This window comes from Jaculus jaculus, chromosome 10, assembly GCF_020740685.1.
Source record: "Jaculus jaculus isolate mJacJac1 chromosome 10, mJacJac1.mat.Y.cur, whole genome shotgun sequence".
NCBI lineage: Eukaryota > Metazoa > Chordata > Mammalia > Rodentia > Dipodidae > Jaculus > Jaculus jaculus.
In genome coordinates this window covers 113,078,926-113,365,040 of record NC_059111.1, presented here as the reverse complement: position 1 = coordinate 113,365,040, position 286,115 = coordinate 113,078,926, and the positions used below count along the sequence as shown (strand labels likewise).

The 286,115-nt window shown below is 48.7% G+C and overlaps 3 protein-coding genes and 1 pseudogene across 7 annotated transcripts; 2 read left to right on the top strand and 2 right to left on the bottom strand.

Moving 5' to 3' along the window:
- The first annotated feature begins 33,048 nt into the window (after window positions 1-33,048).
- On the top strand, window positions 33,049-39,093 carry En2 (engrailed homeobox 2). The gene is made up of 2 exons (XM_004669559.2): window positions 33,049-34,006; window positions 37,010-39,093. Exons 1-2 carry the CDS (start codon window positions 33,358-33,360, stop codon window positions 37,324-37,326), a joined length of 966 nt encoding a protein of 321 aa, XP_004669616.2. The 5' UTR covers window positions 33,049-33,357; the 3' UTR covers window positions 37,327-39,093.
- Window positions 39,094-79,120: 40,027 nt separating this feature from the next.
- Cnpy1 (canopy FGF signaling regulator 1) lies at window positions 79,121-180,198 on the bottom strand. 3 transcript variants are annotated; one of them, XM_045160097.1, is made up of 6 exons: window positions 180,122-180,198; window positions 149,419-149,601; window positions 119,777-119,889; window positions 85,288-85,491; window positions 83,551-83,647; window positions 79,121-79,695 (listed from the first exon to the last, which is right to left on the bottom strand). In XM_045160097.1, exons 2-6 carry the CDS (start codon window positions 149,582-149,584, stop codon window positions 79,652-79,654), a joined length of 624 nt encoding a protein of 207 aa, XP_045016032.1. In that variant the 5' UTR covers window positions 149,585-149,601; window positions 180,122-180,198; the 3' UTR covers window positions 79,121-79,651. The 3 variants fall into 3 exon arrangements, with proteins under 3 accessions (XP_045016032.1, XP_045016033.1, XP_045016034.1); XM_045160098.1 differs by lacking the exons at window positions 119,777-119,889; window positions 149,419-149,601; window positions 180,122-180,198 and adding an exon at window positions 86,865-86,973; XM_045160099.1 differs by lacking the exons at window positions 119,777-119,889; window positions 149,419-149,601; window positions 180,122-180,198 and adding an exon at window positions 86,037-86,111.
- A 566-nt stretch (window positions 180,199-180,764) lies between these two features.
- Window positions 180,765-282,551, top strand: Rbm33 (RNA binding motif protein 33). 3 transcript variants are annotated; one of them, XM_045160117.1, is made up of 18 exons: window positions 180,765-180,840; window positions 192,028-192,106; window positions 204,805-204,853; window positions 208,766-208,842; window positions 211,948-212,260; window positions 218,295-218,466; window positions 225,655-225,863; window positions 228,401-228,683; window positions 231,679-231,737; window positions 251,978-252,110; window positions 252,456-252,799; window positions 253,846-254,184; window positions 256,867-257,154; window positions 261,361-262,005; window positions 273,756-273,962; window positions 275,846-276,034; window positions 279,652-279,740; window positions 280,080-282,551. In XM_045160117.1, the coding sequence occupies exons 1-18, from the start codon at window positions 180,798-180,800 to the stop codon at window positions 280,126-280,128; spliced, it is 3,567 nt and encodes a 1,188-aa protein (XP_045016052.1). In that variant the 5' UTR covers window positions 180,765-180,797; the 3' UTR covers window positions 280,129-282,551. The 3 variants fall into 3 exon arrangements, with proteins under 3 accessions (XP_045016052.1, XP_045016051.1, XP_045016053.1); XM_045160116.1 differs by having other exon boundaries at window positions 273,753-273,962; XM_045160118.1 differs by lacking the exon at window positions 273,756-273,962.
- Window positions 244,560-245,918, bottom strand: LOC105944841 (annotated as a pseudogene).
- Window positions 282,552-286,115: the final 3,564 nt, after the last annotated feature.

The following is a 286,115-nucleotide window of genomic DNA, read 5'->3' as shown; positions in this document are numbered from 1 at the left end:
TGGGCAGAAATCATAAACCACCACCAGATCTAGTTGAAATGACAGGTATTCATGTCTGTAGAGAATCCCTAGCTGTAAGATGGCAAAAAAAAAAAAAAAAACAGTGGCACAATGTATCCTTAGGCTGTGATGGTAACATTGTTTGATCTCATTTAGCAAACATCTATAGCTTTTCTATGTGCTTGCCACTCTGATGAGAGATTCACTAATGTTAAAACCACCAGCAAGAGGGCTGGAGAGATGGCTTAGCAGTTAAGCGCTTGCCTGTGAAGCCTAAGGACGCTGGTTCAAGGCTTGATTCCCCAGGACCCACATTAGCCAGGTGCACAAGGGGGCACACGCATCTGGAGTTCGTTTGCAGTGGCTAGAGGCCCTGGAGCACCCATTCTCTCTCTCTCTCTCTCTCTGTCTGTCTGTCACTCTCAAATAAATAAATAAAAATAAAACATTTTTTTTAAAAAACACCAGCAAGAAAGGTGGGGGGAGGGTCAATCAAAATTCAAGATATTCTGAATAAGACATATGAAAATCTACTTTCTTGAATAATGGTACATCCAGAAGCCATAATTGTTACTAGAAAAATTTCAGTACCAGGGATGGGATGGATACCTCCCAATGAGTTGTTGGCTAGGAAGGTCCCTATTGCCTCCAAAACATTACAGGCTATTGCCAAGGCCCTTGGTTTCCTGTGAGAAAGAGATGGCAAGACCCTATTGCTGAAGACTTCACATGCCTGAGCGGCAAAGTCACTGAGAAATCAAGCTGGTGCTGAGCAGAAAACCTTCTCCTTGTAGCCTAATCAACTGAAAGCTGGAAAAAGCTGCACTGTATGCAGTCTTATGGGAGACAGAAGTCATCAGTGTGAAAATAGTGGGCCCTGGAGGCCTCAACTTTGGCCAGACAGGCCAAATGACTGAAGGAGCACAATAGTGATATGTCTGCTCTGGGGAAAACCAAGTGCTCTCTAACTGGACTGATGGCCCACTCTATAGGTGGTACTGAAGACCTAATCAAAAGCCTGTGGCAGAGGAGGTCGTGAGCCTTAGGGGTATAAAGCCTGCTCTTGTCTGGATAAATGCATACATTACTCTCACCAAATTTCCCTGAAATCCCTACACTTAATGTTTATACTCATATATTAATGCTACTCTCACTTCTGGTTAGAGAAGCTTCTCTTTTCAGATGGCAATGACCACTGGGATGACCCAAAAGGCAACACAGTGCTGAGAAGATGTGACAGAGGAATGTCCAGCACTGAAATATCTCTATCACACCCTCCAAGGCTCAGGGTCCATTGTGGCAGAGGTGGCGGAAAGAATGTAAAAGCCAAAGGAAGGGTACCAAGAGGATGCCACAGGGGCCACTGTGAGAGAGGGAAGGTTGCCAGTCACAGTGAGCTGTGTGCCCACCTGCTCTCTGTCAGAGAGGACCCTGCCTGGGCTTCCCTGGTGAGAGCTGGCCTCGGTGATGCTGTCATTGTTGGGGTGGATCTATTACCAGTGGTCTTGTCTAAAGCGGTGGCTTCCCGGCTCTTGGAGACTTATTTAAAGAATTGAAAAAGTACACACAGTTAGCAAAGCAGAAAGCTCAGGTAGGCATGTGTCTCGGCACACATGGAAAGGTCAGAGGACAGCCTCTACCTTATCTGAGGCAGGGTGTCTTTGTTGCTCACCCCTGCCTCTTCCAGGCTGGCTGCCCTATGGGCTTGGGTGCAGTCTCCTGTCACTGCCTCCCATCTCACCAAGGAGCACTGGGGTTGGAGATGGAAGTGACTGTGAATAGTTTTTTGTTTTTTTTTAATTGTTCTGTTTTGTTTTGTTTTTCGAGGAAGGGTTGCACTCTAGTCCAGGCTGACCTGAAATTCACTCTGTAGTCTCAGGGTGGCCTTGAACTCATGGCGATCCTCCTACCTCTGCCTCCCAAGTGCTGGGATTAAAGGCGTGCACCACCACGCCTGGCCCCCAATTTTTTTTATTTTAATTATTTAATTATTGACAGAGAGAAAGAAGGAGAGAGAACAGGTGCACCCAGGGCCTCTAGCCACTGCAAACGAACTCCAGATACATGCACCACCTTGTGCATCTGGCTAATGTGGGTCCTGGGGAATCAAACCTGGGTCCTTTGGCTTTACAGGCAAATGCCTTAAATGCTAAGCCATCCCTCCAGCCCGACTGTGAACAGTTTTTATGTGGCCTTGTGGTTTGCTGTAAAATGTCCCCCCCCCCCCATAGGCTCATGCTTTTGAACACTTGATCTCCAGCTGGTGGCACTATTTGAGAAGTCTGTACAATCTCCAGGGGGTGGAGTCTTGCTGGAGGCCATGGTTCACTGGGGTGCGCACCACTTGCTGATCACTGTCTGCTTCCTGCCTGACAGTGTGGACAACTCTGCTCTTGCTCCTGCTGTGGAGCTTTTCTGGCCAGGATGTTGGCCCTGAAATTGCAAGGCAAAATCCAATCCTTTCCTTCCCTGAGATGCTTTTGTCGAAAGTCACTGGTACATGTGAGTTTTGGGGATCTGAACTCCATCCCCAGCCCAAGAGGGTTTGTTGAAAGCAGTGGTACAGTCTACACTACAGAGGAGTGCCAGTGACTTCTCAGGGGTTCCTTCTGAGGGGCCAGCAGGAACAGGAGTTGGTTACTAGGGAGGGGTACAGGTGATCTTTCTGATTTGCTTGACAGTCTTGGGGTACACGAGCCTCCGTTCACTGAGATGTCCTTTCTCAGGATGCATCTGGTCTTAATTATAAGCATGCCCCGTCGTGCATAAGCATGGGATCATAAATGAGAATTCCCTAAGAGTTTAACTTCAGGACATGGTTTCCCTTACTTTGCATGACCCTAAAATCAGATCAGGCTGGAATGGGCCTGCCTGTAGTTCCCTGATGTGTCTGAGTGGAAAGTAATTACAAATGGGGGCTTGCTGGGAAGTTGCCAGAGCCGAGTTGGCACTGCATTATTTTGATGCTTGTAGACTCTTAGGGTGCTGAGCTATCCCTGCAAAATGCCCACCTGCCTCAGTTCTAACATGGCTGGAGGATCTAATTAGACCTTCCATGGCCAATGTGTAAGGGCCTGAGGAGAAGGGCAGTGGTGGTGGACACGTGGCTGGAGGATCTACTTAGACCTTCCATGGCCAATGTGTAAGGGCCTGAGGAGAAGGGCAGTGGTGGTGGACACGTGGCTGGAGGATCTACTTAGACCTTCCATGGCCAATGTGTAAGGGCCTGAGGAGAAGGGCAGTGGTGGTGGGCTGTCTGGGCAGTTGCGGGTCTCTGATGCAAAAGTGCAGCTGCAGCCATGCCTGCATCTGGTTAGTCCCAGTGGCACTGCCAGGAGCTTTGAGGGAAGGTGGGGTGCGAGGTTGGTCAAGGTCAGTGGGGTGGAAAGGGTCACTTGTACTCCCCATCTCTTCTCTCTGGACTCCATTTCTGTCAGTACCACTCCACCTTCTCTGGGAACCAATAGTTCTTAGTAGCTCAGTGTGGGGGCTTCGGTCTGGCATCACTTCTTGGGATGAACGGGAAACTCACTCAAAGGCATCTGGCCTCTTTTCACCAAGTGAAATGCTGTCCTGGCTGGCAAGAGGTGCATGCATGCTGTGGTGGCCTTGATGGGCTGGGCTGTTCCTCACCAGCCTTGTCTCAGGACTGCAGAGCCCCTCTCGATGTGCCCACAGGCTGGGTGATCTGCCCACCAGACCACCTCTGACTGTGTGCTCGGCACCCACCAGGTATAGCAGCTGAACAGGAAATCAGAGTGAATTCTATGTGCATTTGGATCTCCATCACGGAAAAGACTTAGACCTGTGTAAGTGCTTATGAGAGTGTTCATGGGAGCATGTGAATGTGCAAGACCTTGCACATGTCCGAGGTTGTGTAAGCCATCCTGTGTGCACATGTGAGAGTGTGATGTGTGTGTGAGGGTGTGTGAACATACACCCCCGTCTTGTGTGATGTGTGCAAGGGGTGTGTCTTGGGAACAGCCTTCCCTGGAGGATTTCTGTCTCCCATCAAATCCCGTAAGCCAGATGCTCTCAAGAGCTGCTCTTTGGGCAGCTGGGTTTGGAGCCCAGACACTTCTCTTGGCCCTGGAGACTTGCTCTGCGCCACTGACCATAGGCCCCAAATCTCTCTGAAGGCAGGACTGTGAGGCAATGAGTGGACTCATTTGCATAGGCCTGGCCTCTCTCAGGTACCCTCACCCCTCCTCCACTCTGCTGGGAGGGGGCCCCAGTCTGCCTTGTCTGCTCCACAAGTGCCCTGGCGGGACAAGAGGTCTACTCTCCAACTTCCTCCCCTGGCCTGTGGGACTCCAACTGCCTCCAGCAAAGTCAGGGTCTGACCTGCCCCCACGGTCAGCGGAGGGTGGGCCCACCAGAGGAGCTCTGGGCTGGATGTGCCTGTAGCCACAAAGCAGAGGCCCTCCCTTCCTGCCACCTGTCTCACCAGGCCAGTGAGGTACCAGTGCCAGCTTGCACAGGAAATTGCTCAGATAACATCTCTCTTTGAATCTTGCCTGGAACCATGGCTGGAGAGACTGAAGGACGCTGCACCTGCGTCTGCCCGTCTGTGCGGGAGGCCCATAGGGATACAGTATGCTGCCTTAGTTAGGGGAGGTTGAACTCTGGGCCTGATCGGCCTCTCCTTGTAATGGCATCTTCGTGTGACCAGCACTGCCCACCAGAGAAGGCTCCGAGGAAGAGTGAGGGCTGTGCATTAGTTCCCAGTGGCTACTGAGCTGCTGTCCTGAGTTGCCACAACACAGATGTGTCTCTGACAGGTGGGCGTCAAGATGCCGCGGGGCTGCGGTCCCTGGAGGCTCCTGGGAGGATCCGTTTCTGCCATTTCATGTTTCTGAGATGTCCACCCGCTCCGTTTCTGAGACGTCCACCCGCTCTGTTTCTGAGATGTCCACCCACTCCGTTGCTGAGATGTCCACCCGCTCCGTTGCTGAGACGTCCACCCGCTCCGTTTCTGAGACGTCCACCCGCTCCGTTTCTGAGATGTCCACCCGCTCCGTTTCTGAGACGTCCACCCGCTCCATTTCTGAGACGTCCACCCGCTCCATTTCTGAGATGTCCACCCGCTCCGTTGCTGAGATGTCCACCCGCTTTGCCCGTGACTCCTCCCTTCATCGTACCGAGACCCAGCCGGGCTGCATCGCTCTGACCATGACTGGGAAGGGCGCCCTGCTGATTGCGTCTGCTGTCGTTTGGATCTAAAGGGTCCCAAAGGCCCGTGTGTTAACAGCCCTGATCCAGTGAGGCACTGTTGGGAATTGATGGGGTCTTTAAGAAGTGGGGTCTAGGAGGAAGTCTCCACTCTCTTCCAGCCCCTTTCCCATCTGTCTCCTCTCTGCCTTCTTCCATGGAACAACGTGGGGCCAACACACACTTGTTTGATGCTATAGGAAGACCCCTGGTGGCCTCTGGTCATCAGGGCAGACCACTGGACAGAATGTGGACCCAGCCCCTTACTTCTCTCTCACACGTCGACTGTCCACTCACCGTGCACCACAGAGCGCCACCTCCCCACGGCCGGAGCAGTCAGCCACGGGCCAGCCAAGCGGGTCGGAAGCCGCGAGACAGTCAAGACGAATCCTTCCTCTTGACAAGCTGATCCCAGGCATTTTGTGGCTGGGATGGAAAACTTGGCCAGCGTGGGTCTCCCGACGTATCCACAAGTCCCTCCGTCACAAGAAGCAATATGTCCAAAGACTCTGAGCGTGAGGGGGACATCTCTGGGCTCTTGTTCTGCTGGTCCTGCCAAGGGTGACCTACAGTCTCTCAGAGCCTCAGTTTCCTTACCTGTGAAGAGGGCAAGAACAGGCTGGTGGGTATTAAATGACAATGTGAAGGCTGGGCGCCCTGGAGTGGCAGGCTTCAGCTCAGAACCTGGCCAGAAGCGGGGCAGGCCCAAGTCCTGAGTCTGATTCTGCCACCGCCATGTGTCCGGGCTCTGTTAAGCTGTCCATCGAGGGGCTGGTAATTTTTCTTCCTGTCCATGTCACATGCCACATGGGAAGGCCTACAGTGAGCTCTGAGAAGCTGCATGTGCAAGGCCAATGGCCTGGGGGAGAGTCCTTTCCAGAACTCAGCGGAGCGTTAGAGCCTCCCTCAGACAGACTCTCCTTGGATACTTGGGATGGTCTGACCTTATCACATGATCCGTGGGGAGACCAAGGCATGCTGGGGTGGAGTGCATACCTCAGCTCATCCAGCTGAGAGTGGGAAAGCCAGGTCTGCGTGTGTCAAACTGTCCTTGTTTAACTGCCACATGCAGCCTCCTGGCTTCAGACAGATGCCACTCCTCCACTGGCAGGGGCCTCAAAGAGTGACCTGTCTGCCGTTCAGGAAGCTCTGTGAGGGCCTGAGAGCCGGCAGCTTACACACCATCCCTTCCCCACAGAACCTCAGCACAGGAGACAGACCTAGTGCGGAAGGGAATGATTCCAGAATCCTGGGAGGGAAGGAAGGTCAGTGGGGACACACCCTGGCAGTGAGGGTCACTCTGCCACCTGTTGGGAGTGTGGGAAAGCCCTCCGAAGAAAGGTCCCAGGGGAGGGGCATTTGATTAAGTCTTCAAGTGGTTTCCATCTAAGAAGGTAAGAAAGGAATGGGGGCAAGGCTAAGGCCAAAGGTCCAGGGTCTCTAAAGCCTTGGATATGCATATCAGCTGCCCAGGTATGAGGCAGGTGGGAAATCCGTGGCTTGTCAACCTCCAGGGAGTGGGTCCTATTCTCAGACACAGGAAGTCTCTGAGGGTGTGTGCAGGAGCATTGCTTGACTCATCCCAACTTAGAAAGTGTCACTGGCAGTGGGGTGAAGGGGACTCCAGAGGGGCTGGGCTATGGGCTCCACCAGTGCTGAAAGCTGAAGCTACAGCAGTCAGTGTGGACAGGTCACCAGGTGGGAAACACTGTCCACATCCTCAGAGGAGGGGAGGCAAGGAGATGGCTGTCAATAGGTCTCCTTAACACTGCAGCAGAGTTCAAGGAACCCTAAGGTGGCAGGAGCCAAAGCTTCACCTCTGTGGCTCAGGGTTCCCATCCACCAATTCAGCCACGTGTCCTCGTCCACCTGACCACCGGCTTTCCTATCTGCTTGTACTTAGCTGGGAATATGGGAAGTGCAAGCGTGAGGGTCAGGAAGACGAGGTCTTCCTTAGCTACATAGGGAGTTCAAGGCCAGCCCAGACTGCACAAGACCCTGTCTCAGAAATCAAAACAGCCACGAGTGGCAGCGCACACCTTAATCCCAGCACTCGGGAGGCAGAGGTAGGAGGATCACTGTGAGTTCGAGGCCAGCCTGGAGCTACTGCAGAGTGAGTTCAGGTCAGCCTGGGCTAAAGTGAGACCCTACCTTGAAAAACAAAAATCAAAACTAACATTATACATATTCATATACATATATGTATACATACAAACACATACAGAACAGACTCCATAGCATTCCCCACCCCGTGTACATCCATATGCGTTTCTGATGTATGGGACACGTGTGGGATGCGGGTGGTGCTGGGGACGGAACCCAGACTTTTGCACACAACTACTGGGGCTTCACCCCCAGCCCAGATCAACCTGCCGCCGCCCGTGAACTCTCCCTCCACACTCATAGCTGTGATGTCAGTTGGTGTGTCCCTCACACTTATGACAAAAAGGGAAGTCTTCTTTGACCTGGGTTTCCTCTTCTTAGGAATGACCTGGCACACCCTTCCATGGTTTTTGTTTGCTTGCTTTCCTGCATTGGTCCCTGGTCTTTGTAGATGAAGGGCAGTTCAAATGTCCACATCATGCCTCGGAGAGCCCTCGTCCTCTGTGCTCTCTGCTGCAAGACATCCAGCCTTCTCCAGGAACATATGTGGGGCTCAGGATAGGGTACACTTGCTCTTGGCAGGCCCCTGGTGGCCAAAAGACAGGTTCTCAGTACCAGCAGCTCATGCCACTCTTTAAAGGATTATTTCTTTAAGTCAGGGAAGTCTTTCTGATGCTTAGGGAAGAAGCGAGGAGCAGCCTTCATGCCTCTCTTTCTCTGCTCCCACGTGCCCCGGGAGCCTCCATAGCTCTTGGAGGAGTCTCCTGTCTCTTCTCTGAACTCCCATGCCCACCCTTCTCTGAAGCACTGCCTTCTACTTCCTGCAAGGCCCGGCCTCGGGACACCCCACCACCCCACTGCCGTTCTCTGCCTAGCTTGGTCCTGTCCTGTGCACTGCTCTTCATTGAACTCGTTCCTGGAGAGACGCCGGCAAGTGCTTGCTCCCCCCATGCAAAGCCCCCACGACAGACCGAAGGAAGATTCCACCACTGGTCACCCTCACAAACCAACGAGCTTCCTGGGCTTGGGGGAGGAGTTATTGACGAGGCGTGGAGACCCCAAAGCAGCCGGAGCATTGCCCACAGCCGGGACAGTGGCGTCCCTGAAGCTGCTCTGACGGAGCTTCCCATCGTGGTCGTCCATCCTCTGTGCGCTCCACCTCCGCCTGAGACTGAGAGCCCTCTGTACCACTGCATACAGGGGTGCCTGAGACCTGAGGTGAGAGCTAATGACCCCGTATTCCTCATATGGCAGACTGGCGGTGACGGGCCCAAGCGCAAGAGTCTCTCTAGAGGAGTCACAGTGGTTCCTAATAAAGATGGAAACAGCTGTTTTCCTCAGAGGACCACTACACACAGTGTCCCCCTTTTCTCGGGCTTACCAGGCCCAAGGCTGCCTCTTCTCTAGGGCCTGGTGGAGTCCTCTCCTTCAGCATGGCCACAGATGCTGAAGGACAGTCTGGCTTGCAGGCTTTGATCGGGAAGCCTCTCTGGGAAGGGCTATAAGCAGCTGGGGACCAGGGAGAAGCCAGGGGATGCAGCCCGAGCCAGCCTCCCTGCCCTGTGCGGAGTCCTGGGCTGGAGGGCTGGCAGTAGTCCCATGGGGTACAGCTGCTCACTCACTGCCATGACTCCTTGGGTCAGGGGTGGGGGCTGCCTGCAGTGGGCACATCCTGAGGGTGCTCAGTTGCAAGTGTGTGTCCACCACCTTCCAAGCTGTCTGTCCACTGCTCTCCAAGCTGCTGGACCACTGGCCCTTCCCCTAGGGGGTCTGGCTCGAGCCTCACCTCCTGGTGTCCTGTGCTTTGGGAGAGCTCCGTGGACCAGTGTGTCGTCCCGGCCTCACAGTGGACAGCACAGGGCAGCTCCACCCTTCCTGCCATCAGCATCATGTGGCTCATTCCCAGTACTTCTTTCTTCCCTCATCCCTTCCACAGGTCTCCCAAGCAACGAGTCTGTCTGGGGCTGCCTTGTTCCCCTTGACCTCAGGCTCTGCACAAAACCGCCTGGAGCCCCTCAGCTCTCCTCAACAGTGCTGGCATGAGCCTTGTATTGCATCCCCCACCCATACAGCCCTAGGAGGCAGGGACCAAGCTCCTAGTCCTCCAATGGGCTTAAAGAAGGCCTTGACGTTGGTGTAACTCCCGGCTACACTTACAGCTTACTACTAATGCCTGAGGCCTTGCTCTTCCAGCTACAGTGTGGAGCTCTGTACCCAGAAGGCTGTGCTCCTCGTCCGTGAGGTCACCATGCCCCTGTTTCACAGCTGGCTGGGGAAGAATGTGAGGGGTCCTCTTCCAGGCCTTGTAGAATGTGGGGGGCCTCTCCAGGCCTTGGAACTAACTGACTCCAGGCTCCCTCACCAGCATCCACGGGCTGCTGCAGGGCTCAGCAGGTGGAGCTCAACCTTGGGCAGGGCTCCTGCCCACTGGATATGAAATCCACCTTCCAATGGTGCCAGCAAGCCCGTCCCCGTCATGATGGAAGGCTGGACCAGGGCAGAAGGACACCAATTCCCATACAGACATGCAGAGCTGTGCCTCCTGATCCCATTAGCATGCATCAGATCTGCATGACAGGGTCTTCCTCTACTGTGACAGTCCAAACACATGCACACAGGCATGAACACATGCATGTAAACACATGCAGGAACACACATGTGTAAATACAGGTACCCTTGCACACACACATTTATACATGCATATGTGCATTGCATGCATACATGTACTCATGCGCATATGCACACAATCCTCACACAACCAAGACACACATGTTCATGTACATGCATGGATGAACACGTGTGTGAGAGCAAGCTATGCTGCTATGCAGTGCGTGTACATCATGTGCACACATGCACACACACAAACCTACATGCCCCAAGCACATGCACACACGTGTACACACACCCTGCATGCATGTGTGTGCACACATGCATGCACTTATACTCAACCCCCAAATGCTCTGAGTTGTGAAGCAGCCGAGCAACAAATGCAAACGCAGTCACCATGAGCAGCGCCGCCAAGACGGGGCTCCTGAGCCAGGGTCGGGGCTGAATGCCACGGGGCCTTAGTGGGTCTCTAGAACTCAGCAAACCAGACAGGGAATATTTGTTAAAGAATTTTATTGAATTTTTTTTTAAATCTACCCTTTTCTGTAAGGCCTCCAGTTTAATAACTATCCAGGGCTTACCCTCAAATTCACTGCGGCTCACCACTAAGGACTTTATGACAGATTTGCCACTCATCTGAGAAGTGGCCTGAATCCCAGTTGTTAGAACTGATAGATTTATCAAAGCTCCTGTTGGCTCTGAGGGGGAGAGGAGCGTTGAGGAGCCAGGAGAGGAGATGAGGAGAGGTGTGGGAGAATTAGTCCAGCAGGCAGCTGCCTGCAGGAAAAAGCACCAAGACAAGGGTTTAGAAATAAATCCCGAGGACGGCCGGCACCTCTAGTTACCAAGCACACTTCTCTGCTTACTGAAGCAGCCCCCCACGGGCCTCAGCAGGGGTCGAGCCAGCTGGGCTCCAGGTTTCTAAGACAGTGGGTGCGGACCTGCTTCCACCCGCAGCCTCCTCAAGGTCAGGGTGAGCAGCAAGGTCACCTCCTCTGCTCACTGCCCTGACGCCCCCATTCCAAGCCCCAAATCACCCAAGCCCCATAGCCTGGCTTTACGACACGTGTCTGGGCTGAGGAGCCACCTCTTCCTGGTCCTCTGCATGCGGTAGCGGCCTTGGCCACAAGGCTGCCCCCCCGCACCTTGGTCCCTGCCTGCTGCCCCAATCCTCTTGCCAGTGGTATCTTCTGACTGGTAGCTAGTTTTCCCAAGGGTCTTGTGGTGGTTAGTTTTATGCACAAACACGCCTGGGCCACAGGCTTCCCAGCAAGCTGGCTCATCACTACTGCGCACAAGGCAGTTCCCAGGAGATTGCGTTGAACCAGTGAAGGGAGTGAAGACAGGCTTCGGCAATGGAGCGGGCTTAGGCCCGTCCTCTGAGGAGCACACCCGGCCATGAAACTGCAGCAAGAGAATTCCTCCCTGTTGGACTGCTGTAGCCAGAGTCCTGATCCTGGCCTGCCTCAGCCTTCCTGTTCCCGCAGTCCTGCTCAAGCTGGGTTCTGAGGGCTGACTTACACGAGGGGTGTGCCAAGGCAGTTCGTACCACCCACTGCTCTGAGAACCCCCTCACAGTGCCCGGGCCCCTGGTGGCACCCTGCCTAGCCACAGTGTTAGGGGTGCAAACCAGAGTCCAGAGCTGGGGCCACAGCTGAGATATCCAGGTTTTTGTGTCCTGGGGCAAAGAACTGCACCAGGGACATGTGGTTAGTGACAGCTAGCGACAGTTTGTGAGGAAAGACAAAGGCACTCTGGAGAATGGGAGCGGGCTAGTGGCTGGGAAGAGACAGACACTGAAAATCACTTTGCCATCTGAGTCCTGACCCTTTGTATGTCGTTTATATAGCACCTGCCTTCTTTCTGCATTGTATATCATGAGCTTTTCTGGCATGTTCTATGGTTACATGTAGCCCAGGCGAGGAAGGCTTTCTCCTCACCAGTCCTCTGCCAAGTGGCTTTCCTTCATATGTTAATCTTGGTGCCTCTGTCTCCAATCCCCTACACTTCTCCCATGTCGGGACCTCAAGGGAAGCAGGAGGTTCCTGCATCATATGAGTGTATGTTCAGTTGTCCTTCTAAAATGCCCAGTGTTGGAGGAAACCTTGTAACACTGCATGTGCATGCGCGTGCACGCGTGTGCACGTGCGCACACACACATGCACACGCGGCCCACGGCACTCTTTCCCCTTGGCACTGACATTCTAAAACATAGTCTGGGTTAAATGCAGCTGGGGTTCCTGCTGGGAGAAGGAAGACAGCAAGAGAGAAGAGCAAGGAAACCTGTTATCTGGGATTCTCTTCCCAGTGAAGGCAGCTATGGGGAGGGAATTCAACAAAGAGGCCAGAGCCCATCTGCAGGACTTCTCCAAGCCTTTTCTGTGCTGGGGTGTGAAAGCACACAGGGAGAAGACTGGAAGACCTCTGCTCCTGTGGGCATACTCCACATTCCTGGGCTCATTGGCCACGTCTTGTGCCATAGGGCAGTCACTGAGCTTGGTTTGAATTCCACCCCACAGACACAGTTTGGCTGTGGATGTTTCCTGACAGGACGGCCTCTGATCTACAACCTCCCACCAGCATGCACACTGGACACTCCAAAATTGAGGTGTCAAACAGGGCTCCCGGGAGTATCCATCATGACCGGGAACACCATCAGGTGGAAAGGCACGAAGGCAGAATGGTGTCACCCCCACCTCCATGAGCCCTGTAGAGCATCCGGCCCAGCTGGCCAGCAGTATGCTGTCTCTCCACCCCGGGACACTGCTAAACTGTCCCCAGATGCTTCCCAAACAGTGCTTGCTGCAGGCCCTCCTCCACAGCCCCGTTCTCGTGTCCCTGCAGAAGCGCGCGGCATGAGCAGTCCACTGAGTGTCTTTAGAAGCGCAGCGGGATGGGGGCTCTGCCACCCTGGCCATACTTCCCTGCATAGGAGGAGGTCCACCTAGGTGCAGATTGGCGCTCAGCCCCACCCGGCTGCCTAGGAGCTAAGCACCTCGGCACTGCATGCTTCGTTAAGCTTTCGTTTACCTCTTCCTGAGTGTGTGTGTGTGTTTGTGGTGCGGGGTGGGGGGAGATGCACGTGTACGTATGTGTGCAGATACGTGTGGGCACATACGTGTGTGCAGGTGCGCCTGGGTGCGTGTACATACGGAGGCCAGGGGTTGGCACTGGGTGTCTTTCTCAATCACTTTCCACATATTTATTGAGGTAGGGTGGTCTCGCCTGAACCCAGTCCTTGCTAATACAGCCAGCCTAGGTAGCCAGCTTGCTCTGGGGATTGACCGTTTCCTCTTCCCAAGCACTAGGATCACAGGCAGGTGGCCAATCCCATCCAGAATTTTATCTGAACTCAGTGCAGCAAGCACTTTACTTACAAACAGATAGGGGTTCTCAGGGAGCCCAGAGCCCACTGATTCAGCTAGACTTCCAAGACAGAATGTCACGGGGGTCTCCCTGGCTCTGCTCCCCAGTACTGGGATTATGGGCACACATCACCACATCCTGCTTCTACCTGGGGGCTGGGGATTTGAACAGGTCCTTATGCTTGAGTGACAGTCATTTTACCCACCACTGAGCTGTCTACCCAGCCCCTGCTTCACCACTCTAAGCCTCAGGTTTTTTTTTAATTAATTATTTATTTATTTATTTGAGAGTGACAGACACAGAGAGAAAGACAGATAGAGGGAGAGAGAGAGAATGGGCGCGCCAGGGCTTCCAGCCTCTGAAAACGAACTCCAGATGCGTGCGCCCCCTTGTGCATCTGGCTAACGTGGGACCTGGGGAACCGAGCCTCGAGCCGGGGTCCTTAGGCTTCACAGGCAAGCGCGTAACCGCTAAGCCATCTCTCCAGCCCTAAGCCTCAGTTTTTGCACCTGCAGAATGAGCTAGCAAATTCTGGGATGCATAACAAGAGCAAGTGACCCATGCAGGAAGTGCCCCAGGAGACTGGTCAGGACAGGAGGTGGGGTTTGTAGAAGGACCATGGACTTCTGAGGCAAGCCATGCACAGGGCCATGCTCAGGAGAGCAGAGCAGATGGACACACAGCCTGTACCTGCCCTGTCCTGCGGATCAAGGACCCCACCAAGGAGCAGAACCAAGGACATAGGTAGGTGTCCCCAGCCTCTCCTGCCTCCATGTCTGCTGGCAAGCAGCTCCAGTACATGTGCAGAGGTCTCCAAAGAGCTGCCCCAGGCCCTGGTTCTATAGAGGAAAGAGCACCCAAGGGATGAACCTAAGAAACAGGGGGCTGGTGGAGTAGGCAGTGTGGCCATCATCCACCACCCCACAGGACTGCATACCCACTACACGATCATGCTGGTGGTCAAGGATGTTGCAGCTGGCCAAACTGCTAGAGGGACACCACTTTTCCTTCCTTCTGGAACACCCTATCCCTCCTGGTCTGGCTTCACCAAATTAATGAATTGGGCTTGGGGAGTCATGGACTTGCCAACCTGCAAAACCTACTTTGATCCCTCTAGCAGTTTGGCCAGTTGCTTTATTTTTTTGCGGGGGAGGGGTCCTGAGGTAGGGTCTCACACTAGCTCAGGCTGACCTGGAATTCACTATGTAGTCTCAGGATGGCCTCAAAGTCATGGTGATCCTCATACCTCTGCCTCCCAAGTGCTGGGATTAAAGGTGTGTGCCACCATGCCCAGCTTCTTTTTAAGAGAGAGACACAAAGAGAGAGAGAATTGGCATGCCAGGGCCTCAGCCACTACAATTGAACTCCAGATGTTTGCACCACCTACTGGACATGTGCAACCTTGAGCTTGCCTCACCTTTGTGTATTTGGTTTACATGGGATCTGGATCAAACATGGGTCCCTAGGCTTTGCAGGCAAGCGTCTCAACTTCTAAGCCACCTCTGCAGCCCTGATCAGCTGCTTTCTGCTTGCACATTTATCAATGATGGATGCTTCTGATGGTAATGTGGAAACTGTCAATGAGACCCTCAGCTGGGTTTGGGCCATGGATTCTAGGAGCTACAGATCAAGTGCTGCCCCAAGTGGGGCTGAGGCACAGGTCAGGATGGTCACAACCCTCTCCTGAGCCCCACTCTGAATCTCTAAAGGACCTCGTCACCCTTTGGCTTGGCTTCAGTCCAACCAAGGATAGGCCAGCCACCAGTGAACTCCACTAGAGAAGACTGAAAGTGACTCAATGTCAGATCCAGGGCCAGAACACCTGTCCATATAGCAAAAGCCCAGGACATAGGTCTGGACTCCTGGGTACTGTCCCAGCATGGCCACATAGGCCTAGGATCATATTGTGAAAAATGAGAGTAAGGACAAGGGAGACAGAAATACAGTAGGGGTAATGTTATAGCTTATCCAACTAGAATTAGCAGGACACCTCTGTCTTGTGACTTTTCCTGAGGAGACATAAAGAAATGTGTATTCACTCCAGATAGTGAAGGCATGCATCAACCAAAGACAGGGTTCCATTCAAGTCCAGCTTGCTGAGCCAGTAAGTTTATTAAGCTTATTTGCAGGAGCACGCGTGACTCAGAGACAACGGCACATCTGAGAGACTCCTCGTCAGCTGTTCCACCAAGACCTGCCATCTCTACCAATGGCTGACCTTGGATATAGCACCTGAGATCTCAGGAAGCGGAAGTAAGCCTTCTGGCTTTCGTGACACTCCTCCTGAACCCAAAAGAGCATGAAGGTAGGGCGTGATCACTATCTTGAGAGGGTGATCACAGCTACTCTGCTTCCACATGGTGATGGTCATGATCTCCCAAGAGGCAACAGCCACACCACAGCTCCTCGCTGCTCTCTTGTGATGTCATATCCATCATATCTTCCCTGCTTCCCAATATCCTTGCACTCTGTGTTTGAGCATTCAACACAGAGTGAAAGGAACCAACACAGATTTACTAAGAATCACACAAGAAGTATGTTTAAAATGTGACCACCAAGCTTGGCCGGGAAAGTCTGCTTTGACATCTTTAAGCTGGGGCCAGGGTTCCAGGTGGTGGGCATGTAGTGAGCTCTGGAGGCATGGAGCCCTTTGGTTGGTGTGGTGGTTTGATTCAGGTGTCCCCCATAAATTTAGGTGTTCTGAATGTTAGGTTCCCAGCTGATGGAGATTTAGGAATTCACACCTCTTGGAGGCAGTGCGTTGTTGGGGGAAGGCTTATGGGTATTATAGCCAGTGTCCCCTTGCCAGTGTTTGGTACACTCTCCTGTTGCTATTGTCCACTTATGTTGGCCAGGAGGTGATGTCCATGCCATCGTTTTCCCCTGCAATTGTGGAGCTTCCCCTTGAGTCTGTAAGCCAAAATAACCCTTTTTGCTCACAAGCTGCTCTTGGTCAGTGATTTCTGCCAGCAATGAGAATCTGACTGCAACAGTAATATTGGTGCCAGGAGTGGGGTTGTTGCTAAACAAGTGACTGTGTGGCTTTTGCCTTTTGGAGCTGATTTTCAAGATAACTGTGGAAGGATGTAAATCCTTGGCCTAAGAGACACCTTGCAGTGCTGTAAGTACAGCTTGATGGACTATTATGGTGAGAGTTGAAAGAACTGAATGCAGTAATAACTACAGATTGTGAGGTTTGTCTTATGAGGGTGAGAGCGAGCTTTGCCTGGACTGGATTAGAAACAGTTTATGTGAGAGACTTGCTGTTATGCCTGTGTCCTGAGAATTTGTGCAGGTTTGCTTTGTGTATCAATGGACTGCTGTGAGCAGAGGGATATGGCACAGAAAGAAATCTGTAGATCAAAACTGTGGCCTGTTCAGCTGCAATTGTATGAGAGATTATGGCCATTGAGATTGGGCCAGCTGACTTGCAATGGGACAAAGAAAAGAATGTAGATGCTTTTGAAGGGGCCTGAATGCTCAAGGAGTGTCCTATACTTCAAAGTCTGCTTTATTTCCCCCTGGATTAAAAAAAAAAGTTGGCACTCCACCTGCTTTTATGGAGTGTAAGAAATACAGGAAAGAGAGGGTCATTGAATTTGCAACATGGTCTTGTGTTTTGGAAACGGCCATTAGCAGTGTGAAGCAGGTTTGCTGGATGCCGGTATTGACACCCAATGAAACTGTGAGGATGGATTGTGGGTTGCATTGACCCAGGGGAGATGCTGGGATCATGAGATGGCTGCTAAGAAAAACTTCTGGCCTCAGATGAAGTCTTCCAGGACTGTGAGTAGCTTGGCTGGAGGGATGGAACTGGAATGTCAGACACATTGCTGGTTAGAATCACACAACTTGAAGACTTGTCACTGGCTAGAGTTGTTGGTGCTACAGAGTTTGATGTTTGCCCTGGTCATTTTACATCTTGTATTGGTTGAAGATTTCTTTGTGATGTCCAATGCCATCTTTTGCCATGTGAGTGTTTATTTTGTGCCATTATGGGCTTTGGGGAGATTTTTTTTTTTTTTTTTGTATTATGGCTCAGTTAAAAGACCTTGGACTATGGAATGATTGAACATAATTAAGATTGATAAAAACTATGGAGACTTTTAAAGATGGACTGAATATGTTGCATTTTACATCATGGATGGTTATCAGTTTATGGGGCCAGGGGCAGAATGTGGTAGTTTGCTTCAGGGGTCCCCCCATAAACTTAGCTGTTCTGAATGCTTGGTTCCCAGCTGATGGAGATTTGGGAATTCACACCTCTTGGACGCAGTGTATTTTGGGGGACAGGCTTATGGGTATTATAGCTAGTTTGCCCTTGCCAGTAATTGGCACACTCTCCTGTTGCTATTATCCATCTTACGTTGACCAGGGTGTGATGTCCATCCTCTGCTCATGCCATAGTTTTCCCCTGCCATTATGGAGCTTCCCCTTGAGTCTATAAGTCAAAATAAACCATTTTTCCCCACAAGCTGCTCTTGGTTGGGTGATTTTTGCCAGCAATGTGAACCTGACTGTGACATTTGGGGAAGAGCACCATGCTTGTCTGTAGTGTCTGACTTCGCAGTGTGAACAACCGTCCTCATCTGTCTGTGCATAGTGTGAACAACAGTCCTTACCCGTCTGACTGTGCACTCACAGCTCTCTTGCTTCTGACCACTCATCACTTCTAGCCACCACCTAGCCTAGAGCCACAACTCACAGATTCCTTAAGATGGTGAGAATTCCAGGATCTGTCCACTCTTCTCATTGCGTATTTATGATGCTAACTACGGCCATATCATACCACACCAGTAGGTACCTCTGTGCCCCCAAAAGAAAATTAATTAAGTTTAAGGCTTCAGGTTACATAAAGCAAATTGGGTCTCAGCTTCATCATTTTAAGTCTCTAAACCTTGACAACCAAGTTTACTTAGGATGTGGCATCTTGTAGTAAAATAGCATATACTTTAAAGGAGGGAAACCAGGTGGATATAGAGATTACAAGAACCAGTTCAACTTTAGAACTAGGTCAAAAGTAAGGCTTTACCCCCATGCATAAGAGAGCACCATGCCACTGAATTATTCATGTTCCTATGAGCCCCACTGTTTTAAACGAGATGACTGAACATTGGCTTGGAAGGTCATTACACCCAGGAAAAAATGCAAATAGGTTTTCCCTCTTTTAATTGTCACAGCCTGAGAATTACCCCCACGTGAAAATGAAATGGAAGCAGGTTCCATCCCTGGCGGGGAGATCAGACTCCCCTACTGACTGCTCCTCTCCACCGTAGATGGGAGTGCGCTCCCGTGGGCGCCGGCGTCTCCATAGAGACCCCCGCCTGATGGGTGAGAACGCGAATGGAAGTACTATTTAAAGCATGTTGTAATAAGTGAATCATAAGAAATCTGCTTCTCAAAGAGGGTGGAATGGGGGCAAAGCTCAATTAGCCTAGAAAATGTGCCCTCAGTCTGACCACTGAGCACGGGAATTCTGGTGGGATCACCGCTGGAGCCTCACCGCAGCTCTGCGGACTGGAAGCCCGGGAGGGGCTGGGACTCGCCCTCGGCTGCCAGCTACTTAATGTCAGAGTGGGTGCTAGACGCCCTTCTGGTCCAGCTGGTCCTCTTCTCTCTGCACCTCTGGTCCCCAAGGAAGCTCAGGTTTGGAGGTTGGCATGGCAAATGCCTTCCAGCTACAGGCAGGCAGTGGGGAGAACAGCCCTCCTGCCAGGCTCCACCCTGCAGGCAGAGACTCTCCCAAAAGGAGTCACAGGCTCACTCCTCTGACAGCAGGAGCAAAGAGTGTCTTGTGCCCTGAGCTGGCCAGACAGCAACTCCTGTGGCCATCCCAAGCCGTGGGTTCCCTTCCTCCAGCTGCTGTCACAACACCTGGCTGTAATAGCCAGGAAGACACATATCCACATGCCAGTGCACAGCCACCATGGGCAAAGCCAAGAAGCTCTTCCTCTGCTGGCACTCATGGTCAAGCCAGCAGAGAAACAGGCGCACGGATGCCTGGGGTTCAGGAAGGTGCCCAACTCCCTAGCTCTGACTTTACTAGCCACGGTTCATTGTGTCCAAGAACAGTGATTGCCATATCTTAGAGTGCACAGAGATTAGCCCAGGGGCTTGTTAAGAATGCAGACTTCTGGGGCTGGAGAGGCAGCTCAGCAGTTAAGGTGCTTACTTGCAAAACCTAACAACCCAGGTTTGATTCCCCAGTATCCACATAAAGCCAGATGCACGAAGTGGAGAATGAATCTGGAGTTGATTTGCAGTGGCTAGAAGCCCTGACACTCCCATTCATTCTCTCTTTCTCCCCTTGCAAATAAATAAATAAAATATTTTAAAAGAAATGCCTATTCCTGAGTGCACAGAGGTTCAGGGGTGCATCTGAAAGACCAATGCCTGGCTTTGGAAACAACCCCACACCTGAGTCCTGCTGTCAGTGTGACCTCTCAGCTCAGGCTCATATGAGGCTTCAGCACATAGCGTGAAGACTGCTCAGAACATCCCTCTGCTCCCTGTGCACCTGCTATGTAGACAGATAATGGCCTCCAATGGCATTGTCCACACCCTACTCCTCTGAACCTGTGACTGTCACCTTATATGTAAACAGAGGGGCATTTGCTAGTGGGACTAAAAGGGGAAGGTTCCCTTGTGCCTTCTACTGACTGAAGACCTGCAGGTCTTGAGGTGTACTGACCCAGGAGCAGGATCTGAGGTGGACTGCACTGGCCAGAGGTCAGTGGGCAGACAGGGTCTGAAGTTCACAAGACAGAAGGGCAGGGCTGGTACAGGGGAGGAACCAACAGAACCTGGTGTTCACTGAGCACCTATCATGAGCATGCTAACCGCTTCATGTGCTTTACCTAAGATGTTCACACTTACCTACAGATAGTCACTCCTGACATGTCCCTTTTCAGGAAGAAACAGAGGCAGGGAGGACTTGGAACACTTGTCCCCACAGTAGACATCAATGACCCCAAAGACCTGCCTCTCCACCTGTTTCCTCTCCTGTCTCCTCACCTGTTTCCCCTCATATGGGAATATACTTTTTTTACTTTATTTTATTTATTTATGAGAAGGCAGGGAGAGAGAGAGAGAAATGGACATGCCAGGGCCTCTAGCCACTGCAAAGGAACTCCAAACACATGCACCACCTTATGCATCTGACTTACGAGGGTGCTGGGTAATCAAATCTGGGTCCTTAGGCTTTGCAGGCAAGTGTCTTAAATGCTAAGCCATCTCTCCAGCCCAGGGAATCTACTTTTTAAAGGAACATCCATTATCCACACTGATTGAACTAATTTATATTAATTACTAGTTTAAAAGCTGTAACCTCAGTCCTGTGGAGAGCGAAGACTGGGGAATCACTGGGTCTTGCAAATAGCAAGGTCAGAATCAGTAAGAGACTTGCAAGAAAATACTGGTGGGTGAGTGATGAAGGGGGCTGTCCAAAGTTCTGCTATGGCCACGCAGGAAAGCATATAAGGCACATACAGGTACATACATCACACATGCCACATGCATATAGCACACCATACATACAATGCACGTGCAAAACAAATAAGAGTTAGGCTAGGAAACTTGCCGGGTGGCTCTGGGACAGTGCTTCTCTCTAGAACCATGAGCTTGGGAATCCTCCTCCTCTGCATCCTCCCCTCTCAGGTAGCACAACATTCCAAGTCCCAGTGTGGGTGTGGCTGGGGCAAGGGAGGCTGTGTGCAGGCACATGGTCTGCCCAGGAGATAGGATGCATCGGGCTTTGACTCAAGCCCCCACTGAAGGAGAAGTGATGAAGAGATCAGAGCCAGATTGAGTGCCTGGACCGTCCTGTGAACACAGGTTGTTCCAAGATCTCAGGCCCGAGTTCTGACCTCCACACAGGCTCCTGCTTAGATCTGATCTGGGTAGCACGTGGCACACCTCTGCTCGCTTGGCCAGAACATGAAATCCCATTATTTGCTCTTCTCTGAATTCTATCATCTCCTTCTCCAACTGAACTCTCTTGCCATCCCACAGCAATGCTGGCCCCATCCCAGGGCCTGCTCAGCCTTCTACCAGACGGTGATGCCCCTTCCACTTCCCCCCCAAAACTGGACCACTGCAGGACCATACTAAGTGCCAGATTGGCTGGAACCTGAAGGGCAGTGGCTTTGGCTCTGCCTCTCACTTGACAGGGACTGGTTGAAAATGCAGATGAGAATAGGAGAGAAAACGATGGGCATCCCACCTCGTCCTCCTCCACCCAGAAACTTCCTCTTCCCACTCTGTCTCATCCAAAGCTGGGAGTCATGCCACATCACATAATGCCAGATACACAAAGTGGCACATGTGTCTGGAGTGTGTTTGTAGCAGCAACAGACTCTGGTGTGCCAGTACACACACACACAATTCTCTCACACACAAAAGAAAGATATAAAATTTTAAAAACCTGAAAAAATGTAGAGTTTTTTCTAAGATCAGTGGGAATATTTCACACACTGATGATGTGTTACAGTTTAGTGAGACCTGTCCACAGCTGTAAGAACTGCGTATCTTGGAGAGCCAGCATTTGCCAGGTGACATTACCAAAAGAGCTTTTCAAAATGCGAGAGAAGGTAGTGGACCTTAATGCAACAGGGCATGCCATGTCCAGTGATGTGGGTTCAAGTCCTACACCATAACTAACCTCTGAGAACTACCACTTGCTTGGCCTGGTGGTACAAACCTGTCATTCCAGCTACCCAAGAGGCTGAGGAAAAGGATGGCAAGTTCAAGGACATACTGGGCTGTGGAGTGAGTTCAAGGCTAGCCTGGACAACTTAGTGGGACCCTGTCTTAAAATAAACAGTAACAAAGGCTGAGAATGTAGTTCATTGGTACAGCACTTGCTTGGCATATGTGTGAGGCCCTGGGTTCAATCCCTAGCACAACTAAAAAACAATTAAAATTGACTGAAGTTTGGTGTGATACGTAAGGCTACCAACAAGTATCTGACAAGCCAGTGGCATGTGCCTCCCTTGAGAACTACGTATCTACCAGAATCTGGGTCATAATCCCATACTTCACCAAAACAATGGATTTCACGAGTAGAAATGAGAATCTAGACATCTTCTATTCAAGCAGACAATGAAGAAGTGTGCAAAATTAAGCCAGGAGTGGTGGCACATGTCTTTAATCCCAGAACTCAGGAAGCAGAGGTAGGAGAATGGCTGCAAGTTTGAGGCCAGCCTGGAGTGAGTTCCAGATCAAACCTCAAAAAAAAAAAGTATGAGAAAATATGAGACACCACTTTTCACTCCTAGAGCTAATTTTTTTATTGTTTTAGGGAATATAATAATTGTTCATTAAAATATGTTAACTAAAAGGGAGGTATGTTTATCTCATTTTAAATCAGTGAATTAGCCAATTATTGAAATTAACTGATAATTAAAACATTTTCATTTCAATTTCTAAACACAATAAACACCAGTAGTCAGATCACAAACAAAGTAAAGGTTTTGAAGTTTGAGTCCTCAAACTTTTTTTGGAGTATGTGTGTGGTGTTGAGTGCATGTTTGCACACATCCCTTGCACACAGATGCAAAGGCCAGAGGAGGACTTTGGGTCTCCTCTGTCATTCTTCTGCCTTAGTTTCCTGAGACAGTCACAGGACCTGCATCTCCCCAGTTCTGGGTCAGCCTAGCTGAGCAGGGAGCTCCCGCGATGCTCCTGGTTCGGCTCCTATTCCTGCAGTCGCTGGGGTCACAGGCACGCATGGCCATGCTTGACTGTTTGTGTGAGTGCTAGAGATCACACTCAGGTTCATGGTTGTGCACGATGCCGTGTCTCCCCAGCTCCCTTGCATAGCTTTTACGAATGTGAAGCAGTCCCGAAACCAAAATGTTTGGAGGTGCTGGCTTGGTGCCTCTGCAGGCCAGCCAGCCCTTCCTTCATAACTGTGGTATCCCTTGAGGACTTGGCTCCCCTCCTCACATTTACCTTGAAGGAATGGGTCTGACTAAAGGCCTGGCAAAGTGCTATGACTTCCAGTAGGCAAGTGTATGGGTAGCATGGTCTCTCTGGGCAGGTCTGTGTCCAAAGATCTAGAGAGAATTTCTAGGGCAACCGGAAGAGCTTGGAGTGAAGTACCCCTTTCTCTCTCTCTCTGAGAGGACAGCGAAGCTCAGGACTGGCACAGACAGGGGCGCTGGGCTTGCTGGGGGAGACGGAAATAGAGGACCAAAGTAAGAAGGTGTGCGTAGTTCCTGTGTGCAGGGAGATCCCGGGTCCGGCCACAAATCCAACCTAGGACACCGACGGGCTTACTACTCCTCAGAACATGCTGTGTCGTGTGGAAGAGGCAGCTGTAGGGGACACTGGTGAGGTGGGGAACCTGTTGACAGGCTGCTGCAGACCTCAGGTGTGAGGAGCAAGGCTTGGGTGATGGTGGACCATCAGCCGCTTGGATATATGTTGTCAGTGGAATCAGCACGCTTCAGTCTGGGCAGGGGAGAATGGGACTAGCCTCAAGATCTGCTTTGTCTGGGAAATTTCAGGTGCTCACTAGACCTTCCGGGGGTGTGGCTGTGTCATTCAGGTGTCCCCCATAAACGCAGGTGTTCTGAATGCTAGGTTCTCAGCTGATGGAGATTTGGGAATTAAGGCCTCCAGGAGGCAGTGTACTGTTGGGGGCGGGTTATGGGTGTTATAGCCAGAGTCCCCGTGCCAGAGTTTGGCACACTCTCCTGTTGCTATGGTCCACCCTTTCTTGATACCATCGTTTTCCCCTGCCATCGTGGAGCTTCCCCTCGTGTCTGTAAGCCAAAATAAATCTTTATTTTCCCCACAAGCTGCTCTTGGTTGGATGATTTCTGCCAGCAATGCGAACCTGACCGCAACAAGGGGTGACATCTCACTGCAAAACTGGGACCACCGCACTCTGGCGGTTCCAGGCCCCTTTCCCTGTGAGGGAAAGCTTAGAGGAAGGCGTGGGGATGGTTAATTTTCATCTGCCCCTTGGCTGCCACATCTGAGCGGCCCTGGGGCCGCGGAGCGAGTACAGATAGCCGATCCCTCTGACAGAATTTATTGCGGAGAATGTGGGGAGAATTCCGGGTACCTGGGCCCAGCAAGGCAGGAAGCTACAGCAACCCTTCCCCTGCCCCCCTCCCTTGTCCACTTGGCCCCTCCTAGGTCCCTCATCCACATCCCCTGATCTGCTCCCCCTCCCACGTTGGGATGTTGATCTTCTAGATTTTACCTCTGTGTCTTCATCGGTTGGCAAGCTTTCCCGGATGTGTTCGGACCCCTCGTTAGAGTGATTTCCCGCCCCGGGCCACTGAGGATGTGAGGGGTCACTGAGCCATAATCCTTCGTAACCTCTGACCTCTCCCTCCTCCCAGAGGCGCCCCCTCCTCTCCCTTCTCCCCAGGTTCTCCAGAAAAGGCACACAAAAATTTAAAACTTAAGTGTGAGCATGCTAGGAGGCAGGCATTACCAAAGGGTGTGAGATTCTGAGATGCCAACGAGACCTACGTAGCAGGGGGGAGAGAGGCCGCGCAAACTCCAGCGGGTCGATACATAGGATCGATTCCTCTCTGAAGAGCCGCCGGGGCTTCGGCGGAGAGCGAGGTGGGAAGGCCCGGCTGCACCCGCCGAGGCACACGTGGGTGTCCGCTCCTCCCTCCCCTCCCCCCGCCTGCAAACATCAGGGAGGCAGTCAAAGAAGTTAATTTTAAAAGGTTGGAGTTATAGGTGGGGGGGGGCGACTTTGAAAGACGGCTATTTAGGAAAGCCTGCCCAGCTGTCCCCCGGGGAGGGAGGCGGGAGAGGCCCGCGTCGGGAAGTAAACGGATTAGGGCTCCGGCTGTGGGCATCTCCCGGGTCGCCGGGAGACGTCAAGGACGGGCGCGGGCAGGGCGCAGGGACCATGGGTCCCGGGCACCTGGGATCGAAGCGCCTTCGGGCTTTTCCGGTGGGTGGGGGGGTGGAGGAAGTGCGATGGCAAACCGTGCCACCCGGGAGAGCCCACCCTTCCCCCGAGCCCCCGACGGCGAGCTTTGAAGTCGCTGCCCTTGCTCGGGCCCCCTCCGCCGTCCCGCCCCGCGCCGCGCCGCGCCGCGCAGCCCGCGGGGTCCGCGCCGCGCCCCCGGCCCTGTCGCTCACGGGTCATCGCGGCCGCTCATTGGACCGCGTCGGTGGGGCGATCGCCGCCTCTGATCTGCGAGCTGCGAAGCTCCATTCACAAATCCACGCCCCGCGCCCTCGCCCAGGGCCCGCGCGGCTGCGCGCTCGGGCAGGAGAGCTGGAGGAGAGTCGCCTGGGAGAAAAAAGTTTACGAGCCAACCAGCTGCGTAGTCCTGGGTTCTGACCCGGAGGCCCTCGCGACGGAACCCAGACCCTCCGGGCCAGGAGCCCCTCCTCCCTAGAAGACGGGGGGTTCCCGGCCAGGGCTTCCCCACCGTCCTGCTGCCAGCCCGAGGACGCCAGTGTAGACGCCCCCTCCTTACTTCTGGCACGCTGCAAGGCAGCCGGAATTATCTCTACAATTACCGCGGGAGGGGGAGGGGGAACCCCGTTAGCTCAGACAGGTGTTGGACCGAGAGGAGGACTTGGGTTTGGTTTTTTCCCAGCCCTTGGACTAAGCCTGCTGCGGAGTGGTGGGAGGGGGGTGTTCTCCAGGGCGTCCGGCACTAAGATCCCCAAGAAGGATCCCTTCAGCCAACCCCAGGCAGCAGCGAGGGGGCGCGCCCGAGTTTGGAGAGGGAAAGACTGGATAATTCCTGGAGACTGGGCCATACCCAAGTGAGCAAAGCCTCGCACCCCGACCCACCCCGCACACCGCGAGCCACCGCAGCAGCACGCAACCAGGCCCCCGCTGAGCGTGCGCCCTCTGCCCGCAGCGCTGGCACCGGGCGAAACCCAGCAGGCCGCCGCGGGGTCTGCGCCTCCGACGTGGAGACCACAGCCTGGGCGGTCCAGCCCCGCTCGGGGCCAAGAAGCCGCGGGCTCCGCCGCGCGCCCGAGGTCGTTCCTGCGCTGCGGAGATCACGCAGCCGCTCCTCCCTCGCTCGGCGGAGCCCGCGGGACCGCAGTGGGTGCTAGGGGTGTACCCCACCCGAGACCCCTGGGATGCCCCTCCTCCACCCTCCATCCCTTCTGAAGGCTGCAACTGCGCGGCTTCCCCGAGAGGGAGCTCTCCTTCGCGCACACCAGCACCATGGCCTCCTGCCTTGCCCCCCCCACCTCCACAACCGAAAGGAGATTGTCGCGGGAACAGAAGGGTTTCAAGCCTGTCTTGGACCCTGGCCGACCGTCGCCCCTGTGGGAAATTTACCCAGGAAATGTTTTGACTTCTGACTGCAATGCCCGCAATGAGGTACCCAACTCTCAACCCAGAGAGACTCCATCCCCTCTGCTCCAGGATCAACTAGTATTTCCAACGGAGACGGAAGCCCTAGGTGTCTCCCTCCCTGCGCGCGCTGATTTCAGGAACCGGCCCAGGTACTTGGCCAGGGAACCCTGCCCGGTCCCTTGATCCAGGCCAGAGGCGGCCAGAGGAGCCTTTCTCCCCTAGGCCCGCCTCCCAACATCTGTACGCAGAGGTTACGCTGCGTCCTGGCTGTGAGGACTGACAGCTGAAGGCGGACAGTTAATTAGACAGCTCGCATTTTTCCATTCTGTTACATGAGGAGGTGTAAATCCCGAGGAATGTGAGGGTTCGTGGGAAATCCTGTGCATATCGCATTTCTTTCTTGCTTTCCTCACAGAGGCCGTCGTGTCTTAGGGGATCACCAACCCTGTCCCCCAACACAAACCACAACACGAGGGGCGGTCAGAGAGCGCTGGCACCTTCTCTAGAGGACAGGCCTGGAGGGGAACAGAGCATCACAACGGGGGCCTTGAGGTTTAGAATATTCTTTTGCTGGGCAAACCTGTCCCTGTGGAGCCAGGAGTGCTGGGACGGTAGGAGAAGGAAACACCGGCTTGCCAAGAGGCACAAAGGGACTTCCTATTTCTGAGGGCAGTGAAACAGAAGAGACATCTGTCCAGGGTAGTTTGGTCCTTGCTACACAGCGATGGGTCTGCTGTCAGAGCCTGTCCTAGGGAGCTTGCAAAAGGTCTCCGCTCTTCACCCACATTCCCTTCAGTAGCTCGCATAGGAAGTACTTGGGTGCACAGGTCACCACACACACGGTCCATCTAAGGACATATACAGGTCAGTGAAAGAGAAACTAAAGAACTTAGAGAAATTAGTAAGTATAATCAAGTGCAGAAACTCTGAATTTAAAGCACAATTTAGCCACCCCACATATAAAACTGTATCTTTTTGATAAAGGAAAAACAAATAAATTCTATTATTTTAAATTTACAATCCTACCTCCCCCAACTTAATCAAATCTCTCCACAAATGTCCCAAGGCAAGCACCACTGGGGTGAGGATATCGTGTGAGTGTCGTCGTCTTCCAATGACCCTCTCCTGGAAGACGAGCACTAAATACTGCAGGTGACGCAGCTGGACCAAACCAAATGGTTTTCATTAAGCCTGGACTTGCCTGAAGTACTGAGTCTAGTCACTCACGTCGTATTTCCAAAATACAGAAAGCCAGCATGTGTGGGTTTCCACGACTCTTGCCTCTCTGTAACACCTGTAGGGACAGGAATTGAGAGAGAGAGACCTCGGTTCTGTGGCTTCCTCTTGAGCCTCTCACCTCCTTTCCAAGGGTCACAGGGAGGTGCATACACACGGAATCCCTCATCTGCCGGATAGAGAAGCTAGGGAGAAGTGCTCACGTTTTTTCCACTGCCCACTACCTCTTTAGGTCTTTCCCTTCCAGATTTACTGTGCTTAGTGAGCTGGGCCCTGGGGGCCACCCTTCCAACCTCTTGCCAACTAAGTTCAAGGATACAACTCTAGGTTTGGAGTACGCCACTTTCTTCTGGTGGCTGCAGTGGCGGGGCAGGGGCCACTTTCCTTAGAGGTAGGGGTTCCTAAAACCTCAAGTGACCCAACCGCCTTTACTCTCCTACAGGGAAAAGTGGGGAAAATCCAACTCAAGCCCACTGAGCCCACCAGGGTGTCAAGTGAAGACTGCCCAGCAGGGCAGGGGAGGATGTACCCTGCTGTGGGTTCACCAGGATCTTGCAGGAGACTCCAGGTCACAAGGAGTGCTGGCCTCCACCCTCTGCAGCCTGGAAATTTGGGCTAAGGAAAGGCCAACCCAGGCTTTCCCAGGCCCAGCAGCACTGGGGCTATAGCCCTGTGGCCTGACCTCACCCCTCCCACCTTGACTTCCAGGGTTTCTAGGCCTAAGGATGGGGCAGCCTGGAGCAGCCCTGCAGTGGCCTGAACCCACACCCACCCACAGACCTGGCTCCAGCAGAGCCCCACAGCGCCCCGGTTGATGGCTGAGAGAGAGTGAGGGCGTGTGCCCTCAGTCCCTTTTCTGGCCGGCCATAGCTGAGATTAACTCCTTCCTTCTTGGGGTTATTTGGACCCCAGCCCAAGTAGGCTCACGGTCTGCAAGCCTGTCGTGCCCCGCTGGCAGGTATGCACAGACACAAGGCAGCTCCGGCCCACCTACTCCCCCCACCCCACATCCCTTCATTTTGGCCTTTGTCATCAGGCTGGCTGAGCAGGGCGGGAAGAGCGGCTGTCCCCAGAGCTAGAGGTGGTCTCCAGCTTGGCCCTAAAGATCCAGTGGCAGACAGGACCCAATATGCAGGGTGAGGCTCAGCCCGGCCTGGTGTGACTGCCCTGGTCCAGATATCGCTCTGCAAAGCAGCTGGCATTGGTGCCCAGTGAGGGATGAAGACCTGCTCTCTTTACTTTCGTTATTTCCCAATGTCCTCACCTAGAGAAGCGAGGGGACTGGAGGGACGGTGGAAGAACCCAGAACACCATCCTTCTTATCATGGAGAAACAAAAGCAAAACCCAGGAGGCTGGCTGGGCACCCTGGCACCCAGCATCTGTAAAACAGCAGCGGCCACTGAACCACGCGGGGCTTTCATTTGCAAGACTGGCCTCAGAGTTACTGTGTGTGTGTGTGTGTGTGTGTGTGTGTGTGTGTGTGTGTGTGCTTGCTGTCCGCTTTGTACCCTGTGAGGCCCCTTTGTGCAGCCAGCTTCAGAAATTCGGAGAGGAGTTCTGTGCAAACGGGTGCTTTTGCAGGCTCCTTCCTAGTCCCCAGAGCAAACAGAAGGGAAACGGGGTTCCAAGGTCGGAGCCAAGAGAAACGATGGGGCAGAGACAGATGACCGACCACTGCCTGTTAGTCTGGAGGAGCACCGGGACAGCGGCCAAAGGGACACCGAAAGGCGAGGAGAGTGGCCAGTTAGGCGCAGGGCCCGGGCAGAGCTGTAGGGCAGAGCTGTAGCAGTGGCTGGCACGCTCTGCTCTCGCTGCTCAGACGAGTGGAGCAGACTTGGAATGCCTTCTTGTCCTAACCCCCAGGAAACACCAGCACCCCTACCCCGGGGTGGAGCTACGCACCTGGCTGGGCCTCCAGCTTCCATTAGAAGCTTCCTGAAACAGCTGGCGGTTTGTGACAGGAGGGGCTCCCTCAGTCTATGGATCCCGGCGCTTTCTGTAACTTTACCCCAGCCACACCGTCCTTTGGGTGATGCCCTCTCTCAAGGGTCACTCCTTCCGAGGTTGTTTTCATTTTAGGGTGGTCTTGGGTGGCCCTGTGGCCACCTCTAACAATGAGAGGTTCTTTTCTGTTTCCTTTCTCCCCACTGCCCCCTACCTTCAGCCCCGCCCTTCCCTGGATCAAGGAGGAACTCACCCCCTTTGGCCGGGCAGGGGGATTTGCCCCTCGAGACCCTGGCTGCTGCAGCATCGGCCTGCCCAGAGACTACCTGCTTTTGCATTTGAGTCTGAGACAGGGGAAAAATAAGTGGAAGTCTAGCATATTGGGCCTATCCAGTGCCAGGACAGTCAGGGGCAAAGGGTCCCAACAAATTCAGTAATTCATCAAGGAGGACCTACTTGGCTTTCATGGAACAGGAGGAGAAAATGAAGTTGGGATGCCTGTTCAGAACTCGTCCACTTCCAGCTTCAGGAGGCCAGGAGAGACCAGGCTGCCAAGGTTAGAGTTCTCCAAACCCTCAGCACATGTAGCTCAATGGAGGTTTCCATGCCCACTGACTTACCCTATTTCAGAGACAGGTGGACTGTGAGGTCTCCTTCCTTCCTTCCTCTTTTTAATCCTCCTTCCTCCTCCTCCTTCTTTTCTGATTTTTTTAAAAAATATTTTTATTTTTATTTATTCGAGAGAGAGAAAGAGAGACAGAATGGTTGCACTAGGGCCATCAAGCTGCTGCAGATGAACTCTAGATGCTTGCACCTTGTGCGTCTGGCTTATATGGGTCCTGGGGATTCGAACCTGGGTCCTTTGGCTTTGCGGGCAAATGCCTTAACTGCTAAGCCATCTCTCCAGCCCTTCTTCTTTTTGAGTATTTGGGAGGACCCCCAACAGGCATGTGCCTAGTCACAAACTGGTGAGGGGCAGGGAAGCTGGAATCCCTCACAGGTGTGGAGCAGTTTGTCTGCCTTGTGTGAGACGTACATTGACGTACTCTCTGTGGCCCCAGCGCCTACCACAGCCACATCACCTTGAGTTGGTTGGGGCCTCAACCTAGAGCCCTCCATGGTTTACTTTTACGTTGAGAATCATTGCTCCTGGCTCCATTTCTGCCAGGACTGAAATCTGCCAGGTGAACACAGCCTGTGGATGCCCAGTGAGGACAATGCTGGGCAGGCGTGGGCGTGAGGAGCTCGCTGCCAAGGCAGGCCAGGCTGGGAAGCAACTTGTCAGCCTCAAAATAGCTGCCAGGAGGCTGGTGGGCCAGACCCTGGCCTTCGTCAGGGCCTGGTGGCTCCTTGCTGGTACCACCTGGAGCTCAGGTGCACTAAGCCACCTAGCAGGGCACTCAACAACAGTGGGGCCTGCCACATCCAGCAAGGGGAGAATCATTCCTTCCTCTCTCTCTCTCTCTCTCTCTCTCTCTCTCTCTGCTCCGCTCCCTAGGCAAAGCTGTCCCTCAGCCGGGAATTGTGTCATATGTCAGCACCCTTGTCCCTTCAGAATTCCCCTTTCGCTGCTTCCGAAAGTTTGCAAATTTCCATAAAACTCATTTTAAGTAATGAACGAACCAGCCTGAGGTGACAAGGGCTTTGGAAACAGGGAGGAGAGCAAACAGGAAGGCGCCCAAGGGAGGAGGAAGAAAAAAATAGAGAAGGGACTACTGAAGTTTACAGGGGAATAAAGAAATGGGAAACAGAGACTCCCCCCCCCCCACGCCGCCTCGGAATTCCTATTCTCCTTCCAAGTTATCCCCGTTTTCCTGAGAAATTAGCTGAAATCATTTTAGGACGAAGAAAATAAGAGCTGGATGGGGTTCATAGCTCAGGGACAGGAGTGTGTGAGGCGGGGGAGCTCTCACGACAGGACCAGAATTAGGTGTCCCCACAGCCCTCCAGAGGGTTTTGAAGGTGTGGCCAGCCCTGCACCGCTTTCCCCAGCCGTTGGTTTGTTGTAACCTCCACCTCCTTCAATTCTCCTTGTACGATCACGCCCCAAATTGTATTCCCCCGCAGACCCGGGCGCACTTGCAGGTGTCGGCGGTGGGGTGCGACCGCGCGCGCGCCTCCCCGCACACGCGCCCGCGCGCACCTCGGGGCGGGCGTCCGCGGGAGGCGCGGTCTGCGTTTACGGGGTGCTGCCGGGCGACCCAAGTCCAACGTAAGTGACAGCTTTCCTCTCCGCCGGCAAGGAGAGCGGACCACAAACCTTCCCTTTGTATCTCCGCAGCTCACTTAATATTATTTATGCACTTGTGCAAGGAATTGTGGGAATTTCTCCCCACGGTAAACAATATGGACCTGTTAAAAAATAGCCACCTTCCCGAGCGTTGCGCACAGCAGGTGACCCGCGGGACCGTCGCGGGGCTCCTCGGATTCCTGAACCCGCAGCAGGGACCGGAGAGCGCGAACGAGCGCCCGCGCCCCCGCGCACGGAGGGCCGGGTCGTGGATGCAGCCGTGCACCCGCACTCCCGCGCCGCGGCCCGGAACGCGGCCGCTTTAAGGGGGGGAGGGGACGCGGCGGCGGGGGAGGGGCGGCGGGCGGCTCCTGTCACCGAGCTGCCGCCGGCGCGTCACGTGCGCGCTCGGCGCGGCGGCCATTGGCCCGAGGCACGTGTCCAGGAGACCGGCCCGCGACGTCACTCGAGGGGGCTCTGTTAAAAATAAGAACAAAAATCCAGAGTGAAAGTGTCTCACGTTGAGCCAAGTGGCCTGGAAATTTCCCGAGCCCGCGCGGAGGCCGGGGCGGCGAGGCGCGCGGACCAGGAAGGAAGGAAGGGAGGAAGGAAGGAGGGCAGGAGGGAGGGCGCGCGGCGGGGAGGGAGGGAGCGCGGAGGCCCTGCCCGGCCCGGCCCGCGCCTCCCGCCCCTCACCCATGCGGCTCGGGCCGCCGAGCTCGGCGGGGCTCAGCGGGGGCTCCCCGGCCCGCAGCGGGGCGGCGGCCTGCCCGAGGGGGCTCCGGGGCCGACGGAGCGCAGCGCGGGCCCGCGGGCCTTCATGCGCCTGCGGGCGGCGGCGGGCGCGCTGAGCGCTCGCGCCCCGGAGCCTCGAGGGCCGGTCGGGACGCGCGAGAGGGCTCGGCGGAGCGCGGGGAGCTCGCTGCCTGCATGAGCGCAGCGCCAGCCGCGGGCGGCCGAGGCGGCGGCGGCGCCGGAGCCCGAGCCGGAGGCTGCACGACCCCGGGAGGAGAGCGCAGCCCCGGAGGCGCCCCAGATCCCCGCCGGACCTCTGCGACGGTCTAGAGCCGGGTGCGCCGCCAAGACGAGGACCGGCCTCTTTTGAATCTCGCGGCGTTCTGATCGGCCGGGAGACTAGTGATTTTTGCTTTTTTCCCTCCTAACCCAATTCGTGGATTGGAACGTGGCTCCGTTCCGAGCGCGCAGGACGACTTTGCAGGACTTCAGCCCTGGCCGCCGCGCGCGCCCTCGGAACATTCGGCCGGGTGGGGGCGCGGGGGTCCCCGGGTGCGCCTCCGAAGGCGGATTTGGAGGGGGGATCCCGGAGAGGCGACTTGGGATTTGCTGTGAAGCATGGAGGAGAATGACTCCAAGCCCAGCGACGGGGCAGCGGCAGCAGCGGAGGCGCAGCGGCAGCCGGAATCCAGCCCGGGCGGCGGGAGCAGCCCGGGCGACTCGGACACGGGCCGCCGGCGGGCTCTGATGCTGCCCGCGGTCCTGCAGGCGCCAGGCAACCACCAGCACCCTCACCGCATCACCAACTTCTTCATCGACAACATCCTGCGGCCCGAGTTCGGCCGCCGGAAGGACTCGGGGACGTGCTGCGCTGGCGCGGGTGGAGGCAGAGGCGGCGAAGGCGGCGCGAGCGGTGCGGAGCGAGCCGGCGGAGTCGAGCAGCTCCTGGGCTCGGGCGCCAGAGAGTCCCGGCAGAATCCGCCGTGCGCGCCCGGCGCGGGAGGATCGCTGCCCGCCGCAGGCGGCGAGTCCCCGGGCGACGGAGAAGGCGGCTCCAAGACGCTCTCGCTGCACGGCGGTGCTAAGAAAGGCGGCGACCCGGGGGTCCCCCTGGATGGGGCGCTCAAGGCCCGCGGCTTGGGCGCTGGGGACCTGTCTGTGAGCTCGGACTCGGACAGCTCACAGGCCAGCGCCACCCTGGGAGCGCAGCCCATGCTCTGGCCGGCTTGGGTCTACTGCACGCGCTACTCGGACCGGCCTTCTTCAGGTGAGCTGATGGAACCGGGAGTCCGCTTTAGGGCAGGTCCGCGGGGCTGGGAACTGCCCTCGCCAGGGAACCTACGTGAAGGAAAACCGTCACCTCTCCCGGTCCTTACAGCTCTCACCCACAGGGACGCCGTTTCCGGACACTGGCCTGAGCAGTGCCCAGGCAGTCCGGGGCGGGATTGCATCAAGGGGCGCGCACTCCTGTTGGACAGCAGCAAAGCAAGGGTCCCTGTCCCTCTTTATGTCTCCCTTCCTTTCCCATTCTGGGGCATCTCGCTGCCCCTAGAGCCCTCCTGATTGGAATCTACTTGGTGAGATCAGGGGTGGTTGGAAGGGCCCTTGCTCAACCCTCACCCCAACTTTCAAAGTCCAGAGGCAGGCTGTCTCCGCCGCCCCCGGCCCAGACTCCCCCGCCCGACCTGGTTAGTTCGTGTAGTGGGGAAGCTGGCCGCTCCTTTCTCCACTCCTGGGTGCAGGCTGACCGCGGGGGGAGGAGGAGAAAGACGACAGGGATGGCATGAGAACAGCGGCACCCTGCTCCTTTGTCACTTTATTTGGTCAACCATGTTGGAGGAAGGAGTTCAGCACCTCCCGCTCGGAGAAAGCCCACAGCTAGCCCAGCTCAGGCCGCCGCCGGTGATAGGACCTGCCAGGGCTTTCTGAGTCTGTGTCGGGAGGAGGAGGCAGCTTCCAAGCGGAGCGTTAGAGGTTCTGAGCATTTTTTTTTATTATTGATTTGTGATTTTAAAACGCGGGAGAAACCATCAGCTGCATTGGATGCGGGTTTGTAGTTGGGCAGCGCCATTAGAAGTGGGCTTCACTTGTCCCCGCGCTGGTGAGGCCCTCCTCACCCCTAACCTTCACGCTGTTTTACGGGGGGTCTTTTACCCGGATCATTACAAGACTCAGTCACCCCTCCACTGTCTTCCTGTAGCAACGAGTATGTTGCTAATGAAATCAAATTTTTCCAGCTAGACCTGAAATTTGCTCCATTGTTCTCGCCTCCCTCCTTTGTTAATATTTAATTAACATACAGGCTCACAAAGCCAGCCGGCCGGGAGCCTGGACCGGCTTTGTGCGGCGGCTGCGCGCGAGCCCGGCCGCGCGTCGGGCTTGGCGGCCCGCGGACCCTGCAGCGTGGCCCGCCTGGCCGGCCTTCCCGGGCTTAGGAAAACTTCTCCCTGTAAATAACACTTCTTGACTGAGCTTTTCGGAAAGAAGGGGTGGGGAGAGGATTCGTACCAAGGCTTGGTTCTATCCCCGAAACTCTTACACGCTTGCCTTTTGAAAGAGAATTCACAGAAAGGGGAACTTAAGAATGTTTTTTCGAGGAGAAATTTTCCTTTCCCCGAAATAGTGTCTTTTGAGGTTGGTCTGTGTAGGCTAGAACAGAGGCCCCAAAAAGCGGAGTTTGGGGGGACAGCGTGAGCTTTTCTGGGAAGGCAGCGGAGCCGGAGACCCGGTTCGGGGAGCGGGAGTCCGGGTCAGGTCCGGCAGCGCGGGGCCCCTCTCCTGCGGGCTCGGCCCGGTCTCCGGCGCCTCGGAACCCCCGTTCTCTCGGCGACAGCCAGGCACAGCCCGCGCCCTTCGCCCTCCGTTTGGACGGGCAGAGGTGATTGTGTGTGGTGGGGTGCGCATGGCCCGTGGGTGTGACTGTGGGGGCGTGTGGTGCAACTAAAAGATGGGGATGCAGTCCTTGGCGCCCCCTCTTGTGCCCATAGACCCTTTCTGGGTTTGCCTCCTGGTGGAGGCATCAGCTCTGCACACCGACCCTGGGACTCTTAAGAGCTGCAGGCTTGTAGCTAGGCAAGACGGCGAAACCCTATCAGCCCCAGCCGAGCTGCCTATAGCTAGGCCGTCTCCCTCACCCCCATCCCATTTCCTTCTGCCTCGGAGGAGGATGGGGCGGGGGGTGGGGGAGACTGGCCCTCTGTAGTCTTTCCGCTTCTAGCGGAAGGAGCCTTGGTCGAGCGGTGGCCTGGTGCCTCCAGAGACAATCCGTGGGCCTCATGTATATACCCAAAGGGAAAGGTCACCACTTTCCATCAGTGGCTCTGCAGGCCTTTCCTGCAACCTGTGAACCTCCAGACACCCAGAGCCACCCCTGTTGCAGGGCCTTCCCTCCGCACTCTCTGCCCCTTCTGCTGGATGGCCAGGTCCTGGGACCTCAAAGCCGCCCTTGCTGCAAGTGGCCGCCACTCCACGGGGAGAAGGGAGGAGGGCGAGAGTGGAGCCCCTCCTCCAGGGGAAGTTGTTGGCATGGTTATGTGCTGTACCTGCTCAAGGTCAGCCGGGCAGCCGCTTCCGGCGAGTTGGCATCAGGCTTGGGGGAGGGGTGATGAGCAGGACAGGCCTCCGTGGTCCCTACCTCTCAGGCACTCTCCTCCGCGGAGGGACTGGGGAGATTTAGCGAAGGAGTTCAATGAAAGATGCAGTGTTCCCTCACTCCCTTCCGGGAAACAATGAACTTGAGCTCACCCTGCCCTTGGCGGGAGTTAGGAGGGGACCAGCCACCTCTGTTCCAGCTCGGCAGGCCTTGGTGCCCTTGGTGGGAGTATGGGGCTGGGCTAGCTTTGCTCCAGGCTCTGGGACTACCCAGCCCCCTTCCCTGCTGTTACTCCCTCTCCTTTCCCCCAGTGCCTTCCAGACCCGTTACTCCAGGACAAAGCCTCAGAAAGGGGAAGGGGGAAATTAAGCAAGCAAAATCCAGAAGACCAGCCCAGAAAGTTTTGGCTTGGGCTTTTCTTCGTGCACTTTACTTTCATGTAGATTCCCTGGTTTGTGTTGCGCCCTTCTGCTAAACCTGCCTGTCCACTTCATTTCCACCCGGCATCCACACTTCCCAACACACTGCTGGTCAGTGGGCGCATGCCCAGTCCTAAGTCCAGCCCATCGCCCCTCCCGGTCAGTCTCGTGTGGCCTTGGGCCAGTCATTTCCCCCCCACCCCTTTGCAGGGAGGCAGAGCTCAGACTCCACTAACCTCTGTCCCCCGCACCCACTCAGGTCCCAGGTCTCGCAAACCAAAGAAGAAGAACGCCAACAAGGAGGACAAGCGGCCGCGCACGGCCTTCACTGCGGAGCAGCTGCAGCGGCTCAAGGCCGAGTTCCAGACCAACAGGTACCTGACGGAGCAGCGGCGCCAGAGCCTGGCCCAGGAGCTCAGCCTCAACGAGTCGCAGATCAAGATCTGGTTTCAGAACAAGCGTGCCAAGATCAAGAAGGCCACGGGCAACAAGAACAGCCTGGCCGTGCACCTGATGGCGCAGGGCCTCTACAACCACTCCACCGCCGCCAAGGAGGGCAAGTCGGACAGCGAGTAGGGCGGGCGGGCCGCGGGCCGCGCCACACAATGCAATAATTTACAACCGCGAATCAAGGGCCAGTGTATAAAGATTATACCAGCATTATTAGTGAAAAATATCGTGTATTAGCTATGGTTCTGCAATATTCTATGTATATATAATTTACAGGTGGTGTAAATCCAAAATATCTGAGTATAAACTATTTTTTTTGAGTTTTTTTGTGTTTAAGAGGTTATGCTAATTTTATGTTTTTCTTTTTTCTTTTTCTTTTTGCAAAGGGGGCTGCTTAGGGTTTCATCTTTTTTAAATCTCCTAAGCTCCATTATGGGACATCGGACACTTTTTTTTTTTTACTATTATTTCAAAAGAAAAAAATTTAAACAACTTGCTGAAGTCCAAAGATTTTTATTGCTGCATTCCACACGACTGTGAACCTAACAGATAAATAGCTCCTGTTTGGTCTATGAGTTCTGCCGTTCGTTTGTGTTGGCTTGCTGATCACAGGGGAGGCCCCTAACCTGGAACCCCGAGTCTGGCAGGGAGCTCTAGGCTCTGGGGACTGCCTGGAGCCCGAAGGGATCCTGCTGGGGAGAGAGAATTTGCAGGGTCTTCGGGCTGAGGCCTGGGGATGGCTCCCCGAAGCGGACCCTCCCCTCCGGATCCTTCGCCCCTGCCGTGTCTCCCTTCCGAGGCCTGCCCTCCAGCTACCCTGTCTGCGTCTGCGTCTCTGTCCTAGGCCCGCCTTGGCCCGGCGGCCCGCTGCCAGCGCCAACTCTACCCGGTCATGGGCACCGCGGGCGGCGCTAGGGGTCTGGGGTGAGGGCCTGGGTGTGTGGCCCGAAGCCCCCCGCACTGGGGCGACCCCTCCTTCGGTGTCAGCCCCTATCCAGAAACCCTCCAAGGTTGGCGCCAATGAGCAAGCAGAGCGAGTTGGCAAAACCTTCCTTTCCTTTTTCTTCCCCACCCCCCTTTTTTCTTTTTCTTTTTCCTTTTTTTTCTTTTTGAGTGGTCGTTTTGCTACAGAGGAGTTCTTCCAAGACAACTCCACGTGTGTGTACATATTCGTGTATGCATGTGCACGCATATCCAGGCCTGTGTGAGGCCACAGTTCTGGAATCTGTGGCGACTGACTTTTGAGGAACTCAGAACCCTCCTGGACCTAGAGGAAGGGAGTGTGTAAATAATCATTTCTTATCACTTTTTGTCTTTTGTTTTTTAAGAAAATATGCATTTTATTTTTTGAAGGTGTGGTACAGTGTAAATTAAATATATTCAATATATTCCCCACCAAGTACTTATATATATATATAAACAAACACATTATCTCTATATATAACTCCACACTGTCTTCTGTTTAGTGTATGCGAAAAGGTGTCCAAATGTCCACCTGGGGCCAGCACGGAGGCCCAGGAGCGTGCCCATGGCCGGGCTGGGAGTCAGGCTGCCTCTCTGAGGACTGAAGGTGGACTTCTCTCTTTGCCTTAAACCTCTTTATTTCACTGCGATGCTAGTTTCACTTTGTACATAGCAGTGCAGACCTTTTTGAAAAGGAAACTATAAAGACAAAAAGTTGTAATTTAAGATTCTGTGAATAACCTTCTGCTGCTTAGGAAACTGGAGGAAATGACATGCCTTTTTAGCAGGAAGCAAATTTGTTTTTATTTTTAGTTTATAAAATGTGCATTTTACAGTTTCATTATCAAATATTTATAATCTTGAGAAATGAATGTTTCTATACAACTGTGGCTATCAAAATTGTGACCATCCCTGCATTTTTGTGTGTTTAAATTCTTGAAAGCTACATTAAATAAAAAGAAACACTTCTTTATTATAAAATGTTGGTGGTCCAAGGTGAAATAACTACCTTTTGCACGTGCATTTCTGCCCTGGGTGACCTTGCCAGGATGCAGGCGCCCAGGGCCTGAGTGGTACAGCGCCTACTCTTAAAACAGGGTGCACTGTGTCCTTAAAACAGCAAGCTGTGAGTGTCTCACAAATAAACAGAACAAGCAGTGATTTATGTTCCCATTTTGTTCCTGGAAGGAAGGGTGGCATTCTACTATCCCACTGCCTCAAGTTCCTCACTCTGTTTACATGGGTGGAGAAAATTTTAGTCTGAGCAAGAGACTGACCCTCTGAATGCCATGTTTGTTTTACATATTTTTTTCTCCCTAAAACAAAGGCTTGCGTCTTCCCCACAGGTTTCCGTAGAAGGGAGATGTGTGGATCTGAGGGTGGGTGGTCCACTGCCCGTGAATCCAGGAGCTCCAAACCCTCCAGCAGCAGAAACTCTGCCAAGGGCATCCCTGTAGAGTTCTCATGTTCAACCTGTCATGTTGGCCACTGAGCTTCCCAGGACCTTCCCAAGCTCCTGCACCTGTAAAGAGTGCCCAGGCCCACCATGCAGACCCCAGGAATACTCCAGGAGGCAAGATTATGTCGCTCATTCCCCAAGACCCCAACTTCTACATACCTCAGGACTTGGTTTCAAAAAATAAAATAACAGCGTGGCTCAACTTCCATTACTTTTTTACAAGCCTCCCTGCCAGTTTAATAAAAAGATAATATAACAATGTTATTAATCTTTTTTAAAAATTGGTTTTCAGATCAGAACTCTGGTGAGGTAATGAGTTCCTGGTCCTCAGAGGCGATCAAGGAGATGCCAGCCAGCATTGTGGTGGCATGGTGTTTGTTGGTTTGCTTGTTTTCTGACAGGGCACTGAATTTGGAGGAGCTTTTAGATTTGGAGTGTTTAAGATTCGCATCTTGCTCCCAGGTCTGTTCATTGTTTTTTTTCTTCTTCAAAAACCTGTAACCAGAACTAGGAACTAACAAAGAGCACCTGCTGCGCCAGTCACTGACTCACCTGGGACGGCAACACCCCTTCCTGAGGTCCTGCAGGTTCTGGGTTCTGTCAGGGCCTCTGCCAAAGCTAGGCACCTGGAGTGCAGGCACCCAGCATCCCGCAGTCCTGCTACTGTGCTGGGTAGATGGGAACCGACAGGAGTTCGGTTGCCAAGTGAAAAGAAAATGCCAATTTACAAAGAGAGTCTTTGCTTCTTGCAACTTAACCGCCAAGGGCCCTATGCAAAGCTGAGTTCACCCGGCAGGAAATAGATCAAAACCTGGGAGTCCCGCTCTGGGGGACCTGCTGCCTCCAGCAGCTGAGGATTCTCGTCCTCAGCCAGCTCCCAGCCCTGCTTCCTGGTGTCAGATGCCCCTTCTATGCCCCCCTGACCCTGCTCTGGCAACAGAAGGAAAATGACGAGGGTCTGACCCCCAGGCTGGAGTCAGGACCCGAAGGTCAGCTCGGCCCAGTGGTCGCCCAGTGTGGACCCGCTCGGGGATTTTCTCCAAAGAGGCAGAAAGGAAACGTGGGTGATCCCCGGTTGCTCACCAACTGCGTTACAGCTCTTTGATACTTTTTCCTTAAGTGGAAAGGACAAATCGATGGGCTCTTAGGGCTGCTTGGCATGGTACCTGCTGTACCCGCACAAGTACCCAGACACTATGCAAACGTTCGCGCCTACTGCGGAGCTGGAAGGCAGTTTTGTGCGCTTGGCCTCTGCTAAAAGTCATTCCTTCTCCTGCTGATTTAATACCAGACCTTGGCGGCTTCTCCTCGCCTTCGCAGCCCCCCAAAAGCCTGCGGGAGGACCCGGCTCCACCGAAAACGGCAGCAAGCCACGGGGAACCGCCTCGCGCTGCGGCACAGGACCACCGCGCGAGCCCTGCGGGCACGGATCGCCCGCGGGAGGCCGACGTCCCCACCCAAGCCCTCCACGCACACACTCGAGCCCCCACGCGGGACCTCGCGGCGGAGACCCCTTTCCTCGCATCTGTGCCATCCCAGCACAGGCCTGAGCCCCCTCGAGGCCTGCAAGTAGGGAGGGGAAGGGGGTCCCGCTCCGAGGGTTCCGAGAGGGCCGCGGACGGATCGGCGCCGGGTCCCTGGATCCCGAGGCTGGCAGGCCGGGCTCCAGGCGGAGCCAAGCGCTGCCGCTGCCGCTGCGCGGCGCGAAGCCTGAGCGGACCGGTCCTGTTTTTATTAATAAACGCAAATGCCTCTTTACGCTTAAAGCTGTAGGCCCATGGAAAAGAAAAGGCCGTTCTTGAAATTGCCTGAAATGTAATAATATTCATTAAAGTAGGTCGTAATTATGTGATGTAATCAAGCGTGGTTAGCCCGCGCCCTTGGTTCTCGCAGGCAAGGGAGTCGACGGTGGTGGCATTATTATTGTTGTTGTTGGCACTGGTCTCGTGCCAGCTCTTCAGCCAAGGCCCAGACCCCTCAGATGGACTTGGCGGGGTGGGAGGGGTGGGCTCGGTTTCCCCAAGAAGTGCTGCATGGTCGCGGGGACCGGCTGAGGTCCGGGCCTAGTCCCGCGCCAGGCCTGGGTCACTCCTCCCGGAGCCGGGTAGGGCTGTCCCGGGGCGCGGGGACCTCCCGATGGCCCGAGGGACGCCCGGGAGGATTTCTGGGAAGGGGGAACTTCGGGTCCCCGAGTCCAGACCCGCCCCAGTGGCCGTCCCGCCCCCCACCAGGGCCGGGAGCTGGAACAAAGGGCGGTGGAGGCCTGCCTCCGGCCGGGGCTGCCTTTCCACCCCTTGGGCCTGGAACGCGTCCCGGGGAGCCCGGTCCTCCTCCGCGCCGCCCCGCGCCCCTTCTCCTCCCCGAGGGGCTGCGCGAGCAGCGCGGGCGGGAAGGGCCCGCGCCGGCCTCGGCTCCTCTCCTCCGTGGGGCCGGGGCGGAGAGGATCCCGGTTTCCACCGACCGTCTGGAGGAAACCGGCCGGGCCGCCGCTGACCCATCTGTCGAGGCCTGAAAGTTGGCGGCGCGGCCCGGGCGCGCGGCCTGCAGAAGGGGCCGCCGCGCTCCTTTCAGCGGGGCGCACTCGGGGTTCTCGCCTCCCGCCAAGTCCTTTGTCTGGAGGGGAACTGTCAGGCTCTGTCATCCTGGCTTGCCCTCCTCCTTGCCCCAACCAATACCCCCTCCACTAACTTCCCTTTCTCCCTTTCTCTTTTCTTCCCTTCTTGGATGGTTAATCACAGGCTCCAGCTGCAGCGCCGCTCCCGGGGCGACCGGCCGCCTCCCTGCCCCGTCGCCAGGACGTCCCTCGTGGGCCCCGAGCAACGCCTTTGCGCTCCCCCTTTAGGCCAAAACTTTGTTTAGTGGTTTGGGGCAGCGTTGCTCCCCACTCATAACCAAGCGCTGCTTGGAATTCTGGGGCCCGGAGTTTCTTTAAGACAAATGGCAAGATTCTGCCCCTGCCAAGGATGCCGCAGCTACTATAGCCTCCCTCCCCCGTTGTTTTTGAAGCAGGATCTCACTCTAGCCCAGGCTGACCTAGAACTCACTCTGTAGCCCCAAGCTGGCCTTGAACTCACAGTGATCTTGCTTCAGCCTCCTAAATGCTAGGATAATAAGTATGTGCTGCCACACCCAGCTGCCCCTAATTAAAAATATTTTTATTTATTTATGAGCTAGACAAACACACACCCCAGAGAGAGAGAGAATGGGTATGCAATGGCCTCTTGCTACAAATGAATTTCAGACGCATGTCCCACCTTGTGTGTCTTGCTCTACTTGGCTACTGGGGAATTGAGCCCTGTCTCGAAGGCTTTGCAAGCAAGCACCTTTAACCACTGATTCATCTCCCAAGCCCTGCCGTTTCTTGTGGTAAAATGCACGTGACAAAATTCACTATCTAACTAACCGGTGTTCCAGCACACACGTTTGTGGTATTAAGTACACCTGTGATGCCATGCAGCACCAACAGCCTCCAGAACCCTTCACCTGGCCAAAGGGAAAACATCACACACACTAGTTCCTCCTTCCTACCCACCTCGGCCTCCCACCCCTGGTCCTGACACCACCCTCCTACCTTCTGTCTCTGTGACCTGACCTGACCACTGTGAGGAACCCCTACAAGCCACTGTCTCCAGAAAGGTTCCAGGACACCCCATTTCCACGACAGCACCATCTCCTGGGGTCTTCCACGCTAAAACCTCCAGGTGAAGACTGGGAACGTCCCAGGGTATCCTCATTTTCTGACGTCTGTTTATTTGTGCAAAGACTGGAGCCCACAAAGCAAACAAGGCTGAGCTGGGCTCCTGGCTGACCGGAAGCAGTCTCACACAGAGGCTCCAGGACCATTTGATTCCTTGTTCTCCATGCAAACACTTCCACATGTCCCTTAGCACCGAAAGGGTGCCTCTGTGGAAAGCAGTTTTGCGTGTTTCATTGTGTTTTATTTTGCTTTTCTTTCTTTCTTTTTACGTCAGGGATTAAACCTGGGACTTTGCACACACTAAGCATGGGCTCTGCTGTTGAGTGGCGTGCCCAGCCCCAAGTACAGAACTTTAACAACAGACAGCCCTGTGTGCAAATTTCGGCTCCGCTGCTCGTTTTCCCAGCCAGTGTGTTATGGACTCCCTGGGAGCAGAGCCATTCTTTCTCACACAGAAAGAACATCTACCTAATGGGTTTCCTGCAAGGGCTTTTTGTGAGCTAATGAGCACAAAGGCCTGGTGCTGAATAGGATGGGCTAGTGGGAGGCTTCCTGGAGACCCTCCTCCACAGGTCGCCTGTGGGCTGGCTTCCAGGCCGCCCGCACAGGTGCTGCCCTGGGGCACCCATACCTTGCATCCTGGCTTCCTGCCCCCACGCTGTAGCCAGTGGGCTGGCTCCCCCGCTGCTCTGCACTGCACAGAACTGCACTGCACTGCACTGGGGCACTCAGGCCTTGCTTGCATCTGTGCAGTTGTTTAAGCAAAAGGAGTGGGTGTGAGAACTAGGAGAAGCTATGTGTACCCGGAGGATCACAAGTTCAAGACCAGCCTGCTCTACATAGCAGGAGGAGGGAGAGGAGGAAAGATTTTAAAAGAAAAGAATCCACCCAGGCACAGAAAGCAAGATAGTGATAGGAGGTAAGGGAAGGTGGAGATGCAGGCAGGCACTCAGGACTTTCTAGCACTTTCCAGAAATACTGCCCTCCACTCTTCATGAAATTGCTACTTGTGCACTTGGTTTTGCAAGACAGTGAGTGACAAGAGGTAAGGAAACGTGGAAATTCAGGCAGACGCTCAGGACTTTCTAGCACTTTCCAGAAATATTGCTCTCCACTCTTCATAAAATTACTACGTGTGCACTTTGATTTTGCAGCATCAGCATGAGCACATTGGCCTTCCAGGTTTTGTTTGCTTGTTATTTTTTGAGTTAGCCTCATGTACCCCAGGTTAGCCTGGAACCTACTGTGTAGGTGAGGATGGCCACGGACGTCTGAGCTTCCTTTGCCTGCACCTGCGAGTGCTGGGTTTACACAGTGCTGGGAAACCAAGGCCAGGGCTTTGTCTGAGCTAGGCAAACACTCTACCATCAGAGCTCTCCCCCATTCCAGGCTTTGTTCTGTGTTGTGTGCTGAGACTTGAAGCCAGGTCTTTCATCACATAGTGAGCACTTCTGACCACTGAGCAAGACCCCAACTCCGCCTCAGGAACCCCACACATTGCTCTTGGCCTCAGAATAGACAATACATTCTGCCTTGGGTCTCCTTTACTGAGGGGGTTGAGGCAGGGTCTCACTCTAGTCCAGGATGACTTGGAACTTACTCTTGTAGCCCAGGCTAGCCTTGAACTCATTGTGATCCTTTTACCTCAGTAGTGCTGGAATTAAAGTTGTGTGCCACCATGCCTGGGATATTGTATTTGATTTGGGGGGTGTTGTTTTGTTTTCTGAGACAGAGTCACATGTAGCCCAGGCTGGCCTTGAACTTTCTGTGTATCTGTGGATGGCCTTGAACTTCTGATCCTCCCGTCTCCACCTCCCAAAATGCTGGGATTACAGGTATGCCTTAGGTTACTGTAGAAGCTCAGTAACTTTGCACACGCCCTGCCCGCATCCAAAGAACAACTGCTACCTTGCACAGAGATTTGTCGCTGTCTTCATGAGGCCAACCTCTATCCAGGCCCAGGAAAAATGACTTCCCGTCCCCAGGTCCCAAACCAGCCATGCAACTGAAGGTCACTATCACCCTTGTACACACCCCTCACATCAAGCCACCACACTGTGTGGCCCTTCCTCCAAGAATGAATGGGCGTCCTCATGGCATGATGAGATATTTTGCCTAAATAGCAGAGGGTCTAAGTAACCCTTTTCAATTAATTGCTGTTCCTATAGCTAAAAGCATAACAGGCTTCGATTACATGCTAACTAGAATGGAACATAATCCTGAGTTAATTATGTGGAGATAATTTTATAATTATATCATTCAATTTAAGAAGCAATGTGTCGCTAACCTTCGATTTTAACAGGAGTGATGATTCAAAATAAAAACAACCACAAATTTGCACCTTGTTCAGGACCTCTCAGCAAGCCTCAAGTGACCAACAGTGAGCAGTGGTCACCCATGAGCAGCCCACTGAGAAACCGGGAAATGCTGTCTGGGAAATCTCAGACAAATGGCCATCTGAGATGAGCTGACCTGATCTCAAATGGCAAAGACACCCATTTCTTTTCCTGGATTTGCTGGTGAGCCTGGGAGAATGTAGGCTCTCCAGTGAGGTGTGAGTGAAGTCTGATGCCCTCAGCATGGGGTGAAGGTCAAAGCCCATCCCTGCCCACAGGTCCCGAGTGGGTCTACAAGCAGTGTGCTTGTAGAGTGGCTACCAAAACCTACAGACAGGTCCAGGCCTGACTGGCACTCTCCTGCATCATTCTTCTTCCCCCCTCCCTCTTTTCCCTCCCTGAGTCACCTCCCTCAAGCTATATGGGCAGCAGGTAACTGTAGCACTGGCGCCACTTAGGACTGTTCCTATGACCAGCCAGTCTTTTCAAGCAGTTCTGAGGAAATGTGTGAGAGTGGCAGAATATCAGGCTGTGTGTGTGTGTGTGTGTGTGTGTGTGTGTGTGATGTTCTGATTCTTGTAAGGTGATCAAACACCACTCAGCCTAAAACTCATCTTCGCTGTATGAGTGTGCAGTTCCTCAGAGCAGGGGGCTGGCAGAGGCCTGTGCATGAAGAGAGACAGAGAGAGAGAGGGAGAAAGAGAAGAACTTTGTGGAAACAAGACCAGCACATCCCAGGAAGAGTGTAATGGCAACCCGCAGGAGCCCCAGGCCAGGGAGTTGGGTGCTAACATCCAGGCATGCCAGGGCCTCCTGGGATGGAGGAAGTTGGATTCAGACTTCCACACAGGTAAGAACATCGGTCCGAGCTGGAGAAAGTGCCTCCCTCCCCGTTGCTTTTGGTCCGTGAACATTTGCGGAACCCCCCCCCCCAGCACCCTCCCTTCCCCCACAGGGTGCTCCATTCTCACTTTTTAAAGAAATGCTTCCTAGTCGAACTTGAATATGCAATGAGGCGCTGGAGCTTTGTGGCGGAAATATAATTAAACTGGTGAAAGATGTAAAAGATGAAGAATGGGGATGACATCAGGCTGATTTCACACTCGGCAGTCGGAGAGCCGGGCCCAAGCCGCGCTCTTGCCACGCAAGGCAGATCAAAGTGCCCTGCCACTGCTGAAAAGGCAGAAGGCCACTAAGTATGCTAATCCCCAGGACAAATATATTTTAATCTTGTTAGAATACAAGTTAATGCCAGCGCAGTGGCTGAACTTGGTCAGGCGCTGGAGACCCATTTTTATTTTAGCTATGAATGAGGTAGCCCTCTTGGTTTATTCATCGGTAGTAAAAGTACATTTACAAAATGAACCCCTCTTTGGACTGCTTCACCCCCACCTTAAGCTTCCCTGGCCAGCGCCTAGGATTCCCGAGGCCCTGGACGGGCCGTTTCCCTAACTGCTGCTCATCCCCTGCCTCTCTGCAGAGCACCCTGGTCCTGGCTGCTTAGCTCATGTCAGGGGAGAAACAGAGAAACTCTGAAATTAATTAAAAGATTCTCAAAGCAGTCTGCTTCCCTTTAGGCCTGTGGTTTGACAACCAGACCAATTCCTTTCTATTGGCCCTCTCACTTTAATTTTTACAATGTCAATTTTCATTACTATTAATTATTTGCTGAGCTCCAAGTGTACATCCGGTGTTTCTCTGATTAGCATGAAATTCTTAGATTCTCACCCCTGTAAGTTTCACCTTCCAATGCTGCAGTGAAAGTCTGCATGTGTGTGCATGCATGTGCATGCTCATGTGTGTGTGTGTGTGTGTGGACTCTCGGGTACACGAAGACAGTGGGCACCGGTCTGCGGGGTAGAGCGTGTGCGGAGTGGCAGATGTGGCCGCGTCGCTGGGGGCGAGCGCGTGTGGGGGTGGGGCGGGAGAGCGCTGCCGCCCTCTGCCGCCGAGCGGGGAGGTCACGGAGGTTAAACTGCCCTGCAGAACCTGCCTGCTGGATATTGCTGGTGGCAGCCGTCTAAAAGGCAATTTCTGTCTCTCTGCTCCGGGGTGCGTTAGAATCCCATCCGCCTCAGGCACAATCCTGGCTTCCACTAACGCGAGCATCTTCTCCCTGCGTTCTGCAGCCTAGGCCCCTGCAGGGGGCGGCCAGAGCGGAAGCGCGCGGGCGCCTGGTCTCTGGACCCGCTGCTGGCAGGCCATGGGGAGGGGCAGCGGGCAGCAGGGTCATCTCTCCTCCTTCTCTCGCCACGCCACCACACACTCCGCCCTCCAGTCTCCAGGAAAGTGGTTCCTGCTGGGAACCCCTGTGTGGATGATGTCTGAGGGGCTGCAGACACAGCAGCAAAAGGGAATGGGAAGTGACTCCAGAGGAGGCCAGGGCTCTGGAAGAGGAGCCCTGGGCTCCCCTGCCTCTGCCAGTCCTCACATGTCACCTTCAAAGACACCCCGGCACTTTCTCCCTGTTTCTTGCTCCCCAGGCCAAGCTCTCCATGCATCTGGTTTAAGATCTTTCTGCTTGATTTTGTGGTTGGTTTGGCAGTGCCGGGACTGGCATCCAGGGTCTCACATATGTGAGCTAAGCAACTCTACCACCTAGCCACAGCCTGGTCCTCGCTCGGTCTGAAATACTCATAATGGCTGAGTTCCCACTTTTGCTAGGGTATCGGCTCACTGGGACCTCTGCATCAAAACTACAAACCCGGAGGCTGACATACCGGAAATGAGTGCACTGGGTTCTGGAGGCCCAGTCCAGTCTCCCTTCTGTCTTCTGGTGCTGCTGGGAGTCCTCCGTGTCCTTGGCTAGGTGACCCGTCACTCTAGTTGGTGCCTCTGTGGACACATGTGTGCCTGAGTTGCCACCCTGCCTGTTCTCCTGATAGACAGCCGACTTGTTGGGTTGATGGTACACTTTAGTTCAGCACAATTCCCTCTGATGCCATTACATCTTGCAACAACCCCATTTCCAAATAAAGTCCCAGTGGCCATGAATAAAGGGTTTGGGGACACTATTAAACCCAGGACACCTTCTGCAGATTATCCTCAGCTGCTCTTACAATGTTCCCTGGGCACCTCACCTCCTACGGGTGAGGGGACTGGGGCTCAGAGAAGTGATGTGACTTGGCTAGCTAGAGTGCATTATCCTTGTGTTCTCCTGATCCTTCATCTCCGGGTGACATTACTCTCAGCTTCCTGGCTAGAGGCTGGGGGTTGCTAGTGACATAACCTTGATGTGATTTGGGCCTGGTTGGTCACACTGCATACATGGAGTGCTGAGAGTCACTGACCTTCACTGAAACAGTGATATAAATACAATTTGTTAGGTCTGGAGAGATGGCTTAGCAGCTAAGGCGCTTGCCTGCAAAGCCTAAGGACCAAAATTCGATTCCCCAGGACCCGCATAAGCCAGATGCACAAAGTGGCACATGCATCTGGAGTTCATTTGCCACTGGAGGCTCTGGTACACCCATTCTCTCGGCATCTGCCTCTTTCCCTCTCTCTTTCAGATAAAAATATACACATTTTCAGCCAGTCATGGTGGCGCATGCCTTTAATCTTAGCACTCGGGAGGCAGAGGTAGGAGGCTCACTGTGAGTTCCAGGCCACCCTGAGACCACATAGTGAATTCCAGGTCAGCCTGGGCTAGAGTGAGACCCTACCTAGAAAAACCAATATATATATATTGTAGTGTGTTAAGGGCTCCGTGAACACAGCACTCTGCTGTCACATCTACTTTTCCTCCCTGTGGACCCCAAAGATAATAATAGTCCCCGCCCAGGAAGTGTGTTGTGAGGATTTCATGAGCAGGTACATACAGCATGCTGAACCGCCCCTTCACCAAGCCCTACCATAAATGTGAGGAGCAGCCACACTCGGGACTCCGGTTTTTCTCCAATGGTGTCAGCTGTTGGAGTCTAATTGTAAACGCAGTGAATTCTAAACACTGTGGGTTGGCTCTGGTGGTTATAGGTGTGTGTGTGTGTGTGTATGTGCACATGGAGGCCGCAGGTCAATATTAGGTATTTTCTTCAATCTCTCTGCACCTTAAAAAAAATTAAAAGTGGGCTGGAGAGATGGCTTAGTGGTTAAAGCGTTCACCTGCAATGCCAAAGGACCTAGGTTCTATTCCCCAGGACCAGCCAGATGTACAAGGGGGCACATACATCTGGAGTTTATTTGTAGTGGCTGAAAGCCCTGATGCGCCCGTTCTCTCTCTCTCCCCCTCCCTCTTGCGCTATCAAATAAATGAATAAAAACATAAAATAAGTTAAATTACAAGTGCTCTGAGCTGCCTGACTTCTCCTGAACTTCTAGTTACTGGTGAGTTTCTCCTCAGCTCAGACCAGACCCAGGCCCAGCCAGGCCACACTGAGGGGAGAGCCCCTTAGCCCTTTTCTCCACATGGGTTCTTTACCCCTCCTTCAGCTCCCCACATGACAAAAGCTCTTTGAACTTTTTTTTTTTCTCTCCACAGTTTTCCCAGGCCTTCCACATGGGATCTCTAGCCTGTGGGTGTCTTTCCTTGGTTCTGCACTTCCCTAAATATATATAATCATTTAATAATTAAAAGTAATTTAGGGCTGGAGAAATCGCTTAGCAGTTAAAGCACTTGCCTACAAAGCCAAAGGACCTCGGTTTGATTCCCCAGGACCCATGTAAACCAGATGCACAAGGTGGTGCATGCATCTGGAGTTTGTCTGCAGTGGCTGGAGGCCTTGGTGCTGCAAATAAACTCCAGACACATAAGCCACCTTGTGCACCTGGCTTTACATGGGCACTGGGGAGTCAGACCATGAGCTGGGAGGCATTGCCAACAAGCACCTTCAACTGCTGAACCTTCTTCTTAGGTTCCCACCGTATTATTAAGACAGGCTCTCTCACTGGACCTGGAGCTCGCTGATCTGGCTAGACTAGCTGGCCAGCAAGCCCAGGGACCACCCAGTCTCCATGTTCCAAGTGCCAGGATTATAGGCATGTGCTACCAGGCTGGGCTCTGATGTGGGTGCTGATGGTCTGGCCTCCCATCCTCATGCTTGCTTGGCAAACACTTTACCCACTGAGCCATCTCCACAGCGCTGGTCGCCATGTTGACTAAGCCTTAGCTGCCTCCTCTGCCTCCCAAGACAGCCAAGCTCCTGGTGCAGCTGTGTGATGGAGGTGCTCTCCAGATTTCAGCAGACCTGATCTAACTCTGGCCACCCTAGTAATGCTGGGCCCGTGCCCAGCACAGCAGCACTCACCCTGCAACACTGCAGGGGTCGCCAGGTGTGGCGGAGCATGCCTTCAGTCCCAGCACAGCATGACCACTCCCTCCACCAGGGCCAGGCCCACTTCTCCCTCCCTGGGGGAGGGTGCCAGGGGAAGGAGGCCGGGTCCATGGTATGACCACTGATAAACAAGGATGGTGAGAATTTCTGTGTTTGGAGAGAAAGCACTTTCCATGGACCAGGTCACTACGTCTTCACACAGATCTCAAACCTGAGTCCAGAGACTCTGGAGCGGTGAGGCACAAAGGACACAGCCAACCTTCCCTGCAGCACAGTGCTGTCCATGGCGGGCCTAGAGGTGATCCCTCCAGAAGCAGTTGCATTAGGAAGTCACTGGATGGCTGGAAGTGTATAATCCCAGGGAGTGGCCAGCCTCCCGTGGAAACTCAACTTCACCAGCCAAGGACAATTCTTGGTCAGGGCCAGGGAAACAGTGCCCTCCCTGATCCCCACATATTCTCTATCCCCCTATCATTAGTTGGGGACACTGCATTACTGAGTTAGTATTGGGTTAGCTATATGTCTGGGGACAAGGAAACCCACCCCAGCAAGAATGATGGAGTTCTTCAGTCTTCTTCCTTCCTTCCTTCTTTCTTTCTTCTTTCCTTCCTTTCTTTTTATTTAAGTTTTCTTTTTAAAATTTTTATTTATTTATTTGAGAGCACCAAGGGAGAAAGAGGCAGAGAGAGAGAGAGAGAGAGAGAGAGAGAGAGAATGGGTGCACCAGGGCCACCAGCCACTGCAAACGAACTCCAGATATGTGCGCCCCCTTGTGCATCTGGCTAACGTGGGTCCTGGGGAATTGAGTTTGAACCGGGGTCCTTAGGCTTCACAGGCAAGCGCTTAACAGATAAGCCATCTCTCCAGCCCTCCTTTCTTTCTTTTAAACATGTGGCAAAGATTGAGAGCCACAGGCAACCCCTCACCCCTCCAGAGCCCCTTCACAGTGTTTCTATTCACCTGTTTTTATTCCTTCCCTAGTTGGTCTATACAGTTTTCACTTGTTTACCGTTCTGTGAATTTACAATGTGAACATTTGAAAAGAGTCTGAAAATGTTACCAGAAAGTCAGCCAGGGACAGCTGAGAGGAAAGCTGTCCAGCTTCTTTCTTTCTTGGCCTCCACGACTCTGAACACCTCAGGTGAGACACAGGCGTAGGACAGTGAGGCCCACTCGGCCTGCATCCCTGCATGAACCTGCGGGACGCTCTGCCTTGTGGGCAGGCAGTGAGATGAGGCAGCTAAGTTACTGGAGCTCACTCTGGCCATATGTGACACCTGGAGGCCTGTACATCGTCACCCTGCGATGACAGCTCCTGCCCCTTTAGACTCCAGGACAAGTCCCACTCGAGAGAAGAGAGGCTTTCCAGTCCCGGCCTCTTGCTCCCTCTCTTCCGCAGCTCCCTAGGTACCTAGCTCTTTTCCTCCCTGCCCTGGAAGCTGGCTCCCGGTGTGACAGAGCAGCCATTCCGTACTTCTAACCGCTTACATTTGACTAAGGAAGGGCAACAGGCCCTGGCCGAACACTTTGCTTTAGGTCCAAGTATGGGCAGTGAAGGAACAGTTAGATCTTTGCTGCTGTGTTTAAGGCTGCTGGGGTCGTGCCACCCACTCTACCACCCTCCAGGTTCTGATGGACCACTCAGCAGCACCATTTTTGCCACCCCGTGGGAATAGTAAGGAACGGGGCTACTGTGGAGCAGGGAGCGGGTTTCCTCTGTGCCTCTCCAGGGTGTCGTTAAAACCCAGCTGGACTCAGTTTACCAGAGTGCATCCAGGCATAGGGCTGTGTCCCACCCAGGGAGAAAATGTCTTCCTCTTTGTGGCGACAAAGCGCCACTCGCTCACTGTGGTAGTTAAGATGAAATGTCCCCCTAAACTCATGTTTTTGAACACTTGGTCCCGGCTGGTGGTAATTTGGAAAAGCCTTACAACCAAGCCGGGCGTGGGCATATGCCTTTAATCCCAGCACTCTGGAGGCAGAGGTAGGAGGATCGCTGTGAGTTCGAGGCCACCCTGAGACTACAGAGTGATTTCCAGGTCAGCCTGAACTAGAGTGAGACCCTATCTCAAGAAACCAAACCAAAACAACAACAAAAAAGGGTGGGGGAGGGGAGGAAAAAAGAAAAGCCTTTGGGAAATGGAGCCTTGGTAGAGAAAATGTGTCCCTGGGGCGGGTCTTAAGGCTTAGACCTTGCTGGGTGTAGTGGGCTTGCTCGCTCACACTTCCTGCCGGCTGATATGGAGAGGTGACCCAGCATCCTGCTGGAGCCTGTCACACTTTCCTTGCCACTCTGAAACCTTCCCTCAAAACTGTAAGCTAAGATAAACCCTTTCCTCTCAGAAGCTTCTTTTGGTCTGGTGTTTTGTTCCAGCAATAGGAAGATAACTCTACACTCATCAAGGTTTTCGCCTGGGAAACTGACTGCCCAGAGGGGGAGCCTGCCTCCGATGTGCAGAGACATGCAGAATTCCAGAAAAGAGCAGGAAAGGAGACGGGCAGACACAAGTGCAGAACTCCCAGGGGAAGTGATGGCTAGTGCCTTTCTACTGATTTTTTTGAATTTTATTTTTACTATTTATTTATTTGAAAGAGAGAGGGTGGGATAAAGAGGCAGACAGAGAGAGAATGGGTGCCCCAGGGCCTCTAGCCACTGCAAATGAACTACAGATGCATGCACTACCTTGTGTATCTGGCTTACATGGGTCATGGGGAGTTGAACCTGGGTCCTTTGGCTTTGTAGGCAAGCACCTTAACCACTAAGCCATCTCTCCAGTCCCTTTATATTGACTTTTAATTTGTGCATGTGTATGTGTGCATGGGTGTGCAGGGGGGTATACATATGTGAGCTTATGCATGTGAAGACCAGGACAACTTCAAGTGTGATTTTGAAGAACACTATTGGGTGTGCGTGTGTGGGGGGGGGAGGAGAGAGAGAGAGGTCTCATACTGGCCTGCAGCTCACCAATTAGGCTACACTAGCTGGCCAGCCAGCCCCAGGATCCTGCTGTCTCCACCTCCCCAGTGCTGGGTTTGGGGGATGGAACTTGAGTCTTCATGTGTGAGAGGTAAGCACTTTACCAACCAAACCCACCAGTACCTTTTTATTTAGGGCAAAACCAAGTCAAATCAAAAGAAAACCAAACTGAAAGCTATAACTGTAAAAGCTTATCCCTTGGAAAGGTTATTTTTGTGGGAAGAATACATATACAAGTATATAATAGGATGGGGCGTATTTTTTTATTTCATTAATTTACTTATTTTGAGAGAGAAATACAGACAGACAGAGAGGCAGATAGAGAGAGAGTGGGTGTGCCAGGACTGCAAATAAACTCCAGACATGTGCCATGTTCTGCATCAGCTTACATGGTTATTGGGGAGTTGAACCTGGGTCCTTAGGCTTCGCAGGCAAGTGCCTTAACCACTAAGCAGTCTCGCCAGCCCATGCGTGTATTTACTTTTACTTCATTTTGTTGTTGTTGTTCTTATCTTTCTTTTCCTCCTCTTCCTTTCTCCTCCTCCTCTTTTTCTTTTCTCAACAGAGGCTCACTGGCCTTGAACTCATAATCTCCCTGCCTTGGCCCCCTAAGTGCTGGAGGTTACAGTGCGTCACCATGTCTAATATCATGCCCCCCTCCCCACTGACAGTTTGTAGTGCTGGGCACTGAGCCCAAAGCACATGCTCCACACGGAGCCATGTCCCCAGTCCTGGGGTACATACAAACTTACCTGTCCTCCCCACCTTCCCTCCTTGAAATGAAGCTCATTGCCTCCCACCTCGGGTTTGGAGCCCAGCTATGTGAGTTACTCTGGTCAGCAGCCTATGGCAGGTTGTCTTCAATTTTGTGCTCTGGTGATGGTATGAAAAGAGGGTGCTTGGGTGGCCTGGATGCCAGGATAATCACTGTGAGCCCCCGCCCCAAGCCTGCTGCAGCTTGTGGCATGTCTCAGGACGTTTTGGAAGTCGCTGGGTCCAGTGCTGCACTGCAGGATCCCTCAGGACATTCTGGAAACTACAGGGTCCTAGCACTGCAGTTCAGGGCAGAAGCCCAGAGGGGCCGCTGCTGCTGGGGGTCCTGGAGCTCCTGTCTAGAAAGGTCAGGAGAGGGTTCTTGTAGGTGAGGTAGATAATGTTGCCCCAAGACAGAAAATGAAAACTTTGTCCTAAACTCACCATCTTGAGACTTTGCATTTTCTTCGTTTCCTTTGTGGGTAAGCCCAGGTGCGCACATGCCATGGTAGACGGAGAGGTCAGAGGACAAGTTTGGGGGTCAGCTCTCAGCCTCCGTTTCATTTGAGGCAGAGTCTCTCATTGTTTGTTGTTTACATCGTGTTTGCCAGGCCAGCTGGTCTGTGAGCATCCTCTTGTCTCTGGCTCCCACCTTGCTTAGGTCCGCTAGCTAGGATCACAGGAGCCCATCTCAGCCTCCAGCCTCACGTGGGCTCTGGGGTCTGAACTCAGGGGCTCATGCTTTCACAGCAAGTGTGAAAATCCGCTGTGCCATCTCCACGGCCCGGCCTCGGCTGCTTTGAAGCCCAGAACTGAGATGTACGGTGTCTTCTCTTCCTCACTTTTCTTTGCACATGTATGTGTGTTTGCATGTCTATAGGTGCACACGTAGGAAGATGCATGCACATGTGCGTGGAAGACTGGTCGATATCAGGAGTCCTCTTCAAGCACTCTCCACCTTATTGGTTTGTGAATGTGTGTGTGTAGGCAATTGTGTGGGGGTGAATGTGTGCACGTGCATGCACATGTGTGAGCATGTATGTGGAGGCTCGAGCTGACATCATGTGTCTTTCTCAATCACTCTCACCCTTATTTTCTTTTTATATTTAAAAAATTTTTATCTCAGAGAGAGGGAGAGAATTGGCGCACCAGGGCCTCAGCCATTGAAATCGAACTTCAGGCCCTTGTGCCACCTGGTAGCCACGTGTGGCCTTGCGCTTGCCTCGCCTTTGTGTGTCTGGCTTATGTGGGATCTGGAGAGTCAAACATGGGTCCTTAGGCTTCACAGGCAAGCACCTTAACCACTAAGCCATCTCTCCAGCCCTCAACTTTAGTTCCTGAGGGAAGATCTCTCGCTGAACCCAGAGCTCACCAACTGGACTAAACAAGCTAGCCAGCAAGCCAACGAATTTCCCGTCTCCCCCTTCCCAGAGGTGGCATTGCAGGCATGCATTATCATGCGCGGCATTTTCCAGGGGTGCTGGGGATCTGAACTCAGGTCCTCATGCTTGAGCAGCAAGCACTTAACCCACAGAGTCCTGCCCTTGGCCCCATCCACTTTCTTTACCGAGGCAGGGTCTCTCACATGGGCCCGGAGACCACTAATTCAGTCATAGTAGTGAGCCGGCTTGCTCCAGGGAGCTCCTGGCTCTACCTCCCAACTTCTGGGATTGCAGATGGGCTGTCATGACCCCCAGCATTTTATGTGGGTCCTGGGGATATAAGATCGGGTCCTCGTGCTTCTGTGGCAAACATGTCCCTGACTGAACCATCTGCTAGCCCGCCTCCCTGCTTCTTTCTGTGGCTATTTCTGTCACACAAGGTGCCTCTCTGGACAGGCCTTCAAGTCCCCCACCATTCCCCACCCTCAGTCTGGCCTCCCCACAGCATCATTCTTTCTTCCCCCCAGGTATGGGTTTTAGGGTTTCTAGGCCTGATGACTTCTTCCCACTGAGGGAGGATAATGGTGGTGATAGGTGAGACAATGGATCCCGGCCAGAAGGAAATAACAGGACAGGCTTTGTTCTGAAAGCTGTGCCTTGAAGCTGGTCATTACTGTCCAGCAGGGATGCAACCTAACCAGGATTCTTGGCTTTCCCCAGCTCAGCATTTTGTATGCAACAATGACAACAGATTCTCACATCTGAACCTTGTTCCATGGGTGGAGCTAAGAACATGGGATACGTGTAAGAAAGGTCTGCTCTACCCTCCACTGGTCCTACCCAGCAATGTACCATGATGTCCCTCCCATGACCCTGGGGAACAAGCCCTGTAGGACTGTGCCACCAGGAGATGGGCAACAGGCATCCAAGCCACACATGAATGGAGCCTTTGCTGGGGGACAAGACCCGACACATCACCAGCTGCCTAACTACTCCACCCTCCTGTTATGCCCGGAGCACATCTCCCATGATCTGCTGCTTCCCACCCAGTGGATCTGCAGTGGGAATCCACCCAAGTGTTTCACACCTTTGACCACACTGGGTTGGGAGTTGCTAAAATGAGGCCATGCCTGAGAGCCTGTGGTGGCGGCTTCTTCCAAGGCCTGGACAACAGGGGACAGCTAGGGTAGTGCTGGGTCACCAGCTAGGTTTTGTTGCTACTTCATATAGGACCGACCTCAGGCCCTGAGCACATCACCGGGAAATGTCCTGTCTGGAAGCTTGCAGCTCTGGGAAAGCCCACCCTATGGAGATGGGGAGAAGCCAGGGCAGGCGCTGGAGTCACAGGAAGCCTCTCTGGGACAGAAAACTGGAAGACAGTGTGAAGCACCCACCTTGAGAGGCAGGTAAAGGATCAGGTGCCTGCCACAAGGTGTGTTTGGCAACCGAGGGTCCATGAGCCACATCTAGACAAGAGTAAGGTCCAGAGGGAGCCACTAGAGCAGATAGGGGTGTCCTGCATCTGCCACCTATGAGGTGGTGCTGACAGATGTCCAGAGTGAGGACTGGGGGGTCTTCAGGGACACCAAGCAGATGCCAATACAGCAAGGAGTGGGGGCAGAGGATCCAGACCCAGGTCAGCATTCTGATCATGCCCAATGAGAGGTGGCATTCCATAACCTAAGAGTGGAAGAGATGGCTCCTATGATTTTGAGCAAGCAAATTGGAAGCTGTGGCCATGTGCAGGCCTGGAGGGACACACATGTATATGTTGACACATGCCTGTGTGCATGCAGAAAAGCACTTATGCATGTGTGTACACATGTCTGTGTGCATGCAGAGAATACTCATGTGTGCATGTACAGATGCCTGTGTGTGACAGAGAATACTCGTGTGTGCATGTACGTATGCTTGTGTGCATTGTATGTTAGGGGTACCTGTAGGTGTGTGCTGGGTAAGAGTATGCATGGGCCAGGTTCTGTTTAATTCTCTGATACTCAATGCTAATCGCTCTGAGGTCTGAAATCAAACTGTTTTGTAGTAAAACAAAAGAAAAGAAAATAACAATGACTAACTTTCTTCATGGAAGAAGTTCTCCAGGGTCCCAGGACCCAAAGTCATTGGCTGATGGGGTCCAGTTCTACAGAGGTGATACCCAGAGTTTACAAAATCCCTGGACAGAAGCCGACTTTGTTCCTGCTGTGTCCATTATTGACTGCCAAGGATGTGGGCCATTGATACTTAGTAGGGTACTTTGTGGACTATTCAAAATTTTTCTTTTAGAAACAATTTAAAGTTATTTGCTTGAGAGAGGAAGAGAGAGATGGAGAGGGAGAGGCTGGCTATAGGCACACCAGGATCTCTTGCCTTTGCAAACAAACTCCAGATGCATGCACCACTTTGTGCATCTGGCTTTATGTGGGCACTGGGGAGTTGAACCTGGGCCAGCAGGCTTTGCAAACAAATGCCTTTAACCACTGAGCTATCTCCTCAGCCACCAAAATTAATTTATTTGTTGTTGAGTCCCCAAGAGTTTATTTCCACCTCAGAGAGACTGAAGACCACAACTGTCTATATGAGCAGCCTGGCCAAGGCTACCAAGGGAAGGGCTAGACACCTGGGTAAAGAGAGATACTCTCCAGAGAGTTGGTGAGACCTAGGAGGCCAAACACACTCCTTTCATGTCTCTACACTCCATGGCCCCCAGCACCTGCCATAAGGGAGGCCAAGAGGGATACTGGGGTCAGGATCTGGAGTACAGCCGTGTGACCCTGAGAGAGTTCCTTGCCCAAACTGTGCAGTTTTCCCATCTGTAAAATAGGAATGAACATTACAGTATTCACTTGCATTGCAATGACAATACTAGAGAAAAAACAACAGGAATAGCTATGTGGCTCATGGTTTCACAGGCTTAGTCTACCGTCCTCTGCTCCACTGACTTTCAGCCTATAGTGACATGGAACACCATCATGGTAATGAGCGGGTGAAGGACAAGGTGCCTCGCTCAGGGTGTACAGGAAGCAGTGAAAGACAGAAAGATACATGGGCAAGAAAGGCATCCTCACAGACCTTCCCTCACAGTCTTTCCCTCACAGACCTTCTCCACAGACCTTCCCTCACAGACCTTCCCTCACAGATCTATCCTCAGAGACCTTGCCTCACGGATCTTCTCTCACAGATCTTCCCTCACAGACCTTCCCTCACGGATCTTCCCTCACAGACCTTTCCTCACAGACCTTCCCACATGGATCTTCCCTCACAGACCTTTCCTCACAGACCTTCCCTCACAGACCTTCTCTCACAGACCTTCTCTCACAGACCTTTCCTCACAGACCTTCCCTCACAGACCTTTCCTCACAGACCTTCCCTCACAGATCTTCCCTCACAGACCTTCTCTCACAGACCTTCTCTCACAGACCTTCTCTCACAGACCTTCTCTCACAGACCTTCCCTCACAGATCTTCCCTCACAGATCTTCCCTCACAGACCTTCCCTCACAGATCTTCCCTCACAGATCTTCCCTCACAGACCTTTCCTCACAGACCTTTCCTCACAGACCTTCCCTCACAGACCTTCCCTCACAGATCTTCCCTCACAGACCTTCCCTCACAGACCTTTCCTCACAGACCTTCCCTCACAGATCTTCCCTCACAGACCTTCCCTCACAGATCTTCCCTCACAGATCTTCCCTCACAGACCTTCTCTCACAGACCTTCTCTCACAGATCTTCCCTCACAGACCTTCCCTCACAGACCTTCCCTCACAGATCTTCTCTCACAGACCTTCTCTCACAGACCTTCCCTCACAGACCTTCTCTCACAGACCTTCTCTCACAGATCTTCCCTCACAGACCTTCCCTCACAGATCTTCCCTCACAGACCTTCCCTCACAGACCTTTCCTCACAGACCTTCCCTCACAGATCTTCCCTCACAGACCTTCTCTCACAGACCTTCTCTCACAGATCTTCCCTCACAGACCTTCCCTCACAGATCTTCCCTCACAGACCTTCTCTCACAGATCTTCCCTCACAGACCTTTCCTCACAGACCTTCCCTCACAGACCTTCCCTCACAGATCTTCCCTCACAGACCTTCCCTCACAGACCTTCCCTCACAGATCTTCCCTCACAGACCTTCCCTCACAGACCTTTCCTCACAGACCTTCCCTCACAGATCTTCCCTCACAGACCTTCTCTCACAGATCTTCCCTCACAGACCTTCTCTCACAGACCTTTCCTCACAGACCTTCCCTCACAGATCTTCCCTCACAGATCTTCCCTCACAGACCTTCTCTCACAGACCTTTCCTCACAGACCTTCCCTCACAGATCTTCCCTCACAGATCTTCCCTCACAGATCTTCCCTCACAGATCTTCCCTCACAGATCTTCCCTCACAGATCTTCCCTCACAGACCTTCTCTCACAGACCTGCCCTCAGTGATTTGCTTCCTCTAGTCAAGCCCATCTTCTAAAGTTTTCAGAACCTATAAAATAGTGCCACTATCTAGGGGCCAAGCTCCATACATGAGCCAGTGGAAGGCACGTCATACACAAACCACAACAAGCACTTTCTCCCTCTCTCCTGCTCTCTCTCTCTCTCAGGTTTGTGGTGTGTGTATATGCGTGTTCATGTATGTGTAAGCATATGTGTGCACATGCATGTGGAGGACAGAAGTTGTCATTAGGTGTCGTCCTCAGTCACTCTCCACCTTCTCTTCCTATGCAGTCTCAGGCTGGCCTGGAACTCACAGCGAGCCTCCTTATCTCAGCCTCCAGAGTGCTGGAATTAAAGACATGTGCCATCATGCCTGGCCACTTTCTCTTCCTATCTTGCAGATGCTTTTTAGAGACAGAGTATCTCACTGAACCTGGAGCTCACGCAAGCCCCAGCCATTCCTCTGTCTTTGATTTCCCAGCACTGGAATTGAGGTGTATGCCACCATATTCAGCTTTTACAAAATTAACTAATCGATTAATTAATTTATTTATTTAGAGAGAGAGAGAAAATGGGTGCATCAGGGCCTCCAGCCACCACAAACAAACTCCAGATGCATGCACCACCTTGTACATCTGGCTTACACAGGTACTGGGGAATCGAACCTGGGTCCTCAGGCTTCACAGGCAAGCGCCTGAACCTCTAAGCCATCTCTCCAGCTCACATTTGGCTTTTTACTTGGGTTCTGGGATTCAAGCTCGGGTGCCCATGCTTGTGCAAAGAGTACTTTTGCACTCAACCATCGGCACAGCCTGCGAGCACTTACTTTGTGAAGCTGTGGGTCACGTGGCGGACCCAACATCTGCACCCTGGAACGATGCTCACCCGCCTCAGGTCCTCGCGGGATCCAGCTGCCCGGTTCCCATCCCGCAGACCCTCTCGTGGCTCTTGGCTGGGTCGGTGAGCCTTGCAGGTCCGAAGCATGATTTGCATACGTGCGTACACAGATGCACACTCACAAAAGCGTCTCTGTCAAGGCAGCACATGTCACAAAGCGCCCCAGGATGCAGCGACCGCACACAGAAGTTTTCTTTTTTCCTTTTGCAGAAAACGCTTCGCGTTCACGGGTGGCAGCTTGGAGAGTGCAACTGGGGTTGTGAATTCGCTCTCCTCCCCCGCGATGCTCAGTGGAGCCTTCCACAAGAATGAGCCTGTCCTCGGGGAATCCCAATGTGCTCATAATACCCATGTGGCTCCTGGGTGTCCGGCATGTGGCTTGTGCCCTGAGGAGCTGCACTGTGGTGAATGTTTGGTCATCTCAGTGAGCTGGCGCATGGTCTCTCCACCACCATGTGGGACGGGGGGGTGTCTCTTCCCCATCTCTGGGCCTACCACCCAGCTGCCTGCTCTCCCCCACTCCGCCCCTGTCAGACCTACCTCAGCTATGCACAGGAAGAGGGAAAGCCCATCACCTTAAGATCCCTGGAAGTTGAGCACTGTGTATGCTGGCCTGTGGGCTGATCTTGCCACACGATGTTTGTTGTGGTTTGATTCAGGTGTCCCCCATAAACTGAGGTGTTCTGAATGCTAGGTTCCCAGCTGATGGGGATTTGGGAATTAACACCTCCTGGAGGCAGTATATTGTTGGGGGCGGGCTTATGGGGGTTATAGCCAGCTCCCCCTTGCTAGTGTTTGGCACACTCTCCTGTTGCTATTGTCCACCTTATGTGGGCCAGGGGTTGATGTCCACCCTCTGCTCATGTCATCATTTTCCTTGCCATCATGGAGCTTCCCCCTCCAGTCTATAAGCCAAAATGAACCTCTTTTTTCCCATAGGCTGCTCTTGGTTGGGTGATTTCTACCAGCAATGCAAACCTGACTGCAAAAGTAAAGTGGTACCAGGAGTGGGATTGCTGCTAGACACCTGACTGTGTGGCTTCAGCCTTTTAGAGCTGATTTTCAGGACGAATGTGGAAGGATTTGAAACATTGGCCTAAGAGATGCCTTTCAGTGCTTCAAGTACAGCTTGATGGACTATTCTAGTCAGAATTGAAAGACCTGAATGCAGTAAGAACTATGGATTGTGAGGTTTGGCTTATGAGGTTGAAAAAGAGCTTTGCCTGGACTGGGCTAGTAGTTTGTATGAGAAGCTTGCTATCATGCCCATGTTGTGAGAAGTTGTGCAGGGTCGCTTTGTGTATAAATGGACTGGTGTGAGCAGAGAGATATGGTACAGAAAAAATGAAATCTTTGGGTGAACTGCTACCTATTCAGTTGCAATTGAGAGATTACAAACTTTTTGATTGGGCCAGCTGACCTGCACTGGGGCAACAGGCAGAATCTAGACTCTCTTGATGGGGCCTGAGTGCTCAAGGAGTGTCCTGTTCTTCAAAGTCAGCTTTACTCCCCCCTGGATTAACAAATTGGCACCCTACCTGGTATTATGGAGTATAAGAAATGCAGGAAAGAGAGGGTCATTGAGTTTGCAACATAGTCTTGTGTTTTGGAAATGGCCATGGGCAGTGTGAAGCAGGTTTGCTGGATGCCTGCGTGGAGACCCCATGGGGCCATGAGGATGAACCGTGGCTTGCAGTGGAGACCCAGTGGAGATGCTGGGACCATGAGATGGCTGCCAAGGAGAGCTGCTGACCCTGGATGAAGTTTCTCAGGACTGTGAGTAGCCTAGCTGGAGGGGTGGAATGGGAACTCCAGAGACTTGTTACTGGTTAGAGTTATCAGACTTGGAGATTGTCACTGGCTAGAGTTGTTGGACTTGGAGCTACAGAGTTTGGTGTCTGTCCTGGTTAAATCTTGTATGGGCTGAATATTTCTTTGCTATGCCCAATGCCATCTTTTGTAGTGTGAATGTTTATTCTGTACCATTATGGTTTTTTTGAGACTAATTTTTTTTTTTTTTTCGAGGTAGGGTCTCACTCTGGTCCAGGCTGACCTGGAATTAACTCTGTAGTCTCAGGGTGGCCTTGAACTCATGGCAATCCTCCCACCTCTGCCTCCCGGGTGCTGGGATTAAAGGCATGCGCCACCACGCCCGGCTTGAGACTAATTTTTGATATTATGACTCAGTTAAAAGATGTTGGATTATGGGGATGTAATAGTATCATTGGAATGATTAAAAAATGGGAACTTTTAAAGTTTGATGAATGTATTGCATTTTACTTCATATATAGTTGTCAGTTTTTGGGGGCAGGGGTAGAATGTGGTGGATTGATTCAGGTGTCTCCCATAAACTTAGGTGTGCTGAATGCTAGTTCCCAACTGATGGAGATTTGGGAATTAACACCTCCTAGAGGCAGTGTATTGTTAGGGGCGGGCTTATGGGTGTTATAGCCAGTGTCCCCTTGCCAGTGCTTGGCACACTCTCCTGTTGCTATTGTCCACCTTATGTTGGCCAGGGGGTGATGTCCATCCTCTGCTCATGCCATCATTTCCCCTGCCATCATGGAGCTTCCCCCTCGAGTCTGTAAGCCAAAATAAACCTCTTTTTTTCCCACAGGCTGCTCTTGGTTGGGTGATTTCTACCAGCAATGCAAACCTGACTGCAACAATGTTCTATCTGCTCTGCCCAGGCAGTCGCGCCCTTTACAGTGGTGCCCTTGAGAACCAAGAGAAGTCATTGTGGTGAACAGATGCCGCCGAGACACTGTCAGTCCTCAGCCGGCAGGTGAGCAGACAGATCAGCAGGGGCCAGGGACATGGCTCCGTGGGCCAGATTGTTGACTGCACAAGCATGAGAACCTAAGCTCCATTCCCAGCATCCACAGGGAAAGCCACGTGTGGCTCCCCAACACCTACTACCCCAGCCCTGAGGGGAACAGACAGGAGGATTGCTGGAGCTCGCTGGTCACTCAGCCTAATTGAAAAATGGCACACGCTCCACATTTAGTGACAGACTGTCTCAAGAAAAGAAGAATGGGCTGGAGAGATGGCTCAGGGGTTAAGGCACTTACTTGCAAAGCCCAAGGACACAGGCTCGATTCCCCAGGACCTCCATCAGCCAGATGCACAGGTGGTACATGTATCTGGAGTTCATTTGCTGTGGCTAAAGGCCCTGGTGTGCTCATTCTCTCTATATCTGCCTCTCTGTCTCAAATAAATAAATAAAATATGTAAAAAAAAAAAACATTTAAAGAAAGGAAAAGAAGCCGGGCATGGTGGTGCACGCCTTTAATCCCAGCACTCGGGAGGCAGAGGTAGGAGGATCACCGTGAGTTCAAAGCCATCCTGAGACTACATAGTGAATTCTAGTGAATTCCAAGTCAGCCTTGGTTAGAGTGAGACCCTATCTTGAAAAACCAATAAAAATAAATAAATAACAATAAAATAAGAGGGACAGAAGGGGAAACCTGACACCCTTGTCTGGCCTCCACATGCATCTGCACAGACGCACAGACACCACGTGCATGTGCGTGCACACTCGCTATAGATCTGAGATCTTGTGCAGCAACCCCATGCTGCCCAGGGGTCTGTGGTAGCGGGTGGGACCCTCACTCTGGCGCTACTCCTCAGTGGGTCCTTATTCAACGATATCCACCCACATTACATGTCCACAGCATCTGAGGTCATTAGAGAAAAAATACCAAACAAACAGAAGGGTCTCGGTGGAGTTCTGCGGAGGGAGCCTTAGTGACAAGGAGGGTCCTCACCTGCCTAGATGTCACCATCTTCTTCCACCTCTGGCCTTTCCTGACCCAGGGCATCAGTCACGCTGTTGGCACTAAGACATTTTCTGCAGCTTGGGTCCCTTTTGTAAATAGTCTAAAATGCATGCCATATCAAATTTACCATTGTGGCTCTTTTTCAGTGTGCAGCTTGGTGAGATTGGGCACATTTGCGATATACGACATTGTCACCACCCGTGTTCAAACTGAAACTATCGCCACCCCAGCCTGGAACCTCCATTCTACTCTATGCTTGTGACACTGGCCACCTACGGGCCTTCTGTGAGGGGGACGTGGTTGTTGCCTCTGTCTGGTTCACCTCACTAAGCGGTACACACAGGCTCTGCTGACAGATCGAGGCGACACTGCTTCTGCCCTGCTCCACGGGTGGGGAAGCAGCCCCGAGATTACCCTGGTACTTGAAGGATGCATGTGGTGCAGCCACCTGACTAGAACTTCCTTGTGACTCTAAGAGGATGCACTCCTGCCTGGATGCTCTGCCGGGAACCTGGCCCTCCACTGGAAAGAGTGTGCACTCCCATCGGGGATGCTCTGCCAGCAACCCTTGGAACATCACTGTGGCACAGCCTGGAGACTTTTCTGTCGTTACAGGTTCCTAGACAGCCATGGATAATGGAGCCCTGGAAACCATGGCTAGATAAAGGTCTCCACCTGCAGACATGGCTGGAGGGCCTGGAAGGGGCACCTGTGGGCACGGCTTAAAGAGGGACATTTGGAACGCTGTGAAGCCGCGTGACCAGGGGTGACACAGGAATAAAGCTGGAAGCAGAGAAGAAGGGGACCACTGTGGGCCGTGCAGGTGCTAGGCCAAATTTTGGGAACATGACAGCATTTGGAAGATGAGAAAGAGGTCGCCACAGCAGGTGGCTGGAAGGAAAGAGCCTGCCCCACTCCCCCCCAAAAAAACTGGAGGGTAAGTGCAGGGCACCAAGGGTGCCAAGCAGAGTGGGGCTGCAGGTCAAGCTGACTCTCACAGGGGCCCTTTGGCTGTTCTTGCCGGGCTCGGCTGTATCCTGTCCTTGGTGGAGGGAGACGCCATGTCCAGGCATCCCTTCCCATTTGCTGGGGGCACTGTAACCTGGGAATGGGCAAGGATGGCAGTCTGAGCTGTGTCATGGTATTCAAGCCCACGTAAGCAGGAGCTTCCCACCCACAGCCCAAGGCTGGTCAGGTGATGGTGATGTGGAAGTCACAGGGACAGAGCTGAAAGTCCAGGGCCCCTCCCACCCAGCCGGGCTCCCACGGACCAGACTCAGGCTTCAGAAGCTCCTGAGGGGGGCGAGCAGCCCCCAGACGCCAGCGCGGGGCCCTGGGAAGGGCCGGTGCTGAATGGCCGCGCGGCCTGCATGCATGGCTGCGTCTTCTGTGTGCCACGTTGACAGAGGAAACGCCGCTGCCCAAAGAGAAAAGGAGGCCATCTCAGGAAGTGGTTGCATCCGCTCTCCCAGGGGCGACGCTCACATGTATAATCAGGGCCTGGGGCTGGACCGTCCTCCCTGCCGAGGGCTTGGCGAAGGACAATGAGGCGCAGTGCTTCCAGTGTAGGGAAAGGCTGGAGTGTCAGCGTTGGGCTTGACCAAGAGGAAGGCTGAGGGACTAGCCTGAGCACAGAGGACAGCTGAGTTGACCACAACTCCTGCTCCACCCAGTATGTCCAGGCTCCATTCGGACACCAGCGCCAGCGTCACCTAATGCACTCACCAGCCCCAGTCTCCAAGCGCTGCTAATGGCCAGAGCTGTTTCTTCACAAATCCAGGGGTCTCCCCACCGTCTCCTGGGGCCAGCCCAGCCTTGTAGTAGGCTCTGGCAGGCTAGACAGCTTCAGGACCCGGAACGAACTTGGCTTCGTTTCTAGAATGTTTTCCCTTTGTGCTCTGGAAGTCCTGGGCTGCTGCTTGTTGATCTTTCTTCATACGGAGGGGAAGCTGAGGCAGAGACTGAGCTGCTGGCGTGCTCCCCTCCCCGGGCCTGCGTTGCCATGGCGGGCTTCTGGCATCTGGTGGCTCGCAGGAAACCCGGCTGTGGGACTCCTTGCGGAGGCCGGGACGGGTGAGGTGGAAGACACGGAGAGATTGTCCTGAACGACTTCTCCACGCAGACAGAAAGGAGGTGGTGGAGACATGCCATGAAAGGCTACAAGAGTAATGGAGGGATGCAACAGGACTGGGTGTGACCGCCACTGGAGAACGGAAGGGGTGATGTGGAGGCAGACGGGTGGGCAGGACACCCAGAGCCTAGGCAAGAACACCAGCCAGCCAAAAGCTTGAGGAAGGGCACAGTCGTTACACAGGAGAGTGCTCTGATGTCTCAGAGAAGCAGCCCTTGGTTCTCCTGCTCCACAACGAGGGGATTGCGAGCCCACCAGGCTCCTCTCCCCGTCTATGGTGCCTTCAGTCTGTGTTGCCCTCACTGCTGGCACCCAGCTCTGCCCTCCACTGCTCTCATGCCTCCTTCCAGCTCCAAGTTTCTTCTCTCAATACCCAGGTTTCTCTGGGGACAGAAGAGACTTAGCTTGAGGACCACTTCCCTGAAATCTCTTAGGCAACATTAGATCCAAAGATCCAGTGGTCACATCCCCTTTGGCCATGTCACCCACGGTTCACCTGCTTGTCAATTCGTTGTACCCATCCTGCCTTTCTGGCCCAGCTCACTGCCAGCAGCCTCATTATTTAGTTCCCACCCCCAAAGAAGCAATAGGGATCGCATGTTGGAACCTTGCTTAAGTCCCTGTAATTGGACAGGCTTGTTACGTGGGTTGGAGTTTACATTATCAGTTCTTTTTCTGCTCCCTATAAGCCTTTCTAGGACCTGAGATTTCATCAACAGGCTTGGTCAGAGCAGCAGTGTAGTCAGTTAATCCTGCTGGGATGTTGGAGGTAGCGTCTTCAGACTCGTGTCTGTTTAAAATGGAGAGCTTAGCTGGGAGTGGTGGCGCCCGCCTTTAATCCTAGCACTCGGGAGGTTGAGGTAGGAGGGTGGACTTGAGTTCGAGACCACCCTGAGATTACAGAGTGGAATCCACACCAGCCTGGGCTAGAGCAAAACCTTAGTTCGAAAAACCAAAAAGACAAAAAATCCAAAAATCAAGAACTAGGTGGGTAGTGGTCTGAGCAACACCAGCTGGGCAGGGTAGAAGCAGCTTTGCTTGCGGTGTGGCCTTGGGGGGCACATTGACCTCTCACTGCTTCAGTTCGTGCCAGGATGATGATAGCTTCTTACGCTTCAGAGAGACTTCTTACCCTGGGTTCTGAGAACGCAGGAGGGAAAACGTTCTCCAGCTCTTGGCTACTCCAGCTCCAGTGGAAATGGAAACCTTCTCACATCAAGTAGACCACAGGCCCGGGAAGGGCTCATAGGACCTGTGACGCTGTGGCCAGTTTACGCACAGACTTCTCAGGTCCCGCTGCAGTGGGCACGGATGGCCTCTTTGTTCACTACAGCTTAGAAATTTACCAACTGCCTTTTCTGAAGGATGTTAGCAGAGACACATCACAATAATGTATGGAGATCTGTACCCAACTTCTCTCCTTATAGTCCTGCCTGATTTGTTTGTATTTTGCATGCACAGGTGTGTGTGATTGTTTGTGGTTTGTATATGTGTGTAGGCCAGAGGTCAATATCGGTTGTCTTCCTCAATCTTTCTTCACTTTAGTGTTTTTTGTTTGTTTGTTTTTCGAGGTAGGGTCTCACTCTAGCTCAGGCTGACCTGGAATTCACTCTGTAGTCTCAAAGTGGCCTTGGACTCATGATGATCCTCCAACCTCTGCTTCCCCAGTGCTGGGATTAAAGGCGTGCACCACCACACCCGGCTCTTCACGTTAGTTTTTGAGGTAGGGTTGCTCACTGAACCTGGAGCTCACCAATTCAGCTAAACTAGTTAGGCAGTGAGCCCCAGAGATGTCCTGTCTTTTCCCCACTCACCAGGACTATGGGTACACACTACCATTCCCAGTTGGTTGTTTTCTTAATATCTCACTTATTTATTTGGGAGAGAGAGGAGACAGAGTGTGTGTGCCGGGCCTGCATTACAAACAAACCCCAGGTGCGTAGCTGTTTTGTGTGGATTACATGGGCGCTGGGGGAAAGCCTTCACCTGCTGAGCTATTGCTCCACTATCCATGCCCGGCTTTCTAACTTGGGCTCTAGGAGTCCAAACTCAGGTCCTCATGCTTGTGTCAAGCACTTTACCCACTGAGCCCTCTCCCCAGCCCCCTCCCTGTTTTATTTTATGCATCTAAACACACTCATCCATGCTGAAGAGATGGCTTAGCAGTTAAGGCGCTTGCCTGCAAAGCTTGAGGATCCATGTTCAACTCTCCAGGCCTCACGTAAGCCAGGCACACAAAGGTGAGGCAAGTGCAAGGTCGCACATGCCCACTAGGGGGTGCAAGCATCTGGAATGCGATTTCAGTGGCTGAGGCCCTGGTGCGTCAATTCTCTCTTTTTTTCTCATTCTCTTTCTCACTAAAATAAAAAATAAATGCACCCATCCAAGAAGGTCTTCTCCAGTCTGCCAACAGGATCTTTAGTACTCAAGGTTAAGAAGCTTGGATTTAAGGGATACTGAAAAGGGAAAAGATTTGCCAAAGGGCCCATAGGTTCTCAACGGCAGAAAAAAAAAAGGAGAAAGGCAAGTTCGAAGAAGAGTGGCACTATTTCCATGCTAAACAAGCAATGAGACTCTGGGGAGAGTTAAAACCCAACCTGTGTGCAGCGGTTGGTCCATATGAGGTCGCCCTCTGACTGTCTGGCTTCCAGCTTCCTTGCCAGCATGGTGGGCAGATGTCAGTTTTTGTCTGCTCACTATCACCTGGCCACATTGGACCCCAGTGGCCTTGGTCCTGCCCCCTACCCCAGCATATGCACCAGTCACGGAAGGCTACAAGTGGCATTGCCTTGGGTCTGTCTGGCCTTCCTGTCTCTAGTTGGCATACAGGTTCATGTCACCATCTTTAAGAGAGATGTCACCTGTGGACAAGCCATGTATGACGTGCCTTAAAGAGCATCAGCCACACTGCCAATGTTAAGGAAGCACCCCAGAGCCAATGTCACCAGGCTCCTGATACAGGGACATGGGAACACCAGGCCACTGCTGTGCCGACAGAGAGGGGAGGAAGCCCTGGCCTGGGGCCTCTTCCCTAGAAACAAAGCCAGCCTCTGACCTCAGCTGCTGCTCTGGCCCCAGCCCCAGGCTCAGCACTGACGCGCTGGAGAGTTTAGAAGCATTTCCATAATGTTGTCATGGGGATGAACTAAGACGATGCTGTAAAGGGATCTGTGAGTGTAAAGGACTGTGCCAACAGCCATCACCATTGCTGTGACGCTGGAATTCTGAGAGTCTGTCGAATCTGACTCGCCAGTGGTCAGGGCTGGGGTAGCCAGCCTCCCTCATCTGATGTGCTGAGAACAGAGCCATTTCCCAAACATAGAAGGTCAGCTCTGGCTCCTCACTTAGGGGTGCCAGGCCCCTCTGGGAACTCTGATAACCCAAGTCTCCTAAAATAGAACAGCAAAAAATCCTGGGCAGGACCTCCAGGCCCTCACCTGCCATACTCCGGCCCTCCAGGCAGTATCTCCACCTCTACGATGTCATCATAGGGGGTTTCTGGAAGCTTCTGAAGATATGGATACAATCTCTTCACTGTTCTCAAGAATAAAATTTGAGAGTTGGAGAAATGGTTTAGCAGTTAAGGCGCTTGCCTGCGAAGCCTAAGGACCCATGTTTGATTCTCCAGTAACCAGGTAAAGCCAGATGCACAAGGTAGCTGTAATGGTTTGATTCAGGTGTCCCCCATAAATTTAGGTAATCTGAATGTTAGGTTCCCAGCTGATGGAGAATTGGGGATTAACGCCTCCTGGAAGTAGTATTGGGGGCAGGCTTATGGGTATTATAGCCAGTTTCCCTATGCCAGTGTTTGGCATACTCTCCTGTTGCTATGGTCCACCTTATGTTGGCCAGGGAGTGATGTCCACCCTCTGCTCAAGCCATCATTTTCCCCTGCCATCATGGAGCTTCCCCCTCAAGTCTGTAAACCAAAATAAACCTATTTTTCCCATAAGCTGCTCTTGGTCAGGTGATTTCTGCCAGCAATGTGAACCTGACTGCAACAGTGGCACATGCATCTGGAGTTCATTTGCAGTGGCTAGAGGGCCTGGTGTGCCAATTCTCTCCCTCCTTCTCTCTCTCTCTCTCTCTCTCTCTCTCTCTCTCACATACACACAAACACATACACACTCTCTCTTGCATAAAAAAGGCAGTCTGTTGGGCTTGCCTCAAAAAAAAAAACCCGACCTGTAAGGTCACATAAATTATTTCCATGTTTTTTAAATATTTTTTAAAAATTTTTTATTTATTTATTTGAGAGCAACAGACAGAAAGAAAGACAGATAGAGGGAGAGAGAGAATGGGCATGCCAGGGCTTCCAGCCTCTGCAAACGAACTCCAGACGCGTGCGCCCCCCTTGTGCATCTGGCTAACGTGGGACCTGGGGAACTGAGCCTCGAACCGGGGTCCTTAGGCTTCACAGGCAAGCGCTTAACCGCTAAGCCATCTCTCCAGCCCAAATTATTTCCAATTTTTATTCTTATTTTAATTTATTTATTTACTTATTTGAAAGAAAGAGGCAACCAAATCCTAGACATGTGTGCCCCTTTGTGCATGTGTGTGACCTTGCACACAAGTCACTGTGCATCTGGCTCACATGGGACCTGGAAAGTTGAACATGACTCCTTAGGCTTCACAGGCAAGCACCTTAACTGCTAAGCCATCTCTCCAGCCCAGATCAGCTTTTTCAAAAAAATGTTTTTTATTTGCAAGGAGAGAGAAGAGAGAGAGAGAGAGAATAGGCACACCAGAGCCTCTAGAAACTGCAAAAATATTCCAGATGCATGCACCACTTTGTGCATTTGGCCACACGTGGGTACTAGGGAATTGAACTTGGGCTAACTGGCATTGCAAGCAAGTGCCTTTAACCACTGAACCATCTCCCTAGCCCTGATTTTTTAAATCTGCATTCCTTCTCACTTATAAGAAAAAAATAGTAAAAAAAATTTTTTTTTCATTTTGTTTGGTCTGGTTTTGTGTTCCTATTTTTTGGTTTTTTTAAATATTTAATTAATTAATGTATTTGGAGGAGACAGATAGACAGAGAGAGAATGGGAGCACCAGGGCCTCCACTAGGAAGGAGCACTCTGTGCATCCGGCTTTACATGGGTCCTGGGGAATGAAGCCAGGCTGTCCGCCAGGCTTTGCGAGCACATTTATCTGCTGAGCTACTGCTGCAGCCCTCTTATATTTTGCAGTTTTTGAGGCTCACTATGTAGCTCAGGCTCCTGCCTCTGCTTCCCCACTCCCGGCGCTTAGTGTCGTTTTAAAGAACAAGGTCAAGCTAACAAGGCAGCCAGCCCTCTTCCTCTGTAGCTTTCGTCCATGGAGACAGTCAGGAGTGGCCCAAGGCCACCTGCTCCGCCCAGCCTGGGGTCGGTCCTGGTCTGAGAACACTGATGACCCCACAACCTGGTCCCTGCAGGCCCTGAATGGGCTGGCCAGATGCACAAGAGGGCTATGGTGGTTTCAGGTGTCCTCCATAAACTCAGGTGTTCTGAATGCTAGATTCCTAGCTGATGGAGATTTGGGAATTAATGCCTCCTGAAGGCAATGTGTTGTTGGGGAATGGGCTTATGTGTGCTATAGCCAGGGCCTCTTGAGAACGTCCACGCAAGACACCCTCAGCCTGGGACGGAAGCCATTTGGTGATGGTGACCAGGGTTTTCTGAGAGGGCATGAGAGGCTTCCTGACAAAGAGCCCCCCATGCCAGGCCTCAAAGGGGACAGAATGACCACAGGTCACTGGCTACAGGCCTGAGCCAGGCACAGCCATCGAGCTGTCGAGGGTCCCGTCTTCCCTTAAGCACCTTCCTCTGTTCTGCTCGGCAAGAGTCTAAGTCAGAGAGGAAAGGACTGGCTTCTCTGACAGCCACAGACAGGAGCCCATCCTCTTACCAGCAGGGCACACGCTTGGCCTGGAGTTTAAACAGTGCTCACAGGCACTCGGGGTGCTGCCTAGGACAGTCAGCTCCACCACGCCCCTGCGACTCCCTGGGGAAGCCTGGGACCTGACACTGAATCCTTCTGCAGAGACCTTTCCAACTCGGGACTGGGGGAGCCTGCCAGAGCCGAGGGACGTCCACCTTGATTCCTCACCCAGCATGGAGCCCAGCCGAGAGATGTGTGAACAAGGCATCGAGGGATACAGGAGGGGTGGGGTGTCCCTCCTCCTGCTGCTGCAACTGCTGGTTTTTCTGGTCGGAGCCCCTCCTTGTCAGAAGCCCAGATGCCACCATCTTCTCACCCCGCAGCGCTGAGCCTGGCTGTCCACTTCTGGTGAGGGTCCAGGGCCCTCTGCAGACACCAGTGTCCCTTCCATCCCTCCTTGTTGCTGACAGCCAGACCTCCTCCCGCCCCTTCTCTCCCCCACACTGGCTGTGGGTCTGGATCAAGTCCAGCTCAGGGGAACTCCCTTGGCCTCTCCCCTTCCCTGCCCATCCACGCCCACCAAGGCAAGCCTGGTACACCCCAGCCAGCCAGGAGACTCCCGTGCCATAGAGAACTCTGCTCTCCGACTTGGCATGAGAACATGTGCCCTGTGAACACAGAGCTGTGGGGACAAAAGGTTCGTGTGTACATCAGAGCAGGGTGCCATTCCAATTCTTGGGTGGCTACCTTAGGTCAGTGTGGGGAAGAAGAGACAAAAAGGGGAGGACTTAGTTATTTTAAAACAATCAGTTGTCACCCAGCACTGTAGGCAAGGTCCCAACAAGAGCACATAGAGACTGTCATCAGCTACCCTCCACCTTTGGGTGGTGCCCTCCACCCACCCATCCATCTGCGCCAATACAGGATGGGTGACATTCAGGGAGCCTTTCTCCAGTTGGAGCATAGTGATTATTCCAATATTCTAATGAAGATCGGATTTACAGACCAGCCTACAGAGGGTTCAGAGCTGCAGGGTGTGTGGGGAGGGACTTTAAGGTACAAATCAACGTGAAAGAAAATGAGAAGTACCCATGCAGCTCATTACCCCTCCCTCAGATAAGACTGCGAGCCTATCCTGTTTGTTCCCCCAGGGACCCTTATTGGCCAGCATGGACAGCCCCTGCTCAAGGGCACATGTGCTCCAAGGGGGTGACGACTGGTGAGGGAATCCAGATGGCCGAGGCAGTAAAGGAACTGCTCCTGGCCTCCGTCCCTGCAGGCCGCAGGCTTGGCCAGCCGCGGGCTGAGCTCTGTTGTGCCATGGGTCGGGAGGCCCGTGATGGAGCTCCGGCATCCTGTCCTGGGCCACACGCCAGCTGACGGGGACTTGATGATGCCGGTCTGAAGGAGGTGTTCTTGTCCGGGAGAAGGCACCAGGAACTCGACAGGAAGAACTGCGGAAGGAGCAGAGGCTTGCCAGGGTGCCAGATCCACTCACGAGATGGAGGAGCAGTTCTAGAGACACGATGCCCCACTGTGCGCCTACTGGACCCTGGTCTTGCCCCTGAGTTGCTCTACGTCACTTTGCTTAGGGTGCCAGTGTGGGTGCCAGCGGCCAGGCCCTCAGCCCTCTCACGCAGCCGGGTGCTGTGCATTGGCAAGAGGATCTCGTGATTGCCCTGGTGGGTGCCCACCAGACACTTGAGCTTCCCAGTGGGCAGACAGAGAAGCATCCATCCCTTGCGGCCTGGGATCAAGTGGCGCTTCCCAGGCCCGGGCCCAGCACCTACCAGTGGAGTTCTGCCACTAATGAGATACTTTGCCCACCGTTCGAGGGTGTCACTTTCAAAAAAGCAAGCACACACACGCAACCCTTTAATCTTAGGGCATTAATATTTCATCAGCACTTTGATTGCCTGTAAAGGCAGTTCAAGGTTGTTTTTACCTGAAGGTCCAATAATTTGGTAACATTGTGGAACCCATGCTTGCATTAGGCTTCCTGCTATCTTAATTCCACACTGTTTAACAGGGCCTATTTGTAGGAGTCCTTTTTTTTTTTTGGCACCGCGCTTTCTTGCATGATCAAGAGGGCAGGGAGGTGCCTCCTCAGAATGGCAAAGCCATCAGATGACTTTCATCAGACAGTTGGAATCCCCTGACTGAAATCACCTGAGATTACATCACCCTTTATCAGCTGGCTCAAGACAATAGGCTGAGGAGATCCCCACCTGTTCAGAGAGCTGTGGGCAGGCAGATCTTCGCAGGAAATGTCAGGACTACATCCTGACACTCGGGTGGCAACCCTGCTCTCCACAGAGTTTGAAGTGGGTGTGAATATCTTACTACCGGAGTCCCAGCTGAGCTGCACTAGCTGACGCTGGACAGTCAGTGCTGCCGTGTGAAGCTTTCCTTCCTTCGGTATCAAGGACCAACGCTTGTCAGCAAAGGTGTGCACCTGACTCCATGGTGACCCAACCAAGCCTCCCCATCCTGCGGTTCGAGGGAACAAGAATGGCTACTTAATTCCTGGCCTTATTGTTCAGGTCCTTGCTTTGTGCTGTTATGTTTGGGGGACACCACCTAACTTGACAGGATTTTTAAAATCAGTATTCCATACTCATGCGATAAGATCCTAATGTATTTCCACTGAACCCAGGCATTTTTGCTTTCCAGAATCTTCTTCATAGATTAACTATGTTTTGCAATTATCTTCCTGCTGTGGGATACAGTGTTTTCTGTTATTATTTAAAATATTTTCCCTCTTTCATAAAAATCTTGAGATAATTCCTTATGATAACAAGAATAATATGTTTTCTGTAAGGAATTAAGGAAATTTCCAGGCATGATTTCTCCACAATCTCCCCTCTTCCTGACCCCACTGGCCTTGGGGAAAATAATGCTCAAGCTAGTGCCTTGTGTCCTGATTTTCTTTATCTGTGTATGCACATATCTGTGTATCTAGATCTCTTTGAGCCTCTGCATGCATGCATGTATCCACCGTCCAGCTACTTCTGGACTTCTGCTGGTGACAAAGAGGCAACGTGAGGCACATCAGTGAAATCACCTTCCTGGGGGCACACAGTGAGGGTGCATGACAGTTTGCCCTTGCTCCCCACGTGCTGGGAGCAGGGCAGCGAGCAAAACTCCAGGGGGAGCAATATGCGTACTAGGTCTTTTCCCAGGTGATCTGAGGACAATGAATTTCTATGATTACCATATTTCAATTTCATTTATTACATTTAATCTTTTTATCAACTTCATTCCTTGCCCTAAATGCAAATAAACTGAAGAACTTGAACTTATAAAGGAGAACTATGCGGAGTCACAGTAAAAGCACATTAGGATCCAGCAGATTTATTTCATTGTGATAATTTAACATCATTGCTCATTGTGTCTTGGTACCAAACCACACCACATGCTACCAAATGGCCTTCAACCCATGACATCTAGGGTTAACTCACGAATCTACAAGACCACAAAGACCACCCCAAAGAATGGCTGTTTCTCATCTCCAAGACTATCAGATTGAAAGACTGATTCACAGCTTAAAGCTTTTTATTTAGATGAAGCTATTACATATATGATAGACATGCGCATAAGCTGGGAAGTGGAGGCCAAGGACCACCTTGGGCGTGTCTTAGGAAGCAAAGCCTCTCTCGGTGTTGTTCTCCACTCACTCCCCAGGGAGGTGGGTCCAGTGGCCTTGGCCTGTCTTTAGCAAACAGAAGCTCACAAAACCAAGGTAACAAAGGCAGGCGGCTTGCCTCAGCCACTCTGGTTTTGGGGTTCTGGAAATAGGGGCCCATGCAAGCCTTCCATGGAGACCCAAACAAACCATCTCATGAACCAAACCCCAACCATGTGTCTCCCCATCATGATTTTAATACTCTGCCAATCTTCTCAGGAATTTTATAATTTTTTTAATTTAATTTTTTTTTTGTTCATTTTTATTTATTTGACAGACAGAGAGAGAGAGAATGGGCATGCCAGGACTTCCAGCCACTGCAAACCAACTCCAGATGCATGCGCCCCTTGTGCATCTGGCTAACGTGGGTCCTGGAGAATTGAGCCTCGAACCAGGGCCCTTAGGCTTCACAGGCAAGCACTTAACCGCTAAGCCATCTCTCCAGCCCCGAATTTTATATTTTTAACCTTGAATTAGGTTAGTTTTCATCAAGTCTAAGACTTTCTCACACATCCTGGGTATTGCTTAATTTTCTCTTGCTTTTTTTAAATTTTTATTTTTGGATCCCATCCCACCACTAACTTTTAATCTTTAGTTTAGGTCTGGGTAGAAACTGTCATTTCAAAGGCAGACAGTGTCCAGAAGCAATGGCAGTGAGCTGAGCACGGCTTCTTCATCTGACTACTGCTCCCCAGCAGGCAGAGCACCCACGTCACCTAAAGGAAGCCCAGGACTGCTGTGCACGGAAACCTAGCGCTCTGGGTGTTCTTGGTCAAACCAAGTTCAAATCACTCAGTAAGCTGTAAATACTCACTGCACACTCAATAAGTTTGATCTGGAAAAAAATATGTGAGTCAAAAATATTGTAAGATCATCAAAGACCCCTTCTTATGCTGAGAAATCTAAGAAAAGCAGGAAAGGCAAATTTGGCAAATCTAGACTGCTCGCTGGGCGAGTCCAGGTGCCTGGTTCTGTCTGTCCCCCAAAACCTCAGTCTTTGTGAAAAGAGCAGAGCCAGGAGCCATCTTGTAGCTCTTCACTTCTAAGACCAGCGCATATATTATCTACGAGTGTGTAAAAACAAGGGCAGCAACACACCTGCGCTTACAGCTGTCACCCAGTGACAGACGCGTGCTCAGTGCCTCAGTCTCCACCTCGTTCCCACAAAGGTCACTTGACTTTGTGTTGTGGCATGGTACATTTACCAAGGAAGCCCATTAAGAAAATGCTTAAGGCTTCCTACCTCAAATGCCAAATAATTGTACCAAGATGAATTTCTTTTCTTTTTCTGAGATAGTGTCCCTCACTATAGCTCAGGCTGGGGGGCTATGTCTAAAATAACATTTTTGCATCCCTAAAGGAAAGTAGGACTACCCAGCCCTGCAGTGCTTGCTGTTCCCTTGTCTGCCAGTCACAGCACAGGCCCTTGGGTTCACTGAGGATCTGTAACACAGTCAGCTACAGGCACAGCCCCCAAAAGCACACACTCTCTGAGATTCTCAGATCAGTAAGTGATATTAGTTTGAGAACCTGATGTAGTAAGACCAATGGTGGGGAGAATATAGAAACCCCTTCCCTAAGTTCTGATAAATTTCTAAGAATGTCAGGATTTTTCTCGCTGGGGAGCAAGCTGGTGGCATGAGCAGGTTTCTTTCTAGGCAGTTATATGACAAAGGGGCAGTGTAACCGTGTCACGTCACCTGATCGGCTCTCACTGACAACACAAGGATTCCTGTGTTAAAATAGGTGTGGCTGCAGCCTAAGATGTGGGACAGCTGAAGGTTCCACGGAATGGAATCAAACAGAGATGACAACATCTCCATCAGCAATCACTCCCATGGTGTATGTCATATTAAATGTGGCCAATAAGAAAGTTCCTTCCATATCTAGCTCCCTTCCTACCTCCAAAAATATCTTGTAGAAGAATAATGGATTATTCAATAGTAAAATCTACATATTAACTATTAGCTGGGTAATAATATTAGGGGGGAAAAAGCAGAATCCCAGCAAAACACAATGTGCTTACTGCCATGTTATCATTTAAAACATACTGTGACCATCACCTCACCTTCTGACCATCTGAACCCAGATACATGCTTAAGAGAGGCCACATGCACTTGATCATGGACTTATTTGCTGACAACTTTTTTATTCTCAGAAGGCAGAAGAGAAACAAAAGACAGCTTTTATCCAAGGCTGAGTTCTTATCAACCAATAACGAATCATCTAAACTCAGATGCATGCCTAAAAGAGGCCAGTAAAATTACTGTTTACTGTTACAAGTACTCATCATATTTTATCCATTCTACTAAATACTAAAAATGACATTCTAACACTTAAAGAGTTTCTAGAAATTTAAATTCCATTCTTGATTTTTTTTTTAAAGGAAGGTTCATTTTGCCCATACCATATAGAACCTTTCAAAAGGCCCAATGAGGAACTAGTTGCAATAGAATGCCTTAAATTTGTGGCCAGTGGAGTATTTGAGAAGTCAAACCGCGTTCTTACCAACAGCACACTGTCCTTGCATATGTCAGACATACTTGCTATGAAACCTATCGGCTCCGCTATTAAATCCCTACTGACTTTATGACACGGCGTCACTTCTTTCCCACTCAGGGCTCGATGCAACTCTGCTGCTATCCAAACACGGAAAGGAAAGTTTCACTTTATAAACTCCACTTCACCTATAGGAAGAGTTCGGGTTTGTCGCGATGCCAGACAACAGATTTTCAAGCTAATACCACGCACGAGACAAGCACAGAGTAAATAAGACAGATTTCCTTATCGTGGCCGGCAGACGTGGGCCCACAGCCCCGCATCACTCCTCGGGTTCTGTGTGATTAGCAGGAGTTCCACATAGATCTGGGGGGGGGAAGAAAGTAGACCATATCAGTACCAACTTAAACACTAGGCCACCAAGTAATTTTCATCCCACAAAAGCATATGCCTGGCTTGGAATTTTTATTACGGAAAATTTCAAATACACATAAAAGTAGAAAGAACTGCAAACCATGTATCGTACGCCCCTGGACACTACGCCCAGACCCACTGGTCCACCCAGTCTTTCTTGGCCAGGGTATTTTAGAGCAAGGCCAAGTGTTGAGTCACTTTACTCATGGGTAAGGGAATGTTTAAAGAACACCCGTGGAATGGGAGGGCTTTGCACTTAGGGGCACAGGAGGCTGGCATGGAACCCAGAAGGCAGTTGCTACCTAGACTCATCCTTCTCTTCCAGTTGAGAGCAATGAGTGCCAATTCAATTTACAAAGCTTTGGACCACTTTAGCTATGTAATTTATTTGGACCATGCCAGTCCTGGAAAGTAATTATTTTTTATATATTAAAATTTAAGTCCCCTCCATTTTGGTTGAGAAGTCTAAGAAAAAGAACACAAAAATGTTTGGACATAAAGTGTAGGTTAACCATCTCTAGGATAGCAAACATATTACTCCATAGGTTGTATTAAAACGGCTATGTGGCAGAGTCTACAATGATGCTTTTAAATGTTAAGGTGTGTTATCAGTAGAAGTGGACACAGGACGTAGTCACACTTCTCCTGTGTCTCCTCATGAAGGCTGCCCAGTCACTGGTCACCCAGCAGTGTGTTCTCGGCCTCACGTGGGTCATAGCTGCCCTTTATCATGTAAGGATTTTAATCACTTTGATTTCAAGACATCAAAGTGACAATCTGGACAAGCATGGGTCCTCAAAGGTTACGCTAGGGAAACCTAGTGAATATACCTTTATTTTCTTGCCTAGGAGGACAGAAATCAAATAAGGCATAACCCCCATTCCTGTCTCATGCCATCAGGGTGCAGTCAGTCCTTCCTGCTCCACCCAGTGTGTGACACTACAGAGGCCCCCACAGACCCAGGCATCCCTGCCCCCCGCACTGAGATCTTTTCCACCCATCAGGAGATGACGCCGCTGAGGCACTTCACAATTCCAGCACAGTCCTCTTAACTCTAGCGTAAGATAGGTCTTCTCCGTTGCTCCCCAATTGTTTTTATGTGCAGAGGTGCACGTTTGAGTCTCAGGATGTTGAAGAGCCTCTGCGTGTGCCATCTGCACTACTATAGGTAAAGTGAGACAATGCGCACTTAGTAGAGAGAAGCTAAATTCACACACACACGTCTACATTAAATACAAGTATGATACCTGGAAACCTCTAATTCCTGGAATAACTGCTTTTCTCCAGTGCTGGGAATTGAATTTAGGCCTCACATGTGCCAGGCCTCCAAGCATCTATCATCTTCTTTTTATTGTTGTTTTTGGTTTCTGGTTTCTCAAGGTAGGGTCTCGCTCTAGCCTAGACTGACCTGGAAATCACTAGGTAGTCTCAGGATGGCCTCAAATTCACAGCAGTACTCCTAATCTCCGCCTACCAAGTGCTGGGATTAAAGGCGTGGGCCACCACGCCTGGCTCCACGTATCTATCTTCTAAATAATTATTCATCTTCCTCAAAGGAATAAGTGAGTTGAGTATTACCTCTCTTGGGATAGCATCCTGGAAGTAGGATACACTCAATGAGTAGTTATTACTTAATGTAAAGTTCTATAACACACACATACACACACACTCACCATCATTATCTTAAGACATAATTTGCACTACAGAGATCATGCCATGGCAAAGCAGGTGTATAACATGAGACAGAGCACTGCCTTTCCCAGCAGACCTGACACCCTGCTCTGGTGGGACACGTACCGCACTGCACTGGAGATTACATTTCAAGGCACCTGGGATTTTTCAGTGATGTACAAGGACCAGCTTACACACAGCAGTTAAAACCACTCCAATATGTTACAATGTATCACTGCTTTGCTACAGCTAACTCCAGTGTTTTTTTTGTTTGTTTGTTTGTTTGTTTGTTTGTTTTTTAAATGGAGACAGGCTCTTATGTAGCCCACACTGTCTCTGGACTCCTGATCCTCCTGCCTCAGCCTCCCAAGTGCTGAGGTGGCAGACATGAGCCGCCATGCCCGGCTTGACATTTCCATCACTGGGTGTTGCTTTAACTTTTTTTTTTTTTTTTCCTGTCAATACTTTCTTTAAGTCTGAAAGCAAATGTCCACCTTTCCATCATGGTGTTAACTTACTTCAACAGTAGGGTTTCGGCAGAGGGTTTTAGTGTCTTAATATTAACTGACTCTCCGTTTGGCTTAGGCCCGGGAGGACCCCACACTGCCCACGGCTCCGCGCAGCCATCTCGAGCTGCCTGCGCCTGCGAGGCCGCCTTCGACCCCTCGGCCTGTGGTAGCCGATCGTTCTGAGAGTCAAACGCTAAGACCCATCTGGTGTGCCATTCCACACCAGCAAGACTGCCCGAATCTCGGGCTCGCTCTCTAAGTTGTGCTTTTTGCAAGGCTAATGTTTTTATTTCCAATTGCAGCTTTATAGAAAAAAATGCAGAGAGCTCCTTCATAGTACAAAACCAGGCCAATTGCTGAACTTGGGAGAAGGGTCTTTCCTCAGAATAATTCAAGGCAATGACTACAGGAAACAGTGGGTGACGCTCTCTTAGGTCTCCCTGGAATGTTCGGAAATATTTGTGTGCCATAGTTGTTTGTATTTATCTAGGTGTTATGACCACTTTATGCTCTTTATGAGAAAAAATATGAAATCTGGTATTTCCTGCTCATCTCGTGTGTGCTTGTTGCTTGAAAAACTTCAAAAATACTTTCTTTGTGAATTTTACAATTTAGTACACTAAATATCCACAAAAAACCCTTTCAAACAAGGAACCAACTGTATCATATGATTTCACTGCTTTAAATAGAAAACGACGATTTTATCTATTGAGAGTAAGGGCACTTTAACTGTCCTCTTACTGGGGGTTGTGACTCTCTCAACCAAAGACTTTTGAGGACATCCACACAAGCCTACAAGCACAAGGCCATGATTTAGGAACCCTGGCACTAACACTGGCCGGGTGGGCGCGCACGGCGTGCTTTCCCCTCACCGCCCAGGGCACACGGGCCCCTCAGTGCTGCAGGCCTTGGCAAAGCCGGCCTGGCTGCAGGTCACGGTCCTCACGCCCATTGTTTCCTTCCCAAAGGTGACTGAGAGCCACACTCACGCACGTCTCATCCTCGGCACGGGTTAAATGTGTCTCAAGTAAAAGGCCCAGCTGCACAGTCAGCCAAACCCAGCAGGGCCAGGGGTCACGGGCTTCACCTTGGTCTGGGGCACATGACACTCTGCTCCATTTTTCTAGCTTCAGAGTGGGTGTGGCCAGCCTAAGAACGTGAGGCAATTATTATTTTCCTTTTGAGCCAGAAAACAAATTTTAGGTATACGTCATCTGGGGAGAGAGCCTGGAAAACACGTAGCACAATCTCCAGTTCCAAACAAACAAAAACACGTGTTTTTTTTTTTTTCTTATAAAACAAAAACCCCAGCTTCTACTGGTAGACAAGAACTTAAGTCATAAAGAACATCTCCTTTCTTGCCAGAATGGAAAAATCCGACATCTGGGAGTTTAAACATATACCCAGCGCTTGGGATCCAATAGCTCTGGCAGGAGTGGGTGGCTTCCCAGCTCAAGCGTGTTTGAATTCCTTTAAGACACAGTGGGCAGAGGTTGGAACCTGCTCTCACGCATGTCCTCATGTCAGAGCCCGGCTTGCAGAGGCAGCCAGGCTCGGCCCGCAGGCGGTGAGCGAGGCTGAGAGCGGCTGGGCGAGCTGGGAGCACATGTTACATCAGACACAGTACCTGATTTTTCACTGCACAGCTTGTCAGCTAGATGGTGCGCCTCCTGGGCGATAAGTGAGAATATTTCATCCTCGTACTCTTCAATGATGGTTTCACACTGCAAAACACAATAGCAACATGTGTGCAGAGATGCACACAAGCAGGGCCCCTTGCTAGGCAGGACTCGGGCAAACACGCAGAGCTGTAGAACAAGGTGCTGCATCCTTTCTTTTCACCCTTCTGGCTGACTACATCATTGCCTCGATGAAGTCTGCTCCCAGAATGTCAACTGAGTCATTTTCCTGGAACTTAACTGAATGATTAGCTCTGTGGGGAGATGCAAGAGGGTGAGGAAGGAAATGGTTCTCTCCTTATTTCTCTTCCTAAAGTCTGGAATGTAAGTCATAGGAAGAAATGGGTTTCCCATGAAAAGAACTGAAAAGTCTGTTCTATTTTCTTCAGCATCTTAAAGAACAACTCCTTGAAATGGTTAAACCAAGTTTCCTTCCACTCAACATAATAATCCACTTTGTTTGCAAATGTGAAAACAATTAGAGCTTCTCACAACCAAAACAAATGACCCTGGCAGGTCACCGTGGGGAACTGTGCTTTGGGTTACATGGGGAAGTTTCTCTCTGTCCCTCAGACCCAGGCCCCACTGAGAGAACCGGGCTAGGCCTCCCTCTGCTTTCCAAAATATATATGAAGAAGGAACAAAATCTGACATTTCAGAGAGGAGGAAGTTCAAATTTACCCCAGGATATGATTTTTTTCAGTTCCATCTACACCTGGAGTATTCCTGGTTCAAGAACCACCAGGAGACACTTTGGGATTGTGAGTTTCTGAAGGCCATTCACTAGAGACTTGTGAATCGTTTTCTGAGTTCATTAAGCGAGACTCTAAAATTTTTAAATGGCATTTGACAATATTTAAATTCCAGTAGAATGTATGTAAAGCCTGTGAAATACAAACACCCTCACACTGCCATTCCTGCTTCATGGGATTTTTAAGCCCTGAATTACGGCTCTAGCTTTTTAATTAAAATGAAGTCTCCAAATGTCATCGACAGCCGTGTTTCGGGGCTTCAGCACGCCTGACATTTTGGCCAATGTGTGAACTTAATACATTTTTTAAACAGGCCTGCCTGTCACTGTAGAGTGAAAGATATTGCAGTATATTTTTGCCAGGCACATTCTAGCAACACTGCTGTAAAATAGACAGTTTACTGGGAGGGAACCTGGAATTTTGCCATGGTTATACCCAAGTCTCAGGGTAACCTCATCTGTGACACAAAACTTAAATTTACTCAGGAAAGCAGCCTCTCCTCTGTGAAGCCTGTGGGGTGGGGAAAAGAATCATACCATCATTGTTGTATGATTTGGTGACCGATATTTGGAAATGACACTCATTTTCATTTGGATTTTAGCCTAGAAACCAGAGCCCCTTAGGTGGAAACCTCTACATGTCCCTTGGTAGCAAGACAGAGAAAGGTCACCACATACAAGCATGTTCTGAGCAAACTGTGTTGGGCACACTGGGGCTGGGGGCAGTACCTTCAGTAAAACATCACTTCCCTCTCCCATTGATTTCTCCAAAGTCAAGTGACTAAACTTAACAAGCAGCAGTGTGCACCTCACTGTGGTTCAGTGTCTTCAAACTACAATGCAAGAGCAGCAAAAAGCAAAATAAAAAGAGAATTCCCCCCCTCCCCCCAAACAGGCCCACGTCGTCGAACTGCTCTCAAAGAAGGGAGCTTACCGCGAATTTCAAAGGTCTGTAGGCATCAGAATAAAAGTAGAACCTTTTGTATTCTTTGTATATTTTGTCTCCTTTTCTTGGGGCGTATCTCCTGAAAAACTTCTCCTTCGTCACAGGGTCTTCATCAAGTTGGTAATCGTTCATACGCTCACACACTTTATCCAAAAGGTCGATGAGGAAAGCTTCCGACTGGGCCAGGGGGACCTACAAGAGAAACCCAGCCAGCCAGGCCACGTCCCTTCATGTTGATACCCGTCCAAGACAGCCCAGCGAGTTCATGGAAACACGCGATCTTGGGAACGCTACTATGACCCACTGTCCAAACACAGCCCCAGTTCTTTCTGTCACTTCGGCCAAAATTCTAGTACGAAAAAGTGCATGCTGGACAGTGGGCGGTAAAAACGTACATCAAAGATCTCATTACAGCAAAAGACTATGCCTACAATCACTTAAAAATCATTGAGGAAAGCCCAGAAAATGGGGGGATGGAGAGAGAGACTGGGAGATATTTTCAGTGGGGAAGCCACGCTTTTGCCCTTCCCACGGTCACGGTGCCCTCTGCCGTCGGTCACTTGCGGCGCCCACGAGGGCCCGCGGGTGCCACTCTCTCTGGGGGTTTTCTTTGGGGACAGCTGGCGCGCGCCCCGAGCGCCCCTGTCCCTCCGCCCCCCACCCCCACCCCCGGCCACCGCCTCCACCCCGGGCGCGGGTCAAAGAGCACCCCGCGCCCTTGGAGACCGAGACAAAACCTTGTGTGCCGTCTAGACGGGTCAAGGTGCAGGAGGCCGGGTCCCCGCGGTCCTTCCGGAAGGGGGCGTGGAGCCGCCAAGGGCGCCCGGCCCGCGGCTTTGCGCGCTTTCTCCCTCTCCACCCTCCGCTGATCAAAGTAGGAAGTTTGCATGACAACCGCCGTGAAAAGGGCCGCATCCCGAATGAACTCGGTGTCTGCCGTGTTGATATATCCAGCCCCCTTTGTCCCCTTTCACTCGCAGTGTGAGCCCTTCCGGTGCCCAGACCGCGCGACATTCGCCGGCGCGCCCCGGGCGCACAAAGGGTCTCTGCGCTCCGCCGCCATCTGCCGCGGCCCGCCCGCCCGCGCGGTGACCGGAAGGCGGGCCCCGGGGCCGCCGTCCCCTCCCGGGGCCGCCGCCGTCAAGCCCCCGGTTGCAGCCGCGAACCAGCCCCGGGCAGGGCGGAGGAGAGCGAGCCGAGCGCCCATGCCGCCCCGCACCTGCGGCTGCCCAGGTAACGCATCCTCGCCCTCGCGGCCCTGGCCTGCCAGGTGCCCTGGACGCCGCCGGTCTTCCTTCTCCGAGACACCGAGTTTCTCCTCCCCACTCCCACAGATGCCCAAATTTCTGAGTTAAAAAAATATATATATACTAGGTGCACTTTCAAACACTAGAGAGTTTTCTTAAGGCCATGATTATGCCCCCCCCCCAGGTTTGTAAAATGCAAAAACTAACTCATGGTTGACAATCGGCTCGAAGCCCTTAGCTGACAGACCGAAAGTGTGGGCTGGCGGCAGATGGGCCGCTGGGGAAGGGAAACCCTTGACTCAGCAGTCACTAACGCACCGTCATGGGCTGGACCTGCACGGAGCCATTTGAGGGCATTTAGTGCATATAAATACATGCATGGTTGTTCTTAGGTGTCAGCAGAGCAGGAATTTATGGAGAGGTGAAGAGTGAACTCTTGCATTGAAAGAAAGAAAGAAAAAGAACCTGACAGCAGCGAGGAAATTCCTTCTCTCCTTCCCTCCCCCAACAGAAAGATGCACTCACTCCGTGCGTGGGGGCGGGGCAGCGACTGGGGAGGGGGTCTGTTCCAAGTCCTGGAGCCCTTCTCACACACCCTGCATTTCTTGTTGTCTCCCTAGAAACTGTTTGGTTTTTTTTTTTTCCCCCCCGCCTCACGTTGACATAACATTCTGGGCCATGTACAAAACTTGCTGAGCCTTGTAAGTTTGGGGCAAAAGCATGCTGTGGGTGTGGGAGAGTGATTTTTAAGAGCCCCCCCCGCCCCCCCCCACCGGGTTTCACTTTTTTAAAAATAGTCCTTGGTGTTAAAACCTTCCCCTCCACAATGGGTCAGTTTTATGTGTTTACATGTTCGACTTTAACACCGGTACATTACAGGAAAGGACTCACCCTGAATTTCTACAATTTTCTAAGCTCACGAAAGCTGGCTGCTTTGGGATGGAATTAGCTGGCCCTCAGAACAGTTGGTGGCCAACGCATTCAGAGGAAACGCATCCCAGTGTCCACTGGAGGAAAGGGAATGTGCTACGTGTGGGTAGTCAGGTCATTTCATTTGAGTCAACATTTTTTTTTAGCTTAAAATCCCAAAGCATTAGGGTTTTCAAGACAATATTTGTGAGATGCTTATAAGGCAGCTCTCATACGTGAAAATGCCTTTATTAGAGTTATGATTCTACATGGCCCAATCCACCTTCAGTGGACTTAGAGGCTGTTCATAGGATAACTGAGCCTTCCCCCTCAAATTGTTTCATTCTGAGTGCAGTAAGGGCTGGGACAAGAGGGATAAAACTAAGTCTTTCTTTCCTTATGTGAAGGTTCTGAATGGGAGTTGTCAATAAAAACTCCCATTGTAATCTTCCCGGAACCTTCCCTCAGCCCTCCGAGGACGGGCTCAGATACCAGCCTCATTAAAATATGAATGGAAAGGGCCTTGATCTCCACCTCTGTGTCAGGAGAGAAGCATTCGCTGGCGCAGTTTTCTTATCTGCGGTTACCTTTCCACATGGGCCCAAGTTAGAATGTAACAGTGACCTGTGATCATTTCACTGCTATCTTGGGGAGCCCGGGGTGGAAGCCCGCCTCCATGCCAAGGCTGTCCACACCTTGCTGCCTGTGATAGGAGCAAAGGCCCGGGAGGGGAGGCTCGCACCCCAACTCTGCCAGGGGAAGGAACTGGTTCAGAGCTCTGGCTTGGGCTTCCGTACAAAGCCACTGCTGGGGAGTTCATTACAGACCACTATGACAACACTTTAATAACAGTCAATTACAGCATGCTCCCCGTGTTTTTTCATTACTGTGTCTCTGTTAATCTTGTAGCAAATTTCTTGCTTGATGGCTATCACGATGAGGCAGGAATACAATCACGTTAGAGTTCACAATTGGATGTGGTGTGTCTGTCTCTGCCGTGACCGTCTGACAGTCGCCAGTACCCTGGCCTGTCTTCATCGCTACTTTGGCGTTTTCTTTGGGTAGGAAACCAGCCTTGAGCCTGTTTAGTGGCTCATAATTAATTTCCCATTGTTGAGATGCTTTCGTTCTTGAGGGCTAGTTCATGTGGAGTTTCTAGTGACATTGTCCAGCAAATACCGAATCTTCTTTAATACTAACTTTATGGCCATTAAAAAATGGGGTTGTTGCTGGTATTGCTGGAGTCAGTATTTAGAAGTGAGCATTCCAGGCACCTTGCTTTCGGGCAGAGCAGGAGCATGTGCAGAAGCTTGTGCTGAGAGGTAGAATCAGCCTGAACGTTAATTGGCTTCTATGAGTTTGTTGTCTGACACTTCTTCATATAATATGCAAATAGCATTGAGTGTTGAGGTTTACTAGACAATATGATTACAGATCTGAAGGAGTTCATTTTGGTGAGGAATAATAAAAGTGGATGGATTCACATTTGCATGGGATCAATAAGAGAGACTTCTCAGTCTCCTGTGCTATAAGCAAAATCCACTGGCACGTCACAGAATTCCCGTTAGCATCTCAGGATCCCACCAAGTTTGCGTTTAAGCAGGTGAGACTGCAAAGACTTCAGGAAGGCTTGCTACAAATATCAGAACCTTGCAGAAAGCAGCCTCTGCCTTCTGCCTCTTGGATTCTGAGTAACAGATATAACCCATTCATACCTAAATAATTTTACAAGTGTTTCCTGTACTTATTATACATGGATACATGTGGATAACATGTATGCTCAGATTGTTTTTTTTTAAGTAACAAAATAAGAGCCATATAATTTTGAGGAAAAATTTTCCATAATTCAATTACATTTTCCATGTTGAAGGTGATTTTCAACTTAACTGTGACCAAACAAACAAAAAAACTACACAGTGGCTCAGTATTAATGATCTCTAAGTAGGAGTCATCTAACTCAATTTGACTATTCCGAAAGTTAAAACATGCATCTTCTTTACATTATTAAACATAAAATTGGCACTGCCATTTAGATTCCCATTTGAACAAAATATATACTGCTAGCTTGAAATTATGAAATTTCAAATAGGTGAAATGAAAAAGAACGCAACAATGGAAGTGCGGCCATTTTCCAGCCTCTGCGCGGATCCCGTGAGCGAGGTCTCAGGCGCCCGCGTCACACCGTGCGGCTGCCTTTGTCCTCCAGCTGGCACAGCTCGGAGAACTTGGCTGCTGTCGAAAACCCTCATCTGAGAAAGTGTGAGTGCCCGCCAGGGCCACAGCAAGAAGCTGCACCACTAACAGAGTAAGAGAAGGGCTTTTGTTACGCGAGGCCAAGCAAGAAAGGTGCTACAAGCCGGGGCCAGCCTGGGCTACCCAGTGAGGCCAGCCTGCTCTACAGTGTGAGCCCCTGTCTCACACACACAAAAAAGAACTTGTTTATCCATTCAACAAATACTCATTGGACCCCTGATTCATATTCAGCAAATACACTTCTTAAATTTGACTTTCTTTTTAAATTTTATTTATTTATCTGAGAGAGAATGGGTGTAGCAGGGTCCCTAGCCACTGCAAATGAACTCCACATGCATGTGCATCTGGCTTACATAGGTCCTGGGGAATTGAACCTGGGTCCTCTGGCTTCGCAAGCAAGTGCCTTAACCTCTAAGCCATCTCTCCAGCCCCAAACTTGACTTTCTTAAAGACTGTCCTGTGATTGTGAATTAAAGCTGGAATAATTGTTTTGGTGTGTGTAAGCATGTGTGTTTGTGTGGTGTATGCATGTGTGTGTAAATGCACACACCCCATGTGCATGTGTGTGCAAAGGCCAAAGGAAGACATTGGGAGTCCTCTGCTGCTGCTCTTCTGCCTTGCTTCCCTGAGAGAGGGTCTCTCACTGACCCTGGAGCAGCCGTTTTCCAGTGACACTGGCTGACCAGCAGCCCCCCTTCTCAGAGCTGAGGTTGCAGGCACAGCCAGGCCTGGTTTTATTTTCGTTGTTATTTTGGGCTTCTGCAGGTAGGGTCTCACTCTAGCCTAGGCTGACCTGGAACTCACTCTATAGTCCCAGGCTGGCATTGAACTCAAAGTGATCCTCCTACCTCTGCCTCCTGAGTACTGGGATTAAAAGTGTGCACCACTACATTGGGCTCCCATGCCTGTCTTTTTTACATAGGTGTTGGAGATGGAACTCAGGTCCTCATACTTTCTCAGGGGGGGCATTTCTCCAGAAAAAAATTTTTTTTGAGGTAGGATCTCATTCTAGCCCAGGCTGACCTGGAATTCACTATGTTGTCTCAGGGTGGCCTTGAACTCTCAGCGATACTCCTACCTCTGCCTCCCGAGTGCTGGGATTAAAGGTGTGCGCCACCACGCCTGGCTCCCAGAAATAACTTTTGAACTGGAACATGTGCCTAGTGGATGTTACCTGCGGGCAGCATGGCCCTGTCTACCAGGAGCAGAGATCACCTGAGCATTGTGTCTGCTGCCTTTGTTCACAGTTTTCTGTGAACTCAGCTCCATCTTGCCTTTCAGCGGCTGTTGAGTGAGAACACTGCCCAGGCCCATGGCTGTGCTGAGCCAGCTCTGCCAAATGCGGCCCCCACAGAAAGCACACAGAGGCACACTTGGGAATCTGCCCCGGCATTGCCCAGCCTTGTCTTCTGCATGCCCTGCAAACTGGCAAGGGAGGGCAAGATGCCCTAGTAAAATGTCAGAAGTCTGAGAAGAAAATGGACAGTGATTTCAACAATGGGTTAAGAAACCCTAGGCAGAGCTGGAGGGGTAGCTCAGTGGGTTGAGGTCCTGTCTAGCATGTGTGAGGACCTGGGTTCAATCCTCAGCACTGCATAAACTGGACACTACAAAAACCCGTGGAGCATGCTTGTAATCCAGTGCTTAGGAGGTGGAGGATTAAGATAGTAAGTTTAACGCCAGCCTAGACTATGTGAGACTTTGTCTCAAAAAAAAAAAACCCTAAAAAAATAAGATGTTTCATCCCCAAGAGGCGAAAGTATAGACTCTCATGTTCATACAAACGTGCACACACACAGCCACACAAGCGTGCATGCACATCCATGTAGATATTCACACAAGCACATGCACAGATTATGCAAAAGGCGCCATCTGGCCTTCGTGCCGACGAGCATTCCCAAAGATGCTGTGTGGCTTCTGCATAAAACCAGATAGTATGGACAGAGGGGCTACAGAGCCCCAACCCTCTGCTCACCAAATGCAGGAGCCCCTCTCACCCCTCAAGAGAGTCCCTACTCACCCAGCCCCTGCTCTTAAGCATCAGCCCCCAGAGCCAGATCAGGGCTGGTTGCTGGGAACAAGGAGCACCCTTGCCCAGGACACCCTAAAGAGCTGGCATGGGTCCTTTTTCCCCTCTTTGAGGTATGTCTGCCACCATTCACTTTTCCACCAAGGGACCTGGGGACAGCAGGCCTTCTGAGCACGTGAGTCCTTGACTTAAGCCCCTGATGCTCCTCACATAATGGAGGACCTGGTGGGCAGAGGTGGAGACATATGTATGTATATGTGTGTGTGTGTATATATATGTATGTGTGTGTATATATATGTGTGTGTGTGTGTGTGTGTGTGTATGTATGTGTGTGTGTGTGTGTGTGTGTATATATATATATATATATATATATATATATATGTTTTTTGAGGTAGGGTCTCACTCTGGCCCAGGCTGACCTGGAATTCACTATGTAGTCTCAGGGTGGTCTCGAACTCATGGCAATCCTCCTACCTCTGCCTCCCAAGTGCTGGGATTAAAGGCGTGCGCCACCACGCTTCTTTTTTGTTTGTTTGTTTTTGAGACAAGGTCTGTGTAGCCCAAATTGAACCTTGAACTCACCATCCTTCTGCCTCAGCCTCCTGAGTGCTGGGACTATAGGCTTTTCCACCATGCCTGGCGGAAATATCTTTCTTTGAAATGTCTTCTTCTTCTCATTATTATTATTATTATTATTATTATTATTTATTTTCCACTGTAGCCCAGGCTGATCTGCAACACATTCTGTAGTCTCGGGCTGGCCTTGAACTCACAGTGATCCTCCTATGTCTGCCTCCATAGTGCTGGGATTAAAGGCGTGTGTGACCATGCCTAGCTCATTAAAGTGTTTTTTAATGGAAAACATATCAACTTGATTTCTTTAAAAAAAAAAATCTAGGGTTGGAGAGATAGCTTAGTGGTTAAGGTGCTTGCCTGTAAAGCCAAAGGACCCCAGTTCAATTCCCCAGGACCCATGTAAGCCAGATGTACAAGGTGGTGCATGCATCTGGAGTTCGTTTGCAGTGGCTGGAGACCCTGATGTGCCCATTCTCTCTCTCTCTCAAATAAGTTCATGTAAATAAAATATTTTTTTTAAATGTATAAGAATCAAAAGGGTGAAAAATACGGATCATACCTGCCCCGAGTCCCTAAACTGTCTTCTCTTTCTAGAACATGTGAGAATAACCCTGAATGTGTGTACATGTCAACATGTGAGAACAGGTGTGCCGGCTGTGCATGTGTATATCCTATACATGTGTGAACCCGCTGGCCCGCACGCGTGCCTGTGTGTGGGCAGGTGGGCTTGTTACCCCTCTTCTACGTCAGGCAGATAACAGCTCAGCCTTCCCTCTGCTCATGCACTGTCTTCCTTCCATCTTGGGGTAAGAGGGCACAGACCATGTTGGGGACGGTCTCCTGACAGCCCGAGGAAGGAAGGCTCTTGCTGGCAGCTGATGCCTCACTCCACACTGTGGGAGACAACGCACGAACGCAGAAGAGAAGTGCTTGCACACATACGCCAAGGGCCCACCTCCCACATTTCCACCCCTGTAGCAGCAGTCACTATAGTATGCACAGAATCTTGGAGACTATATAGCAAGCAAATGCCTCACCTTTCAGAGGGGGAAATAGAGGCACAGAGAGGAGATGCGTCCCAGGCAGAGCCAGGAGGGACCCAGCACAGCCGATCCTTGAGCCCAGTCAGGGCCTCATCCAGGGCCTCTGTGACTTGGCCAGAGCAGCCGTGACCACCAAGGCCACAGCTGGCTGGGAGCAGCTGGCCTTCTCTTTTTAACTTGTCTTTTTATTCATATTTATTATTATTATTTGGTTTTTCGAGGTAGGGTCTCACTCTAGTCCAGACTGACCTGGAATTCACTATGTAGTCTCAGGGTGGCCTCCAACTCACACTGATCCTCCTACCTCTGTTCCCAAGTGCTGGGATTAAAGGCATGCATCACCATGTCCAGCTGGCCTTTTTAAAAAAATTATTTCTACTTTTATTTATTTATGAGAGAGAGGGTGAGGGACAGAATGGGCTCATTAGGGCCTCCAGGCACTGAAAACGAACTCCACATGTACCGCCTCGTGCATATAGCTTCCGTGGGTCCTGGGGAATCGAACCTGGGTCCTTTGGCTTTGCAGGCAAGCGCCTTAACCACTAGGCCATTTCTCCAGCCCTGCATCTGGCCTTTTGATAGGCAAGGGCCCCTTCCTCAGCCTGCAGTACCTCCAGCCCTGCATCCGTCTTCAGGAGAGGTCTCATCACAGCATGGCACATGCACAGGCCCAGACCCAAAGTGCCCTGCCTTGGCCTGGCAAGCTACAGTCCAGACCCAGAACACTGGACACCGCCAGGGGCAGGTGACGGTGGGCTGCAGCGACGCACACAGAGATGGGTGGCAAGGCCAAGTCCCATGTCAGACATGACAAAGAACTGTCCACCTAGTAACCCACTGCATTCCTCAGCAAGCCTGAGGGGAATGTGGCCTGGGGCTTGGAGCCAACCCAGCCTCCCAGACTATAGTCCGACAGTGCTTAACCAAGCAAGGTCCGAGCCATCCGTGAGCTCTGCCCGCCCAGCATCCTCTTCTGAAGATGCGTGTGCCCCAGGGGAGCTGCGCAGAGGGCGGCAGAGCGCCATCCTTCTGCTCAATGGGCCGCGTTACCTCAGACTTCACGCACAGCAGTGGCACGCAAGTTTCAGCAGAGTTCCCGAGCAAGAGGGAGGAAGACTAACGTGGCCAGGGAGCAGCCAGATCAACACACTGCCCCCTCTGTGTCCTGAAACTCTCGCTGGGGGAAAGGGGCTCTTCTCCCCTCCTCCTCTTCTTGGAGCCCGAGAGCTGCCGGGACGGGCATCTATGACTGCTTTGCCAGGGGTTCTTGGGACAGTAGTGCAGGCTTCCCCTGAAGATCTCAGCCCCAGCCAGGCTGAGTTCCCTGGTGGTTCATTCCCAAAGTCAAGTCAGAGCAGAAGGAGAAGAGAAGAGAGACGAGAGAACAGAAGGAGAAAGAGGAAGCAACTGTTACCCTTGGTGATTTCTTTCCCACTTCTAGAGGAAGGGCCGTTTATGACCAAAAATGGGAGGTGCTGTCTTTGGGCACACAAGGAGAAGATGCCTCAGTTCTGAGTCCCAGAGTTCAGAGCAGCTCATGAAGGGTGCCAGGCCCTCCAGTACCTCCTGATTACTGACTCAGGCAAGACACCACAGCACCAAGGAGACATTGCACCCAGAACCATGGCCTTTGGGGCAGCTCAGTGCAGAGCAGAGCGCTTACTTCCATGCACCAGGGCCTGGGTTCCCCCCTTAGCCCCACAGGAACAAGCAAAAATGGAGAGCTTTCACTGACACTCCAGGGACACAGAGAGGCAGTGGAGGGTGGTGAAATGGTGCCCCTAGGTCCCATCGTGACACCTTTTATGATATTAAAGAGTTGAACGTTCCTCAACATTGTCTTAACCGTTGTCTGTGTCCCTCTTTTCTCCTGCAAGTGTCTGAGCACTTCAGACCCACTTGGGGTGCATTGGGCTGGGCTGAGGAGCCCTCTTAACTGAGCCTCCTGACTGCTAGGAGGAAGACGGTTACTCACCAAACTTGGGTCCTTGTCCTGAGTCTATCCTTGGTTTTAACATTTAACATTGAGGATATCATGTCTCTTTCCAGATCAGAAGTTTGTCTCAGAAACTCCATTGTGTGACTAGACATGTTCACGTTAAGACATAAAGACATCCACCCTTCAGGAGGCCCACAGAAGGATTATCTATGTTCTCTTTGCCTCTCTTATGACTCTTGCATCCTCTAATCTTTCCTATTATCTCTTCTAGATTAGAATGAACATGTAGGGGCTGGAGAGATAGCTTAGCAGTTAAGGCATTTGCCTATAAAGCCAAAGGACCAGCCGGGTGTGGTGGCGCATGCCTTTAATCCCAGCACCTGGGAGGCAGAGGTAGGAGGATCACTGTAAGTTTGAGGCCACCCTGAGACTACATAGTGAATTCCAGGTCAGCCTCGTCCAGAGTGAGACCCTACCTTGAAAAACAACAACAACAACAAAGCCAAAGGACCCAAGTTTGATTCCCTAGGACCCACGTAAGCCAGATGCACAAGGTGGCACATGCTTCTGGAGTTGGTTTGTAGTGGCTGGAGGCCCTGGCACACCCATTCACTTTCTGTCTGCCTCTCTCTCTCAAATGAATAAATAATTTAAAAAATATTTTTAAAAAGAGCATGAAGTGAGAAGAATTGACTGGAGCCAATTCCAACCTGTGTCCGTGGTGGGGTGAGGGAGACTATTAAGGAATCAGTCACATCCTCCTGTCTCCGCTAAATAACTTTTCTTTTGTTCATTTCATCGGGGACCATTAGTGACCCCCAGTATGCTCACAGGCTAAGAATTCAATAAAATGTGGTGTTTACTGCAGCAGTGAGGTTCATGCGTGAGGGACAACGTCTACTCAGAATCTTAGCATCCTGATAAAACAAACTGTATCAATTCTGAGTCTTCATCCACCTGCAATTCCAGTGTTACAGCCTCCACCCCACATACAGCAGTAACCAGACACTCCAGCTTCTCTACTGTCTATGTGAACATGCGTGGCTTAATGGTAGAGAGAGCTCTGCAAGAATCCACAGATCTGGGGCTGGAGAGATGGCTCAATGGTCAAGGCATTTGCCTGCAAAGCCTAATGGCCTGGGTTCAATTCTCCAGTACCCACGTAAAGCCCATTGCACTTGGAGGCCCTGACACACCCATTTATTCTCTTTCTCTCCTTGCAAATAAATAAAATATTTTTAAAAAGAATCCAGCTGGGCATGGTGGTGCACACTTTTAATCTCAGCACCTGGGAGGCAGAGGTAGGAGGATCACTGTGAGTTCGAGGCCACCCTGAGACTACATAGTGAATTCTAAGTCAGCCTGAATAGAGTGAGACCCTACCCTCAAAAAACCAAACAATAACAAAAAAGAATCCACAAATCAAATCCTGGAGTCTTGATTTGGGGACATTCAACATTTAAAAACAGTATGATCATATTTAAAACTTATCAATCATGCTGACCTGAGTGTTGTTCTTCCTATTGAGCTCTTTTCTTGAGACATTGCTAGCTGTGGGGTTGGAGGAGTGAACACTGTTTTAAAAAACATTTTAACATTTTGATTTATTTATTAGAGATAAAGAGAGGGAGGGAAAGAGATTGAGAGAGAGGCCCTGGCATATCCATTCTTTCTCTACCCTCCTCTCTCTCTGCTTGCAAATAAATAAATTAATAAATAAATATCTAGTCTGGAGTCTAGAGAGAATCTATACAAATATGCTGAGTGAGACAATGAGACCCCCACGATGGGATTGCCAAGTCCTGAGCTCTGACTGCATGGTGGCATGGTGCCTGACATGATGACATGACGGTGAAGTTGTCCGTGTCCCCAGAACTGTGGCCTGAGCCTGGAATCACACGTATCCTACCATCTTCAGGAGTGACCTTCTGGCCACGGACTGCTTGTGCAAGCCCAGAGATAAGAGCGGTGTTTGCATTTATAAAGGATGGGACACAAGCTTAAAAAGTACCATTTCACAACTGTGCAGATGATCAAAACTCATATTTCAGCATCCATAGTAAACTTATTGGGCAGGAGGCCTGGAGAGATGGCTTAGTGGCTAAGGCACTTGCCTGAAACCCCAAAGGACCCAGGTTCAATTCCCCAGGACACATGTAAGCTAGATGCACAAGGTGGCACTGCTGAAGGCCCGGGTATACCCATTCTCTCCTTCTCTAACTGCCTTTCTCTCTCAAATAAATAAAATCAAAGTTATTTTGTGGTAGTGGAGATTGAATCCAGGGCTTTACACCTGCTGGGCAAGTATTCTTCACTGAGCTGTAATATTCCCTGCCCATGATGAGTCAAGTTCTGTCTACTTGCGTATTGTCTATGGCTCACATCTGGGGTCCAGCATTACCATCTTTACAAAGGGTATTGCCTGCTCTGCTGTGACGCCAGTTCCCACTCCAAGGGCTCTCACACCTGCATCCCAATGTGGCCCTGCCCCACGTGTGACATCACCCTGCCAGCGCTGCCCACACAAGCTGGGATTGCTCCCCTGCCCCTGCTCAGATCTCTCTTTCTGGATGCCAAACAGTGCTGCCCTTCTGGAGGGCATGCCCACAGCACCACAGGGAAGTGATAAGCCAAGTGCAGGAGAGAGCTGTACTTTCTACCTCTTGGTACAGCCTGAGGACCCTTTCCTGACTCCAGGAACAACCCTCCACACCAGTGGAAGGCCCTGTGTCAGCCAGGAAGCCGGGGCATGGTGGGAGTTTGGGCTGTGTCTGACAGACCAGGCCTTGGCCTTTTCCACACCACAGGGCTGCAGACCTTCAGTAATCCCAGTGGTCTCATCCCCTCTAAGCCGGGCCCCTCCTGATCTTGACTTAGAGCTTGTGATGCAAGTGACAACAGAGCCAGGTGCCTGCAAACCTCTGTCCTCACTGTCCACCTTCCTCCACGGAGAGGCACCTGCCTTGGGAGGGAATGCCTCATCCAAGGTGACAAGCCTAGTTTATATGCCAAAGCCAGATGATAAAACATGTCTACCTGATACCAAAAGCGTGGCTGGGCACCAGGGGCCTGGGCAGGGAGCACCTCTTTGATATGGAGAAGAACTCCAGCTACCCCACAGCATGCCCATGCTCCCTGCCAGCACCTCTGCTGCCTGCTCCCTGCTTGGAAGGCTCCTGTGGCATGCCATCCCCGGCAGATGCCCCCAGAGTTGCAGTTCAGCTCTGAGGTCTTCCTCAAGGCAGTCAGTTGCTTTCCTGCCAAAGGTTCTGTGGAGCGTTCCACTAGAAGATGGCCAGGTTCAAGGCCGGAGGGCACACATCCAACCCAGGCCCTGTGCACGTGCAGCGGTGGTCCCACCATGCCTCACGGCTCCTTTTGTCCTGGGGGAGAAATAATGGCAATCATTTGAATGCGTCTCCCCATTATCTCCCATTCTTCACCCGATTTGTGGATTCAAACAATTCTTATGCAGTGGAATGAGGAGCAATTAACAGGACTACGGATTTATTAAGGATAAGTCATGCCAGACAGTTTTGACAGCTTGTTTTGAATGTGACAGAATTACCAAATCCGAGGTTCGATGCATTATGTATTTAGACTTCTGTGTGGAATCTAATACCAGGCTTGTGAAAGCATCGTGCCAAGGGTTCCGCGCCAGCCTGCACGAGGATGGCCTCATGGACGGACTCAACGATCAGTGACAAAGGACACAGGACAGGCACCCAGGCACCCAACCAGGCCAAGAATGTGGAGCATGGAGCAGCATTTCACACAACACTGTTGGAGTCAACGTTAGGGCGTGTTTCCCTGAGCAGCACTGGTCTGGAAGGGGAGCGCAGGCTACTGACCACCATGATGGGGAGCCGAGCCCACCAGGCCCGCAGAGCCAGAGCGGGGCCAGCTCTAAAGGCCGAGGCGGTGGACTCAGGTCCCCAAGGAGACGTGCTCAAGTCCTGACTGTCACAACCATGCGTGGACCTGGTTGGAAAAAGTGTCTCATACGCGTGACTAGCTAAGATGAAGTTCGTGACAGATGCCCCTGTAAGAAGCAGGGGATACACATGGGCACACAAGAGAATGGCCATGTGACTACAGAGGCAGAAACAAGGTGACATATCTCCAGGACAAGCCACACCACAGGCAGAGGCCACCGCCAGGCACTGACAGGGCGCATGGGCTACCCTTCCCCTCTGAGCCCTCAAGAGGGAACGCCTCCTGGGCTCTGGGCTTCTGGCCCTCTGCCCTGTGGGACAGGACAGAGGTGTGTCAGGCCCCAGTTTGCAGCCTTTTGCTGTGTGGCCCTGGTACCCAGACTGAGGTGCAGGCAAATGATGGAGTCCCGGGGCATGTGTGCCATGCAGGGTGCCAGGCAGAGCCACACCCTCCATGGCAAAGTGACAGAGAAGAGGGGTCTCCATCCTCTGTGGGCCCAGAGAAGATTTAGGTCAGCGACGCGGCCATTGGCACTCGGCGGCACTCAGCCGTATCTTTTGTCTGTATTTACGAAATGAGACCTGGCATTGCCAGCGTCTGGCTAATTAACCCTAAATCTGTGCTAAGCTATGGTAATCTTTCATTCTCTTTCCTCACTGTGTGCCTGCTGATCAGTATTGTTTTTATCTGCTCAGGAGTACTGAATCAGGTGGTTTATGTCTTCTCCCTGAGGACAGTGGAGCACTCAGTCTTTCTGAATGCCTCAGTGGCAATGCCAGGTTTTGTCTTTTAACCAGAGTCTTTGGTTAATGAGGACATCGTGTACCTGTGTTGTATACACTGCTACTGTTTGTTGGTGTGTGTGTGTTATGCGCATGTGTGCACAGATGTGTGTGCCCTCTTGTGCCCTGTGTGGAGGCCAGGGAGGGTGTTGGGTGTCTTCCTCTATACCTCTTCCTCCTTACCCTGAGACGGAGTCTCTCACTGATCTTGGCGCTTGTTGACCAACAAGCCCCTGAAGCCCTCCTGTCTCCACTCTCCTTAGCACTGGGGTGATGGACATGTGCAGCGATTCTGATTCTTATGTGGGCACTGGAGAGCCCATTCAGATTTTCCTTCTTTTGCAGTGAGTGTTCCTGCCTGCTGAGCCACCTCCTCAGCCCCTTGTCACTGGCTTTTCAGCTCACCCCAGCCAGTCTGAGTAATCCCATGTGCAGGTGGGTGTGTACAGAGGGCCATCCCCCCTCTGACCAGCAGGACTCACTGCGCCAGAGAGCTCCTCCCAGGACCCACGGACTCCCATATCACAAGGCCGCTCTGCTGTGACTGGTCCATGAAAGGCCAGCTTTGATTCCATACGCATCTCTGTGTCACACTGAGCACAGCCAGCTAACCCCTGACATTGCAGCAGAAAATTATAAATACCTATGAGGTGGGCAGGTGACTAACTCCTCTTTTTCCCCTACTAATTGCTTTTCTAGACTCCTCATGACAGAGAAGTAGTCTCAAAGTACCTCACAAAACTGACAGATCCATTTCTTTCCTCATTGTTTCAGCTGACAGAAACTGGGAAGATACTATGAGCAAGATACTCTGTAGGGAGTATAAATGTTTACTTTAAAAATAGGAGCTGGGGACTGGAGAGATGGCTTAGCAGTTAAGCACTTGCCTGTGAAGCCTAAGGACCCCGGTTCAAGGCTTAGTTCCCCAGGTCCCACGTTAGTCAGATGCACAAGGGGGCGCACGCATCTGGAGTTCGTTTGCAGTGGCTGGAAGCCCTGGCGCGCCCATTCTCTCTCTCTCCCTCTATCTGTCTTTCTCTCTGCGCCTGTTGCTCTCAAATAAATAAATAAAAATGAATAAAAAAAAATAGGAGCTGGGCATGGTGGCATACCCCTTTAATCCCAGCACTTGGGAGGCAGAGGTGGGAGGATTACCATGAGTTTGAGGCCACCCTGAGACTACATAGGAAATTCCAGGTCAGCCTGGGCTAGAGTGAGACCCTATCTTGAAAACCAACAAAAAATAAAAAATAGGCCGGTTGGGGCGGGGGGGAACCTGGAGAGATGACTTAGTGATTAAGGCACTTGCCTGTGAAGCCTAAAAACTCAGGGTTGACTCTCCAGGTCCCACATAAGCCAGACACACAAGAGGATACAAGTGCTCAAAGTCACACATGCACCTAAGATGGCACACACATCTGGAGTTCGACTGCAGAGGCTGGAGGCCCTGGCACCCCAATTTCCTCTCTTTGATAAAAAATAATAATAAAGGGCTGGAGAAATGGCTTAGTGGTTAAGGCATTTGCCTGCAAAGCCAAAGGACCCAGGTTCAATTCCCCATGACCCACATAAGCCAGATGCACAAGGGGCACATGCATCTGGAGTTCTTTTGCAGTGGCTGGAGACCCTGGCGTGCCCATTCTCTCTCTGTATCTCGTTTTTTTTTTTTTTCTCTCTCTCTCTCTTTCTCTCTGCTTACAAAAAAATAAGTAAAATTTTAAAAATCAATAACAATTTTAAAAGAGGCTGGGGGGATGACTCTGTGGTTAGAAGCCTTTTCTGTTCAAGCCTGATGACTGAAGTTTGGAGTCCCAGGACCCACATAAAGCCCGTTAGCAGTGACCACCATGTCTGTTGTCCCAGTGTATGGGCAGCAATAGGTGGAGTCAGGAGAGTCCCCAAACTCAAGACCAGCTGGTCTGCATTCACAGCAGCAAAGCCAGCGAGATGCGCTGTCTCAAACACGATGGGGTTGTCCGCGGATCGCCACACGCACACTACAGCACACGCGCACTCACGCATACTCTCGTCGTGTACATAAAGACCATAAGATGAAAACTAGGCGTCGGAAGGCCTGCGGGGTGGCTCCGTCGATGGAGCGGCTCATCTGTCACGCAGAGCCCCGAGCGAGCCCCAGCACTGTGTAAACTGGGTGTGACGGGGCACACCTGAAGTCCCACAGCGTGGGAGGTGGAAGCAGGAGGATCAGAAGTTCAAGGTCATTCCTGGCTAACCTGGCAAATGACTTGGAGGTTAAAGGCACTTGCTTGCAAAGTCTGCTGGCCTGGACTTAGTTCCCCAGCACCCATTTACCCAGGTAAAGTAAGTTTGAGACCGCTCTGGGCTACAACAGGAGACTATCTCAAAAAAAGGGGGTGCTAGAGAGATGGCCCAGCAGCTCAGGCACTTGCCTGCATAAGCCTAACTGCCCAAGTTCAGTTCCCCAGGACCCATGTAAAGCCAGGTACACAGTGGCACATGCATCTGGAGTTCGTTTGCAGTGGCCGGAAGCTCTGGCGTGCTCATTCTCTCTATCTCTCTGTCTCTCTTTTCTCTATCTCTGCTTGCAAATAGAGACCCTACCTCAGAAAAGAAAAAAAGTAATAAATTGAGCAGAATTGGGCATACAAAAGCACAGTTTGTTTCCAAACTTCAAAAACTATAGAATTTATGAGGAAGCTGTTAAGATGACTCCTTATAATTTTGATTCTACTTAGGCGAAGCATTCAAATAATCAGAATAATTACCAATTACTAAATATAAGTATTTGAAAATGACATTTTTTCCAGTTTTTCTCAAATTATAAATCATAGGTACAAAGTTCTTCTTTACAACATGTCTTGAAATACTTCACCCTCTACTCTATTCTGGAATTTTCCAGGTATTATTTGGGGTCCTCAGTTGACAGTAGGTGACTTAAACTTCAGAGATTGAAACCATGGAGAAATAGGCTGTTGCGTCTCCAGCTAACACCATCATGTGTGATTTTGTAATTAAAACCTTTTCATGAAGAAACTTAAAAACAGGAGTTCAGTGTGCCTGCCAGGGGCATCCTGAGAGTCAGGCCAGGGCTCCCGGGGCCCTGCTGGCCTCAGTCGGGGGAGCTCCCGGAAGCCCAGACTCACTTTTCATCAGTGTGGAAAACTTCCTCGAGAGAGACAACATCCGAGGAAGGGGGTTTCTGGGGCTCCCCTCCGTGGTCAGTTGTCTCTGCTTTTTTGAGGCCTGTGCCCAGGTAGCAGGAACACATAGCAAAGGAAACCGCCCACCTTGTGGTACTCAGGTAGCAAAGAAAGACCGGCAGGACCCGCCGCCCTCTATGACCCAATGTTCTGCCACTAGGCCCCACCTCTTAAGGTTCTCCACAGCCTTTGTGGGACACTTAGCCACAGCAGGAAGCTGGCTCTTTACATGTGGTCTTGGCCACCTCCGCCAGGAGCCTGGCTTGTCACTGAAGCATGAGGATGCTTAAGATGGTTGTGCCTGGGCTGGAGAGATGGCTTAGTGGTTAAGGCATTTCCTGCAAAGCAAAGGACCCAGGTTCTATTCTCCAAGACCCACATAAGCCAGATGCACAAGGTGGCTCATGCATCTGGAGTTTGTTCACAGCAGCTGGAGGCCCTGGGACACCCATTTTCCCTCTCTCTCTCAAACAAATAAATAAGTAAAAATAAAATATTAAAAGAAAAGTGTTGTACCATAGAGATGGTCTTATGAATAGAACTCAGGTCGACTCTGAATTATTAGCAATGACTCTAATTGTGCATTTCCATAGAAAAGTGAGAGCAGAACTCTCCACAAGGCCCGAATTTGGATAGTTCTGGTGCAGCTTGAGGCCTCTTTTCCTCTGAAGTCTTCAGAAAGTTCAGGAAAATGGCATGAGAAGGACCCACAGAGCCTAATTATTTTTCACTGGACTTAAGCAATGGGCAGGAGAATAAGACCCTTTTAATATAAAACTTTAAATCTCTCCACTGGAACCCAGACCACACCCCTTCTCTTTAATTGCCTTACGTTCTTTATTGGGACGGAAGGTTGCTGCTAAGGGCCCAGGGTCCAGCCCAAGCCCTCTGCCTTGGGCAGCTGGGTTCCCACAGCTCAGACACAGCCATTCTTCTTGGTGGCAAAGGACACCAGCTGCTGCCACAAGGAGACCATATTGGAGCCACTTTTCACTGGGAGAAGAGAAGTTTAAGTCCAACAGGAAGGTGGGAGGCACTGTAGACCATGAATCAGAACCGTGGCCCCCCCCCAAAGCAACACAAGCCGCGGCAGCCACTCCTCCCACAGAGCACCCTATGGCTCCCCTACATCAGAAGCCCTGTTGTCTTTGAAGCCACTTGGTCTTCAGAATTTTCCCCTTTTCCTCTTTTGTTAGAGACCTGCTGACAAAGATGCCACCCATGAGAACAAAACTGTGCACCAGCAATAAGCACTGCAGGCCTCGAGACCCGAGGACAGCAAGGAGGAGGACGCGGACGGAGACATGAGCCACAGAGATGGGAGGCTCAGGGTAGTGGCCCCTCATCCTGCCTGGGAGACCAGATAAACTTCTCATAGGAAATCGTTCAACATGTGCCTGCACACACGTGTTCTGTGGCGCGGGTAGCATGGCCTTCTGTAGCCTCCCTAACTCGGGTATCTCCATCTCTATTTATTTCCTGAGCTGCCTTCAACAAATCAGCACACCCAAGTGGCTTCGAACAACGGAGGTTCGTTCCCCTCTAGACCTGGAGGCCAGAAGTCCAAGATCAAAGCATGGGCAGGCTCACTTCATCTCTCTGGAGGCACGGGAAGGTCTGCCCTCATCCCCTTGCTGGCGATCTCCCGCTTGCGGAAGCAGCACTTCCTGACCTCAGCCAGGGCTGTTCTCTCTGAGCGCCTGTTTCAACTTCTCATAAGGTGCCAGTCACTGGATTAGGGCCCACTCTCCCTGTATGACCTCATCCAAAGTGAAGGCTTTTGCAGAGATTTCCACATGTTGGAGTATGAGGTGCTGGGCGCCACACTGGCCAGGTTCAACCTGGGGCAGGCATGAAGCAGGGTCTCAGCATGTTCTGACCTCTCTACTCTGTGCTGTCCCACTGATACGTCATTCTGCAGACTAGACCTAACTGTGCCTGAGATCCCAACCTGGCAGCAAAGATTTGCCAGCTCGGGAGGGAAACACCAACTCCAGCCAGGTAATTCTTCATCCATCCATGGCCATAACTTCCTGCAATCATTGAAACTTCGTGTCCCAGTGAGGGAAAAAAATCCTGGGCTATAGAGATGGCTTAGCAGTTAAGGCTGCAAAACCAGAGGACCCTGGTTCAATTTTCCAGGACCACATAAGCCAGATGCACAAGGGGGCGCATGCATCTGGAGTTTGTTTACAGTGGCCGGAGGCCCTGGTGCACCCATTCTCTATATATATCTGCCTCTCTCTCAAATAAATAAATAAAAACTTTAAAAAAAAATATCCTGCTTTCTACAGGCTAGGGTTTCTCATATCCCAGCGTTGGTGCCAGGTTTTGGCGGAAGGCTGCCAGGGGCCTTTAGGACATTGAGTATCTCTGCATGGTGGCTGCCTATGGGAAGCCTTGTCTCCTCCAGCCCTGAGACCCCGAATGTCATCAGCCATTGCCGAAAATCCCATAGGAACAGGGCTGTCTCTGCTGAGAAGCACAGCTGTGGACCCTGGTTCCACAGGAGGTGGCAGGGGACTCGTATTCAGTGGTCCATGGGTCAAGGGCTCTCTTCACAAGGGCAGTCTCCCTGCCTTGCCTTGGTCTCCCCAGTTTGTCCAGGCTCAGCTCTGTGTGGTTAGACTAGACACAGAGCTGGTGTGCCTGCCCTGGCCATGCTGCCTGGCCCCTTGGGAGTGTACCCAGCAGGCCTCGCTGACCTCAGGTGGTGCTGAGCGGGCAACCCCTTTCTCTTCACTGACTTTTTAAAAGGGAAATGTTGGGCTCGCCTGATGTCAAATACCTAGATAATTAACCTCCATGCAAAGTGCCTATTTGACCCCATATTGTGTGAACTAAACAGTAAGCAATTATACTAACCATGATGTTTAAATCTGGAAGGGTTAGATAAGCAATCTGGAAGGTTAAGAAAAAGGAGGTGCTGAGATCATATAAGGGGGTGTGCTGGCCTACTGTTGGGCAGTGTCACGGTCCCCCTGGCTTGGTTTCTGTCACCTGCTCTAACCCTGCCCTTCTCTTGCTTTCTCTGAGCCTAGGATGTCAGCATTTCCCCAGAGACGGGGTGCAGAGCAGCGCACAGTCGGCATTCAGAGAGGGGATAATTCCTTATTTGTGTTTTTGCTTCCTGAGAGCGGCTCAGCTGACCCTTTGGGAACTCTGGCCGCTTTCAGCCACACACAATCACACAGGCAGAGAGCAAACAGGAAATCCCAGGCTGAAGGATGGGGTCCAGAGGACAGGGCGAGACATGCTTGATGGCGGGGAAAGCATTCAGCTCCTGGGAGGGTCCTAGGCCTCTGGCCTGTGGCCTCTGCAGCCTGCAGGGTCCAGAAGTAATAGCCAGGGACCGGGGCCTGGGGCCTGGGTGAGGGTGGGACTCCTTGTTACGGCCTCTCCCAACTGCCGCGTATGTCTCAGGTCAGGGTGCAGGAACCAGGCAGACCTGCATTCCAGGAGGACGCGGACGTGCCTCATGGAGTGCGCATGAACACCTGATCCAGGTGGCAAATCGGCGTCTGCACAGATCCAGGGCGGCTCACCTTCTGCCTTCCCTGAGCCACACTGGGTGAAGAGCCTTGGGCAACACATTAAATACAGCAGCCCATGGGTTGGTAGAGCATACATACGTTTATTTTGCATGATATTGTGCCACGGCATTGTCGTCTACAAAGCTCATACTTGAGAATTACACAGACCCATCACTGAGGTACAGAAAACATCACGAAAAAACATCTCATAATGTTTTCAGTAAGTTTATGATTTTGTGTTGTGACTCTACTGATAGCTATCTTCGGCGGCTGCATCTAGCCTGTGGGTCACAGGTTGAACATACCTGGAGTCTCCACCTTCAGTATGCGCTACCTACAATAAAGCAGAAACAGAAAGCCTGCCGCTAAAAATTCAGTTGACTTTTTAAGAAATATCTATTCATTCATTTATTTGAGAGAGAGGGAGGAGTGAGAGAATATGAGTGTGCCAGGGCCTCTTGCCACTGCACGCCAACATCAGATGCATGTACCACTTTGTGTATCTGACAGCTCGACATGGGTACTGGAGAATAAAATTCTGGCCAGCTTACTTTGCAAACAAGCACCTATAACTAGCCATTTCCCTGGCCCTTCAGTTAACTTTCTAATAGCTGATTTATGATAAAGTTGCATCTGCTACTTGCAGAAGAGAATTTTCAAAAATATATTAATATTTTAAATATAAATTTAATACATACAAGATATTTAAATATTTTCAAATATGTTTTATTTATTTATTTGAGAAAAAGAGGTACAGAGAAAGAGAGAGAGAATGGGCACTCCAGGGCCTCCAGCCACTGCACACGAACTCCAGATGCATGCGTCCCCTTGTGCATCTGGCTTACATGGGTCCTGGAGAGTCAAACCAGGATCCTTTGGCTTTGCAGGCAAACGCTTTAGCTGCTAAGCCATATCTTCAGCCCAAAAGATTTAAATATTTTTAAAATATATGTGGGTGAGGTGTCTGCATGGCCTGTGGGGGCCCTGTGTTTCTCTCTGGGTCCCTGACTTCAAGCCACTCACCGCGAGCGCTTCTCCCGCTCACTGGCACTTCCAGACATATGATTTTATTTTATGGTATTTACTGTGTCCACCTCAAAAATGTTCTGAATTTTGTTTTTTTCAGTTAAATCCAACTGAACAACTTGAGTTTAAAACTCCCACAAGGGGCTGGAGAGATGGCTTAGCACTTAAGGCACTTGGCTGCAAAGCTAAAGGACCCAGGTTCAATTCTCCAGAACCCACGTAAGCCAGATGCACAAGGTGGTACATACATCTGGACTTCCTTCATTTGCAGTGTTTAGAGGCCCTGGCGTGCCTATTCCCCCCCCCTACTCTGTCACACAAATAAATAATAAAAATAAATATAAATATTAAACAAAACTTCCTCTAGGAGGTCCCCTCCACATCATAAGGTGGAAAAACCATGCTGCTGGTGGGGTGCAGTCCTTAGCAGAAGCGTACCTTCCACCTCCTGGCCAGGGGGACAGCATACAGCAAAAGCAAAAGCTGGCTCAGGAAACCAGATCCCCTTGTACTGCGCGCCACCTTTGAGAGAGGACGCCCCTCTCCTCGCTCTCACTCAGCCCGCCGGTTCCCCTGACCCTGACTCAGGTCCTCACTGACCGGGAGACGCTGTGGACATCTCCAGACTCCTGTCCTGCAGGCGGGATGACCTGCGCGGGGCACGCGGGGCACAGGGGATTCGGAAGCCAGGCCTCCAGGTGGCTTCCCCTCGCCTGTGCAAACGTCCTGGAAACGCGGGAAGCCCGCGCGGGCCAGGGGGCGGAAGGTGTGGGAGGAAGCAACGCGCCAGGCACCCCGCAGCCTGACATTTTTAGCTGGCCAAGAGAGAGACTGCCGCGATGTGATATCCGTCCCGAGCGCTGACTTGCTGTCTTCTGTTGTGGGCCCAGGTGAGGCGTGGGGGCGGGGGCGGGGGCGGGCGGTCTGCCAAAGCTCACCGTTCCCTACGGGCGGAGACGGTCACTAGCAGGTGAGAGCAGGCCCATGCCCCCCACCCCACAGCAGCGCACCACATAGCGGCTGTACCCCATCCTCCTCTCCAGGATGGCCCCAAGGCAAAGGCGAGGTCAGTACGGACTCCACTGCCCCCAGTGCCAGGCACGAGGGAGTTCTGAACGCCGTGCCCCAGGGAAGGAAGCAGTATCTGTGGCACCAGGGCGACTTTCTGATTTGGAGGAGTTTGGAATTATTGCTTCCGTGGGGAAGCCCCTCCCCCACCTCCCATCAAATGACCCAGCTATGGGGCTTGGTGGCCCAGCATTGTCTCAGTGTCCACAAAGAGGATTAAAACACCCTTTTCCTCCTTTTAATTTGGTGTCACCCCCTCCTCCACACACTCCCTAGGGAAAGGCAAGAAATTTTAATCCTTGTGGCTCGGGAGGGGGAGGGGCTTGTTAACCCCTTGTTAAAATGGCCAGGGAAGCCCTGGGGGAAAGGTCCCCCTGCTGGCCATTCCAGGAAGAGCACAAATCCCCAAGACCTGTGCCACGGGGACACCGGCTCCAACCAGACTTCAACACGGTGTCTTCCTAGTGCACAGATGGCTGTGCCTGGGGTGAGGGACCTATGTGTTCAATGTAATGTTACCAGTTTCTCTGCTCTGAGATAGATGGATAAAGCTCTTGCGTTTTTGCTGAACACACACAGATACACATGCATGTGTACACACTGATACATACATGTATATACACAGACATGTACACACATGCATATTACACACACATGTGCATGCACAGAGAAACATTTATACATGCCTGCATACACAGGCATGTATGTGCGTATCTAAGCATGCAGGTATTTGAGCACACACACACACCCAGGCATGAACATGCACACACGGACTCACGTAGTCTGACACACACTCACCAAGAACAAACCCTCACTCCTGCCTCTGCTGTGGTCCTCATGCTGCCCGCTTGGTACCTTTGGGTCTCTGGGAATGAGGCTGAGTAGGAAGGGCCCTGGCTGCAAGGCCTCGGCACCTCAGAAATCAGCTCTGTGGGAGTAGCAAGGGATAGATGTGGAGACTGGAAGGTGACAGGCCTTTTCAGGGTCAGGGAGGAAGGTCACAGACAACCCACAGCTAACATGTTGGCGCAGTGCCCAGGGCTGTGAGCACAGAGGAGCCAGCAGAGGCAGAGTCACCTCAGCCCTGCCTCAGTGTCTAGCAGGCTTGGGAAGCTGCAGGGCATCGCCGCCGCCTCCTCCTTAAGGGGCAGTTTGGGGAGTTAGTAGTTTCTGGGTCTGCTAAGCTTGTGGCCTCTGCTAGGGGTCAGGGGACAGTGAGGAATTCTGGAGCAGTCTGGCTAACGAAAGCCACAGAGACCGTTTTAAGCAGAAAGGAATTGGATATGAGTTCCCGGTACGGGGTGAGGAACGGCACCTCTTGGTCGTCTGGCAGCCACCAGGACTCCCAGCCCTGATGCCAGGAAGGCAGTGTAGCAGTTTCCTTCTCATTGCTGAGGCAAAACGCCCCACCTGCAGCAGTTTGTGGTAGGAAGCGGGTTATTGCCAGCTTACAGTTTTTTTTTTTAATTTTTTATTTATTTATTTGAGAGCGACAGACACAGAGAGAAAGACAGGGGGAGAGAGAGAGAATGGGCGCGCCAGGGCTTCCAGCCTCTGCAAACGAACTCCAGACGCGTGCGCCCCCTTGTGCATCTGGCTAACGTGGGACCTGGGGAACCGAGCCTCGAACCGGGGTCCTTAGGCTTCACAGGCAAGTGCTTAACCGCTACGCCATCTCTCCAGCCCCAGCTTACAGTTTTGAGGGAAAGCGTCATCATAGTGGAGGGGAGGGGCAGCATGGCAGAAGCAGACAGCTGGCATCATACCTCGTCACGTCAGCAGGGAGGAAGCAGCAAGTGCGAGCTCTATGTGTGGCACGGAGGGCTGGGCTACGATACCCCAGGGCCCATCCCCAGCGACACACCTCCTCAGCAAGGCTCCACCTCCCAGAGGCTCCTTGAACTCCCCAAACAGCACCACCAGCTAGATGCTTCATCACGAACACGTGAGGCTATGGGGCTGTGGATATTTATATTCAAACAGGGCCTCTTCCAGGGCAGTGCCCCGTGGTGTCCACCCTCTTGACACTGTAACACCGTACATTGTTATCTACAGAACTCATGCTTGACAACCTTGTAATTGAGTCACAGGATAAACTGCTAAAAATATACTGTCTTCATAAGGTTATGATTTTGTATTGGGTCACATTCATAGATCCCCTGGGTGCGATGCTGCCTGCAGGCCGCAGGCTGGCTTCCGTTTATGAAGAACAGCACTGTGCTCCAGAAGTTCTGCAACCAGAGTACCTTGCTTTCTCCAACAAATCACCTGGAAATTTCATCGTTTAAAATTGTGTGAGAGGGCTGGTGAGAAGGCTTAACAGCTACGGCGCTTGCCCTGCAAAGCCTAAGGACCCATGTTTGACTCTCCAGGTCCCACATAAGCCAGATGCACAAAAGTGAGGCAAGCGCAAGGTCGCACGTGCCCACTAGGTGGCGCAAGTGTATGGAGTTCGAATTCAGTGGCGAGGTCCTGGTGCACCAATTCTCTCTCTCTCAAAGAAAAATAAATAAATAAAAGTGAAAAATATTGTGTGAAAAATAATGTGCTCTTGATAGAAAAAAAGCATAGAAGATGACACAAAAAACAGGTCTGTCTGCAGAAAAGTTGGGCCTTTGCTGCAGGCAGATGCGCCAGCAGTGGTGGCTTTGGGCTTAGAGGCCTTTGCTGGCCTCAGCAGCATACCCTAAGGCCGTGACCCATGACACTGTCAGTATAGTCTGAGGATCTCTGAGCTGGGCAGACACCATCTCAGGAGAGGTCATCTGTGCAAAGTAGCCTTTGTTTTGCACTGAATGAGAGGAAACCCCTTTCGTGATTCTTTCCTATGCACATTCCCATGAGCATACTTTTACTTGCAACTGTTGGCAGTGAAGTCTCCTTATCAACGTGACGCAGTGGGTCGGTGACCACCATGGCATGGGTGCTGATGACCCTCTTCCTCTGTCTCCCAGGGGCTCTGGCTAGCCTGAGCATCCTCTGAGTGCCACACTGGCCAGGGTGGCATTGTCTCTCTGCTTCTTCCAGCATTAGGACAAGCCAGCAGCACCCCCACCCCGGCTCAGGCCCAGGGAGCTCTCAGAGGCTTATAGTGGGCTCAACAGCCCTGGGTGTGATTGGTCCAGTTGTGGGAGGTGAGCGGCCCCTGACGAACGAGGTATGAGAGGTCAAGAGCCGGGTGAGGGCTCCTGGGCAGGTTCCCACTGTGGGGCGGGGAGTGTAACCCCACCGCCCGCCTCTGCTGTCAACACCCGTGTCCCCCGAGCTGCTCCTCCCCCATGGGCCCTCTGCCCACTGGCTGTGGCTACTGCTGCTGCCCAGTTCCCATCTTGCTCTTGCTGCTAACCAGGAGCTGGAGCACAGACGTTGGTGGCTGGCAGGAATTCCTCGTGTGCCTTAACATTACTCACATCTGCATTTCAACTCCTCGGAGACCACAAGCTCAGCCCCAAGACTGTGGCCACTTGAGCCCAGAGCCAGCACCAGGTCCTTCCTGGGGTGCCTGGCCTGGGCTTGTGGTCTATAAAAAGCCCAAATCATTCACTACCTGGGCATCTGCATGCAGAAAAGTCCCCATTCCTCTGCACAGACAGCCCAGAATGGATGTGGCATTGTTTGCTTATTAATAATCCTTTCAAATAAAGTATCATCAGCCACTGTCCCAGGCTGGGGACAGACACCTGCTATGGTGGCTTTCGGTTTTGTGGACATGGCCCACTTTTTACGTTAACACATTACCTGAAGTATCACATGATAAATCCTTTTCTTTTCTATAAAATGTCCCCTGACATTTATGTAATGTTTGGCATGCTTGTTACCCCATGGAGCTGATTTATGGCCCACTAGTGGATGGCAAACCTCCTGATGGACCACATTCCCTTTGCCTCCTGGCTTGTTTGGGACAATGTCCCCCTCTCTCATTGTGTTAACAAACAGGGCCCACAACAGTCATGCACTGCTCCAGAGTGCCGCAGGACCTCTGGGCTCCATGGTGTGCAACACGGTGGACAGCTCTGTCAGCAGTCAAGAACACTGAATTTGTCTCAATTGGCTAAACAGTCTCTAACTAATGTTCCAAGAGCCCATCTTAAACAAAACCAGCTAAAGTGGCCTGTTCACTTCCCGGCTTGTTGTTTTAGCAAGGCACCAAACAGAATGAAAGGCTCAGGATGCTGGTCGAGGGGAGCTGCTGGTCTCTTCATACCCAGCACCGGCGGGTAGCCCTCGGTCTATTTGAACTTCCTATTTGCACCAAGTACATGGCCAGGTTTTACAGTTGTCAGGGCAGAGGAACCCTCTGGGCTGTGCCCTTGCTGCCCACACATGAGTCCCAGCAGGCACCAAGTCCAGGCTCAGTGGCTGAGCTCAGGGCGTCAACACACAAAAGCAGCCAGTGTGAGTGGCCTTCCACATGTCTCCAGTCCTCAGGCCCTGGGAGACAGCTGTGTGAACTCTGACCCCAAGGCACCTGTCGACCCCTCCACAGTGCTGTTCCGTGGACAGAGAGCTGAGTGTGGAGAACAAGCGCTCACCTATCATAAAACCTTGCCAAATGCCATCTTTCCATATGTGAATGTAATTCCATTTTACTTACGGGGCTGGAGACAGGGATGTGCCTGCCACAGCACATGCAAAGAGGTCAGAAGACAGCCCTGAGGCACCTGCGTCCACCTTCTCTGAAACAGGGTCTCCAACACAAATGGATGCCACACTAGCTGCCCATGAGCTTTGCTTCCCATTGTCAGAGGTGCATGTTGGGGTCACAGATGCACGCACCACTTTGAATCTGGCTTTACTTGGGTGTTAGAGAATGAACCCAGGCTGTCAGGCTTTCAAGTAAGCACTGCTGAGACATCTCCCCTGCCCCACAAAATTGCTTTGCTTTTTCTTTTTTTGATGGCACTGGGCATGATAGTGCTGATCTATAATTCCAGCACATGAGAGAGAAGCTGAGGCAAGAAGGTTGCTGTTTGATCTCTCTCGCCATGCACAAGAATTAAGTCCAAATGGATTAAAGACCTTAACATCAGACCTGAAATTCTGAAACTGCTAGAGGAAAAAGTAGGGGAAACCCTTCAACATATTGGTCTTGGCAAAGACTTTCTGAATACAACCCCAGTTGCTCAGGCAATAAAACCACAGATTAATCACTGGGACCTCATGAAATTACAAAGATTTTGCACTGCAAAGGACACAGTGAAAAAAGCAAAGAGGCAACCTACAGAATGGGAAAAAAATCTTCACCAGCTATATATCTGATAGAGGAATAATATCTAGGATATACAAATAACTCAAAAAGTTAAATAATAAGGAATCAAACAAGCCAATCAAAAAATGGGCTATGGAGCTAAATAGAGCATTCTCAAAGGAAGAAATATGAATGGCATATAAGCATCTAAAAAAATGTTCTACGTCACTAGTCATCAGGGAAATGCAGATTAAAACTACATTGAGATTCCATCTCACTCCTGTCAGATTGGCCACCATCATGAAAACAAACGATCATAAATATTGGCGGGGATGTGGAAAAAAAGGAAACCTTCTACACTGCTGGTGGGAATGCAATCTGGTCCAGCCATTGTGGAAAACAGTGTGGAGGTTCCTAAAACAGCTAAAGATTGATCTACCATATGACCCAGCTATAGCACTCCTAGGCATATATCCAAAGGACTCATCTCATTTCCTTAGAAGTACATGCTCAACCATGTTTATTGCTGCTCAATTTATAATAGCCGGGGAATGGAACCAGCCTAGATGTCCCTCAACTGATGAGTGGATAATGAAGATGTGGCACATTTATACAATGGAGTTCTACTCAGCAGTAAAGAAAAATGAAGTTAGGAAATTTGCAGAAAAATGGATGGACCTGGAAAGGATTATACTAAGTGAGGTAACCCAGGCCCAGAAAGGCAAGCGCCACATGTTCTCTCTCATATGTGGATCCTAGCTACAGATGACTGGGCTTCTGTGTGAGAATGAAAATACTTAGTAGCAGAGGCCAGTAAGTTGAAAAGGAGACATAAAGGGAAGAGAAAGGAAGGGAGGAGGATACTTAATAGGTTGATATTGTATATATGTAATTACAATGATTGTAATGGGGAGGTAATATGATGGAGAATGGAATTTCAAATGGAAAAGTGTGGAGATGGGGAGGGAGGGAATTACCATGGGATATATTTTGTATTCATGGAAAATGTTAATAAAAATTAAAAAATAAATAAATAAAAAGGGGGAAATTGTCCAAAAAAAAGAAGGTTGCTGTTTGAGGCAAACCTGGACTACAGGTGAGTTCCACAGCAGCCAGTGCTATGGTGTGAGATCCTGCCTCAAAAAACAAATGAAAGAAAAAAAGTTAAGGCACTTGCCTACAAAGCCTAAGGACCCAGGTTCAGTTCCCCAGTACCCATGTAAGCTGGATGCACAAAGTGACAATGGTCTGAAGTTTGCTTGCAGTGACTGGAGGCCCTGGTTTGCCCATTCTGTCTATCTGCGTCTTCCTCTCCCTCTCTGTCTGTCTCTCTCTAATAAATAAATACTTTATTAAAACAATGGCCAGAATCCTTGGCTGAGAGTAGCTCCCACAAAGCCGGGAGCTGCAGGAAGGGGTCGGCTGCTTCTCCTATCAGTTCTGAGGTACAGACTCCTGGACACACAGTGACACTGCAGTCCAGCTGCTGCGGTGTGCCAGTGACACAAGTGAAACTTGTCTCCAGCTCCACCTTTCCTGCTTGTTCTGTGGGAGGAGGAGCATAGCTATAGGGGGCAAGTCTGGCTTTGAGGCCCTCTGCAGTGCCCTAAGTGCGCTGAGTGTGAAGAAAATCTCCAAGGTCAGTGGGGACTCCCTACCAACAGGTCCAGTATGGTACCAATGGAGCCATACACCTGTTTCCAGAAACCGCATGAACCTACTCATGACAGACAGCTCTGGGGACCCCAGGTCATGCATAGCATGTGGAGAGGGACTGTGATGTAAGGAGCCCAGGGACATGGCTGACATGGGCTCTAAAAGGGCAGGTTCTGGAAACACAGGAGAGGTGCATCTGGAAACAACCCAAGAAGCTGCAGGAGCTGAGCTAGACCCCAAAGCAGGAAAAGCACCTCAGAGGAAGCCCGACTCATAAGTACCTAAGACGCTGTTCAAGGGGGCTGTCCAAGAAAGTCTCTCTGCCCTTAACAATAATTAGGCCCACACAGAAGGCAGCCTTGGGGGTCTGTGGAAAAGGGGGCTGCTCATGTCCTGCTTGCAGCTCCAGGAACCAGCCCCTCAGGAGGGCCCATGCTCAGGATAACTCCAGGAAACTGCCTCTCAGCATCGCCATGATCAGGATAAGTCCAGGAACCTGACTCTCAGCATGCCAATGATCAGAATAACACCAGGATCCTGCCTCTCAGCATCCCCATGATCAGGATAACTCCAGGAACCAGCTTCTCAGCAACCCCATGAGCAGGATAACTCCAAGAACCTGCCTCTCAGCATCCTCATGATCAGGATAACTCCAGGAACCTGCCTCTAAGCAACCCATGATCAGTATAACTCCAGAATCTTGCCTCTTAGCACCCCCATAATCAGGATATCTCCAGGATCTTGCCTCTCAGCATCCCCATGATCAGGATAACTCCAGGAACCTGCCTCTTAGCATCCCCATGATCAGGATATCCCCAGGATCCTGCCTGTCACCACCCACATGATCAGGATAACTCCAGGAACCTGCCTCTCAGAATACCCATGATCAGGATAACTTCAGGATCCTTCCTCTCAGCATCCTCATGATCAGGATAACTCCAGGAATCTGCTTCTCAGCATCCTCATGATCAGGATATCTCTGGGAACCTACCTCTCAGCACCCCCATGATCAGGATAAACCCAGAAACCTACCTCTCAGCATCCCCATGATCAGGATATCTCCAGGATCCTGCCTCTCAGCAACCCCATGATTAGGATAACTCTAGGAACCTGTCTCTCAGCACCCCCATGATCAGGATAACTCCAGGAACCTGCCTCTCAGCACCCCCATGATCAGGATAATTCCGGGAACCTGCCTCTCAGCATCCCCATGATCAGGATAATTCCAGGAACCTGCCTCTCAGCACCCCCATGATCAGGATAATTCCAGGAACCTGCCTCTCAGCACCCCCATGATCAGGATAACTCCAGGAACCTGCCTCTCAGCACCCCCATGATCAGGGTAACTCCAGGATCCTGCCTCTCAGCAACCCCATGATTAGGATAATTCTAGGAACCTGTCTCTCAGCACCCCCGTGATCAGGATAACTCCAGGAACCTGCCTCTCAGCACCCCCATGATCAGGACAGCTCCTGCATAGGCACAGCTCATTTGCACATATATCCTTACTATCAGGTTCCAGAGTCCAGAGCACTCACAGCATCTGCTGCCCCTTTCAGGAATTTTGTTGTGCATGTGTTGGGGGGTGAGGGTCATGCCAGGGGAGGAGCTTGCCCTCCAAATATCCTTGGAATCAGCTCCTTTCCTCCTCAGAGCGACATAGCTGCTGGAGCTATTCCCAAGTCTGTGCCAGGGGTTCTGCCCAACCACACAGAAAGCACCTTCCTTTGCTTGCTGGGCAGCTGGGTGAGCTGAGGGCAAAGGCACAGCATACACAGCAACAAGCAAGCAGTGCCACACCCCTGACCCCCATCCAAGTCAGGCAGATCGGTTCAACTAATGGGCTCCACTCTATGCAGGCTTAGTTAAGTAGCGGGACACTCATGGCAAGGCGGTCTTCCTGAGCAGAAAAGATGGGCGACCATAGTTGTTCCCTCCAGAAGGTGGTGGACTTCTTCAAAGCCTTAAGGATCACTGTACTGCAAGGCCGCCAGAGGCAGGAATGGGACAACACCCCCAACGCAAGGCCCCCCTGCTCACCAAGAGAGCCTCCAAAGCCAGTTCTCCCAGCAATATGACCGCTCACCTGCATGCCCACAGGCTGTGTGACACTGGGCAGGGCAAACCAGTGTGGGTGAGCTCTAGCCGGCAGTGACTCAAGGTCATAGGATCTCCAGGACAGTACCAACTCTGGTGGCTTGCTTGTCATGTGTCACACAATACATGCAGCAGAGTGGTCCCTTTCTTTAAAACAGATTATTTATTTGCATGCACGTGTGTATGTATGTATGGTCAGGCCATGGTCTCTTGCCACTGCAAACAAATGGCTGTCCAGCTTTATGTGGGTGGCTGGGGAGTTGAACCTGGTGCCTTTAACTGCCGAGTCATCTATCCAGCCCTCAGAGTGGTCGCTGTCAAGTTACTCTGCAGACCAAGTGTTTCTGGCAAGCCCCGCAGGGAGCATCCTAAGGCCAGTAGCAAGCAGGGTGAGTGGAGGGCTTTTTCTCTGGGTATACTTCACTTCTTTGGGGGACTAAGTACCCAGGAAAGCCGTAGCTGGGGAGCCCTAGGTGAAGTCATGTCAGTATTTCTTCTCAGGGTTAGAGATCACGTAACGGCTGTGAGACTGTGGGCTGCCGAGAAAGGCCACTCCGTTTCCTCCGGCCCTGTGACTGGGCTCTGCATCCCTCCCTTGCCCTTTCATGCAACTCTGTTTGTTTCCTTACTTTTCTCAGCTGTCCCATTCACCCTTATAAAAAACAGTCCCTTCATTGCTTGTGCTACAAGTGCTGTATGGGTGGACAGACACCCCCATTAAATCATTCAAGCATGAAGACATTTTAAAGTGACGTGGCTGGCACACGGTCACACACATGCACACAGCCTTTCCTCCTGGCCCTGACTGACAATAGCAATTGGCTTTGGGCTAGGTGTCAGGACCCAGGGTTCATCCAGGGGGTGGAAAGACATGTCCTGTACTTGTGACCCCACAGGATCCAGGATTCCTGAATGCCAACATCAAGTGCCAGATGTGCACTGGGTCTTCAAGGGAGGCCTCAGAGAGATGGCCCTTCAAGGATCTGTCCTTGCATGTACCTTTAGGGAGACAGTGAGACCCTGTGCCCTGCTGTCTCCACGGGTGATAATGACTGGTAGGTGGACATTCCTTTCTTGTTTATAACTCAGGCAACTGAAACACATGGCATGGGTTCCACATGATGCTTGTCCCCTCCCACAATTCCACACTCCTCTGCAGGCCTGGCACTCTTTCTCCATGCCTCCCATCCTCTCTGGATAGGGGCACCATTTTGGGAAGGAATGACAGTGAGCAGTGGGTACCAGTCAGGACTTTCTCTAGCACAGTCTGCAGACTAGAATGATAAGAGTAAACAGCAAGGCATCCAATCCAGCCTGTCCAGCTTTTCATGGGCCAGTTCCACGCAGGAGCGACCACTCTAAGGCTGTTTCTTTTAGAATGGCTCTGAGACCAGGTTGTGTGCTCTGGCACTCACTATCTGTGCTGGGAGGGAAGGTATCTCTTTAAATGTCCATCTGCCCATTGCTGGGAGGACTTCTGGCCTGTAAGTCTTCCCAGCTTCTTCCTTGTAGCACCTTCCCCACCCCATCAGATCCCCAGGCTCCTCCCCCACCACCCCGAACACTTCAAGCAAGCAAGGATATTTCTTTTTCCCCCCGAGCCATGTGTCTCACACACACACACACACACACCATCTGTGGAATCAGGAGGGAGAACTGATGGTGTGCCCAAGAGGGGGCCCACACAGGCCTCGAGTACCTGCCCCCGACCCCTCCCCAGACCCCCTGCTTGCCTGGCCTAAGAACCATGGACGTGATATTTTTTACTCTGATGAACAACGAGGCCGAAATGCCTTCCAACTTGACAAAACACAAAATTTAGGTGCTGAGAGAGATACTTCAATTTCAAGCTTAAAGATTACTTCGGGTCCCCCAGGACTCAGAAGCAATTTAGAGCTGATACCCTGAACAAGAGCAAGGTTAGAAGATTAAGACCAACTGCTGTTTGGATAAATGGCTGGTAATTGCCCATATCCGCAATTATACACTGCCACATAATTTCTTTTCCGCTACCTTCCTCCTCTCCTGCGTCCCGTCTGGATTGATTCGGAAGGAGCCCACCTTGGTCTTCTTCTTCCGAGCCTTGGTGATGTCATGCTCCACTTCATCCATCAGGGCCCTGCATGCTAAAGGAGACAGCAGCAGTCAGGGGAGGCAGAGCCACGGTGGACCGAGGAGATGCCTCGCGCAGGGCCAGGGCGCGTGTTCCCCTCGGTCCTTCAGCACCCCACTTCTGCCACATGGACTCTCGCTACGGGGTGGGAGGGCCCTGGCTCCGCAGTTTCCAAAGACAACCAGACCACAACCTGATCCTCGAGCTCCCTTTTGTGTTGTGCTTTGTCAAGCCCTGTAGATTTTCTTCTGGCCCACAGAATACACTCATGCTTGGAGCCCCATCAGACATCCCGATGCCCCTCCAGGGAGCTTTGTTTGCCCAGAGCCGGCCACCTGCACCACAGGAAAGGGCTGCTCAGAGTTGCATTCTGCTCCCAGAAGTCTTATCTGCGTGGGCCAGGTAAGCACTGAAGTGCAGCGGAGGGGCTGAGGAGGCAGCGCAGAGGATACATGTTTCACCACGTGAACAAGAGCTGAGTTCAGGCTCCCCGGACACACACAAAGCTGGGCACGGTAGCAGGAGCACCCATGACCCTCGGGCGCCAATGGCAAGATGGGAGGTGGAGATGCCCTGGAGGGTTGCCAGCCAGCTGGCCTGGTGAATGCCCAGCTGGCCAATCAGGTGGATGGCTGGGACAAATACACAAGGGTATCCTGTGAGCTCCATAAGTGCCTGACATGAGTACACCTGCACTTATGTACACCAAGAAAAGCGACACGGCTGATCCACACCCCAAGTCACAACTACACGCCAGCATGGCCACCAGGCTGGTGAGTGACAGAGGCTATCTCATCCCATTCCAGACCTCGGGACTCCTTGTTGGCAAAGCATAATCTTAGATGCCCAGAATCTGCCTTTGGCACTGTTGCAGTCAGGTTCACGTTGCTGGCAGAAATCATCCAACCAAGAGCAGCGTTTGGGAAGAAAAGATTGATTTTAGCTTACAGGCTTGAGGGGAAGCTCCACAATGGCAGGGGAGAACGATGGCATGAGCATCACCCCTTGGCAACATAAGGTGGACAATAGCAGCAGGAGCATGTGCCAAACACTGGCTTGGGGAAACTGGCCATAAAATCCATTAGCCTGCCCCCAACAATACCCAGGAGGCATTAATTCCCAAATTTCCATCAGTTGGGAACCTAGCATTCAGAACACCTAAGTTTATGGGGGACACCCGAATCAAACCGCCACATTCTATCCCAGCCCCATAAACTGATAACCACACATGAATTAAAATGCAATGCATTCATCCAACTTTAAAAGTTCCCATAGGTTTTATCAATCCCAATGATGTTCAGACATCCCCATAGTCCAAGGTCTTTTAACTGAGCCATAATACCAAAAATAAAAATCCCCCCAAGACCCATAATGGCACAGAATAAACACCAACACTGCAAAAGATGGCATTGGGCATAGCAAAGAAATATTCAACCAATACAAGATTTAAAACAACCAGGGCAAACATCAAACTCTGTAGCTTCAAGTCCAGCAACTCTAGCCAGTGACAAATCTTCAAGTCTGTAACTCTAATCAGCAACAAGTCTCTGGTATTCCAATTCCGCCCCTGCAGCTAAGCTACTCACAGTCCTGGAAAACGTCATCCAGGACCGGCAGCTCTCCTTAGCGGCCATCTCGTAGTCCCGGCATCTCCACTGCAACCCATAGTTCATCCACTCAGCTCCATGGGGTCTCTAGCCAGGCATCTAGCAAACATGCCTCATACTGCCCGTGGCCATTTCTAATGTTGCAAACTCAATGATCATGTTGCAATTTCAATGACTCTCTCTCTCTTGCATTTCTATACATCATATTACCAGGAAGAGTGCCAATTTGTTAATCCACGGGGAATTAAGCAGACTTTGAAGAACAGGACACTCCTTCAGCATTCAGGCTCTTTCAAATCACTCTGCACTTTTTCTGTCATCCCAAATGCATGTCAGCTGGCCCAATCTCAGTGGTTGTAATCTCATATAATTGCCGCTGAATGAGCAGAAGCTTGGGCCCAAAAATTTCATTTTTTTTTCTGTGTCATATCCCTCTGCTCACACCAGTCCGTTTCTGTGCACTGCAACCCTGAACAAGTTCTCAGGACATGGGCATAACAGCAAGCTTCTCACACAAACTGCTTCTAGCCCTGTCCAGACAAAGTGCCTTTTCATCCTTATAAGCCAAACCTCACAGTCCATAGTTCTTAGTGCATTCAGGTCTTTCAACTCTGACCTGAATAGTTCACCAAGCTGACAGCACTGTAAGGCATCTCTTAGGCCAAGGTTTCAAATCCTTCCACATTCCCCTTGAAAATCAGCTCCAAAAGGCCAAAGCCACACAGTCAGGTGTCTTATCAGCAACTCTATTTCTGGTGACAACTATTGCTGTTACAGTCAAGTTCACATTGCTGGTAGAAATCACCTGACCAAGAGCAGCTTTTGAGGAAAAAAAAGCTGGGGGGGGGGGTATTTTGGCTTACAGATTTGAGGGGATTCTCCATGATAGCAGGGGAAATGATGGCATGAGCAGAAGGTGGACATCACCCTCTGGCCAACATAAGGTGGACAATAGCAACAGGAGAGTGTGCCAAACACTGGCATGGGGAAACTGGCTGTAACACCCATAAGCCCGCCCCCAACAATACACTCCCTCCAGGAGGCATTACTTCCCAAAGATCCATCAGCTGGGAACCTAGCATCCAGAACACCTAAGTTTGTGGGGGACACCTGCATCAAACCACCACAGGCACCATGGACCTGGGCCCGTATCCCCCCTCTTCTGACCGTGTGGCAGAAAGCAGTGGGAGGTGGCGCAGCCATGGCTAAGGGGAGCAGGGTGGGGCGAGAAGGGTGGCAGGGATCATGATTGTGGGGACAGGAAGTACCAGACTGCTTGCTGCCTTCCAGCCACGTGCACAGGGTAGCAGCCTGTGGGCCTCACGTCACATGGCCAGAGCTGCCATCCTAAGCCCACCACCGATGGCCAGGTCAATGTGGACTGCCACTGATCACTGTGACTTACTGGACAGTTAATCCAGTGTACAACAGAGAGTTCTTCAGGGGCCTGGTTCTCTGAGGCCCAGTTCATGTGGGTGGAAGGCTTGCTGGGCCATGATCAGAGTCAGCGCCAACTGCGACTACGGCCTACAGAGGCTGTCGCTGCCGTCATCCTCCCACTCCTCGGGCCACCGAGAGCCAGCACGCTGGTTTGCTGCCAGCAAGAACCATATATTCTAGAACCTTCCAGAACAGCCTTGGTCTCTCTTGTCCATAATGCTGAAATAAGGATGCTGGCTGAAGCTGATCTCAGGCCATCAGGGCAAGGATCACTGAGACTGGGGGAGATCTGTGGGGCCCAGGGGCAAGGATCACTGAGACTGGGGAGATCTGTGAGGCCCAGGCCTCCCTGGGAGGTGACATACCCCTCATACTGGCCGGCTGAGGACAGAACTGTTGAACAGAAAGAATTCAGCTATGACTGGACATGGTGGTGTATGCCTGTAATTGCAGCATTCTAGAAGTAGAGGCAGAAATACAAGGACAGCCTTGGCTACATAATGAATTCAAGGACAGCCTGGGTTACATAAGAGCCTATCTCCAAAAAAGAAGGAAGGAAAGAAGGAAGGAAGGAAGGAAGGAAGGAAGGAAGGGAGGGAACGAGGGAGGGAGGGAGGGAAGGAGGGAGGGAGGGAGGGAGGGAGGGAAGGAGGGAGGGAGGGAGGGAGGGAGGGAGGAAGGAAGGAAGGAAGAGGGAAGGAGGGAGTGGGGAGGGAAGGAAGGAAGGAAGAAAGAAAATACTGAGCTTTACCATCAGCTTCTACTGGCCTCAGACTATTTACCTCAGTTTGGCTTGGAGAGAGTTCCTCTAGCCTACTTTACTATGATTCTGGCGAGGATGTGAGGGTCTCCGCGTGCACTCCTCCATGCACAACCAGCCATTGCTGCTGTCTTGCAGCACCTTCTAGACTTTATTTAGAGGTCCTGACTTACTAGCACCTGGTAACAAGCCTGGGACCCCCACCTCTACCTGTATCTGCAGACGGGGTGCCTCCAGCCTGGCCCCTCTGCCTTGCACCCCTGTACTTGTCTCATTGTAGTGGGTTTGAATGTCCCAGGCTCTCAGAAGCTGTGAGGCTGGCCTTGGTTCACCAAAGTTGAGGGACAAACTGGCAGCCCCCAGGGCCAGGCAGACTCATATTTGAATACTTTGCTGTCTTGCTCTCATCTCAGCAAGTACCAGGTGTGGACAGGCCATGGAGTCAGGCTGTGTCATGGAGGGTCCCCAGCATCAGGATCAGGACACCACTCTATGGGAAGAAAGGTGGCAATGTCCACAACGTGGCAGAACAGGAGAGAATAGGGCACGTGGAGCAGGCATGAGGAAATTCCCTGTGCAGCCTCAGCTCTCCTGGGAAAGGTCTGCTACAGGACCAGGGACCCTTCCAGCCAGCGGGCCTCCGGTCAGGGTCACCCTCCCTGGGTGCAGCTGACACCCATGACTAGGCCATGCAGGAAAGGAAACCAAGCCATCTGGGTGGGCGAGGACCACTGTGGTGAGTCACTGCTGATCACTGAGCCCACACCCTGTCCCAGCTCATCTCACTCTTCCTCCCTGCTACACAGGTACTGACCATGGACACTTCCAATACACTTCCCACTCACTAAACTATCCCAGGGGCCCAGGGTCATGTCTAGGACTTGGCTTATAGCAGAGCCTCAGAAGGAAGCCTGGGGGCTTAGCCAACCTGGGACCAAGGACATCATGGTGTCTGTCCTTCCCTTTGTCCTTTGATAAGCTTCCTGGACCCTCATACCCCAGAGGGATGGCCCACAGTCACAGTCAAGCAGAGTTTCTCAGAGTCAAGGTGACTCCGTGGGAAGGTGCTGGGCTCAGGACAGGATAGGATGCGGTGGGGGACAGGGGACTTCCAGCTCTGCCATCTCTGACCTCCCCACGGAGGGGCGGCTCTTTGAGAAAAGATCATTTTAAATTTCTGCCCCAGGTCACAGAACATGTTAACGGAGAGTCACACTAGCGACCTGGGCTCCAGATTTCGAGTCCGGCATTAATTTAAATGTTAATCTGAAATCCTCACTTGAGCCACTGGAGCTTCGGGTTTATTAGAGCAGGCTGCAGGAGCAGAGCCTCATGGGGGCACTGGCGGGTCACGTTGCCTGCCAGAGGGTGAGCCAGCGCCCAGCTGGGCCTCCCAACCCTTCCTCCCACCCAGAAGCACCTCCTCTCTCCTTCTTTTCCTCCTCCCTTGTCTCTGAGGAGCATTTGGAAATTGGAGAAGGCAAGACAGGAGATTAGGTGAACCTCTGGGTGCTTGGGTGACAAGTCCCTCCAACAACCCACAAGGGCACATGCTGGGCATTGCGTCCCAGCTCCGGGGGAGCGGCACCTGGCCTGGAATGTGAAAGGAGGAAGTATGTACACAACAGGATGAGGCAGGTGCTGCTGCTGCTTAGGAGTGAAACCCACAGCCCACTGGGCCACTCCATGGTCTCTGGTACTATCTCTTCCTAGAGATGTGGGAGTCAACAAATGCTTGAAGACTGGCTGCATTCAAGGCTCTGAGTGAGGTACAAAGTCACTGAGTAAAAATCACAGCTCCACCTGGGAGGAGTGAGCATCTTCCAGGAGACCATCCACCTTGCTCTTTATGCTAAGAGACATCCAAGGACACTGGCCGGTGCCTGAGGCCACCTGAGCCCTCCAGGGCACAGGCCCAGATGAATTCCCTGAAGACCACTGGACTGCAAGTCAGCTGACCATCAGATCATTCAGCTGCTAAAACTACAGACCCCTTGTCCCAGCCCTGAAGAGTATGGGGTGAGTGAGGGGCTATGCCCAGGGTCTGTCTCTGACACGCAATGTGGCAGTTTGAATCCGATGCCTCCCCCATAAACTCATCTGCTCGAATGATTGGTGCCCAGATAGTGACAATTTGAGAGGTGAAGCCTTGATGGAAGTGGTATGTTGTTGGGTGTGGGTTTAGGGGTGTTATAACCAGCTCTCTCTTGACAAAATTCAGTTCACTCCCCTGCCTTTGTTTTTCATCTGCTGTGGCAGAGGTGATGTCCAGTCTCTCTGCCATCATAGAGCTTTCCCTTGAGTATCTAAGAAAAAAAAAAAAAACACAATGCTCCCATTAGCTGCTTTTGGTCAGGTGTTTTATCCCAGCAATAGAAAATAACTGTAACAGGGAAAAATTGATACCAGTGGGGTGAAGTCACTGCTAGAAAACTGACTGTTGGAACTGATTTTTTAGGGAGGAATGTGAAAGGAATTGAAAACTTGGACCCAAGACACCCCTTGAAGTGCTGTAAGCAGAGTTTGATGAACTATTCTGGTCAGAGTTTGAAAGACCTAAATGCAGAAAGAGCTGTTCAGGCTTGGCTAATGAGGGGAGAGAGAACCTTGTTGAGACTGGCCTGAAAGCAGTGTGTGAGAGGCTGCCTACATTCTGCCCATGTCCTATGAACTGGAGCACGGTTGAATTTGGAAGAAATGGACTGGTGTGAGTAGATGAGCATGGCACAGAAAGAAATGAAAGTTTTGAGCTAGAGACAACAGCTTTGCTCAGCAACAGCCATTTGAGAGAGTGCAACCATTGAGACTGGGCCAGCTCTTCTGCACTGGGGCAGCAGGAAGAAGGCGGACTCTTGAAAGTACAGGAGCCTGAATACTGAAGCAGTGTCCTGCTCTTCAAAGTCAGCTTTATTCGCCCTGAGATTAACAGACTTGGTAGCCTTCCTGGTGCTACAGAATGTAACAAATGCAGGAAAGAAGGGTCATTGGATTTGCAAAGCAGACTGTGTTTTGGAAATGGTCACTAATGTGATATGAGGCAGGGTTGTTTGAGTCCCTCAGTGGAGGCCTAGTGGGTCCCTGAGAAGGTGCCATGGGTTACAGTGGAGACAACAGAATGTTTTGGGGACATCAGGCTTGTGAACCATGCACTAAGGAGAGCTGCTGACAGTTTTCCTCAGGCTGTGAGCAACTCAGCTGGGGGCCAGACCTGGAACCCAGAGACTTCATCACTGGTCACAGGGACCAGACTTGGAGCTACATTTGAAGTTTGCCCTGTTTGTCTTAGATCTTGCATTGGTGGAATCTTCTTGCAATGCCATCATTTGCAGTGTAAATGTTTACTCTATGACATTATCTGGTTTTGGTTTTACAGGCTCGCAGATAAGAGACCTTGAGCTATGAGGACATTTTAACAGCGCTAGAGTTGATTTAAAAAAAAAACAACAACTATGGGGACTCTTAAAGTTGGACTGAATGCATTGCATCTTACGTCATGGATGGTCATCAGTTTATGGGGGTCAGAGATGGGGTATGGTGGTTTAAATCAGATGCCCCCCCATAAACTCGTGTGTTTTGAATGCTTGCTCCCCAGCTGATAGCAATTAGGGAGGTGGAGCCTTGCTGCAGGGGTGTGCTGTTGGGGGTAGGTTTGGGGTTTTATAGCCATGTCCCCTTGCTTGAATTCTGCTCACTGCTGCTGTTTTCCACCTGCTGTGGCAGAGGTGATGTCCAGCCTCTGGTCATACCATGCTTTCCCCTGCCACCATGAGGCTTCCCCTTGAGATTGTAAGCCAAAATAAAACCTTTCCTTCTATCAGCTGGTTTATTTGGGTGCTTTGTCTCAGCACTAAGAAGATAACTACAACATTCAGAGGTCACCTTGCTCCACAATGGTGGAACTGTGCCACCCTGAGACACCTAGAACCAGAGCCATCTGCCCCTTGCACTGCACTTGTGTGGAGATCATCCCACCGAAGGGAACAGGAGGAAAGGCAACTCCTTCTTTGGTATCTCAGAGGAGTGCTTATTTCTAGAAAAAGAAATTCTAGAACTTTCTATGGGCCAGAGAAGGCCCTAATGCTACCATAATGGTGATACAAAATATTTATGAAGTTCTCTCTCTCTTTCTTCCCTTATAGGATCCTAATAAGTAGCCCAGGCTTTTGTCCCAGATTCATAAGTACTGGGGTGACAGGTGTGAGCCACTGCACCCCAACCTTCTGAGTACTGGGGTGGCAGGTGTGAGCCACCTCACCCCAGCCTTCTGAGTACTGGGGTGACAGGTGTGAGCCGCCGCACCCCAGCCTTCTGAGTACTGGGGTGACAGGTGTGAGCCACAATGCCTCCAATCTCCTGAGTGCTATGATTACAGGTGTGAGCCACCACACCCAAGTTCAGCATCTGTGTCTGGCTTGATGATTCTTGAACTCCTCTGTGGAAAGCCAGAAAGCCCTTGACTCCACAGCAAGGCAGGAAGCCACTTGTGCCCTAGAAAGATGAACACCTATCCACCTAGTCAGTGAGCAATTTTTCTCCTGAAGGTGGAATAGCCAATGTAGAGTCCATCTTCCAAGTTCTGGTCACTAGACCCCTCAAAGATGATGGCCTGTCACAGCGCTAAGGGGCCAGGTGAGGATGATGCTGGGGGCCACTCAGCAGTCAGCACTCCTGAGGTCTGAGCAGCCTCCCAAATCCTGCCATGAAGGGACAGCTATCCCAGGGGTGTCTCCTGTCTCCAACAGACATGTTGGTGCTCATGATGGAAACACAGTGTTTGGCCAGCAGGCTGACCGCAGAGTCCAGTGTTCTCTGCAGGACAGCCCCAGTGTCGCCAGCACAGCCCCTTCCCTTCCTCCATCTCCTCCCTTCTCACACTTCCCTTTTCACTCTTAGGATGATTGTGTCCCAAAAGACATGCTGTTGTCCCAACCCCAGGGCATGGGAAAGAGGCCCTATCTAGAAGCAGGGCCTTAACAGAGGAAGGTTAAGATGTCACATCATATTAAGATGCCAGGTGACCTTACCAGGAGGGAAGACCACAGAGACATGCACAAAGGGAGGCAGGGCAAAGAAATGTGTGGCCCCAGCGAGGAGGGCCGCCTTTGGAAAGGGGGCAGGGATGAGGGAAAGGATCTACCCACATGTGATGTGTCCATACGAAGTATTCCGTAATTAATTTTAAACCTTTTTAAAGAAATGCAGGGAGGACTCCAGTGTGATAGCAAGGCCCAGAACAGAGCGCTTGTGCGGCCACAGGCCAAGGACTGCCAAGACGCCAGGGTGCCCACATGAGCAAGAGCCCTCTTGGAAGTTGTCAGACCCTCCCCATAAGTGCTGGGACCTCTTCCCTCGGTGTGGGGACCCTCCCCGCTCTCCAACAGGTGTGGGTTTCTCCCCGAGGAGTCTCAGTCGCTCCCACTTGGTGGAGCGCAGCCTCCAGACTGCAGGGATAAATCTGTACCTGCTTGAAGCCAGGCCGCCTGCAGCCACTTGTGGCCACGGGAGGCTCATCCCCCGCCGAGCTGAGCCCTGTCTGGGCTCGGCGAGAAGCTCAGCAATGGAGGAGGACTCCCACCCACCCCGGCAGTGCGCGGTGCAGCCAGGAGGACCCCGGGGTTACAGCCAGGAGCAGTGAAGGTAACAGGACTGCAAGACAGCTTGGCCCCTGGAGAAGGCCACTCTGTGAGGAAGTGGGATCTGTTCCCAAGACAAGAGCGCAGACTGGGGGCAGGCACAGCGTGCGTGGGAGGCACAAGGTCTGCGGTAGAAAGCCACACAACTAACTCTTCCTTGTGTCCTTTCCAATTTCATGGCTTTGGTATTTTCCCAACTACACGTAACTGGCACCAGTTTTCAAGTTATTGCATAGCGGCCCATCACGTGGATGTAAAAGAGGCCCAAAGCTTGTCCATCCCTGACAGTTAGTGTGTTGAAGTTATTTGTGTGTGTGTAAGCATGTTTGTGTGTGGGTACATATGTGTGTGTGGGTTAGCATGTGTGTGCAAGTACAGGTGTGTGCGCATGTGCCTAGGGCCAGAACAATCTCAGGGGTCACTTCTCAGGTGCTGTCCGCTTCTTTCGGAGACAGCCTCTCACTGCCCTGAAGCTCACTAATTCGGCAAGACTGGCTGGCCAGCACCCCTGTCTGCACCTCCCCAGTACTGGAATGGCAGGAATGTGCCACCATGGCCTGCTTTTAACATGGGTTCTGGGGAGCAAACTCAGGTGCTCACACTTGCAAGGCAAGAGCTGCACTCACAGAGCCACCTCCCCCACCTCTGTCGCAATCATTTAGAAGATGGATAATCTAGCCTGGGTCACCTCATGTGCCACCAACCACCCTGGGCTGCAGCTGCATCCCACTGGACCATCCGACCACACAGCTCTTGATCCTTTTGGGTTCCTAACAGGATGCTGGACCTGCAGCACCGGGTTAGGAGAGCTGTCTTTGCTGGAAGTGTTGCAGATAACTCAGTGCTGGGATCTTCCAGGGAGAACCAGTCACACGCTGTGAGAGTGACCGGCATGCTGCTGTGGCACTAGGCCTCCTTTCCAGCCAGAGGTGGTGGGGTGTCTATTTTGTTGGGGTGTCTATTTTGCTGGGGTGTCTATTTAAGCCTTAGGTTTGGCTACACCTGGGACCTACCTTGAGGGTGCAGTGGAGTGATATGTACAAGGGGTGGGGTCTGCACCCCTCTGACTTCCTCTGAACCCCACCATGGCCCTCTTGGAAGGTTCTGGCCACAGCATTAAGACCACCAGACTGTATTTTAAAAAGGAGGGGCACTGGAGAGATTGCTTACTGGTTAAGGAGCTTGTCTACAAAGTCTAAAGGGCCAGGTTCGCCCACATAAGCCAGGTGCACAAGGTGGTGCATGCATCTGGAGTTCGTTTGCAGTAGCTAGAGGACCTGGCATGCCCATCCTCTCCCTCTCTTGCTATCAAATCAAATAAAATAAAATATTTTTAAAAAGAAAGAAAAAGCCGGACATGATGGTGCATGCCTTTAATCCCAGCACTTGGAAGGCAGATATAGGAAGATCACCATGAGTTCGAGGCCACCCTGAGACTACATAGTAAATTCCAGGCTAGCCTGAGCTAGAGTAAGACATGAGACACTACCACACAAAAAGAAAGAAAAGAAGGAAGGAAGGAAGGAAAATGAAATCAGACTGATGATGGGGTCTGCCTGTTGTCAAGCAGAGACCTGCAGTGTCTGGAGGGAGTGAGATTGATGGAGTCCGCCTGTTGTCAAGCAGAGACCTGCAGTGTCTGGAGGGAGTGAGATTGATGGAGTCCGCCTGCTGTCAAGCAGAGACCTGCAGTGTCTGGAGGGAGTGAGATTGATGGAGTCAGCCTGTTGTCAAGCAGAGACCTGCAGTGTCTGCAGGGAGTGAGATTGATGGAGTCTGCCTGTTGTCAAGCAGAGACCTGCAGTGTCTGCAGGGAGTGAGATTGATGGAGTCCGCCTGCTGTCAAGCAGAGACCTGCAGTGTCTGGAGGGAGTGAGATTGATGGAGTCAGCCTGTTGTCAAGCAGAGACCTGCAGTGTCTGCAGGGAGTGAGATTGATGGAGTCTGCCTGTTGTCAAGCAGAGACTTGCAGTGTCTGGAGGGAGTGAGACTGATGGGGTCTGCCTGTTGTCAAGCAGAGACATGCAGTGTCTGGAGGGAGTAAGACTGATGGGGTCCACCTGTTGTCAAGCAGAGACCTGCAGTGTCTGGAGGGAGTGAGATTGATGGAGTCTGCCTGTTGTCAAGCAGAGACCTGCAGTGTCTGGAGGGAGTGAGATTGATGGAGTCCGCCTGCTGTCAAGCAGAGACCTGCAGTGTCTGGAGGGAGTGAGATTGATGGAGTCAGCCTGTTGTCAAGCAGAGACCTGCAGTGTCTGCAGGGAGTGAGATTGATGGAGTCTGCCTGTTGTCAAGCAGAGACTTGCAGTGTCTGGAGGGAGTGAGACTGATGGGGTCCACCTGTTGTCAAGCAGAGACCTGCAGTGTCTGGAGGGAGTGAGATTGATGGAGTCCACCTGTTGTCAAGCAGAGACCTGCAGTGTCTGGAGGGAGTGAGACTGATGGGGTCTGCCTGTTGTCAAGCAGAGACATGCAGTGTCTGGAGGGAGTGGGATTGATGGGGTCGGCCTGTTGTCAAGCAGAGACCTTCAGTGTCTGGAGGGAGTGGGATTGATGGGGTCTGACTGTTGTCAAGCAGAGACCTGCAGTGTCTGGAGGGAGTGAGATTGATGGAGTCTCCTGTTGTCAAGCAGAGGTCTGTAGTGTCTGGAGGGGGTGAGATTGATGGAGTCCGCCTGTTGTCAAGCAGAGACCTGCAGTGTCTGGAGGGAGTGAGATTGATGGAGTCTGCCTGTTGTCAAACAGAGACCTGCAGTGTCTGGAGGGAGTGAGATTGATGGAGTCTGCCTGTTGTCAAGCAGAGACATGCAGTGTCTGGAGGGAGTGAGACTGATGGGGTCTGCCTGTTGTCAAGCAGAGACATGCAGTGTCTGGAGGGAGTGAGATTGATGGGGTCCACCTGTTGTCAAGCAGAGACCTTCAGTGTCTGGAGGGAGTGGGATTGATGGGGTCTGACTGTTGTCAAGCAGAGACCTTCAGTGTCTGGAGGGAGTGGGATTGATGGGGTCTGACTGTTGTCAAGCAGAGACCTGCAGTGTCTGGAGGGAGTGAGATTGATGGAGTCCGCCTGTTGTCAAGCAGAGACCTGCAGTGTCTGGAGGGAGTGAGATTGATGGAGTCCGCCTGCTGTCAAGCAGAGACCTGCAGTGTCTGCAGGGAGTGGGATTGATGGAGTCCGCCTGCTGTCAAGCAGAGACCTGCAGTGTCTGCAGGGAGTGGGATTGATGGAGTCTGCCTGTTGTCAAGCAGAGACCTGCAGTGTCTGGCGGGAGTGAGATTGATGGAGTCTGCCTGTTGTCAAGCAGAGACCTGCAGTGTCTGCAGGGAGTGAGATTGATGGAGTCTGCCTGTTGTCAAGCAGAGACATGCAATGTCTGGAGGGAATGAGATTGATGGAGTCCACCTGTTGTCAAGCAGAGACCAGCAATGTCTGGAGGGAGTGAGATTGATGGAGTCTGCCTGTTGTCAAGCAGAGACCTGCAGTGTCTGGAGGGAGTGAGATTGATTGAGTCCGCCTGTTGTCAAGCAGAGACATGCAGTGTCTGGAGGGAGTGAGACTGTTGGGGTCTGCCTGTTGTCAAGCAGAGACATGCAGTGTCTGGAGGGAGTGAGACTGATGGGGTCTGCCTGTTGTCAAGCAGAGACCTGCCGTGTCTGGAGGGAGTGAGATTGATGGGGTCTGCCTGTTGTCAAGCAGAAGACATATTTTCTGGAGGGAGTGGGACCTGATGGGGTCTGCCTTTGTCAGGTTATTTAGGCCAGTCAGGAGGGTGGGTGACAGATAACCTGATGTGTGAAGGTAAGGGGTTGCTGAGCAGTCCCATGGTCCAGGCAAGAGTTGACTGTGTCTCGGGTTACTGTAGTGGAAGGAGAGGGGCAGAGAGGCGGTTAGCTTGAGAGTGCTTTGGGAGGTTGATCCAAGAGCCCTGGTGAGGCGATGGTCAAGTTGGTTGTCAGCAGGTGGCAGGTACTGGCTGCCTCCCCAGCACCATCCTGCCCCACTTCCTCGTCACTGCTCACAGCTGGATTTTGGTTTCCAGTGTGTCACACAGGCTGGGCTGTTCCCAGTTCAAGCCCACCCATCATTTAGCCATGAGGATGGGCTCTAGAGACAGGGTTGTGGACAGCCTTCTGGACAACTTCACTTGTCTCCAAGCAGGTATGGGCAAGCATGCCAGCACTTCCATCCTGTGTCTGGGCTCAGCTGGAAGCGTGGCAGCCATGCAGCACCATGAGGCAGGCAGCCAAAGCCGTCAACAGGGTGAGTGGTGATGGAAGACGCTTTGATGAATCACTGAATCCACCCCGGGCTTCCTTCCTTACCTCACACCCTAGGGTGGCTTACTCCATTTTCCCTTGGTGTCAGAGCCATTTTGTTCAGGTCAACATTACTGGCTTCTGAAGCTTGTCTTGGCTTGTGTAGTCATTTCCCTGGGCTGCCTCATTTCGGAGGGCCGCCCGAACACAGATGACAGAAGTGAGCGGGTAGGGGTCCAGGGTGGCTCCTCTGGGGGCCCCTCACCCAGGCTCCCCGACAATACCCTCTTTCTGTGTCCTCACATGGTCATGGTTGTCCCTCTGTGTGCATCCGTGTCCTGATGGCTTCATCAGACACCAGCCATGCTGGAGTAAGGCCCACCCCACAGACCTCCAGGACTTGAACGACGTGTAAAGGGCCTATCTCCAGACCCCTGAGGTTTCCTGGCCAGCCAGCCTCCCCCAGCTGGTGAGCTGCAGGCGAATGAGAGACCCTGCCTGACAGAGGGTAGAAAAGCGTTCCACCCTAGGGGGTGAGGTGAGGAAGGAAGCCCCTGGTGGACTCAGTGGTTCACCAAAGTGTCTTCCATCACCACTCAGCTTGTTGAGGACGACACCTCAGCTTGTCTTATGGCCTCCGCACGCACCTGCACACTGCATGCGCCCCTGCACATGTGCATGCACACAATGATGCAGGTCCCATTGCTCAACGCAGCCGCACAGGTGGTTGCGATATATAAGGGGTTGGGCACAATTCTGCCCTCAACAAGCAGCAAGAGAGAATGTTGAGTTCCGGAGTCTGCAGGCCCACAGGTCAGTGGCTCTGTGACGCTGCCTGCCGCACACTGCCAGTGCTCCTGCCTCTCCTCGGAGGCTACAGGGTGCCCATCATGGGTCCAAGGCCTCCATTTCTCAAGTTCTCTCTCTCTGCGCTACCATCAACTCGCTTTCATAAGAGGAGTGTTCCTAGGTGTCCCAGAAGATGGCTTCCACTGTTCTGGGTAGAGCTGCCTAGTGGTCTGGCCACACCTGGTCACCAGCAAGGAAACAGGCACCATGCCCGGCTGAAGCAGGCTATGACCCCCCCCCCCATACCCTCCAGGGCCGGAGAATGCCCAGTCTGTCCTCCCCAGCACTTGGCCACTCATTAGCTTAACAAGATCAGGGCTTTGCTTGCAAGGACAGGCCTGACCAGAGAGCCAGGCACACTCTGCAAGGGCCAAACACTGGGCAGAGATTCAGAAGTCAGCAGGTGGGGAGGGGGGTCTGCAAAGAGGAGGTGCCACCAGCTGGTGCTGACAAAACCAGAGCCTGAGGCTTCTGAAAGTAACGGCAGGCCACAAGTCCCCCCATCGCATCACCACGGCAACCCGGCCGAGGGAGGGGCTCCCCACTGAGTTTTAACCCAAATTATATTTTCCAGGTCTAAAATCAGAGCCATGATGAGAGGAAGAACTCATTTTCCCAACTTTAAGATGCCCTGGCTGGGAGGCAGGGATGAGGAAGGGTTCCAGGCAGGAAGAATAGCTTCTAAATGCTGCTCAGGGCACAAGCAGCCCGCCCATTCCAGGCTGTCAGGAAGGGGAGGTGAACTGGGAGCTGTGGGTGTTGCTTTTCCAGAGCCGGCTGTAATCACGTTTTATGTTTGGGGGGTCACAGCCCTGGGTAGTTAAAGACTGGGGAAAGCATGGTTAGAAAATACTGTTTCAGGGCTGGAGAGATGGCTTAGCAGTTAAGCGCTTGCCTGTGAAGCCTAAGGACCCCGGTTCGAGGCTTGATTCCCCAGGACCCACGTTAGCCAGATGCACAAGGGGGCGCACGTATCTGGAGTTCGTTTGCAGTGGCTGGAGGCCCTGGTGTGCCCATTCTCTTTCTCTCTTTCACTTTCTCTCTCTCTCTGCTTCTTTCACTCTCGATCTCTCTCATATAAATAAATAAATAAACAAAAAAAAATTAAAAAAGAAAAGAAAATATTGTTTCACCCGGTGTGGTGCTGCACGCCTTTAATCCCAGCACTCGGGAGGGCAGAGGTAGGAGGATCATCATGAGTTTGAGGCCACTGGGAAACTAATTCCAGGTCAGCCTGAACCCCCCCTCCCCCGCCGCAAAAAAAAGAAGAAGAAGAAAAAGGAAAAGAAAGAAAAGCAAAGAAAATCCAGTTTCTGTGGCAGCAGTGTGGGCATAGCGGAGTGGGAACCCCTCAGACTTCAGGTAGCCAGAAACTTCGTCAGCCCAAACGCACCCTTGAAGCCTCACTTCCATCGCTTTCCAGTCGGTGATTCTTGTTAGACGTCTCTCACTTCCTAAGTTTCTCTTCAGTAAAGAACTTGACAGCATGAAGAAGAATCTGGAGCCTGGCATGGACATGCATGCTGTGATCTTGGGAGGTGGAGGCAGGATCAGGAATTCAAGGTTGTCGTCAGCTATGCATCAAGTTTGAAAACAGCCTAGACTTCATGGCTACATGAGACACCCTGTGTTGAAAAGAAGGAAGAAAGGAAGGAAGGGAGGGAGGGAGGGAGGAAGAAAGGAAGGAAAGGGAAGGAAAGTGAGGAAGGAAGGATGGGGTCAGGCCTGGTGGTGCACACTTTCAATTCCAGACTCAGGAGGCAGAGGTAAGAGGATCACTGTGAGTTTGAGGCCAGTCTGTGCTACAGAGAGACCCTACCTCAACAAGTAAAAAAAAAAACAGAAGGAATGAAAGAAGAATGGACAAGAGAAAGAGGGATGGAGAGAGATGGAGGGGGGACAGACTAGAAAAACCACAAAGCCCTTTCGCTGCCTCTTTCTCTCAAATAAATAAAAATAAAAATAAATTTAAAAAGCAGTGCTGGAGAGACGGTTTAGTGGTTAAGGCGCTGGCCTGCAAAGTCAGAACACCTTGGTTCGATTCCCCAGGACCTATGTAAACCAGATGCACTAGATGATGCATGCATCTGTAGTTCATTTTCAGTAGCTGGAGACCCTGGTGCACCCATCCTTTCTCTGTGTCATCTATCTATCTATCTATCTATCTATCTATCTATCTATCTATCTATCATCTACCTACCTATCTACCTAACTACCTACCTATCTATTTATCTTCCTCTTTCTCTCTCTCAAATAAATAGGCAAAACTAAAATATTAGAAAAAGGAGAAAGCATAAAGCAGGTTGTTTATTGCTTAGCTATTTCACAAGGCTTCCCAGTCCCGCGGGTTCTTGGCAGGGAAAAGCAGTCATTATGTGATTAGAGGATCTCCTGGGAGACCGCGCCTGACACTCCCAGGGGAGCAGCGCCACATGCAGCAACAGTGGCTGCAGGTGCTTCCTGCACAAGCTGCCAGCACCCAAGTGGGTCCTCATGGTGAGTCAGATGAATGTCCGAGAGAAGACACTGTTGTCACTATGCCTATTTTATGGATGGGAAAACTGAGGCTTGGAGCAGTTAAGCACCTACTTCATACAGTATACACTTTATCCCAATATTAAAAAGTTAGTCAGGGGCGCTGAAGAGATGGCTTAGTGGTTAAGGCGCTTGCCTGTGAAGCCTAAGGACCCAGGTTCGATTCCCCAGTACCCATGTAAGCCAGATGCACAAGGTAGTACATGTGTCTGGAGTTTGTTAGCAATGGCTAGAGGCCCTGGAGTACCCATTCTCTCTATCTGTCTGCCTTTCTTTCTCTCTATTGCCTTTCCATCTCTAATAAATAAATAAAATGTTTTAAAGAAAAAAAATTTTAAAAGAAAAAACGTTAGTCAGGGGCTGAAGAGTTGGCTTAGCAATTAAGGCACTTGCCTACAAAGCCAAAGGATCCTGGTTCAATTCCTCAGGACCCATGTAAGGCAGATGCACAAGAGGGCACATGTATCTGGAGTTCATTTGCAATAGTTGGAGGCCCTGGTGTACCCATTTTCTCTCTCTCTCCCTCAAGTATATAAATATAAATAAAATATTACCAAAAAAGTCAGTCTCCAGAACCCAGTCATTATCTCAAAGCCCCTTCTGTGTATACAGATGCCCCTTCTTTTGTATGCTTTTAGTGTGTGTGTGTGTGTGTGTGTGTGTGTGTATCCATGTGGAGGCCAGAGGACCTAGAGTGTCTGCGTCCTTCTTCCCCCTTCTTTGAGACGCGGTCTCTGGTTGCTGTGAACGCACCAGGCTAGCTGGCCTGTGCGCTTCAGACTCCCCTGACTGCCCCTCCCATTGGCAGAGGCTTGTTGGGGTCACAGATGCACACACCACATGGTGTCTGGATTTATGTGGGTGCCAGGGAATAGAACTCGGCCAGGCAAGCTTTACAAGCAAGCACCTTTTTTATTTTTATAAAGACAGAAAGTGAGAGAGAATGGACACGTCAGGGCCTCCAGTCATTTCAAACAAACTCCAGATGCATGCATCTGGCTTACATAGGTCCTGGGCAATTGAACCTGGGTTCTTTGGCTTTGTAGACAAGTGCCTTAACTGCTAAGCCATCTCTCCAGCCTGAAGCAAGCACCTTTTAAACTGCCGCACTATCTCCCCAGCCCAGACACGGAGAGGCCTCTTCCATGTACACAGAGGTGTCCCAAGTGGGTGGCTGAGGGGCTGGCAGGTGAAGCCTCTTCCAGGTGTGGGCTAAGCATGCTCCTACAGCTCCTACCCTCTTAGGAGGAATCTGCAGAGAAGAGACCACAGCCTCCCTCCTGCGGAGATTGCATGAGTCCAGGCGTGGTGGCTTACAGCTGCACTCCAGTACTTGTAAGCCTGAAGCAAGACAAGCATTGCAAATGAGAGGCCAGCCTGGGCCACACAGTGAGTTCAAGGCTATCCTGGGCTACACAATGAGATCTTATATTAAGAAAAACAACAGGGCTGGTGAAATGGCTTAGCGATTAAGGCATTTGCCTGCGAAGCCTAAGGAGCCTGGTTTGATTCCCCAGGACCCACATAGCCTGATGCACAAGGGGCACACACGTCTGGAGTTCTTTTGCAGTGGCTAAAAGCCCTGGCACACCCATTCTCTCTTTCTCTCTATCTGCCCCTCTCTCACACAAATAAATAAAATATTTTAAAAAAGAAAAACAACAAAAAGTCTGGTTGGAACAAGAACGTGTCATGTACAACTCGTGGAAATTCCGATCAACCATAAAACCACTGCTCCTGCTGACTTCACTTTCTGTCTCATGAGCGTGCTGCCTCCATCCATGGATGCCACTGTTATCAAGAACACTGAAGTCCCATCAAATGACATTGGCCTGTTTCCGTGGGCTCAGACACCTGCCCTGCCCAGGAAGGAAGTGATGTTTCAATATATCCAAATTCAGCTCCAAGGAAGGCCGTGGCTCCTTGCCCAAGGGGGCCGAGTAGAGGAGGCCAGGCTGCTGCATAGTGAACCACCGTGCCCCGTGTGAGCAGCAGGGCACTGCTGTGCTCTGAGAGTGATACTGCGGGTGCTTCCTGGAGGGACAGCTTGCCTTCTGTAGGAGGACACCACAGACTGCGCGCCCCGTTCTAACAAGGGCTGTACTCCCCCTCTGCCCCGCTGAGCACATAGGTGAGGCTGGTCACTTTCTCAGCCTGTGTAGACACACAGTTCGATTTCCCATCTGCTGAAGAAGTTCCCCAGCCCCCGGCCCCGGGCCAGCCATGAAGCTCTGTCTGGTGCCAAGCCCCAGCCTCCAGGCTGCCTGGGCAGTGAACGCCCTTGGAGCTGCAGGAAGAAGCTGGAGGATGGCCCAGAGTGAAGGGCTTGGGGACAACCACTGTGGCTTCTCTGAGAGAGCCAGCCCCTACTGGGACCTCCCATGCAGGTCCAACTCCTTAGATGGCCCCTCACGCACCATCATCGCTTTAAACAAAGCTGAGTCCTGAGATGCTTCCCTCTGAACCAGAGTCCAACCACAGTCTCAGCATGGCGGGGTGGCGCACGCCTTTAATCCCAGCACTCGGGAGGCAGAGCTAGGTAGATCACCATGAGTTCAAGGCCACCATGAGACTACATAGTGAATTCCAGGTCAGCCTGAGCTAGAGTGAAACCCTACACTGGACAAACAAAAAGAAAAGAAACCTCTGCTGTCTCCATGCCTAAAAACCCCTGGTGTTTCTGATTGTGTGGGGCAAGGGGAAGGAAGTGCTTTAAAAGTGACTTCCCAGGTGTTGCTTCTGTTTCGACAGCAAAGTGCGGGAACTCTGGGACAGCCTACAACCACTGCTACCGTCGGATGACGATGACAGAGCATAGAATCACGCCACACCCCGCTTTGCTCGTGTGCAGGCCTGAGGTCAACATCAGCTGTCTTTTTCTGTCGCTCTCTTCTCTGAGACAGGGTCTCTCGGGAAGTCTAGAGCACACTGACTGGGCTAGACTGCCTGGCCAGCGAGCCCTAGCACCCTAGATGTCTGCCTCCTTGGCACTGGGATTACTGGAGTATGCTGCCATGCCTGGCTTTTACCCGCGTCCTGGTCCTCATGTTTGTATAACACGCACTTTACCCACTCAGCCATGTCCACAGCCCTGCGAGGGACAATTTTAACACAAGACTCTCTGGAGGCCAGGGGAGGCTGGGCTTGGGGGAAGGGGCTGCCGAGACCAGAGTGAGGACTGCCAATGGCAGCCAGGTCGGTGTGACTCAGTCAGAACACTAGCTGGAAACCCTACGAGCCACGGAGCCTCCACATCCAGAGCACTGCCCACTGTGGGGGGTGGGCAACATGAGCTAAGGAGGGTGTTTCCTGGGGAGCTCATGGTGTGCCAGGCCTGAGCTCCTGTGTCAGGGTCACTGGATGCTCCCAACCTTCCAGCAAGCACATAGCATCACCTGTGTATTCTGTGCAGGGACTAGAGGCATGGCACCAGGGCTCAAGCAGGTCTACATGAGCATGGAAAACCCAGGCAGGGAGAGGCAGAGGAGGATCCTGTAGGAAATGCCTGAACGCAGACAGGAGGCTGAATTTTCAGAGAGATGCAGTTGAGGACTGACTGCTGGAGGAGAAGGATGGAAGGACTGCTTAGCAATCAGCACACTCATTTCTATGTCAGAAACCCTAACAGGAAGGAGAGGCCAGCCAAGCTCCTGAGATCCCCGGCCCCTCCTGGGAAAGCGCTTTACAGCTCCGAGGCACGCATCTCAGTGTCATGGGTAGGTCTTATCTCAGGTCTCCAAAAAGTCATCCTCCTTTAGGGAACAGCATGCATTTTAATTCAGAATGAACTTGTTACAGTGGTTTATTTTAATGAAAGCACAACATCAATTCCTAGTGGGGGAGTTGTCATTAAATCAATAGTCTATGCGTTAAATCAATAGTCTATGCATCCATCCCACTGTGGATTGACGTGCCTGCTGTGAGATAGGACAAAGCGCCCTCTGCGAGTGATGGGGTAGGAGATGGAAATCTACCCTCTGTCTGCGGGCTACAGCCACTTGAAAGATGGAGGTGGGGGCGGTCTAAATGGCGCTGGGGTCCCCAGGAAGACAGGACACAGGGTGAACCCCCGAGTCATGGCTGGGCAGCAAGTCCTGCCAATGAGACGAGAGCGGGTCTTGCTGTCTGCAGACGTCCTCCGCCAGGGTTCTCGCCCCGCACTGTCTCTCTGCCTCCTGCCCCAGCGAGGGATGGTCATGAGGTGGCAGGACTGCACCCACAGAGCCTTAGGCTTAACCACTCATAGGACGCCAGAAAGGGCCATGGGGCTCTGCCATCCCGGCAAGGCCGCCTTAGCAGCAGCGTACATACCCACTGGGAAGAAGGCCTCCTAGAGTGCCCAAGGCACACCCTGAGGCCACAGGCGCTCACTTTCCAAGAAGAGATCTGTCAGTAGGAGAAAGGGGGCCAAGTTTGGGAAGACAAGCTAAAGTTGTTCAGTAATTCCAGGCGGGTTATCATGGGGCAATCAACCGCAGGTACACAGGAGAACACATGCGCATATGCACACATACAACCACATGCTCCAAAGACACGCATGCTTGTGCATGCACTATTCACACTGTTAGTACATGCTTGCATGCCAGGACACACCTGCACACATGTGCTCACACATCTGCACTAAAACAGCCCCTGGGATGGAATCAAGTTTGCTGAAGACAGAGCAAACACAGGGCCAGAGCTAAGCAGGTGGTGTCTCGGTGACTCTGGCCCTGACTGCACAGAAATGGGTAGATGAAAGTCTGGGGTCTATAACAGAACGGGAAGAGATCAGGCTAGGGGAGAAGAGCCATCTAGAAATGAGGAGGCACTGGCAGGCGGTAGCACATGGTATTCTCTGGCTGATTGACAGGTGAGGTGCACAAGTTCACAGTGGAGGCACCCAGTGTTTGGATGCAAAGCTCACACGGAGATTTCTCGAGGTCCTACATTCACATGGCAACTGAAAAACATATAGAAAGGGGGATTTCTCCTAGGAGCTCCAGGCAGGGGGGCCACCCTGGAGACGATGGGTGCCGGGGCATGTCGATGGAGGGGTGGGCTGGGGAGATGTATTCATGGTGGGGGAGGTTGGGGCGTGACCATGGAAAGGTTTAGCTGAGGAGGTGTCAGTGGACGATGAGGCTGGGGAGGTGAAGGGGTGCTGGTGGAGGGGTGCTGGTGTGCGTGTCGACGGTGGAGGAGGCTGGGGAGTGTTGATGGAGAAGGAAATAGTGAGGAAGGTGGGGGTGTGTCCATGGGCAAGGAAACTGAGGGGTGTCAGCGGTGAAGAATGGGGACATGGGAACTGTACTTTCCACTTAGTTTCCATACAAACTTAAGTCTATTCTTCAAAAGGGGGAGATGTGCAGTTACTGATAAAACTTTAACTTAGAGTCAAATGAAAGAACTTGGACTTGGGTGGGAAGGCTAAGTATTGTGAAGACATGAATTCCCTGTAAGTTACATCTTGTTTGATGAACCCACAATCACAATGCTAACAAGATGCTTTTCTGCCCTGTGTAAACAAATATAAATTTAATGGCGCATCCATTTTCTCCCTCTCTCAAATAAATAAAATGTTTTAAATGGCAGTCATAATAATAAGCATAAATGATGTGCCAAAGATTGACTCACCAGCCTTACTCTCTGCCCTAACTCTAACACAAAAAACATTTCCAGGAGGAACCAAGATGACTTTTTAAAAGAAATATTTAAACTAGCCAGGCATGGTGGTGCACGCCTTTAATCCCAGCACTTGGGAGGCAGAGGTAGGAAGATTGCTGTGAGTTCAAAGCCACCCTGAGACTACAGAGTGAATCACAGATCAGGTCAGCCTGGGCTAGAGTGAACCCTACCTCGACAAACAAAAAAAAAAAAAGAAGAAGAAAGAAAGAAATATTTAAGCAGGCAAAGGCTCTATAAGCATGAAATAAAACCAAAAAGTCATTTGAAAACATTAAATGATATATTAACAATTTGTAGAGAAAAAATTACCATGGACAAATTCAAAAGATAAATGAAAACCTAAAAGAAAATATGTAATACATATTCAGGAATCTATTTTAATTTCACCCCAAAGGCACTCATAAATCATTTAGAAAAAAATACCATCCTAGTAGGAAAAAGAGAAAAACAGACTACTCTTAGAATAAGATAATAATGGTCACTACTTATATGAAAATATATTCAATCTTACTTATAATTTTAGCAGTGCAAATGAAATTCAGTTTCTGGTTGTAGTTACATTATCAGAAATTAAAAATCCATAGAGTCAGTTAAGGACTATGTAGACCAGCTACTGTGTCCTGACTCTTCAGTGAGTAAACTAGTTGAAACCTTGGAAGAGCTACGAACTGTTGAGCAAAGATCTCCAGGACCTCATTAGTGGAAATAGGAGTTGTATTCTATGTCTAGCATATAATTAAAACCCTGACACCTCTCAGCTTACAAACCACTAAGAAAATCTGGAAACGCCTGTCAGTGGAGAAGACATGGAGAAACCAGAACTCGAGGTGGTTTCTGGGAAGGTGAAATGGAGCGGCCACTGAAGAAAGGAGCACGGTGTCTTAAAGGTTCAACAGAGAACTACCACACAACCCCACAGCTCCGCTTGTGAATATGTAGGTAAACTGAAGGTGGGCTTGCAAGGTGTCTGTACACCCATGTTCACTCACGACTGTCCTCCTGCCTCTGCCCCCCACCGGGTGTTGGAATTACAGGCGTGTGTCACCATGCCTGGCTAGTGGCACTGAATTCTGATCCCACACACTGTACGGCACATGTCACCCCCAGAAGGAGGGCAGGTAGGCAGGTGGGGAAGGGTTTCCATTTCTGCAAGGGAGCCTTCCTCATTCTGGCAACTTAGACCGGCTTCCAGACTCCACACCTAGGTCTTGGGGTACTTGCCTGCACTACCCTGTGCTCAGGACACATCAGCAAATCAAACAGTCTGTGCACCCCCCCCGCCAGTCATGTCAACCTAAAAGTCACACTGAGACGCTGAAGCCCTATGAGACACCATTTGTAGCTTAGAAACAGGGCAGCCGGGCTTCTCACCCTTGCCTCCGGCCCTCTGGGCTCGGCCTCTTTCCTGCCAGCCTGCGACGTAGAGAGCCACTCAGGAGACCCAGACCTCCACCGCAGCTCCCTGCATCGCCTGCCTGGGAGAAGGAGCTGGGAGAGGGCAGCTCTGGGCTTTCCCTCCACGCCTTTCCTTTCCGTCCCACCCCACCTGCTGGCTTCCTGGGGAGTGATCACCCCCTGGGCAGGGCCACCTATCTTCATGCGTGCAGGAACCGCCTGCAGCTCTCACTTCGCTCGGAGTGCAGAAGGGCCAGAAAGCACAGGGTGTGCAGGGAGGTGGGGGGTACTGGGGACAGCGGGGCCTTTGCTTCATTTCCCACGGCCTCAGTGCGAGAGGGGCGGCTGCCCTGAGACAGCTCTATCGCAGCCTCCAAGGCTCAGGGTCCATTGCCAAAGAGGTGGTGGAAAGAATGTAAGAGCCACAGGAAGGGTAGGACTGCTTACAATGAAATCTTCAACGCATACGATGGCAGTGCCTAACACTGACTACATAACGCCTTCATAATAAGGGGAAAGATGATGACATCAAAACAAAAGAGAGACAAACTGGAAGGCGGAGCGGATTCGATGGAGGGTAGATTTGAAAGGGGGGAATGGGAATGGAGGGAGGAAATTATCATGGTTTTATTGTCTATACCTATGGAAGTTGTTAATAAAAATGTTTTTAAGAAGCCAGGCATTAGAAAGAAAAAAAAAAAAAAAAAAAACAAGCATGGTGGCCTACGCCTTTAATCCCAGCAGTTGGGAGGCAGAGGTAGGAGGATTGCTATGAGTTTGAGGCCACCCTAAGACTACATAGTGAATTCCAGGTCAGCCTGGGCTAAAGTGAGACCCTACCTTGAAAAAAAAAGAATAGAAAAACTTTTTTTAAAAAAAGCCAAATGTGTTGATGCATAAGCACTCAGGAGGTTGAGGTAGGAGGATCACTGTGAGTTTGAGGCCACCCTGAGACTACGTGAATTTCAAATCAGTCTGGGCTAGAGCAAGACACTCCCACAAAAAAGAAAAATAATACTTCTGCACTGTTGGTGGGAATTTGTAATCTGGTACAGCCACTGTGGAAATCAGTGTGGAGGTTCTTGAGACAGCTAAAAGTAGATTTGCCTTATGATCCAGCTATAGCACTCCTGGGCAGATATCCTAATGACTCTTCTCACTACCTTAGAGATACTTGCACAACCATGTTTATTGCTACTCTATTCACAATAGCTAGGAAATGGAACCAGCCTAGATGTCCATCCACAGATGAATGGATAATAAAGATGTGGTACATCTACACAATGGAGTTCTATTCCAAGGTAAAGAAACATGAAATTATGAAATTTGCAGGGAAATGGATGGATCTGTGAGGTAACCCAGGCCCAGAAAGCCAAACATCGCATGTTCTCTTATATGTGGATCCTAGCTACAAATGTATAGACTTGTGTGTGATCTGGAGCCAATAATCAGTAGCAGAGGCCCATAAGATAGAAAAAGCCTATAAAGGAGGGAGGAAAGGGAAGGTCTTAAGGGGATGGTGTTGTATATACAGGGAGGGGAAAGGTCTAAGCGAGGTCAGGGGAAAAGATCGTATAAAAGAAAGATGGCGGGGGGGGGGCGGGGGAGGAGGTGATGGTCAACCAAAATTCAAGATATTCTGAATAAGATATATGAAAATCTACTTTTTAAAATAATGGCACATCCAGAAGCCACAGATTGTTACTAGAAAATTTTCAGTGCCTGGGATGGGATACCTCCCAGTGAGTCATTGGCCAGGGAGGTCTATGTTGCCTCCAAATCATTATAGGCCATTGCCAAGGCTCTTTATTCAGACAATCCCTTGGCTTCCACTCCCCACTTGACCTTGCCCCAAGCCCCGCGCCCACTCATTGCTTCTGTAGCCTACTCTGTGTCCCCTTCTGGGCCCCAGAACCAGGCTAGAAGCCAATGCCAGTAAGAGAATGAGGATTTCATTTCCTAGGTAGAGTTTAAGTTATCAGGCTCTACTGACCTGCTCCAGACCCGAAGATCAAAATGGCCATCCTATAGAGACCACAGACACGCAGGGGCAAGTTACAGAGAGACCCACCCAAGAGCCAGCATTCAATAGATCAGAGCCAACAGGACGTCCTTTGATGGCTTCAGCCCCAAGGTTGACCTCTACACACACACACACACACACACACACACACACACACACACACACGCCAGCCCCTTACACTGCCACCTCACCTGCCACCTGCTGCTCCCAAAGGGCTTGTTAACTGACCTCGCTCACTGTGGCCACGGGGCTCAAGAAAAGGCCACTGCCAGAGCCACCTGTGAACCCCAAGTGCCCCATGGCAAGCCCACGAGTGCTTCTTTATCCAGCCATCGCCCGTTAGTACCAGGAACTGGCTGATCATCAAAACACTCAGGGCAGACCCGCACTTCTCCCTGCCCACAGACATTCCAGTGCCCCAAGGCACCTCAGACAAGGTGTCCTGACCCCCCAGGTACACATGGGGCAGAAGCAGAATGCTAACAGCTGATCTTCCAAAGAAACTGCCAGCAAGCTCTGCATCCCAGGACTACGCCACGCAGCACTGAGTGGGAACCCCAAAGGGTCTGGATATCCGGGATCCACAGTGACAGGGAAGGGGGTGTCCAGAGGCCTGTCTCCTGTAAGGTCCTTTAGAAGCCAGCCCCGCGTGTGCCCTGCATGGCCTCCACTCACCTCCACAGCGCACGTTGGTGGCCTCCTCCTCTGAGCTGCTGGCCGGTGCCCACCACAGCAGCAGTGTGGGCAGGACCAGCAGGGTCACCTCCAGAAGCATGAGCCTCATTTCCTTCTGCTGCAAGAAGTGGGGAAATGCCACACAAAAGCCCCTAGCCGGCTGCAGAGCCCAGGAGAAGCGAGTCACTCCCTCCCACCTGCCCTCCCCTCAGGCACTGCACCTGGGCCACCTCCAGGTGCCTGGCAGCTGCCTATGGCAGGTTACTGCCCTGTCCCACCCACCTCTGTCACGGCAAAATCTCAGGGGCTCGCTCCACCCTTGTGCCAACACCAGCCCCTGCCTCCTTCCCAGGTCCTAGCAGAGGTTGCTCCTGGGTCTCACTCCTGGTAGGCAACTGCCTCTCCAGAGATGGTCACAGTGCAGCACCCACACACACACCCCTTTCCCGTTTTACCCTTGCCCCGTCTCCATCCCCGTTTCTGGCTTCCATTTCATGGTCCGAGTCCCAATCCTCCAGTCCCAGGCCCGCTCCCTGACTCCCTCATCCACCTGAGGTCTGATCTCTCCATCGCACCCCTCAGCCCCACCCTTAGCACTGAGGTCTGAGCTCTGGGCACGAAACCTGGTGCAAGCAAATCCCCATCCAGCAAGCGCAGCTCTGAACCCTCCGCCTCCAAGTCTCCTGGTCCCGAGGAGCCCCTGCAGTGGCCCCTCTGAAGCAGGCCTCCTGGCCGAGCTTTTGTCTGGGCACCCGCTCTCCTTTCTTCTCCCCACCCCACCTGCCTGCTTTCCTTAACCTGGGTCCTTCTGGCAGCCCTTCTCCTCTGGCCAGCTGGGCCCACGTTCCATCCGCTCTGGACAGTGGAGGAGGCGAGTGAACTGAGTCTGCAGTTTGCCTTCTGTCAGAACAGTGCTGTAACTAGCGGCAGGGCCCGGGGCTAAGGCCGTGCACAGCTCAGCTTGCAGAGTGCTCACCTGGCAGGCGCAAAGCCTTAGGTTCAAGCCCCAGCACCACCTAAACTGGGTGCGGTGGTGCACACCTGTAATCCTGGTGCTCCTGTAAATCCAGCACGCACACCTGCGACCTGAGCACTCTTGGAATTCCAGCACGGGAGGCAGAGGCAGGAGGATCAGAGGTTCCAAGTCTAGGCTACATAGAACTTGTAACAGAACCATTGAGGACCAGGGCCCCTGCTTTTGGTATCACCTGGTTTCGGGTGGGAGGTTGCCATGTGGGTGAGGCAGAGTTTCTACCACCCCTCCCCACCTCAAGCTCGTTTCCTCCCCTCCCCACATCTTCTTTCCAAGTCATCAAGTCCCCCTCCAGCAGCAAGAACCCGCTCCCACTTTGCTGTTCTGATCAGCTGCCCACGTCCCACTGGCCTCTGGCATCCCGCCGGGGCCCTGCTGCGTGGTGGCGCTTTTCCGCTGCTGCGGGCAGCCACCAGGGCTCAAAGAGCAGGCCCCGGCGCCCGTCTTCTGCGTGCTTGCTGCGTGTGAGGCCCGGGCTGTGTGCGCCGGGTGCCTCTAGTCTCTTCACATCCCCAACAGGTTTAGTCATTTGCAGCCACACTAGTCGGTGCTTAGCAGCAGAACTTTATTCTTTTTATTCTTTATTTGCACATATGTACTGTGTTATGTGCGTACGTGCATGTGTGTATGGGCATACCAGGACCTCATGCTGCTGCATCAAATGTCTGTCCAGCTGCACATGGGTGGCTGGAGAATTGAACCCAGGCAAGCAAGTACACTGAGCTGCTGAGCCCTCTCCTGGGCCCCGGAACTTTCCTCCAGGCAGCACGGTGTCCCGCGGCAAGCCTGTATTTCCCAGGAGGAGGGAGGTCTGGGTGGGTTTCTGAGAAGGCTCTTTACCAGAGGAAGGCTGATGCACTCCCGTCTCCTTTTTGCCTTTCCCCTCTTCTGGAAGGCAGGTCTGATGGCTGGAACGACTGTAGGCATTTTGGACCTGAAGCGGTTTTGAGTCAAGAGCACCAGAGTCTGAATTCCAGTCACCAAGGAGCTTCTGCTCCAGCCCATGACTCTCAACTTTTGGCCTTTTTTTTTTTTTTTTTGGAAGGGGGCAAGCCCAACAAATTGGCCCTTTTTATAAGAGAAAGACAGAGAATTGGCACGCCAGGGCTTCCAGCCATTGTCATCAAACTCCAGATGTGTGTGCCACCTTGTGCATCTGGCTTATGGGGGATCTGGCGAGAACATGGGTTCTTAGGCTTTGCAAGCAAGTGCACGAACTGCTAAGCTATCTGTCCAGCCCAACTTCTAGCCTTTTAATAAAAAAGAGTTAAAGCCATGCGTGTTTCTGGTGTGCTATGAGAAGCTGGATGGATGAAGAGGCAGAGAGCTGCGTGCTCCCTCTCCTACAGAGACGGCAGTGCCCACATGAGTACGTCAGTGCATGGGGAAGAAGTGCCACCTGACCAGAAAGGGAGGCAACACTCACTGGGGAACAGGTAGCATCCCAGGCCTGGTGAGGAAGCCTGAGGACCAGGTGGGAGGAAATGGACAGTGAGGAGAAGAGGCCATGGAGCACCAGGGCATGTGACCCCAGAGAGCACAAAGGAGCCAGAGTATGGACCAAGAGCTAGCCAAGGCCCACACATCCTCATCTACATGCTGTGGGAGTTTCCAGATCTTCCATAAGCAATCCACTTCTTATACCCTGCAGGGCCCACCACTACTCACCTGGTCCACACAGGAAAGCTGGATGCCAGCCTCTAGCCGCACCTGTCCTGAACACCCCATCCCTCAGTGCCGGGCCCCTGAGGGTGCATCCTGTGACTCCCCACAGCTTCTGCCAGATGCAGAAGGGGCGCACGCATCTGTAGTTCATTTGCTGTGGCACACCCATTCTCTCTCCGTCTTTCCCTGTCAAATAAATAAAAATAAATATTTTCTTAAAATGCTTAGTGTGTGCAGTGCTGCACAGCACACTCTGAGTAGCATAAACCACCCCTGAAGGGTGCTGAGGCCTCTGGGTAGAAACACTGGCTGACCAGAAGCTCTTGCAGAGAAAACTGGCCTTGGTTCTGGCCCTGGGAGGGATACTCCAGTGCTCGGAGCTGCCCAGGTGACAGGAGCATCTTCCTTATTGGGAGTCACCAATGCCAGTGCCTAAGTCTCAGCCCCAGGCTTGGTGGTGGGGCCTTGGGCCAAGCTGTCGATCCCACCTCCAGACCTTCATGGTGGGAGAGGCTGTAGACTGAGTGTCTTCACGTGGGCTCATGGTCATTCCTCCATTAACCTTGCTTGTGTAACAGGAGGGTACTAACTCTGGGTAGCAAGCTGCCATGGACTTCTAGACTGATGAACACACCCCTGTGCCCAGAAGGGATGCAGCTCTATCCTTGTGAAGAATGCTCTGCATCTGAGGCCCTCCCAGACCTGCGTGTCTCTTCATCTCGATAGTCCTCATTTGTGTATTTTATCCTAAAAATGTAAACAGAAGTCCAGTCTCCTCACTTCTGCGAGTTGGCTAGTGAATTATCAAAATGAAGGGGAGCAGCTTAGGCACTCCAGGGTTGGTGACTGGTTGGTCACAGAGCAGATCACCTAGGGTGGCATCTAAGGTAGGACTGTCTTGCTGAGAGCCCTTAAGCCTCTGGAGTGTAAGGCTAATTTGGGGTGCTCAGTTTCCAGTGGAATGGCTGTATGGCTATTGATTCAAAATGAAGACCAAAAAAGAAAGGTGAATTTTTTTTTTCGAGGTAGGGTCTCACTCTGGTCCAGGCTGACCTAGAATTAACTCTGTAGTCTCAGGGTGGCCTTGAACTCATGGCAATCCTCCTACCTCTGCCTCCCGAGTGCTGGGATTAAAGGTGTGCGCCACCACACCCCGCTGTGTGAATTTTTTTGCTGTAACTATTTTTTAATCTTTTTGATTATATTTCCTATTTATAAACATAAACATAGATACAGAGGCTGGAAAGATGGCTTAGTGCTTAAGGCACTTGCCTGTGAAACCTAAGGACCAAGGTTCAATTCATCAGTACCCTCGTAAGCCAGATGCACAAGGTGGGCCATGTGCCTGGAGTTTGTTTACAGTGGCTGAAGGCCCTGGTACGCTCTTTCTTTCTCTCTCTCAAATTAATTAATTAATTTTTTTTCTTTTATTTATTTGACAGAGAGAGAAAAAATGGGCATGCCAGGGCCTCCAGCCACTGCAAACTCCAGGCACATGGCCCACCTTGTGAATCTGGTTGACATGGGTCCTTTGGCTTTGCAGGCAAATGCCCTAACTGCTAAGCCTTCCCTCCAGCCCAATTAAATTTTTTTTTACCCACAGACACATAAAAAATGTTTTGTTTTTCTTTTTTTCACTCTGGGAGACACAGACAGTTGTCAAGGAAAGCCAGGTACAACCCCAAAGCTCACCCAGTGTAATACTAGGCTGAAAAGATTCTTTTCTGAGAATGCCTGGCACATTGCCCTTTGAGAGGAGGAGTGGGGCTCACACCTTCCCCATTCATTCATTCGTTCTGTGTTCTTTTTGGATCTCACCAGCCAGCCTGGAGCCCTCGGACCTCCAACTTTGAAATCAGGCTCACCTTAGTGTCTTCTGGAATAAGGGCCACACTTGGATTGGGAAGGTTTTCAAGCCCACCACCCCCAGCACAGGTGCCCGGTTGTGTGTGTGACCCTCACTTCAGAGGAAAGAGGCCCCTTCTATCACGATGCAGATGGAGAGGGGGCCATGGGCGAAGGGAGGGAGTCTTGGGAAACACGGTCCTCTGGCCATCTCTGCTCTCTGTACAACTCGCTGGGGTGGAGAGGTTCTTTCCTTCCCTTGGCACCCTCATTTCTCCCTTGTTATTTTTTTCTGCACCAAACAGAAAGAGAAGGAAAATACTGGGCCATACGCCCAGGAGTTCCTGTGATGGGAAGCTGAGGGGGAGGCCGGTGCCTGCCAGTGACAGAGGCTCGCTCTAAGGAGGGCTCAGAAAAGGAAGTCCTTTTGCACACCTGGTTAATAACTTTCATGGTCTGGGCACCCAGCTTCATGCTGGAGCCTTTAGAATGAGCATGCTGGGTTGGGGGTCATGTATCTGGGGCCTCCGTCCAACTTCCTGCAGACCTCCACAAGGCCTCCTGTACACACTGGGCTTGACAGGGATGCACCACAGGGACCCTGCATGCAAAGCCAGCCCTCACCTGCGGCTCAAGGACATCGCCTTGATAGAGGCTGGGTCCCCGGCCACCTGCAGAGCCCAACCTGCTGGTGCTGTGTGCAGGTGTTGTGGTGTTTGGGGAAGAGGCACCTGGGAGGAGGGTGCTGTTTCCAAGGCAAATAGGAGGGTGCCTCCTCCCCAGTGCCAGGCAACGGGGCTGTGGGACTGGCCAGTGAGCACCTGGGGCAACCCCACGACTGCCCTGCAGCCATGGAAACCACCAGGTTAGAAAGGACCTCAGCTTCCGAGACTGTGAAACCAAACCAACCTGCACACTCCACAGGCAGGTAAAATGGCTAGATTCCCTGAAGTGGACCCCGTAAATGTGGATTAACATAGCAGCTCACATTTAAAGGGTTTTGTGGGCAGGTGGTGTGGAAAGTTACCCTCCAGGCAAAAAGGAATGAATCAGAGAAGGAGCCAATAACCTCGTCCCTCCGGGTGGGGAGCAGCCTCATTTAGCAGGAGATGTGTTTTCCTGTCCTTGAATTGTTTTGTCTCTTTTACTTAGCGCCTGAACCTCCTGGGCAGGGTCACGTGACCCTCCTGCTGAGCGCACAGCCAACAATAATCACTTGTGAGTGTGTGTGTGTCTAAACAGAGCCACGAACAACTGAGAAAACAGGCATCCTCCACTCAGCATTGTGTTCCTATGTGCATGGGAGGTGACTCCCGGTCCCCAAGGGTCCTTAGGCAGAGAAGGCGCCACCTGGAACAACTGAGAAGGGCAGGGCTCTATCCTCAGCCCCACTGTGGCCACACGCTTTGGGCAGGGCCCAGGCAGCAGCAGAGCTCTGGGTGTTAGCTCAACTGGGAAGCAGAGGAGCCAGCTTCTCCTTGGGGCTGGGAAGAGGCAGCAGGAGGGGCTCTCCCAGAGATAGTAGCTCTAGGGCAGGAAGAAGGTGGGGAGGATACTCCCCACCCCCCACCCCACCTCCACCCCCGTCTCCTGTCCTTACTGCCTTCAGTGTGTCCATCAGAGATAGCTGGGAGAGATGTCTTGGGATAAACCCTATTGAGAGTGGTGTCGAGATAACAAGGCCCAAATGCAAGCAAAAGGGCTGGAGGGCTCATTACTGAACAAGATACGGAGATGGCACAGGGAATAAAGCGCTTGCCGCACAAGCATGAGGACCAGAATTCATATCTCCTGTCTCCCGTAAAGGCCAGGAACAGTGGTGACACCTGTGCCCCAGTCCTGGGGAGGTGGAGAGAAGACGGTCCCTAAGTCTTGCTGGCTAGCTAGTTCAGCCAAATCAGTGTGCTGATTTGTTTGGTGAGAGACCATGTCTCAAAAATGAAGGCTCAGCCGGGCGTGGGGGCACACGCCTTTAATCCCAGGCAGAGCTGGAAGCATCGCCGTGAGTTCGAGGCCACCCTGAGACTACAGAGTGAATTCCAGGTCAGTCTGGGCTAGAGCGAGACCCTGCCTCAAAAAACCACAAAAAATAAGAAGGAGGAGGAGGAGAGACAGAAGAATTCACCTGACGTCAAACTCTGGCCTCTATCTGCACGCAAATATCATCACGCACATGCACCCTCACACATATAAACTTACATCTATACATGCATGCACACCACACACACAGAGAGATGTAAGCCTAAGCCTAAACACAAGACAATGTATCAAGGAACCAGGCTGTCCCTCAGATAGGGACCCGTAAGACGAGCTAACGTCCGCCATGTCTGCCAGGCACTAAACACCCCCGTCTCTTGCTCCTCCCGCTGCACCCGTGCCTCTGCTGCAGAGACTCTCGACTTCGGACGTGTGGGCCAGTTCATTCGTAGCCCGTGCCTTAGTGTCCTATCACTGTCACGTGGCAGGCAAGACCCGCCCAGGGAGAAGCACGGTTGGGGTGAATCAGGAGGGTGAGAGTGGGTGCTAGAGGCTGAAGGAACAGGTGGGGGAGCTTGCCAACCTTGGTTTCTGCAGAACAATGGGTGGGATGGCACTGCAACCTGAGATAGGTAGGGGACCAAGGGCTGTGGGGACAGGGTGCAAGTAGCCGCAGCCTGCAGCTCCAGTCTCCTGCCCTGGCCGTCAGGGAGGAATGGCCGGATCCTAGAAGAAAACAATCCCCGGTGCAAGCTGAGTAATTCAAGGGTTAATACAGGCGTCATGATGGAGGACAAGGCTCAGGGTTCGGAGCAGTAGGAGTCGGGCCCCAAAGGGCAGCTACACCCACAGAGGACAGTTGTCCTTTCAGAGGACAGGTGTCCTTTCAGGCTCCTCTTAAGTCAGGCTACTTCAGTTGAGCCAGTGCCAACCTGGCCCTCAGGAGCTGCTAGCCAAACCTAATAGCAGGGCCCTAGAGCCCAGGGAAAAGGCCAGTTGATTCTGCCCTGACACAGAGACAAGCAGCCATCCTATGTGACAGATCTCGGCTGCCTCTGTTGTCTCCTATGCTGTGTGCCTAGCTTAGAGGTCCTGAAAAGCACCAAGCAAAACTATGCACTCAGTCAGAAAGGGGGTCCACCTGTCCTGACCGCTCTGGTCCTGGGAGACTGGAGCCACACGCTCCTGCAGGAAGCCCATGCGGCTCTGAATGGAGTTCACGGCCTTGGTGGCCCCAGGGCAGTAGCTGCCAGTTAGGTCAGAATGGGTGAAGGGCGCTGCGTGGGAACCACTCCGCAGGGCCGGGGATGGCCTTGTCATGCACTCCCTGCATCAAAGACCTTCCCACATGTCTAGCTGGGCAAGAGACAAGCACCCAAAAGTGACGGCCTTGAAAAAATTCTGTGACTTTGGGGTGCTACTTGTACAGATGCATAATGAAGGGACATTGCAAAGTGACCCCAAGGCTACTCCCAGGGCCACCAGCTTGCCACTGTCCTTGCCCTGAAGCCTTGGGAGACACAATGTGGCACGGAAGGTCTTTTGAGTGAACGCTCTCTCTCGGCATATGCTTTCACGTAGAGCATTGTGGTGTGGTGTGTTATATGCAGTGCACGCAGGCAGAGGCAGAGCATGCTGGTGCCTTCCTCTATTGCTCTTCCATGTTCGTTCCTTGAGATGGAATCTCTCTCTCTGAAGCCAGAGCTGCCATTTTTTCAGCCAGACTGGCTGAGCCCAAGCCCCAGCAATTCTCCTGCCTTCACCCCCAGCAAGGCTGGGGCTCAGTCGGGCTGGGCCTTTCATGTGAGTGCTGGGGACTGAACTCGGGCTCTCCCAGACTCCCACACCTGCTCTGCAAGTGCTCTTACCCTGAGCCCTGCCCAGCCCTGGATGCTCTCTTAATTTGACATGTGATGCCTTATTTGGGGGGGGGGGGCTGCTGGGAGGCTCCTAGACCACAGATTCTCTGACCTTGGGAACCACAATTCTGATAAAAAACAAATTAGTCGCCAAGCAGCTCTTACTAGCATTAGGCCTCCCCAGCAGAGGGGCGGTGATCGGACGAGACCTCAATTCCAATCTCGGTTGTATGGGAGCTTGGAGCCATCTGTGCCCGGCTGCCTAAGGCACTGCGGGGCTGCAGTTAATGGTGCTCACCGGGGGGATTAATGTCCGTGCGCCTGGTAAACAGTATTACATTTGGGGTTGCCTGCTCTGAAAGTGACTGACACTGTGTGTGTTTGACTCATCCTATCCCAAACACACACATTCTGTGGCGCTGTCAGGGGCACACTCCCATCTGAGGAAAAAAAACATCCCGTCAGCACAGGGAAGCCAGCTCTGGGTCTCAAGAGAAAGCAGAGTGGGACAGACCCCAGCTCGCTCAAGCTAAGGCCGGATGGAGGCTGATAATCAGCCACAGAGTTTCCTGAGTCTGCTCTACAGGACCAGCTTTTCCCTGGGAGGGTCTAACTTTTCAGGCTGCGCACAGTAAGCGTGTCCATGTGGGTGTGCAAGTGTTCCCACATGCACAGTGTGGTGTTTCTGAGGACACTGTGTGCCCTCTGCATCTTCATCAAACCGGTACCGTTTCACACGTCCATCGTCAAGCGTGAAAAGCAGCCGCTTGAATACAACTTGCAGCCCTTGTGTCTGTGTGTGTTTTGCACTGGGGTCTCTTGCTATTGTTAAGGAATGCCCATCTGGCTTTACATGCGTACTGGGCAATTGAACCTGTGCTGGAAGGCTTTGCAAGCAAGCACCTTTAACTGCTGAGCCATCCTCCCAGCCCCCTGAGATATGTTTTAAAGGAATATTATATTTATAACCTTAAACCCAGACTCCTAAAAACCTAGCCCAAAAGTTATGGAAACTTCATCATTGCATCATGGAAATGTTTACAAACTGGGCATGGTGGTGCACACCTCTAATCCCAACACTTTGGAGACTGAGGTAAGAGAATTTCCATGAGTTTGAGGTAACCTGGGCTACAGAGTGAGTTATAGGTCAGCCTCAAATAACCAAAATAAATAAATAAATATATGGCTGAGCATCTCAAAGATTTGGGGCTAGGGAGATGGCCCAGTGGTTAAAGGCACTTGCTTGCAAAGCCTGCTGGTCCACCATGTAAAGCCAGATACACAAAGTGGTGTGTACACATCTGGAGTTTATTCATAGGGACAAGAGGCCCTGGCATACCCATTCTCTCTCTCTCTCTCTCTTTTTCTCACTCTCTCCTCACAAATAAATAAATTAAATTAAAAATCATTTGCAGGTTGGAGAGATGGCTTAGTGGTTAAGGCACTTGCCTGTAAAGCCAAAGTACCCAGGATCAATTCTCCAGTACCGTTGTAAGCTAGATGCACAAGGTGGTGCATGCATCTGGAGTTTGTTTGCAGTGAGTGGAGGCCCTGGCGTGCCCATTCTTTCTCTCTTTCAAAAATAAATAAACACAAATAAGACAATATTTTTAAAAATATTTGGGCTTAAGGGATGGCTTAGCAGTTAAGGTGTTTGCCTGCAAAGCCAAAGGACCCAGGTTTGATTCCCCAGGACCCACGTCAGCCAGATGCACAAGGGGGCATATGCATCTGGAGTTCATTTACAGTGGCTGGAGGCCCTGAAATGCCCTTTCTCCCTCTCTCTCTTCCTCTTTCTCTGTCAAATAAATAAATAAAAATAAAATATTTAAAAAATATTTAGTTTATAAGTAGACCGTGAGGCCTTCCAGGTGCTGAAGCAGTCCTGGGAAAATGGACTGAACTTCGGCGGGAGTCTCTGCAGACCACAGAGGGCTGGGCTTCTGCATCCTCATGGGAGGGCAGCCCAAGGATGACAAGTAGAGGGCTCTTTTAAAATGGCCACTTGTCTTCCACCAGGACCTGTGAATAGATCGCTGGTTCTCCTCTTGCTTCAAGCACAGGACAAATCACAGGGCATTCCCTTCCTCCCTACAGCAGGAAGTCTCCTGAAGACAAGCTAAATAACCCTAACTCTGATGTCAAGTTAGAATGAACACCCGGCTCAGCATAAACGAGGAAGCAGAGTCACAGAGGTGATGGAGAGAGGAAGTGGTGCTGGCCTGCAGATTTGCCCAGATGGAGGGCGGTGGCTTTGCTTGCAGCAGGCTGGGAGGCTCGTGGAGCCCAGAACCCACGATTCCCGTTAAAAGCAAGATAGGGCTGGTTAGTCATGTGGACGGGGCCCTGAGCATAAGATTCATGCCCTTGTCAAAGGAAGCCAGAGAGATGTCCTGCTCCATCCATCATGTGAAGAAGACGTAGCGAGAGAAGCCATCTATGAAGCAGGAAGCATTCCCCCAACACACTCACATGCACACATATGTGCATGCGACATACGTGTGACTGCACACACAATAAACAAGCACACCCTTTTTCAGTGGAACACACTTAAAACTAGAACTTCATCATGCTGCTGCCCCAATCTCCAGCCTCTAGAATTGTGGGAAACGAAACTGCTTAGCAGCCTTGCCTGCAGCTCTTTCCTAGGGCAGGAGAAGCCAGCGAAGGCCTGGTCCTCTCCTGTGGCCCCTCCCCACTGTCTCTGGCCACTCTCAGTCTGAGCACTTCTCCGTGGCTGCAGGGAGACCAGGGACCCCCAGAGTGACCTGCACCTGGGCCCAAGGAGGACAGGAGACCATTAGTTCTAGAAATCAATTTCACATTAGAATAATGGTTACTAGCTGAGTATGGTAGCTCGTGCTGTAATCCCAGCACGTGAGAGGCTGAGGAAGGAGGCTAGCTCGGGCTGCATAGTAAGACCCTGTCTCAACAAAACAAACACAAAAACAATGCTTCCTAAAAGACAGGGAAGGAAAATTGAGCCAAGAGTTCAGGCTCATGATTTGGAAAGCACGGCTTTCTATCTGTAACACATTCATGCTTAGAACGGAGGCTCCCAGGAGAAGCCCCGGTAGAGTTCTTCTCAGGGGACCCCCACCCCGGCACTGCCACAGACCAGTAGCTCGTATTTGTTCCAAGTGTCTTGAACAGATTCAAAAGAGGACACAAACGCTGGTGGCAGTGTGGCGCCACAGTTCCACCCTTTGGTCCAGGTAGACCAACAAACAACTGGGTGTCTGGGAAAACAATCACATTTGATACCTGAAGTGAGCTTCAGAAAGCAGTGGTGATGCAAAACTTCCAGAATTATTCAGACTGGCTTCTGCCTCTGAACATAACTGCAAATTCACCTACCTTCAGGTCCCTGTAGCTATCAGTTTCTGATTTTTTTCTATACAGTGGTGGTGTCTCCTACTGGGGGAGGGGTGGGGTGGGGAATGTCCTTCCTGTGGAACAAAGCAGGCAGGAAGCAATTACTCATCTGTTACCCATATTCCTCCACCACAAAACTCCCTCTCTCTCTCTCTCTCTCTCTCTCTCTCTCTCTCTCTCTCGCTCCTGTGTATGTGTGTGCATGTGGATGCCAAAAGACAACCTCAGTTGTTTCTTAGGCACTGTCCACCATTTTTAAAGACAGAGTTTCTCACTGGCCTGGAACTCACTAACTAGGCTAGACTGGCTGGCCAGAGAGCCTGGGATCTGCCGTCTTCATCTCCCCAGTGCTGGAGTTACAGGCATAGGTTTTGGAGATCAGACGTGAATCCTCATGCTTCATGGCAAGCACTTTACAACTGAGCCATCTCCCCAACCCCCAGCCCCTTAGCCTCAAGCCCCCACCCCACAGTAGATCTACCACCACTGTAGAATCAGGGATGTTAGTCCTGGGGGTCACACGGGAGCCCACAGAAGCCTGCGCAGGAAGCTGGCGAGCAGGTAGAAGTGTCTTTGCCACCCATGCTGGGTCCTAGTGTATAATCTGAGCTAACTGTGGCGGGCAGGGCTTCTGGGAGTGATTTCCTGTTCGCTAAAAATGTGTAAACATTACAATTTTAGAGCCTGAGCAGATGGCTCAGTGGTTAAAGGCACTTGTTTGCAAAGCCTGTGGCCCTGGGTTCTATTCCCCAGTGCCCACGTAAGGCTGGATTTAAAATGTGGTGCAGGCACCTGGTATCTGTTTGCAGTGAGCAGTAAGAGACCCTGGAACACTCATGCACACTCACACACACATGTAAATAAGTCAATAAATTTTGAAAGGCTTAAACATGGAATTTGAGATCACAGAGTAACTACCCACACTGTGTTGGTTCTTTGGTTCCAAAAATTTATTTTATTATTTATTAACTCATTCATTTGTTCACCCATGCTGGCGATGGACTAGGGCCTTTGCCATGCTGGGCAGGAGCACTCCCCCTAGATTGCTCTGAAGCAGGACAGACATTGTGGCACACATACGTAACTCCAGCATTTGAGGTTGGTGGATCGTGAGTTGGAGGCCCACCCTTGGTTCCAGAGTGACATCTTGTCATAAAACAAATAAGAATAAAATAATTGTGATGAAACAGGCTTGAATCTACAGACATAATCTCATTTCTACCCACATTCCAAAACTGGTCCTTTCTCAAGAAGCCATTCCACGCAGTGCTGATGGCTGCCAGCAGGTGGTGCCATCGAGGCTCAAGCAGGCCAGTAACCAGGAGGGAAATACAAAGGGTTCAGGCGCCTGCCATGATAGTGTCCCCACACCTAAGAATGGCAAATGATATTCTCTTGACTGTTTCCTGTCCAGACATACTTGGAAACCCACCTCTCACCAGCACGTTTTGTTCTCTACCACCACACGACTTCAGTGTGAGGTATCAATCGTGGGTGAAGACGAGCATACACAGAATATTTATGTCTTAATTGTCTCGGAAGCTTGGCAGGATAATTGAAGAATTCAAAGGTCAGAAACAATCTACTTTGTCTGTTTTATTTTTCGGGAAACCTAGAAGCCAATGGCACAAAGATTGATAGAAATACGTTTTCCTTGTCTCCTCCACACTATTTTAAGCAGTGAAGATGTCAAGCTGACAGGAGTGTGTGGTGTTTGCTGTCTGATGGTGAATATGCCTTACTATGCTGCTAATAGAGATGCTAACGTGTAAATAAAAGGGATGACTGGAGGAACTATAAAAGTGGTCTTGCAAAGGATAGTGGACATGCGAGAAGCATTTATTCCAGAGGTAAGAGCCAGTACTGAGATGCAACATCTTACCACCGAAATCATCACACACACCGAACGTATTGTCAAGGCTTGTGCTAGAAAGGACAGATTGGTCCACTTCTAGAGGGGAACAAAGTCAGAAATGCAGGAGGATTAATACTATGTACAGCCCGGATGGGGGACATGGCTGAGCGGTTAAGGTGCTTGCTTCCAAAGCCTGCAAGTGTGGTTTCAGTTCTCCAGCACACCCATAAAGCTGGACACAAAGTTATGCATGCATCTGTGATCTTAGAGCATCTATGACACTGAGAAGAAGGGCCAGGAGGATCCAAAGCTTACTGGTCAGACTCAATAGCAAGAGACCCTGTCTCAAAGAAGGTGGAACACGGGCAGCAATTCTGACCTCCACACGAGCACCACGCATCGTGTGCGCCCATACATATACACACACCTGTGTCACGTGTCACACACCTGTGTCACCTACACACCCATGCAGACAAATAAATTAAAAATAAAAGTTTAAAGCAGGTGGAAGGAGATGACTGCTATGCCAAGGCCTTTGACTTCCACCGGCACTATGGCTCCCGTGCCCAAACACACACTCACACATACAATAAATTAGTGAATAAATATTTACAACTGTGCACTCATTTGATCCTTCTAGGAATCTAACCCTGGGAAAAAGTCTGAAATTCAGAGATATGGATGAGCTGTCCACCCTAGCAGTATGTATAAAGACGCAACACAGACTGCCTCTGAAATGTGACAACAGGGTTAATAGATGTATAAGAAGTCTATTTTTAAAAGTCTCTGATTTTAAATTTTATTATTAATTAATTAAATTTTTAAATGTAGGGTCTCACTGTAGCCTAGGCTGACCTGGAACTCTGTCTCAGGCTAGCCTCGGACTCATGGCACTCCTTCTACCTCTGCCTCCCAAGTGTTGAAATTAAAGGCATGTGCCGCCATGCCTGGCCATGATTTTATATTTGTAGTCAAAGCCTCTTGATGCTCTCGGGGATGAGCACCTGCGGGACCCAGGCAGCGGGAAGGACATTCTCATGCTGTTCTTGCCTGGCTCCCGGCTGTTTCATGCAGTAAGCACAATTGTTTCAGTGATCAGGAAAACCACTTCAGGAGACTTCAATGTGTGTGTGTTAAGGTGGTGGGTATGTGTTATGTATGCACATGTGTGTGTAGATGCATGCATCCTGTGCACATGCATGTGGAGGCCAGAGAATAATGGCAGGTGTCCCCTCTGTCCCCTTTTCCGTGTTGTTTCCTGGAGACAAGAGCCTCTCCCTGAACCTGAAGCTGCTGTTTTTCTTCCACAGTTAGACTGACAGGCCAGTAAGCCTCGGCAATTCTCCTGTCTTCGCTCCACACAGGCCTGGGCTTACAGGCTTGCATGGCCACACCCGCCATTTTGTGTGGGTGCTGTAGGGGGAACTCTGGACCCCATGTTTGCACAGCAAGAGCCCTTACCAGTTGAACCATGTCCTTAGGCCCCTATGAGGCTTCACTTAAGAAAATAAGCACAGGCTACAGAGATGGCTCAGTGAATAAAAGGCTTGCCACATAAGCACAGGACCTGAGTCTGGACTCCCAGAGCCCATGTTAGAAAGCCAGGAGTGAGGGCTGGAGATATGGCTTAGCAGTTAAGGCATTTGCCTGCAAAGCCTAAGGACCCAGGTTTGATTACCTGGTACCCATGTAAGCCAGATGCACAAAGTGATGCATGTGCCTGGAGTTCGTTTGCAGTGACTAGAGGCCCTGGAACACCTATTCTCTCTCTAATAAATAAATAAAATATTTTTTAAAAAAGAAAGAAAGCTGGGCGCAGTGGTGCACACCTTTAATCCCAGCACTCGGGAGGCAGAGGTAGGAGGATCGCCAAGAGTTCGAGGCTACCCTGAGACTACATAGTGAATTCCAGGTCTGCCTGGGCTAGAGCGAGACCCTACCTTGGGAAAGTAAGAAAGAAAGAAAGAGAGAGAGAGAGAGAGGGAGGGATGGAGGGAGGGGGGAAGGAAGGAGAAAGAAAGCAAGCAAACCATGAAAGAGAGAAAGAAAGAAAGCAAACCAGGAGCAGTAGTACTTACCTGGAATCCCAGTATAGGGAGGTAGAGACAGGAGGATCCCGGGGACTGGCTGGTGAGCTAGACTAGTGGAATCAGTGAGCTCTAGGCTCAGTGAGCCCTTGTCTCAAAAAAATAGATGGAAAGTAATTGAGGAAAACACCCAGCATTAACCTCTGGCACAAACATGCCCCCACATACATATGAACATGAAAACACACACACACATACCATACACACACACACAAGCAAACAAAAGCTAAGGTAAAAGCAGAAATATATTAACAGCTGGCCTTGGTGGCTCACACCTGTTATCCTAGCACTCCAAAGGCAGAGCTGGAGGATTGCCACGAGTGTGAGGCTAGCATGAGCTACATAGTGAGTTCCAGATCAGTCCGAGCTACAGTGGGAAAACCTATCTCAGAAAACAATTGACTAAGAGCGTTCAACCAAGTAATTATGGCAAGCTATTAAATGTATAAAAGGAAGACGTGTTGTAGATAGTGTGAACAAAACACAGACGTAATATCCACGCATGAAGGAGAGACACTGGGATGGCCACCAGAGGCAAGGGAGGTTTTCCTAAGCTCTCATGAATGAACTCCCTGGGCACCAGAGACTCGCCTGCTGGCTGCCTGCTCCCCCACTCCAGAGGGAGGCCAGGGTCCCCTCCTCTGTACTTCACAGACCACTCCTGCTATCTGGAAATACCCCTAAAGGACACTGTGGAAGGGTTTGATAGAACCCCAAATACCAGGCATGGTGGTGCATGCCTTTAATTCCAGCACTCTGGAGGCAGAGGTAGGAGGATCACAGTGATTTCAAGGCCACTTTGACACTACATAGTGGATTCCAGGTCAGCCTAGACTAGAGTGAGATTCTACCTCAAAAAAGGGTTGCTGGAAGGATTGCTTAGTGGTTAAGGTGCTTGTCTACAAAGCCAAAGGACCCAGGTTTAATTCTCCAATACCCACATAAGCCAGAAGTATAAGGGGGCGCATGTGTCTGGAGTTCATTTGTAGTGACTAAAGGCCCTGGCGTGCCCATTCTCTTTCCCTCTATCTGCCCCCTCAAATAAATAAATAAAAATTAAAAAAAAAACTGGGCTGTGGAGGTGGCTCAGTGGTTAAAGGCTCTTGATTGTAAACCCTCCTAGCCTGCCTGGGTTTGGTTCCCCAGTATTCAGGTAAAGCAAGATGCACAATGTGGCACATGCATCTGGAGTTTGTCTGCAGCAGCAAGAAGCCCTGGTGCACCCCATAATCTGTCTGTCTGTCTGTCTGTCTGTGATATAAATAAATAAATAGACAACAACAAAACCAACCATTCTCCTCTCCCTCCCACCATCCCCTGAGGATTCCACCTCTGCCATCGTCTCCTCATCTTCAGGCAGGGCAGGCAGGTGGCTGGTAGAAGAGGGCACGGCGCTGTGACTTTGGGTCCAGGGCAGGCTAAGATGGAAGAGGACTCGCCAGAGAGCCTGTGCCTCCCTTGCCCTGCAGTGTGCTGATGTGACTTGATGATCCCCAAGGTTCGCAGCACGGATGTGTGCTGAGATGTGCTGGCATATGCTGATGTGTGCTGATATATGCTGATGTGTGCTGGTATGTGCTGATATATGCTGATGTGTGCTGGTATGTGCTGATATATGCTGATGTGTGCTGGTATGTGCTAATGTGTGCTGGTATGTGCTGATGTATGCTATATGTGCTGATGTGTGCTGGTATGTGCTGATATATGCTGATGTGTGCTGGTATGTGCTGATATGTGTTGATGTGTTCTGGTATATGCTGTGTGTGCTGACATGTTCTGGTATGCGCTGATGTGTGCTGGTATATGCTAATGTGTGCTGGTGTGTGCTGATGTGTGTTAGTAGCTGACAGCAGAACTTGCATCTGTCATTGGAGACAAATGGCCCAAGTGACTGTGGATGCAGTGCTGTGATTTAAGTCAAAGACAAAAGAACACTGACTCAGCCTGCGTGGGTCTTCACTGGCCAAGTCTGCGATGCTTCATGGTACTAGAGTAAGTTTTAACCCAGAGGATTAAAGAAGACACGGTTCTATAGTGACAGGAGAAATGACTGAAGGGCATGGCACATGGGAGAGAGTGGCAGTCATCCCCACAGGAGCATCACAAGACGATTATGGGCTTCAGTTGGATTGAGCAGTCTCCATCAGAATAGCCAGCAGCTCAGACAGGAGGCAGCAGTGTTGACAAGGCCACTCTAGGAGTGACTCTGAATTAGGTCCAGACGACCACAGGCCCCAGTGTCTCTCCATGACAAGTGTGCCACACAGGGAGCAGGAACTTCCATGGAAGAGTGGGGCCAATGTTACCTCACTGTGTGACCCATGCCACCACGCCCAGGACTGTGCTCCTGACGGTGGTACACTGAAAACCTAGGTCTGTCCTGCAGCGTCACCTGAACCAAGCCACAAGGACTTCTCAGCCCCAATGAAGACACTCTGCAAAGGCCTTGCTTTCTCTCTCCAAGGGCAGCAAATGCTTAGACTTGTGTGGAAGTTGGAGTAAAAATTCAGTAGCAGAGGCCAGTAAGCTAGAAAAGGGCTCTAAGTGACGGAGGAGAGGGGAGGACTTAAGGGGATGGTATTGTATATATATGGGTAGATGAACTGATTACAGGGAGTGGAATGGCCTAAGTGAGGTCAGGGGAAGAGACTGAGTCAAAGAAGCGTGGGGGGAGGTTTAATCAGAATTCATGATATTGTGAATAAGCTATATGATAACCCACTTTTTTGGATAATGGCACACCCAGAAGCCATAAACTGTTACTAGAAAAATTTCAATGCCAGGGATGGGATGCCTTCCAGTGAGTTGTTGACCAGGGAGGTCCCTGATGCCCCCAAAACATTATAGGCAATTGCCAAGACTTTTGGTTTCCCACCAGGAATAGATGGTAAGACCCTATTGTTGAAGACTCCATATGCCTGGGCTACAAGATCACTGAGAAATCAAGCCAGGGCTGACCTGAAAAATCTCCTTACTCTAGACCAGCTGACAAAAAGCTGGAAAAAGCTGCACTGAATGCAGCCCTATGGGAGAGAGAAGTCATCAGCAGGGGAAACAGTAGGAACTGCAAGCTGTAAGTTTGGCTAGACAAGCCAAATGACCAAATGGATGCAATAATGGTATGTCTGCTCTAGGGGAAACCAGCTGCTCTCTAATTGGACTAGAGGCCTGTTCTATGGGAGGAATACATGCCTGGCACTGAAAACCTAATCAAAAACTTATGATAGGGGAGGTAATGAGCATTAGGAGTGTAATGCCTGCTCTTGTCTGGCCAAATGCATATACAATGCCCACCAAACTGCCCTGTAAGCACTTTACCAAATATGTATACCCAAATATTAATGCAACTCTCACTTTTGGTTAGAGAATCTTCTCTTTCAAATGGCAGTGACCACTGAGATGACCCAAAAGGCATCACAATATTGAGAAGAAGTCATAGAGGAGTGTTCAGCACAGAAACATCTCTCTCCCACCACCCAAGGCTTCAGGATCCATTGCAGAAGAGGTGGCTCAAAGAATGTAAGAGCCAAAGGACGGACAGGACTGCTTACAGTGGAATCATCTAGACAGAAATTGGCCGAAATATCATGGAGTATCATCAGACACTGGGCCATGAGGGCTCTGTCTCAGCCCCGAGGGTTCTGAGTATCATCAGACACTGGGCCATGAGGGCTCCGTCTCAGCCCCGAGGGTTCTGAGTATCATCAGACACTGGGCCATGAGGGCTCCGTCTCAGCCCCGAGGGTTCTGAGTATCATCAGACACTGGGCCATGAGGGCTCCGTCTCAGCCCCGAGGGGTCTGAGTATCATCAGACACTGGGCCATGAGGGCTCTGTCTCAGCCCCGAGGGTTCTGAGTATCATCAGACACTGGGCCATGAGGGCTCTGTCTCAGCCCCGAGGGTTCTGAGGATCATCAGACACTGGGCCATGAGGGCTCTGTCTCAGCCCCGAGGGTTCGGAGGATCCTCAGACACTGGGCCATGAGGGCTCTCTCTCAGCCCCAAGGGTTCTGAGTATCATCGGACACTGGGCCATGAGGGCTCCGTCTCAGCCCCGAGGGGTCTGAGGATCATCAGACACTGGGCCATGAGGGCTCTCTCTCAGCCCCAAGGGTTCTGAGTATCATCGGACACGGGGCCATGAGGGCTCCGTCTCAGCCCTGAGGGGTCTGAGGATCATCAGACACTGGGCCATGAGGGATCTGTCTCAGCCGCAAGGGCTCTAAGGATCATCAGACTCTGGGCAATGCAGGCTTGTCACAGCCCACAAGGCTCTGAGTATCAGCAGACCCTGGGCCATGCAGGCGCTGTCACAGCTCTGAGGGATCTCAGTAGAGGTCGCTGGGAACTGGGCCAGTGACCTGCCAACTGCCTCCTCATGTTTGTAAACCTTTGCAAGAGGCTCTTATGCGGTGAGCCTCCTCAAATGGTGGACTCCTTCATGACAGTCCTGGGAGCTCTTGCTGGACAAGGACTTGTGCTACTGAAAGCCTTGCATCAAGGCTCCTGGAGAACATTCAAGACCTGTGTCCAGGGCTGGTGAGATGGCTCAGGCACGAAGGGACTTGCGTGTAAACCCTAACAACTTGAGTTTAATTTCCAGCACCCAGATGCACAAGATGGTGCATACCATCTGGAGTTTCTTTGCAGTAGCTAGAGGCCCTGGTAAGACCATTGTCTCTCTCTCTGCCTGGTGTAGGTAAGAAGATCACTGTGAGTTCAAGTCAGCCCTGAGGCCAGTGAATTATTCCAGGTATTCCTAGGCTAGACCCTACCTTGAAAAACCAAAAATAAAAATAAAGAAAGTCTTGTGACCAGACCCTGAGTCCTCCTGGGGCTCCATGGAATGGCCTTCAGAAGCTTTCTAGAGACCCTCTGTCTCTGCTAGGACCTCTAGGCACCTAGATATTGTTATGGAAGATATGGGCCAATCACACCCAGGATGTTTCTGAATGTACACGGCCTTCTGCAGACTCTGGGAACCAGGTCCCAGGAACTCCTGCCTTCTGCTGTGTGCCCACTTCTCCATCTGCTGGAGGTGGACAACCACAATTTTCTTTTTGGTTTAATCTCAGCTGGTATCACACATCCCAGGCCTGTAACTTGCTGTGTAGCAGAGACTGGCCTTGAGCTCCTGATCCTCTTGCATTGGCCTCCTCTGCGTGGTTTTATTCCCCACCCATTCTACCTTAGCTTGCAGGGAACCTCCTGCCTTGGCCTCCTTCATGCTGGGTTGACAGGACTGCCAGTACTGCAAGACTTTGTCATATTCATGGGTGTTTATTGCAGTTCTCAGATTTCATTCCCTGATGATCAGCAGGCTGGATATTCTCGTGTAAACAATATAAATCATTGTGTCCTTCTATAAAAGTCCATTTCTCCAGCTGGACATGGTAGCACTTGCCTTTAATACCAGCATTTAGGAGTCTGACGTAGGAGGATCACTGTGAGTGGGAAGCCAGCCTGGGTTACACAGTGAGTTCCTGGGGGCTGGGGGGCCTTGCTTTAAACAAACATAAAAATTCATTTTCTTTCGTTTGGATTTACCTTATAGCCTCACAATTAGATGCCCAGTATTTTTCCAAAAAAAGAAAAAAATGTTTTCACCTACCTCTTTTTCAGCACTCAGGATATTCTTGTCACTTTGTGTGCATTTTCAACTTGTTCAACCTCTTTAAATTATCAATATGGCTTTGTTTCCTTAAATCAGAAGCAGAAAAACTATTGGCCACTATCCAGATGCCCCTCCCCCTCCTGTCCTGTTTTGGAGTTCCCGAGAGACTCTTGCTCTTCCAGATGTTTTCTTTCTTCCTTTTGCGCCCACTGGACAGCTTTCCGTGGCTGTGTCCACAGGCTCCTGCCTTTGGCACTGTCTGGTGTTCTTCTCTGAGCTTTTCACTCCAATAATTCTAGACCTACAGAAGAGCAAGGAAGATAATCTTGTCTTCCCTCCCTCAGACCCCTGATGTACAATTATTACATTAATGGGGCATAATTAGAGAAGAAAGTATCCTAAGTTGATGTAACAACCTAAGTTGTGTATTTCACTGACACATCTCATTTTTCTATTGATGGTTTTTGCGTTCCATGATATGATTTATAACGTATCATCTTTGTCTCCTCTACCCTGTGCTTAACCCTTTGTCTCTCCTTGTCTTTCACTGTCTTGATGGTTTTGAAGAGTACTGGTCAGGACTGATTTTGGCTCATCTCATTTGTTCTCATGATTGAACTAATATTGTGGATTTGGGGTAAAGAATATTAAAGATATTCACTGTGTATCAAGTTATATTCTGGGAAATGTTTTATCAGTATGTCTTAATTTTGATTACTTGGTTAAGGTCAAATCTGCCATGTCTCTCCAAATAAAGGGACTAATTTTTTCTTCTTCTTTTTTAGAATGTTTATTTATTTATTTGAGACAGAAAGAGAGAGAGAGGCAGAAAGAGAGACTGGGTGTGCCAGGGTCTCCTGCCACTGTAAATGAACAGCAGGCACATGTGTCACTTTGTGCATCTGGCTGCACACAGGTATTGGGAAATCACACCCAGGTAGTCAGGCTTTGTGAACAAGTGCCTTTAATCACTGAGCCATCTCTTCAGCCATAATTTCTTCTCTTTACACTCTATGATAAATGAGCTTAAGTATAGCTTATACTCATGAGGAGGAGAATTAGGTTTTCCTATTGGAAAGATTTATCAAAGCATTTATCAACATATACAAAAACACCTACAATAATTAAACATTTTGGAAGAAATGCTTCAAAAAGTTATGAAATCATCCTTTAGTTTTTTTCTATTTCTATTTTTATTTTTTTGATTTTTCAGGAAGGGTCTTACTATAGTTTAGGTTGACCTGGAATTCACTATGTATTCTCAGGGTGGCCTCAAACTCATGGCGATCCTCCTACTTCTGCCTCCCAAGTGCTGGGATTAAAGGCGTGCACCCCTACGCCCGGCAGGCCTTTAGTTCTTTCCAAAAAATATTTTTGTTTGTTTATTTGAGAGAAAGAGCTTAGGCACACCAGGGCCTCTTACCACTACTTTCACTACAAACTCTGAACACATGTGTCTGTTGATGTGTCTGGCTTTACACGGATACTGGGGAATCAAACCCAGGCCATCAGCTTTGGAAACAAATGCTTTTAACCACTGAGTAATCTTGCTAGCCCCATCCTTTAGTTCTTGAAAAGTCACCTTCTTTGAGAATGGGAGTGGAGGGAGGGAATTGCCATGGTTTTATTATCTATACTTACAGGAGCTGCTAATGAAAGGTTTCTTTTAAAGTCCCCTCCTCATTTCAGTGTCACTTGTACATCTTGCAGTGACTACTCCTGTAGTGTTCCGCCGACTGTGACCTCCGGTTCACTCACATTGGTTATGTGTCAGTAGGATTCTTTTGTAAGAAAGTTGCCCTCCTCCCCACTTCTCATTTACTCAGTAATTGAACTGTATTTGTATAGATTCTTGGATATTTATTTTTGTCTTTGGGTCACAATCCCATACCATTACTATTTTGTTGCTTGCCTCATTCTAGCTTTGGTCATTGGGAGGTTGTGGTTGTATTTCTGTTCTTTTGACATGCCCTCTAGCACCACACAATGTTGCACCCCCTACCCCCTGCTCCAGCCCTAGAATGAGAGGCAGTCATTTCCCCCAAAAGTCCTCATTGCTTTCATTTAGAAAACAAGACCTGGGTATACAACCACTCCTGGAGCTCTTGAAGCCAGTGATGAAACATGCATTTGAACTAACCCATTGCCAGCATCGGACTATACCTCTCCAAACTCCTGAGGGCATGGGGAGTTAATCCTGCTGTAGCGTTGAAGAGGTGCCAAGCAGGACTCCGTTCCTTGCAGTTACAGGCAATGAGACGGGCACAGTCCACTGCTTTCACACTCCTTCGGGCCAACCCTTTATAACCGGTTTCTCACCCCTCACCACCTGGCAGCCACTGACCTGCTTTCATTCTCCAATTCCAGAATATAAATGGAAGTAAAAAAAATGTGCAATCTTCTGAGTCTGTAGCAAAATGCATTTAAATTCATCCATGCTGGGGGCTAGAGAGATGGCTTAGCGGTTAAGGTGCTTGCCTGCAAAGCCAAAGGACCTAGGTTTGACTCCCCAAGACCCACATAAGCCAGATGCACAAGAGGGCACACGCATCTGGAGTTTGCAGTGGCTGGAGGCCCTGATACGCCCATTTTCTCTCTTTCTCTACCTGCCTATTTCTGTATCTCTCCCTCAAAATTAACAAATAAAAATAAAATATTTAAAAAATTAAATTTATTCATGTTGCTGTCTGAACCAATAATTCATTACCATTCCTGAGCCTCTTCCATTCTATGAATATACCAGTTCACTTATCCAACCACCTGCTGAAGTATGTTTTTCATTTCTTTTGTGTGTTTTTGAGGAGGGTCTAGCTCTAGCCCAGGATGACCTGGAATTCACTATGTAATCTCAGGCTAGCCTCTAACTCACAGTGACCCTTCCTACCTCAGCCTCCCAAGTGCTGGGATTAAAGGTGTGAACCACCATATCCAACTTTTATCATTTTTTCTCTTTTTTTATGTGTGTGTATGATTACTTGTTCTTTAATAGGATGAAATTCAAAGCACCAAAGCAGAAAGATCAGTGACAGCAGGCTATTACAGAGGAAATATCTACATACACAGTGTTAGTTTTCAATAGCTTTTTCTGTTTCTGTTTCTTTTTTATTTTTATTTTTATTTATTTATTTACTTGAAAGTGACAGAGAAAGAGGCAGATAGAGAGTGAGAGAGAGAATGGGCGCGCCAGGGCTTCCAGCCACTGCAAACGAACTCCAGACGCGAGCGCCCCCTTGTGCATCTGGCTAACGTGGGACCTGGGGAACCGAGCCTTGAACCGGGGTCCATAGGCTTCACAGGCAAGCACTTAACCGCTAAGCCATCTCTCCAGCCCTCTGTTTCTTTTTAAATAGACACTCTCAGGCAGTCTGATTTCATTCTTTGTACACATGGCCTTCAGGCCTCAATACTACAAAGAACCCAGAGCTTCCTCAGTCTGTTATCTTCCTGTGGGTGAAGAAACATAGTGCAAGAGAGCAAGTGGTAGGTATAAAGTCACAAACCTAGTCAATCCAAAGGCCAAACTGAAGTTAGGACTCCAGATTTCTAGTTACTTTCCCACATTATTCCTGACAGTTTTGACTGTACTTAATTTTGAGTGTGTGTGGGGGGCATCTAATAAAAATGAACTGACAAGTTTTTTTCTTTGCATATAAGAGATTTTGATACAGTCCTTGGACTTTTCTGAGTACCTGAAACAACTGGGGTATGTCCAAGGGACATTGTTGGTCACTATTCACTTGAGATGATCCAAATTTGTTTACAGACAGCTCCATGGAAACCCAAAGATTCTACCAGGCGGTGGTTGGTTTAGAGGGAGAATGATGTCATAAGTAGGTAGTAGCCAATCGGAAGGTCAGCTTCTCAGCCAAAACATAGGATTAGATGGAGAGAATGGCAGGACAGCTCATAGCAGTCCTAAGTGGCCGAGACCATGGCAGGTGAAAGCCTGCAAGACGGGCGTGACAGTCCTGCTCTACCTTGTCTCCTACCTAGGGGCAACGTCTCTATGAGGAGTGCTCATGGGAAGTTACTTACATCTTGCATGGGACATTTCACATTCCTGTAGCTCATCCCTGTTAGTCTATGTTAAACGGAGCTGTTCTCCTGGCGCAGGAAGGAAAGACTCTAGGTTGTGCTAACATGATTAATCTGAAACCATTACACTTGACCTGGTTGAAGATGTGGCGGCAGCCCTGGAGGAGAGGATGAATTGAGGTCACTGCTCCTTCCTGGTTTGAAGAGCACAGGGGAGGTTGGAGGTCATTATGAGCACCCTGCAGGGACAGTGGGTCAAGTCTTGACTCTAGTTTCCTCTGCTTGACTTCTCCCTTCCTTGAGCGGTCCTGGGCCAGTATGGACGCACGTCTCTCTTCTGCTCTCCTACTAGCCCTTTATTATGAGAACTGTGTTTGCATAGGTCTTGAATTTGCATTTTTACACTCATGAATCTCACTTTCCTTTTTGTTTTTCTGCGGCAGAGTCTCACTATAGTCAGCTATAGTCAAGGGCGACCTAGAATTCACTATGGAGTCTCAGGGTGGCCTTGAACTCACAGCAATCCTCCTACCTCTGCCTCCCAAGTGCTGGAATTAAAGGCACATGCCACAACCCCTGGCTATAAATGTCATTTTCTATGAGCCTCCAGAAAAGGGATGTTTAATCCAGTGCCCAGATTTGTGTTTAGCAACTACTTCTGAGGGTTACAGCCAGCAGACTTGTAGAAGATGAAGCTGATGGCAAAATTTCCCTTTTCACAGTGTGTGAGTCTTCTGTCAATCCTTTGCTATGTGTGCAATGAATTCTTCTCTCCCTCTTTTTTCTTCATTCTCTTCCCATTCCCTATTATCTTTCTCTGCTTGTGACCTTTGTGACAGGGACACTCTATAGCTCTTGATGACAATGAACTCTTTGTAGCCATAGCTGGCTTTGAACTCGGGCAATCTTCCTGTCTCAGCTTCCCAAATGCAGGATCAAAGATGTAAGCTGTGATCCCAGCTGCTGTCAGCAATCTCACATAATGAAAGCTATATAGCAGCTGACATAGTTTCCTCTTCCTTGTTACTATCTCTATGGAACCTGTGCCTGCAGCATTCTGTGTCAGGCAAATTTTCCTTTTGTTTCAGATTAACTGGTTCTAAAACAGAGATCACATTTCCATAGGATGCTACAATCTTGCCTGTTCAATGTTGCATTGAACAGTCTACACATCCCACTTGAATGTCTCCATATTTAGTTCTTAAGATGATCTATAATCTTTCAAAATCGCTTCCCAATATTACAATGTCACATACAGACACATAAACCTCGGAGCTGGGCTAATGAACCTCAAGTTCTAGTTTGGTGACAAACGTCCTCTAGTAAGGCTCCATCTCCCAACTGCCACCAGCTGTCATACCAGCACGTGTGTGGCTGAGGACGGAGATCAGCCTGGATTATACTGAGAAATCCGCAGAGCGGCGGTAGCCGACGTGGCCCATGGAGAAGCAGTGTTCACTTAGCATCTGGTGCAGGTTCACATTCTCAGTGCCCGGGCAGGCGCAGCCATCTCCCTCCATCCTCCTCAGGGCCTTAGCGATTGGTGCCAGGGGCCACATTTCTATTTGTGTGGACACACGTCCTCAGTTCACTTGGGGAGATTGTATGGACTGTATGATAAATGTACTTTTTAAAAAATTTTTATTTATTTATTTGAGAGCGACAGACAGAGAGAAAGACAGATGGAGAGAGAGAATGGGTGCGCCAGGGCTTCCAGCCTCTGCAAACGAACTCCAGACGCGTGCGCCCCCTTGTGCATCTGGCGGATAAATGTACTTTTAACTTTATAAGAAACCACTCAGTTTTCCCAGAGGGCCTCCACACGGTTTGCACTTTCATAAGCAATGTAGTTTTAGGGTCTGTACACTTTGTTTTTTTTAAACTTTAGTCATTAGTTGTGCTGTGATATCTCACTGTGACTTTATTTTACATCTCCCTTAATGATAGATGATATTGGCAATTTTTTATATTCTTATCATTTAAATATCTTCTTTGGTAAATTTTGTGTACAGGTATTGTTGTAGTCAGCTTTGTGTTGCAGGCATAAAGCACCTTGTCAAAAGCCGCTTGTGGGAGGAAAGGGTTTATTTGGCTTACAGACTGGAGGAGAAGCTCCATGACGGCAGGGGAAATTGTGGCATGAGCAGAGGCTGGACCTCCTGGCCAACATTAGATGAACAACAGCAGCAGGAGAATGCGCCAAACACGGGTGTGGTGGTTTGATTCAGGTGTCCCCCATAAACTTAGGTGTTCTGAATGCTAGGTTCCCAGCTGATGGGTATTTGGGAATTAATGCCTCCTGCAGGGAGTGTATTGTTGGGGGCGGGCTTATGGGCTTTATAGCCAGTTTCCCCATGCCAGTGTTTGGCACACTCTCCTGTTGCTGTGGTCCACCTTATGTTGGCCAGGGGGTGATGTCCACCTTCTGCTCATGCCATCGTTCTCCCCTGCCATCATGAAGCTTCCCCTCGAGCCTGTAAGCCAAAATAAAACTCTTTTTCCCAGAAGCTGCTCTTGCTTAGGTGATTTCTACCAGCAATGCGAACCGGACTGCAACAACGGGCAAGGAAAAGCTGGCTCTATCACCCACAAGCTCACCCCTAACAACAAACCTCCTCTGGAGACTCCAATTCCCAAACTGCCATCAGTTGGTGACCAAACATTCAGAAAACACGAATGAGTTTGTGGGGGACCACCTAATTCAAACCACAACAGATATTTTGCCTATTTTAAACAGTATATTACTTGTTTTCTTACTGCTGAGTTGTAAGAGTTCTTTGTATATTCTAGACACAAATAGTTTATCCAATGTGTGACTTGCAAGTATGTCCCCCAAGTCTATGGCTTCTCTGATCTACATTTTAAAAGCTGAGATTGAGGCAGAGAGTAGAGTCACATGTTGACATGGCACTTGTCCTGGTGAGACTGTGGTCTCGCTGAAAGTGATTCTTCTGTCTAAGCTTCTGAATTAGCTGGGGTTACCTACATACACGCCAGTTCTTTCCTTTCCCTTAACAGCAACCTACAGAGAGCAAAAAGTGGTAATTTTTTTTTTTCTGTCATCTACTGAGAGGGCAGTATTAAGTTTCTAACTATATGTTTTTTCTTTCTTTTTTTTTTAGGGTGGGGTCTCACTCTGGTCCAGGCTGACCTGGAATTAACTATATATAGTCTCAGGATGGCCTCGAACTCACAGCAGTGATATTCCTACCCCTGCCTCCCAAGTGCTGGGATTAAAGGCATGGGCCACCACACATACCTAATATTTTCTTTCCTTTTCTAAAAAATTTTATTTTTTATTTATGTGAGAGAGCGAGAGAGGGAAAGAGGCAGAAAGAGAGAGAATATGGGTGCACCAGGGTCTCCAACCACTGCAAACTCCAGATGCATGCAACACCTCGTGCGTCTGGCTTACATGGGTTCCGGGGAATTGAACCTGGGTCCTTTGGCTTTGCAGGCAAGTGCGTTAACTGCTAAGCCATCTCTCCAGCCCCTTTCTAATATTTTTAAAGTTTTATCAGTTAGTCTCCTATTTCAATTGCCTAGATATTGATAAGGCTTTGATGTTATAACTTTACTATGGAATGGCCTTGCTTGGTCATAACAACACTATGTACTATAGGTTAAAATTTAAAGTGAAACCAGCATGCCTTTGATCCCAACACTCAGGAAGCAGAGGTAGGAGGCTCACTGAATTTGAAGCCAGTCTGAGATTATAGTGAATTCCAGGTCAGCCGGAGCTACAGCGAGACCCTACCTCAAAAAAAAAAAAAAAAAAAAAAAAAAAAACTAAACCAAACCAAATAAATAAATAAATAACAACAAAAAATAAGGTGGAGTGTGACTGAGGAAGATAACACCTGAGGTCATCTTCTGGTCTCCACACACATGCGCATAGATGTATTACCTTCCCCCCCCCACACACACATATGCACATCACACGCCAATAAAAATTATTGGTCACCTGAGGTTCACATTTAAAAAAATAATTTTATTTACTTATTTATTTGAGCCAGAGATACAGAGACAGAGACACAGAGAGAGAGAGATTGAGAAGGGTGTACCAGGGGCCTCTAGCCACTGCAAATGAATTCCAGACACATGTGTCACCATTACATCTGGCTTACGTGGGTACTGTGGAATTGAACCTCGATCCTCACCTTAACTGCTAAACCATCTCTCCAGCCTAGGTTCAGGGTTCACATTTTGTTTTTCAAGGTAGGGTCTCACTCTAGGCCGGGTTAACATGGAATTCATGCTGTAGTCTCATGGTGGCCTTGAACTCATGGGCCATCTTCTTACCTCAGCCTCCCAAGTACTAAGATTAAAGGCGTGTGCCACCACACATGGCAAGATTCACATTCTATTATTATTATTGTTAATATATATTTTTTATTGACCTCTCTACTTGCAGACAATAAAGCATATTTCCCTCTCCTCCCCTATTTTCTCTTTCGTAACTCTGCTCTCCATCATATCCCCTCCCTCTCTCCTTCAGTCTCTCTTTTAATTTGATGTCATCATCTTTTCCTCCTATTATGAGGGTCTTGTGTAGGTATTGCTAGGTACTGCAAGGTGATGGATATTGAGGCCAATTTCTGTCCAGACAGTTGCATTGTAAAGAGTGGTACCCTTCCTTTGGCTCTTACATTTTTTTCACCACCTCTTCGGCAATGGACCCTCAGCCTTGGAGGGTATGAGATGTTTCAGGGCTGGACACTCCTCCATCCCTTCTTCTCAGCACTGTGTTGCCTTTTGGGTCATCCCAGTGGTCACTGCCATTAAGGGTTCATATTTTAAATCTGCATCCATTTTCAAACAGTATACATTTTTACTTAGAAGAACCATCATGTATTTTACTTGTTTATATAAGCACCCACACATCTCTTTTGCTCCAGTCTGTTTTCATTAGAGTAATATACAAGATGTGAGTGACTTGTGTACACAGCATTTCAAGTGTTCCTTGTGCATTGTGTACCAAGTTGTGAATGAATTACACACACAGCAGTTCAGATGTTCCTTGCATGCATCTTCTGATGTAGACTTTCTTAAAACCCACACTCAATAGACAGAATTCAGCAGATGGTTTATTCAGTGTTCAAGGTGGATTTTTATTGGATGCCTAAACTCATCTTATCACTTTAAGAAAAAAATAAATTCTTCCTGTGTAAAAACCAAATACAAGAATATGGATACATCATCAGCCATAGTCACTGTCTTTGTGTACAGCCAGTTTTCTTGAAAGTTGGCATGTTTCTTGAGAAGTACATCTGCCTTCAATGAATTCCTTAAATTCATTGATTCCTTCATATTTTTCTTTTTTTTTTTTTTCTTTTTGAGGTAGGGTCTCACTCTGGTTCAGGCTGACCTAGAATTCGCTGTGTAGTCTCAAGGTAGCCTTGAACTCATGGTCATCCTCCTACCTCTGCTGGGATTATAGGCATGTGCCACCACGGCTGGCTCCCCTTTGTATTTTTGCTGCGCACCCTCAGTACACTAAGGACCGTGCTCCACCGTCTTCTTGCCTGCATGGTGCCGGATGAGGACTCTTCCACACCGTCACTGTTTTCGGCCCTCTGCAGATGAACTTTGCTTCGCCACAGTGTGAACTGCATGTGGGAGGGTGGAGCCTGTTTGCTGATTTGGATTTGTATCCCATTTGACAGTCCCTGAGCTGCTTGGATCTATGCTCTGGTGTCTTGTCACAAATTTTAGAGAAACTGGTCTTCAGACAGTTCTGCTTTCTTCTCCCTTAGCTATCCACATCTATCCATTTGATTCTGCCCAAGGCATGGCTGCTATTCTGCTTCCTTCACTCCGCTGGCTTTGTTTCAGTTGGGGTTATTTCTACCTTCAGAGTCCTCTTAAATGCTGATGGGCTGGGGACTTGGTCCACAGTGCGGTGGTGTTGGGCTGCTGGCATCACTAAGAGGTGGGCCCTAGTAGCAGATAAGCAGGTCCTACAGCTTCCACTCTCATGAAGAGGTTCACAGTCTCCTGAGTCCAGGGACGTCCACCCTCAGGAAAGGGTTCATGCTCTCTGAGGAGTCCTGGTCCACCCTCAGAAGCTCTCTCAGGGGTCTATGGGCCTCCACCCCCACGAACGGGGTCATGCTCTCAGGAGAGGTCAGGTAGCTGTCCATACAGTATAGTGTTATAAAGAGATGGAGCCTTCTTCATGGGGCTATTTGCCTTTCACTTCTCTGCCACGCTGTGATGCATCAGGGAGCTCAGACTTTGCAGGCACCAGCATCTCGAAGGAAACTCATCCTTCTTTACAAAGTACCTGGTCTTGGGCATTTTGCTATTGCCACACAGGATGGACTTAGCTACTGCAGTAGTCTTATGACTAGAGATGAGCACACCCATCTGTCCACTAGGTGGGTAGCATGGGTTTGCGTCATCCACTCAGAAACTAGTCCTGGTGTGATATGTGTTCACGACAGTTGTATTACTTATTTTATCACCATGACACAATTCTGACAGAAACAGTTTAAGGAAGGGTTGGTTTTGGACCAGTTTTGTGGAGTACAGCCCACCATGGTGGGGCAGGCATGGCAGTGGGAACAGTTCACTGGGAGATTACAGGAGCCCGCTTCACAACTTGCTCCTATCTTGGCAAATCAGGAAGTGGGACACTTCTAACCTTCAAAGGCCCAACCCCTGGTGCCAGCGCCTGCCAGCAAGGCTCACCTCTAAGAGGTTCCTCAGCCTCTAAGCACCTGAGCCTTTGGTGTCATTTGCATTCAGACCACACTTTTGTGCACAGAAGGTTCCAGATTCCTTCAGTCACGTGGGCTGTATTGCTAAAAGGTTTTTTTGTTTTGTTTTGTTTTTCGAGGTAGGGTCTCACTCTAGCTCAGGCTGACCTGGAATTCACTCTGTATTCTCAGAGTGGCCTCGAACTCATGGCAATCCTCCTACCTCTGCCTCCCAAGTGCTGGGATTAAAGGTGTGCACCACCACGCCCAGTCAGCAGTTTAAAAAAGGCATCCTGTCCAGTATTGCCTCTTCTCCATTCTTCCCATCCTTTCCTTCTGGGGTTCTAACCTTCCATGTTGTCTTTGTCCATTTGGACTGGATATCAAAATGCCATAGTACATGTGGCTTAAAAACAACGTAAGTTTATTCCTAACGGTTTTGGAGGTTAGAAGTTGGGAATCAAAGGCCAACAGGTTCAGTGTCTGTATGGGGTCACTTTTTACAGTTGGAAGGGAAGAGGCCAATGTGAACATGACTTGGGGGAGGTGCTGGTGGTTGAAAAGCACCCTTTCAGTCTCAAAATGGAGTCAGGGCCAATCAGGACAAGATGGCAGTATCCTATTTCAGCATTACCTTGAAAATTATCTGTAATTCCATGTGTAACAGCACTGTGGACTCTGAACAACACCTCCTAAGTTACACATTTTATTCTGCACAGCACAAAAATTAATGAAGAGCCATGAGGAGAAGCCTAAATATTGTGTTATTAATGTCTTTTGATGGACACCTTGCTATTTTATGAGCTTCCTTTCAAGGTTTAGTGTATTTCTGACTGGTGATTCCATGAAATTGAATTAAAAGATCTTTTTTTTGGGGGGGGGGCTTTTTTAAATTTTATTTTTATTTATTTTTTTAATTTTTATTAACATTTTCCATGATTATAAAATATATCCCATGGTAATTCCCTCCCTCCCCACCCCCATAAAAGATCTTTTTAAAAGAAACTTTAACAGATGAACATTATTCATTACATTACTTATCAATCACAGAATGTTTACCTTGCTCCCCCCTCTTTAGTTTTGTTTTTCGAAGTAGGGTCTCACTCTAGCCCAGGCTGACCTGGAATTCACTATGTAGTCTCAGGGTGGCCTCGAACTCACGGCTATACTACCTCCGCCTCTTGAGTGCTGGGACTAAAAGGCGTGCACCACCGCGCTCGGCTTCCCCAGGGCCTCACTCACGTCCTGCCTCTGCCCACGCCCCGCGCGGCCGTCTGGATGGTTCCCCGGTGACGAGGCGTCCCCGGCTCGGCCGCTGCCCAGGGTACAAAGCTTGCAGGTAACTCCCGTCCTTACCATCGGCGGATGCTGCTGGGCCGTCACGTCCGCCAGCGCGGGGCGCGCTCACGGCCGAGCACCTGACGGGGGAGGCGGTCCTCAGCGAAGACACGGCCCCCGCGCCGGGCGCGAGTGCGCGTGCGCAAGCGCGGTGTTCCCACCCCCTCGGCTCGCTCCGCGCGGAAGCCAGAACCCGCCGTTGGCGCCGCGGGCAGCCCCACTTCCGACGGCAGGGCGGCTATCGTAAAGCGCCGCTGCGTCGAGGGCCGCGAAGCACCTTACGACAGTGCCGGGATCCACCTACGGCTTGTGTCCGTCTCCGCTGCCGCTTGAAGCCTCTAGGTCTAGTTCCGGACGGAGGCCACCTGTGTCCGCTAGCGGTCCTCCCGCGCTGCGGAGCTGGGAGGGAAGGGAGGAGGCCTAGCCCTCCGCGGAGTGGGACTCCCGCCCCCCCCCGGTCAGCCTCCGCGCTCCCCGTCGCCCGCCCTTCCTCCCGGCGTGCACCGCGGCGCGGCCATGTTGCCGTAGTGTTGTTTTCTTCCTGCGGAGGCGACGGGCCACTGCGGACTGCGACTCGCAGGCCTCGCCTCCGGCTCGCTCGCGGGCGCTGGCCCTCTCCCCGGCCCCCTCGCCGCCCCGGCCCGCACCTGCCCCTCGGCCCGCCAGCGGCTGGAGGCCGGGCCCGGGGACCATCATGGCGGCCGCCCTGGGCGCGGGCGGAGGAGCGGGCGCCGGAGGTACGTGGGCCGCGGCGGGCGGGCGGGGCGCACCGCCAGCCTTTGTCTTCGCTGCGGCCGGGCGCCGGCGCGGGTCCCGCGAGCGGCGGGCCGAGGCGTCGCTGCGGCGGGCGGGCTCCGCGGGTCGGGCCCGGGCGGGGCGGGGCGGGGCGGGGCGCAGAAAGGTTTGCCCGGGAAGGAGCGTGCGGACGGACGTCATCCACCAAGTCAGAATTGGGAGACGTTCCTCACCTGTTGGCGGAGCTGTGCATCAACCACTTGCCCTCTAGAAAAGAATCCTGCTAGGTGTTTGGTTATCTGCACCTTACACAGAGGTCTAGTTACTCGGTCTCTTCAGTTTGTCTCCTTTTGCAGGCGTAAACGATGTGCGTAGACTACCATCTTTAGTCAATTATATGTAAAATATCACGTCTTCCATAGCTTTTAAAAAGACTTATTTACTAAATAAGAGGAGAGAGAGAGAATGACACCATGAGAATAAGAGTGCCCCAGGGTTTCCTGCCGCAGCGATTCAAACTCCGTACCCATGCATCACCTTTTGCTTCTGGCTTTAAGTGGGTGCTGGGGAATCGACCCAGACCGTCAGGCTACAGGGGCAAGTGCTTTCAGCCCCCGAGCCAGCCCTCCAGCCCGATAGTTTTTAATAGAAAAACAATATTTACTTTTCTTTTAAATATTTTTATGTACTTATTTGCATAGAGACAGACTGAATGGGCGTACCAGGGTCTCTAGCCACTGCAAAGGAACTGCAGACCCATGCAGCACCTTCTGCATCCGGTTCCATGCTGGCACTGGGGGACTGAACCTGGTCAACCAGTGAACCATTTATCCAGACCCCAATGTTTGTTTATTGGTTCATTTTGGATTTTTCAAGGTAGGGTCTCACTCTAGCCCATGGTGACCTGGAACTCACCCTATAGTCACAGGCTAGCCTCAACTTCTGTGTCCCTAGTGCTGGGATGGCCTGCTTGGGGAACAATACTTAAAAGTGGCAGTTCAGTGATTATTTTCACAACTTTGATAAAGGAGACACATGAACTGTGAGCATCGTAAAGCATTGGGCACTAGTGTGGCTGTTGAAGCCTTCAAGCCCGTGGTAATGTTTGCATTGTAGATGGGTGTATTATGGTAATCCTGTTTAGGAATTTTGGCTCACATTAAAACGTTTGTATGACAAATTGTAAGCACAAAACTACAGAGACAACTGCAAGAATGTCTTTCTGGAAATGTGATTTGGTATCTTTTGCTGTCAATTTAAGTAGATGAATTTTGGTATTCCAGATCTGAGGCTTTCTAGCTAAGGTTTTGAGATGATTTACCTGCCTTATGTGGGTGGTTACTTTAGAGGGGATCAAAGTGATATGCTTTATGTGGGATTCTCAGTGTCACTTGGGAACCTTTTTTTTTTTTAGTTAAAAGATGAAGATCTTGCCAGGTGTGGTGGCGCACGCCTTTAATCCCAGCACTTGGGAGGCAGAGGTAGTGTTGCCAGGAATTCGAGGACTTTCTGAGACTTCATAGTGAATTCCAGGTCAGCCTGGGGTAGAGCAAGACCCTACCTTGAAACCCTTTCCCCCTCCTCTCAAAAAAATAAGGTGAAAATCTTATTTGCATTTTCATTTTATGCTAGTCTTTGACTACCTCTAGTTGAGTCTTTCAGGCGCTCCACGGTGGGGATGACATTTGCAGGTGACTGATGGGATCTCATGTTTAATTTCTAAGGAGTAAATCTTAGTAGTGAATATAATTCACATAAACAAGATTTTTGTGGCGGTTTTCAGGTCATGGTTTGAGGAATGCAGATTTAGAGGGCTAGGTAGGCTTTACTTTGAGGTTTTATAGTATTCCCCCTACATGTGCCAGCTTTCCCCCATTTCTCTTAGATGAAGAGCACACTCTGCCAAGGTTTCTAGGTTTTGTGTAATTTTGTTCCTGGCGCCTCACTAGCATGTACTCCATTCCTGTAGTCAGCCCGTTCACTAGCTGCTTCCTCCACATGTGCTCTGAGGTGTCTGTCCTCTAGAGGCATCCTGATTGAGCAGGCTCCTGTCACCTTTCTGGACAATTAGTGTCTGAAGTTTGTTTTCTGTCCAAGTTCTTCCTCTTCACTTAGCACCTTGCTTACTTTCTTCGGAGGATTTACCTCAACTGTAATTTTCTTTATAGAGTTGTAGCCAGGAAGCCCCAAGAAGGCAGGAATGCTCCGTATGTATTGTCATTCATCCCAAGTTCCTAGCACATGAAGTGCTTGTCAGATATTTGACAAAGGGTTGGATGAAGAATAAAATTTTTTTGAAATGCATTAAAAAGTCATACAAGTATTCTAAGTTTTTTCCAACAGTTTGTATTGTTTATCTGTGTTTGACTAAATTGTTAAATTGGAAAATTTTACATTTTTTGTTAGTACTTGTTTTACATCTGTAGATTGCTTGTTTGACATACTGCCTAGCATAGTGGCTTTCAGTCTTTAAAATTACAGCTCATGGTAATACTGACATTGTGATTTATTGTACACATAAAGAATTTCATAGACAATACTGGTGCCATGTATTCTTGACGTTTTCTGTTTCGTTGCATTAAAGTGCTGGTTTTATAGCTGGATACAGCCTGTTTCCTCAGCATTTGGAAGTAGAGGCAGGAGGATTGTGAGTTCTGCAGTGTTTCAAAAAGAAACAAAGTTGCCTGGAGAGATGGTTTAGCAATTAAGGCGCTTGCCTGTGAAGCCTAAGGATCCATGTTTGATTCCCCATTATCCATCTAAGCCAGCTGCACAAGGTGGCACATGCGACTGGAGATCGCTCACAGTGGCTGAAGGCCCTGATGTGTCTATTCTCTCTACTCTGTCTGCCCCTCCTTCAAATAAATACGTAAAATATATTTTTTTGAGGCAAGCCCAACAGACTGGCCTTTTTTTTTTAATGCGTGTGTGCAAGAGAGTGAATTGGTGTGCCAGGGCCTCCCGCCAGTGCAATTGAACTCCAGACACGTGTGCCACCTTATGCACATGTGCCACCTTGTGTGCTTGCATCACTTTGTGTGTCTGGCTTACATGGGACCTGGAGAGTTGAACCTGGGTCCTTAAACTTTGCAAGCAAGTGCCTTACCTGCCAAGCCATCTCTCCAGCCCTATAAAATATTTTTGTTTTTGTTTTGTTTTTTGAGGTAGAGACTCATGTTAGCCCAGGCTGACGTGGACTTCACTAAGCAGTCTCAGGATGGCTTCAAACTCAATTCTGCCTCCTCAGTGCTGGGATTAATGGCATGCATCACCATGCCTGACTCTATAAAGTATTTTTTTAAAAGATACAAAATGCTGATTGTGACCTAAATTAATTGCATAATTCATTAACTGTCCCAAGTTTTTCATTTAAAAAATCACTGGCCTCATGCACAAGATATTTAATGTTTATTAACAAAAGGATCTTAATTATTGAGAATGTAAGTAACTAGAAAGAAATGGACTCTCTTGGTGGCTAAAATAGATGACACAAAGCGCAGCTAGTTGCAGAGTCGTGTTTGCTTCGGCCCTGAGAGGAAAGCATCTGTTCCTTCAGAAAACAATGCTCAGAGGTTTGCTACTGAAGTCAAAGGCTAGAAGATGGATCAGCAGGCCTGAAGTGAAGTGAGGAGCCGCTGGTTTCATAGTGGAGGCTGGAAACATGGAGAGATGCAGGATATGCACAGGAGAAACCAGGTCTTCTAGTCTTGTGTTGTAGAATGCAAAAACACACCAAAGCACTTAAATCTTATTAGCAAAAGCAAATCCTCTGGCTGCAGAGATGGCTCAGTGGCTAAAGGCATTTGCTAGTAAAGCCTGACAGCCAGTGTTCTATTCTGCAGAACCTACTTAAAGGTAGATGCACAAAGTGGCACAAGCATCTGGAATTGCAATGGCAAGAGGCCCTGGTGCGCCCATTTCTACTCTTTCATTTTCTCTTTGCAAATAAAAATATTAAAACATTTATTTCTATTTATTTATTGAGTGTGAGAGAGCTAGAGAATGTGTGAATGGGCATGCCAGGGCCTCCAGCCACTGCAGACAAACTTCAGGTGCATGTGCCACTTTGTACATCTGGCTTACATGGGTCCTACGGAATCAAACCTGGGTCGTTTGGCTTCACAGGCAAGCACCTTAACCACTAAGCCATCCCTCCAGCCCTATTTTTTTTTTTAACAAAACCATCTAACCTAATTATTATTAATAGTTTATAAAATAGGTCATGAGTGCTTTAGGAGTGGGTAAAAAATATGTCATAATTTACAACAGTATTCTTGGGCCTTCAGTAGTCTGATTTTGTAGATGTGGAAATGTTTTTTTTTTTTTTCTTAAAAACATTTAAAAATATTTTTATTTGAGAGAAAGAGTGTGAGCACTCTAGGGCCTCCTGTCATTGCAAAGAAACTTCAGGCTCATGTGCCTCTTTGTGCACCAGCTTTACTTGGGTGGGATTGAAACTGCTCTGTTAGGCTTTGCAGGCAAGTGCCTTTAGCCACTAAGTCATCTCTGTAGCCTTTGAAATGAGTCTTAGTCAAGTTTTGTTTCCTAGATGAATCTTAATGAAGAAAAATACTTTTATCTTTTTGGATTTTTTTTCAGATATACCCAATAATAGAATAAACTCATATACCCATTACTTAGTGTCAGCATTTATCAACATTTTGTCTTATCTTTGACCTGTAAACCCCCCTTCAAGTATAACATGTCATGGGTCATAAATGCATTTGATGCATCTGAGTTATAGTCTGGCCTACAAATGGCCCAAAATTGAGCAGAGAAAGAATATTAAACTACACATAGAAAACTTGAGAGATGATTGGAATTTGGTTTCCAATGAATGAATGTATCACTTTTGCACAATCTTAAAGTCAAAAAATTCTAAATGGAACCATCATAAGATGGCACTATCTTATTTTTGTCACCACCTCCACATTTGTGTATTTTAAAAACAGATCTCAGGCTTGAAAAAATTTTTAAGATATTTTATTTATTAGAGAGAGAGAAAGAGGAAGAAATAGATAATGGGCATGCCAGGTCCTCCAGCTAGTGCAAATTAACTCCAGGCACATGTGCCACCTTCTGCATCTGGCTTATGTGGGTTCTGGGGAATTGAACCTGGGTCCTAAAGTTTTGCAGGCAAGCACCTTATCTGCTAAGCCATCTCTCCAGCTCAAGCTTGTAAAACATTAAAGCAAGAATAAACTAATGACAGGCTAGATGAGAGGAAGTAGTCCAGGGAAGTTCAGTGCTGCCAGCATGGAAGGTCAAGTGGAATCGAGTCGTGTTGTTTCACCTGTGTGTGCTCGCATGTGGAGGCCACAGGCCAGCCTCAGGTGTCGTCGTTCTTCCGGTACTGACCTCTTAATTTCTTTTAAGACAGCTGTGAACTGGCCAGGGAGGCTAGATTAGGTGGCTAGTGAGCACCAGTCCATCTCCCCAGCGACTGCTTTGGGTTCAGTCCTGCTTGCAAGGCAAGCACTTGACTGACTGAGCTATATACCCTTGGTGTCTGTTGTAACCTGTCAGCATACAGTAAGTATGCTTGCCTTTTGAAATTGTTAGAACAAGTTTTAGTGGCCGGCCTCCTGGCCTCTCTCCCTCCCTTCCTCCCTCCCTCCTTCCCTCCTTCCCTCCTTTTTTTTGAGATAGGGTCTCGCTCTAGCCCAGGCTGACCTGGAATTCATAGTGTAGTCTCAGGGTGATCTTGAGCTTGCGATGGTCCCCCTACCTCTCCCTCTACCTCTACCATGTCCCGCTCTAGACTCCTGTTACTGAGGAAGCTCTATGACAGTTCCTTGGCTGGTTATATTGGGAGCATGACTTTTGAAGGATAGTTTGTTAGATGGAGAATTTTTGGCTAACAGTTTTTTCTTTCAAAAATGTTAAATATTTTATCCATTTTGGCCTTCATGGTTTCTGATTATATATGGTCTTTAAGCCAGGCATTGTGGTGCACGCCTTTAATCCCAGCACTCGGGAGGCAGAGGTAGGAGGATCACTGTGAGTTCAAGGCCACTCTAACACTCCATATTGAATTCCAGGTCAGCCTGGCCTAGAGCAATACCCTAACTTATAAACCAACCAACCGACCAAACAAACAAACAAAAAGAAATGGACTTTATTTGGGGAGCCATTGTATTGTGAGTCCCTTCTCTCCATGATTTCAAGATCAGTTTTGGCTTCAGTCTTTGTTTTTATATTCATTTATGTGTGAGGAAAAAGAGAGTGAAAGACAGTGTGCCCACACCCCACGTCTTGCCTTTGCAAATGAACTCAGGACACATGCACCACTTTTTGCGTTTGGCTTTATGTGGTATTGTAAATTGAACCCTGGGGTTGCAGGCTCTGCAAGCTAGCTTGTGTTTTTGGTTTTCTTTTTAATATTTTATTTTTATTTATTAGAGAAAGAATGAGCGAGCACGTGCGTGCACCCATGTGCGCGCGCGAGAGACAGACAGACACAGCGTGCGCACACTCACGCGAGTGTGAATATGGGCACACCAGGGCCTCTTAACGCTGCAAACGAACTCTAGATGCTTGCATCAGAGAGAAAGAGAATGAGGCCATGCCAGGGCATCTAGCCACTGCAAATGAGCTCCAGACACACAAGTCACTTTGTGCATCTAACTTACATGGATCCTGGGCAGTCTAACCTGGGTCCGTTGGCTTTGTAGGTAAGAGCCTTAATGGCTAAACCATCTCTTCAGTCCAACGTTGGTTTTATCTTTTTTTTTTTTTTTTTTCCGAGGTAGGCTGTCACTCTAGCCCAGGCTGACCCAGAATTCACTATGGAGTCTCAGGGTGACCTCGAACTCACAGCAATCCTCCTGCCTCTGCCTCCTGAGTGCTGGGATTAAAGGCGTGGACCTCCACGCGCTGTGGTTGGGAGCACCAGTGCCCAAGAGCAAGTCCTGCCAGGACTCAACCTTTGCAGTTGGACTCCAGATGCTTGCGCCACCTAGTGGGCATGCAGGACCTTGCTCTTGCCTCACCTTTGTGCATGTGAGATACCCAGGCAAGTGCCTTAACTGCTAAGCCATCTCTCCAGCTCCCAACTTTTGTTTTTAAAAATTTTTATTTATTTTTTAGAGAGAGACCAACTTTGTTTTTTTTAAAAATATTTTATTTATTTATTTATTGAAGAGAAAGAGAGACAGAGAAGCAGATGGAGAGAATGGGCGTGCCATGACCTCCAGCCACCGACTGCAAACAAACTCCAGACACACGCACTATCTTGTGCATCTGGCTTACGTGGGTCCTGGGGAACCAAACCTGGGGGTCCTTTGGCTTTGCAGACAAGTGCCTTAGCTGCTAAGCCATCCCTCTAGCCCCAGCTTTGAGGTTTTGATGTGGGTTCTCAAACTGGCTGGCCTTCAGCTCAGACAGATCCGCTTCTGTCAGTGTCCTGAGTGCTGGGATTAAAGGGATGAGCCACCTAGCTTTTGCTTGTTTGTTTGTTTTGGTTTTTGGAGGTAAGGTGTCACTCTAGTGCAGGCTGACCTAGAATTCACTATGTAGTCTCAGGGTGGCCTCGAACACCTGGTGATCCTCCTACCACCTCTGCCTCCCAAGTGCTGGGATTAAAGGGATGAGCCACCAACCACACCATGCCTTTTTTTTTAATTTTTAATTTTTACTGTTTTATTTATGGGTGTGAGAGAGAGGGAGCGGGGGAGGGAGGGAGAAAATGAGCACACCAGGGTCTCTAGCCACTGCAAATGAGTTCCAGATGCATGTCTTAATTGCTAAGCCATCTCTCCAGCCCTGGCTTTTTTTTTTTTTTTTTCATTTTCTTTTGGTTTTTAAAGCAGGGTCTCACTCTAGTCCAGACTGACATTATGAAGTCTCAGGGTGGCCTCGAATTCACAGTGTTCCACCTACCTCTGCCTTCTGAGTGCTGGGATTAAAGGTGTGCACCACCATGCCCGGCCACTTTGGCTTTCTGACATGTGGATGGAGGGTCAGTTTGTTCTGATGTGTGGATGGAGGATCTGTTTGGTCTGATGTGTGGATGGAGGGTCGGTTTGGTCTGCTTGGGTCTGATTGAGCTTCACCCTCTAAGGAATCTGGAGGCTTTGGCCCAGCGTTTCTGTGGATTGTCACTTTGGCATCTGCAGCGCTGCTTTGATGCTGTCTGAGATGTTGCCTGGGCCTTTTTTTTTTTTTTTCTTCCTCCTCTTTAACTCATACTGGATAGGTTCATTACTTCAAATGTCTTTCTATGTACCTCAGTTTGGAACCAAAAACTGGTCATTTTGATTGTCATGATTTTGGAAGTTTGACCCTGTTACTTATGAAATGTCTGGTGTTTAACTTTAAAACATTTTTTCTTTACTTTTTTGCACTCAGACACAGAGAGATAATGGACATGCTAGGGTCTCTTGCCAGTGCAAATGAACTTCAGATGCATGTGCCACTTTGGACATCTGCCTTTTACTGGGGAATCTAACCCCAGTCGTTAGGGTTTGCAGGCAAGCAACATAACTGCTGAGCCATCTCTCCATCCTTAAGTAACTTAAAACTAGTTTCACGGACTGCTCCTTGTGTGTGGTTACTCACTGAAGTCTCCATTCTGTCATGTTAGTGCTCAGCCAGTGATCTGACAGATGTCTTAAAAACCTGGGCCCTCCTGAGAATGAAGAACTTGACTGGCTGTAGCTGAAGTGCTTCAGGGTGCTCTAGACTCCCGCGTGCTGTGACTCTCATGCTCTCCTTTGAACCTTCTCTTTCCCGGCCTATTTGCTGGATGTGCTTGCTTCCCGAGGTAGTATATCCTTAAAGATTCCACAAAGACTGTCTGGATTTTTACTTTAGCCTAGAGAATTCCAAGGAGGCGAAACAGGGAATCACTGAGGTCACAGCACACTGTCAAGTTACCATGAGAAAGAGAACATGCCCTGTTCGTCTTGGTAAGCTCCTCCTCTGCTCTGGACTGGCACATCGATGTGCGGGGAAGAACCCGCCTCCCACAGGCACCATCCACAGGTTCGCATTGTGTGTAGTTAAGTTCCCTGTACCCTGTAGTCCCGTCTCGTTGAGAGCTGATGACTGCTTTGTTGGAACCTTAGTGCTTAGTTTCTGCCCCCACTAGAACAAAGTGCCTGAGGTTGTAGAGGTGTTTGCCTAATGTGTCTGCCCTGGTGGACTTAGGACAGGGGTCCGCTGCTGCCTCTGCAGGCTTGTTCAGAAGTAGGTCCAAGATGAAAAATTTAACTCTTGATATCAGGTACCTCATTGATGAGTTCCTGGTTTTAATATGTAGTGTCACACCTCATCTTCCAGCAAATTTATGAGATAGATAATAGCTTCACAATACAAAAAAGAAAGTGAGGTTCTCTGAAGGGCTTCACTCATCCTGCCCTTTCTGAACTGTCCTTCAGTGGCCATTTGCCACGTTGAGCTCTGAGCTTGGCTGTGTGTATAGAATGTGCACTTAATAAAACTCTCTGTTAATACTTTTGTATTGACTACATGCTGGCTATCCTGGGCCAGACATGGCTAAAATTTCATGATGAATTTTACATGTTTTCATTTTTTAAAAAGAATATGTGGGCTGGAGAGATGGCTTAGTGGTTAAGGCTCTTGCCTGCTAAGGCTAAGGACCCATGTTCGACTCTCCAGATCCCATGTTAGCCATATAGATGTACAAAGGTGAGGCAAGCACAAGGTTGCGTATGCCCACTAGGTGGCATAAGCTCAAGTTCAATTGCAGTGACTGAGGCACTGGTGTGCCAATATATTCTCTCTCTCTCTCTTAAAAAAATAATATATATATCTAGTAGAAAACTGTGTGTACCTTGTGTTATATGTCTGTTGCTTATCCCTTCTCTCTATTTTTTTGTAATTTTTTTATTTTTTATTTTTGGTTTTTAGAGGTAGGGTTTCACACTAGCCCAGGCTGACCTGGAATTTACTTTGTAGTCTCATTGTGGCCTCAAACTATAGTGATCCTTCTACCTCTGCCCCCGAGTGCTGAGATTAAATATGTATGCCACCACACCTGGCTCTGTAATTTTTTTTATGGGAGAGAATTGGTGTACCAGGGCCTCCAGCCACTGCAGTTGAACTCCAGACGTGTGTGCCACTTTGTGTGCTTGCATCACCTTGTGCGTCTGGCTTACATGGGACCTGGAGAGTTGAACATGGGTCTTTAGGGTTCTTAGGCAAGTGCCTTGACTGCTAAGCCATCTGTCCAGCCCACTTCTCTGTATTCTTGATGTAGGAATTGGGGGAATCTTTGAGAGCCATGGAGTCTTTCTCAGTTGGTGGGTGTGCAGTAGTAACTCAGCAGTTAGGGTGCAGGACTGTCATGGTCACACAGAACTTCCATTGAGTCAGTAGCCTCTGGGTTCTTGTCTTAAGAATTTTAGTGAATGATGGTCATGAAATCATTAGGGTTAAGTTTAGACAGATTTTATTATAGAGATTACAAAGAGAGCTTATAAACTTAAGAGAAGGAAGTAAAATAGTGCTCCAGCTAGGAGGTAGGAGGGGGTTTTCAAAAATGGGAACACCCATTAGAAATCCATATTGGGGTCTTTTGTGGGGGTTTACTGGATGGCGCTGCACTGGCTAGTCTAGCCCTAGCTCCAGTTTTCTAAGCGCTGCCAGGCTTTCAGTAAAGGAAGGGACCTTCTCTCTGAATTGTCTCTCCAGGAAAGTGGGAACTCTTGTAGAAAAGAGATGAGGCAGTACCAGTCTCTCATTTCTGGCCAGTTCCTTTAGGCAGAAAGAGAGAAGGGGGAAAACAAAAACAGATTCTTTCTTACAGACCAGAGGACATTTCTTTTTACTTTGGAAGGGCCTCATTATTTACTTTATAGTCTTTGCTTTCTGTGACTAACCTGTAAAAATGCAATATAAAAAAATCAATTATAGTGTCTAACTTTAAAGAAATGTGCATTTCCTTCAAGCAGCAAAAAGTATTTACTCAGAAGCTATAATTTTATTAAGGAGGCATATACTAAAGATATAGTGAAAAACTTGTTCTGATAGTGGTTTTTCATGATGAGCAGTATTCAGTAATTTTTCTTAGAGCATTCTATTTAAAATTTTTTTTTTTGTTTAAAACTGTCCAGTTCTACCTTGAAGTGCCTGGCTAGAAATCCTTAAGGAAGTTGCTTTGGTGGTTGGTGTCTTGCTGTGGGTCTGTCTTCATTGGGCTGACTTGAGTGGATTCTTCTGCACAGATGATGACTTTGACCAGTTCGACAAGCCTGGAGCAGAGCGTTCCTGGAGGAGGAGAGCAGCCGACGAAGACTGGGACAGGTACATGGATACGTGGGCCTCCCCAGAATCCACACTGGCATCTGTGCTCCATCACCTGGTTGTGAAGAGATTTTAACCAAAACCTGCGTGCTACCCCCACCCCCTGTTTGAGCAAGCCTTCCTGCTGGGCTCTCGTGGTAAAAGGAGGCACCGTGGGCCCCTGTCTGTGTGCATCTGTGTAAACACGAGCCTTAGATTGGAGTAGTGCTGGGCTGGAGCACTGGTGCTGGAGGCCCTGGCCGATCTTGTACGGGGAATTCTGCCATTCTAGTACGTACTGATTTTAACTCGAGTTTTCCCACTTGTGAAGATAAAAGGGCTTGTTCAGTAATGTGCTCACAGTACAGCGCAGTCACGGTAGTGACAGGTGCCAGTGCAGGGTGGTGGGAGCCTTTGGCAGGCTCCTCTGGGCGTGAGATGGGGTGGTTGTGGCACAAGTGGGCTTGGCTGGTGGGGAGGCTGAGCACGACGACAGTCCTGTACAAGCTTCTTTCTTCTGCTTTTTGGATTTTCAAGGTAGGGACTCGCTCGAGCTCAGCTTGACCTGGAATTCACTCTTGTAGTCTCAGGCTGGCCTCCCAACTCTTGGTGATCCACCTACCTGTCTCCTGAGGGATGGGATTAAAGGTGTGTGCCACCATTCCCTGCTCTGTGTAAGTTTCTTAAACGCTTTGTTGAAAAATGCAGAAATTGCTTTGGAGTCCAAGCCAGAATGTTGACTAATGAAAGGAAATAGATTTGAACAAGAAGGGAAATTCACTGCAGTGAGAAGAATCCCTGATTGATGTTTGAAAACAGTGATGCCCCAAAGTTTTACAGACTAGGGTGCAGTGGACTCTGTACTCCTACCAGCTCACTGTTCCCAGACAATCCTAACATGTGGATGAGTCACTGAAGAACAATCAACATCAAGGAGACTGGAAGCTTTACAGAGTCCACTGCACCCTAGTCTGGGGAAATGGCCCAGCATTTTAAGGTACCTGCTGGCCCTGGACTGATTCTCCTATACCCACGTAAAGCCAGATGCACAAGTGGCTCTTTCATTTGGACATTAGTTTGCAGTGGCAAGAGGCCCTGTACTCCCTTTAATTTCTCTGCTTGCAAATAAATGAATGAAAATATATATAAAAAGATGGTGGGATATGAAAGTGATTTATAATGAAGGATTGGATCATATGATGAGAACTCAGGGTGCTATTTGCTAAGACAGAGACACAGGAAAGCTAGTGAGTGGTATAGTTCAGTCCAAGTTCCACAGTTGGAGAGCTGGGAACCAGTAGTATCTTAGGCCCAGGAGCATTGCAGGTTTTTATTGGGTTTCAGCTCAATGTGGATTTGTCCACATTGTAAGGCAGGCAGTCTGACTTGACTCAGTCTAGTGATTTAAATGCTAATCTTGGCTGGGAAGATGTCTCAGTGGTTAAAGGCGCTTGCTTTCTATTGCTAATCTTTTCCTGGTGTACCCTCCGTGATGTTCATTGAAGTAGTGTTTTCCCATTAGTTCCTTAGTCCAGTCAAGTAGACACATCTTTAATTCCATGCATGCATGTAACTCAGTGGTTAGAGTCCTTTCCTAGCATACAAGAAGCCCTGAGCTCACTTCCCAGCACTGCATAAACCAGTATGGTGACGCATGCCTGTCTAATTTCAGCATTTGGGAGCTGGAGGCTGGAAGATTAGAAGTTCAAAAGTCAACAAACAACAGAAACCAACCATAGGCAGGGCATGAGGTAGGGGGATATCTGAATTTGAGGCCAGTTTGGGATTGCAGAGTGAGTTCCAGGTCAGCCTGGGCTAGTGAGATCCTACCTTGAAAAAACAAAATAGGGCTGGAGAGATGATTTAGTGGTTAAGGTGCTTGCCAGCAAAGCTAAAGAACCCAGATGCACAAGGTGGCGCATACGTCTGGAGTTGATTTTGCAGTGGCTAGAGGCCCTGTCATGTCCACTCTCTCTGCCTCTTTCTATCTCTCTTTTAAATAAATAAATAAATGAATAAAATATTTAAAAAATACATAAACAACACTTAGAACTAAGACTTCCCTGTAAAAGAAACCTTAATTCAGAAGGCACCAAGGCTCTTTTTGTCTGAAAGTCTGACCAACAAAATACTTGACTTTGTTAATAGTTTATTCATCACTTGATCCTCCTCTTCATCTTTTTTTTGTTGTCCCCCCCCCCCCATTCATTACTCTTTTGGATTGTCTACAGTGTTTTATACTTTCTGGAATTTTCTTTTTTCTTGGAGGTAATTCCCCTTAAGTCTGTGTCACGTATTCTAAAAGTAATCTTTGAGGGCTGGAGAGATGGCTCAGTGTTTAAGGTACTTGCCTGCAAGGCCTAATGACCTAAGTTTGATTCCCCAGTCCCCTCATAGACACACATCTGGTGTTCATTAGCAGAGGCTAGAGGCCTTGGCATGCCGTTCTCTCTCTTTCTGCAGGGTGTGGTGGTGCATACCTTGAATCCCAGCACTCAGGAGGAGGATCATTGTGAGTTCAAGGCCAGCCTGAGACTTCTTAGTAAATTCTAGATCAGCTGGGGCTATAGTGAGAACCTACCTTAACCCGCCCCCAAATAAATAAATAAATAAATAAATGTATATATCCTGAAGAAATAGATGGCTTAGTGGTTAAGGTATTTGCCTACAAAGCCAGAGGACCAAGGTTCGATTCTCCATTGCACAGCTTCGCAAAGTGGCACATGGTTCTGGAGTTTTATTTGCTGTGGCTAGAGGCCCTGGCATGTCCATTCTCTCTGTCTCTCTCTGCCCCTCCTCTCTCAAATAAAGTATGAAAAATAATAAAATAAAAATAAAATTTTAAATGGATTTTCCCAGTAATGCAGTCTAATTTATATTTTTTCTCTTAGTTGATTTTATTTTACTACTTTAAACTAAAACAAAAACAAAATTACTTGGAAGTCTTTTTCAGATTTACAAGAATGTTGCAAAGCTGACTTGGGCTCAGTCTTCCAGGCTGCAGTTCTGTCATGCGCATGGTCTGTGCACAGAAGTGCGCGGTTGCAACTCCCTTCCCTTTGGCCCATGAACATGGTACCTCCTGATTGCAGCAGTGTGTTTCCCAAGGGTGGAGATTTTCAAAATGACCAAGTTTAAGAACCATGTTATGCCAGCTAGAGAGACGGCTAAGTGTGCTTTCTGCATAAGCACAAGGCCCTGAGGGGCCCTGAAATCACCAGAGTTCAAATTCCTAGTTCCCAGGTAAACAGCTGGATGTGGCCACGAGTGCCTATAACCCCAGACTAGGGAATTACCTGGCCTCAGGGAAAACAGCAAGCTGTGGTATCAGCAAGAGACTCCTGCTCAATAAGAGTGGGTGGAAGAGTGTTGTATCCTGCACTGGCCTTAGCAGATGAGCTCATGGGGCACCCCACAAGGGCACACAGCCATATATATACCACATGCTCACACAATTAAAAAAATTATATGTCTTTTTGTTTGTTTGTTTGTTTTTGAGGTAAAGTCTCTCTGTAGCCCAGGCCTACCTGGAATTCACTGTGTACTCTCAGGCTGGCTTGGGACACACAGCGATCCTCATGCCTCAGCCTTCCAAGTGCTAGGAACAAAGGTGTAATTCTGTTTTTAATTTGGCTTAATTTTGTTTTTAAAGGCTTCTATGTTAAGTTTTCATTTATTTATTTATAAGCAGTAAAAGACAGAAGACAGACAGAATAGGCATGTGAGGGCCTCTAGGCACTGCAGATGAATTCCAGATGCATGTGCCACTTTGTGCATCTGGCTTTACGTGGGTAATGTGAAATCAAACTCGGGTTGGTAGGCTTTGCAGGCCAGAGCGTTAAGTGCTGAGCCATCTCTCCAGCCCTTAATTCTATTTTTTCTTAAATATTTTAGTTATTTATTTGAGAGAGAAAAAGGCAGATAGGAAGAGAAAGAAGGGGTGTACCAGGGCCTTTAGCCACTACAATTGAATACCAGACACTTGTGCCACCTTGTGGGTTTGTGTGATCCTGATCTTGCCTCACCTTTGTGCATCTGGCTTACATGGGATCTAGAGAATTGAAAGGGGGTCCTTGGGCTTCACAGGCAAGTGCCTTAAGCACTAAGCCATCTCTCCAGCCCCCTTAATTCTGTTTTTAATCTACAGTGATTATCCAAATTTTGTCAGTTTTTCTAGTAATATCTTCTATAGGCAAAAAGAAGAAAAAAACATGTTGTGTTCTACCAACATTTATTTCAGGATTATACATGTCATTTTTAATTTTTTTTTGTTTTTAATTTTTATTTATTTATTTGAGAGTGACAGACAGAGAGAGAAACAGACAGAGAGAGAGAGAGAATGGGCGCGCCAGGGCTTCTAGCCACTGCAAACGAACTCCAGATGCATGCACCCCCTTGTGCATCTGGGTAACGTGGGTCCTGGGAATCGAGTCTTGAACCAGGGTCCTTAGGCTTCACAGGCAAGTACTTAACCGCTAAGCCATCTCTCCAGCCCACATGTCATTTTTATACCTGTATTTCTTTCTTAGAAAATGAGGCAGACAGAGAGAGTAGACACACCAGGGCCCCTCGCCACTGCAAATAAACTCCAGACACATGTACCGCTACTGGGAAATCCAACCTGGGTCCTTAGGCTTTACAAGCAAGTGCTTTAAGCACTAAGCCATCTCTCCAGCCCTGTTCCTTTACTTCTTAATGTGGAAACATCCTGACTTCTGACTGGCTTTGAAGAGTATAGACTATTTACTGGAGATAATCTGAGTCTATGTTTATTGATGTCTGCTGTGACTGGATTTAGGTATGTATCTTAAGTCAAGTTGTTACTTGAAGCCAAAGGGGAGGCAAGGGCAAGTTCGCACATGCCCACCAGGTGGCGCAGCTGTCTAGAGTTCGATTGCTGTGGCTGAGGCCCTGGCACGCCAGTTCTCTTTCTCTCTGACTCTGTTTCTGTCTCTTGTTCTCTAAAATTACAAAAGAATGCTGTGAAGCTAATGCTGTGGCCTCCTTCAGTGCTTCACTTAAGAGGTCTGTGTGGTGGTAAGAAGGCAGACTATGTTCTCCTGCTTTCCTCTTCCTCGTGTGCCACGTGCACGTGCATGGTGTGCATGGCATGCATGGCAGGATCTCATCTAACCCAGACTGGTCTAGAACTCCCTCTGTAGCTGAGGATTACCTTGAACTTCTCTTCCTGCCTCTGACTCCTGAGTGCTGGGATTATAGGCATGCACCAGCACACTGGGTTTTATCTGTGCTTTGATTAAACACCAAGGCTTCATGCTAGGCAGGCGCTTACCACCTGCCTTCCCCACCCTGGTTTCTGCTCTTAATTCTTCAGAAGTTCTTCTCGATTGTGCATTCTGGGTAGTCCTGTATGTTCCTGGCCAAGCTAATTTTTTTATAGTTGGACAATGATTGATTAAACTCCTGAATTTTTAACTTACAATTTCAAGCATATGTGAAAAGAGCATAGTGAACCCAGCGTACTATCATCCAACCTCAGCAGTTATTTACGTTCATTCTTGTTTTATTTGTACTACCTGAACCCCCTTCAGATGTATTTTCACATGGAATTATTTCAGAATCTTTTTTTTTTTTAAATGAGGTAGGGTTTCATTCTAGCCCAGGCTGATCTGGAATTCACTATGTAGTCTCAGGGTGGCCTCAAACTCACATGATTCTTCTACCTCTGCCTCCTGAGTGCTGGGGTTAAAGGCGTGCTCCACCATGCCCAGCCTCCGAAGCTTTTTAAAGTACAAAGGATTGACAAATGTAGCCACAGTGGAGTTATTTAAGAAAAATTCCAAGTTATTAATGTCTTAATGATATTCATGATTTCTTCATTCTATCATTTACATGTGTGCTCATGCAGTAGAGATACATGTCTACTTTCTGTGGTTTGAACTGGGTGCAGATAAGGCCCGTATGTTATGATTGATGGTTAAGTATTTTAAGTGTTGTTTCATTGTAGGTTCATACCCCTTCCCCTCATTAGCTTTCTTTTACTACAATGGAACAGTTGATGCTATTAACCTAGAATGGTGTATTTTGGCTCACAGATGTGGAAGTTCTGGTTCTTAGATGTGAGGCTCAGTTGCTGAGAATGTGGCACATCAGGGTGCGAGCACATGACCACGTAGGATTGTTCACCTCAGGCAAGGGACACCTTCCCCTGGCTGGCAACCTCCCAGGGAACTAAAGACCGTTCACCAGATCTATCTCATAAGAGTTCTACCACCTTCCGTTCCAGATCTTTAATGCATGGATGGGCCTTTGGGGACCACTTAACATAACCAAAGCATTTTAGCTCCTGAGTTTTTGCTTGGCTGGTTATACACTCTGAGGTAAGTTGTGCTCTTAACCCGTGTACTCTTCAGGTGTGGTCACACTGAAAGGAGCCATAAAGGCACGGAGCCTCTCATGGTGTCCTGATGCTGCATCAGGAGCCACAGTCCTTCTGTTATTTGTGATATTTTTATCAAGTAGTAGGTTCTCCCATGGTACAGATGAGACAGGAAAAACAGGTAATTGATCCTTTCTTTTTGATTTATCTATTTTCAAACTAATTAGTAAGCCTTGACAACTTTTAGGGTTGAGTTTTATTTTAGAATTATTTTCTAATTAAAGATTTAAGTGCCAATTGTGTTGAATGCATCGTAGCTACTATCATGGATGGTCAGGCTGCCCCAGTCTTCTTTCAGTTGGAATTTATCCTGGTTCACTCATGAGTCTGTATGACCTGATAGCTCAGGCAGTTTTCTGGTTCCCTATTGTGATTGGATTTGGTTGTGGTCATGGGAGACAGGCTTATCCGCGGTGTGGTTAGTAGTTGTTGAGTGTTGGGCTGGAGAGATGGCTTAGTGGTTAAGCGCTTGCCTGTGAAGCGTAAGGACCCTGGGTCGAGGCTCGATTCCCCAGGACCCACATTAGCCAGATGCACAAGGGGGCGCACACATCTGGAATTCGTCTGCAGTGGCTGGAAGCCCTGGCGTGCCATTCTCTCTCTCTCTCTCTCTTTGTCTGTCGCTTTCAAATAAATAAATAAAAATAAACCAAAAAAAAAATTTTTAAAAAAAAGCAGTTGTTGAGTGTTGTGTTATGAACCAGCTCTTTTTTCTTTCACCTCCACTGGCCAGAGTTGTACATATGAACATGTACATACACGTCACTGTTGTTCCATTTTATTTTACTTTTCTTGTTTGTTTGTTTCAAGGTAGGGTCTCACTGGAGCCCAGGCAGACCTGGAGCTCACTCCTTCATAGTTTGAGGCTGACTTCTAACTCAAGGATCCTACCACCTGTGCCCCCCTAGTATTGGGATTAAAGGTGGGCACTACCACTCCGACCTCTGTTTGTTTCTGGAGGCCCTGTCTTGCTGTAGTTCCAGCTGACCTGGACCTCCAGGCTGGTCTTGAACTTAGGCTGTCCTCTTACCTCAGCCTTCCAAATGTTACACTTGGGTTTTTTGTTGTTGTTGTTGTTGTTTGTTTGTTTGTTTGTTTTGGTGTTTTTGAGGTAGGGTCTGTAGCCCACAGAAACAAATGTATAATCATTATGTGATCATCTCAGGGTGGCCTCAAACTCCTGGCAATCCTCCTACTTCTGCCTCTCCAGTGCTGGGATTAAAGGCATGCGCCACTATGCCCAGGGGTTTTTTGAACTTTTTAAGCATGAGACAGCTGCCTGTCTCTCTGCTGGTAATAGAGAAATTTGGAAATTTAGAGGAACACATGTTATGAAATGCTCGCTCTTGGTGTGATGATGTAGCTGTGGAAATTTGGGAGAGAATAAGGTACTATTGAACCAGCATCTGACACTTATGGGTTTTGAAAGACAGTGAATGTGTTGTCCGTGAGACAGGAGCACACTGAGAAGGTCTAAGCAAAACTTGTTTCATGTAGATCTGCTGACAGGACAGGGACCCTGGGAGTAGCAGTTTCCAAGACAGAAGAGTTCTGGGAGTGCTATTGTGTTGGCTACAGTCCTTGCCCTGCCTTGGTATGGAGGAGAGGAGACCTGTTTCTGCTGTCCTACTTTCCCTGGGGACTTCCATTGACTGTGTGCACCCAGAAGCCAGAGGTGGGGACAGTTTGCTGAGCCGTTCTTGGTGAATACAGTCCAGGGCAAGAGAGGGCAGAAAGGATGTTAAGTGAGCTAGAGTGGGGAGGATGTGAGAAGCCGTATGCTGTGGCCAGGCTGTCAGTTATAGCACTGTGAAAGGCTGCAGCCAGATGGCTGACAAGAAAATAGCCTGTGTCTAAGAAGCTTCTTTTAGGACACTTCTGTCTGAAAGTGAAATGTGCTTCCTAATAGATTACCTCCAATCTTTGTTAAGATATATCTGTTGAAAAGGGTGACTTAGGGCTGGAGAGATGGCTTAGTGGTTAAGACATTTGCCTGCCAAACCAAAGGACCCAGGTTCGATTCCTCAGGAACCACATAAGCCAGATGTAGAAGGTGGCACATGCATCTGGAGTTCATTTATGGTGGCTAAGGTCCTGGTGCATCCATTATTTCTCTCTCTCCTCTCTCTCTCTCTCTCTGAAAGAAATAAAATAAATTTAAAAAAATGAATTCAATTTAAAAACGAAGGGTGCCTTACTGTAACAGTGGTGCTAGGAAATGTCACAGAGGTCTTCCGTTGAACCCAAGAAGCCTCTTTCCTCAGAGCAGTGTTTGGTTTGGTTAAGGAGCAGTTACCTTCTAGCATTCTCAGGTAGCATGGGCTGCCCCCACTTGGAACCTACCAGGTATGGGCAGTCACTTCCAGTGGGTCGTTGTTGGCTTTGGTAACAGCTGGCATAGTTTTATTAACCTTGTATACATGAACATCGGTGAGGATCCAACTAGATGCCAGTAAGAGAAGCACATTTGTTTCTGTGGGCTTCCTGCATGGCCACGCAGATGTGAACTCCAAGCCATCTGAATTCCCCTACTGGTGTCACAGTTGTTTAGCAGGTGACATTGGGCAAGTCATTAACCATCTCAAAGTTTTTTTCCTGTTTGAAGAACAGAGTTGAGTCGTCGATAGGGCTCTTCAGTCAACTGAGAGTGAGTGCCTGTAAGCAGCGTGCGAAGTCCGAGTGCCGCCAAGCAGGTGCTGTCCGTCTTCTGAGCAGTCCACTTGGAACCAGTGCACCCGTCGCTGTCTTTGGTTGTGTTCATGCATCTGTCCATTTGGTTTTTGAAGCAGGATCTCACTGTAGCCCAGGCTGACCTGGAACTTACACTGTAGCCCAGGCTGGCCTCAGACTGAGCAGTCTTCCTACTCTACCTCCTGCATCGCATGCACTGTCACGTCTGGCCTTTAGTCTTCTTGTAAAGACGTTTGATGGTCAGTTAAAAACTGGTTTCTTATTTTCAAGTGGTTTAGCAAAAGTTACACATTCTTTGTAGTTTTTGTTTGTAGTCCCAGCTAGCGTACCCTGAGAAAATGGCATGACTTCTCCTTTTGGGTCACTTCCTGCAGTTGTGTGGAGGAGGGCTCACATTCAAAGAGGTGCTTGCACAGCAGGGTCTCTGGTAGGCTGGCTGCAGACGCCCTTTACCAGACAGTCTGCTTCTTCCCTAACCGCTCCATGCTGCTCTCAGGGCTGTCATTTGTAGGCCTGTGAAAGGGCGTGGCTTATGTCCTGGTTGTGTGACCCTGGGCAGGTTATTTGATGTCTTGTCATTGTTTTTATTTGTGAGATGGGGATATTAGACTTATTGCAGGCTATCCTAAGACAACTCACAAAGTCTTCAGTGTAGGAACTAGATGATTTGCTATGTTCTTTCTTTTTTAAAATATTTATTTATTATTTGAGATGGGGGGAGAATGAGTGCACCAGGGCCTCAGTCACTGCAAACCAACTCTAGCCCCACACACCACCTTGTGCATCTAGCTTATGTGTGTACTGGGGAATTGAACCGGGGTTCTTAGGGTTTGCAGGTGAGCTCTTGAACTGCTCAGCCATCCCTCCAGCCCTGCTATGTTGTTTCTAGTACTAAAATTATTAGATAGGGCTAGGGGATGACTTCCTGGATAAAACACTTGCCTTGTAAGCTTGATTTCCTGAGTTTATATCCTGTGCCCCAAGTAAAAAGCCAGGAGCTGTGGCAGACGTCTGTAATTCTGGCCTGCCTTACACATTGAGATGGGAAGAGGTGACGGAGAATTTCCTGCAAGCTCGTGGATCAGTAGAGAGTTCAATGACGACAAGAGTGAGTGACCCTGTCTCAGATAGGTAGAAGGTGAGGACCGACTCCAGAATGTCTGTTTCAGACCTTGACACTTGTGCTGTGGCAGTAATGCTGTACCCAAATACATGAGCGTGCATATGTACATTCCCACCAGGAATTTAAAATAATCATTGAAAATTATATAGAGGTGCACTTTTCAGAACTTCATCAGTGTATTCCTGGAGATCCTTGTATTGTGTAAAGCAGTTTGCTAAAAACAGTAAAGTACTGCTAGGACAAATCTCAAAACTGTAGAATTTGTTAACTAGAACCCTTTAACAACCTTAGCTAGACTGTTGGTGCAGTGGAATCTCTGTGGGCTTCTGACCTAGGGTCACCATCAGTCTATGTCTTTCAGTATGATGAGCTTTAACGACATAGGCTTCTAAGAGGTTGGTTTCCCTGGAGTTAGGAACATAATCCTGCTGGGCATGGCGATGCATGCTGTTAATGCGAGCACTTGGGAGGCAGAGGTAGAAGTATTGCTGTGAGTTCAAGATCAGCCTGAGTTGATTATATAGTGAGTTCCAGGTCAGCCAGGGCTCGAGTGAGACCCTACCTCAACAAACCAAAAAAAAAGTGGTAGCCATCTTTGCCCATCTTTTTTTTTTTCCTATTGTTGTTCACACACACACACACACACACACACACACACACACACACACACACACGTGTATATGAATGGATGCATCAGAATCTAATGCTGCTGCAAGTGCCTTTAACCCTCAGCAATCTCCCCAGGTTCCAACTATGGTTCTTGTTTTTCAGTAAGTGGCTGGTGACACAGGGACTTGCTTGCTCCCAAGTCCTTTTAATTCACTGATTTACCTTGGGAATTGTTGGCCTCTTGGGCCTTCACCCATCTATAAGAGAAGAAGCTGGGAGAGCCCAGCAAAGCTTTCCCTTCACCAGGCACCCTAGCTTGAAACCCCATGTACAAAGTGGTTAGATAAAAAGTGGGAGAGGGCAGAGGCCTTCACTTGCTCCCCACCCCCACTTCCAGATGCCAGGCTATTTTGAAACACTTCTCTTTCCAAATTGTTTGTGTGTATGTAAGTTATTTGCATGAGATCTATGTATGGGTATGCAGGAACACTAGCTTTGGGCCTCTACAGACTCCACACCCCCATTGCTATATGCAGTGGGATTACAGACACATCTACCATTGTGATTTGAGCTTTGCACTGGTGCTGGGCATCTGAACTCCAGTCATTAGGCTTGTACAAGAAGCACTTGTAACTATTCAGCTGTCTCCCCAACTCTGTGACTCCCTTTTTGGTTTGGAAAGGGCTGGCCCATCAAGTTTTAAAAATAAAGTTTTAAAATATGTTATTTATTTGAGATAAAGACAGAAAGAGAGAGGGAGGGAGGGAGGGAAGGAGGAAGGAAGAGAGGGAATGAGAATGGTGTGCCAGGGCCTCTAGCCAATGCAAATGAACTTCAGACACATGTGCATCCTGGCTAACGTCAGTACTGGGGAATTGAACCTGGGTACTTAGGCTTCGCAGGCAAGCACTTTAACTGCTAAGCTATCTCTTTAGCCCATGTTTCAGGTTTTGGTTGCTTAAGCCTGGCAGGTGACCCACTGGTTTCCACTACGTAATGGTAGTTCCCTTGGTTACTGTTATATAATCATACTCTTTTTGTTAGATCCTTTTTAGTTTCTGCCAGTTTTATGAGTGTGAAATGGTTTCTTGTGGTTTTGGTTTTTATCGTCCTGATTAATGATTCTGAAAACCTTTTCGTATTTCATTATAAGTTTTTCAAGATAATAAAAAGCTTAGATACTACTGTTTAAAAAACATTATTATATTATGGTTTTATATTATTTATTATTTTATTTGGGGGAGGGGAGAGGAGGCAGGTAGAGAATGGGCACACCAGGGCCTCTAGCTACTGCAGATACACTTCACATGCATGCACCACCTGTGCATCTGGCTTATGTAGGTACTAGGGAGTCAAACGTGGGTCCTTAGGCTTTGCAGGCAAGTGGCTTAACTGCTAAGCCATCGCTCCAGCCCTAGATACTTTTTAAAAAATTGATTTATTTGAGAGTGAAAGAAAGATGCAGAGAGATGGGGGCGGGGGAAATGGGTGTGCCAGGGCCTCTAGCCATGAATGTGCCCACTTGTGCATCTGGCTTATATGGGTCCTGAGAACTCCTATCTTAGGCTTTGCAGACAAGCACCTTAGCTGCTAAGTCATCTCCAGCCCTCTAGGTACTACGATTTTTATATACTGATTAATCAGCAGGTTCAAAGAAGTTAAGATAGTTTAAGATGCAAAACTAAGATTAGTGAGTCACTTCCTGTATTGTTACATCTCCTTACATAAAAGACAGACCCTTGTCTATCTTTAAAACGTCCCATTATTAATACAGAAAAAGGAATATAACAGACTTCATTTGGAAGTTCCCAAGCCCTTGAGCCTTCACTGACTTTCCAAGTGGCCTTCACGCTCATGCTGGGAGATGTGCTTTGACATTTCTCTTTCTCCTTCCAGTGAACTTGAAGATGACTTACTTGGAGAAGATTTGTTATCTGGCAAAAAGGTAAGAAATAAGGTAACTTCTGAAACAAAACAGTCATTTAATTGTACTTAAACTACAGGAATACACTACCATTTCTTAAGCATGGGATGTTATTGCAAAGTTGAATGTGGGTTAAAGTTCTGTAAATTGAGCTGTGATTTTGCTTTGTTTATTGCTGGAGATTGAACTCAGAACTTTACAGATGCCAAGCATGCACTCTGCTATTGAGCTATGCCTCAACCTTGCATGGGATGGACTGTGTTAGTACATTTTCTGGTAATTACAGCTTAAGCCATAAATCCTTTGAAGCAAATATTTTAGTTTTAGTATGTCCATGATATTCGAGCAGATTAGATTTGGGATAGCTGTCACATAAAACTTACCTTTTCCTTTAAAGGACTGCAACATGTAGAAGTCTGATGTTTTGCAAACATACTTGTTTCAGAATTCCCGTGGAAGTAGTCACTGATGAACTTAGATGAGCATGCTGAAATACAGCGTGTTCCTGTAAATAGGAATTGAGTTTCTCAGTATGTTTTTAAACCTTTTTGATTAAGTAGAAACTTTGAAGCAATTATTTTTCCTATCTGCATAACTATATATACCTTCTATGAATTTGCATCAAACAAAAAGTAAAAATACAAAGCAAGAGCTGAAAGTGAACTTTTCAGCAGACAGATCGCTCAGCAGTGTGGAGCCCAAGCACTCGTATTCCTATCTCCAGGTCCCATGTGTCCATATGCAGGGACATAAGCTTGCAGTGCTGCACATGTGCCACAAGGGGACGCGTGCCGGAGTTTTTTCATAGTAGACTGAAAGTCCTGGTGCCCCCATTCTCTGTCTCTCTCTCCGTCTCAAAAATCATAATAAAAAGAGAGTGAACTTAAAAAAAAAATGTCACTAATAGTATAAAGACGTTCGTTGATCTTCCTTATGCTTATTTGTAAAACTTATGGCTTACTTAAAAAGTCCATTTATGCCAGGCATGGTGGCGCACACCTTTAATCCCAGTACTCAGGAGCCAGAGGTAGGAGGATTGCCGTGAGTTTGAGGACACCCTGAGACTACATAGTTAATTCCAGGTCAGCCTGGACCAGAGTGAGACTCTACCTCGAAAAACAAAACAAAAAAAAACTATTTATTTATTTATTTATTTGCATGTATGTGTATGTATGGGCATGCCATGATCTCTTGCCACCATAAGTGGATGTCAGACACATGTGCACTATTGTGCATCTGGCTTTATATGGGTACTGGGAATAGATCGTAGGCCAGCAAGCTTAGCAAGACTTTGCCTTGAACCTTTGAGCCATCTCCCCAGCCTTTTAGTGGAAAATTTCAAGCACGTATGTGAGAAGACAGGGTGGGATGATTTATCCACATGGGTGTCTCATTCAACCTTGGCAATTTTCTGTTAGGAGCTTTTTCTTCATCTTTCCCCACTCTACCTCTTGAATCTGGTGAAGAAGTCTCAGATATTACGATGCTGTCCATGTGTACATCTTGGTAGGCATTTGGAAGTTTCCATATGGGAGGGATGTCTGCTGTAAGGGTGTGAGCATTTCCGGGCTCTTCAGCTTGCAGGGCTTTTGCTCTTAGTAACAGGGGTGCTTAGCATATCTAATCTTTCAGTGCCATGGTTCTGAGGCTGTTTTTCAAAAGGAATTGTCCTCAGTGTGAGCAAATTTCATAATTTATGACTGATATAATTTGTATTTATTTGATTTCTAGTGAGACTTGGTCTTTCTGTAGGTGTTTATTTGTGACTGTATTGCTTTTACTTTTACTATTTCTTCCTTTTTCTTTTTTTTAAGAGAGAGAGAGAGAATTGGCATGTTAGGCCTCAGCCACTGCAGTTGAACTCCAGACACTTGTGTCACCTAGTGGGCATGTGCAACCTTGTGCTTGCCCCACCTTTGTGTGTCTGGCGTATGTGGGATCTGGATAGTCAAACATTGGTCCTTAGGCTTCATAGGCAAGTGCCTTAACTGCTAAGCCATCTTTGCAACCTTGATGTCACCCTTGGCAGATGTGTTGGCTGCTTGACTCTGCCTTCCCCTTGGAGCTGATGGCATGCCCCAAAGTATGCTTTTTTTGTCTGCAGAGACACCTAGTCCCTCATGGCAGAGCCTGATGCAGAGCCCTGCACAGAGGAAGGCTGATATGTCAGCTGGTGGGGACAAGTTCATCTGTGTTGAGAACGGAGGTTACTAGAGCCCAGTTTCAAATCCATGGCTAAGATGCCAAGTGCTGTGAGCAAGTTAGTGCTTTTCAGACTTGAGTGCGATTGAGGAGGAGGTGGACTGGTGTTGGTAGTCCTCTTCAGTCTCTGAGTTTCACTTCCACATTAACTAGTGTGTGGGCCACGTGAGTTTCTGTCATAGGTATAGAGTTGAAGAATGTCTGGGTTGACCACTTTATCTCCATGGCTAAACTCCTGCTGTGCTGACTGATGAAAAAAATCCCTTCTTCTTGGAACTGGAGAGAACCATTCTTTTCTGTCTGCTTTTTCCATGGGAGAAATGACATACCTGTTTTGAAACATAGGAAGGATTTCACATGCACCCACCACCACTCTGTCTTCCTTCTTTTCTGCTTTCCCATAGACCATTTGAGCCGAGTACAGCCAGCTTTTGTGAGAAGCAGTTCTGTCCACTGGGGTTTGCAGCCTGCTGGCTCTGCGTGTTCTTTGAGAACTAGAGCTTTCCCAGGGAAGCGGGCCTTTTGCTCATTGTCTTCTGTGTCTTGCTCAGTAGGTTCGGAAGTGAGAGTTTAGAAAGGAGTAAAACGTGGCCTCTCACAGCATACATGCTCCTTTTTGTGTGACAGATTACTAATGTTGTTGACTTTTCTTTTTGATTTTTTTAAGGTAGGGTCTTGCTGTAGCCCAGGCTGACCTGGAATTAGTCTCAGGCTGGCCTGGAACTCACAGTGATCCTACTACCCGAGCCTCCCAGATCCTGAGATTAAATGTGTATGTCACCACGCCTGGCACTGTTGACTTTTGAATAGATTTTTAAGGCAGTCCCCTTGAAGTTTGACTCTCCCTCAATTGCTAGTTTTTAAGGATTTCCTATTTGTTAATAATGTGTAAAATTATTTATTTGAGAGGGCAAGAATGAGAATGAGCATACCTTCTGCTATTGCAAATGAATGCCAGACACGTGTGCCGCTCTGTACATTTGGCGTTACATGGGTAATGAAGTTTCTGTTAGGTGCTGTACACCCACCCACACTGGGCATTTCTCTCAGGAAATGGATGCTATGTAATAGGAAAAGCCAGGCCTGCATGGACAAACCTGCTTCATTGTCTGTTGCAGTGAATAAAGCCAGGAAGTCAGGCTGGAGAGATGACTCAGCCGTTCAGGGCATTTGCCTGCAAAGCCTGAAGACTGGGCTTGACCCCCTAGTATCCATGTAACGCCAGAGGCACAGCGTGGCTCGTGTATCGGGTGTGTGTTTGCAGTGGCTGGAGGCCCTGGTGTGTCTGTTTTCTCGACATCTCTTCTATCTCTCTCAGCTTGCAAATAAATAACTTTACAAAATGCTCAGGTTTTTGGATACTAGCATTATTAAACTTTGTTTGATTTTAAGGATAATATTCTTATTTATATATTTATGTTAAAAAGGAATCATTTGTTTTGAATACCCCTCAGGAATTCTTAGCTTTTTGTGTTAGAATAAATTGGGTCATGCTTGCTGCGTCCAGCCTTTCTTGCCTGTGGTGTGGAAAGGTGACTGTGGGCTGTCGGCAGTGCGCCATGCACGGACCTCTGCACTCCCTGCTGTGATGCCACAGGAGGCAGGTCTTCTGCATGGCAAGCACTTGCATGGCAGGAGGTTAGAAACAAGCCAGTCTGTGTAATTTTGCACTTGGGTAACAAGTCTTTTATGGAAGTGACACACATTAATTAAATTTCTTATTTTAATTAGAATCAGTCAGATTTGTCGGATGAAGAGCTGAATGATGATCTTCTACAGAGTGATAATGAAGACGAGGAAAATTTCAGGTACTGAGTATTAACTCATTAAAATGGATCCTTATTCAAATTGATGGGAACTGTTTATACTTTGTAGTTATAATGAAGCATAATTGCATAATGTGGTATTATATTTTTAGCATATAATTGCATTCTGAAGGGGGTGTTGTACACTCTGATGTGGGAGCCATATGGATGGATGTATACATAGTGGCCTAAAGCCACTGCAGGTCCTGCATTAATTGTTTCGGTGCTGCCTGTGAGTGCTCAGTGTGGGTGTGTTCTGTGTTGGAGCACGGTGCCGCTCACGGGAACGTGGTGCTGACGTGGTTTATCTTAGAGCACAGCGCCTTCAGACTCCCAGTGTAGGTGGCTGTGGCCTTTCTTTTCATTTCACACAATTTTTTTTTCAGATAAAATATTTAAAACTTATTTCTTACCTTGAGTATTTCAAAATACAAATTCTGCAAAATGTTCATTTTTTACTTTGTAGTTTACAAATATACAAAATAGAAATGTTCTTAAGTGGATATTACATATTTATTAAGGCAAGCAACTATATAGAAAAAAAACACAATTTGTTCTGCTTAGGGCATACTTGGGACTAAACCATTGTACAAATTAGTGCACATCTGAAACCACAGTGCATAGCAGACTGCATGAAAATGTTAAAGGAGTAAACCAGGTATATTTACCTGACTTGGGTCATAAATGCAGATTGGAAGACAAAAATAGATTTTCCTTGTCAAAGTATGCAGCAATTGGAGAACTTCACACAATTTTTTAATTTATTTGTAAGCAGAGAGAGGGAAGGAGGGTGGGGAGAAAGGAGAGAGGAGAGACACTGCAAACAAACTCTGGGTGCATATGTCACTCTGTATCTTTCTTTACGTGGGTACTGGGGAATCGAACTGCCTAGCCATCTCTCCAGCTCAATTTTGGAGAGAGAGGTTTAGAAGTACTCAAGTATAAAAATTGTTTCTATTTTTATGGGGCAAACACCAGAACAGTATGTACATTTGGATTACAAATGTCATTAACAGGTAAGTTATATAGTACTAAACCACAGATTTATAGCAGAATTTTTTTTTTTTAACAAGACTAAAGGTACACTCTGAAGTTCCTCAACCAGATGGGGTATTGTTCTTGTGTTTTTAAAACCCTATGTTATTTTACTCAGCTGTGGAGATGGAATCTCACTTTGTAGGACAAGGTGGTTTGGAACTCACTATGTAGCCCAGGCTGGTCTGGAACTCCTGCTGTCTCCTGAGCGTTGGTGCGCCAGTTGTATTTTAAAAAACTGTTTTTGCATTTTTAAAAATAGTGTTACTTATTTGAGAGAGAGAGAGAATGAGCATGCTAGGGCCTCTGGTGACTGCAAACAAACTCCAGATGGATCTGCCACCTTGTTTTTGTGGGTACTGGGAAGTTGAACCTGGGTCCTTTGGCTTTGCAGGCAAGTGCCTTAACTGCTAAGCCATCTCTCCAGCCCTGTTTTTTTTTTTTTTTTTTTTTTTTTTTTTTTAATATCTGTGAGAAGCATATGTTTTGTTTGGACATTTTTCGTGTACATTTTTTCCCCCTGAGGTAGGATCTCACTCTGGCCAAGGCTGACCTGGAATTCACTATATAGTCTCAGGGTGGCCTCAACCTCACAGTGATCTTACTATCTCTCTGCCTCCCGAGTGCAGTGATTAAAGGCATGTGCCACCACACATGGCTCATATAGATTTTTTTAATATTTAATTTTTCTTAAACAGGAGATTTTTATTTATTTATTTTTTTGGGGGGGGTTTTTTGAGGTAAGGTCTCACTCTAGCCCAGGCTGACCTAGAATTCACTATGGAGTCTCAGGGTGGCCTCGAACTCAGGGCGATCCTCCTACCTCTGCCTCCCGAGTGCTAGGATTAAAGGCGTGCGCCACCACAGCCAGCTATTAAACAGGAGCTTTTAATTTGCATTATAGATATAAAAATAAATTGTTCTTAAAATTCCAGTATTTTCTTCAATTATGTAGTCTCAGGGTGGTCTCAGACTCATAGCAACCCTACCCCCTGAGTGCTGGGATTAAGCATGCACCACCACACCTGGCTTTTATTTATTTATTTTGCATTTTTTTCTGATTTATTTATTTATTTTGTTTTTTCGAGGTAGGGTCTCAGTTTAGCTTAGGCTGACTTGGAATTGACTATGTAGTCTCAGGGTGACCTTGAATTCAAGGTGATCCTCCTAAACTCTGCCTCTTCTGCCTCCTGAGTGCTGGGATTAAAGGCGTGCACCACCACGCCTGGCATTGCATTTTCTGATTATAGAATAATGATCTTATTAATTGGCCAAGCAAACACATTCTATCTGTTTGACTCTATAAATTAGCATGAGAAGTAAGGTGCTTACATTTCGTTTTGGACTTGGAACAGTTAGACCTGCTTCCTCCTCAGCCCAGGCTGACCTGGACTTCACTCTTTAGTCTCTGGGTGGCCTCGAACTCAAGGCTATCCTCCGGCCTCTGTTTCCTGAGTGCTGGGATTAAAGGCGTGCACCACAGCTGCCATTTTGATTTTATTCTTTCAGGCAGAAAACATCTCTCTAACTAACGAGGGCCTCTAGGTGCTGTCTGCTTCCTGGGTCAGTGGCACTGCCCCCATGTGGCCTATGCACCTCTGTTTTCACTCACTGTTAAAGTAAAAGTGCATTTATCAATAACTGAAATAATTTTGCCTGCAGTAGTTTAAATTTTTTAAAAGGTTAAAAAGAATACTTTATTTTTATTTATTTGTTAGAGAGAATGCGGAGGGGCCACATACATGGTTTCTGGGGAGTAGAATGTAGGTCTTAGACTTTGCAGGCAAGTGCCTCAACGACTAAACCATCTCTTCAGCTGATAGTTTATTTATTTATTTATGGGGTTTTTTTGAGGTAGGGTCTCACTCTAGCTCAGGCTGACCTGGAATTCACTATGTAGTCTCAGGGTGGCCTTGAACTCGTGACAGTCTCTTACTTCAGCCTCCCAAGTGCTGGGATTAAAGGCATGCACCACCACACCCCAGCTATTTTAATTTTTAAACAAGTCATTGATGTGATAATTTAGTTTAGAACTACACTCTCAGTGTTTTCTTTTGTGTTTTTGTCCTCCAGCTCTCAGGATGTCACCCGTAGTCTGAATGCCACCTCTGGCCTGGTCACATCATTTGAGTTGTCTGATCACACTAACGACCAGTCTGGAGAACAAGAGTCTGAGTATGAACAAGGAGAAGACGAGCTAGCCTACCACAAACCAGAGGGGCAGGAATTATACAGCCAGGAGTACCCGGAGGAAGGCCAGTATGAAGGCCATGAAGCAGAGCTGACAGAAGACCAGGTAGAATATGGGGAAGAGCCAGAAGAGGAGCAGCTGTATAGTGATGAAGTGCTGGACATCGAGATCAATGAGCCCTTAGATGAATTTACAGTGAGTCTTCTCTTCTTTGTAAGGCCCAAAATAACAAGGCTTCCTGCACATAGGTTTCTTGGCTGATTGGAAATCTCTCTACCTCCCTTGGGAGGGAGAGAAATTAGACCTTATTATCACTGTCTGCCAGTTTCTTTATCTGAGCTATGACAAAGTTTGTGTTGACAGCTTGTTTGGCCAGAGGTATTGCTCCTTTGTCATTCTGGAAAGCTGCACAGAATCATGACCTTGAGGATTGCATCCTAAGGAAGAAAACAGCTTTGTGTGGTGGCAATGCACTGTCAATTGTTAGAAGTACTTAATGCAGAGCTTTTATCCAGGCTTTAGACCAGATCTGATAAAGTCCTTCTAAGGTGAAAAGATTATTGACCTGCTAAAGACATCTTTAAGGTGCTAATATTCCAGAGTGATTGATGGCCTGTGTCCATTCATCCTTTTTGCAACTGAGAGCTGTCTAAACCTGAATAAAGAGATTGGGGGTTAGTTTAGAAAATGTCACACATAATTTGTTATCTATAATCAGTAGGCAAAGATTGTGCTGATCATTATTTCAGAAGGATGGCTTTGGTAGGTAGTGTATTTTTATTAAGTTGAACCATCAGGGAAGAAAGGGGCCCTACTGTAAGATCACTCATCTGTCCTAAGGGATACAGCATCAAGAGATTTGTATTTTGAAATAAGCACCTAATGACATTCATGCAGGACAGTGTGATCTCTGCGTTTGTGTAAAGCTTAGAGTTTTCAGAGCATGAAGCCCTATGGAGTCCGAGTGGAGATGGGCTGTGGAAGCAGAGCATTCTTACCTGTTTGTGTCTTCATTTAGTGTGTGTGCTTCCATTTGAGGGCAGTGCTGTGAATACTTGGTGAATTGTCGTCATTTGTGGCTTAAGGACTTTACAGAGGGCTTCATCATTAGAGCCTGAGAGTATTGAGCTCAGGCTTGGCTGTGCTTACGTCTTAGTAAATAAAGGCTTCTTCAGAAAAGATGTTTGTAGTTTGGGCAGTAGAGTGATGACACCTCACGGTGGGGTGGGTGGGTGTGTGTGGACCTGGTACCCATAGCTCTATAAAGATACAGTTTGAGAAATTGTTCCTCAGAAGGGCAGTGTTTGCTGTTGTGCTGATATGTTTGCTTATGTTCTTCATGGGACATAGGATTTAAAGTGCTTTTAGAAAATTAGTCCAAGGTCTTTTAAACACGTACCTAGTTGTTTTCTTATGGTATTTTATATTGCTATATATCTGTAACAATATTAGTAATCATCTCCAGGCTCTTGTGCTCCTTAAATTCAATTATCAGCTTGTCTTTACTGATAGATGGCCAAGTGCTGGGACACAAATATTGCTGAACCATAAAAAATATGAAATTGGATCGCACACATGTGGGAAGTGCTTGACAGAGAGAGAGTACTTGCCTACTGGGGAGTGTTGTGGACTGGTGAAGAGACTTAGTAGTTGGTGAGGAATTTCTTGTCATACATTTCGTTGTCAAAGTTAGGGCCACATAAGGCTCAGGGTGTAATGTAAAATTCACTCAAATTACCCAGCATCCTTGTGCTCTACAGTATGGGCTTATTTCCCACTAGAGCCTCATGTCACCCCTAGAGCACGTACTTCTCTCCCACACGAGAGCCTCACAGAGACATAATCTTAGAGTATAGACCCAGTTTGATGTTAAGAATGACTGTTACATTGTCAGTGGATTTCATGAAGTGAATTAGGTGCAAGACATGTTGGATGGATTCATTAAAAATGTGTGTGTGTGTGTGTGTGTGTGTGTGTGTGTGTGTGTATGTATGTGTATATTCCTAAGTGTGAGAATTCTGAAACAGATCTGCTTGTCACCACAAAGAAGCAAAAGTAGGCATTTCTTTTTTTTTTTTAAATTTTTTTTTTAATTTATTTATTTGAGAGCAACAGACACAGAGAGAAAGACAGATAGAGGGAGAGAGAGAGAATGGGCGCGCCAGGGCTTCCAGCCTCTGCAAACGAACTCCAGACGCGTGCGCCCCCTTGTGCATCTGGCTAACGTGGGACCTGGGGAACCGAGCCTCGAACCGGGGTCCTTAGGCGTCACAGGCAAGCGCTTAACCGCTAAGCCATCTCTCCAGCCCAAAAGTAGGCATTTCTTATAAAGCTTGTTGTTACCGAGGCATGCTTGACACACATCATAAACTCTGTACATTCATTCTCAAAAATCCACCTGAGAACAGTGACAGTGGTACAGGAAAAGAGAATGGGCCAAGGCAAGGAAAATCGCACAGTATCCCCAGCAGTGAGGCACTACCACCTTCACCACCGAATGAGATCAGTCCTCCTACGCATGCTGTGGAGGAAGAGTCGGGTGGTAGTTGGGCCATGATACACAACTGAGGGAGCTCAGAGGTGCAGAGCAGATGAAACCAGTGACTATGCAAAAGATTCTGACCCTCAGGGACGTTTTAGAAGGAATGGTGGAAGAACCTAGAACCTCTTAATATCCTGTTAGATTTTGTTAAGAAAAAGAAAGAGGACATCATTGACTAATCCAACAAAGAAATTGTTGCCAAAGCAGAAAGACTAAATATAAAAGGCATGGCCCTCTTGTACTGACGGAAGTTCTCTTTTTTTTTTTTTTTTAATTTTTATTTCTTTATTTATTTGAGAGCGACAGACACAGAGAGAAAGACAGATAGAGGGAGAGAGAGAGAATGGGCGCGCCAGGGCTTCCAGCCTCTGCAAACGAACTCCAGACGCGTGCGCCCCCTTGTGCATCTGGCTAACGTGGGACCTGGGGAACCGAGCCTCGAACCGGGGTCCTTAGGCTTCACAGGCAAGTGCTTAACCGCTAAGCCATCTCTCCAGCCTGGTTGTTCTCTTTAATGATAAGATTAGAGAGCAAATGAAGAAATATAGATGCTGGGGGCTGGAAGGATGATTCAGTGGTTATGGTGGTTGCCTGCAAAGCTTAATGATCTAGGTTCGATTCCTTAGTACATTTGTAAAGGCAGATGCACAAAGTGGCACGTGGATTTGGAGTTCGTTTGCAGTGGCTAGAGGCCCTTGTATGCCCATTCTCTCTTCTGTCTCTCTCTGTTTGCAAATGAAAAAATAATCTATTCTAAAGAAAGACATCATTTCCTAAAGTTTTGTCACAACAAAAAGCTCAGCGGTCCCTTCTTCATGGTTTGGAGTGTGGTAGCAAAGCACCCAGCTCAGCTCATCTCCACGACTGCACACGTTTTGCAGATAGATGTGTGACACAGGCCTTTTCTAGAAAGAGCTCGTCATTGGTCTTGAAGAAATTCATCTCAGAAGAACTTGCCAGAGATTCATGTCAAAGCAGAGTCATTTAAATGGTTGAAGGAACCAGAGGAGGAATCTTGGTGGTGAGGAAGAAGATGAAGTTGGAATTACTGAGGTGGTGTATTCAAAGGCTTCCAGTGTACTGAAGGTTGACACTGTGAAGTCTGACAAGGATGATGATGATAGTTTGTTTATTTTTAAAATTCATACACACACACACACACACACACACATACACACACACACACACACATACACATACACCTTTTTTTTTTTTTTTTTTTTGGTTTTGTCGAGGTAGGGTCTCACTCTAGCCCAGGCTGACCTGGAATACACTATGGAGCCTCAGGGTGGCCTTGAACTCATGGTGATCCTCCTACTTTTGCCTCCCTAGTACTGGGATTAAAGGCGTGTGCCACCATGCCCTGCTATACCATGTTATTTTTTAAAAGTGTTTTTAAAATAGGGTCTTACGCGGCCCAGGTTGATCTGGAGCTCATTCTGTAAACCAGGCTGGCGTCAGTGCTCCTACCTCAGCCTACCAGAGCTGGGTATAAAGGCATGCCCTACCATATTGGTTTTGTCATTTTGTTTTAAGGAAACAAACTCCTCCTGTCCTATAGAATTCTGTTTTGGTAATTTTTATGAAAAATAGATAATGTACATTTTAGGACTATTGTGTTTTACATTGAACTTATTTGGGAAGTGTTTGAGCTGTAATTATAATTGATAACTGGGTTTAAAATGACTACTGTAGGGTTAGCAAAATAGATTAATCAGTAAAGTGCTTGCTAGGACTGAGTTTGACCCGGAGCTTACTTTTAAAATGCCGGGCTTGGTATCCTGCACTTGTAAGTGTAGTCCTGGGGATGGAGACAAGTGGATCCCCAGGGTCTGCTGTGCGGCCAGTCTCAACTCCTTGGAGAGTGTAGAAAATAGGAGACCCCACTGGGGAGCCAAAGTCTAGTGTTCGCACAAAGCAGCTGCTTACCGACAGAGCTGTCTTCCCAGCTCCCAGAGCCTGCTTTTCTTTTTGAAGTATTTGTTTATGTGTGTGTGCAGGGGAGGAGAGGTAGGGAGAGAATGGGTGCACCAAGGCCTCCAGCCACTTCAAACAAAACTCCAGATGCCTGTGCCATTTTGTGTAACTGGCTTATGTGGATCCTGGGGAATTGAACCTGTGTCCTTTGGCTGTGTAGGCAAGAGCCTTAACTGGTAAGCCATCTCTTCAGCCCTAGAACCTGCTTTTTAATGGGACTTCACTAGTGTAGATATACAGCAGCTCCTAGAGCATGTAGAGGTGGAGTGCAGATGTTTTGTGGTATGGGTGTCTTTAAGCTCATTTCAGGCATCACTGAGTTCAGGTTGAGTAGTACAAAAATAATAGTTTCAAATCAACAAGAACATAGATTGTGGTGCTCAGAATTTTCCAGCACATTGAACCTCAGAATATGCCAAGTCCACAGTCATTAGACTGAAAGTGAGGCTACAGTTCACAGTCTTCATTTTACTTTGCCCATCTAAGTTCTAATTTGGTGCTGGAGACTGAGCCCAGGGCCTTGTACTTTCTAGGCTGGCAGTACACTCTTAACATTGAGCTAGATCCTCGACCCCTGTATTTTCTTATATTGACAGAAAGTGTTTAAATGAACCTTGTAATCAGCAAGTAACCCAGGTCCACAGAAGTTTATGTGACACTTCACATGGACTGTCTATGGAGAAAATACTATATAGCTTGCGGTAAAGTGTGAGAAATACTGGTAAGTGACTAAGTGATGGAAGAAAAGTGATTTTGTTCTCTGTAGATCTCAGCCCTAAGTGGCGAATGAGCTCTAGACAGTGAGTGAGGTGTGGGGTGTGGGGAGGTGAAGGGTGGTCTTGGTTAGAGGAAAAATGGAGCAGCAGCAGACCCAAAAGCTGGCAGGGACAGCTTGACTTCGAGTCTGTGTGGCTGGAAGGAATGTGCCACCTCAGTTTCCAAGTGGGTTTTAACTAATAAACTCCTGAACCCCACCGTCCATGTAGATGATGCGTAGTGAGGTTATGTTGCTGTACATGAGCTGTGCTGTGGTCTTGCTCCAGCATGTGAACTTGTGTCTGCTCTCTGGAGTGTAAACAGCAGCAGTGTGTAGGACACGTATTAATGACATGCAAGAAATTGGCTCTTTTGAACAGTAAGTTTGTATATTATTTGAGAGGAAGAGGCAGAGAGAGCGTGTGAGAATGGGTGCGCCAGGGCCTTTGCTGCAAATGAATCCAGATACGTGTGCCCTCTTGTGCACATGTGCGGCGTTGTGCGCTTGTGTCACTGTGCATCTGACTTACGTGGAACCTGGAGAGTCAAACATGAGTTTTTAGGCAAGTGCCTTAACCACTGAGCCATTTCTGCAGCCCAGTAAGTTTATTTTTAACATTAAAATACTTTTTCTTGCCGGGCATGGTGGTGCACGCCTTTAATCCCAGCACTCCGGAGACAGAGGTAGGAGGATCGCCGTGAGTTCAAGGCCACCCTGAGACTACATAGTGAATTCCAGGTCAGCCTGGGCCAGAGTGAGACCCTACCTTGAAAAAGAAAAAAATACTTTTCTTCTCGTGAACTTAGTGTTTCTTTTGACCTTATGCAAAGACCTTAAAAGTGTCCTTACATCTTACGTTAAACAGTTTAAACTGTCTTAGTACTATTTAAAATTAAGTTTATGTGAGTTATGGATTCACTCCTCACTGCTTGCCTTGTCTGTGTACCATGTAGGGAGGTATGGAAACTCTTGAACTCCAGAAGGATATAAAAGAAGAATCTGATGAAGAAGATGATGATGATGAAGAATCTGGGCGACTACGTTTCAAAACGGAAAGGAAAGAAGGAACAATTATTAGACTCTCAGATGTAACCAGAGAGAGAAGGAACATTCCAGAAACTTTGGGTAACTTTTTTCTCCCACCCCCCAACCTTCTTCACTCCCATTTCAGATCCCTCCATGGTACTGTGACAATTGATCAATCACACAGGAAGAGAACGCGGCTGTGGGTGACTGGCTGTTGCGCAGAGGGGTGTGGTCTATGGGGGGTGGGTGCTCCAGCTGACAGATGGCCATCTGGATTAACAGTGTCAGCTATAATGGAAGTTTGGGACTAGAGAGATGGCTTAGTGGTTAAGCCACTTGCCTGTGAAGCCTAAGGGCCCATGTTTGACTTTCCAGATCTCACAGATGCCCACCAGGTGGCACAAGTATCTGGAGTCCAGTTGCAGTGGTTGAGACACTGGCAGCCAATTCTCTCTCCCACTAAAATAAAATAATAAAGATTTATAAAGTATTGAAAATTGTTTCTTTTCAGTAGTTGCTCATTTGGAGTCTATGGCCTAGAGCCACTCTGTTCCTGGATGGTCCTGAGATGGTGGGGTGGGGACGCTGGACAGGGACCTTGGCTCTTTGAACCTTGCTCCTTCAGTGCTACAGACTACCGCAGTGCTGCTGACCTCAGGGAGCGGCCTCTGTGCAGCCTGTGTCCTTCCCCACTTAGCAGTGCATTTTACATTAGAGAGAGTGGCAGACTCACCCTAGGGACTTTGTTAAAATGTAGAATTTGCAGTATACTCCCAAAAGGATGGGTTTCCAATGTGCTCTAGGTGCTGCTGTTTGGAACTTGGAAGTACAGAACATGGGCTGTGGTCTCTTAAAGGAAAGGACAAGGGTCACAGTACATGGGGCTATACCTGCTCTTTTTTCTTGGTCTAGATTTAAAAACCGTCAAAATAACTAAAATTGGAGCTTTAATATTAAAGTTTGGTACTGTTGTGAGGGCTGAGGATGGAACCCCAGGTCTCAGGTATGCTATAACCACACCCTCAGTCCATACCTTTATTACTTTTAATATTTTATTACTTATTTGAGAGAAAGAGAACAGACACACCAGGGCCTCTAGCCACTGCAAATGAGCTCCAGATGCATGTGCCACCTTGGGCATCTGGCTTACGTGGGTAATGTGGAGTTGAATGTGGGTCCCTAGGCTTTGCTGGCAAGGGCCTCAACCTCTTAAGCTCTCTCTCCAGTTCCTTTTATTACTTTGAAAACCTGGGTCTGTTTTAAAGACCATGAGCAGGAGCATGTTTATCTTTAGGAGTGAGTGCAGATTTTCCAGTCGACACTAAGTCCCCAAGGCACTAGCTGTTCTTCCATGACATGATATATTAGATGGGGTTCACTATTTGCCTGTATTCACCTCTTGACTCAAGATGCCCTGACCTGTTGTCTTCATGAAGTTGTCAGGTGATTTAAAACCATATTCCTCAGAGATAGACTTAATCTGTTTCTAAGGAATTGTACCTGAAGTTGGCCTTGGGTTAAAGGAGATGGAACAAAGGCCTAAAACAGGAAGCATTTGGTCACATAGCAAAAGAAACTGAACCAAAGACATCCTGGTCTCTGGTGGGATATGGGTGAGATCCCTGTACTGGGGGAGGGGGTGTGGTAACACGTGAGAGGCAAGTGCTGGGCAGTGGAGGTGCCATCCTGAGTTGGGCTGGGCACTGGCGGGGGTGGGGGCTGATGAACCATTGCTCTCTTCCTGGGCCTGACATGTGGTCTGGCAGTGGCTTTTACGTGTAAGTTGTAAAACCTAAAGTAAAAAGCATAGTAACAGCTCACATGGGTAGCTAGGAGGTCTGAGGACATTGAATTACTTGACAGCCAACTCTAGAAAGGGACCCTTTCACTGTAGTGGCTGAATGACCTCTGTGGACTTGGTGGTTCCCTGACCCATGCTGCTTTTCTACCATGCCTGCTGCCCTGTTCAATCCTAACTCTGTCTTGTAGTGTGAGCATTGTTCCCGAACCTCCACCCTGCTCAAGTCCCTCCTTCTCGGCTCAGGACCTCTGCTTCCTTTCTTTTCTTTCAGAATCATTTATACTTCATTTAGAGAATTGTATCGGTTTTTTCTTTTTCAAAGAGAAACGTTGAGTCTTTGATTTTAGCTTTTTGAGGTAGGGTCTCACTCTAGCCCAGGCTGACCTAGAATTCACTATGTAGTCTCACGGTGGCCTTGAACTCAGTGATCCTCCTACCTTTGCCTCCCCAGTGCTGGGATTAAAGGCATGCACCACCACGCCTGGCTTGGAGTCTTTTTTATACCCATATTATCCAGAGACAAAAGACTAGATGGGTTGGTTGTGAGCAAGTGGCACCCATGGAATTCTAAGGTTCTGAAGGCGGAGTAGGTGAAAGTATAAACAACTGGAATATATAACTATCTTTTTAGACATTGCAAAGGATACATGTATCTGTGGAGAATGAGGTAGTTTTGCTAGGTATTTGAACAAATCAAAATGATGTTAAAAGTGTCTTTTTTTTTTGCTCCACATTTGTGAGTCCTAATTTAAGAAAATGTTTGGAAACCAAAGTTTCCCATTGACCTGAAAGCTAGGGTTTATTCCCAGTATGGAAAGCATTCTTTCTCCTGTTACAGGGTGGCTTCTGGAAAGTGAACTCCTGGTAACACAAGCAACTCCAAGGCAGGAGAAGACCTAAAGAAACAGAAGGGGATGGGGCCAACTTGCATGACTGGGAATGTGCATGCTCTCTCCTGACGCCTTAACTGTGGCTGCCTGGAGATGGAAACAGCAGTCTTGGGATCTGTGTAGCAGTCGTTGCTCTTTCTGCATTGTATAGGGCCATTTCCCTGCATTTGGCACTGAGATTTACATGTTTTGCTACTGTAGTACATATATTGTCTTCTGTGATGCTTATTTTTGGATAAATTTTATCAGTTTGATTATAAGTAGAACGTTTTTCCCTTAGTGATAGCCTTGATTAATGTTGAGGCCATTTTTTTTTCTCAATTTTTACTAACATTTTCCATGATTGTAAAAAATATCCCATGGTAATACCCTCCCCCCCACTTTCCCCTTTGAAATTCCATTCTCCCATCATATCCCCTCCCCATCTCAATCAGTCTCTCTTTTACTTTGATGTCATGATCTTTTCCCCCTCTTATGATGGTCTTGTGTAGGTAGTGTCAGGCACTGTGAGGTCATGGATATCCAGGCCATTTTATGTCTGGAAGGAGCACATTGTAAGGAGTACTACTCTTCCTTTGGCTCTTACATTCTTTCTGCTACCTCTTCTGCATCAGACCCTGAGCCTTGGAAGGTGTGATCGAGATGTTACTCAGTACTCCATTCACTTCTTTCCAGCACCATGATACCTTCTGAGTTGTTCCAAGGTCACTGCCATCTGAAAAGAGAAGATTCTCTACCCAAAGTGAGAGTAGCATTAATATAAGGGTCTAAATATTAAGAGAAGTGCTTAGCTTACTGGGCAGTTTGATATGTATAGCATATACATTTATCCAGACATCAGCAGATGTTACACCCATAGGGCTCATGACTACCTCTGTTTTAAGTTTTCAGTATCAGGGATGTATTTCCTCCCATGGAGCAGGCCTCCAGTCCAATTGGAGGGCAGTTGTTTTTCACCATGACAGACATGCCAGTATTGCACCCATTGGCTCATTTGGCCTGGCTGGCCAATTATAAGGCTTGCAGTGTCCACTGTTGAATATCTTCACTGGTGGTATCTCTTTCTCCTATTGAACTACATGTAGAATGGCTTCTTCCAGCTTTCTGTCAGCTGGTCTACATAGAGGAGGTTATCAGCTCAGTTCCAGCAGAATTTCTCAGTGGCCTTGCAGCCCAAGTATGTGGAGCCTTCAGCAATAGGGCCTTACCATCAATTCCTGGTGGGAAACCAAGGGCCTCAGCAATGGGCTATAATGTTTGGGTGGCATCAGGGACCTCCCTGGCCAACAACTCAGTGGAGGTATCCCATCCCTGGCACTGAAAATTTTTTAACAACGATCTATGGCTCCTGAGTGTTCCATTGTCCAGAAACGGAGGATTCCATATGATTTTTTTGTATCCTCTTAGATTTTGATTATCCCTCCCTCCATGTTTCGTTTACTTATTCTCTTTCCCTGACCTCACTTTGGGCATTTTCACCCCCGTTAATCTATTATTCTAGTTACATATACAATACCAACCTATTAAGTACTCTCCTCCCTTTCTTTCTCTTCCCTGTACCGTTTTATTTTTTTTAAAAAAAGAGCCAGGGCTGAGAAGATAGTTCAGGCAAAAAACTGTTTGTTTTGCAACCATGAGGACGGGAGTTCAATTCCAGATTCCTCTTCCCCTTTACAAAAGCCTTTGGTGGTGTGCACGTGTAGTCCCAGTGCTGGGAAGTGGAGACAGGCACTGGTGTACTTGCACGCACACACACACTGGCACTAAAACACGATCAAACAATGTTCTGCTTTTCCCCTTGTCTTTTCTTTTGGAAAATTTTTGTTATTTATTTGCAAGGGGAAGAGAGTGTGTGCATATGCCTGTATGGGCCCGGGCCTTTAGTCACTGAAAATGGAGCTCCAGATGCATGTTTCACTTTGTGCATCTGGCTTTATGTGGGTACTGGGTAACTGAAACTGGTTGTTAGGCTTTACAGGGAAGTGCCTTAATCACTGAGCCATCTTTTCAACCTGCATTCCACCCCTCCCCCCCTTTAAGGCAAGCTCAACAGACTGGCCTTTTGTTTGTGTTTGTGTTTGTGTGTGTGTGTGTGTGAGAGAGAGAGAGAGAGAGAGAGAGAGAGACAGACAGACAGACAGACAGAATTGACACACTAGGGTCTTCAGCTACTGCAGTCAAAGTGTGTATGCCTCTTGTGCTCATGTGCACTTGGATCACTGTGCATCTGGCTTACATGGGACTTGGAGAGTCAAACATGAGTCCTTAGGCTACACAGGCAGGTGCCGTAATCGCTAAGCTTGATTACTTTCAGTCTTTTTTCTCATTGAAACACATAAGAACCCCCTAAATATGAAAATCACTAATTCATGTATGTGACAGTCTTGACTGTTAATTAACCTTAAACACATTTATTTGTGCTTCTAGAGCAGATTGAATTAAAAGTAGTTTAGACTTTGTCCTACGTTATCTTAATGTGTTAGCCTTTTCTCATGTAGGGTTCTGACAGTTAAGCCTTACGGAAAAAGATTTGAGTACTGATTTTTTCATGTTCCCATAGACACCTGTTAAGAGTCATGAGTTCCTTTTAGGCAAAGGATGTCACAGATGTAAGTGGTAATTTTCACAAGGAACCCAGCTGGGCAGGTTTGCTAGAACATACGTGTGCAGAGGAAGCATTCTTTCCATATGAAGTAGAAAGTCAGCAGCTGGCTGTATAGATGGGATGCTGTTGACCAATTTTCCTTAGGGTGATATCTGAAGTTTGAAGCTTTGGGTCCTTTTGACCTAGGAAGCAGTCTTGATTTCAGGTGGCCTTTGAAGGCAGCATGAGCTATAAGTGAAAGGTAGCAATTTTAGACAGGCTGCTTATTTACTGTGAATATACTTCTGAGTTTTATGTTAGGCTAAATCTCACTGGCACATACAATTTGTTAAATTATTTTTATTGCTTTAGCTTAAAGAACCTGTTCACATTTCCTGTACACTCTTCACTTGGACTAACATCCTTAGTTAATGTCATTTAAGGCAATGGGTCTGTGGGATACGCATTTTTATTTAGTGACAGTTGGAAATTGTTAGTGCCAGTAACCACAATACTGTTCATACTGTGACCATTGCAAGCTTTTAAAAGTCTCTTGTTCTTGTGACTGTCATTTGATTTTTTTTGCACCAAATTGTGTATTTCCTAAGTTCTTATTCATTTCTACCTACTGTATAATTATTTGCATGCAAATATGTTTTTAATATTTAAGAAAGGGACAATGCAGAATAAAACATCGTTACATTATGCTACATCTCTTTACTTTAGAATCTGGACATAGTTCAGAAAACACTTAAGGGGAAATTAACATTTCAGTGGAAGTTACAAATGTAATTTCCATCCTGTCATATTTTGGTGACCTTTTGTGACAGCTTGTCTCAATTGTAGGAAAGCATTTTTACTTGCTGATTAAAGATGTCATTTGAAACCATTTTATTACTGAGGATAGTGAAATTAATCTTGACACTCAGAACCACTAGAAAAATAATTGCTGATTCACCCCATGAATGTGTCTGTGAACCAATCATGTAGTCAAGATAGAATGAAAGTCTGTGTTGGTTAAACGGAGATTAAATTTTCTTTCCAATGAGGTCTAGATTCATTTGAAGGGTAGGGAATACCAGGGAAACAATGGCAAGAGAATGAGTTGTATTTTTAAGGGATTTGGGAGGATAGGGTCCAAGGTAGCAAGTAGACTCCATTGATGTAATATGTACCCCTCATTGGAAAAGAAATCCTGAAAAGGCTTCCTGTCATATATTGCAGTGTCTTGAGAAAATAGGTATTTAGTTACCACAGCCTGGCTAAATATTAGTTGGTAAAGGAGCCCTGCTTGGGTAAATGGGTTTTCCCCTTAGGAGTGTAGAACAGTATGCCATTGGAAGCTTCTTGGTCCTTGCCATGTTGGTTGCACACATGAAGCATGGGTGGGTGGCTACCCAGTACTCCTGCGTGTTGGCAGTCCTGCGCTTTGCCCTTCATGACTTCGCTCTGGTCTGAGACGGTACCAGCATCCAGCTGGATGTCAGACTTGTTTGCAGTGCACAGAGAGAGAGTAAAGTAGTAGTATGTGTCTTACCAGTCCTTAGCAACCCCCTTTCGTAATTTTACCTCTGGTGATAACTTTGCCAAATCAGAATGCCTAGAAATTTGTTTTCCATTGCATGTTAGTGACGGATTCTGGCTGGCTTCATCGAGGTCGAGGTGTGTGGGACTGGAGAAGAGCTGGGTGAAGGCACAGGGCTTGCAGTACTCAGCAGGCTAGGGTGGTGGTCAAGTGTGACGCCAGCTGCTGCTATTTAGCTTCCTCTGTGTCCCAGGTGGCAGTGCTTTGTGACAGCTAGATGGTGCTTGTCTATGATTGCCTGGGAAACATTTGTGTAGTAGAAACCATTCATAGGTGTGAGTGGTTGGTGGTGTCATGTCTGTTCTGCTTGGTAAAAAGCTAAACTTGACGCCCAGTTTCATTGTCATACATTCTGTCCTGTCCCATCCCGATGAGTCTAGTCTGGGCTGTGTGAAGTTATCTAACACGTGTGCATCTTTTCAAATAGAGCTTTCAGCAGAAGCCAAGGCCGCACTGCTTGAATTTGAAGAAAGAGAACGACAGCATAAGCAGGGGCGCTACGGTTCCCGGCGGGGAGGAAGGCGAGGTGGCGCTCTGATGTGTCGTGGAGTGGGAGACCAGAGAAGAGAGAACAGTGAGCGGGGAAGGATGAAAGATCCCAGGCCCGCCCTGCTGCCTACACAGCCTTCTGTTGTGGTAACCTATGGTTTTATTCCAACACCTAGTAACTGTAAAGCACTGGCAGTATGCTTTTGTGGGGGGACACACACTTAATGTTCGCCTCTTCTGGGTTGAACAAAGGGAAAAGCAGTAGAGGTGGTGGCTAGAGTTGCTGCTTCTGTAATGCTACTTCATGAACAGTCCAAGCAGTTCAGTCCCCCAGTAGGTGGGTAGACACAAGTAGTCCTACGTCTCAGTGACTCCGGGTGGAAGAGCTAATGTGACCCCACCCCTCCACCCCACCCCAGCCATGACCAGGCTGCAGCCAAACCCTTCTCTGCCCTCTTGTGCATTCTTTTCTGAAATGCATGGCTTTGTAAAGCTAGTTTTCACATACAGAATTTAGACAGTAGTTGATTATTTTATAAAACTTTATTTTATATAGTTCACTGTAGGTATTTTCTTTACATTTTTTAAAAATTGTATTTATTAGAGAGACACAGGCACAGAGCAAGTAAGAGTGCGCCAGGGCCTTCAGCCACTGCAAAAGAACTCCAGACGTATGTGCCCGCTTGTTCATCTGGCTTACGTGGGTCCTAGGGAATCGAACCTGGGTCCTTTGGCTTTGCAGGCAAACATCTTAATTGTTAAGCCATCCCTCCAGCCCGTAGAATTTTCTTAAATAACACTGACACTTTAATTTTCTTATCGTATTCCAAATATTTATTCATGACTTAAGAAAGCATGTAATTTCAACTTAAGTGAATTTCTTGTCTTCTGGGACACCCTAAAGCAAAAACAAGAATTGTGGTGATTCTATTCTTTGTCAACCTGAGGTAAATTGTATGGCTTTTGCCTTAGAAAGTCCATATTTGGGAAGAAACCTAAGACCCATAGTGTGTTCCCCATCTCCTTCAGGGTTTTAAATCCCCATCAGGTTTTTAAATTTTTGCTTTTATTTTATTTTTATTTTTTTGAAACCTCTGTCAATGTTTTGAGCGTCATGATAAAAGTTGGTAAGATCTTGAAGTAGAAGTACTGCTACCTGCGGTTCAGGCGTCCTCCCGCAAGTCCTCAGGAGAGGAGGAGGTGCTGAGAATTTGCCTCTAGAAGACCACTCCTGTGCACGCAGCTGTTTGGTTCCTGAGACCTGCTCTGTAAATGTCTGGACCTTTCTTCCTTCTCTGCCCTTCTGTGCTGCCCTGCGCCTTTTCATGGTTTTTCTCCACTGCCTTGGACGTCTCATTGTGTGTCTTCATGCTGCTATGCTGTGACCACCTGTGGTTGTCATTTTCAGATGCGCTATAGTTGATGTTGGGTGGCGCCAGTCAGTGATGTGCTTGCTTTGTGTATACAGAGAAGAATGCAGCCTGGCTTCCAGGAGCGTACAGTGTACATATTGAATGGTCCATACTTTTCGTCCTTCCTGAGGATGGGTAGCCATATACAATTTAAGTCTACTTATTGTTCCTCTGAATTTCTCCTTTCTTTTCATTGGACTGGGGCTATTTCTTCCCTTTGCTTTTTTACCATGTCTACCTGACATGCTGCCAAGAGTGATCACCTTCCTACCAGAGACCTTGTATCTTTTCCTTGAAACTCAAGCCCTCCACAGCTTGGCATCATCCCAGGGAAAAGTGCTAGCTGGAGTTTGGGTGTTTGACTGCTCTGCAATGACATGGCCAGTTTGACCAGTGATTAAAAGCAGAACTCATGGAGGCAGATGGTCTCCGTTCTGACCGCAGCTATTTGCCTGCTGGCCATTTGGTCTTGTAAAGAGCTCAGTAAGGATGACCCACTGTGTGGCATAGCCAGGAGTTTGGACTGCTGCCTGTCTCCTGTGCTCGCCTCCCACAGGGCCGCTGGGCAGAGCTGCAGATGTCTCAGTTGGTGCTGTTGATTTCCTCCTCAGAAACTGTTAGGAAAATGGACATCTTAGCCACGTGTGCTTTTCTTGCTTCTGACCTCCTCCTCTTCCTCCATCCTGTGGCCATACTCTCTCTCTCCCTCCCTTTCTCCCTTCATCCCTTCCTCTCTCCCTCCCTCCCTCCCTCCCTCCCTATCTGTTGAGCATACAGGAGGTCACTCCCTTGGGCTTCTCTCTATATAAGTGTATTCCTCGGACGCTGTCTCCTGCTGCGAATCCCTCTCCGGCCTCATAGAGCGGCGCTCTCTAGCCCTGGCTTGCTCTCTGCCTTTGCTTGCTGGCACGTTCCTTCAGCTGCTCTCGGCTGCCTGAGACTCCTTGAGGAGAAGCAGGGCTGGTCCTATTCGGCACCGAGGACAGCTTCTTTCTTGTCCCCAGCTGGTCAGTTTGCTTGCTGTGGGCACTGGACTAAATTGCCTTTTTCAAAATTCATGCTGGATATTTTGGGACTACCATTTCTTCCTTCCCTGCCTTGGACTGAGAAACCTGGAAGCCCTCTTGTGAGTAGTCAGAGTAGTCTGTTAATCCTAAGTTCAAGTTTGGTGTGCAAGTGGTTTCTGTAAGTTTGTGTCTGAAAAGTCAATATACCATTCCTTTCCTTCAAAATGTTAATTTCTGTGAATATTTTTGTTCTGGTTGTTTTTAGGCTCACTCACCAAGGTTAATCCCTCCGCCCCAGCCGCAGCCACCTCCTCCACCACCACCACCTCAGCAGCAGCCAATCAGAAGCCTATTCCAGCAGCAGCAATTGCAGCCTCTGCTCCCCTTGCAGCATCCACATCACCCTTCTCCACCTCAGGGAGTACACATGCCCCCCCAGATCGAAACCCCGAGGATGATGCTTACACCTCCTCCTGTGACTCCTCAGCAGCCCAAGAACATCCACATCAACCCACACTTCAAGGGGACTGTGGTGACTCCTGTTCAAGGTGTGTGTGTTTTCTCTGATGGCGGGTTCAGGGGATCCACCTCTGAACCTGACTAGTTTCATGTTCCCATTTCTGAAGATGCGTACACTTGGACTCAGTTTAGCTTGATGTCCATGTTCATTTCTTCAAAGTGCAGTTCTCTTTCTTTGAAACTGAATAGAAAGTACTGTGAGCATGCCCAGTGTATTGTACTCTGGAGGGTGTTGTTGAAATTGCTGGGTTGTTATTTCATGGATCTCTCAGGGATAAATGGTGAGCTGGCAGTGAGGAACTGGTGCTTCTTTCAGTTGTAGTACAATGACGAATCTGGAACCCTAATGGTGATATAGACTTGTCGGGGGGAGGGAAGACTTGGGATAGTCAACCTTAGAGTATGGGCAGCAGGAAGTCAGGCAGGGCTGCTTGAGGGTAAGATAGGAAGCTGAGGTTTTAGCTCATGAGTGGGTAGGCTGTGGATTTCCCTGGCTATAGGAAGGCTTCAGGGTTCTGGTGGTGCCTGGTGAGGCGAAAGGCAGGAGGCTGCTTGTCATGGGCTCAGAGTGGGAAGGGGATATGCTGATAGACTTTCTTTGATAATTTCCTCTAAAACAGAAAGTTCATAGATGGCAAGGGGAAGGGACTTGAGGAGTTTTTATTTTAAGGTCAGAGAGTCACTTCCTATACTCAGAAGAGCTGGTTGACTAGGAAACATGTCACTGATGGAGGCCAAGAGGAAAGGGTGTCATGACAGGACTTGTGTACCCAGGGGAGCTAATATACAGGACCAGGGGCAATCATTGTGGCCCAGTATTTCTGCTGATGAGGTAGAGTCTTCTCAGTGAGTATCAGGCTAGTAAGTGGAAGTAGGAGAGAGGCTGTTCTGATCAGGGCAGAGTTAGGGGTGAGATCCTGAATGGAAAGGAGACCATCACCATGTTGCATTGTTTTTCAGGCCGAGCATACCTTTTGTGCTGGGTGTTTCATGGATAGCTTGATCTCAAAGCAGTGGAGGGAAAGTAGAACCCACAATGATGGGCCTTGGCTGAAGGAGATGGGAGAAAAAGATAGTTGTTAAAATGAGGGTCCTGGAGGTGGAGAGGTAGGAAAAGAGTGGGTGGTGCTGAGCCCCATATAGAAAGAAAGATGGTTGTCCTTGTGAGGTGGCCACAGGGATTATGGATGGGAAGCAGGGTCCTGGCAGGTACACAAGCCTAGTTCTAAAGATGGTGTCAGTGATGCAGGAGTGGCATGAGGTTCAGGGCTCTGAAAGGACCAGACCCCACCTCTCACTGCGAAATCTGTGTGAGAAAATTCCTTTCCACTAGGGCCTCTTGACAGAGCAAGAAAGTCAGAGACTACTGACGGTGAGTGTAGTGATTTAAATGTGTGGCTACATTGACTTAGGTTTGAATCTTGAGTCTCCTGTGGCTGGAACCCTATTGGGGAAGAGGTATGTCACTGGGGCGAATCTTAAGTCTAGCCGTAAGGTGTATGGAGAGACTTCTGGAGCTCTGGCTGTTTGGTGTTTGTTAGCTTTTTGGTGTTTGCTGTCTGTTAGATGGTGTCTCTATGCTTAGATCTGTGGAAATGAGTCATCTTAATCTACCATTGATGCTTTCCCCTGGAATTTATAATCCTGAAATAAACCCTTTCCTCCTTAAACTGTATCTGGTTGGATGTTTGTCCCAGCAACAATGAACTTGAAATTTCAAAAGGCGGAATTTGAAAAGTTGGGAGAAGTTGGTACTTTGAATGCAGGAGATGACAGGATGGCCACTGGTCTTGAGGTCTACCATATTGACACGCGTAGATCAGGAGAATGAAAAGGCTGTCTTGTGTCCTTAGATAATGTCAGTGTTGAGGTCAGCATTAGGATAACGGTACTGCTTTATACTGGAACTCTTAGTATGGCAGAGAAATGGTTGGATATGCATGATTTGTTCTTTATTGGTCTTTCCATCCTTCCTCAGTGACTCCATTGTGTTGTCTCAGGGGCAGTCATAGCTCTTCCAAGCCTGGGAAAGTCTTTCATTCCCTTCAGGCCCTCACCCCCTATGTGACTTGGAAGCTCCATGGGGAAGGTGTGCTAGCACAGAGCCTGTTTCTTTTCTTTTCGGAAAAATACAAAAAAAAAGCATTTATTTGTTGATTTGTTTGTTCCTTTGTCCATCCATCCCTGGGCGTGCCAGGGTCTCTTGCCACTGCAAATGAATTCCATATGCCTGTGCCCACTTTGTGCATCTGGCTTTTTGTGGGAACTAAAGAATTGAACACAACAGAAAAAGTGGTGCATATGTCTGGATTTGGTTTGCAGGGGCAAGTGGAACTGGCGTGCCACTCCTCCCCCAACACATGAAAATAAATAATACTGCATTTTAAAACATTCTTATCTACAAATGCATCCCATTTATGTTATGCAGTGGTAAGCCTCAGTGTACCCACCTTGGGGCAGAGTGCGGGAGAAATCAGCGTCAGCATGGCAGCTTGTTTGCTTGGACACGCTTCTGTGTGCAAGCGTTTTCTTCAGCTCGCATGGCTTGCCATTTGCTTTCTTTGCCTGCTTCTGTTTTCCTCCTCCTCTTACAATTCTAGAGGATGTAGATTTAAATTTGTCAGTTACTGGGGTTTGATAGCTTGACTAATCTGATAGGGATGTGGCAAACAACAGGGTTTCTCTAAATAGTTGAGACTAGCCTTGAACTCAGTCTCCCGAGTGCCAGTTCATGCCCTACTCAAACTAGGTCTTCTTATTTTAGAGGAGTACTATCTTCTTTCTTTGTAATTCTCTATGAAAACTCCAACTCGGCTTATGCTGTTACGTGTTGGGGGAAAAGCCACCTCTCCCCTCTCCTTTTATGCAATGGTCGAAAGTACCAACTTTGTAGCCACATGTACACCTAACATCACTATGTACAGTTCATGTAGCAGCATACATTTTATGTCACACTTGGTCTGGTGCCCCCTTTCCCATGGGTCTGGTTGTGAAAGGACTATAACACAAGGTGTTTTCTTGCAGTGCCCTTGCTGCCAGTACCAAGCCAGCCAAGGCCTGCCGTGGGGCCCCAAAGATTCCCGGTGAGTAGCAGCTGCTCCTGGTAGCCTCTTGACTCAGGTGTTGATGCTGTGCTTGCCGCGCTCCAGCCCCGCGTGGTCATGAGCTTTGTCCAGTACTGGCAGGAGTCTCTGCGTGGGAGAGGTTTGGCAGCAGCTTCTGGTCAGTGGGGTTCTAAGCGTGGAATTAACCTTAATTGTGAAACTGTTGGATCCGGGATCATCAGTGGATTGTCTTTCATCATAACGATATGAGTTCTCATTTTTTATTGCCCTGTTAGTCAAGGTGCCTTTATAGGCATGTCATAGATGGGTGGGTCTGTGTGTCAAATTGGAAATAAAAGTGAGACTTGTTTTTCAAAAATCTACTAGCATCAATGCACCATTTTGTTTCCTGTTTTAAAATGAAAGTTTCTACTTGAAGGTAGATTTAAAATAAAGCACGTACTTGTGGGCTTCCTTCACTTCACCTGTAGCCGGAGGAGAGTGTTTAACTATGAATGTGCATTTACTTTGAATTCTCAGCTTGATTTTTCATCTGTTCTTGATTCTACTAAAGCTCTGAACACAAATTCTTAAAAAAAAAATTTTGTGGGGGGGATGGGCCAGACGATGAAATTTGAATGACATTTGTGTGTAAGCCAGAGATAGAGTATGAGTTTGGCCAGGCAGTCTAACTTTTGGGTGGGAGTATCTAAATGGTCTGGTTGACAGATGAGCCTTATTATCCAGGCAGATGATGTATCTGAGGCATTGGTAGTAGGTTTGGGTCAGGAACCCATGTGCCTGACATCGGGTGGGTTTAAGGGTCAGAGTACTTTATGGGTACTTTCCTGACCTGCACTATTCCCTGTGTGCCATGAGGTGCTGTCTGCAGCTGCTCCTTCTGGTTATAGTCCTGTGTTTGTGAAGTTAACCTTTTTTAGATACTTCTCCAGCTTCTGACACTTTGTTAACTTTTTAAAAATTAGTTGCTTTTTAAATATCAAAAATAGTTTTTTGAGACATGGGAACACTGTCTTGAGATGAGGTGAGTGCACACATTAGACCGTCTTCTGGAGTGCAACTTCTCCACTGCCACCGCAAAGCCCAACACTGGAAGCGCTTTGTACCTTTTTTTGGGATTGTGAGTGAATGTGCTATAAATTCACCATTGGTCTTGCTTTCAAATTTAATTTGCTTGGTGATGATGAAATGTGATGGGAAAAAAAGCAATCATAGTTTTTGGAAATAAAGCAATATATATGTAATTTGATATTTTTATTAAAAGTTGTTTGCCGTTATAAACTTATACAATTTTGCCAGGCGTGGTGGTGCACGCCTTTAATCCCAGCACTCGGGAGGCAGAGGTAGGAGGATTGCCATGAGTTCAAGGCCACCCTGAGATGACAGAGTTAATTCCAGGTCAGCCTGGACCAGAGTGAGACCCTACCTCGAAAAAACAAAACAAAACAAAACTTATACAATTTTCACTTTTTTAAAATGGGCATAATTAAATGAAATTTAACTTATATCCTTAAACTAATTTTAAAAATATTTTTATTTATTTATTTGAGAGAGAGAGAAAGAGATAAAGAAAATGGGCACTCCAGGACCTCCAGCCTCCACAAGTGAACTCTCGACACATGTACCACCTTGTGCATCTGTCTTTATGTGGGTCCTGGGAAAGAGAACTTGGGTCCTTTGGCTATACCATCTCTCCAGCCTATTAAACTAATATTTTAAAAACTTATTTATTTATTTGCACAGAGAGAGAGAGAGAGAAGAGAGACAGGCAGAGAGGATGGGTGCACCAGGTCCTCCAGCCTTTGCAAATGAACTCCCAATGCATGTGCTACTTTGTGCTTCTGGCTTTTAGGTGGGTACTAGGGCGTTGAACCCGGTTGTTAGGTTTTGCAAAAAAAATGTCTTAACTGCTGAGCCATCTCTCCAGCCCCATTAAGCTAATTTTTATTGGAGTGAAATTTTAATAATAATATCAGTTGTAGGTTAACCAAGCTTATGACTGCTGGCCTTATGCACCACAGACTCTGTTCTGGTGTTTCTCCATAGTTGAAGTTCAGTGTGTGTTAAGCTGAAATTTGTGCGATAAAATAATTCACAGTCCAGGTATGATGGCATTTTGGTGTCAAAGTTGCAACCCTGTATTGCCGATATATATATGTTTTTATATATCTACATATATTATATAGATATTTATATATATTTCTAAATTTTAATACCATATCATAGATTGACTGTTTTTCATGTTCATATCAAAATCGGTATTACCGTTGTGGATGTGAAGTGTCTCTGCTGTGCAGTGTGATGAGTGCTTGCAGAAGCTGGAATCATCTCAGGTAGGAGTTCTGTCAGAGCTGCAGCTGTGATTTCACAACACATTGTTTTGTTTTCATCAGAACATGGATAGCTAGTGTACCTTCCTTTCACACATCCTGTTTGTTTCTGTTTGACTTGATTTCAGCTCCAGGGGTCTTTGTTTTTTCTGGTAATAGCATGAAAGCTATTCCTGGTATTTTTGTCATTAATCGTGAAGCCTAAGAAGCAGCTAAGTCCTTTCTTATCCTTGAGTATAGTTTTCAGTCCTGGTTTGTCCTCAGAGGCTTATTGTAACATAAAATGCCAATTGTTTCAGCTCTTTAGGATGTTACATTGAGGCCTTGTCAACCTAGTTGATTTTATTTTCAGTCCAGTTGCTGGTTTTGTGGACAAATCCCAAATGATCCCTGGATTCTTGGTCTAGGGTGTTAACACTCTTTTAGTCCTTTGATTCTGTTAGCCAGTAAAAGACAAAGTTGGCAGGCTGTTGGCTAATTTTGTAGTGCTCTTTGTTCAGAGTAGGAATGGAAACTGTTCAGAAAGGTGATCTTGTAGGCTTGGTTTTGTCTTCGAGCAGTGGCCTTACTGCTGGGCTCCTCACAAGGAGTCTAGTGTGGCACAATGGCGTGTGCAATCAGATGTTGGTAACTGAGGCTTTCTGGATACCTCCTGAATGCCAGTTAACACAAACCATATCTGAGAAGACTGCTGCAGCAAATCCACTTCTTTCTGACAAGAACTCCACAGATGAAAATCAGTACTTGCCACACTCCAAGAAGGAGAGCCTTGCTCTTGTGAACTCACTGTTCTCCAGCACGGTGGCATTGCCTTGTACTTGTGAGCACGTAAGGTAGGGAAGGGTGATGGGCGCTTTCTCTTATCAGATCTTTTTGAGCAGTAACAGGAGAATGGGTGGGAGATCCTTCCAGCTGTCAAATGTTGTCAGGCTTGCAAGGAGAAAATGCAGTTTAAAATGCAAGCGACACAATATCCAACATCCTCCACTTGCTTCTGGGTTTCTGATTAATCATGATTACCATACATTATCATACCATCAAATTTAATCATATCATTGAATTCCCATCTGTAGCAGGAGCAAAAACAGCTAAACACAGTAGATGCAGCTATTAAATGCGGTGGCTTGTCAAATGCAGCAACTCTTTTCTTGGAGTCTGCCTGCATGCCTTATGTCTGCGCGGAGGTAGGGTGAGTTAAAAGCTGCATCACCAGCTCAAAGGCGAGGAAATAACAACTGAAGTCTAATTAAACTAGGTTCTTATATAGTAACTGTTGAACCACTCGGTAAGAACTGCATTATAAAGTACATGCTAAACTATTTTGTTTCTTTTTTGGCTAAGCAAAGCTGTTAAAGTGATGCCATCTCCAGAAAACAGTGCCATGGGGATAGACCTAAACCCTGTCAGGATACGCAGTGCTATGGGGATAGACCTAAACCCTTTCAGGATTGCAGTGCCACGTGGATAGACCTAAACCCTCTCAGGATACGCAGTGCTATGGGGATAGACCTAAACCCTCTCAGGATACGCAGTGCTATGGGGCTAGACCTAAACCCTTTCAGGATTGCAATGCCACATGGATAGACCTAAACCCTCTCAGGATACGCAGTGCTATGGGGATAGACCTAAACCCTTTCAGGATTGCAATGCCACGTGGATAGACCTAAACCCTCTCAGAATAGGTAGCACCATGTAATAGACCTCTTTAGTATGGTGTTTCCACCTGTAACATTGGGTAGCAGTAACAAAGTTTTGAAATGTGGTAACTACTTTGTGCTCTGGATTTTGTGGCATGTCCCACAGATAGCACATTAATGATCTTCCCAGGAGTTTTAAAAGACCTATTGCATTAGTTATTGCTATGACCAAGTATCTCACAAGAAGATTAAAAAAGGAAAGGGTTGATTTTAGCAAACAGCTCAGGTTACACTCCATCTTCCCCATGGTGGGGAAGGCATGAGGACAGGAGTGTGAGCCACAGGTCAGTCAGGAAGCCCAAAGTGGATGGGAAGGGAGGGTTGGCCATATGACCTTAAGGTTCGCCCCCAGCGTTACCATTCCTCCAGCAAGGTTCCACCTCCTAAAGCTCGCACATCTTTTCCAAACAGCCCTCCCAGCTGGGGAGCAAGTGTCCAGACATAGGAGCCTATGATGGATGGGGGGCAGGGTATAGAGGGGTTTTATATTCAAAACACAATACTCAAAAATCAATTTAGAAGCATTTTAAAGATAAACTATAAGGGTTGGAGAGATGGCTTGGTGGTTAGAGCACTTGACTGTGAAGTGTGAGGACCAAGGTTTGGTTCCCCAGTACTCATGTAGGCCAGATACACAAGGTGGCGCTCGTAGCCACTGCAAATGAACTCCAGACATATGGGCTACCATGTGCCATCTGGCTTATATGGGCTTGGGGAATTAAACCTGGGTCCTTAGGCTTTGCAGACAAGTGTCTTAACTGCTAAGCCATCTCTCCAGCCCTGCTCTGCTTTTTTAATTGATTCTTTTTCTTAAGTGAAATATCATCTTCCTAGCTAGTCTAACACATGCTGTTGAGACTTGGGGGTGAATGAAGAAAGGGCAGATACGTAACTGCTGGACTTCAGAGTTTTTTAGAGCCTGTGCCCAACAGCCTTATGAAGTGGAGGCATTGTCATTTTCTCTGTTTTTATAGCCTGGGAAGAATTAATTGCTTTTGTTTACATTGCTGTGCAAAAGTAGGTTTGAAACCAAGCTAGTCCCTGTCCAAAGCCCATTCTTTTCATTTTTATGCTGTATCCTCTCCTTAAATCTCAGCATATACTTGATGATTGGATGCCAGTGAGATGGCTGAGTGAGTGAAGCTCTTTCCATGAAGTGTGAGGACCACGCTTGGACCTTGAGCACTCACATGCAGCGTTAGATGTGATATTGCTGCCCTGTGATCCCAGTGCTGGGGAGGTGCGTACAGGTGATGCCTGAGCTCACTAGCCAGCTGCTCTAACCACATCGATGAGCTCTAGGTTTAGAGAGATACTTTGTCTCAGCAAATGAAGGGAGAGTAACTGAGGACATTACTTATCATCAACCTGCATGTTTGCATGCACACATGTGAGTCTACATGCACACACACACACACACACACACACCCTGCACAACATGTATACATGTCAAAAAGTGAAGGAATAAAAAAGGAACCCAAGAAACTGAACCAACTCCACAAAACTGTGACTGTCCCTAGATAATTTAGGGAATTTCCTGGAGGGGCCTCATGGGTTGCTCAGAGTAGCGCGGCTGTGCAGGCACGGAGAAGGCTTTGTTTGTGAGAGCGTGTGAGGCTCCTTGGTAGGTTAGTACAGGTTGTATTTGTACTCCACAGATGGTTTTAGTGTGTAGTGAGTGTCCAGTTTTATTGCTGGAGCCTTACTTGAATCTACATAGTATTGCTCCAAGTATGAAACTCAAAACTTCTGTAAATGCCTGATTTACATTTGTAAATATAAAAATGCCTTCTAGAAAACTGAATATGGGTATTTAAATAAGCTACAGCATAAAAGGAAGAAAAAAAATCTGTGGTAAATGCTGAGATAAGAGGATTACCTCATTGTGATAGGGGCTGCAATTTTAATTCTGTCAGGGGTCACTGGTGGTCTTTATTCCATGCATTGAACCCACTTAATCAAAGAGAACTGAAAGGTGTTCTTTAGTGTCAGTTGGTTTCTATAGAGTCCCTTGCATTTTGAGTGAGATTAATAAATGGAAACATGCTATACAGGGAGGTTATAATTTCTGAAGTTTCAATGACATTGTTAAGGTATTTAATTAGTCTTATTAAAACATACCGACCCGACCCTTTCAGAGAAGCTGATAAGTCATACAATAGCTGTTGAAGCCATTTTATTCTTGGCTTTATGCGATTAACTTTGTTAAGCAATTTATGCAAAGTTTCCATCATTTTTTTTGTAACTGAAGTTATCACTTCTTCCTGAATAGGATTAATGTTGATATCATCATGTAATTAACAAGAGATGCAAAAAAGTGAAAGAACAATTTGTAAGAATTATACGAGAGAATGATAATTTTTTTACCTTGGATTTTTCAAGGGAAATAATGAAAAACAAAACAGAACAGTTACTCAGAAGGATTAGGATATTCTTTCCTTTCAGAGGGTAGAATTAATTAGTACTAAAAGTTCTGTAAGTGAAGTAAACACAATTCACCAACAGTTTAAAAAACAATTTAATTATGTCTTGTCCTTTATAGTCATGCATTAATAGAGGTTCCTTAACGTGTGGTGGCACAGGAGCATTTGCAGAGTAGTCAGAACGTAGAATCACGGGGCAGCTTTGTCTCAGATACAATGCTGTGTCCACATGGAGAGAGAATGTGCCATCAATCCTGTGCTTGAGTGTGCAGTGTCTGTTCCTTTGGTTGTGTCCAGCAGACAGTCCAATACTGTGTGTGGCTCTTTCCAGCAGAGAGCCCAGTACTGCCTGTGGCTGTAGCCAGCATATTCCAGTATTTGATATGACTTGTATTCAAATGACATAAGTTAGGTCCATACAGCCAAACTGGGTTAACAGTGATGTTAAATAAAAATAAACCAACATGGCTGGAGAGATAACTTTGTGGTTAAGGCACTTGCTGTGAAGCCTAAGGACCCAGGTTTGATTCCCCAGAACCCATGTAAGCCAGATACACAAGATGGTGCGTGTTTCTGGAGTTCCTTTGCAGTGCTTAGAGGCTCTGGCATGCCCATTCTCTCTGTCCCGCCCTCCCTCCTTCCCTTCTCACCTTTTTCCCTTTCCCCCCTCCCCCCTCCCCTTCTCCTCCCACTTTCACTCAAATAAATAAATAAAATAATTTAAAAAATACAACCAACAGGGAGTTTATTTTTTGCATAAAAATCAGAATGGACAGGTTTGGCACAACAGTTCTGTAGTATTGGGACCCCCATTAGTTTTCTATTTTATTGTCCCCAAATGCGCATGTCTGCATTCATACTGAAATTGGGCAGAAGGTGTGTGTTGCATGAGGCCCTTCCAGGGTTCAATTGGACTAAACTTGGAGGGACAGTGGTGTCTTATGGTAGCAGAAGCTGAACCTGAGGGAGGATCCAGGGAAGCAGGACAGGAAGGGGTGGAGCAAGAGCAAGATGTAGATTCAGCTCAGTCTTGACCCTCATCATGGAGGGCTCTGGAACACAGGTCCTGACTCAGACAGTAGTGGGGCCAGCTTGTGCAGCTGTGAGGTTCTCTTGCCTGCTGTGTCAGACACTCGCCGTGTGGCCTTTACAACATCTGGGGTTATGGCTCTGGCACCCAGGCAGCCTCACAGCAGTGTCTACATTGTGTGGGCTAGCCTCACAAGTAGAAATGTAAAGTGAATTTACTGCTCAGCTCACTAGGCTCCATATATATTAGCTCCCTTCCTCTGGTCCTAAGTGGTCTCTGCATTCACAGGCAGCTGGGAAGAGAAGGATCATTTGTGGGAGGCCCAGGCTGCAGACTATACACATCTCAGGTGCCCATGTTTCCTGGGTCTTGTGGCGCATGCCTACAGGGAAGGCTGGCTATAGACTCTAGCCTTGCTGGCACTCAAAAATGACAGGTGTACAGTGTGTGGAGCTCCAGCATTTGTCGGTAGGGGAGCAGTAGCTCATGTTTCTATGAGGCCTAACAACATTGGTGTGTATGCATTTATATTTTCTTAGCACCGATGCGCCTGCAGCAGCAAGTTACTTGTTTCATTCCCCCACCTCCTGTTAACTGGACCTTAAGCCAGGATCTAGAAGCAACTCTAAAAATTGTACACAGACACTGGGTGGGAGGGTGTTTTGCCATGGTGCAGATTTCCTCCTGCTTTCTTTGCTCTTCATTGAGTGATTTCTGCTCCAAATTGATCTGCATTTATTAATAGGATTTGACTTGCAAAATGTCTTGTTAATGTATGGGAGTGAATAGTGCTATACTTGTTTTTTGGAGGAAAAGTACCTTACTCAATTCTTGGTGGTTTTATGAATTTTGTGTGTCTTACAAGCATTTCAGTTTTCAGGTTCATCTATAGCATAGCAAGAGAGGCTGGCTAGGTAGTACATTCCAGATTGAATAATGGTTCTTTTTTTTTAAAAAAAAATAAAATAAAATTTATTTGTTTATTTATTTGACAGAGAAAGAGGGAGAGAGAGAGAAGGGCGGGGGGACTGGACACACCAGGGCTTCCAACCACTGCAGATGAACTCCAGACTCATGTGCCACCTTGTGCATCTGGCTAATGTGGGTCCTGGGGAATCGAAACTAGGTCCTTTGGCTTTGCAGGCAAGCACCTTAATCACTAAGCCATTTGGCCCCTGATGTTGGTTCTTTACACAACATATACAGGAAGAAGATGGCAATCTGTATGCCGGTCTTCTATAGCGTGGCCACATGCTGCCCAATAGGGAATCGTAAACTCACCTAAAGCATATGAGATGTGTTTTTTAACTTGATTGTGTGTTCTCAAGTATGAACTTTGTAAGTGACAACATTCTTGTTGCAGTATGGAAGGGTTTGGCATCAGTATAACAGAGACCAGAGTGACTTCTGTCTTAGCAAAGCAGAGAGCTGAGTCTGTTACTGTTTAGTCTTTAAGCTCAGGGCCATTTGGGTCTTGGCTTCTTCGCTATCCAGCTGCACTCTGTGCTTCGGATCCAGGCAGGTGAGTTGTAGGCCTTGACTCATTGTCCAAGGCCCCGGTTACAGTCTAACCTTTCCTGCCTTCACTCCACCATGTTGTAGGTACCTGAGCTGTGCGCCAGTGAGAGCTCCTGCACTCTAGTCTTCCAGGCTGAGACTGTGGGGCTGGGCTAGCTTGCTGCTCGTTCTCTCATCTACTGAATACTCATATCAGCCTGTGTGTCAGGCCTTGTGCCAAGCAGACATGAGTCCACAGTGGAGGGGCAGAGAGAGGTAGCAGTAGACTGGAAAGGTAGAGGAGCAACAGCTTCTGGCGTTTGGTGACTTGCTTTCTATGGAGGCTTTCCTTCCTGAACTCTGAAACGCTAATGCCAGATGGGAGTTGGGGCTTACTTGTCTTTTACCTTCTGAGGAAACATGGACGTTGTCAGATGCCATATGTCTCATTTTGCAGTCTGGTCTGCCTTCTGCAAAAATACTTCACAAAAATGAGAATGACATCCATGATGGAATTACACCTCTTGCTGTCCCCATGAAATAGGGTCCCATTGTTATTGTTTCAGAAAACAGGACCCAGCAAGGTTGAGTCACTAGCTTAGAGCTGCACCTGGGAGTAGGTAGCTGGGCTGAAAGGCCTGGCTGAATTGATGTCAGTCACCTTTGGGTTCCACTCCTGGGCCTTGGAGGTGATTCAGGGTGATTGTGAACACTCTTCTCTGCTGAGCCCTTCCAGCTCACCCTGGAGCCAGAATAAAATTCTGCTTATGCATGGCCAGTGAGTTGTCAAAGCTCTCGTGTCCACTGAGCTGAAGTCCTGTCATGGGAGAATTCACTGCTGGTGAATATGCATTTATATAGCGCATAGATTCTTAGCAAAAGGAAATAAGGTTTGAGAAGAGACAAAAATTAAAATATTAACATTCCAAAGGGGCAAGATTTGAGATCTCATCATTTTCTCAGTTTAATAAAAAAAAGTGTATTTAAAATTATGAATATTTAAAATAATCCTTCAGGGTATCTGATAGTGCTTAGAGACTCAAGAAGTAATGTATCTTGTTTGAAGTTCAAGTTCTTACTAAAAACTCCGTACCTCCTCAGGGCTTCCCCAAGATCCTCCTGATCAGTAGCCCCTTCTTTGAGAGAGCACGTGCCTTGGTGTCACCTATGACAAGAGTCAGAAGTCCAAACCTAGTAGCCCTTCACTTGTGCAGAATATCAATTGATCCCAGTTACACTCAGCCTTATCTCAAATGAGGAAACTTGTCCATGAAAGACTGGGAATTAGATGCCAGATGGAAGAAGCAAGGAGCCCATGAGGAACCCTATGCAGCCATAGCCATGTGGCTAGTGCTATTGAGCTGAGACTTGAAGCTATACCCTAGGAACACTCAGTCATTAGTGATTGACTGCAGATTTCACATAGAGCTGACACTGTACAAAAACCGGAACAAATAAATGCCAGGCTTCACGTATTAAATTATGGAGCCTGCTAGAGGAAGGCCACTTGTTATGGTTGTGAGCAAAATTAAGGAAGTCAGAGTATAGGGCACCTGGCTCTCTGTAGCCTCCTTGAGAGTTGAGCAGAGCAAGGCTAGCTGCAGAAACCACGATACTCTAGTCGAGGGAGGCAAGGCAAGTATACATGCATTCCTCTAGTTAGGCCACTCCAGAGAAAGAGGTAGGTGTGGCTGATGAGTGAGACAGGTTAAGATTGATTCGTGGTAATCATGCAGTGACTGTGCATGGTAAGTGAAGCTTTATTGCACCTTTTGTTGAAATTGGATAGAGTTGAAAATTGATATGCCACATTGCGTGATTCTGATTTCCAGCCACAAATATCATGAAATTATGCCAATATTAGTACACATGCCCCCGAGGCTGTGTATGCATATTGGCCCTCCCCAGCCACAGTGAGCACAGCTTGTTCCTCCAATCCTCCTTTCTAAATTCCTTCTGTACCTGATCATTTACGTAGAAGTGAACCAATACAGCTAACAAGGTTGGAGCTTGAAGAATGCTCATTGGTAAAGATCAGATCACTAACATATCTTTAACCTTGTTATTATTCAGTATACTTTTTTTAAAACCCAACCAGATGTGATGGTAGAATGAAAATTTATGTTATCTTAAATAGACTGCTGAGAAAATGAGCTTACACATTACTTAGGGCATTGATGGCCCTGTCGTGCAATGAGGATGCCCAGGTCATTGCAACCTTAGGGACAGCTATATGTGGAGGGCTCATAACCAGAAGATGCTCACATGGAAAATGACCATGGGAAGGGGGGACAGGGAGAGAAGGGGGCCAGCAATAGAAAAATTCCCCAGTGACATTGATGGGTCAGTTAAAATTACTTATATACAGGCTGGAGAGATCGCTTAGCAGTTAAGGCACCTAAGAACCTAGGTTCAGTTCTCCAGATCCCATGTAAGCCAGATGCACAAGGTGGTGCATACGTCTGGAGTTGCAGTGGCTTTAGGCCCTGGCACACCCGTTGTTCCTCTCTCTCTTTCTCTCCTGCTCTCTGTCTCAAATAAATGAATAATTTTTGGTTTTTCGAGATAGGGTTTCACTCTAGCCCAGGCTGACCCGGAATTCACTATGGAGTCTCAGGGTGGCCTTGAACTCATGGTGATCCTCCTACCTTTGCCTCCCGAGGGATCAAAGGCATGCACCACCACACCTGGCCTTGAATAAATATTTTTAAAAACTAAGTACATACTTAGTGTCTGTATTCCATTGTAAAGAGTCTTTTCATCCTGCTGCCTTAGCCGTCTGACTGCAGGGCAGAGAGATTGACCGCTTGAGTTATCTTTGGCCTGTGCCAGAGTAGATCTGTTAGACAAACCATGAGGGACAGAGAGCCAGGCAGCTTGCCTCTTGAGAATGAGAGGTAGACAGGAGAGGCTTGCAAGAAGAGAAGCTGCATTCCATAGGGATTTTATATTGGCTGAGGTGAAAACATGAGTAAATGATTTCCAGAGAAATACGTGAAATTTAGAAGTTGGGTTTTTTTTTTTTTGTTTTGTTTGTTTTTTTTGTTTGTTTGTTTTAGGTAAGGTCTTGCTCTAACCTAGGCTTACCTGGAATTCACTACGTAGTCCCAGGGTGGCCTTGAACTCATGGCGATCCTCTTACCTGGCTGGGATTAAAAGCATGTGCCACTACACCCAGTTTAGAACTTGTTATATATAATGTGGTGAAGTTTCCAGAATTCACTGATTGGAATATGCTATCATTTCCACATGAAAGTTTAAAGGTGTTTTTTATTTTATTTTATTTTATTTTATTTTATTTTTATTTTTTGGTTTTTCAAGGTAGGGTTTCACTCTAGCCCCGGCTGACCTAGAATTCAATATGTAATCTCAGCGTGGCCTTGAACTCATGGCAATCCCCCTACCTCTGCCTCCCGAGTGCTGGGATTAAAGGCGTGCACCACCACACCTAGCTTGTTTTTTATTTTTTGTTCCAAGGTAAGATCTCTAGCCAGGCTGACCTGGAACTCACTCTGTAGTCCCAGGCTGGCCTTGAACTCACAGTGCTGGGATTAATGGTATATGCCATCATAGCCAGTGGAAGTTTTTTGTTTTTTGTTTTTTTTTTTTTTTGCAATGCAATACTACATTTAATAATTTTTCAAAGATTTAAGGCAGATTTCCCACTGTTTACATGTGAGACGTTAGCATGATCCAAACTCCAGTATCCATTTCTCATATCACTCAATGTCTGCAGCTGATACTGATTTAGAAACCTTATTTAAAGCCATTTCAAAATCCTCCATGGTTGTAGGCATGTGCATCTCTTGAAAGATTGCGGATTTCTCCTGGGGTCAGACCCTCAATACGCCTTCTCATGGCCGTCAAGGATGCATCCCTGCACACATGGTAATGTCCGCACCAGAGTAATCTTCCATGTTTTCTGCGATACTTGTAAGGTTAACATCATCAGCCTGTTCCAATTCACGAAGACTTATTCGTAGTAACTCCTCCCTGCCTTTTGCTGATGGTAAAGGAATATAAATCCGCTTCTCAAGACGCCGTCTTAAAGCCTCATCTATATCCCAGGGAAAATTAGTTGCTGCCAAAACCATCACCATTTTAGAAGGGTCATCATTTTCTGAGGCACCTCCAACACCATCCATATGAACCAGCAGCTTGGCTTTCACCCTCCGGCTGGCCTCATGCTCTTCAGAAGTTCCTCGGCAACTACAAATGGAATCTGTCTCATCAATAAATATGGTGGCTGGAGAATAAAATCGGGCCATTTCAAACAGAAGACGAGCAAGCTTCTCAGACTCTCCTCTGTACTTGGAAGTCAGAGTTGATGAAGAGACATTGAAGAACGTTGTCTTGCATTCTGTTGCCACTGCTTTAGCAAGGAGGGTCTTTCCCGTGCCGGGCGGGCCAACCATCAGTACTCCCTTCCAGGGTCTCCTTATGCCTTTGAAGAATTCTGGCATCCACATTGGCAACACCACTGCTTCCTTAAGCAACTTCTTAGCTTCTACTAGATCAGCAATGTCATCCCATTGAACATTGGGATTTTGTGAAATTGTGTCTCTTTCCAAGGCTTCTACTAAATCCTTATCATATCCAGTGCTATCAAATTTGTCTCTCCTTCTGTAACTGCAGCAGGTGATTTGTTCTTTTCCTCTCTTCCTTAATTCTGTTCTTTCTTTTCATGACAACGAACAGCCTTCCCTCTGTCGTTGTGGAGATTTTGTGCAAATGGACAGTGAGCTCTGGCAGCTGTGCCTGGACGGCTACTGTGTGGTTTAGAGTCACTGTACTGAGGAGACTGTCGTTTCCTAGGCCCTGGTGAGGGTCTTCGCTTGACAGGGACAGGCAGGGACCAAACTTCTCCTTCTGAGGCTGGGAGCTCATGCTGTGGGGCTTTCAAGGGCATGCTGTCCAGTTTAAAGCTTTCAAGGGTTTTCATTTATTTCCTGCCAAACCTGTTGCCATTTTTGCTGGAGGTAGGTGTCTTTGACAGAGTACAGATACTTGTTCATCTGGTCAAGAACTCCCTGGTAATAGACCATCGCAGAGTCTTATTTTCCCAGCAATGCATATTCGCGGGCCAATTTTACATTCTCACTAATCATGAGAAGACTCACACTCAAATGTAAGCTGCCGCGGCCCGGGGCCTCGCCCAGTGGCTGCGCGGTGAGAAGGGAGGATGGCCCCACCGCAGCAGTGCTCTTGCCGTCGGCCCGCATGGCCTGGCGCCAGCGATGACCCCAGCCTCTCCCGGAAGTTTGTTTGTAAAGCCCTTACACTTAATCTTTTTATTAAGATTTCTGTTGTCCAAGAAGGTCCTTATACTGCCTTTCCATTCTGTGATGACTGAAATGAATTTGTGGGAGCTTTACTTCCTGTATTGAAATCTTTGATGTTGTTAAATAATGTATGATGAAAAAGTACTAACATAGTGGCCTTGACCTTTAATAGGGACTTGACACTTGACACTGGTGACTCAGGTGACAATACTATAAAGCCTGGGTCTTGACTGTCTTGTTGGACGCATGGGGCAGTTATTCAATTCTGTGAGAATCACTAAAGTTAGTGGCTATGTTATCCTTGATTCAGACCCACTGCTTCAGGTGTAGCCATGTAACTAAGTAATGTTGTATGAGCATCCCAAGGGCCAGACTCTGGACAAAGGTCTGTCTGCCCAACTGTTGTTTAAGTGGTTTTACAGTTTGAAGCATAGTGGTAGTCCCATTGTTTCTGTGTTTGTTGGGCTCTGCAGCTCCTCTAGTCCTGTCTCTTTCATACATCCTTGAATTGGCCACCTCCTCCTGACTCAGGATCCACCCAGGTTAGGTAGTAAAGTAGCAGGTCTTCTTCCCAAAGCAGGGAATCCTACTGAGTCATTTATGTGAATAGGACTAATGCACTCATCACTGACCAGCACTCAATTTATTTGAAGAAATCATTTATTTATCATCATCCTTTACAGGTTGGAATGGCTTTTGAGATGACTTTACATAGGTGTTACTAAGTTACTTACTATTTTTTTATCTGAGAGAGAGAATTGTTACACCAGGGCCTCCAGCTACTGCAGTCCAATTTCAGGCACAGGCACCATCTTGTGCATGTGTGATTTTGTGCGCTGTGTCACATTGTGCATCTGGCTTGTGTGGGGCCCGGAGAGTTGAACATGAGCACTTGGGCTTCTTAGGCAAGTGCCTTAACCACTAAGCCATCTCTCCAGCCCAAGTTACTTATTGTTACACTAAACCTTATTTCCACTTCTACATGTGGAGTGCTCTCGTGCCGTTAACAGGTAGTGGCAAGTCTGTGCTAGTAATGCCCTCTCCACTGCTCAGTGGAGTGTCTGCGCCTTGGGCTTCACGCACACAGTAACTTGTCCTGGAAGTCCTGTTGCTGCTGTGTGATCCCTCGTTGTGCTCCTCCTCCAGGGAAGTAGAGCTCAGTGTGCTGCTGCACGGTTCATGAGCACAGCTGTCTATAATCAGAAAGGGCCTGAATGGTTAATTTCCTTGCGCTGGAGATCACGCGATCAGTTAAGCCTTCTCCACAAGTCAGAGCCTGGCTGAGCCACCCCAAGGAATATTTTAACTGCTGCTTTGAAGTAATGCTGTTGCAGTTACCTTCTTGCTGGGACAAAGCACCCAGCCAAAAGCAGCAGACAGGAGAAAAGTTGTTTAAAATCTTTAGGGGAAATTTCATAATGTCAGGGGAAAGATGGCAGGGCAGAGGCTGGACGCCATCTCCTTGCCAGCATAAGGTGGACAGCAGCAGCAAGGGGAGCTGAGCCCTCCTCAACAACTCCCCTCCTCCAAAAGGCTCCACCTCCCACATTGCCATCAGCTGGGCATCAAGCATTCCAAACACGTGTGTTGATGGGAGACATCTCGTTCAAACCATCACAAATAGATAGCCTTTGATGCCTAGTTTATTGTCCAGAAAATTTTGAATCTCACTACAGTATTTCAGATTCAGAGTTTTTCAACATTTGGAATGTTTAATGTGGACTATTTTTGAGTATCCTTAACCCCAAAATCTGAAATTGGAGATTTTTCTTAACGTGAATGATTCAAAAGGTCATGTATATATCCCTTTGTTTTTCAGTTTAAGAATACTCAGCATGGGGACTGGAGAGATTGCTCAGTGGTTAAGGCACTTGCCTACAAAACCTTAGGGCCTTGGTTCGATTCCTTAGGACCCACGTAAGCCAGAGGTACAAGGTGGCACATGGCATTTGGAGTTCATTTGCAGTGGCTAGAGGCCCTGGCACACCCATATTCTCTCTCTCTCTCTCTCAAATAAAAATAAAATATTTAAAAGAAGAATGCTCAACGTATATTAGAATATTGTTGAAATATAAAATCAAAGATGGAATACTCATGCTCTGCTTTATAAATAGAGTGTTTAAATTACCTGGGAAATAACAACATCATTTTTTGGTAGATGTGTATAAATGTATACCATGTGTCTTATTGACTTCACAAAGAGTGAGAAGGCCTTTGAATCTAGACAAGTCTGGAAACTCCTTATGCAAATTTAATAAGCAGCAGCATGATAGCCTGTATTGATAGAAATAATTTTTCTGCATCTGATTTGGTAAAAGTGATGTCTTGTTGACATTTTGATCAGCTGCATGCATGTTTGTAATGATATGTGAGATCTTTATTGCTTTCCCTAACTAGTCCGCCTTTGAGGTAATGAGGATTCTTTGAGGAGGCCAGCAGCAGCCACAAGAATGTGAGCTTCAGGGTTCCCGTGCACTTTGGTTTTAGAACATTTGTAACATTTGTGCTTCAAATCTGATTTTACTACCATTTCCAGAGAACAAGTAGGTCTCTGAGTTTGTGGCACAAGAGCTTTCCTTTTGCAATGTTGCAGGATTTCCAGTAGAGAGGCGTTTAAAGGGAACAAGAAGATTTCTGGTGTTACAAAATGAAGTCACATTTAGAGGGAATGTTTTAAATGAGCATAACTCCACAGACAAGGCATTACAACTTGAAGATGATGAGAAAGAAGTTTTGAGTTTTTTCTTTCATCATTCAAAATTTTTCACTTTTTCCATATTTGACATTTTCATAGATGTATATAATATATTTTCATTTCCCCAATTACTCTTTTTCCCATCCTATGAGTACTCTTCTTCCCCATGAATCCCCATCTTTTATGTCCTTTCTTCTTTTTTTAACCCATTGAGTTAAATTAGAGTTGATGCATAGACATGGGTGGAAGGTTGTTTACCATGTCATGGGCAGTGTAGCAGTGCCTATACCATGGGTGGACCTGATTCCACTCTCCCAGCAATCATTAGGTACCATTAGCTACTCCGGGAGGTGTGGAGTCTTCCATATCATTTCCCCATCCATGGTGAAGCCGTGACAGACTCAGTCTTATGCAGGAAACCATAGCTGCTGTACATCCTAAATGTAAAGGGCATGTCATTCAAAAAGGCCTCTTACCCAGCCTCCTCCCTCTATATTCTTTTCTGTCTCCTCTTTGGTGAGGCTTCCTGAGCCTTAGAGGCCATGCTTTCAAGGCTCTATTTGAGACTGAGCCCACAGCACTCCTTTTTATTATCTCTGCTTCTTTCTTCCCTCTTCCTCCTTGCTCCCTGTCTCCTCTTCTTCCTTCTTTCTCTCTCTCTTACTCTTTCTGTTTTTCCAAGGTAGGATCTAGCTCTAGCTCAGGCTAATCTGGAATTCACTATGTTGTCTCAGGCTGGCCTTGAACTCATAATGATCCTCCTACCTTTGCTTCCTGAGTGCTGGAATTAAGGTGTGCGTCACCACACCTCTCTCTCTTTTTTTTTTTTTTTTAAGGCATGCTGTCACTCTAGCCCAGGCTGATCTGGAACTGTATAGGCCAGGTTATCCTTGAACTCACGTGGATCCTCCTGTCTCAACCTCCCCAGTGCTAGGATTAAAGGTGTGTGCACATTAGAGATGTGTCAGTTGTAGTGCTGTTGTAGTGCAGTTGAGAATTGTTATTTTGGGGGGAGTAAGATTTCTTTACATACTGTTGCTTTTAAAATATTTTTATTTATTTATTTGAGAGGGAAGAAGGGAAGAAGAGGGATATGGGGCTGGAGAGAATGAGAATGAGACTGGGGGTGCCAAGGCCTTCAGCTGCTGCAGACAGACTCCAGATGCATGCGCCGCCTTGTGCATCTGGCTTACGTGGGTGTTGGGGAATCGAACTTGGATCCTTAGGCTTTCCAAGCAAATACCTCAACTGCTAAGCCTCAGGTACTGTTGATTTTAAAGTAAATGTGGGGCTGGAGGGGTTGCTTAGTGGTTAAGGTGTTTGCCTGCAAAGTCAAAGGACCCAGGTTTGATTCCTCAGGACCCACATTAGCCAGGTACAGAAGGGGGCACATGCATCTGGAGTTTGTCTGCAGTGACTGGAGGCCACTCACTCCTCCTCTTTCTCTGTCAAATAAATAAAAATAAAATATTAAAGTAAATGTGGTTTTAATGTTTCTGTGAGCTGGGGAGATTGCTCAGTTGTTAATGGCACTTGATTACAAAGCCTGTCAGCTTGAGTTTATTTACCTAGCCACCCTTTCAAAGTTTGATGACCATTCATGTGCAGCAGCAAAGGACCCTGGCATATGTACGTACACACACAGTGGGAGGGGGAGTTTTTTTTAATTTTAATATTTGAATGGTCAACTGAAAACTGAAGCAGTTTTCCTTGGTCTCTATGACTATAATTCTAGTAACATAGTGAAAAGTCTGTCTGTCTGTTTCTGTGTGTGTGTGTGTATGTGTGTGTTGCTAGGTATTGAGCCTAGGTTATTACACATGCTTAGGCAAGCATTCTCTCATGGAGCTTATATACTAGCCAGACTTTAAGCTTGTTTTTTGTTTTTTATTATTTTTTGTTGGAGAGAATTGGCACACCAGGGCTTCCAGCCACTGAAATTGAACTCCAGACGTGTGTGCCATCTTCTGCACATGAGTGACTTTGCGTGCTGGCATCTCCTTGTGTGTCTGGCTTACATGGAGGATAGAACATGAGTCCTTAGGCTTCACAGTCAAGCACCTTAACCACTAAGCCATCTCTCCAGCCCAGCTTTCTTTATTGAAACCCAAAGGAGTCAGCTATACCATTTCACTTATAGTAATGTGATGTCTAAATTTTTCTGCTATGTTAAAGGTTGTTGATTTTGTTGGGGTACAAATGGAATATCTTTTTTTTTTTAATTTTTTTTTAATTTTTATTTATTTATTTGAGAGCGATAGACAGAGAAAGAGGCAGAGAGAGAGAGAGAGAGAGAGGGAGAATGGGCGCTCCAGGGCCTCCAGCCCCTGCAAACGAACTCCAGACGCGCGCACCCCCTTGTGCATCTGGCTAACGTGGGTCCTGGGGAATGGAGCCTCGAACCAGAGTCCTTAGGCTTCACAGGCAAGCGCTTAACCGCTAAGCCATCTCTCCAGCCCTGGAATATCTTTTTTGAAGTACACCAGCTTCATACCTGTAGCTTTCAGCTGTGTTACGTAGGTACAGAGAGTAGCATCTATGGGAAGATAAACGTCATGAATGCCTAAAGCAATCATTAGTGTTCTGGTGAATGACGATGAAGCCAGCAGCTGCGTGGAGTGCAGTGAGCATCACTTAGAAGAGTGTTCTTTTGGTGCTCTGAGGGTGTGGCATATTGAATTAATTTCTTTTTTTTTCCTTTTTATTTATTTCGGGGGGGATGGGCACACCAGGGGCCTCCAGATGCATACAACATCTTGTGCATGTGGCTTACATGGGTCTTGGGGAATTGAACCTGGGTCCTTTGGCTTTGCAGGCAAGCGTCTTAACCGCTAATCCTTTAAAGCGTGAATTAATTTCTTTCTTTCTTTTGTTGTTTTTTGTATTTTGTTTTTGTTTTTCAAGGTAGGGTCTCACTATAACTCAGGCTGACCTGTAATTTACTGTGTATTCTCAGAGTGGCCTCAAACTCACGGCAATCCTCCTACCTCTGCCTCCAGAGTGCTGGGATTAAAGGCATGCGCCACCATGCCCGGCACCTGAATTAATTTCTTGATGCTGCATGTTAGTACTTGACTGTTTCATTATGAAAAATTTTTCTGTAACATATTTTTATGTGGATATTGGTTTGATACTTATATATCTGTACATACCTATATTCATTTATAGAGACAGAGCAGTGGGCTTGACCATAGGATATAAGGTACTTGATCTTTTCAGAGGAAAACTTTGTATCATGCAAATTACTGAAAACTAAGGATAATTTTTCTGTGTTTCATTTTGTTTTTCCATTATTGTTCCTTAGGGCCCTCCGGAATTTCCACAGCATACACCTGGACCTGTTCCCAACAGTTTTAGCCAGCCACCACGACTTCCTCTCCAGGACCAGTGGAGAGCCCCACCCCCACCTCAGGATCGAGACCCTTTCTTTTTGGGAGGTACATGAAGGAGTGATGGGCACAGAAGGAGGTGGCAGAGGCAATTTAAATGGTGGCCCTGCACAGTGATTGTTGCAGCAGAGCTGAGCTCCCAACAAGAGATTTTTCAGTAATGGGTCTTTGTACCGTAGCAGTTCTGCCAGTCTTTTCAGATGCTGGCATGAGACAACATTAAACAGTGTTGGCATTTGAACTGTGAAACTCACACACAAAGGAGGATCTTTTTTTCAGAAAATGAGCTAGAAAGTCTCTAGAAGGCAAAATCAAGAATTCTATCTATAATATGTTGAGGATATTTCCCAGAACTGCTTGTTTCTAACTTGATGATAATATTTTACTGTTCAGTTTCAGGTGAACCAAGGTTCCCCAGCCATCTTTTCTTGGAGCAGCGAAGTCCCCCTCCACCGCCGCCGCCTCCCACTCTTCTGAACAGCAGCCACCCTGTCCCTGCTCAGAGTTCCTTACCGTTCACTCAGCCTGGACCAGCATTTAATCAGCAAGGACAGCAACCAGTGTTCCCAAGAGAGAGGCCTGTAAGACCAGCCCTGCAGCCCCCTGGTCCAGTGGGGTTACTGCACTTTAGCCAGCCAGGGTCAGCAACTGCTCGGCCTTTCATTCCTCCCAGACAGCCGTTCCTGCCCAGTCCAGGACAGCCGTTTTTGCCCACACATGCCCAGCCTAACCTGCAGGTATGCAGTGAGCCAGGCCTAAAGGAAAACATACATGTGGTACTGAGCCTTTGTGTTATGTGACAGAGAAGTTTCAGATTTTCATAAAAGTGTACTAGTTTGTGGTTATTTGAAGGATAAGAGTAATAATTTTAAACATACTGTTTATTGCACCCAACTTTGTCATCATTTATCTCCTTAATACTATGGAAGATGGAAAATGTGATTTAGGGAGCTGAAAAATGTCACTCAGAAATTTTAATAGGATGTATTGCTAATCATATTAGGGCATGCTTTACTAATGCACTTGCTCATCTTTGTAAGCTATCTCAGAAGGTGAAGGCGTCCCCATGTGAGTCAAGCACTGCCATCTCATGTTCCTACACTAGGAAGGGAGGGAGTGTGCTGTTCCTCACGCAGCATTTGACACACTGGTGCGCCCTCTGCTGGTAGCTGTATTCTTGGTCCAACTTGAGAGTTTTTGTGACTTCTTCTGTACCCAGTATATTTTTTCTTGTATTTTAACCTCACTGTTAGGATATATAGCATTAGAGCCAGGCATGGCAGCTGATGCAAGTAAGCTCAACACTTAGGAGCTGCTGTCTCCGGAATAAAGATGCATAGCAGTAGTACACTTAAATCAGCCCTATAGAAATGCAAGAGTGAAAGTCCTCATCTTTTCATTTCATAAAAAGTAAAATTAATTCCCATTGCAGAACTGTTAGAATATAGATAAGTTAAAGGAGTTTTGAGTTGTCATAACTGCATCCTTAGCACTTGCCTAGAAGGTTACCTTTGTACTGTTGCAGAGGTGGCGCATGTAGGGTGCACTGAGTTACTTCCTACCAGTAGATTCCTACTGGGTAGAAGCTGGAAGCAGAACTGCAGTAGTGCTGCTGACCTGCTGCGTGTGTCACCCTGTTAGTAACCTTCATTAGCAAAGCAAAAGTAAAGTTGTGCCATGTAAAGTTTCTTCTCATATGCAAGTCTTTAAGGAAAACATGGAATTGGAATCTGCCAAGTTACATCTATTTGCAAACCATTGTTTCTCTCTTTTGGACTGGAAGGGGCCCTTGCATCCTCCCTTGCCACCTCCTCATCAGCCACAGCCACAGCCTCAACAGCCCCAGCAGCAGCCCCAACACCATCAGCACCAACCGCAGCACCATCAGCACCAGCCCCCTCTCCAGCCGCCACTGCAGCCCCCACACCAGCCTCCCCCGCAGCACCAGCCTCCCCCCCAGCACCAGCCTCCACAGCAGCACCAGCATCACCACCACCTGTCTGCTCCTCCCCCTCCTCTGATGCCCATGTCTCAGCCTCAGTTCAGGCCACACGTGCAGACTGCTCAGGCCCAGCCCAACAGTAGTCGGATGCAGTGCACCCCACGCCAGGGGCTACGACATGTGAGTATTGCTGTTTTTTTTCTGGGTTCCTGGGCTGTCTTTTAACCTACAGAATTTGAGAAGCATAATTTTTTGTTGTTGTTGTTGGTTTTGCGAGGTAGGGTCTCACTCTAGCCTAGGCTGACCTGGAATTCACTATGAAGTATCAGGGTGGCCTCGAACTCAAGGCAATCCTCCTACCTCCTGAGTGCTGGGATTAAAGGCGTGCGCCACCACGCCCGGCTTGCAAAGTAGTTTTTGACTTTAGAAATTAAAGACTTGGACTTTCATGCCTTAAAGGCACTTCATTTTTCATGTATATAGGTATTTCTGTAGTAGTGGATACTAATTACACTAATTAGCAGACACATAACTTTAGAAAGTACTGCTGGTAGTCATTGCAACTATGTAGGTGGCTTAGGTTATTATTATTATTTTTAATTTTTATTAGCATTTTCCATGATTATAAAAAATATCCCATGGAAATTCCCTCCCTCCCCTCCTACACTTTCCCCTATGAAATTCCATTCTCCATCATATTACCTCCCCATATTATTATTACTAATAATTAGAGTTCACAATTACAACTCCTGTTTTTGAGAGAGTGAGAGAGAATTGTCATGTCAGAGCCTCAGTTACTGCAATTGAACTCCACACACTTGAGCCACCTAGTGGGCATGTGCAACCTTGTACTTGCCTCACCTTTTTGCATCTGGCATACGTTGGATCTGGGGAATTGAACATGGGTCCTTAGACTTCACAGACAAGCGCCTTAACTGCTAAGCCATCTCTCCATCTCTCTTATTTTAATTAAAAAAATATATTTATTTACTTGAGGGAGAAAGAGGCAAATAGAGATTTAGAAAGAAAAAGATTAGGCACGCGAGGGCTTTCAGCTGCTGCAAATGAATTCCAGACACAGGCGCCACCTTGGGCATCTGGCTTACATGGGTCCTGGGGAATCGAACCTGAGTCCTTTTGGTTTTGTAGGCAAGCCCCTTAACCACTAAGCCTTCTCTCTGGCCCTAAGTTTTTAAAAATTACTTATTTATTGGGGGGGGGGGGGGTGAAAAAATGAGCATGCCAGGGTAGTGAACAAACTCTACACACCAGTGCTACCATGTACATATGTCTTATGTGGGTCCTGGGGAATTGAACCTAGGTCCTTAGATGTTGTAGGCAAGCAATGTAAGTAAGCACTAAGTCATCTCTCCACCCCTGGCTTAGGTATTTACTATTTATTTATTTAGAGACAGAAAATGGGTGCGTCAGAACCTTTAACAGCTGCAAGTGCACTCCAGACATGTGTGCCCCTCTTGTGCACATGTGCAACTGTGCACACTTGTATCATTGTGTGTCTGGCTTATGGGGGACCTGGAGATTTGAACATGGTTTCTTAAGCTTCTCAGGCAAGAGGGTTAACTGCTACGCCATATCTCTCCAGCCCTTGCCCAGGTTTTGATACATGGATTATCTCCATGTCTTTTTGCTCAGAATGAGTGTGTTAATTTACTGACTGTTCCGTTATCAGGCATACATTGAGTTTCTGAGAATACAGCAAAGAACAGAAGACACAGGTTCCTGTTTTCATAGACCTTACATTGTGCTCTGGGAAATTAGCCTAAATTCATTTGTAGGGTTAAATTTTCACATGCCATCAGCAAATGCGTGGCTTGCCATTCATGGTCAGGAGCCGGAAAATGATATGTTGGTGTGAAAATAAAAGGGAGCAGTCATTGCCTTGTCTTTCCTTAATCAACTAACGGAACTTCCATTTCAAGAAAAATACAGTTTGGCTAACTAATATTCAGTTATATTCTGTCCTATGTCTTTAGTAATGTGACTTGAAGATTATAAGCAATAGAAAAGGGATTTGTAGGGAGCTCTGGAACTTATGCCACTGTTAGATAATGGAACACAGCTCTCAGGAGCCTGGTGTCTTTGGAGGTTGACTGTAGGACCTGGATGAAGCTCAGGACTGCTATCTCAGACACCTGACCCCTTTATGTCTTCGGTCTCTCCCAGGCATCCTCAGGGTAAAAGCTACTAAGAATTTTTCCTCAAATAGAACTGTATTGTATCTGTTGAAAATTCTCCCATTCCACTTTAACTTTAGGTGAGTTAGTAAAAATGCAGTTGGATCATTGGGTCAGGTAGGGTACTTGCCACATGCACACAAGAACCTGGTCTGCCCTGAGAGTGATCTCCAACACCCATAGTTTAAAAAGAAAAATGCTGGACATGGCCACACATACCTGTAACCCCAGTCCTTTGGAGAACCCAGAGCAGAAAATCGTTGGGGCTTGCTGGTCAGCCTGGCTGACTGAAAATGGCAGCTCCAGGTTGAGAGAGACTCTTGTCTTAGGGAAGCGTGCAGAGTCACAACAGAGGAGGGCACTCTGTTTGCACATACGTGCGCTGTATGCATATGCATCTGCATACACACACACACACACACACACACACACACACACACACAAATTCAACAGAATAATTACCTGATATGACTTTTCTAATCAGTCAGAGTCCTCAGTGTCAGCATCTATGCATAAAAATGCAGTTGCCAAGGAGAAGAGTATCTGCCTCCAAAGGAGAAGTCAGCTACTGACGAGCATGGTCTGACTTACTGATACTCAGTGTGCGCTGTTACACTCTTTCTGCAATGTTCCCATTCTGATTAGATCTTCTCTCTTTTGGGGTTAGAATGCAGCATCTCAGAATGTCACCAAGCGTCCCCTTCAGCAGATGCAGCCCACTGCTCCTAGGAACAGTAATTTGCGTGAGCTGCCCATCGCACCATCACACGTTATAGAGATGAGTAGCAGTCGCTGCTCCTCCACGCCAGCAGCTCAGGTGAAGCCCGGCGTCAGTGCGTCCCCAGCCGCCAGCGCCACGGCAGCTCCCAGAGGCACACAGGGAAAGACTGATGCGAAGATTAAGCCCACGAGCCCCGGGACTCAGCCGAAGGAAGAAGCAAAACCAGAACCAGAGGTAAGACCTCTTCCTGACTGAAAATACCATGTGCAGTAGGTCACCTTACATTGCACTTTCCTGGGGAGCAGTCATACAATCCTTGGCTTTTCTTTTCCTTTTAGCCTCTACTAGCCCTGTTCATAACATATATTATCATTGGCTTATATTATCTGTTTATATTTGTATACCTGTATCTCATAGAACCAGCATACCCCACAATTAACAATTATTTTCTTTTAAAGGGCCCAAAAGTTCTGCATTTTAAACTTCAGAGTTCAAACCCCCTAATTACTAATTACCCTGCTCTGCTTTTGTTTCACGAGGCAGTTCATAGGTAGTTCTCACAGTGGATGTTCCTGTATCCAGTAAAACCTTACAGAGCCAAGCTTGCTAAGGCTGTGCACTGTTGTCTGCTAGCCCCCAGAAGGCACTTACTGAGTTTATATGACTTTCTGGGTTCACAGTATGGACTCCTAGATCTGACCACTCTTATCTGTTGGTCTTCAAGATTTTGAAAGGTTTGCTTTGATTTGAATATAGGTACTGGGTAATTTTGAAATATGTGTGCAATGTTGTAAGTATAAATAACAAATGAAGACCTCATTTTTTTTTATTAACAAAGGATGAAATAAGGTAGGGCATGTACCTGAGACCTAGTCACATAACAGTACATAGAGGAAGGTACATGAATATCACTAAAATACAATGATTAAAATGTAATATTTCGATGTATTGATGTAACGAATGATTATGTTTCTTAATAGAATGATGGCATGAAATACGTCCTCAGATAAGAATTTAGTAATCCTTTAACTTTATAGAAAAAACAGTTAGCACTTTTTTTTCCCCTTGCGGTTTTTTGAGGTAGTGTCTTGCTCTTCTAGCTCAGGCTGACCTGGACTTCACAGTGTATTATCAGGGTGGCCTCACGCTCATGGAAATCTTGCAGTCTTCCTACTCTGCCTCCCAAGTGCTGGCATTAAATGCATGCACCACCACACCTAGCGCCACTTAACCATTTTTTAATCAGTGTGCATTTGTTTTAGCAAAATAAAATCTCCAGCCCATCTTTTAATTGTTTTTGAAAAATTCTTTACATTAACAGAACTAAGCTGAAATGTATCAATATTCTACCCTTTCGCTTCCATGAAAACAAAAATTTATGAGCAAAAAAAGAAGAGGGGATCTTAGCTGAACAGAGAAAGGGGTTAAAACACATTGAGTCTGGAGCGCATGATAAAATGCACAGACCACTGTCTGCTGAGAAACTACACAGATAGATGCATCATGGGTCGTGGCTGTGAGCAGTAGAAAAGGGATTGTGGGTGAATTTACATACACTGTTCTAGCTGCTCTCCATCCCACCTTTCTCCAAGGAAAGCCTGGCATTGACTAACTGTTGATCCAGGCCAATGCTTGCAGCACATTCAATAATGGTAACTGCCTATCAGTAGGCCCTTCAACTGGGTTTGCTTTTTTTTTTTTTTTTTCCTTTTTCAGGAGGGTTTCACTGTAGCCTAGGCTTACCTGGAATTCACTATGTAGTTGCAGGATGGCCTTGAACTCATGGTAATCCTTCTACCTCTGCCTCCCAAGTGCTGGGATTAAAGGCATGTGCCACCATGCCTGGCTGGGAAAGAGGTAGGGAGATAGAGAATGGGTGCATCAGGGCATCCAGCTGCTGCAAATGAACTCCAGATGGATGTGCCACTTTGCATCTGGCTTATATGGGTCCTAGGGAATCGAACCTGGGTCCTTTGGCTTCACAGACAAGTGCCTTAACCATTGAGTGATCTCCCAAGCCCTGGGTTTGCAATTTTAATCTGATCCCCAGACATCTGGTGAAGTGAAATTATTTGAAATGGTGAGTTCATGAGACGTAGTTGGTACAGATGTTGCCAAACCTTGCCCAGTAGGCTTTCACCTCAGCAGAACCAGTTTTAGTGCTATGGAATCTGATGTTACCAGGCATTATATGAAAATGAGACAGACTCCGCATTGACACTGGTGGGTCTTAGTCAGCTAACCACCTGCAAAGGGGACTGGAGATCTCAAGGGCTGAGACCAGTGTAGGATTGACTTACCCTTGGGTGGAGAGGGACTGGGAGAGAGTCTACATCATGACCATGAAGGTCTGTTTGATACACTCAGTGCAGGACTGGGCTGTGGAATGCCAGCAGTGGTGATGGCCCGCTCGCTTGACTTTGTGAGCATATTCCTGCTACCTCAACCTGGGCCCCTTGTACTCATCCCTAGTTCCTTGATCGTACAACCACCTTTTCCAATAACCACACAGAATAGCAGAGACATGGAGCTGCTAATGTCCTCTTGCAGTTTGTAAGAGATCTTAGCAAAGGCTTTGAAGATCAGTGCCAGTCTGGGCAGTGCAATCCTTGCTCAAAATAAAAAGTGATAAAAGACTAGAGGTATAGCTCAGTGGTAGAGCATTTGTCTAGCTTGCATGAGGCCTCACTAGTACTCCCATCCCCCCCCCCCAAAAAAAGGGCTAAAATTTTGGTAGTACCTTTAGTTTATATACCTCTGGTCTGGTTCACAAATGGTAAACCACATACATAGTTATTACATAGTAACAGTGGTTGCATAATACAAAGAATGGGACCTTTAAGCAGATGAATAGCCACTTTTACTCATTTCATAAGAATTGCACTAGGCTTCTGGAGAATTCTGTGTAATTTCTATAAGCAGATACTTGAGTGAAGTGCACGTTTGCAAGTTGCCATGCTTTGCAAGTTGGATGTATTTAAAAGATATATATGTTTTATTTAAGAGAGAGGGGCAGATAGAATGGGTGTGCCAGAGCCTCTAGCTGCTGCAAGTGAACTCCAGATGCATACACCACCTTGTACATCTGGCTTTATGTGGGTACTGGGGAATCAAACCTGGGTCTTCTGGCTTTGCAGGCAAGTGCCTTAACTGCTAAGCCATCTCTCCAGCCCAGATGTCGTATGTTTTTAAAAAGTGTTTCTGTATAATGGAACCAAGGTTATTCTTTGAAGTCTGTCTCTTTTGCTTGGCTAAATGTGGTTTACAGTCTTAAATTCACCCAGTTAGTAATGATACAAATAGTGGATAAAGTATTTCTATCTGTATTCCTAAAACATACTTTAACCCTTTCTGATTGTTTGGGAAAATTGCTAATGAATCATAATGACTCCTGTGCTTCTGGGGTTCTCTTCAGTACGTCTGCAGCTCTTTGTTTGTCTGCATGCTGCCCACATCCCTGCTGTTGGATTGTCTTTAGTGCAGTGGCTTCGAGCTCAGTGTGCCCACTGGGGTAACAGTTCCCCCGGCCCCCGCCATCACATTTTCTGTCTGAAATCTGTCCTAGGATTTGGCAGTAAGCAGATCAGAATTACCTGTGGGCTGAGCAGCCAGGGTTACCAGCTGACTCTCTTCAGCTAGTGTTTTTGTTTCCATGCTTTGGATTTATGCAGAATAGGTGAGATTTGTAAGTAGGTGAATTCTAAATAGATTAAATCAAGATTTTTTGGTAAAGGATCTTTGAATAAGTGATTTTTATAGATGACAAAATTTTACTGGGTACTTTTCCTAAAAATTCTGAAACTTCATTAATTTTTTGATAGACTTTCACACTAGTTTTGGGTTGGGCTATAGAAGGCATTCCTTACATGCCATTATTATTCTAATACTGCAATTGGCAGCATTTTGATTCTGAGGAGGGTGCATGAGTTCAAGGTCAGAAAGATTGACTTGTGCTGTTCATTACAACCAATTATTCTGTGACAAATGAGTTTGAGATCAGGCTGAAAACTCTGTAGGAAAAATCAATAGTTCTAATCAGGGCCTTTCAGGTCATTTACACCCCACCTTTTGTTGGTTTGTCAGAGAAGAGCCAGATAAAACTCATGTGACAGTGGGGCCTCCCTGCTGTTGCCATTCCTATTTGAAACATATTTTGATATCTTAAATGAATAGTTTAATTGGTTTCAAACTTGTAAATGAGTTGAAATGTATATTATTTCATTTTTAATATTCTGATAAGATTTTCCAAATGAGCTTTGTCTGTGTAATTTTCCCCTCCCTAGAGGAAGGAATTATACTTAGTCTTTAAGCAGATTTTTAATGCCTTCTTTCAATACTAAATTGAAAGTTTTGGGGGAAAATTCATGTGCCTAGTTTGTAAAAATAGATTGAAATGGTCACCTTGCCATATAAAGCAATGTAAACTGTTTTCCATTTCAGTTTCCTGATGAAGATGAGGAAACTAGGTTATATCGTTTGAAGATAGAAGAGCAGAAGCGCCTAAGGGAAGAAATCCTGAAGCAGAAGGAGCTTCGTCGGCAGCAGCAGGCCGGTGCCAGAAAGCGGGAGCTGCTGGAAAGACTTGCGCAGCGGCAGCAGCAGCAGCAGCAGCAGCAGCAGCGGCTCTGCGGCCCACAGACCACAGTGGAGCAAGAGGAAGTAGCGGCTACGCCGTCCCCCACCAACGGCGACCCACTGTTACCCTTTCCAGGGGCTCAGTGCCGGCAAAACGTGAGAGCCAGGCTTCTTGTTAAAAACCAGGACGTCACAGTGGGACACGTGCAGCCTAGAACTTTCAACTTTGTTCCGCCTGGTGCCAGCATGCCCTACCAAGGGCAGCCACTAAAGCCACTGAGGCACTTGAGGCAGGGCAGAACGGTACCTCAGAGTCCAACTCCGCCGCAGCACAAAGTCCTCCAGGTCACACCTGTAGGTGTGGAGGAGTCCCCACCATCCCCACAAGGCCGGCCTCAGGACACCAAGCCTGGCGTGAAGAGAACTGTCATGCACCGGGCCAACAGTGGAGGTGGTGGAGATGGGCCACATGTCAGCTCCAAGGTCAGGGTGATTAAGTTGTCAGGAGGGGTAAGTTGACAAGTTTTACCCATTTCTTTGAAAATCTGTTCTTTTTTGAAGGTTCTGGTCTCCACAGAAAGAGAGTTAAAAACTAGCCTCTGTTAGAATCATGTTGACCAGCCTTTACCTACAGGTTGGTTTAAGAATTGTCATTCAATTGAGGGGGAGGGTTGCACATGCATCTGGAGTTCTAGTGTAGCAGCTGAGTGTGCGCTCACTCTCTGTCTCTGTTGGGCTTGCCTCGAATTGTCGACTGGGCATGGTGATGCATGCCTGTAATCCCAGCATTTGGGAGGCAGAAGTAGAAGGATCATTGCGAGGTCAAGGTCAGCCTGGGATAGAGCAAGACCCTACCTTGATAAACAAAACAAACAAACAAACACACAAAATGAGTTGTCCTTCAGATTCTCCTCCCTTCTGGGACCCATATTGTTTATTTATCTCTGGAGTCTTAGTGGAAAACCACTATGATATTCCACATTTACACAGTTCTCAGTTTTGGCTTCTTTTTGTAGATAATTATTTAAACATTGTAATAAACAAATTTGTGATAACAAATTCAACAGAATTGAACCATCTAGTTTATTGTAGAAATAAAATTTCCTTTACACAGAGTGGCTAGCTGTTGTGCATAGCTTTAGGTTGAGTGAGCACCTGTGGCCAGAGTAGAGAGAGAAGCATTCTCCAGGGCTCTTGTGTGCCCCCTCTCCCCAAGTAGTCTTGTCTAGAGACCATGTCCTGTTTGTATTTTCAAAACCCTTGCTCCCATGCATTTTAAAAGGGAGTAATGGAATTCTAAATTGTAATTCTGTATAATTTACCACATGATTGCGTAAGTGGGGTATGCCTAAACCTCCGTAAGGCACACTGTGGCATGGTAGTCTGCATAAGTTTAGGATTCTAAAAAGCAAGCCACTGTTGAAGATCCTCTTGTGAGGCGAGGCAAGAGGGGCTTGCTTCCTTGCCATCCCTGCTGCTGTTGTGCGTTCACTGTCACGTGTTTGTTATGCTTGATAACAGTGATGCCTACTGTTTGCAGTTTACATTATGAGTTGAAGAAAGGGGGTGGGTATTGAACCTGGGCTGTTAGAGTAAACCAACTCGTGCCTGTCCCCTCAGCATCAAGGAACAAAGGCATATGCTGTTGCACCCGCTTTCATGTGGATGCTGGGGGTCTGAACTCAGGTCCCCATGCTTGTGTGGCCAGCACTTTACTCACTGAGCATCTCCCTGCCATGTATGAAAATGATGTTTTAGTATTGTGTCTTAGATTGCTGTGGTGACAGGGAGAAAAATTGTCCAGTTTGACTGGGTCATGGCTTTGGGCAGCACCTGGAGGAAGAGTGTCCACTTTGCAAGGCTTGTCATTGTCGTCCTATTTGGTGTTGATCCTTCTGAAGTGTCTTTCCTCACATGCAGAGCTCAGGGGTCTCAAGATGACTGTTGTGCATAATCCCATGGTGGGTAACTACAGCCCAGCTCTGGGTACAGAAAGACCTGTGTGTGGATGGTGGTCTGTCTTGGCTGCCTTTGAGACTTGATAATCATTTCAGTTTCTTATCTATAAAGGGTTAACGAGCTTACTGTGAGGGAATCAGTAAAATCAGCTGCATGTCCTCAATTTGCCTTTTTGATAGAGCTCTGCTATCTCGCTGGTGGCTGCAGCAGCTGTCATTTGTCCGCTTTGAGCATGTGCGCACACAGTGCTGTGAGACAGTGGAGGGCTCATCCCATTTCACAGTGAAGCAGCTGCCATCGCATTGCCAGCCCAGGGCCACCTAGCTAAGTGGCAGCGCCTGGTTTCACTGTGAACGCCAGGTTTCTGCTGTATATAGAATAGTTCACCGTTTCACTATTGCTTTTCAGAAGGGTTATAATGCCTTACTTAGCTAATTGTAGTTTGCTCCATTCTGGTGATGTGGCAATGGATCTTTGATAATTTTCAGAGGGGTTAAGATGCCTTAGTTAGCAGTAATCTGTTGTGTTCTGGTGATATTGGAAGTGGACCTTTGAGAATTGTGAGAGTCAAACAAGTCACATTTTGTATTATAAGATGGGGAATAGTCCTTTCGCTGCTTAGAAGACATCATTGGTGCTTGTGTGACTCTTTCACTCTGCTTTCTGCTGCTGTTTGGTCAGCAAGGAAACCGACTGCCTCGCAGAGTAGGAGGTTCTAGGCTGGCTGATGCTTTTCTCACATAAGCAGTCATTTATTGTATGTGAGGAAAATGTCTTCCTTTTATTACTTAGAAGACAGATGTGCACTCTGCTTATTTCTCAGCTATTTTTAAGTACATATCCTTGTTATAAATCATCATTTTGGTAAAAGACAAAAGATGCAATCTGAAGAGAAACCAGAGTGTAAGCCATCATTTTATTTTTAACCAGCACATAACCAAAGAAACTATTCAAGTAACACTATGAGCAAATACAGAAGCTGTACGTTTACTTACTGTGGTCATCAACCTTTTTGGGGGGTGGGGTGCTGATTGAACCTTAGAGTAAATAGAAAAAACACATGTCTGGGAAAGTCATGAGTGACTTCTGTGTTTCATGGGAAGTGGCCTGCCTGATCTTGGAAGTGTTTGCTTCTAGGTGACCGTGGGCTCTTGGCTTGAATGAACCCCTTGCTCATCAGTGCAGTAAGGGTCTGGTCTCCTTCCAGGATGTGGTAAAGAGCCAGTTGTGACCCTTGTGATGTGCTTATATTTAGCACAGTGCTTTGGGGCATGGTAGTAGCTCAGTAAGTACCTTACACGGTTTCATTTACAGGGGAAATGATTTTTTGTGGAAGTGGGTTTGAGGTAGGGTCTCACTATTTATAGCCCACACTGAACTGGAACTTGTAGCCCCAGGGTGGTCTTGAACTCACAGAGATCCTCCTACCACTGACTCTCAAGTGCTGGCATTGTGCCACCACACTTAGCAAACACGTGCTTCATTCAGAATAGCACGTATGTAATTCAGCAGCTTAATTTTGATCCAGATAATGAAAAATTTTGGAATTTGGCAGCAAATGAACTCAACAGTTTTTTGTCCTGCTAGCCACACAGAGATGAAGGGCAAGCTCATAATGCCTCAGCAGGCACACCAGGTGTCTGGCCTCATTCTTGTATTTATGTTGAGAAGGTTGTTACAGCTTCAGTGAACAAAAAGTCGTGAGGCCTGGCGCAGTTGTCACACACAGCCCCTCTCCGCACAGGTGGTTGTAGAGCGGACGGGGCCCGAGGCGCGCTGGCACAGGTTGAAGTTGCAGATTGGCCGCTGCAGCCCCCTTCCAGCACTGCCTGTCACTAGCCTGAGGGAGGGTCTGCCTCAAGGTCTGGAGTGGTTGCTAGACTTCTTGTTGTGACTTAACATTTTTAAAGAGCAGCTCCAGTTATTTTGTGGCATGTACTATAACTTGCATCTGTCTGCTTCCTTCTCGGCTTGGTGCTGCGCATGTTCAGCAGGCCAGCCACAAGAGTGACAGACAATACATCCTCCGCAGTGCTTGTCCGTGTCTCACATGGATGGCTTGGGCAAAGTGCTGTTTGCCAGGTCTCGTCTGCAGCTGCAGCCTTGCCCGTTGTAGCTGGAAGCCAGTGATGGGAGGGGACTCGTGTGGCTCCAAGTGCTCCACTCTTACCAGGCTCTTCTCTCAGCAAGCACTGCTGCTTCACTGGGGCTTATCACCTCTCATATGCCCATATTGACTTAATATCAGCATGGGATTCCAAGGTTTTGTTTTAACTTTTTATTTATTTATTTATTTAGCAAGCAGAGACAGACAGAGACAGAATGGGGGCACCAGGGCCTCCAGCCACAAATGAACTCTATATGCATGTGCCACTTTGTGCATCTGGTTTTTCATGGGTACTGGCGAATCAAACCACTGAACCATCTCTCCAGCCCTTGTATTTACTTTTGATAGGTGCATTTGCTTGTGTGTGGGTGCATGTGGAGTTCCAGAGGTTGATGTCAGGTGTCCTCAGGGTTTCACTGAACCTGGAGCTCACTGTCAGCTAGATTAGCCAGCCAGAGTGCCATAAGGCTCCTGCTCAGCGCTAGGATTGCAGGTGTCCAGCTTTATGTGGGACTAGTGATCCAGACTCAGGTGGGGCCAGTGCTCCACCCGCTGAGTCAGCTCCCTGAGTGTGTGTTTTACTCAGTGAGCTGCCAGCATTGCGGCGAATGAGAGCCTCTCACCCGTGTCTGTCTTCTGAGCTGCCTCCAGCACTCCGTGCTTACTTGGGTGCACAAGTATTTGCAATGTCTGTCCTTCCTCTGCCAGGCTCTGAAGAAGGAGGCTCCAGTTTGTCAGAGTAGAGCACAGCCAGCAGGCCCGTTGCTGTGACAAGCTGGAGAGATCAGCTGTACCTGGGCTCATGGCTTTAGTCCACAGTGACTTAGGCCTCAGATCTTCAGATATTGGTAGCATAGCACATCATGGGGGGTCACTAAAAAACATAAATAAAAAATAAAATGATAAATCAAAAGGCCCACTCATGTTATAGTAGCCTGGAAGGGAAACAGGTAGAGAAAGGACTGGATCCCAGTATCTTCTCAGGGCCTTGCCCCAGTGGTCTGTCTTCCTTCCGCTAGGCCTCCTATTGTAAAGGCTGCACCACCTCCCACTGAGCAGACATCTTGCTGGGGGTCCAACCAAGCCCCCAGCACATGGCTTTTAGAGGACCTGTAAGATCCAGGCCACAGTATACAGTGTCCAGCTGCCAGTCCTCTGCTCAGGTCTAGACCTCTCTTAGGGAGCTGTATACTGACTGCTGCACCAGTTGTATTTTATGATGTGTCAACATTTCTTAAAAGGTTATTGGCAAGAGAAAAGAAGTCCTTTTTGCTACATTGAGTTTATTTTTAATGTGTTTGTTTAATTATTTATTTGCAAGCACAGAGGAGAGAGAGAGAGAATGAGAACGGGCACTCCAGGGCCTCTAGCCACTGTAAATGAGCTTTAGACACATGTACCAACCACTTCATGCACCTAGCTTTACCTGGGTACTGGGGAATTGAACCTGGGTCATTAGACTTTGCAAGCTAGTACCTTAACTGCTTAGCTATCTCTTCTGCCCCTACATTGGCTTTATTTTTAAAATTATTGTAGGAATTTGGTAGTTATAAAGAGAATTCCACGTCATATTTAAAGTGCATCTTTCTTCATCTATGGGGCTGGCCCAGGTACAGGATGGCTGGTAGAAAGAGGAAGGTCCCTGAGGGCAAGGGCCCGTGGACAAGCTGATGTATGCACATGTCTAGGGCTTTCTTTCTGCCTCAAGTACTAGAGAGGAAGATCACAGTCCTGGTGTCTGCACTGACGGGATCTGCTCACGTCGCGTGGGGGCTCTTATAGTTACAGCAGACATGATATGGTCTGGGACTCTACATTAATGCTGTTTGAGCTGCACAGTAGGAGAAGCACCTCATTTGTTGAATGAATCAAGTACTGTGTGGGTGGGCTTGGCATGTCAAAGCAGTAAAAGCAGACAGCAAGGTGATGTACTGTAGCTGGGAGAGCTTGTTTCTGAGGGAGAGAAGAGAGAACTGGATATAGGAGACAGGGATTGATAGGACCTTCCAGGCAGAGGGGAGGGCGTGTGCTCAGTTCTGACAGTTCCTAACTGAACAAAGGCCACTTGGCTGTGTGCAGAGAGCAGGAGTCTGGAGATGGGCCTTCCTAGGATGTTAGAGTGCTGAGAGACTCTTGGGAGTTGGCGCCATGACAGTTCTCACCTATCAGCTGCCATTATACATAGTGTTGGAGGTACTTTTCTTTTAGGAAAACAAAAACTGACAGTTCTTTGCATATCTTGGTTTCAAAATTAAGCATCGATACACAGAAGGGCATAAGAACAGAAGTGTTCATTTTATTCCCCAAGTTAAAAGTTAACCTTCAGTAGCTGCTACTGGTCTGAGTTGTGTGCTGGTCCTCAACATCTGTGGCCTGCAACTACTGTTTAAAACATGGCTCAAGTGGACTTCTGAGACCCCTGCTGCTGCCTACACATACTTGTACTGCTGCTGGTCTCACCACTTGTTTAGGAGCTCTGGATCCTTGTTACTACTGCTCCTTGCGGGGCCTTTGACCTTCGCGTGCGCAGAGGCATATGCCCCTTACACATACATGCAGATGAGAACTTGAGGTATCTGTCTTTTATTGCTCACTGACATATTTCCTTGAGATGCAGTTTTCAGCTTGAAGCTAGCTGTCTTGAGCAAGCTCCAGCTATTCTCCATAGCCCACACTCAGCTTTTAACATGGGGTCTGGGAGGTCCTCATGCTTAAAAGTGGTAAGCGCTGGTGACCGCCAAGCCATCTCTAGCCTTCTGTTTCAGGTTTGCCACAAGAATTTGGGACAGTTTCAAGGCTATAACTATTTAAGAAACTGAAACAGGAAGCTAAAAACGTCCATATACCTTAGTTGTTCTACCACAGTGCTAAAGGAGGTAGAGTGGACACAGTGCTGTGCCGGAGCTTCTAAGGATGAGAGGAAGAGGTTGCTTCTGGACCAGGAAATGAACAAGGCTGGGAGGGAAACCAACATACCATTACTTATTTCTATGACCTTGTAACCATCTTTCATACCCACGTTTATACTCTTTCCCTCAAACTCTCTTCATTGTTTGCTTTACAAGATAGTATTGTGCTTGCCATGCTGATTTTCTGACTTTGTGAGGTGGTGGCCCTACCACAGTGACTGGTTTGGTTGGTGCTTCAGGAGCATTAGTCAGGACACAGCTTCTCTGCCCTGCCCGGTTCTTGTACATTAAGCCATTTCATGGGTGAGTTGCAGGGCTCATTAGGTGGTGAGAGAGCCAGGTAGAAATGGCTTGGAGACCTCCCCACCTGCACCTGGGAAGGACAGGACAGGGCAGGGGAAAGATTTCTGGGGATAGTGCTGTCAACATTGGTGGAGAGAGCTGCACTAGGTTCACTGCAGGCAGCATGATGCCACCCTGCTGTCCATTACATGCTCTGGGTAAGGAGAATTGCAGGACAGAGCTGGCTGGTAGAGGCCTAGGAGCCTTACCCCTGAGCCGGAAGAGTAGAGCCCGTGCCACGTAAGGAATGTGCAACACTTCCTTACTCATCTAGTAGATTTGTGCCATCTATATTGGAAACTCCTGGGGTGTTTGGTCTCCTCAGAGATTCAAGGCTTTGGTTCATTCTCCAGAGACAAGCTAATTCTGCTCTTTAAAGATTTCCTCATGGCCAACTAATCTCAGCATGGAAGATTATTACAAAAGCAAGCATGGGACTAAGTGCCATGAGCTTGCCATATCTGAAGCGGGCACACTCACCCACAGTCCTCCTTCTGGAAGCCCAGCACTAGGGACTCCCCTGCGTGTCTTCAGCCTCATGGATGTGGTTTAAGTCACCTAGGCGGGCCTGTGGCTGCATGTTGATAGAGGCAATATTTTGGATTCCATTCCATGTTTGCATGCTTGCTGTTCTAGAAGCATACTATAGAAATTTAGTGAACACTGTAGATGTGAAGTGTCCTGACCTCAGTTCATTGCAGCAGCTTAAGTAGGGACTTGACCTGGGACCTGGAAAAGGAGACAATTTTCCTTCTGTTTGTATTGACTCTCCTGTAATCTAGCAGTCTGTAAAGAAAAAATAGAGGCGCGCTAAACATACTTATGTTTAGAAACTTGGTATGGCTTGCATATTGTTTATTGTGAGATCCAAAAGAGCTGCCCAGAGATTGCAGGGATAGGCACACATTGTTGTCCTTAATAGAAACCTGTGCGGCGAGGGCTGCGCCCGCAGCACACTGCGGGTGACAGTGAAGAGGCCTTATCAGAAGGAGACTTCCTAAGAGGCTGCCCTGGGACACCACACCACTGTCCTTCTGTATGTCCTCACAATGTTATCTGTCCTCTCAGAGCTGAGTATCACATGTCTGTCACGAATACAGAAATTAATTTAATGTCACCTGAAGACATGCAATTAATCTTTTAGAGGTTTCATAATACCTTTACAGAAAGAGTTGCCAGTTTGGCGGATTTGGATTTTGGGGTTTAGAAGAAGATAAGGAAAATTAATTTTTCATCAGGGTTAATACAAGCTAGCAGGGCCACAAAGGCTGAGGAAAATGGTTGGGGAATTTGTCAAGTGTTGTCACTCCAGAAGAATACTGCTTAACGCCTGATAGGTATAATCAAGGGCTGAGATTTCTATGGAGAGGGATTAATCAATTTGCTTGCTAGTGAATGCAAGTCAGTGATACCACTTCTTCATGGGCTCTAAAGAACGAAAATAAGATTTGATCTGTCAAATTGCAAGAAGCCCTGACAGTATCAGTCAGCATTTTTATCTGTACATTTAAATCATTTCTTATAAATAAATTTGTCCTGCTGATGTTGGTGGCCACAAACCTAATTTTTTGTAATGATTACGCTGATAACAAGTATTCCCTGAGCTTGCTTACTTCAGATAGTGCTTTGTAGGTATTTCAAAACCAAGTACCAGTCTAATGAGACATTGTAGTCATTAAAGCCAGTCATGTCTAGGTAAACCCAACAATCTATTTCTACTTTGGGCTAAGGTGGGCCCAACTTTTTCTGTATCATCTGATTTGGAGAATGGGAGATAATTAAAATTGCATAGACGCAAAAAATATACTGTCCACCCTGGGAAAACTTAGTCTCATTGCTGACTGGCTTTTCATGACTGAAGTGCAGTCTTCCACCTACACCTCACCATTGATTTGTTACTCTAGACAACAGCGTTCCCAGACTCCTCATTGGAATCAGTAGTGTTTTCAACTTACTAACTCAGAACTAGTAATCATAGGTCTGCTCACCTGCTGTGCCTTTGTGTAAGATTCAGAAGACTTGCCAGTAAGTGGGAAGTTTGGTGTGGCTTGATTCTCCTCCTGGGTTGTCTCTGGGTGAGTGTGGTTATAAAAGTGTCTCCCTGGGTGATGCCTGTTAGCATAGATATTGACCATTTTCTTGTGTTAATCCAGAAATTCAAAAACTTTCTCTAGTAGCTCTTCATTGTGTTAAATTGAAATGTATTTGTTTTTTCAGTTGGAACAGATAGTTCAAATTTGTTTACAAAATGAAACAACGTGTTACGTTTAAGCCTTGAGTGCTTAGAGTGCTCTTCAGGAAAGGTCAAAGCCCAGCATTTTAGTAACAGTTGAAATCTTCATGAGAGCTGGTGTGGAGGATCACTGCAGGTTCCAGGCCAGGCTGCGCTACAGAGTGAGACCCTGCCTCCAGCAACAGCAGGAGGATTTAATTGGATGATGCTTTATCCCTTTTGTTTCATTGCTTGTGCATTGGAAGTATGTCACTGTTAAGTTCCTCTCTTGGAGGCAGTATCTGAGTGATGTTTGTGGAATGGTGGAAGTGTCCTATCATTGTGTGTAACTGAAGGCTTCTGTTTGTTCTGTGTGTAGCAAGAGGAAAGTGCTACTTAGCTTGTAGGTAGACTGGAGGAAAACAGAGTTCCTTCACGGCCAGTGACAAGTGGAATGTGCTGAGCGGTGAGTGCTCTGGATGGTTGAGATTCCAGGAGTGCCTTGGAGACTTGTTATGAAGTCTCGCGGTGTCATTAGATATAGAAAGCACAGGAGTTTGTGTTGAATGTGTACCACTCCACAACCAGCCCAGGGCACCCCCGCTCAGTGGAAGCCTGGTGGAAAGGCTCCCCACCCCACCCTACACCACCCCACCGGGGCCATGGCCTGGCCCAGAAAGCCAGGCAAGGGCCCTTGCCTATTGAGAGGTCCCCACAAGCCTGTTTCCACCATGTGGTCAGGCATTGCACCCAGGCAAGGGCCTCTTGAGGGCTTAAATTTTCAGTCTATTTTAAGTGAGTCAGTTGTCTCTAGTTTGGTATATGCTAGACAATTTACATGATAAATCGTTTTTAAAATGTAAGGACATAGCATACAGAGCCAGCGTCTCCCCCTCTTCCATCCGGGAAAAGGAAGTAACTACGGTTCTGAAGTTGAAGTCCAGTTGCCAACCCTGAACTGCTTAGCCAGTGACATGCAGACACTGCTCAGATCATGGGTACTGAACAGTTTCACAGCCAGGGTGGCATTCTCATCCTCCAGGTCTCCAAACACTACTGCAGCAGGAAGCTGTGGGTGCATGGGGCTCCCAGCCCTCCAGTCCTGCACAGGCGCTGCTGCTGCGCCACTGGAGAAGGAAGGCAGTGGAGTGCACCCTCCGCCTGCGGTCAGCACGTTGCCCTGTGCTTTGCTCTTTTCTTGACTCACTGCCCTGCAGTGGTTGGTTGGGAGGGTCAGATTCTCCAGCTGCTTCATGCTGCTGTGAGATGTTCTGTCCTCTTGGGACATTTTTAAGTTACCTTTTCTTGGGTCATTGTTACTTGGTTCCTTCTTTTTGCAGGGCCCTTCTTCATTAAGTAGTCTCTAGAAGATAAGCCTAGGGTTTTCCTGTGTCTGCTTTCTCTTGCTGTAATCAGATATCCAGGCTGGGTAGAGAAGACCAGTTAGTTTTGGCTCCTGCTTCTGGGGCTGGAACATTCTCATGCTAGGATGAGTTTGGGTGAGGGCCCCTGGGAAAACCATGGGACAGGTGTTTACAGAAGAGGGGTGCTGGAGTGACTCCTCAGTGGTTAAGTTGTTTGCCTCTAAAGTTTTAACAACCTGGGTTCAATTCCCCAGTACTCATGTAAAAAGATGCACAAAGTGGCATGTACATCTGGAGTTCATTTGCATTGGCTGGAGGCCTTGGCACACCCATTCTCTCTGTTTCTCTCTCTCTCTCTCTCTCTCTAAATAAATAAATAATAAATAAACAAAACGAGAGAGGACAGGTGGCAGACCCTTTGTGACAGCCTGTCAGTGGTAACTAACCATTCTCATGGAATCATCACACGGACAGAGCCCATGACCAGGCATAGCCTCTTATGCCACTGCATTGGCAGTTGAACTGTGGCAGGAATTTTGATGGGAAAAACTACAGTGATACTTTATTAGGATGTAGGTGGGGCCAGGGGCCTGGATGTGTGCTTCTTTTGAGCTCGTTTTGCCACTTGATACATTCCTCTTCAGGTCAGGGGAAGGATGATGTAAAGTACACTCCCATTGGTCAAGCGCAGCATCCACTTCTATTTAAGAGTATGTAGTTCAACAGGGCAAAATTCTTGTCATCAGCTCTTTTTGCCCAGCCTGTGGCCTGCTGCTCTTCGGAACAGGCACTGTACTGAGAACTGCAAGCAGCTAATGACCCACACTGCTGCCTGGTAGTGCGGTGGGCTCGCAGTCATGAGATGACTGGTGTTTCTGAAGTTCCTAACAGCTCTGACAGCCACACCCTGTGAGCCCCACTGGGTGCTGATGAGGCGGTCCTCACATGGGGCCGTCATGCCCCAGTCCTGAGAACCAGGCTGCTTCCCACTTGTGCAGGCTGTCAGCTTTCACCAGCAGTGTTCTTGACAATGAAACATGCCCGTCGGAGATGTAGTACTTTTAGAGTTTAACCAGGACAACTTAAATAGCATGTGTTTTAGTTGTAGCCTTCCTAAAAGGGTGCATTAATTAAAGGAGATCTTAATGCTTTAAGTTTCAAAAATACTGTTTTTAAAACCTTGCCCACTGTCCAATGAGGGATTTCCCTTTGGTCCCAGGGACAGAAAAGTTGGGTTGCACATTTGTCTGAAAGACACTACCTCACAGAGGTTCTGCCCAGAGGTTGGCACTGGCCTTGGGTTCTGCCATTTGGCAGGAATGGTGGGCAAACCCCTGATCCACGTGCTGCCTTGTTGATTTCAGCAGGGAGGAGAGAGCGATGGCTTTTTTCACCCAGAGGGTCAGCCCCAGCGGCTTCCCCAGCCTCCGGAAGTGAGACAGCAGCCTGCCCGCAAGGTGACGTTGACCAAGGGGCCCCCTCAGCAGCCCCAGCACCTGCCCATGGGGCCTCACATGCACCCGGCTATTCCTCCAGGGATCAAAAGCATCCAAGGCATTCACCCAGCCAAGAAGGTACTGCCTGTTCCCTGCCAGAGGCTAGAAATGGGAGGGCCATACTCCCTGCAGGTTAGCTGTCCCACTGGTGTTAGATGGTGTGTCTGCAGTTCAGTCCCTGGGATTGTATTGAAACTAAGGGAGCCATTGTTTTTCTAGTTTGGTTAGAAAGTACTGAGGCATGTTCACCAGGGCCTTTCCTTCCCTCATCTGCTTACTGCTACATCTTGATAAATTGCCCACAATTAGCAGTGTGGCTGTGCTGTACACAAGACAGCCTCAGGGCACCTGCGTTCCTCCCTACCCACTGGTCCATGAGGGACATCCCAAATAACAACTGTTGGAATCACCTCCCCACTTCAGAGTAGAACTGTGGTCTGTGAGGTGTGGCGTCCTGGCCAGAGGTGGTGGACCGGCAGCTTCTGGCTCCTTGTCCTTCCTCTGCCCTGTGGGTTGAGAAGTATCTCTCTGTCTGAGCCCAGCTGATTGGTGAAGAAGTTCATGCTGAGTGCTGATAGAGTGGTGTTCCTTGGCTTCTAGTTTTCAAAGATGACTGACTGAGTGCCACCTGGCTTGAGGGCAAGTGAGGACAGACAGACAGGATGGTGGCGCCAGCTCCATGCCCCTTCCAGAGATGGCCCAGTGTCTTGTATGTGCTGTCTCCTGCTCCCTCTGTGAGACAGGAGCCAGCAGAACTGCTCACTGGGTGGCACAAGAAATATGCAGCCTAGGAAGTGAAACTCAGTGCTCCAGCCCACGCTTCTGGCTACTCTCTGCGGAGAGGACACATGTGGGGTCCAGGTTCACCCCAATCCTCACTGGCTTTCATTTGAATGGGGCTAATGATGCCTCTTAACTGATTGAGCTGTTACGAAGAACAGTTTATATAAAAGTCTGGTGTCTGCCCTAAGTAGATAATGATAGGTTCGTATTGTAACATTACAGCTAAAGCAGAAAAGGTTAGCCTCTGGCTTCCAGCCAGTGCTGCTCACAGCTATTCAGACTATCCCTGTACTACGTCAAGACTTTGCTCAGGACTATGGTCACCTTCCGTAGGTGGGCCTTCTGACTCCTTCAGGCCAATTCATTTCCTGGGCATCAGTTCTGGCCTACTTCCTGCCTTTTCCTGGGAGGACTGGGTGGGGAACATTTTTGCCCCTATTTATACAAACTCCAGGACAGAATTAGGATAGAGCATGTGAAAGCCCGGCTGTCTGCTCCACTCGCTCTACATTCCAGATAGACTGACTGGAAAAGCGGGGCATTCTCTAATTGTCAGCCGTCTCTTCTTGAAAGCTCCTTGAACAGTAGTTTTTAGTCCTGGATGACTTGAAAAACTGGTGCTTTGGAGCCCTTTGACCAGGAGAGAGAGAGAGAGAACGAGCGAGAGAGAGAGAGGGTGTGTGTGTAAACACTGAGCAGATAAGGCCTTGCTGCAGAGGCTTGGAGATCGTGATGGTAAATCTTGGGCAGTTGAAGTGGCTCCCTGGAGCTGTAGCTTTTGTGGCTGTCAGGTTCCAGCCTTGTGTGCAGCAGGTCCCACTGGCTTGCACTGTGGAAGGAGAGGTGTGGGCCCTGGGCAGTTAGCACAGGATCTACACCCTGCACTGTTGACTTGCAACACGTGTCTGAGCCCTGGCTGTGACACGTCTAGTCCTGCCAGGTGCAGCTGTGGAGCTCCAAGCACTCAGCTGTGCTGGCTCCCTCCTGGGCCTCACTAGACTTGCTCCTGTTGTCTTAGGCATTAAACCTCCCAATGATACTGCATTTAAAAACACGTAAAATTCTGTGGCTCACAGGATGTCGCGATAGATTCTAGGCCACTGGTTTATTTCCTGTCTCAGGAGCAGTGGAAGTAACTATGTTCAAACGTCAGAGTGCATCTTCTTTGTTGTTGCCAGGCCGTCATGCATGGACGAGGCCGAGGAGTGGCAGGTCCCATGGGCCGCGGGCGTCTGATGCCAAATAAACAGAACCTGCGGGTGGTGGAGTGTAAGCCACAGCCCTGCGTGGTGTCCGTGGAAGGGCTCTCCTCTTCCACCACTGACGCCCAGCTGAAGAGCCTGCTGATGTCGGTGGGGCCCATCCAGGTGAGTTGCCTTCAGGCGGCGGCAGTGCCGGTCGTCTCTTCAGAGGCAGCACCAGGCACAGCGGCCATTGTGTGGGTTCCATTATGTGATGGTGCTTGCTTGTGCTGCACGTTGGGCTCTAGCACTCTTACTGCAGACTGACTTCAGATTCTTACTACAGGTTTTAAGAACTCAGTACTCCATGGAACAGTTACTCCTGGAAACCCTTCATCTCCCCTGAGGTTCACATATGCACAGGACATGTACACTTGCTGCTGGAGCAAATCACTTGCTTTATTTTATTTTATTTTGTTGTTTTTTAAAATAATAGTATTGTTACACCGAATAAAAAGGCAGCTTGCTTTATTCTTGAGATGCAGGCTGGGGGCAGAGACAGCCTGTCTTCCACCTGGGCTTCTCCGAGCTCGGGGCACCACACAGGTGACACATTTGCAAACTGCACTGCCTCAAAGAGGTTAGGTGACTCCCTCTCAACCCACCTGCCTGTCTCTGACGTGTTTTATTTTATTTTATTTTATTTATTCTTATTCTTTTGTTGTTGTTTTTTTTTTTTTTCCCCTGAGGTAGTGTCTCACTGTAGCCCAAGCTGGCCTTGAACTCACAGTGATCCTCCTGTCTCTGCCTCTTGAGTGCTGGCATTAAAGGCATGCACCACCATGCCTGGAATTGTTTACTTTTATTAATTTCTTAACTTATAGTAGTTTGCTTCTCTTTCCTGTTTTTCTGAAAATTTCATGTGTTAGCCGCTGTGGAGCTCGTTTGAGAGCATACAGTACATGTAACTTGGCCTATACTTACAGATCTCGCTTTGAAAAACCAGCTAATTCTGGTACTTAGAAAGTCTGAGCTAGCTCATGTCAGAGGAACCACGAAATACTATTCCCTGTCTATTGTAAACCAGGCATTTTATGGAAGCCCCCACCAAGGTTTTTGCACCCTTTGAGACCTTCAGGAGACCGCATCATGAGGCTGCCTGACCACTGCACTGGTCATATTGCTGGCAGGAGTCCTGTCTGAGGGCAGAGCACTTGAGAAACAAGCTGTAAATGTTCATTTCTGAGTAGTCCAGTACTCTTACTCTACAGTCTCTTGGTTCCTGTCTAATTTAAGGACATTCTTGGACTGGGACTGATACAAGTAACTTGTGTTTCAGCCTTCCATTTATAAATGAAGGCTTTCAGAACTGTGGCTATTGTGCAGAAATTTGGGTTTTGAGTTTGATTATATTCCTTCACTGGCATTTCTGCATAGAAAGATTTAGGTTTCATTTGTATCAGGTACGGAATAGTTAACCTCAGACTTAGGCTCCTGCTTTTAAAAAATGTTTTTAAGGTAGGGTCTCGCTTTCGCCCAGACTGTCCTGTAATTCACTATTTTGTCACAGGCTGGCCTCAAACTGAAAGCAATCCTCCTACCTCTGCCTCCCGAGTGCTGGGATTAAAGGCATGCGCCACCACGCCCGCCTCAGGTTCCTGCTTTTGAGGGCTTTTAGGAATTGTTGGTTAGGTGCCAGAGGCACTAGCCTCATTTTCAAGGGTAGATGGTTTAGTGGGTTGTTGCACTACACGTTTTTAACCCCAGCACTTGGCAAAGGCAGGAGGGTCCTGAGTTTGAGCTCAGCTGGCATGAAGATCCTGGCTAAAAAAAATGATGGGTGCTTTCTAAGCAGCTGATTGTAGTGTGGAGTGCTTTGCAGGGACAGAATTCGTGGTAGAAGATTACAGATGTATTAAAATGTGGTTATTCTAATATGAGTGGCAAGAGATTGTGGTGATTGAAAATCCTGGGTCTGAGAGCAGTTCATCACTGAGCCCACACTGGTTACACAGCTTGGCCTCACGTGGTTACGGAAGGGCTGGCGTTTGTCATTGGCTTTCTGTAGGTTCTCTGTACTTGCGTGTAGGGAGCAGCTGGCACTATTGTTCACACACGCTGCTGACTGTAACAGTTTGTGGCATTGTGGGCAGTCTTGGTCACTTTCTTAATGTGACACACTTGCCATACAAATGCTGTTTGCTTCTCATGCACTGAGTGGAACTCAGGCTGTGTGGAGAGAGTTGGTTGAAACCATGTGACCTCTGACATCCTCATCTGTGGGTGGCCCTTGCTCTTTTTGGGTAGAATCAGAATGATGAGTTGGTGTGATTGTGGACTCTCTACTGAGAACCCACAGAACAGTGCTGCTGCTGAGGAATGGCATCTTCACTGGAGAGGAAGGTCTGAAAGTAGCTGCCTCCAGGTGAAGGAGAAGCTGTGGTGCGTGCCTGCTGCTCTGAGGACCCTGAAGACTGCTGGGACTGAGGCCTGTGTTACCTCAGAGGCAAAATGCTTACTTTATGCTGTTTGGATGGTTTTGAGGTTTTGGGGTTGAGCATTTTTTCTGGGGTTTAAGCCCAGTATTTACAAAATGAACTGAAATAAGGTTCCAGCAGCATTTGGTAGAAGTGGGAATTTCACAAGACTTTCATTACTGGGAATGGTTTAAACATGTGCTTTAAAGACTCCATGCTGAGTGGTTGGCCCAGGGCTCCAGTGCCTCCCTGCTTTGACAGAGAAGGAAGAGTCTGTGTGTGGCCTGTGGACACAGGCACTCCAGAACTAGTGTTAGGGCTCTGCTTTGGTTATGGCACCACCTAGTGTTCACTCTGTGGCAAGTCCTGCTCTGGACCAAAAGGGAGTGTCTAGTCATCAAAATGAGACCTCTGTTTAAACCTGTGGTGTCCAAGGACATTCCTTGGTGTGGCATGGCATGATACAGCTGATCTGGATGCTCTCAGATCAGTGTCACTTCCTTACGGGATAGTCACAGGCTTCTTCTAGAGCAATTGAGAAGGACAAGCATTCAGCAGTGGCATAGCATGAGACCAAGGGTCATAGATGTCGCTTAAATGACAGTGTTGTCACTGAGTGAGTCAGAAGGCAGTTCTGCCTAGGAAGGGGGGAGGTGGTAGGGTGCTGCTCTTCATCCTGAGGAGGGACTAGCAGATATGTGGCTCCCCTGACCCTACTCTAGACTTGTGTTGGCAACGTACCCTGTTTACTTGGTGACTCTGTTGAACACCTTCCATGTATGGTCCTCTGAATTCAAGACCAGTGGCTGGGCATGAAATAGCCTGCCGCAAGGGATGCTGCCCTTTGCATTTTCTGCAGCGCCCTCCCAGTAACACTGTGCCTGGGTTGAAGTGCTCGCCCATGGAAGCTCATTTTTCTCTGCTGTGTGGACCTTGGGGAAGTCCGCTTCTGGGGCAGCAAGAGCTTGAGCTTTGTGGCAAGACGTGGGTTACAATCCCTGCTTTGCAGATTTGGAGCACAGAGGACTTTACCTTGAGAGTAAGGTCTGCTCTGTGAGGTGAACTGAAATGACTTCCAACTGCAGTGTGATGCTGTTCCTTAGGAAGCCCCTCCTGTGGATACTTGTCCAGGGTCTCAGAGTGTGGGGAGGTTGGCATGGCAGGTCTGCACACCAGCATGACTGAACAACACTGCCTGGACAGGCAGGCAGAGAGGAGAGCAACTGGCTTGCTTCTGTGACCAGATGTCAGCCTGCATATAATTTGTGCTTATATTTTATGTGGCAGTGGGATAATTAAATGTTTCTGGTTTTTTTTCCTCTGTAGAGTTTACAGATGCTCCCTCAGCAGCGGAAAGCTATAGCGAAGTTCAAGGAGCCAGCCCATGCACTAGCATTTCAGCAGAAATTCCACAGGTAGGCGCATGTTCTCCAGTGAGGGACTGGGAAGGAGGGCTGACTTCTGATCTGGAGGTGTGCGCTGCCTGCCGCAGCTGCAGAGCATGATTAAGCTGCGCTTCCTCGCTGGAGACTGCTGCCCTGGGGTAGAGGGGCTCCAGAGATCTGCATTCTGTGCATCTGCCTTTACCTGGGTACTGGGGAATCAAACCCTGACCAGCGGGGTTTGCAAGCTAGTGCCTTTAACTGCTGAGCCATTCCCTAGATCCTAGATCTGCATTCTTATTTCTATCTTACTTCGCTTTGGTGAGTTAATTGCTGCTGAGATGATAGTGATATCTCTTTGAATTCACACAGGCACATGATTGATCTGTCCCACATAAATGTGGCCCTGATTGTGGAGTGAGTTCTGACAGGAACATCTGACCTTAAGCTGCACACTGTGCAGTTTCTTCAAGGAAGTTGCCGGCCGGTGCAGGATCCCCAGAAGCGGAGTCCTTTCTGCTCTGCAATCTGCTAACTTGGTGGAGCACCAGCCAGTCGGCCGCAGGATGATTCCAGAAGAGACCTAAAGCGGTGGACATGGCGAGTGGATTGTGGTGTTAGATTGCTTGAATTCTGTAGTCCACATGAACTCGGGTTCTCGTGTTCTTCTGTTCCAAGTGCTGACGATGCATGTAGACATGTTCTTCATGATTCTGCTGTCTGGTTGGTCACAGGGACTTAGAGTCAGGAAAGAACATTACCAGCTCAAATTCCAAGTATTTTCCACAGAAAAGAATATCTGATAATGGTTGCACTTATCTTCAGTACAGGCTAGAAAAGAGTTCTTAATCAGGCTTACCTGAGATTGTCTTCTCAGAAAGCCCTCACAGGCTCTGGTAAAAGCATAGGTAAAATCTGGGTGGTTATCAGTTGACACGTGCCTGCCCTGGAAAGCTGGACGTGGGGTGGGTTTCTGGAGCCGTGGTGGAAGTGGCATTCTGCTTGTAAACACCTCCATGGTGCCAGGTAGATTCCCACCCATTCACTCTCAGAAGGGTACAGTGCTGGCTAAGCACAGGGACCCTTTCAACCCAGAACCCACTGCTCTGCAACCCTCTGGTCTAGTTTCCTGGCAGTCAGGTTGAGGCACAGTTTGAAGGAAGGGTTCTTCTCCTTAGATGCAGCCCCAGCTGGCATGGGTGGGTCACTGGCTCTGGGATGTCACCATCAGTGCATTGCTTGCTTTTGTTGGTAGGCCTTTTGAGTAGGGGCTTCTCTGTCCTTCAGGGGTGTGAGTTTCTTTTGGCTTGCTGTTCTAGCATATAGTATGAGGGATGAGTCTCACAGGAACAGGGACAAAATGTGTGTGTTGCCCCTTAGTCGTTCTGGTAGGAGGTTCCTGCAGGTGAGACTTGCTCTCTGCAGAGCACTCTGCAAAGTCCATGCATGGGCAGGCACTGAGTGCAGTGCTTATGTGTTCCGCCCTTGAGTGGTTCTGTCTGGGACATACTCTAACATGGGCAAGTGACACTGGGGCACATTAATTTTTTTTTAGCTGTATTTTATACTGTGATTTCATATCACATTTCTTAGTAGGCTTGAGGGAGATAGAAGCCTGTTACCACTTTCTGCCTCTGATTCCCCCAGCAAGGACCAGCCTGAGGCCTACGGCTCTGTGGAGTGCCTATAGCAGCCAAGAAGCCAGACAGAGGGCTTGAAGTGGCTGCCACAGCTTAAATTTTACTTTACATTTTTAAATTAAGTTACCCATATGAAAACCTGGAGAAGTGTATTCCAGGCCCCAGGAGACTATGTGTAGCATTGATCTGAGATGACATCAGGCGCCAACAAGGAGCACTGGGGAATTCGGTTTCCATTTGGGTTCTAGGAGATACGCACATATAGGATGTCTCAGAAGACCCTATAGTTGTGGTGCCACCTCTGACCCCGGAGATTCGGAGCTGCCCCGGCAAATACACACTGGGTCAGCTAGCACCAGTCCATGTGTGTGCCATCCGCTGTCACTGCCCACTCCTGTTCACGTAGACATCGAGTATTCATATCTTTCGCTGAATTGATGAGCTGGCTAGCAGCTGTGCTCTAGTTGGGGGGATACCAACCACTTGGGACCTCTGAACTATGGGAGGTTCATTCTGTCACCGAACAGGGTATGCTGCAGTCAGCGTAACACGTTTGTGTCATTTTCTCACACCATTCTGAGTGAGCGCTGGGCTTTTAAAACCCCAGTCTACATTTTGTTTGGAAAGTAGGCACTGAAGCAGTAAGCCAGTGTTCAGGAAACAAGTCTTTGGGAAGGAAGTTCAGGTCTATTCTGAGGCCTCCTTTTGGCCTTGTGGGAGTGATGTGGTCCCCAGGAGCATGTGTGTGCTTGTAACTGTCCACATCCGGGAGCTAGCCTTCTCTTACTGCAGTGTTCTGAGCGACCAGCCCAAGACAGCCGAGCCTCGCGTGAAGCATGCTTGCTTAGAGCAGCCTGCTGTGGTCTGATCTCTCAGTACACACGTCAGCAAGCTTCCTCCAAGGAAGCCACTGAAAAGGAAAAGCAGAATTAGGGAGTGCCACTGTTCCCATTCTCAGTGTACCGAGCTCATGAGGATCTGCTGCAACCATTATCTGTGTTCTTTCTCATCCTGCATTGGAGACGACATGCACACCGTTAGCACACTGTAAATACCGACCTGTCACAAGTAAAACGTTGTTGGAGATGCTTTGAACTGGGCAGCGTCTTAGCATTTGTTAGTTCTTTGTGTTGTCTTAGCCAAGTTGAATGGTGTGTTTGTGTGTAACTCGATTTTTATAAAGATGGTAGTAGTCAATACAGTATCCTCATCTGTGTATTATTTGTTCACAAATTCAAGAGGCTGGAACAAGTGAGACTCCATCTGTCTCTGTGGTGGACCAGTAGGTGAGAGTGCAGCCAAGTTACTTCTCTCTTTCTTTTGTGTTGATGATTTTGTGCTGTAATTAATGTAGATTCATGTAGCTGCTTACCTGTGCTGCCCGTGGCCTGGCTACATTCATTCGTCGAGTCCCTATAATGATACTCTTCCTGGGTAGAGCTCATCGCTCCAGGAGACACGAGGTCCTACACAGTGCCTGCCTCCATGCCTCTCTGTGGAGGGGAGGAAGGGCTGGGAGGGAACGGGGCTGGTTCTGACATGGTGGGTAAAGGTCCTGGACATTGTCTGCATCCACCTGGAGAGCGGCTCTCAGTTGGGACAGGGCTTAGGTTCTGCACCTGGGCCTTTCTTTTCAAGCACTGTTCTGCCCAGTGCAGACAGAAGGCTTTGCTGCTGGAGGAGCTGGCGGGCAGGGTGCGGGGTGGGTGGTGGTGAGCAAGGAGAGCTGTAGTCGCTCAGGATGGGTGAGTTAGCGTGTGAGTGCCAGTGACTGGAACTCTAGGGCCTGTCCTTCAGTCAGCTCCAGAGCCCCAGGTAGACAGGTATTTGGGGCATTCTTGGGAGAGGGCCTAATAATACACTGCCCGTGGCTGGCTCTTTACTATGATGGGGCCATAGGCTAGATGAACAGAGCCTTTCTGGAAGGACTGGGTTTAAGGACCTGTCCAGGTTTTTCTTTTTCTTTTTGTTCTTTTGTTTCTTTGTGATTTTACTGGGAAAGTTAGACTGATGCTAGTTGGAAACAGGTCTTGGTGACTTAATGGCACAAACCCAAGGAAGTCCTGAGTGTTGTTCTCAGTTGTCCTTGGGTTCTCTGGGGCTGTTACTTTGTCCTCTTGCCCTGGGTAAGATGCCCAGAAGCCCAAAGCCCGCCCCAGTGCAGAGCTATGGCTCTATGCTGGTGGTCCTGGCATTGCTGTTGCCCCTCCTGGAAGTCAGCTGTCTTTCTCCCTGTAGGGCTCAGTCTGGCTTCATATGTTCACTTTTTGGCCCCTTTGGCTTGCCCTTTTGCAAAATATAGCCTCTTTTCTGCCCTTGTTAATGAGAAGGAGAAGACGGGAGGGAGAATGAGTTTGAGAGATGCTGTTGGAGCTGTGCAAGACTACTGTGAAGTGCTCTGCAGAGGAGTTAACTAATGGGGACACAGCATGAGGGACCTTAACCAGTGGGGCTTAGGATAGAAGGGGCCAAGGCTCCTCCCCACAAAGGAAGCCTCAAGAAGCTTAGTTCAGTCATGGGAAGATGTTAAATCTCTTACCGTCTTTAATGAGCATCGCAGCTTTAAGCTATTTTAAGATTTGTAAATGAAGTAAATATGAACTGTACAAAGGCATTTAGCCTTGATTTATTATTAAATCCTAAGGATTTTTTTGTAAGGTTTTTGGGACCTACTTAGTTTTTGTTATTTAAAATGCCTAACTTCTTACGTACACGAGCCCATGGCTTTGTGTGCTAGAACCAGAGCAATCCACTGATTCATATTGGATCCCAGGTATACCTCCTGCTGGTAGCATTCACATGTCGCCTGCCTGTCCCGAGACTGCTGACCATCTAACTGTCTGCTGTGTGGGTTGGAGATCTTCCCAGCAGGCCAGGCACACAGAGCAGGTACTGTCACTGAGGAGATTTCCAGTGCTCCCTCTCTCCCTCCCGCCCCCTCCCTCCCTCCCTCCTTCCTTCCTGCCCCCTCTCCCTTCCTTCTTTCTAACCAACTAAAGTAGGTGGTGATTATGTGATTTAAGTTTATTAACTCTAAAAGGTTGAAAGAGAAGTCTTGGGTATAGTTTTAATTTAACACGTCCACAGACGGAACAAGCAGACAGGGCTGGTATTAGTGCATTCTGTGCCTGACATTCTACTGTGTTCTGGGCATTAGGCCTCTTGACTTTGATTATTTGTTTGTTTTTTAACACAATTTTCTGCTAAACTGCTTTTTCATTTTAAGGACACATGCAACGGAAGCAGGTTTTAAGACTAATTTTTTCCATTCTGTGAGACTTGTCTTAGCTGCACTGGTGCTGCCGGCTGAGGAGCAGATAGCCGCTTGGTTTACGACTCAGCTTTGCCCCTGCAGGCGTAGGACCCAGAGCCCTGTCCTCCGGGAGGACTTGTAACTCCTACTCCACTGCTTCATTACAGGTCCAGTGCTGACTGCGTGGGATTTCGTGTCCCTTTCAAGCCGGGTCTCTGCTTGTCAGATACTCCACTATAGCTCTGTCAGGCAGCCAGAGCCATCTCTGTCTCCAGCTCCCCTCTTTACCTTTCTGCCTCTCTCTACTCTCCATCCTCACACTGACCCTCCTTTTCTTCCCACTGTCTCATCTCCCTGACCTCTGTGGCTGGCACCCCCACACCCACTCAGTCCCAGCCTCACTAACCCTTTTGCTTTGACAGGTCTCTCCCGGCGCTCTGTTCCCCGGGTCTCTGATTGGAGAGAGTAACATTGTGCTTCTCTTCCTTTGCAGTTTGGCTCTGTGGGCGTGTGTGGCGAGCAGAGATACCAGCCTCCCTCAGCATGTGGTCAGCATGTCATTAATCACCCCTTCTTTGTTTTTACCCCTCTACCTTTGCAGGACCCTGGGCGTAGGTCAGTGTTAGTGGTAGCGCGCTCATTCCGCTTGGAAGTGGTGGCCGTGTGGCCATTGTACTGACCTTGCTGACTGTGGCCTCGTCGTGTAATGTGTGTGCGCCTCCCTGCTGCGTCCGGTGTAGCTTGGAGGCACAGTGTGGCGCTGTGGTGACTGGGAGTGCACTGGCCGGTTAAAAACCAAGAGACACCACCCTGCTTTCCTCTGGGTTCGATCTTCATGTCTCCCAACAGCCCCTCTCCACTAACTGTGTGTGACTGACAGGCACTGCTGGGCCTTACCTCATTCACGTTGCGCCAGCCACCATGGGAACTCTTTCAGGCTATTTATGTGAAGAATAGTAGTGACAGGTGCAAAGAATGTGTTGTGTGTTATTTGTGTGATTTCATATGAAAATGTTCAAGCTGTATTGTAACCTGAAAGTTGTGTCAATAAAATCTTGTAGTTTGTTTTGTGGCTCTGTAGCTTTCATTTCCTCTCAGGTCTGTCCCCCACCCCACCCCCGACCCAGTGCCCCCAGCAGGGCTAATCCTGGAACAACTGGCTGGGGTCTTTCAAGGTCAGGTGTAGTACAAAACTGGCATGCAAGTCAAGTCTGAAAATGGAGCCACACGAGTTAGACAACCCCTTGTCTTGTCCACATCATGTCAGCTGTAGGACTCCAACCCAAAAATACTCTGTGTTACTAGTTAGTCTCTCTCTCTCTTTTTTAATTTGCAAAGCACAATTAAAGAATAAATGTCCATGCTAACACTTTAGTAGCAGAGTGTAGACAGAGACCACAAGTCACTCACAGCACTGCCTGTGTCACTCGCAGCTCTGGCCTCGTTTGGGCTAGGGCCTCCTGCCTGCGCCAGCGCGCGCACAGTCAAGCAGGGCAGCACTCGGGGAGAGCCTGA

What these genes read in the sequence shown, in the direction of transcription:
- Rbm33 (XM_045160116.1), top strand. Translation starts at nt 180,798, where the DNA reads ATGGCGGCCGCCCTGGGCGCGGGCGGAGGAGCGGGCGCCGGAG. An exon ending in AGACCCTTTCTTTTTGGGAG is followed by an intron (nt 252,111 to 252,455) that starts GTACATGAAGGA and finishes TTTACTGTTCAG; the next exon opens with TTTCAGGTGAACCAAGGTTC. An exon ending in AAGCAAAACCAGAACCAGAG is followed by an intron (nt 257,155 to 261,360) that starts GTAAGACCTCTT and finishes TTTCCATTTCAG; the next exon opens with TTTCCTGATGAAGATGAGGA.
- En2 (XM_004669559.2), top strand. Translation starts at nt 33,358, where the DNA reads ATGGAGGAGAATGACTCCAAGCCCAGCGACGGGGCAGCGGCAGCAGCG. An exon ending in CTCGGACCGGCCTTCTTCAG is followed by an intron (nt 34,007 to 37,009) that starts GTGAGCTGATGG and finishes GCACCCACTCAG; the next exon opens with GTCCCAGGTCTCGCAAACCA.
- Cnpy1 (XM_045160097.1), bottom strand. Translation starts at nt 149,584, where the DNA reads ATGGGTGTGCCACAGCAAATGAACTACAGATGCGTGCGCCCCTTCTGC. An exon ending in AGCTTTCCTGTGTGGACCAG is followed by an intron (nt 119,890 to 149,418) that starts GTGAGTAGTGGT and finishes TGTCTCCTTTAG; the next exon opens with CATGCAGGGCCCTGATGGAT. An exon ending in GGACGCAGGAGAGGAGGAAG is followed by an intron (nt 85,492 to 119,776) that starts GTAGCGGAAAAG and finishes TTTCTCTTGTAG; the next exon opens with GTCCCCCTGGCCCAGTCGGA.